The 260,538-nt window shown below is 40.4% G+C and overlaps 2 protein-coding genes across 5 annotated transcripts; one reads left to right on the forward strand and one right to left on the reverse strand.

Annotated features, from left to right (window-relative positions):
• The first annotated feature begins 58,321 nt into the window (after positions 1–58,321).
• Positions 58,322–168,821, forward strand: HPCAL1 (hippocalcin like 1). Of its 4 annotated transcripts, none has more exons than XM_039331868.1 (5): positions 58,322–58,463; positions 58,808–58,998; positions 158,954–159,357; positions 163,578–163,683; positions 167,589–168,821. In XM_039331868.1, exons 3-5 carry the CDS (start codon positions 158,980–158,982, stop codon positions 167,684–167,686), a joined length of 582 nt encoding a protein of 193 aa, XP_039187802.1. In that variant the 5' UTR covers positions 58,322–58,463; positions 58,808–58,998; positions 158,954–158,979; the 3' UTR covers positions 167,687–168,821. The 4 variants fall into 4 exon arrangements, with proteins under 4 accessions (XP_039187802.1, XP_039187804.1, XP_039187803.1 ...); XM_039331870.1 differs by having other exon boundaries at positions 58,440–58,474; XM_039331869.1 differs by lacking the exon at positions 58,322–58,463 and adding an exon at positions 68,182–68,207 and having other exon boundaries at positions 58,567–58,998.
• Positions 168,822–192,543: 23,722 nt separating this feature from the next.
• On the reverse strand, positions 192,544–202,179 carry ODC1 (ornithine decarboxylase 1). Its single transcript, XM_039331892.1, has 11 exons — positions 201,926–202,179; positions 199,026–199,173; positions 198,745–198,918; positions 198,487–198,659; positions 198,088–198,222; positions 197,910–197,991; positions 197,541–197,624; positions 196,566–196,728; positions 195,262–195,374; positions 194,052–194,266; positions 192,544–193,019 (listed from the first exon to the last, which is right to left on the reverse strand). Exons 2-11 carry the CDS (start codon positions 199,137–199,139, stop codon positions 192,878–192,880), a joined length of 1,395 nt encoding a protein of 464 aa, XP_039187826.1. The 5' UTR covers positions 199,140–199,173; positions 201,926–202,179; the 3' UTR covers positions 192,544–192,877.
• Between the last annotated feature and the right edge of the window lie 58,359 nt (positions 202,180–260,538).

Here is a 260,538-nt window from a genome sequence, read left to right on the forward strand (position 1 = left end):
ACTGACAGGGCAAGTCAACTAGTATATAAAAATAAGAGCAAACCCCACTCCTTTCTAGCAATGATGATGTTACCTTGTTTAAGAAATGAAACATCTGCAAGAAAACAACCAAGCTCAGAGAGGACCAAAGACCCCTCGTTTCAATCCTGAGCTACAAATATTCTCTTCTATTGGTTTCCTCCCTCTGTCACCTTGACTGTTTCTATACTCTGCAAACTAACCTCAGCAAAAAAAAGTTTTCACTTCCATCTTCTAAACAGGCCATATGACTGCCAAGCCATTGAAACAAACAAACAAAAAGCAACAATGCAACAAAGAGAGAAAAGGAGAGTTTGGAATGAAAAATAAAATACACATTTTAGAAAAGCTATTCACAGTGGAATTTGAACTAGCAGTGTCAGGGTTACAAGGAAAAATTTAAACTTGTTGTGCTATTATTATAATGAAAATAAGTACTGTATGTGTGTAAGTCCAAAAGCTCTTAAAGTTAACAAAGAAAGAAATGGGTTTTTAAAAATAATGTTGGACCTGCAACCATGCATTTTTTTGCCTTAACTGTGTAAATATAAATTTATCTTAATTTTGTATTGACTGATTATGTGCCATCATTTAATTAATTTTGTATTATGTCCATTCCTGTATGTATAAATACACATACACAAATACGTCCAGGAAAAGCTGTCCAAAGAAAGGAAAGTGATTGGCCATTGCTTGCCTGATACAGAAAAGTGGGAGGGAAAAGCAGTAAGGGAATTGTCCAATGGGAGCATAGTGTTCCCCTCCTGTTTGGACTGAATAACTTGCAAGTTGTTGTGAGGGGTCTCAGTCCACGCAACATTTTCTTGTGGTGATTTAGTGTCAAGCTGGCATGAGTACAGGGCAGGATGAGTTTGTGTGCAAGTACAGATATGCTCTTAGTCTGCTAATGGGAGCTAAATTGTGATTTTTCAACACAAAAAGGCAGTTTATTTATATTTATTATGATTGAAGAGACTTTGACATAGGTTTAGTAGGCTAATGATATTTATCTTTTTGTAACACATGCTCTGATTGTATTATGTAAATTACATCCACTGGGTTGAATGCAACCTTTGATATGCACCTTATCAGAAATTTTGCCCACAAACATCTTGATGCTTTATTTAAATACAGACACTTCACTGTTTTAAAAACAAGGAATGCTGATTTGATGATGTGATTGTCATTACTGATTCTGCTAAGTTGTCTCAATTTAGCCTTCCTCATAAAAGAGATTTTAATTGAAGGTATATATGTTAACAAACAAGAGAGATATTCAGTTTGATAGAAATCTGAAGGAGCTTGGTAGCACTTTTTCTGACTAACCATTTTTTAAAAATAGATATACTGTAAGCATTTGTGAGTTGCCACTGACTTTAGGTTTTTGAGGCTCCTTGAAAACAATATTGAGAAAACTGTTGCATAACAAACTCTGCAGTTTCCTGGTAAGCAGACACACCTAGGTACTATATAGGTGGAGTGCCCTGGATAAGATGTTGACTAAGTTATTGACAGAATCTCAGTTATTACTGATCCACAAAAGACATTTTAGAGCAGCTTCAATATGTTGTAATTGGGATGGGAACATTATGTAAAGTCTGGTAGAATTCAGACATGTTAATTGGTGATCAGCATTACCCATTTGGTTGACCTATCTATTCCTGTACATCTGTTGATGAATGGCGGCAAATATTTCCTTTGGTGAGTAATAGTTGTCATCATTCTGTCATGCTGCATTACATGTCTCAGTGACTCATGCAGGTTAGCAGTTAATATGGTTTGTGATTATCAGTTTGTATGTATATACTCACTTTTAGTTGCCTTTCTTACTGCAGGCCTCCAAACAGCCGAAGTCTATCCCAAGACGGCCAATATCCCTTTTGTAGTTCCAAATACCCCCGAAGTGAAGGTTGGGCCAGCATTTCATTTTTTTTAAAATAGTTTTATTTTTTTTTTTGAATGGAGAACTTTGGAGCTTAATTATGCTCTGAGCCATCAAACCACATTTCCTTCAGTTTGGATCCTGGCTCAACCAGGTTTAGAATGTGGTCCTTGATCTCCTGCACCAAACCTAATGCTGTCCTGGAGCCAACAGATGTTAGGAACTACTGTCAGTATACAAAATGAATAACCAACTTTTGGAACCTATTTTTAGTAGGTTACTCAATCTTTACAGTTCTCCAAGAATATGGAACTAAATCCTTTCCAAAGGTACACATACCACATCAGTTGGTTGAGATGTGATGTATTCAAAGAGATAATTTGTGTGTGTGTGTGTATTTACTTTATGTAATTGAAGTACAGTGTTTAACAATATGGATTCAACATTCATGCCTCATCAGATGGCCTCATAGGATATGCCACTTTAATAAATTGTGGATTGCTTGCAGGCCACTAAATATTTTGTAAATTGGAGTCCTCAACCCTGGAGCCTGTGGATAACAATTGTAATACAAGTCCAGCTTCACTTAAATTAGAAGCTCCACCACTGGCTTCTCATAATGTTTGCAGTTATGTAGAAAATAGCAAATAGGAGAACCAGGGCAAGTATTGTGTGGAAGTTTTAATTCAAGGAATCACCTTATTATTTGAGGTACATATTGTACTAATATGATGTTTGTTTTCACTTAGTATGGTGCATAACACCAGCTGCTCTGCTATCTAAGTTATGATTTACAGCCTAATGTGGTATGGATCCAATGAACTGTTTTAAAAATCATAGTTAAGCAACCCATTGATGAGCTCAGTATATGAATTTAGCCAGTAACTTCAAGATGTTATTGGACCTGGTGAGTTCAACAGAATTGTTAAATGCATTGCTTCATTTTTATTTCTTGCTTCAGAGGTGAGTTTGCATTAAGTCAAATAACCATTCTAAAGTCTGTCTGTCTGTCTGTCTGTCTGTCTGTCTGTCTGTCTGTCTATCTATCTATCTATCTATCTATCTATCTATCTATCTATCTATCTATCTATCTATCTATCTATCTCCCTAATACAAACCTCATATTTGAAATATGTCACTGGCTTATATTGTATGTGTACAGTATAGCAAGAGGGAACCTAAGATGCAGAGGCATCAGTGTGAAAAGTGTGTTTGTATGTAAAGAAAGCCAAGATATAAGCCATAAGCTTGATATCAAATTTCCATCACTTTTTTGTCTCTTACACATAAGAATCAGCATGACCTCAATCACATGGTTGTCTCTGTCATCTTGACTGTTTTGACACGCACACACAATCCCCCCAGACGTCCCTGCCAACATAGCCTTAGTATTATACATTTTCTACCTAATTGTGTTTTTAAAACATACACATGCACATACCTAGCTATACCACCCTCATAAAATGGATTTCAAAAGAGGGGAAGGTGAAAAGGAAGACAGTTTTTCAGGCAATGGACTTGAAGCAGGGAAAGCCAGATTTTAGTCCAGCTTCAGTTGCAAGAGTTCATTGGGTGATTTTGCGCCAGCCCAAAGCTACCACACCAGAGACCTGCTGTGGTAAAAAAAATGGAGGATTGAGTGCTACATATACCACTTTAAGTACTTGGAAGAAAGGCAGAATAGAGATTGAAAAATAAATAAGTAACACACAAAGTAACTATTATCTTATCCAACTTTTGTACTTTTGTACCATTTTTGTAAGTTTTTTTGTCGCAACATTTATTTCTTTCAACTTTTTGTTTTGAAACAACTTGTTTTTATTATTATTATTATTATTATTATTATTATTATTATTATCATCATCATCATCATCATCATTATTGATCATTGCACAGTCAGCCAGATGTTCAGACTGGATTTGGCATTTTTTTCTACCTATTGAGTCCTTCCCAAGGACCTGGGATAGGCAGATGTGGATGTTTGATGATATTACAGATATCGTCGCTGGATGGAAGCAGTTCCTAGTAAGGCCGCCTTTTGCAATTGACCAATGGCGAATTTGTCAATGACAATGGTGTTCAAGTGGTGCTCTAGTTGTTTTGGGATTGCATCCAAGGCGCCTATTACTATTGGTACTACCCTTGCTTGCTTTTGCCACAGTCTTTCTATTTCTATTTGTAGGTCTTTGTATTTTGTTATCTTCTCCAGTTCTTTCTCTTCTATTCTGCTATCTCCAGGAACTGCCACGTCCACTATCCAGACTTTTTTGTCTTTCTTATCGACAATTGTTAAGTCTGGGGTATTATGTTGCAGGTGCTTGTCTGTTTGAATTCTGAAGTCCCAGAGCAGTTTAATTTTATCATTTTCTATGACTTTCTCTGTTTTATGATCCCACCAGTTCTTGCTTACAGGCAAATGATATTTCTTGCAGCTCTTCCAATGCACCATTGTTGCTACTTTGTCATGCCGTTGCTTGTAGTCAGTCTGTGCAATCTTCTTGCAGCAGCTTACCAGGTGGTCCACTGTTTCTTCAGCTTCTTTGCATAGGTGGCACTTACTGTCTGTTGCTGTCTTTGCAATTTTGACTTTATATGTATTTGTTCTTAAGGCTTGGTCTTGTGCAGCCAGAATTAATCCCTCGGTCTCTTTCTTCAATTTTCCTGCTCTTAGCCATTGCAGGTCTTGTTATTATCTGTTTTCCCAGCTATTATTATTATTGTTGTCGTTGTCATTATCATTATTATTATTATTATTTAAATGGCATTTTTCTAGATACGGGTCCAATATTTTTGGCTGGGGCAAATTGGCACATGACTGTATTAAGTAGAAGATTCTGCCATTACACAACTTGCAGACTACAGATTTTACTCTCTGCCTCCCCTCTGAATGCATCCAAGAGCAAAAGATATTAATTATTCAAGTAAATGATAGTGTTTTCCCTCCCAAGAGGTGGTAAATTAGCTTTTTCATTTGTCCTTTGATAAAGTAAACTGGGTGCCCCTTTCAAACAAGGATTCAATTAAAATGCTAATACCTGATTATAGGGACCAACCCGCCTGCCTTCCCTCCTAACACATCTGACTTCTTGTGAACACTGTAAAATGCCACAAATTAAATGGTTGGGAGGAGGAGATGAAAAGCAAATAACTATAATTGCTGAGCTAAGCATCTTGGATTAAATATTTTCAGGACATTTTTCCCACAGGACAAGAAGTAAAGAAGTAATTGACTGATTCTGTGCCATCAAATTAGTGTCAATTCTTAGGGACCACATACTGTAGATAGATTTTCTTCAGGAGCATCAGGTCCCAATCTTATTCTTCAAGTTTTTTAACAACGCATCTACCTGTATCACTACTGTAATTGTATCCATCCATCTTGCAACTGCCTCTTCTCTTTCTCTCTTTCCTTTCAACTTCCCTGCAGAGGAAACAAGGAAGTAGCAGGGTCATATTTTTTCCCACTGGGTTGACCAACTCTATTTAAATGATTATAAATGCTTCCTGAAACCGTTTTTCTTTGGATGCCCAATATTAACCAGAGGATGTCACACTGATTATCTGCAGGGCAGGATCTTTGAGAGCCCTGTGACTCACAAATCACACTGGCTAAATGCCACAGGTTAATTGACAGTGGACTTGCTTTGTTTTCTTATATTTTATTTATTTGGCCAAGTGTGGTTAAACTCACAAGGAATTTGTTTCTGATGAGGAAGCACTCAGATAGAATAGAATAACAGAGTTGGGAGGAATCTTGTAGGTCATCTAGTCCAACCTCCTGCCAAAGCAGGAGTCCCTCCACCATTTCTGACAGATGGCAGTCCAGTCTCTTCTTGAAAGCCTCCAGTGATGAAGCACCAACAACATCTGAAGGCAGTCTGTTCTATTGATTGATTGTTCTCATTGTCAGGAAATGTCTCCTTATTTCCAGGTTGAATCTCTCCTTGATCAGTTTCCATTCGTTATTCCTTGTCTGGCCTTCAGGTGCTTTGGAAAATAAATTGGCCCCCTCCTCTCTGTGAGAGCCCCTCAAATATTGGAACATTGCTATCATATCACCCCTGGGTCCTTCTCTTCACTAGACTAGCCATACCCAGTTCCTGTAACTGTTCTTCATATGTTTTAGCCTCCAGTCCCCTAATCATCCTTGTTGCTCTTCTCTGTATTCTCTCCAGAGTCTCAACATCTTTTTTTTATAGTGTGGAGACCAAAACTGATTGCAGCATTCTAGGTGTGGTCTTATTGAGGCTTTATAGAGTAGCATTAGTACCTCACATGATCTTTATTGAATCCCTCTGTTAATGCAACTTAGGATTGCATTGGCTTTTTTGGCTGCCACCAACACTGTTGGCTCATATTTAACTGAATGTCCACTAAGACTCCAAGATCTCTCTCACAGTTGCTACTATTAAAACTGGTTTCACCCAATCTATATGTGTACTTTTGGTATTTTCTTGCCTAAGTGTAAGATTTTACTTTTCTCTACGTTGAATTTCATTTTGCTAGATAGGGCCCAGTGTTCAAGTTTATCAAGATCCCTCTGGCTCTTGAGCCCATTAGGGTGTTGGCTATTCCTGCCAGCTTAGTGTCATCTGCAAATTTGATAAGTTCCCCTTCTATTCCCTCATCTAGGTCATTCATGAAGATATTGAAAAGTACTGGGCCTAGGACAGAACCTTGTGGTACCCCACTGCTTACTTCCATCCATGTAGATGTAGTACCATTAAGGACTACTCTTTGAGTGCAGTTTGTCAGCCAGTTAAAAATCCATCTGATGGGGATGCTGTATATCCCACTTTTTAAAAGCTTTCCGAAGTTTCAAAGTTGTTTTGTCACATTCTTGCTTCTGAAAGATAGTACACCATGAGCTATTGGACCCTATTGGCCTACATTTCACAGAGAAAGCCATCAATTAGGAATATTATTTGTTTTGTCTTTTTTCATGGCACATTGACATCCCTGTTGTCCTCCATTGAACTATTATCTGCTTCCTATTCTTCAGTAACTCCTCCCCCCAATAAAGATTTAGAGCCTCTTGTTCAGGATATTTTTTTACATCTCCTGGAATAGTTCCTCTCATCTGTTGGGCTTCCTTTTAGGTTTGATTGTGTTCCTTATAGAGTATTGGTGTGAAAACACTTCCTTTCTTTATTCTGAAAAGTCATCTTCCTGTTTTGTTAGCTGAAGTGTAGCCATTCATTCTTCAAGCACCACTTCATAAATGTCAGGTTATTCCACGTCAGGTTGTTTTCAGCCATGAATATAAACATGCCACAAACACTGCACATAAGAACTGCATAGTCTATCTTCTCATCTTCATTTTTTTTTTTTTTTTTACTTTTTCTCTTTCTAGTTTAATCAAGAATACACTTTTGGCTTCGAGGAAAAACTTGCTAAGAACATCTCTTGCCAAGCTTTCATTTGTGATCCCCACTCATTCAGATAACTCACAGAGCTGACTTAGAGCAACTTCATAGCAACACCTGGCCGGTCTTCCTTTTTGTTAATTGGCCCAGTGATGGTTGGAAGGCTGTAAAAAACTCTAGTGAGGAAGTGTTTGGTATGAGCTTGTTCCCTGTCTTATTTATTTAGTACTTTGATTTCTATATCTGCCCACTTCAATAAGTGCCTCTGGGTGGTGTATATCATAAAACATAAAAACAGTGAGAAGATCACAAAATAAATATATGTGGTGTCAAGCAAGACTTTTACTGTGGATGTTAATACAGCCAGGAAATGGAGTCCTTAACACAATTGGGGCTTTTTACTGTGTATGCTCACTCATCCAGGCCCAATGATTCAGCTACCCACAGTGGATAGTCAGCAACTTTGGGGACATGGTTCTTGCAATCAGCAGTTATTAAGGATGTGAACTTTTATCCCCCTCCCCCCAGCTGAGCAGAGAGACTAGCTGGGAACACACAAAGCTCCTGATGACTCTTCTCTTTTTCTTTCTTTTTCTCCTATTATAGTGTAGTCTACTAACAACTTCCATTTGTTCACATTCTCCTGTTCACAGGGAAGCTTTGTCGCTGCTGTTTTTAAATTTTAAAATTTGGTATTCTTGCCTGTAGCAGTACTCAGGACAATGGTTACAGAGACAACAGCTATCATTTTGGGTAGCCAAATTATTTCCCCAATATAGTCTGGAATTCCCCCCAGCTGAGCAGAGAGACTAGCTGGGAACACACAAAGCTCCTGATGACTCTTCTCTTTTTCTTTCTTTTTCTCCTATTATAGTGTAGTCTACTAACAACTTCCATTTGTTCACATTCTCCTGTTCACAGGGAAGCTTTGTCGCTGCTGTTTTTAAATTTTAAAATTTGGTATTCTTGCCTGTAGCAGTACTCAGGACAATGGTTACAGAGACAACAGCTATCATTTTGGGTAGCCAAATTATTTCCCCAATATAGTCTGGAATTGCTGAAAGATTGAGTAGTACATTTTTTTTCCTTCCATCATAAGATAAAATGTTTAGACAAATCTCTGAATTATGTATGTTTCTTTCTAAAAATCACAAACCCTGCACAGTATAGTGATCATTGCAATTCCAAGAAATATGTATTCCTATTTATTCCAGAAATCTCCAAAGGTATTTTAAAAATGATTCATACAAAATCACAATTAAGCTGATTTTTGTTTTAGTAAGCTTTACATTATGCTTTTGTTTACTATCATGCCTCTGCACGTTCTGGTATCTCAGCTGTGGTTCTGAGAGTTGTTACTATAGTTCTTGAAAGACTCTAAAGATGCATGTGAGGAATATCATTAATCCACAGCAGTGATATTTGGATACAATCAACAGACACTAGAGATGGAGGTTGGAAGTATCTTCTGGGAAGGAAAGCCTCAAAATAGCAGTGCTGTGGTTTGGAGCAGTTGGTGCCATTTCATGTCTTTTAGAAGTGGATCCAGAGGGGTGAATTGCCCGAGTGCTTCATCAAATGATTTGCACTGGCCTATTGTCTAGACAATTAAAAATGTATGATGTACTTATCTATGAATAACTGATTTTATTTTTCTTTGCTCAGGCAGATATTCCTGTTGTGGATAGGATGGCATTGCACACTGTTCTAGCAAACGTCTGATCCACCTTTGTAAGGTCAAGGATGCTTTTGTGCAGCTTCTAGGACCCTGGGGGCAGCAAGAGGTTATGTTGACATGATTGGAGGGGGCGGGGTTATATTTCTTGGCATGTTTAAGTTGCTTTTGTACTTTATATGTTGGCTGTTTCAAGGCAGTATACGTATGTTAAGCCTAGCAAAGATTTTTGCACTTATTTTAATCTTTGTTTTAAAAAGAGAAATGTGAAAATAGACTACTTCCAATAGTAGTGTAGTGTATCAAAGTAGTGTATCAAAATAATCTTCAATAAATAGTGTATAAATATTGTTATGTCCCGAGCCTTTGCAAACGGCTCGGGCGTTTGCAGGCAGTCCCGGGCAGGTGCAAAGCTGCCCGGGACCAGACAGGCTGTCGCCAGCGCCGTGCGCATGCGCGGGTGCTGGCGCGGGAAAAGTAACCCATTTACCCGGGAGTTGCCTATATAAGAGGCTGCGAGGCGTTTGGGCGAGGCTGAAGCCATCTTCCTGTAAGCTGAACGCTGAATAAAAGAAACTGAGAACTCCAGCTGCTTCTCGTGTCTGCTTTCCCGCCAAGGACGCAACACTGGCGACGAAGGTGGGATGCCTTGCACTACCTGGAAAGGAAGAAGTGTAAGCTTACCCAAGGAGTCCTGAGCGGCGGAAGAGGAACGGCGTCGACTCGGCAGCTGCCCGCCAATCCGGTGCGCAGGCTGGCTGATAGACCCGTCTCCTGAAGATCCGAAGATGGCGAAAATCGGAAGGCTTTCGGAATTCGACGTCTCACATCCAGAGCGGTGGGAGTCCTACGTATCCAGAATGGAGAACTACTTCAAGGCAAACCAAGTGAGGGAAGATAGCTTGAAGGCCGCCACCCTGCTTTGCGTTTGCGGCCAAGACGCCTTCGAAATCGCAGAAATCAGCACCTGTTCCAGTAGAGTCTGTAAGCTACGCAGACCTGAAGAAGCTGCTGAAAGAGCACTTCCACCCCAAGGTGTCCGTTATCTCATGGCGCCACACCTTCGAGCAGAGGGATCAACGGTCCGGTGAAACAGCAAAGGAATACATCGCCGCGCTACGGAAGGCCGCCAAGCCCTGCGAGTTCAAGGACCTCGAGGAACGACTGAGGGACCGATTCGTGTGCGGGTTAAGGCATCGCGAGCTACAACAGAGACTTTTCGCAAAGGAAGAATTATCCTTCCAAGACGCCTTAAGGGAAGTCACAGCAGAAGAAGCAGCAGGCGGCGCCATCAAAAACATGCGGCCGATCAGAAACAGTGCAGAGGGTGCGTCCGTGCACCAGGAAGACGTCCGACGAAACTCCGAGGAGGATCCGGACGAGGAAGTCGACCGTCTACACCCCGCGAAGGAAGAGAACCCGAAGGGAAGCTCTTCGGCTCTGCTCAAGTGCATCGGCTGTGGAGGTCGCCACAGGAGAACCGACTGCAAGTTCCGCTCCGCTACCTGCCGGGCATGCGGCAAACAAGGGCACATTGCAGCTGTGTGTCTGGGCCGATGAAAGGCAAAACCCCAAGAAGAACGCCTGAAGGTACAGATTTCCAGCCAGAATAGGGTAGGTTTTTGCGCTTCGCGAAGAAGCATCTGTAGAACAGGCCACACAAGCCCATTGAAGGAAAAAGGCTGTCATCAACGTGAAGATACCAAGGGTTCCATTATCTATGGAACTAGTACACAGGGTCTGCCCGTCCATCATTTCAGCATTACATTAGAAGATTTGTCTCCAGAATGGGTCTAAGGCCAAGTTAAGCTTCTGATAAATTGTATTAACAGATTTTTTCAGAACTCAAGATATGTGTGAAGGGGAGGCACCATTAAGTGCAATACAAGAGTTTTGAAGGTCCACTAGACTTATTAGTAGTAGGGGGTGAACGAACGAGTCTCATAGGACTCGATTGGTTTGAGGCCCTGGGGATACACGTCACAGGACTCAACAGTTTACAAACACTCGACATACAGGAAGTCTGCAAAGAATTTGCAGATGTTTTCAGCCCCCAGCTGGGCACATTCAAAGGACCACCTGTGTCCTTAAAGCTAGACCCACTGTCACTCCCATTAGGATTAAAGCAAGAAGGGTCCCTTTTGCTTTAAAAAGTAAGATTGACACTGAACTAGACAAACTAATCCAACAGGGAATCCTAGAACCTGTTGATTCCAGCCCGTGGGAGACCCCCATTGTCACGCCTCTAAAGGCAAATGGGGACATTCGCATTTGTGCTGATTACAAATGCACACTCAATAAGGCATTGCAGCAACATGCCTATCCTGTTCCTGTGGTCAGTCACATCCTGGCCTCTCTAAAGGGGGGGCGTGTTTTTGCAAAGCTTGACCTAGCTCAAGCATATCAACAGCTGCCTGTTGATGATGATGCTGCCATAGCTCAGACCATTGTGACCCACAGGGGAGCCTTTAAAGTAAAAGGCTACAGTTTGGAGTAAATGTCGCTCCTGGGATTTTCCAAAGCGTAATGGAAAACACACTACGAGGTATACCAGGGGTCTGCCCCTACTTTGACGATTTCTTGATTGCAGGAGACTCCACACACATTCTAGCTGAAAGACTTAGGGCTGTCCTGTTAAGATTCAGGGAATCAGGCCTCAAGCTCAGAAAAGACAAATGCAAGATCGGGGTGCCTTCTACTGAATGTCTGGGATTCAAAATTGATGCTGCTGGGATTCATCCTGCTGAATCCAAACTAACTGCTATTTTAGAAGCACCCATGCCAAAGTCTAAGGCCGAACTTCAGGCCTTCTTAGGCCTCCTGAATTTCTACAATTCTTTTCTTCCACATAAAGCTAGTGTAGCTGAGCCTCTTCACAGGCTACTAGACAAACAAGCTGTGTGGCTGTGGTCACAAGCACATGAGGCTTGCTTTAAAGAAGTCAAGGCCTTGCTCACTTCTAACAGTGTTCTTGCACCTTTCAACGAGTCTCTTCCTGTGTGCATCGCTTGTGATGCATCCCCCTACGGGGTTGGAGCTGTCCTGAGTCACCTCAGGTCTGATGGAACTCAGGTTCCTATTGCATACTACTCCAGAACATTGTCTTCTGCCGAGAGCAACTACGCTCAGATAGACAGGGAGGCTCTGGCTGTTGTTGCTGGAATTAAAAAATTCCACGATTTTCTATATGGCAGGCATTTCACGGTCTTCACTGACCATAAGCCTCTTCTGGGACTGTTTACCACACGTAAGCAGACTCCCCACATCATTTCCCCTAGAATGCTTAGGTGGTCTATTTTCTTGTCTGCATATGATTTTTCATTACTCCACAAGCCTGGGAAAGAAATGGGCCATGCTGATGGCCTCAGTAGGTTGCCTCTGCCAGTAGTAGAAGCTGACCCCGCGCCAGCTGTCAACATTCTATCAATCCAAGCCTTGCACGAGCTCCCTCTTAGTGCCAGGGATGTTACCGCTGAAACGGGTACAGATCACACACTTTCACGTGTCCGCTCCTGGGTCCTGTCCGGGTGGCCTGAGCACTGCCCTAGTCCTGAGGTTCAGAGTTTCTGGTCCAAAAGAAACGAACTGTCCCTTTCTCCGGGTTGTCTGCTTTGGGGAAACAGAGTTGTCATTCCCACCTCAATGAGGACTAGGGTCTTAGAATCCCTCCATGAGGGTCATCCTGGCATTGTCCGTATGAAGGCTCTTGCACGAAGCCACTTGTGGTGGCCTGGTTTAGATAAAGATATTGAGGCTAAGGTGCACGCATGCCACCTGTGCCAACGATCTCGCCCAGAGATGCCCAAAGCTCCTGTGCATAGATGGGAGGAAACACAGTCCCCATGGTCTAGGGTGCACATTGACTACGCTGGGCCCTTTCAGGCCAGTTCTTCTTGGTCCTTGTTGACAGCCATTCAAAATGGCTTGAGGTTGTACCTGTCTCATCCACCACCACTGCAAAGACTATTCAGGTACTGAGGGGGATTTTTGATGCACACGGGCTTCCAGATGTCATTGTGTCTGACAACGGCCCTCAATTCACTTCCTCCGAATTCCAAGCTTTCTTACAGGCAAAACCTGATTAGTCATGCCACCCGTCTGCGCCTTTCACCCGTCCACAACGGTATGCGAACGCATGGGCGGCATCGCAAAGGACGCCTTGAAGAGACTCACCTACGGGGCTGGCATCCACAGGTTCAGGCTGACTTTCCCTTCTATCGCAACACACCGTCCACTTCTACAGGAGAAAGTCCAGATTGAACTTCGTTGGGGGCCGCCCAATTACTACTAGACTGACCGGTATGCATCCGGACAGATGCCTCATCTACTCACAATCCTAGAGCCTAGACAAACTTGTGGGTGCCGTTTTGGGCTCGCACTACGGGCCTGGTCATACATGGGTCCCCGCTTCTGTGTCCAGGATCACAGGTCCTCTCTCCTACGAGGTTGCCCTGGACAACGGTCGTGTCCTGCGTCGGCACATCGACCAACTTCGCTCTAGGCAAGACTTTTCTGCTGAGATTCCTGGGTCTTTTCCAGGGGGGGAGGGGGACCCTTTGGAGCAAAGGGAAGGGCAAGAGCTACTGCCCATCTCCACTGAGGGAGCCACAACGGCTCGTCCCAAGATTCCGCAATTGCTCCGAAAAGGAAGTCATGGAGCTTACCCACACAACAGGCACTCACGCCTACTCCAGCCAGGGAGTCACCCCGGGGGCATACTCACTTTCCACACACGTCACACAGCACTCCAGTCACGGAGGATACCCGGGGGCATCCCAACAAATCATTCCCCGCAAGAGAGCTGGCACACAATTCCCAAGGTTGGCCTGACCTTACCCCAAATCCTACAGGGGGTCAAACATACACAGAGCTAGTCGAGGAACCAAGTCCCGACTACAACAACCCTAGCACAAATCAGGGAACACCTGAGTTTTGGGAAAGTACAGAAACCCACACGAGCCCGACACAGAATGGGGTTCAGGGAATGGACAGCCTCCTGACAGGTCTTGGACTGACCTAGGAGGTCCTACAGAGACGCCCAGCAGCGGCTATCACTTCAAGGGGCCCTGAGGGTCTACAGCTAGGCAGGTCAACCAGGTCACAAAGCAACAGAAGCCCTGGCCTGACGAGCCCGGTGGGCAAGCGAGCAGGCCAGGCATTGGGGCACAGTCCTTGGAAGACACCAGGGCACAATAGAGAGAAAAGGCTCACGCCTCCCTCCAGTCAGGGGACTTATGCCAGTAATCCAGAGCTAAGAAGGTCACAGAGAGCAAAGAAATCTCCCAAGTACCTAGAAGACTACATAACATTGCTGGCAAAGCAAAAGCCAGTAAACAGTGGGAACATTGGGGAGCAAAATGTCGTATAAAATAAATGTTGTATGTTGGTAGTAGTTTTAGCCCGGGGGAAAGGGGTGTTATGTCCCGAGCCTTTGCAAACGGCTCGGGCGTTTGCAGGCAGTCCCGGGCAGGTGCAAAGCTGCCCGGGACCAGACAGGCTGTCGCCAGCGCCGTGCGCATGCGCGGGTGCTGGCGCGGGAAAAGTAACCCTTTTACCCGGGAGTTGCCTATATAAGAGGCTGCGAGGCGTTTGGGCGAGGCTGAAGCCATCTTCCTGTAAGCTGAACGCTGAATAAAAGAAACTGAGAACTCCAGCTGCTTCTCGTGTCTGCTTTCCCGCCAAGGACGCAACAAATATAATTATATTGAAACAACATAAATAAAATAAAACATAATAAAAATGAGTGTTTTGCAATCCAGTTTGGCAGTTATGTGTATGTCTATGTGTGCACATGGGAAATGCAAATAGGGATCTAGTAATCTTCTTGCATGTTTTCCATCTCTGTTCTATATCAAGCAGGCTTCCAGAAGTTAGGTCTGGAATTACTGGTGCCCAAATGAATCAATATAGAAAAATCACATTTAAGGACAATATAGTGCAAGTTTGGCCCAATTTCACACGTTCTAGCCATAAAACTTGATGCTTATGTTTTAGATTATTTATTTATGTCCCACCTTTATTATTTTTATAAATAACTCATGGTGGCAAACATACTTCATGCTTCTTCCTCCTCCTATTTTCCCCATAACAACCCTGTGAGGAACTTTTCTGAGAGAGAACATGACTGGTCCAAAGTCACCCAACCGGCTTTCATGCCTAAGATAGGACTAGAATTTATGGTCTTCTGGTTTCTAGCCTGATGCCTTTACCACTAGACCAGGGGTAGGCAACCTTGGCTCTTGTATGACTCGTGGACTTCAACTCCCAGAATTCCTGAGTCAGCATGGCTGGTTCAGGAATTCTGGGAGTTGAAGTCCACGAGTCATACAAGAGCTAAAGTGACCTACCCCTGCATTAGACCAAATTGGCTCTCTAATCATATACTGATTATATGATTTATATATCTATAAATCATGTTTATATATCTAAACATATATTCAACCATATAGATACTGAATGACGCAATCCATTCACTATTTTATGCTAAATTAACCAAAGTTAATTTTACCAAAGATTCCTGGAAAGTTACTATTTACAGAGTTAAAACAACTAGAATTAGACTTAATGTGAAGGCAAACTTTTTGGCAAGAGATCTAACAAATAAAAAGAAACAGCATTAAGGAGCATTTATTGGTGAGACTGAAATTGTTTTATGACACAGTCTGTTTACTCTTTTCAGAGACATGTATTTAAAAAGACATATTTGTGATAGTGTTCATAAACATGTCTCTCCAAATTATGCAATTATGCACTGAATATACTGGAATAAGTTAGAGTTGAATGTTAAAAGTCTGGCTTGTTATAAATACTTTTCAGAGTTCTGTGGGGAGAAAATTCTTGTCTCTTAATTGCTTCTATTAGATAAGGAGAGATCTAATATTCCCAAAGATGCAGCCGTATCTGACTGTTGTCATTCTTCTATGAAAAAGGAAATATAATTAAAAATATAATTGATACAATATAAATGACAGATGGTAAAAACAATTTGAAATGTTGATGCTACTTCTCAATATGAAAACATTTTAAGCACCACCAGTAACTTGGAGAAATATGAGTTATGAATATGTATAACCAATGCATGGCAATCTTAGTCCTGTAACAAGATTTCTTTTGTGAGGAACAGGGGAGAGGTTAGCATGAGATAATGCATACTGATCTACTCCAGACTTTGGAAGACTCAAAGAAAAGTATATGAACCACTGCATGCATATTTTCACATGATTAATCTTTCTTTCATATACAAGATTGAGTATTGTTCACTTCATGCCATTCACTCAGCAGACAGGTTAAAACACCTGCTATTTCATTTCTAGATTTGCCTTGCCTATAATGCTGACTCTTTTGTACTGTAGCAGTTTTTCAGAGTTTTTTCCCCTAGTCTTGATTTGTCTTTTAAAGCTTCTACATTGAAAACTGAACAGCTATAACCCAGAACAGTAAAAAGAGAGAGCAGCAGAGTTGAATGGGATTAGAATGGACAGAGTAGCTGGCATCTTAACCAGTGCCATAGAGAAGCAAAGTAGTTGGAGCAATGGATGGTGCATGGCCAATAACTCTCTTGTGTTTCATAGAGGGTGATGTCAGTATTTCCATTCCACCACAGAATTGGGAAGGCTGTCAGTACCTATTGCTACATGGATGTGAAACATGAGCATATGTACTAAAATTACAGAGTCACTGTAGAAAGAAAATAAAGCTATCTGCATGCACACCACTCAGCTTTAGAATTAAAACTTTTTTGTCCCTTCCAAAATAAAAAGGACCCAATGTGTTGATTGGGGGGTGGGAAGGTGGATTGAAAGGAAAAAAACTGGAGAGAGGAGGATGGATGGAATGAGATAGAGTAAACCTTAGATTTATTTGACCCTGGTTTAATTGATTTGAGATACAATGGACAAGATCTCTTCAGCTGCTGTACAATATGGTTTTGTATATGCATAAAATCCCATTTGCTATTTACACACGTGTAAAATACTCATGAGTAAAATCCTCTTCAGACTTAAAAGATGTTCTGCTTTAGCAGAAACTCTTCTCCCCCATTAGTCTGAGAATTTGTTTCTTCCTGAAAAGATGAAGCTGATTGGCTAGCTGTAACACTGAAGAGAAGTATTCCACAGTGCAGGGTTTTCTTTCTGGTCCCTCTTGCATTCTTCACTAGTGAAATATGGCCCTTCAAATATACCACATTGCGTAAACTGGAGTGGCATGTAAGCCTTACAAATAAATAGTCCAGTACAGTATAGTATAGCATAGCATAGCATAGCATAGTAATAGTATAAAGTGATGTTGTTGGAATATTCATGAATAGGAAGAGTCATGTGGTAAGAGTCAGCCAATGTGAAGAAAGTGCTACTGAGTCTGTGCAAAAGAGTATTGAGTTAGGAGCTGTGTATATGACCAAATATATGTGTATGTGTGTGTGTGTGTGTATATATATATATATGTATGTATGTATGTATATATATACATACATACATACCCACACATACACACACACACACATACATATACATATATTGAAGAATGCAATTTAACTCACAGTCCAAATGCAAAGTTTCTGAAGGGCTTTTGTGCTCTTTTCTATCCAGCTAGCCCTGTCCTAGAATGCCTTCAGAGGGCACTGGAAGGGAAACGGCTCTTTGTTAAAACTATTAATGAGCTGCTTTTCTGTTCACCAGGACTCTACTGGTCCTCTAAAAAGATAATGCAATAATGTAATCTAATTACTTCAAAATAAACATAAAACCAAGTTATATTTAGGACAGAAATTAGATAGTAATCACATATTTAAAACATAGTAGACAAGAAACAAATAATTAGGTTATGGTGACCAAAAAAAGTCCTGTGTTATATGTCCCTCCACCAGCAGAGTTTCTTGAGATGGTAGGACATGAACAACAGTTGTGACATTCTCAGCAGATTAAGATAAGGCAGAAGTTCAATAATGTTCCATTCCCTTTCTCCTAAAATCATTACCTTTCCTGGCTATTTGCCATTAAACAAACATGATAGAGTTCTTCCAAATATACATCATTGACTCTCAAGGATCGATATGGCTATTGTTTGTAGTACTATCAGTTGAACAGCCAGTTTATTGTAGAGGTTAAGGCACCAGGTTAGAAATTGGGAGACGAGTTCTAGTCCTGCTTTGGGCTTGATGTCATCTAAGTAACCTTGAAACACCTCTAGGAGGGAGGCAAAGGCAAACCACTTCTGAAAAACCTTTCCAAGGAAACTGCAGGGACTGGTCTAGGCAGTTGCCAAGAGTCCACATGGATCTGAAGGCACACAGAGATATACAGCACTATTAGTTAAAGTTGTATTTAATAAATGTTTTCATATAATAAATGTTTGAGGGTCGATTAAAATGAATTGTTATGAAGGGGTCATAATATGAAGAGTTTTGGGATACCTGGGTTAGATATTCTAGCATAATTCCTTATGTCACCTGGAAGTAAATCTTTATACAGCTAATGTCTCTCTTTTAGATGCCAATGTTCTGCTGCCTTGTGCTATAATTATCCTAAAATTATATATTTTTTTCCTAACTCTATTCTCTGATAGTTTTTTTATAGATCTGGGAATAAATTATTCACAGTGTGGAAGTGCTCTGCAGCTCTTTTTTCCATTCGCTCTTAGAGACCTTAATGCTTTCAACTGATGTGAACTGAAGTGTGTGCACACTAGAATTTTCCAGATGGTGGACAGGAGCGAGTTATCTTTAGTTCTGCACCTGTTTAGCATTTTCACAAGTATTTCTCTCCCCTCAACCAGACTGTGAACCCCAATACATTGAATTGCATCAAAATCAAGAGATAACAATACTTTTTTCCCCTTGTTGTTTTAATCTAGTACATTCCTCTTAAGATCATCACAGCTATTCTTTTAAGCTAAATTTAAAGGCACTGCCTCTCCTCCCCAGCTGCCAAGAGACCTTTTTTGTTGAAGGATGACCATTCTATTAGGTTCAGAAATTTATTTATTTTTTGTCTATATTCAACTTTCAGATATGAAAACACAAAATATATAGAAGCGTATATTTATTTCATCTTTCAATGTAGTATAGCAATAAGGTGGTGGACTTGGATGAAAAGACAGGGATCAAGTTCGCACTTAGCAGTGGACTCAGTGGCTAGTGTAATTTGCTTTCTGTCAGCTCATCTTATCTCACAGGACTGTTGTGTGAATAAAGGAGCCCTCCATAAAAGCCACCAGCTCTTAGAAAAAATGTAAATACAATCATAATCCCCAAATAGCAACTTTATTAAAATAGTGAAATACAGGTGATGTGGGAAGTTCCATAAAGATTAGGAGACAATAAATGTGAAGTGTTTCAAGTATTCCCCAGTCTGAATTTACAGCCATACTATATGAATTTTTCTTTGGGATGAAATTGCCTGTTAACATCATATCTATGCCACATCCCAATGATGTTATCTTTAGCTTGTCCTCAGTCCTTGTTTGATACAGGTTATTGTTGGCTCTAGCTATATAGTATTTCCCCCCCCCCCCAGCCCCATGCCCACAGTAAAGAATGGCAATGTCACTATGCTTCTTTGCCTATACTGTGGATATCCAGTTGGGTGTCATATATAAGGTACAGAGTCAATCCAGAGACTCTTGGTCTTTCCAGGCTCTTATGGACATTATCCAATCCATTCCTTCCCTGGACACTCATCTCTGCTATTACTCCCCCCACACACACACTATTGTGTCCTGAGCCTGCAAGAGCTGAAAGCAGGCTCAGAATGTTGCAAATGGTTCCGGGCATTCCAAATGCTGCCCGGGACCAGACAAAGTGGCGCCAGCCTTGTGCGCATGCGCAAGGTACAAAAATGCTCAATTCCCATTGGTTAACACTGTCTGGGTTTCTGGCCCTATAAAAGGCCTGCTGTTTGCTTGGTTGTAGGAGAGAGAAATAAAGAGCTTGTTATTTTCCACCATGTGTCTTCATCAATTGCTGCTGAACCGAAAACACAACAACTGGCGATGAAGGTGGGATTCCTGCAAGCAATAAAAAGAATTAAGGACTCACCCAGGAAGTCCTGACAATCGGGAAGACGGTGTCTGCATTAGCGTCTCAGCCTGCCAGTACAGCATCGCTGGAGGTGAGCTCAGAAAAAGGACCCTTTCCCAAATATCAGCTTGCAGAGGAGGCAATTAGTGAAGACCATAAAGTTTATGATGTCGAAGATTGGCCGCTTTACTGATTTTGATGTCTCTCACCCAGAGAGATGGAATTCCTACGTAGCACAGGTAGAGAACTACTTTAGAGTAAATCAGATAAGAGAAGACAGCCTGAAGGCAGCAACTCTTTTGTGTGCCTGTGGACAAGAAGCTTTTGACATCGCAGAAAATCTGGTGGCCCCTGCACTTCAGGAGTCAGTAACATACGCTGACTTGAAGAAGATGTTGAAGGAACACTTCCAGCCAAAGTTATCAGCCATCGCTTGGAGGCACGCATTCGAGCAGAGAGACCAGAGGCCGGGTGAATCTGCTGCGGACTTTATTGTTGCCTTAAGGCAAGCAGCCAGGCCTTGTGAGTTCAAGGATCTGGAAGAAAGGCTGCGTGATCACTTCATGTGTGGCTTAAGAAGCAGAGACCTACAACAAAAGATCTTTGCAAAAGAAGATGTCTCCTTCCAAGACGTGTTAGGAAAGGTGGCAGCTGAAGAGGCAGCAGGCGGTGCTGTGAAGGCTTTGCGGCTCGCCAAGAACCCTCCAGCCACCATTACCGTCCATCAAGACGATGCTCGAGAAGAATCAGAAGCGGATCATGAAGAGGAGGTGGACAGACTTCACCAGCCAGCAGAAAGGAGGCCGAAGGGGCGTCCAGACAAGGCTCCAGCATCTCTTCAGTGCTTCGGGTATGGAGGACGTCACAAGTGAGCTGATTGCAGGTTTCGCTCTGCCATTTTCCGGGCGTGTGGCAGGTAAGGCCACATTGCCTCCATCTGTTTGGGTTGCCAGAAGGTCCAACCTTGGGAAGAATTGTTTCAGAAAGGTACCAGGGTCCCCAGCCAAAACAGGATGGGTTTCTGCACATCGCACAGGAGTATTCTGAGGACAGGGACACACAAGCCCCTTAAGAAAAAACTTCGCCTTGACGTGAAGTTGCAAGGGGTTCCCTTATTGATGGAGCTGGTCACAGGATCTGCTCTATCAATCATTTCAATAGACACCTTTAAAAGAATTTGCAGCAGTAATGGCCTTCGAGTAAAACTCAGGCCATCAAATCTAGTACTTACTGATTTTCAAAATTCTAAGGTCTGTGTAAAGGGGGAGGCCACACTCAAGGTACAGCATAAGGATTTTGAAGGTTTCCTGGATGTGGTGGTAGTTGGGGGTGAACGTACGAGTCTTATTGGACTCGATTGGTTCGAGGCTCTGGGAATCCAAGTAACTGGGCTGGACAACTTGCAAACTTTGGATCTTGCAGAGGTTTGCAAGGAGTTTGCAGATGTGTTTAGTTCAGAGCTAGGATCCTACTAGGGGCCTCCCATTGCACTACGGTTAGACCCAACTAACACGCCCATCAGGGTCAAGCCTAGAAGGGTGCCTTTTGCCCTCAAAAGTAAGATAGATGCTGAGCTGGACAAATTGCTCCAGCAGGGCATTTTAGAACCTGTGGATTCTAGTCCATGGGAAACCCCCATAGTAACGCCTCTAAAGGTTAAGGGGGAAATCCGTATATGTGCAGACTATAAGTGCACACTGAATAAAGCATTGCAACAGCACGCTTATCCAGTGCCTGTTGTAAGCCACATTCTGGCCTCCCTCAAGGGGGGCGCATTTTTGCAAAACTTGACCAGGCACAGGCCTATCAACAGCTACCTGTTGATGAGGCAGCTGCAGAGGCCCAGATGATTGTAACTCACAGGGGGGCCTTCAAGGTCAAAAGACTGCAATTTGGGGTAAATGTAGCCCCTGGCATATTCCAAAGTGTCATGGAGAGCACACTTTAAAGTATTCCTGGGGTCTGTCCCTACTTCGATGACGTCCTCATTGCTAGGGAGTCATCTCAAAATTTAGCAGAAAGGTTAAGGGCTGTCTTGCTTCGTTTTCGAAAAGCAGGCCTTAAAGCAGGATAAATGCAAGATAGGAGTCACTTCCACTGACTTCTTAGGGTTCAGGATTGATGCCCAAGGCATTCACCCTGCTGAATCTAAACTGCAAGCTATTCAGCAAGCCCCAAGCCCCAAATCCAAGAGTGAGCTGCAAGCCTTTTTGGGGCTCTTAAATTTTTACCACGAATTTCTCCCATATAAGGCTGCAGTGGCAGAGCCGTTACACAGGCTCTTAGACAAGCAGGCTCCATGGCAGTGGACTAAAGTCCATGACAGGAGTTTCAATGAGGTTAAGGCCTTGCTCACTTCAAATGCTGTTTTAGCGCATTTGCCTCGCATGCGATGCATCTCCTTATGGGGTGGGAGCAGTACTTAGACATCTGAAGGCTGATGGGACACAAGTCCCTGTGGCCTACTACTCAAGGACTCTGTCATCTGCAGAGCAGAATTACGCTCAGATTGACAGAGAAGCCTGGGCCATAGTGGCTGGCATTAAGAAATTCCGTGATTTCTTATATGGCCGCCGCTTCACAGTCTATACAGACCATAAGCCTCTGCTGGGTTTGTTTACCACTAAGAAACAGACACCACATATCATTTCTCCTCGTATGCTGAGATGGTCCAGCTTCCTGTCAGCATATGACTACACTCTAATTCATAAACCTGGAAAAAAAATGGGCCATGCCGATGGCCTTAGTAGATTACCTCTTCAACAGGTAGAGGCAGACCCTGCTCCTGCCATTAATATTCTTTCCATTCAGGAGTTGCCTGAATCTCCCCTAAATGCTAGGGACGTGGCTGCTGAAACTGCCACTGATCACACGCTTACATGCGTGCTGACCTGGGTGTTGTCTGGATGGCCTGACACGTGCCCAGATACTGAGTTCCAAAACTTCTGCTGCAAGAAGCATGAGCTTTCCACTTTCAAGGGTTGCCTGTTATGGGGTAGCAGGGTAGTAATCCCAGCCTCATTGAAATCTAGAATCTTGCTCTCTCTGCATGAGGGACATCCTGGTATAGTACGCATGAAAGCGCTTCCGCGCAGCCATCTTTGGTGGCCTGGGCTTGATAAAGCCATCAAGGCTCAGGTGCATGGGTGCCAACTGTGCCAACAGTCATGGCCTGAAATGCCTTTGGCCCCATACATAGGTGGGAGGAAACTCAAACCCCATGGTCTAGGGTACATATAGATTACACTGGACCCTTTCAGGGGCAATTCTTCCTGGTTGTTGTTGATAGCCATTCTAAGTGGCTAGAGGTTGTTCCTGTTTCCTCCACTGCTACTGCCATGACCATCCAGGTGTTGAGAGGAATTTGTACCTCGCATGGGCTTCCAGATGTCCTGGTTTCAGATAATGGCCCTCAATTTACTTCTTCTGAGTTCCAAGCTTTTCTTCAGACCAACTTGATCCAGCATGCGACGTCTGCTCTCTTCCACCCATCCTCCAATGGACAGGCAGAGAGAATGGTGCGTACTACCAAAGATGCTCTCAAGAAACTGACTTACGGTAACTGGCATCACAGGTTAGCAGATTTCCTTCTTGCACACTGCACCACACCATGCACAGCCACAGGGAAAATCCCTGCAGAACTCCGCTGGGATCGCTGCCTCATCACCAAACTGGACAGGTTGCACCCAGACCGGGTGGCTGCACAGGTGTCACAACCGCGAGCACCTAGGAGACTTCAGGTGGGCAATCCGGTTTGGGCAAGGAACTATGGGCCTGGACATCTCTGGGTCACAGCTGTGGTCTGCAAGGTCTCTGGGTCGTTGCCATACGAAGTTGCCTTGGAGGATGGCCGCGTTCTTCACAGACACATAGACCAACTGCATTGGAGGCTGGACAGCTATGTTTCCACTCCTGGCTCTGCTCTGGAGGGAGGAGGACCATAATATGCATTCTGGGTCACAGATTCCCAGGGGTTCAGGGTCACAGGTCCCTAGGCCTAACAAGGCCTCACAAGCTACTGAAGCTGTTTGGGGTCATCCCAAGATTCCGCAAGTGCTCCAAGCAGGAATTCCCAGGATAGAGGGTCATCCCGCACATCCGTTATTGCTCCAGACAAGGAATCACACCGGGGGTATCCACATTATTCAAACATGTCAGATTGTGCTCCAGACAGGGAGACTGACCGGGGGTATCCACATAAATCACATAAATCCATAGAAAGGGAATTCCATCAGGGGCACTCTCATAATTCAGCAATTGCTCCGAAAAGGAAGTCAGTAGCAAGGGGATTAGCCATGGAGGCGGCTCCTGACTCTGGCACCTCTGGCACGTGCTCGGGGGCTACGGAGTACTCCAACTGCTGGCCTTGGGCTCGAGGGACAATGTTCCCAAGAGGAGTCCATTGTGGACTCGGGGACTTCCATCCCTCCAAGGTATGCTGGCTTGGACTCAGAGGGTCCAGTCAGCAGCTGGGTGGGTCACCTAGGCATTTGGGGCATCAAAGCCCTGGCCTGCCTAGCCTGGTAGGCGAGCGGGTAGGCCAGGCACTCTCACCAGGGTCACCTGGGTATCTAGGGCACCAAAGTCCTGGCCTGTCTAGCCTGGTAGGCGAGCAGGTAGGCCAGGCACCCTCACCGGCCCTTAGAAGTGCCCGTTGAAACATCTAGAAGAATATGTGAGGTTCCTGTCAACACATAAGAAATCTTGCTATGAGGTTGCTGAATGAGGGGGTTAACACTTAGTAAGAGTCTCATATATTATTTTGATTTTGGATATGTTTATTTGAATTAATAACTATTTTGAAAAGGTGTTTGCCTGTGTGCAGACCCGAGCATTTCCAACCTCCTTGCATTTGAATAATGCATCTGTGTGCCAATCTCCCTGCATGGCACAACACACCGGTGCGTAAGCTAGATGTATTCCATCTAGGAGGGAGGGGTGTTGTGTCCTGAGCCTGCAAGAGCTGAAAGGCTCAGAATGTTGCAAATGGTCCCGGGCATTCCAAAAGCTGCCCGGGACCAGACAGAGTGGTGCCAGCCTTGTGCGCATGTGCAAGGCATGAAAATGCTCAATTCCTGTTGGTTAACACTGTCTGGGTTTCTGGCCCTATAAAAGGCCTGCTGTTTGCTTGGTTGTAGGAGAAAGAAATAAAGAGCTTGTTATTTTCCACCATGTGTCTTCATCAATTGCTGCTGAACCGAAAACACAACACACACCTTTTTTTTTTTTTTTTGCATTCCCCATGAAAAAAAGCTGGATGCATTTTGAAAAATTTCCAAATTAGTATAAAAAATGGGCAATAGTTCAAAGCAGCTGAACAGAACCCAGTTCTTTCACAACTCTGAACCCTGGCAAGTGAGCAGCTGTACACCAAGCTTGCTGCAGTGCATAGTTTGAGAGTGCTCTTTTTTTAAAAAAAGAGTTTAGATACCGTATTTTCCGGCGTATAAGGCGACTCGGCGTATAAGATGTCCCCCGACTTCAGTGCCGATTTCCATGCCTAGAAAGTCGTGTTATCCGCCGGAAACTACCATAATTTCGGGCGTATAAGACGACTCACTGTATAAGACGACCCCCGACTTCAGTGCCGATTTCCGCACTTTAGAAAGTCGTCTTATATGCCGGAAAATACGGTAGTTCAAAACCGAACATAATTCTGCATTATTGAAAAAAACGTTTTTTTAAAAAAGCTATTTTCTAATTGGTTTTCTGTTGTTCAAATGCACTACTTTCGTGTGGGTATTTACAGAGTTTCCAAGCAACTATTTTTTAAAAAAATTGAATTGACCCTTAATTGAATTGGCCTTTGCAAAAATATTCCTCTCCTCTGCTAAAGGCATGTCTGCTGTATAGGAGTTTTGAGTTGATTGGGTAAAAGGTGTTTTTTGATACTGACACCAAAGATTCTAATTAGGAATTGTGAGATTTCCTTGCCTAAAAGCCATGTCTACTTCCCTTTGCCCTTGTGCTGAGGTGTGAGACTTTCACAAGTAAAATGGCATATGGATCAATTTTTTAAGAAATGATTTTAAAAATAACAGCATTTAGTGCGCACTAATATAAAACAGGAGAAAATAGATTCTTCTAATACAGTCTCAAGAACTCAGAAAAAACATGCTAAAAAGTGCTATTTAAAGAGAAAAAATAATCAGGAATCCATAAAGCCAAATTTAAAGTGGCTCTAATTGAAAGAGGTCCCAAATATTTTCCATCATGTGATACACAAGATCAAAAGTTATTTGGGTTCATTTTTTCCTGTCTATAGAGAGAAAGAGGGAAGGATGCCTTTAAGGACAAAAGTCTTCAGTTTAAATTGAAACAAGTATAATAAGGTTGTTCATTATTTAGAAATTTAATATCAATTATATACTGTATTTGGATTGGAGACACAATATGAGATTCGTCTAGTGCAGGGGTCCCCAACCCCCACGCCGCGGCTCATTACCGAGTCTTGAGCCATTCCAAACCGGGCTGTGGAAGTAGAGGGCGAGTGTGCGTGCCCACCATGCCCACCAAAACATCCTCTCCCCCCCCCCCGTCAGTCCACAAAGTCAGGGAGATTGAGAACTCCGGTCTAGTGCCATCACCCTATATAACTCACTGAATTTGAAAGGGAATATCAGTCTTTCATGAGTACTCAAGACTGAGCTTTCCCACCATTTCTTATACAGTTTTTATCCTTAGAAAGAAACACCTGTTAAGAATGCATGTACAGAGTAATTGGCAATACCTTCTGCTAGTAGCACTTGGGGCTGTTGGTCAGGAAGCATTCTAGATCTTAGGAAGAAAAGCTGTGCCTATTCAGTTAAATTACTTATAACCCATATTGTCAACAAAGAGGAAAAATATTCCTAAAACTAAACTAGCTTGGGGGGGGTTTTTGTCCTTTACCCAGAGATTTTGTGTAAATCCCTGCAGTAGAAGATTGCTAAATATAATTACCTCACTAGGATTGGTTAAGTCGTCCTTTCAGCTTAAGAATAAGTTTAATAAGTTATTTGTGCCAATTTGTTCTTTTTTGTATGAGCACTTCTGCTTGCAGTGAGCTCTTTGCAAAGAGCTCCTGGGAGGGGCTGTGACTGGCTTTGCTCTGTGAAAAATAAAAAAAAATTAAAAAAGAAAGCTGCTTTGGCTTTTTTTCTTTTCTTTTTCACAGCACAAAGCCCACCCCAAACAGTCCAGGAGCATTCCAAAAAGGAGTGTTTGGCATGCTCCAGCTCAGGGAAGACTGCTTTGTGCTCCACCCCACCTTTCAATCTCTTGAAGTAAGTCCCATGGAGCCTAGCAGCTACGAGTAGACTGGGCATCCCTTGTCAGCAATGAGAAGATGATGACGGTGAAGGTGGCAGAGGCCCAAAAGGGCATAGATGGGGGTAGGAGATAGGTGCAGGGGGGGGGAGTTACAGTAACCCTGCAGTTGTAAGTGTGGGCATGGCTGCCAAGCATGTCTAATCCAAACTTTGATTATGTGTCCATTGGGGTGTTGCAATGGCCATAACTTTGAGCTGTCGTTGAAAAGATGGTCATAAGTTGAGGACTGCCTGTAAAAGATATTGGAATACTGGAATTTTGTATGGGTATTTCCATACCACCACTATAATATCTTTAAAAAACCTTTTAAATCAAGTTGCAAGGAATTTCCAACCTCAAAATGCAGGAAACATATGAATAACCCCATAAGCCAAGATATTGTAAATCATTAATCTTTTCTTTCTCTTTCCCTCTCCCCATCTTTCTCAGTCTACAATCAACTTTTGAAGGATTAAAACACAGATGGTTACTTTATCCTTGGTCTGCCATAATATGTAGTGTCAGAAACACTCAGTACTAACTCGATCTATTTGAAAAGAAGCCAAACACCCCTTATGCCAACTACTTTACTTCTTGGAATCTTATTTTTTTCTTATTGCCTTCTTTTAAATAGCACATTCAAAAACAGAAAAATAATGTTAGGTCAAAGTTCTAATGGAACTAGAAGTGGACTTGTCACATTTAAATACAAATATACCAAGTTTAGAGAAATCTTTAAATAGTAGAACCACCAATAATTGGAACTTCAACAGAAAACTTAGTGCCGTTCATATACACTAGTGACACAAAAAACTTCCACCCTGCTAGTTCACATCAGCTCTGAACCTGTCTTACCAGATGGTGCTGATTTGTTCCAAGAACTTGTAGGCAGTTTCTTTTCTTCTTTAATGGGATTCTTGTCCTGTTTCTCCTCTGGGCAAAGCTGAGCTTTTCTAGTTCAAGGCAGTCTTCAGAAAAAGCCTGAACAACCCTATGTTTACCTGGAAAACCTCCATCCTTGCTTCCTTGGTCTAGGAAATGGAATGCCCAGAAAGAACAGCAAGGATCTGTGCTCCACTTGATACTTCCCTCCAACTGAAGTGTCACCTCACTCATATTTCATCATTTTATTAAAAACAAAATATAATGAAGCACTCTGTTGAGGGTTTTGCTGAAGTCCAGGTAGCGTAGACAGGTCGTCCTCGACTTACCACAGTTGGTTTACTGACCGTTTGAAGTTACAATGGCACTGAAAATAGTGACATGACCATTTTCCACACTTACAACTGTAGCAGCATCTCCCTGGCCAGGTGATCAAAACTTGGACACTTGGCAATTGGCATGTATTTATGACGGTTGCAGCGTCCTAGGACAGTGATGTTGAACCTTTTAGAGACTGAGTGCCCAAACTGCAACCCAAAACTCACTTATACATTGTCGGGTGCAGGTGGGTGTGGCTCCTTGGGTGGGCGTGGTTGCAGTGGTAACAGCAGACTGGGTGGGACTAAAAAGTTCAATCAATCAATTCCAACTTTGCAAGATCTTTTTTTTCCCGCAAGAAGTTGAAATTGACTGATTGTTGAACCTTTTTTTTTTTGTACACAGTGGCGGAGGCCTAAAGCGAAAAGGTTTTATAAAATCCAGCTGAACGCCTAGGACTGGGGCGACGGTGCGCGTGTCCACAGAGAGGGTTCTGAGTGCCACCACCCGTGCCGTAGGTTTGCCACAACTGTCCTAGGATAATGTAATCACCTTTTGTGACCTTTTGACAAGCAAAGTCAATGGGGGAACCAGATTCATTTAACAAGCATATTACTAACAACTGCAATGATTCACTTAACAACTGTGGCAAGAAAGGTCGTAAAATGATGCAAAACTCACTTAACAACTGTCTCGCTTAGCAATGGAAATTTTGGGCTCATTTGTGGTTCTTAAGTTGAGGACCACCTGTACTACAGTATTCTCTTGATAAGGTTAGTCTGGCATAGTTTGTTTCTAAGAAGCCTATACTTGTTCTGGTTAATTGTAGCATGCCTATCCAAAAGCCTGCAAGTATGCTGCCTGATAGTCAGCTAGAGGACCTTGGCCAGTATTCACCTTAAGCCAACAGATGTGTATTTTCCAACAGATCTGTCATCCCCCCCCCTTCTTTTTTTTTTCACCTGTTTGAAGATGAAGATGAAATTTGTTCTCTTCCAGTCTTTTGCAACTTCACCATTCCTTCAGGAGTTTTCAAAGCTTACAGAGAATGGTTCTTTAGTCACCACCACTGATTTCCTCAGGATCTTGGGATATAATCCAACTGGTCCTGGGGAACTTGGATTTCTTTAAATTAAGAAAGTTTCTTACTCTCTCCTTGTCTATCATAAACTACAGTTTCCTCATTTCCCTAGTGGCATTATAATGACTAAGTAGGGCTTCATTTCCCTTTTGAGATAAGACAGATAAAAGTAGGTTTTAAGACTATCACCCAGTATAGCTTTTTTTTGTTTGTTTGCCTTGTAATGGAAAACTTGGAAACTGTCCTATCTGTAAACAAATCACTAGCCTACAAGGACAGATCATTTACCTAGGGTCTGTAATCCGTGCTCTTCGGGCAGAAATTAGGTGTCCAGTTCAGCCCCTCTACTCTAGTAAGCCTCCCTGCTATCAGCCCCCTTTACCACAAAGATCCTGCAGGAAAAGGGCAGTGTGGACAACCGTGGGATCTGGCAGGGTGAGAGCTGTGAACCATAAACACAAAGCTTTCGCTGTGTCCCTGCACAACAGCTACAGTGCTCTTGCTGACCTTAATAGGGACATTAAGGAGACTGGTAAAGGTATTTGTGAAGATAACTCAAATAAGCAGGGGATTGTGGTCCGAGATGAAGAACTAGATTTTGACAGGGAGAAGTGTGAATCAGGTATTGCACATCAGTCATGCAAGCATAGAAAGGCTCCCAAAAAGAGAAGCTACCTTCTGGTAGGTGATTCAATTATAAGGGATGTAAATTTAGGAAAGGACACAGAGGCTTTGAAAGAGGTCAGGTGTCTTCCAGGTGCTACTGCCAGTAGGGACAAGAAGCGTATTTCTAAAATAATCAAGAATGGCAGCAAGGACTGTGATGTGGAGGCTATTGTACATCTTGGCACTAATGATCTGTCCCAAAAAGATGTACTCTCTGTGCAGAATGATTTCCAGAGCTTGGGGAAGGAACTTAGCAGAATAGGCTGTAGGCTTACTTTCTCAGAGGTTTTACCAGTGTATAAGGAGCAAAACGGAAAAGGCCAGCGCATAGCACAATTCAATATGTGGCTAAAGGAATGGTGTAAAGGGGAAGGCTTTGGATATATTAGTCACGATGTCAGTAGCTGGTCCAATCAAAAGATGTACAAAAGAGATGGTTTGCATCCATCAAAAAAAGGGACTGAGTTACTCGGCTATAAATTCACAGATTTTCTGGAGGGAAATTTAAACTAAACAGCGGGGACAGGGAGTTAATTGATACGGAACAACCCTGTCCCCGGCAATTTAAAAACTATAGGGCTATCAGTGCATGTAGCATAGATGTGTGTGTGGACAAGAATACCAACCTTGCTACCAATCAAAATGAAGCCTCTAATAGCGAGTGCCACATAAAGTGCACTAACCAAATAGGTGGTAAGACAATAGGGGAACTCAGGCACCACACAGGTTATGTAGAAAGGAAACACAGGGCCACCCACAAAGGACTCAAATGTTTATACACCAATGCACAGAGTATGAACAGCAAACAGGGTGAACTAGAAATTCAGGTTAATGAGGGCAGATACGATATTGTTGCCATTACGGAAACATGGTGGGATGAAACTCACACATGGAACACACAGCTAGAGGGATTTAAATTATTTAAAAGAAACAGACCAAATAAAAGAGGAGGTGGAGTTGCTCTCTATATAAGAAATAACTACATCTCCACAGAAATAGAGTACAACAATGATAAAAACTGTCTTGAATGTATTTGGGTCAATATAAAAGGGGGGGGAAATGACATTGCCATAGGTGTATACTACAGACCACCCAACCAAACAGAGGAAATAGATGAACTTTTTGCTAGTCAGCTAACTAAGGTATGTAGGAAGCACATCACAATAGTAATGGGGGACTTTAACTACCCTGACATCAACTGGGAGACAAACTCCGCACCAAGTGGAAGATCAAACAGGTTCCTGGCAAACCTAGCAGACAACTTTGTCTCCCAAAAAGTAGAGAATGGAACTAGGGGATTAGCCATTTGGATCTAATTCTCACTAACAGAGATGAAATGATAGACGGTGTTGAAGCCATAGGAACCCTGGGAGGAAGTGATCATGCAATATTAGAATTCAACATTATAGAAGCACAACCAATAGAACACAGTCAAACTAGAGTCTTGGACTTCAAGAGAGCTAATTTCAATAAACTTAGAGAGGGCTTGGGAAGGATTCCATGGATGAGAATCCTCAAGGGGAAAACAACTCAAGAAGCTTGGGAAATTTTGAAAAATGAGATAATAAAAGCACAGTCTAGCACAATACCAACAAAGAGGAAAAATAACAGCTCTCAAAAGAAACCAGCATGGCTGCATAAAGAACTCTCTGACAAATTGAAAGATAAAAAGGACAAGTATAGAAAGTGGAAAGAGGGGAACATAACTAAGTCAGAATATCAGCAAATAGCCCGAGCCTGCAAAGATGAAGTGAAGAAAGCCAAGGCTCAAAATGAACTAAGGCTTGCGACCAAAGTCAAAAATAACAAAAAAAGCTTCTTTCAACATGTAAAAAACAAGAAAAAAGTGAAGGAAATGATTGGTCCATTAGTGGGTGGAAAGTGGCAAGAAGGTGACAAGCAACAGGGAGAAAGCAGAACTATTTAACTCATTTTTTGCATCTGTCTTTACACAAAGGGAAAAAACAGACCAACCTATCAAAAATAGTGCCATAAAAAACAAAACAGAAACACAAGTTAAGATAGGCAAGAAAATCGGTTAGTGAGCACCTGTCCAGCCTAGATGAGTTCAAATCGCCAGGACCAGATGGATTACACCCCAGAGTTCTCAAGGAACTGGAGATATGATCCACTGAACTATATTTTTCAAAGATCCTGGAACACAGGGGAACTACCAGAGGACTGGAAAAGAGCTGATGTAGTTCCCATCCTCAAAAAAGGAAAAAAAATGGATTCAGGAAATTACAGACCTATCAGCCTGACCTCAATACCTGGGAAGATCCTGGAAAAGATAATCAAACAACGAATCAACGAACACCTAGAGGCAAACAAAGTCATTACTAAAAGCCAACATGGGTTTGTCAAAAATAGATCATGCCAGACAAATCTTATTGCATTCTTTGACCAAGTGACAAAATTAGTGGATCAGAGGAATGCTGTGGACATAATTTACTTGGACTTCAGTAAGGCATTTGATAAAGTAGATCACAACCTACTACTTGACAAGATAGAAAAATGTGGGGTAGACAGAACCACCACCAGATGGATCCGTAGCTGGCTGACCGGCCGTACTCAGCGAGTGGTCCTCAATGGAACTGCATCTATATGGAGGGAAGTGTGTAGTGGGGTGCCCCAGGGCTCTGTTCTGGGCCCAGTACTCTTCAACATCTTCATCAACGATTTGGATGAAGGGATAGATGGGGAACTCATCAAATTTGCAGATGACACCAAGCTGGCAGGAATAGCCAACACTCCAGAAGACAGGCTTCAGATACAGAAGGATCTGGACAGACTTGAACACTGGGCACTAACTAACAAAATGAAATTCAATGGTGAAAAAAGCAAGGTTCTACATTTAGGCAAGAAAAACCAAATGCACAAGTACAGCATAGGTGGCACCATGCTCAATAGTAGTAACTGTGAGAGGGACCTCGGAGTCCTAGTAGACAATCACTTAAATATGAGCCAGCAGTGTGCTGCAGCTGCCAAAAAGGCCAACACAGTGCTAGGCTGCATTAACAGAGGGATAGAATCAAGATCACGTGAAGTATTAATACCACTCTTCAATGCCTTGGTAAGGCCACACTTGGAATACTGCATCCAGTTTTGGTCACCACGATGTAAAAAAGATGTTGAGACTCTAGAAAGAGTACAGAGAAGAGCAACAAAGATGATTAGGGGACTGGAGGCTAAAACATATAAGGAACGGTTGCGAGAATTGGGTATGTCTAGTTTAACGAAGAGAAGGACAAGGGGGGACATGATAGCAGTATTCCAATATCTCAGGGGCTGCCATAAAGAAGAGGGAATTAAGCTATTTTCCAAAGCACCTGAAGGCAGGACAAGAAGCAACGGGTGGAAACTAATCAAGGAGAGAAGCAACCTAGAACTAAGGAGAAACTTCCTGACAGTGAGAACAATTAATCAGTGGAACAGCTTGCCTCCAGAAGCAGTAAATGCTCCAACACTGGAAGTTTTTAAGAAGAGACTGGACAGCCATTTGTCCGAAATGGTGTAGGGTTTCCTGCCCGAGCAGGGGGTTGGACTAGATGACCTCCAAGGTCCCTTCCAACTTTACTACTATTACTATTACATAGACCCCCTTTGACTTTCCTTTTATTTCTGATATATTCAAACAACTCTTTTTTGTTATTTTTGGTATCTCTCATAAGCTTCATACTGAGTTTTAATATTTCTGACAAAGTTCCTACAGTTTTGGGGATTATCTTGCATTTTTTTTTAGTTATATTCCCACTCTCCTATTTCCTGTACATGTCCCTTAACATGGCTTATTAAGCAAAGCCTTATTAAAAATCCTACTCAGCAAGATATGTAAAGCCACTCCTTGGGGTATTAGCTTTATGTTACATCCAAATTGAACTTGTTAGTTTCCCTGCACAAAACTCAGAAAGCACAGGTTTTAAAAAAATTGTTTGCATAATAGAGCAAGTTCATATTTCATCCTAAACCATATTAATTTTAATCTTTGCTTGTTGAATAGTGGTGACATGGTTTACATACAATAAACCATAAATCATTGTTTGTAAATACTGGGTCTTATATCTTATAGGTCAAAACTAAACAAAGCACATTATGGGGCATTTTGATGGAGATATTGAGGCAATACCTTCTACCGTAAAATCCCTTCAGTAAAATATAAAGGCTGGTGTACACTGAAGTCCACACATGCTTTGCTGTTCATTCCATTGGTGGTAGCACCTAATTTACAAAACAAACTAAAGGCAATTCAGTGAGAATTCTGTGTCAGTTCTGAAAAAGCTCCAGACCTCTATGATCTTACACTGTTATTCAAACAATGAAGCTCTGCAAAAGTTGTGTGTACTCTGTTCAACATTGCAGCCCTTACCCTACCTCCAAGTTCCTAGGCTCCAACTATCTCTGCAGTTCCTTTTAAGGGGAATGTTGGCTTGATTTAATCAGGATGAAATTGATATGAGTTCTTTCTGTTTCTTGCTTCTCTTCAGTTGGGAACCAGAAAATGTGCAAGGCTCCACGCTAACATTTATCTTCTTTCCCATTTTTGTGCAGAGGGGAATGTGTGAGTGTTGACACTTTGGTTATTCTTTCAACTGCAGATTGGGGCAATGTGGAAGGACCTTTATAATGAGCTCCAGTTCTTGTAGCACTTGAAAACATATGCACTTTAAATTTTCATTCCCTCCCTCCTTCTTTAATAATGGCTGCAGCTTGCAACCTTCGTTGTTAGAAGTACTGGAAAGATACTTGATTGCAATAGCAATGACAAGCTATTAAGCCATCCTCACATCTCTCCATGGGATCTTTAATACAGGAGAAATTTGAGGCTTGGGACATCGGCAGATTCTCCCTGTTTGTTTTTTTGTTTTGTTTTGCCAAAACCCAGACAATTATATAGAGTATGTACTGGAAATGTGGGGAGAGGGGTTAACAACTTGTTCAATTTTGGTTTTGTATGAAGGGGAGGAAAAGGAACAGCATCAGAACAGGCTAGGTTGAGGCACTGATTAAATGACTTTTTTTTTTTTTTTGCAGCTCCCTATTGGACAACTAGAGAGAATTGATTGACTCCTTGTGTTCTTAGCACATTTTTAGAGTTCTGAGGTTGAAACAGATAGAGGATTCTCAGATCTGTTTCAGATTTCATCAGAGAGATTACAAAGTGGAAACAGTGTCTGATCCAAAACAAAATAACTGTCTGATTGATGCCTTTTCCTCATTATAACATCTCCTAAGTATCACCCAGCCCTTGATGTGATGGCATAATGCCTGTTCTCATTAGAGTGATACCAAACTGTTGTGTCCTGGGCCTGATGAGGAAAGTCAGCAGGCCCAGAATTGTTGCAAATGGTCCTGGGCATTCTAAAAGCTGCCTGGGACCAGACAGAGTGGCGCCAGCCTTGTGCGCATGCACAAGGCGCGAAGAAAGAAGAACTCTTATTGGTTCACTCTGTCCGGGGTTCAAGCCCTATTTGCTGGGAGTTGGAGTAAGAGAATAAAGCATTGATTAGTTGTCACCATGTGTCTTCATCATTCGCACGCGAACAGAAAACACAACACTGGCGATGAAGGTGGGATCTTTTGCAAGCTGAAGAAAAAAAAGTGTTAAGGACTCACCCAGGAAGTCCTGAAGAGGGGAAGACGGCGTCTGAATCAGCATCCCAGCCTGCCAGTATAGCGTCACTGGAGGGTGAGCTCGGCTAAAAGACCCTTTCCCCCAATAGAAGTTTGCAAAGGAGCGAGTGGTGAAGGTTGTAAACTAGAGGATGGCAAAGATTGGCCGCTTATCTGATTTTGATGTCTCACACTCTGAGACATGGACTTCATACGTAGCATGGGTTGAGAATTACTTCAGAGCAAATCAGATAAGAGAAGACGGCCTGAAGGCAGCAACTCTTTTGTGTGCCTGTGGACAAGAAGCTTTGACATCACAGAGAATCTGGTGGCCCCTGCACCTTTGGAGTCAGTAACATATGCTGACTTAAAGAAAATGTTGAAGGAATACTTCCAGCCGAAGTTATCCATCATTGCTTGGAGGCACGCATTCGAGCAGAGAGACCAGAGGCCGGGTGAATCTGCTGCGGACTTTGTTGCGGTCTTAAGGCAAGCAGCCAGAGCTTATGAATTCAAGGATCTGGAAGAGAGGCTGTGAGATCGCTTCGTATGCGGTTTGAAGAGCAGAGACTTACAGCAGAAGATTTTTGCAAAAGAAGATGTCTCTTTCCAAGATGCCCTACGAGAGGTGACAGCTAAGCAGCAGGCGGGGCTGTGAAGGCTTTACGACCCACCAGGAACCCTCCAGAAACAGTTACAGTCCATCAAGAGGATGCTCAAGAAGAATCAGAAGCGGATCCTGAAGAAGAGTTGGATAGGCTTTACCAGCCAGCTGGAAAGAGGCAGAAGCAATGTCCGGACAAGGCCCCAGCATCTCTTGAATGCTTCGGGTGCGGAGGATGCCACAAGTGAGATGACTGCAGGTTTCGCTCCGCCATTTGCAGAGCGTGTGGCAAACAAGGCCACATCGCATCCATCTGTTTGGGTCGCCAGAAGGTCCAACCTCGTGAAGAATTGCATCTGAAAGGTACCAGGGTCCCCAGCCTATTATTCAAGGACTCTGTCTTCTGCAGAGTGAAATTACGCTCAAATTGACAGAGAAGCCATGGCCATCGTGGCTGGCATTAAGAAATTTCATGATTTCTTATATGGCCGCCATTTCATGGTCTATACTGACCACAAGCCTCTGCTGGGTTTGTTTACCACTAACAAACAGACCCCACGTATCATTTCTCCTCGTATGCTGAGATGGTCTATTTTCCTGTCAGCATATGACTACACATTAGTCCACAAACCCAGGAAAAGAGATGGGTCATGCAGATGGCCTGAGTAGACTACCCCTGAACCAAGTAGAGCCAGATCCTGCTCCAGCTATTAATATTCTGTCAATTCAAGAGTTGCCTGAGTCTCCCCTCAATGCTAGGGATGTGGTTGCAGAAACTGCCACTGATCACACACTTACATGCGTGCTGACATGGGTGTTGTCAGGATGGCCTGACAAGTGCCCAGATACTGAGTTCCAAAGCTTCTGGCACAAGAAGCATGAGTTTTCTACTTTCAGAGGATGCCTGTTATGGGGTAGCAGGGTAGTGATCGCAGCCTCATTGAGGTCTAGAATCTTGATCTCTCTGCATGAGGAACATCCTGGGAAAGTGCTTGCACGCAGCCATCTTTGGTGGCCTGGGCTCGATAAAGCCATCGAGGCCCAGGTGCATGGGTGCCAAGTGTGCCAACAGTCTCAGCCTGAAATGCCTCAGGCCCCAGTGCATAGGTGGGAGGAAACTCAAACCCCATGGTCTAGGGTGCATATAGATTACGCTGGGCCCTTTCAGGGGCAATTCTTCCTGGTTGTTGTTGATAGCCATTCTAAGCGGCTAGAGGTTGTTCCTGTTTCCTCCACTACTACTGCCAGGACCATCCAGGTGTTGAGAGGCATTTTTGCATCACACAGTCTTCCAGATGTTCTGGTTTTGGATAATGGCCCTCAATTTACCTCTTTTGAGTTCCAGGCTTTTCTGATCCACCATGCAACTTTGGCTCCTTTCCATCCATCCTCCAACAGAATGGCAGAAAGGATGGTGTGCACCACCAAAGATGCCCTCAAGAAATTGGCTTACAGTAACTGGCATCACAGGTTAGCTGACTTTCTTCTTGCACGTCACATCACACCTTGCACGTCCACAAGGAAGAGCCCAGCTGAACTTTGCTGGGGTCGCAAACTCATTACTAAATTGGACAGGCTGCACCCAGACTGGGTGGCTTCACAGGTGTCGCATCCGCAGGCACCAAGGAGACTACAGTTGGGTGATCCGGTCTGGGCTAGGAACTACACTTCTGGTCATCTGTGGGTTCCTGCTGTCATCTGTAAGATCTCTGGACTTCTATCATATGAAGTGACCTTGGGAGATGGCCGCGTCCTGCGGCGTCATATTGATCAACTGCGCTGGCGGTTGTCCCCTATGGATTCCGCCCCTGCCTCCGCTCTTGGGGGGAGAGGCCCCAGAAATTAAGTTGCACTTCAGGTCAACCTCCTGAGACACAATCTCACACTTCAGGTCAACCTTATGAGACACAATCTCACTGTTCCTGGGATGTACCGCAGGTCACTAGGGATTTCCCAAGGGAGGTGCAAGGACATCCTCAGAGTTCAGCTACTGCGCCGAACAGGGAGTCATGTTTATCCGCAAGAGCTCCAAACAGGAATTCACCTGAGACGGGGTTTGCCATTGAGGCGGCTCCTGACTCTGGCACCTTGGCCACAGGGGACTGGGAGTATTGGGGCACACCTGCAACGCTGGTCATGTCCGAGACTGGTCACGGGCTCGAGGGACTAAGTTCCCTGGAGCCATCCAGAGTAGTTGGGGAATCCTCAGCCAATTCAGAAGGTGGGGAATTTTAGCTGCTCTCAAAGAGCCTGGGGAGAGCTCTGGCAATTCTGCTGGCACGCCTCACCAGGGGTCACCTGCAAAACTTGTGCATAAAAGTCCTGGTCTAGTGAGCCCAACAGACGGGCTGGTAGGCCAGGCGCCCTTAAGAACAAGTCCTGGTCTGCCTAGCCGGACAAGTGAGCTGACAGGCCAGGCACCCTCCCTAACCTTGCATAGGTCACAATGGGCTAAGGCCCCTCCTAAGCATCTAGGCGAATATGTGAGGTTCTTGTCATACAAGGAACTTTATAGGTCTAGGTTGAGGAGATGGGACCTTTGTGGGGTAGAAGATAGACACGCGAAGTCCACATTAGAGAGTGGGTCGGTTGGCTAACTCTGTTAGTAGAAGAAGGATGTCTGCATGTGAGCAGACTATTATTTTCTTTTCTTTTATTATGATTGTAAAGAAATTGGAATTGTGTGTGTTCTGTCCAGGGGGGAGGGGTGTTGTGTCCTGGGCCTGATGAGGAAACTCAGCAGGCCCAGAATTGTTGCAAATGGTTCCAGGCATTCTAAAAGCTGCCCGGGACCAGACAGAATGGCGCCAGCCTTATGCGCATGCGCAAGGCACGAAGAAAGAAGAAATCTTATTGGTTCACTCTGTCCAGGGTTCAAGCCCTATAAAAGGCCTGCGTGCCTTTTGCTTTTTGCTGGGAGTTGGAGTAAGAGAATAAAGCATTGATTAGTTGTCACCATGTGTCTTCATCATTCGCACGCGAACGGAAAATACAACACAAACACTGATAGCTGAATGATGCTGGAAGGAAACTATCAATCACTAATCAAGGAAGGCCTATGAATGTTATGAGAAAGACAATTTAATAAACAAAACAAAATGCACAGCACCTTTGCATTTGCATTTAGAGGCATCTCTGAGAGAAAAATATACCAATTAAAAATATCAAGCTGGAAAATCCACATTCTATTTCTTTGGGCAAATATTTTATTTCTCAAACAGTGATGGTGATGGCATTGCCACACAATTTTATTATCCATTGTATTAACTACATTTTTACTTCCCCTTTCATTTTTAGCCCTACCAACCCCCCATACCATAAACTTCCCAGCCAGCTTCCCATCCTAGCTTCCATCATCTTAATTTCTGCAAGTCGCTAGTGTCCTGGAGCCTCAGACAATGACCTAGCATAGTGAGGGTGAATCTTTTGGGCTTGGCATGTCAAAAATTCAGAAAATGCTTGACTTGAATTTGCTGGAGTGTCACTCACCCCTGAAACAAAAGAAAAACAATTTTCTATTCTCCCTCTCCCCCCATTTAGGCCACTCTCAACAGCAGCACTTGGTAGCAGGGCTGAGGCTGGGCCTGAAGCAGAAGCCAACACTGCTGCTCAAAAAGGCTACCTCATGCCATTCCTCAAGCCACACAAGCCTTGGGAAATGGCACAATTGTTCCTGTGGTGTAGGGTTCCCCAGGACCATTGTGCACTACTTACCTTCAGGCAGTGTTCCCTTTCTGTTGACAGGCCCCTGCAGCCTACCTGAGGCTGCTCTGAGTTGCACTACTAAGCCTTTGGTTTTGAAGTAGCTTCAGAGAATTCTCTTTCATGGCCTCTGCAGCCTCCAAAAAGTGGGCAAAAGCATGCTTCATTCTTGCACAATTTTCAGAGGCTGTGGAGACCACAGGAGAACAAGGCCCTCTTGTGCAACTTCCAGAGGGTCTGGAGGCCTTCATTCTCACCCCATTCTTGCGCAGCTTCTGCAGCCTCCAAAGTTCATGCATGAATGAAGTGTGCTTTCAGGAATAGTTGGGTATTGGTGAATGCTGCTGTATCACCTAAACCATGGCATGTCACCTTTGATACACGTCATAGGTTCCCCATCACTGACCTAGCATAAGGACTATCTCCTCATAAGTGAATAGTTCCATAATAAACTTTGATTATCTTGAAGTAAGGTCCTTCAGTGATAATGCACCACTGTAATTCCTAGCATCTCTCACTACTGACCAAGCTGTCAGGAACTATAATTAGCAATATTTGAAAGGTCATCATCTTCCCTTCTCTAAAGTACACTTTGCTTAGTCTGTCTCAAAGAAAAAAGTAGTGTGAGCAGATAACAGAGAGTGGGAATAAAATTTCTTGGCAGTTCTTTGGAAGGGAAGAGCAGTAGAGCCTCTTGTGCATCATCCATCCTCACTTACTGAACGGGGCCAGAGTTACTTCCTAGAAATATATTTATACTGCCTTAAATTAATTGGCAAAAGAAAAAGAAAAAATACATATATCATGCCATCTTTAACTTCTGTTTTTATTGTTTATATTCTTATGTTTGGCTGCAGTTGTTTCTAAGGTTTTTATGGAAGTTTGTACCACAGTTTTTTAACTGGTTTTTATATTCTCTGTAAAAATATAAAGAGTCTTTGATTGTTGTGGGATAGAATGAATGAATGAATGAATCAAACAAAATAATAGATCAAAAATTATTTTAGAAAAAAAAAAAAGAAAAAGACAAGCAAGTCCTGGAATTTTATCTTACAAACAAAACAGGTTTAAAAAGGAGAGATATTTCTCCTTTTTCCTTTATTAGGGAAAAAAATTCTAATGTTCACTGATTATAGATACTAATAATCCATTGCTATAAGTCTGTGTAGCTTTGTCCTCTCAATATTATGTATAATAATTTGTTGCCCATCTTCTACATTCAAAAAACCCTATAGTTTTTGATGAAAGTTAGCCCAGAAGGAAATATTAAAAAGGGCAGAAAAATATATTTTTCCTCAAAAGGACTTTTTAAAACCAAACCTGGCCCCAAATCTATCTCTCTGCCCCAAGCAAGACTTTAGCCCTGTACAAATGCAGATGTAAAACCATCAGAAAGTTGGAGCCAGAGCAATCAAGAAGACAAAAGAGAAGATCTGCATACCCCACCCAAACTCTAGGAGTAGCCCCATCACCTGGGAAGCAGGATATGATAATAGAATTAAACCAAGGCCTAGACAAACACTCAGAAACAGCCTCAAGGTTCATGCCACAGGAACAGGAAACTATTCCAAACAAGGCTAGAGGGGGTATAAAAGCCTACTGCCCCATGTGCTCAGCCCTTCTCCTTCTTCTTCTTCTTCTCTCCTCTGTACTTTCCTGAAGACCATCTTTCTGCAATAAACTGTAACCTTCTTCCCAAAGCAGTCACCATGTTTGCTTATTTATTCCCGGCTTGGATGAACCAGGATGAAGACCTTACTTCTAACATTTTTAAACTCTTGATATGTTACAAATGATGAGGATATGTAGCCAATTAGAATTTAAAATCTTTGGAAGAGAATGCAGAATAATAAAGTTGGAAGGGACTTTGGAGATCTTCTAATTCAACCTCCTGCTGAGAAGTAGACTCTATACAGGGGTAGGCAACTTTGCCTCTTTTATGACTTGTGGACTTCAACTCCTAGAATTCCTGAGCCAGCCATGCTAAGGAGAAGGGAGAGGTTTCCAAGCTGAGCCATGCTGGCTCAGGAATTCTGGGAGTTGAAGTCCACGAGTCATAAAAGAGCCATGCTTGCCTATCCCTGCTCTATACCATTCCGGACAAATGGCGGTTCAATTTCTCCTTAAAAACCTCCAGTGATGGAGCACCCACAACTTCTAGAGACAAGCCATTCCACTGCTTAATTATTCTCACGGTCAGGAAATTTCTTCTTAGTTCTAGGTTAGATTACTCCTTGTTAAGTTTCCATCCATTATTTCTTGTCCTGCCCTCAGGTGCTTTGCAGAATAGATTGATCCCCATTTTCTCTGAGACAGCCCCTTAAATATTGGAAGACTGCTATCATGTCACATTTCTAATCCTTTTCTTTGTTAGACTAGATATAACCAGTACCTGCAACTGTTTATCATCATTTAGCCTCCAACCTCATAATCACCTTTGTTGCTCTTCTCTGCATGCTTTCTGGAGTCTGAATGTCTTTTTTGTATCGTTGTGACCAAAACTGGATGCAGTGTTACAAATGTAGTTATACTAAAGCAATATAAAATGTACACTTCATGTGACAATACCATCTCTCTGTTGATGCAGCCTAGGATTGCATGGGTTTTTTTGGTAGCTGCAGCACACTGCTGGGATTCCTAGATCCCTCTCAAAGTTACTGCTATTGAGCAAGGACACAGACAATGTTAAATAGGAATGGACAGTCTTAAGCAGTGTTTACAGTTTGGAGACTACAGTTCAAAATGTGACAATAATAAAAATGTGATTATAATAAACAATGTGACAATAATAAAAAATGGCAAGGTCGTATAAATTAATGTTCATATTTCTGAACTGCATCTTCACCTACAAGATTATTTTATTCAATTCTTATTAAAATATACAGATATATTTTTGCCATAATCTCCTCTTAAGATTAAAAAGTTAATTTTACATTATTTAAGATGACCTAGTAGTTCCCAAATATATTATTTGAGCATTATTGAAATTTGTATAAATATTTGATGTCAAACTCATAAGCCTCTTTCAGAGTCTTATAAAAATAAGTGACTGGCTTAGGATCTTCAATTGGATCCCCTCAGTCAAACTGCAAGTATCCTCAGTAAAACAAACAAGCAAACAAAACTTTTTGTCATCTTGAAATACTGGAAAAATCAAAATTTTACAGCTTGGATTTCCTGTAGTACATTTATCATATTGAAGAAAACTAGAAACCAACTGAAAAAAGTTATCTGCTGAATCCAAACCCAACTGTTCTGCTTGGATTCAACTTAAATCCAAGTAAAACTGCTTATATAGAAAAGATAATACAGAAAAGCATTTGCCAATTTTGGAATAATATTCAAAGAAAATCAACTATTTTTTTCCAGAGATAAAAAAATAGATGCCTGGTATACCTAAGGACAGAAGCTACTTTGAGAATGTTATTGATCAAATAACTTTTCATTCTTCTCTATCTGTCAACACATATGGAGAAGCAACTGCAGGCTGTGTCCAAAATATCTTGGCACTTCTCAAGCAAATAAAATATCCCGGGGACTGGAAAGATTTCCTAGCCACTGTGAATATGATTTGCAGTTGATTGTATATTAATATGTCTCATGGAACGATGAGATCAATCCCCAGATTTGCAGAGAAGCTATGAAAATGGAGTTGCTTTTAAATTTGTTAAGGTTTTTAATATTGGCTTAGTATACTGCAAGGAAAATCATTTGTGAATTATGTTGCTTGTTCCTTCATTAATCAAAGCCTTTTTTGAGAAGCCGCATGATAATATTTTATTGGATTTTTTTAATGACATAATACAATTATATAATGTTTAACTTGGCTTTCTGAAGTTATTAGGATTAGGTTTACCATTTCCCCTATGTACTTAACAACCTTTCTCCATTCTTAAAAAAGCTGTTTAGTTTTCTCCAGTTGACTTTGATCAACTATCTCATCGTCTTCCATAATGCTGAGATAAATACATTCTTCCAAATATTTGCCAGCTAGATCTGGTCATTGATTCATTTATTGGCACTATCATTTAATCAGGTTAGCGGTAGCATCCCATATGATTTTGCAGCTGATGTCCTTATAGGTTTTTTTTTTGCATTTTGATGTTATTTTAAAGAAATCTACATAACTCATCTAGGACAGCGGCTCCCAACTTTTTCTATACCCCGCACCCCTAGAACACTTTTGATATATTCTCACACCCCTTACAAAAGTTTGAAATAATGGCAATGAATTATGCCAATAACTATAATTTTGAAAATCCAAGTTTTCGTATCCCTGGAATATTGTCTCGCATCTCCAGGGGGTGTGAGCACCCCCGGTTGGGAGCCCCTGATCTAGGAGAAAAGGAAGCATTATGCCTGGGTACCTTTTTGTTTTAATAATTTCTGTGGTTGCACTAAATAGGCTGTCAAAATGGCAATTCAACCTAAACCAAAATGGCTAAAGCAAATTTGACCTAACTTAGTGGCACAATGAGTTGGATTTAGATTAGCCATTTTCTACATTTCACACAGGTGCTAGGATGTGGTACATCCGTCTGTTTCCAACCTTGGAAAGATTTAGAATCTTTCTAGCACTTACTAGCAATGATAGTTTTATCAGAAACATTTATTGAATTATCCTGCTAAAATCCTTAGGGAAAAACTTAGATTCTTCTTAGGTTCTGACATTTGTGGTTGTTAATTGCGAAGTCGTGTCCGACCCATCGCGACCCCATAGACAATGTTCCTCCGGGTCTTCCTGTCCTCTACCATCTTCTGGAGTCCATTTAAGTTCACATTGTGCATCGGTTTTATGAGGAACCTTATAGTTTTGGCTTGCACATTCATACTTTTGCATCGCAATAATCTCATAGGGCATTCTCATACAAAAGTTACAACTGAAATACAATGAATTTAGTTTGCCCAATTGTGCAAATTTCCATCTCATATTCCTCATACTGGTAACCAGTGTAGTTATTGTAAAACTTGGGGAGAGAATAGGCAAACAAACTTTCTCCAGAAAGCAATGGTGCAATGAAAAGGAATGACCAAACTTATGTTTTATTTGAATTACTGTAATACATAGGATTCAAGAGAAATTCCTCAGAACTGGCACAAAGAGAATGAAAATTGCATCACACTTAAGTGATTTACTGTATTTTAAACTCATATTTAGTTTGCTGTAAGAAGCAGAAAGGTGCTAGTAGGAAGAGAAGGAACAAAAACACACCTGCACCTATAGAAAATCCCTAGATTGATCAATAAATTGATCTATCCGTCGGTTTTATTCATTTCAGTAGAAGTTTCTTCCTAGTACAGTGGTGGCGAATCTATGGCACGGGTGCCAGAGGCGGCACTCGGAACTCTCTCTGTGGGCACACGGGTCGTTGCCCCAGCCTTGCCTCCCCCCGCGACCCCCTCCTTTCCAGCAGCCACCCTGAAAGAGAGTCGCCCCTGAGCATGGCCCACATGGAGCAGCACAGCCAAGGACATGGCAGCCAGGCAACATAGACAAGACTCTGCCCTCCCACCCCATCATGCACAGTTGATGCTGCAGGGCGCGGGCAGAGGGCATGACCGCCATAGCACTGCTGAGCTGCCTGGGCGATCTGTGGCGAGCGCTGGAGGCAGTGAATGGTCCTGTGAGCAGGTGGGGTGGGGGATGGGGGGCAGAGTGGGGGCGGGGCAGGGGGTGGAGCAGGGGCGGGGCCAGTTTTTGGGTACTCGGTCTCTAAAAGGTTCACTATCACTGTCCTAGTAGATCCTTGTTTTTATTGCAAGTGAAAATCTAGGGATCACTTGATCTCTGGTACCTTCTAAATATTTTCTAGGCAATATGGTCAATACTAAGGAATGGTGGGAAATGTTGTTTATCATAATTTGGAGGTGTACAGATTCTCTATCTGTGAGATAAAGCGAATTGAAGGGCCCAGCTGTTTCTTACCCTTTCGTATCAAATATAAGGCAAAAACATATCCAGATATCTAATTTATCTACAGTTTGATGTCAGTATATCTTTCAGTAAATGTAAAGTTAAGCTAATAGCATTTAATCAAAAACCACAGTAACTATATTGGCATCTTAAAAAACAATTTATACCCTCTATCCACATTTGCAATTCTGAGAGATTAAAAAAAAATATTGAACAACTGTACTGAAATGGGCAAAATTTCAAATCCCTCCATCTGTGAGAACAAATGCCATCCCTTTGGCTATTCATTTACAATGACTATTCTATTTATTTATGTATTTTTTAAAAAACAATGTCTTGATTAAGAAAGCTGTTCTTTTTTCCAGTGATTTTTATAAATTTCTAAATGCTTTTTTTTTTGCTTAATTGTGTTAAAAGTAATGGTTTAATTCACATGAGGTTGAATAATACATATTTGAAATCCCTGAAATTTTTGGTGCAATCCTACTTTTAGGACTGTCACTTGGAAGTGACACAGTGGTGGTAGAATTGAGATCCTTGGTATGATGATAGTTGTTCTTTGCTACCGTAAAACTAGTTATTTCCAGAAATGGATGTGGACAATGAATCAAGTCACATTAAGTGTTTTTTAAGATCCCCAATTACTGTGAGAACTGTCAACCAATCTGAGAGCTTTTTTATTGAAGGCATGAGACTTGGGAGACTAAACACTACTTCTTTTATTCACACAAGGACAAACTTTTGGCTTTGAGAAGTATCAAAGTAAGCAGTTATTCATAGAGGGATCTCTGCTAGTTAATGTTTCTGATCAGGTCCTCGATTGCCAGGAGTTTCAACATTCTCCTTGTTCTTCCTTCACTTCAAAGCTGATAATATACTTATAAGAACAAAAATGGTTAGGTCACCCATCAGACTAAACAGATTATTTGATTTGGGGTATCCAACTGTGGCTTATAAGTCAATGAACTGTGTCATGCATCTTTAGACAGATTTTTCCATCCAGGATAAACAATACTTAAATCCTGCATGTTGATGGAAAAACCAAGTAGGGCACACAAGCTTAAATTGTAATTATCAACTGAAAGTCCAGTAAAATAAATCCTATGTCACATGAATGTTCCAAGAATCTTACATGCAGGTGCTATAGCAGTCATTTAACCAGAGACCACAACAGAGATATTTATAATTAATCAATCATAATGGATATAAAGAGTGATTTGCATGAATCTAATTTGTACTCCATTTCAGCAGAGGTGCACATTCCAATGATTTTCTTAGAATATTTTCTGTGTAAGGAACAATTTCTGTGTCACTATATTGTATTTTGTTAATATACCAATAATTCTTCTTGATGGTGCATTTAATAACAGTTTTCATCATGTTTACTTAATGATTGAATGAGCCATAATTGGCAGGAATCCCACATAATGCTAAGCCAATGCTCCTCTAGATGGTGCTGAACAACAGTTTCCTTAAAGATAGTCCCAGCTGGCATAGCCAATAATAAAGGACCTTGGGAGTTATAATTCTGCATTATTTAGAGGTTTCCAGCTTTACCATAAGCGAGGTTATCCTAATCTCAGTGGTAGGCTCAAGGATCAGAACCAAGCAAACCACATTATAGTTAAATTATTTAAGATTATGGAGACCTATATTCTAGTCCAGTGTTTCTCAACCTTGGCAGCTAGTAGATGTGTTCCTCAACCTTGGCAGCTAGATGTCTTGACTTTAATTCCCCCAACCAGCCACAAAAAAACACTATTCTAGTCTATCTTCAGTCATGGAAATTCCTTTGGTCACTTGGTACCAATCGCTACTTTTCAGAGTCATTGCTGTGGAGGAAAAAAATTGGAAAGAGTAGGTTATAGATGCTACCTTGAGCATATCAGAGCAAACTGGTTTATAAGTAAGATGCAAATGAATGAATGTATTTACTTGACCATAGGGTCAGATTATTAGTTTATTTACTCATCTGAATTATATCTCTGCAAGCTAGCACTTGTTCTTGAGGTTTTTGGGAAAAGTTCTTTTTTTTCCCGGAAAGTACCCTTGCAATGAGATTTTTCAGATATGGGACCCAAGCTGTTTAAATTCAGAGCCAATGCTTTCTTACAAAATTGTGAACTTTTTAAGCCATTGTACTTTAAAGTTGTAGTTTATTTTTACACTCTTTAGCGAAACTGCATTAATAATTTCATCCTGAGGAGTAAGTTTCCAATCAGATCTGCCCCGATAATACAGGAATATTAATGGATATTCATCTAACCTCTTTATCTTGATACAAATACCAGGCTATAACCAATGATGCTTATTTATGGACAAAATGGATTCCATCTCTTCCAACAAGCTCTCAGTCCTCCCTCAGTGATTCATTTTTGGGACCTTCCACTTTAAATTGAGAATATATGCAGAGTGGTGAATGAGAAGAAGTCCTGCAGTACTTCACAGTATTCACATAATTAAAAAGATTAACATAATGATATAATACAAGTAGTCCTCAACATACAACAGTTCATTTAGTGACTGTTCAAAATTACAACGGCACTGAAAAAAGTGACTTATGACTGTTTTTCGCACTTATGACTGCTGCAGCATCTCTTTGGTTATATAATCAAAATTCAGGTGCTTGGCAACTGACTCAAATATATGGCGGTTGCAGTATCCCATGGCCATGTGATCATCTTTTGCAACCTTCTGATAAGCAAAATCAATGGGGAAGCCAGATTCACTTAAGAACCATGTTACTAACTTAACAATTGCAGTGATTCACTTAACAACTGTGGCAAGAAAGGTCATAAAATGGGGCAAAATTCAGTTAACAGCTGTCTCACTTTGCAATAGAAATTTTGGGCTCAATTGTGTTGGTAAATAGAAGACTACCTGTAGAATGAATATGTTTTAGAATAGAATTCTTTATTGGCCAAGTGTGATTTGACACACAAGGAATTTGTCTCCAGTACATAAGCTTTCAGTGTACATACAAGCAACAAGTGATAAATCATTATCATAATCATCATAAAAATACATTCATCATAAATCATAAGATACAACACTTACTGATAGTCATAGGATACTAAATAAGCAAACAACATAAATCATATCAGGGTACTAAATAAAACAATTAATATAAATTGTAGGATACAAGGTTATAGTCATAAGAAGATAAGGAGATAGATAATAGGAAAGATGAGAAGAATAATAGTAATACAGCCTTACTAGGTAGTTTGACAATGTTGTGGGAATTACTTGTTTAGCAGAGTGATGGCTCTGTGCAATGCGTCATCTTGAGGGAAGAAGTTGAAACAGCTTATGTCCAGGATGTGAGGGGTTTGTAGTTATTTTCACAGCCCTTTTTCTTTTTATTGATTAGCTTAAGCAATTATGGGGGCTGTTGGTTTGATCTTCAAGCTTGGCAATTTGGCTGCAAATGTTTCATCTCCATTTGGGGGGACATCTTCAGTGTGCTTTAAATTGTGTTCATCTGTCAGAGCAACTATTGTAGAACTTTCCATTTTGAAACCCAGAAATTAGCTTCCTGAATGCATTCATGGGTGATATATGTAACTGACTTAAAATCAGCCATCCCTTTGATGGCCACTTTTAATTGGAAACCCCTAATATGAACAAATGAACACCAACTGCAGAAACCCCAAAATTTAATCTTGTTTGCTCCCAAGTAAGCTGGCATTAAATCAGGCTGCATCTCTGCTCTCCTGCCATCTCTCCTTCTGCCAAATACACTTTCAAAATATCTGAAACAAATCAGGCAATCTTCCATAGCCACTGCCTGCCCATTTTTTCAGTGGTGGGTCCTATTCTTCCTTCAGTAAAACTTGAAATTCTAGTTGTTTGCTCTAAAGAATTACAGCTTTAATACTGAAGTATTTTAAGATTAATATTAGTTCTAAGGACCAGATTCAACTCTGTTATGTGGGTTCTGTCTGTTTTCAGAAAATGAGAGATGGTGCACATGTATTGGCTATTGGAGATTTTCTCTCCAATTTATTCATTCATTCATTTGTTTTGTTCATTTATTCACTAGTTATATCCTACCTTTATTTTTTACAGTCCAAGGTGGCATATGCATATGCATACTTTTGTATCATAATCTTTTCTTGCAATACATTTTCTAAGCAATGTCTTCTTCAAGTTAGCAGAAGATCATTCTTTGCCATGAAGTATGTGCAAATAAGAGGCACAGCTGTTGCAGACAGCAAGTGTCTGATAAATATTTTTGTTACACAACCCTCCACATAAGAACAAGGTATGCTTTATGGCAGACCTTTCCTAGGTGCTTTCATGCAGAAATATTTTCCTATCCCCCAAAGTCCTGAATGCCATAAGGTTACTGGGCTTAGCCAAATGTCTGCTTTTCTGTTGTATTTTTGAGCAGCAAGGGACAACTAGCAGTATGTGCAAGAAAAGCCACACAGCCTTGTATCTGTTTTTAAGTGTTTCCTAGCATGGGCTAAAACAGAAGCCAGAAGCACAGGAAACTCCTTCTTTAGAAACAGTCAATGTAAAGTAGCTGCCTGACAGGAAATATGGTCCGAGATAATGCCACATTATCATCCAATTCGGATGAATGTCAACAAACTAGGAAGGAGAATGGCTGGTCTGTTCCTTTGCAGTTAATAGCATCTTTATCTGCCAATATCAGCCAGGGAAGATTTTCACGACAAGCTAAGAGTTATTATCTATGCACGCCAGCTGAGTTAGTGTTGTTATTACTGGTAAAGGCCTAGAAGCAGGGTTTTTCCCCCCTCCATGTCTTTGATCTGAAAAACATCATTCTTGTCCAGACTTAATGGCCTCTAGCTGAGCTGAATCTCTGTCAATCCAAGATTAGCTCCAAATTACCTCAACGCTACCAACTTTTCCTCCTGCTGAGGCTTATGTGCTCTGTAACAACTGCACAGTAGGCAGAAATTCAACTGATGAAACTTTCTCATCATGTTATATTTTTCTCTGCCAAGTAAATATGGGTGCTCCTTTCCAGAAAAGAAACATACATGATTTTGGGGAACATTACGATTGCCATATCTAGGCCTCTAGCAATTATTTTGGTGGTTTCAGAGCAAATTTGATTTATATTAAACTAAAGTTTGAATATAGCTTTATTTAGTTTATTCATTCATTTTCTTACTCTGGCTTATAGGCTGGTCCAATCTTATTCTTTCTATATATTTTTCCCTATTCAATAAGAGCTATTCCTAATAAGATTTCTTTCATAAAAAATAAACTAACCTGCCAGGTATCTTCTTGGGGTCTCCACCCTTCCAACTCCTCTACTTTTCAGTCTAGGACAGTAATGGCAAACCTTTTAGAGACCGAGTGCCCCAACTGCAACCCAAATCCCACTTATGTATCATCGGGTGCTGGGTGGGCATGGCCCATTGGGTGGGCGTGGCTGCAGTAACAGCAGAGTGGGTGGGACTAAAAAGTTCAATCAATCAATTCCAACTTTGCGAGATCTTTTTTTTTCCCTGCAAGAAGTTGAAATTGATTGATTGATTGAACCTTTTTTTTTTTTTTTTGCACACAGCAGCGGAGCCCTAAAGCGAAAATATTTTATAAAACCTAGCTGAAGACCTAGGACTGGGGCCACAGGATGTGTACCCACAGAGAGGGCTCTGCATGCCACCTGTGGCATGCGTGCCATAGGTTCACCGCCACGGGTCAAGGATGTCTGAGGGCAGCTTTCAGGTGTCATTATACAAAAGCCATCTTTGGTTCATTGTGCAAAGCTATCATGATGGTTTGTAAGAGATACATCACTTGTTCTTGAATATGGAAATGTCTCCATTCACAAGAATCAGGAGGGGATAAAATAGGAGATCCGTATTCCCAGTTTCCTTTTCCTCCAGGTGTAAGCAGGTTTTGGAATATATTGTGCTAAGTATAACCCTAGTGCCTGAATAATAATGAAGAAAGGACTTTTGTTTTGGAAAGTGTTATTTGTTTGCTTCTGCCTTTCCTCAAAGAGCTCAGAGGAAGGTACACTTCTTCCATGATCATTCCTGTTAATTTTAGGCTACAACAATCCTGTAAGGTAGGTTGGGCAATAAGACTATCCTAAAATTATACAGTGAATTTCCATGGCTGACAGTGAACTACTATCTGAGCCTTCCTAGTTCTAGTCTAATTTTAGCCATAAAACCAATTTTAAGATGTTTTCATAAATACAACGTGAGTATTTGGGGAATACGTAGCTGGATCATAACTGGATTCAGAGTTCCAGAGCTGTGTAGAAAAGCTAAACTACATTAATAAGCGGCAAGAAGCAGGAGTAAAGCTACACAACTGAGCAATGCAGCATTGAACATAAAATATTTCTGATGCTTCTGGCTACACAGTATTTTCACTGCCAAGAGATTCCACTTCTCTCAAATCCTTCCATGGAAGGCCCAGTACCAGGCCTGGACAGGAAAAAAAAAAGTTCTTACACAAAGATAAAATTCTAGCAGACTCTCCAAGCCTGAAATCTATATTTCCATGCCATTGTATTAGAACAGGGCTTTTCAACCTTTTCACCGATTGTACCACTTTTAGAATATGGCAATATTCAAGTACCACCAGTCACCTAGCAAGATGTCAAAAACTTGGATGACCAAAAAAAAAATGGAAACAAGTGATAAAGTACAGATAGTCCTCACCCCTCTGTATATCCTCTCTTCTCTCACCCCCTTTAATATCCTCTCTTCTCTCATCCCCCTTTAATATCCTCTCTTCTCTTCTCTTCCCTTCTTTTATAGCCTCTTTCCCCCCTCCCTTTTCTCTTCTGTGCACCTCCAGCTGATTCCTCTCAAGGCTGTGCTTCTCTGTCTCTCTTTTGCAATCCCCTTCTCTTTCCCCCAGTGGGCTAGAATAACAATACTAGAGAAGGAAATAAATTTAGCAGGGCTCTTCCTCATGATCATTTTAGTGTGCTATATACCCTATTCCTTGAGCTGGCAGAATGACATCAGGTAATTTTTGCTGCTTGGACTGTCAGCCCTGTTCTGCTCTTGGAATATGTGATAGTGGTACAATCCTTACAATATCATTGTGGAACAAGTTAAGGAAGCTAACTGATGGATTGCCTCCAAGCTCCTTCCAATTGCTCTCCTGGATGAATGGGTAGTAAATAAGATTGTTGACTTTGACTGCAGAGGAGTGCCTGGCTTGGAGCTTTTAACCACCTTCCAAGTTGCTCAACTAACAAATCATAGGCAAAGAGTAAAGAGCATCAGGAATGCTCCTTCCTGCTTCAGCCCATGTATCTTCTCCATCCCTGCAGAGTGAAGGAGGAGAAAGAGCCCCCAATGTTCCTTGCTGATCCTCATTGGCCCAAGCTAATTAATCAATTTTGCTCAGCCTTTGCATCCTTTGTTGCAGGCAGAGAGGTTGGTTGTAGCAGAGGGGATCTTTGCTGATGCATTTCAAGAGCATCCTCCCCTTCCATATTTGCACTTTTTTGTGCCTGTGACTTGGCAATAAGGCTGGTTGTGCAGGCAAGATCAGCACTCTTTCAAAAGAGCATTAAATCTATGTTTGAAAATAGCCCCCCCCCCAAACATCTGACAAGTACATAATGAAGTAGAATCTCTCTCACTCCACCCTGCTCTCCCCCACTGTCTGCTGATTTGGAGAATGTTTGACGGGCATTGGCAGATCAGCTCTCCACTCTGCCAGCCCATGGATCAATGAAGCAGGAGAGCCTCTCCTGTTTTACTGGGTCATCTGCTCTGCCCCCTTTCCATCATGGGATGCATTTTTTGAAATAGAAAACAAGCTGCTCACAGTGCCTGAGCCACAATTACGGAGGCTCCGCAGCAGTTTCCCAATAATTAGGAAACTCTACTAAAAAAGACAAGAAGGGCTTGGAGCAAGACTCTGTGGCCAGTGAAGAAAGGGAATCCCTTGAGAGCCTCACTAATGGCAGAGTTTTTTCACCCAAAAGTGACAACATCCCATTATTTCATCTTGATTTCCTTGTCTTTTGCAGGGTGTGTATAGAAGAAGGAGAAAGGGTTTGATTAGCTGGAACAAGTCACTTGGTAAATAAGCTAAGAGATGAAAATAAAAGTTAAGTGTACGAACATAGCATACACCCACCCACACCCACTTCTCAATGTCTTAGTTCTCCAGTAGTTCTCTTGATACAGTCGTGCCCTTAAGAGTCAGGCAAGTGGCCCATGCTGGATCAGGCCAAATCTAATCCAGAAAGCACTCAAAGGCCTCTGGGATTCCCTTAAGCAGCACAGTACACAGGTTGCATAACATTCTTTGGCTTTCTGCAAGCCCAGGTCTAATCTGCTGGGGGAGGGAAGAGTTTCCCCAGTAAAACAGGACAGCCAATGTCCTATTTTACTAGGCAGTCTCTGCCACCTCTTGAATTAGCTGCAAGTGCAACTAAAGAACCAGACTGGCCCACTGTCCAAAGCACAAAGGCTCAAGAAAACAGTGCACAGTGATTGGAGGAGACAGGGTTGGCCGTAGTACCAGGAATTACCAATATTACCAGATATCATGAATCATGTCATTAAGGAAGCATCTAAGCTGTGCTGGGAAGAAAGAGAAAACATTACATTAAATGCGGAGCAGAGAAAAATGACTTTAAGTTCTTTCTGCCGTAGGCTGGGGACAAGACAAAGGCAACATCATAAGGGCATGGCATTTAAAAAGAGTTTGTGGAGCATATTTCTGCCAGTTAGAGGAACATGAGGGTGAGTTCCCAGCTGAAAGCTCTCCCACCCAATGGTTGTAATGAGGAGGAATTGCCAATTGAAAAACTGACAGTGTTTATGCGTAGTTAATCCCAAAACACCAATTTATCAGAAGGAAAACTGTGATGTGGCTTTCCATAAGCCTCTACTTCTCATCTTCTCTTTGTCTTTTCCTGGGTAGATGGATATACTTAGTAGCCTCTACAGAGGCTGAGGTGAAGGTCAAAAAAGACTTCCCACTTAGTAATTCCTTTCACTGCAGTAATATTTTCTAAAAATCCAGGGAAGGGAAATTGCAAGTGCCAAAGGAGGCCTTCATACTGATATGTACAGATAGCTTCCTACTAAAGTTACAACATTTCCCTGGAAGCTCTTCTCTCTGTCTCTTTCACAAACACACATCTTATGTGTTTCTATTTCTTGCTTTCTCAAAGTCATAAAAATATTTCAAAAGTGAAGAGTCACACTAACATCATCCACAAAGTTTATATGCCACAATAAAACTGACAGTCTGCAATTATTTGTTGCTTTTATTAATGTCAGAAGAGAGTTCTGCAAGATAGAGATAATATTGTGCTAGTTGAAAGAATAACATTTGACAAGAGATAAGATCCATATCAAAATCTATTGGCAACAATAAGTATAAGCAATGGTATTGCATTTACTTAAGAACCACCAGACTGCTTATTTATTTTCAGATATGTTAATCTCAATGCCATCCACAAGATGCTGCCCCTTAAAATCTGATTTACATTTTGGGAGTCACTGAGAAGCGGGTGGCATAATTTTAATGATGATGATGATGATTGTTGTTCTAATTATTTCTGATTCTACCTTGCAAAAAAAAAACCCCACTGATTTGCAGGCATTCAGTTCCTTTTACATAAAAATGATGACCCTTCTCTTAGGTGAAACCCAGAGAATATTTCTCTCTGACTCAATTCCTTCCCAGTAGTTCAAACACTGATTAGGATATTAGTTATGACAGTTTTGAAGGGTTTGTTCTTTAAGCTGTTATAGAAAAGGGTGCTCAGCACTTTGAGAGATTTATTAGAAAAGGGCCTAAGAAATGCATTTGAAATATACATTGTTATTATATGCACATAGTTACCTGAGATAAAGTTCTATTAAACTTGAGGGGGAGGGGTGATTATGTTCTTGTGAGTAAATATTAATGGCATCAGATTACAGACAGGATCAGAGAAAGTAGAAGTGCTTCATCTTGGGAGCTGTAAAGCCAAGGTTAAAGATACTTTTCTGCAAAGGACTCCCTGTATATCTTTTTATCTGTAATATGTGAAATTTATAGCACAATTCTATGCATATCTATTCAGGAGTGACTTAGGAAAAGTTCAATGGGACTTTCTCCTAGGATGTAGGCATGAGAGCGTTTCCCAAATTAGCCATTTTCGAACAGGACTGCAAAAACTGGATGGTTATTAGATGGCATAATGGAACATATTAATCTCTGCTCTGCCACTGGGTAATTGTCTAGAGTTTTGCAGCTGAGAAACAGTAGGGTTCTCTGAGGACCAATAATGAGAATTCTAGGAACTGAATTTAAACATCTAGAGCAGGGTAAGCAACCTTGGTTTGTTTATGACTTGTGGACTTCAACTCCCAGAATTCCTGAGCCAGCATGGCTGGCTCAGGAATTCTGGGAGTTGAAGTCCACGAGTCATAAAAGAGCCAAGGTTGCCTACCCCTGATCTAGAGAGTGGCCAGCTTGGGAATGGCTGATGCCTAACATTGCAAACTTACTGTTAGACCTCTCTACTCAAAACTGAGTCATTGGCCATTACAGGGGAGCAAAGTTACTATTTCATACATAGATTTAAGCCTCATAGAATTCAGTGCAGTTGACATCAGATTGGACAAATATGTTATTGCTTCGGTAGTATTCTATTTTACAAGCTGACTGCAAAACCAAGCCCCATAGACATTTCCAAAGCATTTTACAGATTTACTAGATCAACCAAACGGATGTAAGATTTATTGTGATGATTTTTGTTCTGAGTCTTTTCACAATTCATCTCACTTTTCCTCCATCCAATAAATACTTTTTAGCACAGCCCTTTTCATGTTTATTGAGAAACAAATTCTGTCAACTAATAATAAGCCCATGAAGCAGAGGGTTTTTAAAAATGCTTTCTCTATCTAAAGAGAGTGGCATAATGATCTGGACAATCACTAATTGGAAGCAGTTAAGTTTTCTGTATCTCTTTGCTGCATCAAAGCCAGAACATAAAACAACTGAAAGAAGCAATACAAGAACAGAAAATGTGGAGAAAGCTGGCCCGTAATTTTGCTGAGAATTAGACACCCCTGAACGGATAGCATCAGTAGTTCATCTGGTGCAGTAGTTTATATTGGAGAACATCTAGGTTGAGGAAAATTGCTATATGTGTCTGCTTAGAAGCACTGAATTCAGTGATAACCTCCAAATTGACATACATAGAAGTGTGCTAAAACTCAAAGCTTCTGCCCTGCAGAGATTGTCTGGATTTTAGCAGCCTAAATATGGTAGCCCTATTAAATGGATTAAAAGTTGCTCCATTAGACAATAGGCTTTTCCTTATGTGTGTGGTTTAATGCATCATCAAATGGCAGTGTTGGTAAAAAAAAAAAAATATGCAGGAACAAATTGGGTGGTTTGGATTGGGGGTTCAAAATGTTCATGCTACAGAACCTATTAATTTTTAAAAAAATTCCCAGAACCCCTGATCAAAAGGCAAAACACTGTTGATAGAAAATTGGTTGAATTTGCACGACCCCCCCCCCCATCTTATGGAACCCCACCCAGTTCTCCCAGAAACCACTTTTTGAAAAACCCTGGTCTGGATTTCTATCTCCACCCTGTATTCAAAGAGACTTATCCAGCCTTGAATGCCGGTATTTTCAGGCCAGAAGCTCATCAGCGACTTAAGAGAAATAGGAGGGCTAAACCTGAGGTCACATTCCCAAAAGGTTAGCTTGTCTTATGGAAGGACCCTTCGCTCTTTTCGGGAAAGCTAAGGACCCGCGTCAAGGCTGCTTCGCTTCTGAACTAGAACATAGAATATAATAGGGTTGGAAGGAACCTGGGAGAGACAAGCCCAGCGCCCTGGGATGAGAGGGAATTTTCGCTTTGCAAGTCGCTCTGGCGACCGTGTAAACAGTGAGGAAAAAGCCAGTAGTTTGCGGAAAACAAAACGCGAAGCACCCAAAGGCGTACGGAAGATTGGAGATCAACCCAAGCGGGTGCGAGAAATCATCTTACACGAATAGGTGGAATAGACGATCCTCCCAGAATCGCCATCATTGGCTCGGGGCAGCGTTTCCGTTTGCACGATCAGCCAGGAAAACTGCCAAGAGTGCATTATATTCAAAGGCATGTGGGGCGATCCTCCCGGCTCGTCCGCTTCCCCCGGCGATTTGATTTTCCGTAGACGCGAGGCAAACTCCACTCCCTCAGCCAGTCAAGTGACAACAGCGCACTTAGTTCAGGACTTCCTGGTAACTTCCTGGCTGCTTTCAGGCAAAGCAGCATGCGGCGTGCGTGTGTCTATATGTGTGTATATGTGTGTGTGTGCGCGCGCGGAGGGGGTGGGTACAGCGGGACATACCAAGTGCAGTACTGCTACGGGAGGCGCTAAGGTCTTCCCAGCCGAGCCCGGTTGCTTGAGTAAGCACGTTTCCTTTTCCTGCAGGCGGTGAGACGCCCGCTCTGGCAGAAGATACCAGCGGCCAGGTGAGAAACGGGTAAGCGGGGGAATGTGGGCCGGGCAGAAGTTTGGAGTCCTGTCTCTGAACGGCCACCCCTTCCCGGGCGGGCTTGGTCCCGCCTCTAATCCATTCTGCCCTGGCAGCGGGTTGAGCGTAGTTTCTTTCTGCTGCGACCGTAAACCTGCGCCGAGGTTGTGCCGCTAGGAGCGCTTCCCGAGGGGCCCGGGGCGGTGCGCGCGTGCTGATGGGGCACTGAGCGCGGCCCGTCAGAGGCATCGGAGGCGCTTTCGCTGCTGGGTTGAAAACTTCTGTCTCTCCCTCTTTTTCCTCTCGGTTTCCTCCCCCTCCTCCTGCTGTGTGACTCCGCAGCTTGCTTCCTCTTGGGCTGCTCTCGCCCTTCCCGCTGTCCCTTCGTTTTGCTGCCCCGCCGGCGCCGAAACGGAGCGGTCGCTCCTGTGAAGGAGCAGCCCCCGAGACGAAGGCAGAGTCGTCCGTCGCCGGCGATCCCACGCAGAGTCCGGTGCGAGCGAGAGAAGGAGAAGCGCGCAACCAGAAGCCTGGTAAGGGAACGGGAAGGCGCAGCTGGTGCGGGTGGCCTCGGGGGACATTCCAGCGTTCCCAGCACTCCAGTTTCTCACTCTCTTAGGTCAATTATTTTCTTCTCTTCTTCCTCCCTCTTGGCACCTCTTTATCAGCTTAGTATGTGTCGAAGTCTAAGAGACTTCTTGACCGGATTCGCTGAATTGGAGTACTATATAAACAGCTGGGAACAAGGCAGGGTTGAGGGTTCTCGATAACAAGCCAGGATGCTGAAGCCCTGATTTTTCCGGATGCCCCTCTTTCTTCTTCCATTCTTTCCCCTCTTACAAATGTAGACATTTCCCAACATTAGTTAGGCGTCGGGGCTGGCCACGGTGTGGCGAGATGTGTGATAGCGCTTGCACGCTGGCCTTGCCTATAGAAAGGTGGCGAGTTGAACGATCTTAACGAATTATTTTTGCGCGGCGGGTTCCAGCCCACCACGATCTATTAATTCATTTTGCAGAAGTATTGTGGACTGTGGTTTGGGTTGCGGTGGGGAGTGCTATGTTGTGATTCGTTTGTTTAAGCCAGGTACAACTTCCTTTCGTGCCAGATAACTTATCCTGCTGGAGACAGATGTCTATTCTAATTAAGCCTTCTCAAAATATTTCCCTCTCCCCCTCCCCCAGCGCATGTTAAATGCATGTTCAACAGCCTCTTACTTTATTTACAATCAAAAATAGATTTTTCTTCAGCTAGTTAGTTTCTTTATGAGTAAACAAGTTCTACGCAGTAAAAGAATATTAAAGTTATTGGTAGACCACAGGTTCTGTGTTAAGAGCAGTTAATATTTGATTTGCTGTATGAACAACTGCATAAATATTAAACCGTTGCCAACTTTAATTGAAAGTGTCTCACGGCTTTTCTCCATATTACTCTTGTCAAAATCTGGTTTCTTTGTTTGTCAGTCCTAATTTTCTTTTTTGAGTGGAAGTCTGATGATGTAGATTTGTATTGTTTAAAAGAAAGCACCTATTTCATCATGATGATTTTAAAGCATCCTTTTAAGGAAAATATTTCCTATCTAAATTGGGTAGGTAGCTTATTGAGAGGGCAGATTCAAATTTCTGGACCAATTTCTGGCCATTATAGCTTCTTCAGGGATGACAATAATAAACTTTTCAAGTGGTTTTCAGCACTGATTCCCTTAGGACCATTCTGAGTTGAAGCCTGTTTTTAAATTTAGGAATTGTTTGTAACTTGTTGGTGCTTTGCATAAGTTCTTTCCCAATGTTCATTCAGTGGTTTCCATTGCCACCAAAAATAAAATAAAAACCTGTGATAATAGTTAATCTGCTATGACTTTGAAGCACCCTGCTTCCTCATCTCCTTTCCCCAGTCTGTGCATATTGTCCTTACATTTTTTTCTGAATATTATAGATGGCTTGGATATACACCATTCAGAAAATTTTCAGATGACAAGTAAGGAAATTCCTCCATTTTTGTACAATATAGGTTTATGCATCTTGAACTGAAATTTGGCTGTTGCTCAGTTATTATACAGTATGTTGATCCCTACTTTTTTCTCATAAATTCTGTACAATTAGTCTCAGTCAAGATGGAATACTGTATGCTATATATGCCTTCAGAAAGGAACTTCGTTATGTTTACATCCTGTATTGTTTAATAGATCTTTATAAAGCCTGAAGGAAAAATATTTCTGATTTAAAACTCATTTTTAATGGATTGATACCATGTTCTTTGGTACAGGTGTTTATTTGCTCTGATTTAGGCACATGTTAGAATGATTAGATCTTTTCCACTGAGAGATAAATTATTTAGTTGATATATGGAGTATTCTAGAAAAGAAAAGCTTAAACTACATTTTTTTCACTAATTAAAGCAGAAATGATCATTTGGGTACTACAGACCTAATCATGTGATGAAATTTATTGTCACCATTGAATTCAACAAATCCTCTAAGCCAGGACTGTCAAACTGCTGGCCCTTGGGCCAGTTGCATCATGCAGAGGCCGCGCCCACCCCAGCTCTAGCAATGCAAAAAAAGTCACGATACGTCGCGACACATCACATGACGCGTCGAATTTGACACCCATGCTCTAAGCTGTCCTGTGTAAGATTTTATTCTTAAAGTGATTTTATAGTCTTATATATACTGTTGCTTTTGTAAAGGTTATACATGCTTAATTCTGCATCTAACACTGTGCACTTCTTCCCACTGAAGCCTATAGGCTTTAGTGAATGTAAGTGAACATAAAATGCCACTTAAAATTCAGTTTGCATAATTGTACCTTTAAAAATGTTCTTACATGTGGTTCTTTTGGTATTATATATAGGACTGTGTATCATAACTGCATTGGGAATGAATCTGAAACATTGATTCTTGTTTCTGTAGTTTCTAGTACAAAATAAATTATTTAATCTCAGATTGATTGCATTGTATAAAACTTATCAGAAATATATATCCTATGAGATAGTGAGAAAGCCTGGTACATTGCACATAGAGTAGCAAATAGTCACTTATTGCTTGCTCAAGTTGACTATTAATTAGGTGATGTTGACCACTTCTGTTGTTTGAACTGCCTGTTTTTCAATTATAAAAAACAATACTGCAAGCAGAAACCCACCAAATAGTAATGGCCAGTATAGGCTTTATATAAAGTTTGGGGAATTCAATTTTAATTTTTTAAAGCAGCACATGTGTGAGATAACAATTTGCTTCACCAGCTTAGTGCACTTTTTTTTTAACAAGGCACATAAAAATTAACTTTCCAAAATCTGTATACCTTGCTCATGAGCTGTTCTATACAACAAAATGAAACAGATGCTCTTCTCCTCCATTCCCTAAAAAAAGGTTACGTAATGCTAAAAATCATTCTTTGGGAAATTACATCATTTGAAGCACTATATTTATATCCCAAATATAAGAGTTGTAGATTCAGAAATCCCTAATTTGACTGAAAACTGTTTTTCATGATTTCTAAATTATTCGGTGCTATAAATGTATGTTTGGAAGTAAGGAGCTTTTTAATCTGAGAAATAAATTTATTCCCCAGGAGTACTCTATCAAAGGCATGCAGTTTCTATCAAAATACTCTGTATACCTTATAATTAGAAAGGTGGTGAATGCAAATTTATAAACACAAATAAAAACATCTGGGGTCCATTGATTTGTTTTAGAGAAAATAACCAGAGGCGTTCCAAATTTGAGTTAGTGCCTTTTGTGCTAGGCAAATCATGGCTTATGTAAACTTACAAGCAGGTTGTATTGAGGAAAGTAAGGAGACATAGCTAGACATAGCTGAATATAATTAAAAGCCACTTGAAAGAGTAATTAGTTGCTGTAGTAGAAAGTGCATATAATAGCCTCTCTTATTTATGTGTCCTGCAGTAATGTGTTAGTGGCATAGGGCAGGCAGACTTATGGGCATCTCTTCAGTGCCTACAAAACACCAATAATTTATTTTATTTTTATTCAGAAGTGAGGGCAATGGTTTTTAGCAGCAGCCTGCTGTTTTTATTCCATAGACAACCTCTGGGCTTCTTAGAACCCAGTTACCTTCTTACGAAATAAAGATATCCTTACTTTGTTTTGACAAAACCCCTAGCTCCTGTGATTTAAAAAAAAAAAAAACAAGGAAGAAATTGGTCCCATTGTTATTTACTCAGGAGGCTAGAGAGGGTGACTCTGAGGAGAGCTGATGAGAGCTCACAGAGTAAAGCAGGAAGCAGTACAATTCTGCAGGATGGAGAGGAAAAGTGCGCACATTGAAGATACAGAATTAGGTATGAATTAATTAATGAATTAAGAGGATAGAATGGGCAACATAGACTAGGACTGAACAATGGAGATGGGTGAAGAAATCCCGGAGGGTTAACTTGACAGGAAGGGGGAACAACAACAATTATTAGGGATGGCAAATTAAAGACAGAAGTTGCATTCATGATAGTGTTCCTTCTCACAGGCAAGCAAGTTAAGCTGATTAGTTGCTTTGAGCTTATATAGTTATACAAGACTTTGTGAAGTTTGTAGCACAGCAGTTCCTCAAAATGACAAATAAACTTCGAGGATCCCTCCCCTGACCTAAACAAATGGTTTGATTGGGACTAAGGTTGGGCAAGAATCAACATGTCATCTAACTTCAGTCATCACATTTCAATCTATGGAGAAACAAAACAATACAGGAATGGAACATGGACTCCATTCTCAAATTATATTTTTTTCCAGTGGAAACAAACCTCTAATTTCAAAGCCATTTCCTTCAGTGGGAAAGATGAGCCTGCTCAGCTACTTACAGTTTCCGAAATCTGCACCCTACTTTTGAGAAAGCTAGCCTTGTTGCCTCCCCCCTGCCCACTTTATCTTGATTGGCTTAGTGTTCTCCATAGAAGCAGATGCAGAACATCTCAACCCTCCTGGGAGTGAACTCCAGCAGCTATCTAGCCTTAGGTAGTACACCAATCTCTAGGCCAAGAGTCTTGCGCCACAGCTTTTGGACCATATGTCCCCAGTTGGACAGCAATTAACCCCTGGCATACACACCACAGATACTTAAGCTTGGATCCCTGCAAGAACCCTGCTAGACTATCCAGTGATGGGCTTATCCGGGCTTTGTAAGTGCTTGTTCAATTCTGCTGTGCATATTTACACTCCCTACCAATTTTGTCATTCCCTTCAAATTTCTCCATCTTCACTCCTGTCTCTTCCCCCACATGGTGCTCACAGCCCACAGCTTGAAAACCCCAGTAACTGAATGGTGGATTTAACTAATATCTGGCAGCAAAAATAACTTGTCCCCCCTGCCCCCTTTTCATTCTGTTTGGCCAAATACATTTTAGTTTATATCTTCTTTCCAAGGACTATGTAAAACGTCAAGGTGGTAGAGGTATGAGGGACATGGGATAAGATTTTGATGGACTTAGAACAGATTTAAAAGGAGAGACATCTTTATAAACACAAGTCTTACCCTTGAGAAATACAGCAAAATTGTTCTCAGTTCCTCTGCCATAAGTTTGTGAGAATAGCCATTTGGGTTCAACCCTATTTGTATATGGTTTGGGATGTGATCTTGAAAGGAAGAAATGATAGCTCTAGGGCAGGGGTATCAAACACACAAAGTCACGTGACATATTGCGACTTTTTCTCTGTTGCCAGCAATGCGGTGGGCGCGGTTTCGGCATGATGCATCCGGCCCGCAGGCCGGCAGTTCAACACCCCTACTCCAGGGAATCATGTATGATGCAGTAGAAGTGTGTGTGATCTTAAACAAAAACAGAGAACAGATATGTTCTTACTTGATTCTTATGAAAACAGAATCTAGCTAGCACAAGCATATGTAGAGGGGAATTCTTAGATTGCACTCTTGATTCTCATATAATTTGATTTCCCTTTATTTAACTGGGCACTGTTACTAGGGAGGACTGTCATCTTATTTTGAGCATTTGACACTAAAATGCCTCAAATTCAATTATTTTAACAGATCATTGTATAAGTTTCCATGTGGACTGAGTGTGGTTAAAACACTGTTATTTGCCCAGTCAATCAGTCTCAATTGCTCATAGGTAAAAATTCCTTTGATAGAAACTTACTTCATCGAAGGGTTCTCTCTAGGATTCATAGCCCATTGGCTATGAATTTCCACTGACATCATCATGAAGAACTAGCAATTTATTCCAAATCCCAAACAGATAAATTCATCTTAAAACATAAACCCATTATTTGAATTTACTGTTTTCATTCAGTTTCATAAAGAAGATGCCTACCGAATCAGAGAGAAATGATCTCCTTGCTTCGCATATTTTGCTTACCGTGCTGTTAACTATGAGAACAATTCAAGTGCCAAACTATGGATGGACATCTGAAGGGGGCTAATGGCGCAAAGGAAAGAAATTGCATGCTGTTGGTCACACTAATGTTTTGTTAATGCAAATGATAAAATATGAAATTTAAGAAATCCCCAGGTAACTGAGAAGCAGATGAAGACTGACATTGTCTGCTCACATGATTCTTAGTCTACCAGTGATAACGGAGATACAGGTTGATAGATATGTTGTATTCTTGTCATATATTTATTGAACCAGTTCATTGGACAAAACTGAGGCCCCTTTCATAGAAGAAGAAAATGGCATGGAAATGATTTTTTTCTTACGGGATACCCTGGATGCATATGTATGAATTGTAATATTTATTGATTATAATCTACACATCATTCTGCAGGTACAAAGGAGTAACCCTGACTAGATGGGAAAGAGAAAGACTTGCATGAGAGTCCTGTTGAGTCCATTCTTGTTGTGGAGTGTATGAAAGATATAAAAAAAATCTGATAATTTGCTTTCAAAATTGCATTGCGGTCAGTACAGGTAGTCCTCAACATATGACTGTAATTGAGTTATGGGGATAAATCATGCCAGTCTTAAGCAGACTATGAGATGACCGTGCCCAATTTCATGACCTTGTTTGTAATTGTCGTTAAGCAAATGCTTCAGTCATTGAACCTATTTTAGCCAGTGGGAAGTAAACACCAGTTCCTGGAAGGGAAAAATGTCATAAAATGCAGTCAAGTGATTGCAGGACACTGCAAGTGGCTGTAAATGTGAGCCAGTTGCCAAGCTCTCAAAATTCAGTCACATGACTGGAGGGGAACAACCATTTGAACTTTGAAACGGCATAATTAGCTCTGGGAAGGTCTGTCATAACTTTGAACAGTCGCCAGTTCTGAGGACTACCTGTATTTGTCCATATGCATTTGTACCTATGTGTATTTTGTATTAATGAAACTTACATAAGATAGAATTAAATTGAAATAAATATTTATAAAGCGGCAACAGGTAACTTGTTTGTGGCAAGAGAGAATGAATATAAGATTAAAGAACAAACATATCAAAGTACTAAACAGTGTTTAGTTTTTAATCTTATTAGTAATGGCTCAGCTCTGAATTCCTCCAACCCACACAAGAGACAGCACAACACTACAAGAGATTCTTGCATTTTGGCTTCAGTATTAACATTTTAGCAATGGGAAATGGGTGGGACGGAGATAGTACAGTGTAGTATTCTTCCATTGGAATTATCATCAAAACTGCCTTTTAAGATTCTACCAGCTGCTTCATAGACATCATGGCATGTGGATTGCATCAGATTTGTACATCCTGCTAAAGTCTCTGTGCAGATAGGCAATACTTGCTATCTTTAACAAAACACCTTTCTTTATGATCTTGGCTCCTTTAAGCTCTCATTTATACTATTAGAGTTCTGCCTAAAGACAAATATTGCTTTTCTTTTCTAAACAAAGATTGATGAAGTATCTGGGATAACGAAATACATTTTGCTCATGCCTTAGATTTTTGGCATGTGTGTTGTGTAAACTTGATTTTAGAACTGTTAGCAGTGAGATAGGGAAGGAGAGGAGAATGTTGATATGAGCCAAAAATCAGATATATGTGTGGGTGCAAAGTCAGCTAGTATTTAAATCGTGTTTTTTTAGTTTGCTTGGATACTGAATAATGGTACTCTATTTACAGTGCATTTGCGATATAGGTACTTTTTCAGTTTTGTAAAAGGGGGCTACATAGAAGTTCCCCATGCTAGAGGCCCTTTTAGTATGAGAGAACACAATCCTGCTAGTTTCTAGCTTCTTAATCTCTGCAGTCAGTCTTAATTTTGCTCAGCTGTTCATAATGCAGTTTTTTTCTTTAAACAACTTTTCAATAATTAACACTCTTACTTAGAACTGATTTATTAATAATCCCTGCTTTCTATACGGCAAACTTGCAAAGGACCAGCCAGCCCATCAGGCCATTTGTGAATGGGGATTGGGGTGAATGGGAAATTAAATAATGTCATATCTAGAGTGGTCTAATCTCTCACTAAGTAACTGGACTGTGGCTACTTTTCCCATTCTTTTATTTATAGCAAGATTTGATCAGTATGAACCAAGCCTACTAAGACAAATCCCCAATGTAATAATAAAACCCTTTATTATCAAAGTATAACAGGTGTACAATGAAATTGGCTGAGCCTCCCTCTGTGCCCCCCCTCACCACAAACTCACAGTGACTACAAATCCCCAACTTATTTCACCCTGTGAACTAATTGCATATCACGCCGGCCTCACGAGTCTGTCATGCATAAAGTTATAAAGTTATGTCCCATTCAGAAGCCTGACGGCCCATGGATAAAAACTGTTCTTCAGCCTGTTGGTCCGGCTGGCTGTGTTTCTGTATCTCCTACCCGATGGTAGGAGAGTAAAAAAGTACCAACCAGGGTGTGAGTCATCCCTGAGAATTTTCCTCACTCTGCCAAGGCAACGGGTCCTGGCGATGTCATCAATATTTTCCATGCCTTCCTAGTATACGGAATATATAAAATGTAATGTCAGACACAGAATTATTTGAATTGTGAAAATTGATATAGTATCAATATAAGCACCTTGAATTATACTCAGAAGCACACTGACAACCAGTGAGGCTCAGGGACTAGTGCTGTTACATGTGCTGAATCACCTGCGCCATTTACGAGCTAGGAGATGCCAAGTTTGAAAAACACTGATTTAAAGGATGACAAAACAGAGAGTCAACCTAGTAATGCTTGTCAGCTAACTCAAAATTTGTTTAGATTTGTCTTGTTTTTCCAATTAGTTGCAAGTTAAATTAGTTTTGGTATGTGTTTTAAAAAGGAGATGTCAGTGTGTGTGTGTTTACACGCACACACACACTGACGTCTCCTTTTTAAAACACACACACACACACACACACACACACACACACACACACACGAGAAATAAAAACCCAAAACGTTTATGTACTTATTTGGGAAATACAGATGCTTTCAACATATTAGCACTTTTTCCGACTCTTTCCCATCTCTCTGGAGAAATAAAAATATTGAACAGTGGGAAGATCAACAAAACCTTACTGAAAACGAAGTGAATCAAAAGCTTCAAATAGTACATTCCCATAGGGTAACCTTTACCCTTTCCCTCCTCTGTGTCAAACAATCATGGGCTTTCTTTAGCCTATCTCCGAAATGCAAAATCTTACTCATCTGTAAATCAGATTGTTGGAACAACAGAACATGGTCCAATGTTCACTACTTGGCTGCCTTCCAATTGTGTATCACAAGGGCACTAAGTTGGTTTGCTATTTCGAGTACATACAACTATTTTTGGCAATAATGTTTTATGATTTCTCTATTACCACAGTCTGCCAGGGTGAGTGGGAAGATCAGGTCAGTAGGAATTCAGGCCAGTCCTACCCGCTTGTTTTGCATGTCCTTTTTTACAGCAAATTGTCCTTTATTTTTTTTTAAAAGGAAAAACACAAATATCCTCCCCCTTGTGCTTTTTAAATGTCATTTTGCCTGTCTTGCATGAATAGGAGACTTTCTTATTCCATCTCTCCTTGTTTCATCTCTTTCCATCCCTATTCTGTTGAATTTTTTCTCTAAATGTCTGCATGCACTGCAAAAAGGAATAATTTCTAGATCCCATTGTATAACCACCAGTTTTATTTTAACATTTGAAAGAGACATTTGCATGCAGGTATGTAAGAAAAATCTATTGAAATGTATCTTCTGCATGTCTGTGTGTGATGTCTACTACGCATGCATGGTATTTTCTCTTTGGGAAGGGTAGTGGTAATACATAATCCCAAATATTGTGGCTCGTACACATGGTTTATTGCTCAGTGTGTAGTAATAACCCAACCAATAATGGTTTATCCAACAAACCTTGGTTAAAAGCATGGGGTAGGTGTCTGTTCTTCTGTTCGTGATCTTTAAATTGATTTTTATCCTCCCAAGGGCTGAACGAAATGCATGAGATGCTGTCATAATCAAAAGGGCCAAAATGGTTAATTTTGTTTTTCTTTCTTGAATGTGGAGATCAGATCGTTGTATTAAGTTTTACAAATTTTGCACCTCTGGGAAGCAAAGCGAGGTGAAAAATCACAGGATGACAAATTGGTGTTCTTTGATCTTCAACTCTGAGCAGCATGAACTTTGGCTGCATAATGGAGTTAGGGAGCAGCAGGCTGGTTGTGGAATGCCCACATTCAGCCTTTCCTCCTGGGTGGTCCTGACGTTGAGCTGGATGGGCCAATGGAAACAGGTGGAATTTCACCCCCTTGGCAGCATTGGGAGCTGATGATCTGAAACAACTTTCAAAATCCAGGTTATTGTTGGATTGTGTATAGTGGAAATATAACCCCATTTTTCTCAATGTGTATTAAATTAATTATCTCCACAGTTGTTCTTAGAATTGTGTCATTTTAAACATTTCTCCTTATTTGTAGGAAGATTCAGAAATTTCAGATAAATTTTAAAAAACATTTGTAGACCTAATTCTTGAAAGTGATCACTTCCATAACCAATGGAATGTTGGGAGATAGCGGAAAATAGGATATTGTAATACCAAGTTATTACTGGCTAATTTTGAAAATATAATATTTATAACACATATACATGTTAAAATGTAATGGCCTTTTGAAGGGTTAATTACATAGTTTAAAATCAGAATATCTTATCCTGCTATTTAGCATCTTTAAGCAGCAACTGTCCCCGTGGCCTGGAATATTTTACAACTTAACTCAGTAAATTAAGTGACATACATAAATATTTCAGTATGAAAAAAATTGGAAGACTATTTGACCCAGTTCATGGCTGTTTTGGGAAAATTCTTAAAGCTAGCAAAGATTTGCCATCCGATCTATAGGCCCTTTAGAAAAATCTTCCATCTAATGGGATTTGTTTAAACTAAGAATGCATGTTTGGGACTACAGCTTTTAGCCCAGATACTACAAAAGAGGAATATTGGTGGCGAAGTGCATCTGAAAAGGCAGACCCCAAAAGACAAAATCATGTTTTCCTCTAATGGCAAAACCACATTTATTTTATTATTTTTCTTTCAGTGTTTTGAAAATCCTAAGTATCTTAAACATGAAAGTAAATTAAGCAAGAAGCTGGCATTCAATATTTTGACTGCTATTAGAATAAGAAAAGTGGTAGTTGAAGATAGTGGAAGATAAAGCTTGGAGCAAAATAGTTTTTTCTTCAAGACTGGTCAAACGCATTGGGGTAAACCTGATGCCAGCCCTGCTTACTCATTCCATTCTTTATAAACTTCTATATATGGGACACTTTTTTCTGAAATATGCCATCTTTCTTTTTTGTTTATTTAAATTTATTCATTTGTATGATACTTACAGCATCCAACTTTTGGAAGCAACTCTCTGTACTTTAGGATTAATTAGAAGCATAAACATAAAGAAACTAAAAACAACACACAACAACCAAACATGAAACCTCTGAGGCAAGTTTTATTATTTCTAGATGGGCTCTTCCAGAGCTATGGCCCATTGCCCAAGGGAGAGAGTCATGTTTTCAGGCCCTTGTGAAGACCAGCAGGGCCTACATGCATTTTTTATGTAGCTATCCTACACATTATGCTTCTTGAGTTCATGTGACAGCCATTCTGCTTTCTATATTGTTCATATCTGAAAGAAAAATATTTCTGTATTGAAGGTCTTACTGAATGCTACCATGTAAATGTTAAAAAATGTGGATCCTCATTGATACTGTGACTATTTAGTAAATTTTCATTAAAACACTTCTGTGTGTGTTTACAGTTCACCTGAGTTTTCCTAAATAGATGTTCTCATTCTCCCTTCATGTGGAAAATTATTTCCTCCTCTAGTTATAAATTTCCTGCACCATGCTGTATTTGAACAAAACAGATTTTAATTAAAGGAGCCAGCATTTCCGAGCTCATACAGAATCTCAGGCCTTATTATAATTCTCATTGAGGTAACAAATTGGAGCATCTTAGTCCATTATTCCTTGAGCTTTTGAAGATCACTTCTTTGAAGATCCATCACTTCAGTCCTTGTTTAACGCTTGTAGAGATATGGTCATAAACCAGGGCAAAATTCCCATGTGGCTAGGGAAGTATAAGAGCTCGTCAGCTGTTTCCCAGAAATCATGGCATCTCTGATATTATTGTGATAGGCCAGTAAAGCAAATATGGAATCTGGAACCTTTCTAGTTCTCTATTCTGTGCTTCCCATAAGCCCCACTTATAATGGGTCGTAAAGATTATAGGAGCTGGTGCTCAGAATAGGTAAAGGATACCAAGGTATTTTTGCCGGTTACACTCAGGATTAATTTGAAGGGTTTTTGTCATTTCTGAGAAAATTATGGAAATGAAAAATGTATCTATAACTATATAAATTCAAAGTGATCATTGTTTTATTATCATTGAATTGTAACTGCAATTCAATCTAGATGTGTCTTGCTAGGCTAGGGAACGCTTGGAAACTTCATCTGGCCAATATACAAATTGCTTTCAGATGCAATCCTTGGTCATATTATAAAATACTGTATTAACTGCTTTGCCTTCTTATTTATTTCTGGCAAAAAAAACCTGTTCTTTACTAATAAACCTAACCTGTTTAGTACCAGCATAATCCAAATATCTGTCTTTTGTATGATTCCTGATACATTTGTCCTTCTGCTTTCCTTCACCAAGATAAGCTGGGTTGTTATGAATTTGGGGCAGGGTGTCCTCTGTGGTAGCATTCCAGTGATAGAAGCTTTTATGAAAGAAGATAGATTTGAATTCTTCTTTGCTTCAGCAGGATGGCTGTTTTTTTTCCTTGACTTTCTAGAGATTTCAAATGTATTTGCTCCATTCTTTGTTTCTTAGAGGATTGTCCTCATATTCTTAATTTTGCAGTTGTAGAATTGCTTTTCAAAATTCAAATGGTAAATGACCTTCAACCCTTAAATTCAAAAAAATAATGTTCTAGCAAATGCACAGAGATGGTGTTAGTACCTGAGCAAAAGCTTAGAATGCTTTGCACAAAAGGTCCTGGGAATTTAGGCTATGCCCACACCCAGGTTGGATGTTTCTGATTTTAAGGATCTGTTTCTATTCATAATACATGATGAGCCATTTCTCTGCTTTTGCTAGTCTTTTCACATAATTTATATGCTGGGTAGAATAGTAAGGTAGATAATTTGTGAATGTTTTAAATTTAATAACTTCAAACACTTTTTGTGGTTGAAATATAATGATACAATTACTGTAGAGAGAGATATGTAACGATCCAGGCATATTCCTTATTGAACATTATTTCAACATTTTATAAATGTGAGAGTACTGTATAATTGGTTGTGATATTCACAGTTACATATATTCCTCTATATTTTATTCACCATGTTAATTTGTATAACCGTGATGCTTCATAATCTGCTTTAATTTTCCAGCTGGTAGGTTTTAATATACAAATAGTTTTAAAACCATTTTAGTTCTATCTTTCCGGGTGGCATGTTAATGTTATTCTAGCGCTACTTTATAGTAGTTCTGGATACTTTTGAACATTGATCATATTATCTGTTGGAAACAACTTATAAGGTGGTCTAAAATAACCTTAATTTGCACAATTGCTCATTTAAAAAGGCAGCATCTTTTTTAAATAACATGATACCCTTGAATGATCAAGGAAAGTGACAGATATTTTGAGACCAGTGTGTGATGACTTCTCTCAACAAATAGCTCATTGTTTGGATGTGGTTTCATGAAGCCATCACAGCACTGGTCAGCCAAATAAGGTGGCCTAGAGCACACAATACAGAAGAGTATGGCTTTTCAAGCTAAGCCAAAAGGGCGTTGCAACACGAGATAGGAATGTTGGATAAAAATGCTACAAAAAAGTTTGAAGCTGCAGAACCTTTTTTTCCCCTTTTTGCTGCTTTGTTTGGATTCAGCTTCATATAGGAAAGAGAGGATTCACTTTCTGAAGATGCTCTCTTAATTAAGGGTTGGACAAATATAGCACTAATTATTGGCTTGGACAGGTGTATCAGGCATTTGATCTTCTCTTACCAATTCTGCCTACTTTCTACTCTCTCTGCACTATATAAACCAGCTGTTTGGTTTGTTGTTGGTCCTCTTGGTTGTCATGTGATATTGAGAAAAGAGATGGAGAGGTCACCCTCTCTCCTTCCAAAGTAATTTACTTGGTACCTAAAATATGCTGTGTTATTGTGGCACCTGAATCAGAATATTGCATATAGTCCAGCCAAGAAGCAACAAGTAGGAGTTCTAACATTATCTTTGTTGTAAGGTTACAGTAAGAGAATCTTGAAAATCTGAAAATACTTCTCCCCTCTCTTTTACTCTCCTGAAAACTAGAGAAGTTTCCTTCGGTGACATTGTCTCCATCCTCACCTTCCTTCAGACTCAGATTTCACTTATCAAACCATTATTTAGGCTGGAGCTCTTTCTTCTGTTTCGCAAAGTCATACATACCATTACGGTTGACCACTAGTAGTTGACTTTCCACAACATGTAAAAGCAGCTGAAGTGGCTTTTTTACTTTACAAGCCCTGTGGTCAATTTATCTTTCCCCATATCAGAACGAGGGAAGCATGCAATGGTTATCTCAAGAAGCATACTTTTCCTCTTGAAAACTACAAATAATGAGAATTTGAATGTCAAGAATATGAGGCGAAAGGATGTTCACTTGCTTTTCTTCTAGAAATACTCCATAAGGACAGATTTTATTTGTATAATGGAGAATATGTTGGACAATATTCTTGTGGCTGACGTATTCACAAAGGTAAGAAGAGATCTTGAATAAGGGTGTTCAATCCTATATTAAGCTGGTATCTTGCTAAATTTTTCTCCCACATCTCCAAAATCTCCTCTAAAAATGCCTAAGGCAGTGATGGCGAACGTTTTAGAGACCGAGTGCCCAAACTGCAACCCAAAACCCACATATTTATCGCTGGATGCCAGGTGGTTGTGGCCCACTGGTTAGGCGTGGCTGTGGTAGTCATGGTAGATTGGGTGGCTGTGGCCAATGTCAGTGTGGTCACTTCAATGTTGCTCGTGGGGAGGGACACCTGTGGGGGGTGGGCAGGGTCGGGGGAGATCCAGGGGGTCTCTGCAGGTGTGGTGGTAGGCAGGAGGCTTGTTCTGTGAGGTGAGGCGAGGCAGGGTGGGGGTGCCATTGCCATGGGGCAAGGCAAGAACCAGGGCAGCTGCTGCCTGACACCATCGGCCCCTGTACACAGAGGCCAGTGAGCACATGGGGGCCGATGGTGTCCGTCTGCAGCCAGAACCTGCCGGCCCCTCGACTGGCACACTCTGGGACTCTGCATCTCTCTGCCAGCAGTTCAAAGAAACTGCCTCTGAGCTGGATGGCTGGCCGACAGCTGAGGAGGCAATGCAGTGGGTCGTGCCTGGGAAAAGGAGAGCATGCGAGGTCAGGAGGGACGAGATGGGACAGGAGGGAGGGAAACCAGCCGTGCCGGGATGCATTTGGCCACGTGGGACCTCGGCGAGTTAGCAGGCAGCTTGTTGAAGAGGAACAGCTGCCATCTCTGGGGCATGGTGCACGTGCCCACAGAGAGGGCTCTGAGTACTGCCTCTGGCATGCGTGCCATAGGTTCACCACTACTGGAAGAAGTGGAAGAAACCATAATGGCCTAGTTCCAGTGGTGGGATTCAGCCAGTTCGCACTGGTTCGGCAGAACCGATACCTAATTTTTTGTTGAGTTTGGCGAACCAGTTATGATAAATCTGCACAAGCCTCCCTTGTCATCTCCCTCTGCCAGCCCAGAAACCCTCCACCAGCCCTCTGTCGCCGCCACCGCACTTCCTTGCATGCACTTTCTTGCTGTTCTGCATCAGCCGGCGTCTCCCTTCTCCGTTCTGGAAATGGCAGCCTCGTTTTCTGCTGCTTTCCTCCTGGCAAAAGGGAGGAAAGGAAGGATGTGTTGTATGGAAGGACACTAAGCTCCGGGAAAACTACTCCAGCTGGAGAGGAAGGCCAGGCTCCCCTTCCCGATGGTTCTGCAAAGCTCTTGGGGAGGGGATCCGCTTCCCGCAGGTTTAGCTTCGGCACCTGCTTCGGATGGCAAACAGAAGAGCTTTGCTCTTTTTCTCCAGGAGGCCCTTTGAAATTCCCCCCCCCCCCGGGTTTTCTGCCTTAAAATCCAGAGCAGACACATTTTCCTCCTGATCAGCTGAGGATACGGTAGCTACCGGTATGATTTGTGTAAGAAGCTGAGTGTCTGCTCTGGATTTTAAGGCAGAAAAGCGAAGGGGTGGGGGTCAATTTCAAAGGCTTTGAGAAAAAGAGCAAAGAGCTCTTCTGTTTGCCATCTGAAGCGGGTGCCGAGGCTAAACCTGCAGGAAGCAGATCCGCTCCTTAAGGGTGTTGCAGAACCATCGAGGAAGGGGAGCCTGGCCTTCCTCACCCAGCTCCAGTTGGGGTAGCTTTCCTGGAGCTTACCATAGTGTCCTACCATGCGAAGCAAAAATGGGGCTGCCATTTCCAGAATAGAGAAGAGAGATGCAGGGCAGCAAGAAACTGCTGACCAGCAGAAGGAAGGAAGACTTAAGGACACCCAGGGAGGCAAAGGAAGCTACCGTAAGCCACCTTTCTCCCTTTCTTTCTTTCTTGGCTGGGAAGAAGGCAGCCCCACACAGGCACGCTGTAGCAGTGGAGGAATACCAGGGCTGGCAGAGGGAGGCAGCAGGGGAGGCTTGCGCCCCTCGGTCATGGTGCAAGCCATGTGAGAATTAGTGGAGAAGAAGGAGGCAGCGGCTGCCACTGGGCAGGTGATCTTCAGGGTGAAGAAGGGGCAGCAGGGACCGAAGAAAGCCCCTCCAGCAGCAGATGCGGCTGTTGCGCAGAGGCAGCAGAGCCTTTTGCTGTCACTCCCCCCTGGGTCCGAAATGGGGAAGGTCCATCCTCCGTAGCATGGCAGTCTGGCTCAGGAGGGGAGTGAAAGGGCAGAGGTGGGCAGGAAACTGGGTCACTGAACCGGTCCTGAAGTAAGTAGGTACGGGGCATGTGGGGCAGCTCCACCCCCACCCCTGCCCTAGCTTGGTTTTTACGCATGCGCCTCTTCAAGGATTCTGTGATTTCAGAGAGAACCGGTTGTGAAATTATTTGAATCCTACCACTGCCTAGTTCACATACAGGATCAGTGTTAGATGTGGAACAGTCCACTGAAGTATGTAAGCTATTTCACCCACTTCCCTTTTGAATGAACCCAAAGGAGAGATTGGTAACATTAAACGCTAGCCCTGTTCCAATCTTCCATTGTAAGCCAGATATCTACTTGCCTTGATCTGTTCCATAAACGTCTGCATGCCATTCCACTTTGCTTCAGTTCAATAGTTCAGCCTCCTCCTTTTTTCCCCCCTTTCCCTGTCAGATGCCTGGTGCAGAATGATGAAAGTGAGCTGCAAGCACATGGCAGATGCCTTGTTCTCAGCCTTTTGAGAAAGGGAATGAGTAGAGCACTGAAGGGACAATTCAGAGGGTCTGACCTTTGCTATTGCCAATTGGACTGTCCCATGAAGGAGCCATAGCCAAGAAGAAAACCCAAAATGATATGAATAGATTGGGAGCAAATGAAACATATTATAAGACAGAGGTCCTCAACTCCTGGTCCGTGGACTAGTACTGGGCCGCGGCATGCCAGCAACCGCTCTGTAGAAAGAAGCAAAGCCCCATCCATGAGATGCAGGCAGCACACAAAACCATGTACCCTCCGGTCCGCAGAAAAACCTCTCTCCACAGGACCGGTCCCTGGTGCCCAAAAGATTGGGGACCTCTGTTATAGGGGAATCATTAGCCTGTATTTAGTTAGTGGAGTTGGTCAGTTACACACCAGGCTTGCCAAGTGGAGGCATATAAGATTTAGCTAGAGCAGTGGTTCTCAACCTTTTTAATGCCGCGACCCCCAACTGGTTATAAGTTGAGGACTATCCAACCGGTCGTAAGTCAAGGACTTTCCCTGCCTGGGAGCGCCGCGCATGCATGGTGCCACCCCCTGCGCCGGCCGAGGCGTAGCTGGCAAGCGGCAGAGGTGGCGCAGGCCAACCACTGGCTGGGCCACCAGCTGGCCCAGCCCAAGGGAAGTAAGGCACCCGCCGGGCCCCATGCGCACCAGCAACCCTCCCTGCGCCCGCCAGCCTCCCACCTCCCACCCCTGACCCTCTTTTACTTACATTTTTAGTAGTTGCTCAGCAGGGAGGGGTGGAAACTTCCAGACAGCTCACCTTCGCTGCAGACAACTTGCAGCACCGTTTGCAGAATGGGACTTTTGGCGGGCTCAGCAGGGCAGAGACAGCCTGGACAATTCCTATTGGTTTTCAAAAGCCAATAGAATGAAAGGGAGTAGCACAGCTAAGGAAAAGAGGAAAAAATGGCAGACTGCGTTGTTTGGCGACCCCCGTGAAATGGTCGTTCAACCCCAAATGGGGTCCCGACCCACAGACTGAGAACCACTGAGCTAGAGGAAATAATGGATTTTTCCTAGCTGATCCAATCTGCTTTTCTTTCTGGCAAAGTCATCCAAGACATTTAAATTGTGGTGAATGCAGTGTTCACGCCACTCTAGAGACAGACAACTCTAGATTACCTTTTATAATTGGAGATTTGCATATTCATTCCTAACTAAAAATATCAAGATTCTTATTTTGTTCTTTCCAAGGCTCACTGAACTCTGTTCCAAAGAGTACATGACTGTTAAGAAAGCAGCTATTATAAAGATATTAGATAAATATTAAGAGTTGTATATTATTTGAAAATAATTTGGAGGAAGTGCTTTGGATTCCCTTGTGTTCTTCACTGAAGCATCTCCTCCTTTTTTTAGGTTTTTGTGGAAGGTGGGAAATGTGCTATGTTGTACAAGACCTGAAGCAGCTCTGTATAATACATGAAGCATATATTGTATCTATTAAATATATATATGTTTGCAATAATATATTCAATATTTGGCAGTAAACAAGTAATATATGATAAGCATTTTCCTAAAACATAACTTCTGGTTAGAATTTTTCATAAAATTGCATTTCCAGATTTTTGAAGCTATAAAACTGTTTTTTTTTAATGACTTTCTATTTCTGCACAACAATTTTTTTGGGTGCTAGGAACTGGTTCCGTGGAGGGTGTTTTTTCTGCAGATCAAAGGGGGGAGGGCATGGTTTCACGTGCTGCCTGGATCTCGCACATGCGCAGATTGGACTTCAATCACTTGCGTGACCTATGTCCTGGTGGGCTGTAGAAAGGTGTTGGTCTACGGCCCAGGAGTTGGGGATCCCTGTCCTTGTTAATACATTTTATCATCATGTAATGATCCTGTTAATGGAAGAAATATATTTTTATTGATTGATGTCCTTCCAATTGCATCATATTCAGATTAGATTTGGGTCTTGCCCAGTGCAGCAAAGTCTGTGGTCACAATAAAGCATTGGGTTGAAACAAATAATATAGACACACAAACAACAGCCATTTGTAATGTTGTATTACCCTAAAGAAACATTTCTGTCCTTCTTTCAATTATTTCACTATGCTGATAACTTTCTGAGTCTTTCTCTGCTTTAATGTAACATACTTCACAGCCTTTAAAATCAGAGAGTTCTTTCATGATATTTATTTTTACAACCTCCCCCTCACTGCAACAATTAAGTCTTGGTATTGCATAAGATGCTATCACAATTTTTATTAAATGTTAACAGTGTAAATGTTAATTGACACTTGGAGAAAAAAGGGAGATGAGTGTTCAAAATTGCATTGGCTCTCTTTTCCATTCTTTTCAGACTATAGTAAAACCTCAGATAGTGCATATCAACTTGCAAACATAATTACTATGAATATCAGCTGGCCAGTCCTGCTGGTTCACCTACTGGGTACGGGTGACTGGACAATTCATATCCTATGGTTATTGGAGGATGAAATATAATTCAGTTTATGAATTATACTTCTCTACTCCTCCCCCTTTTTATGTTTCCTCTGTGATGCTGAAATATTCTGTATGCCAAGTTATAACATTTAGCTAAGTGCATGAAATGACTGTGTAGCTCACATCGTTTTTGACCAATTAGGCCAAAGCATCATATCAGAGGTCATTGTGAATGGGAAGTTGTGGTTTTAGATCTTGAAATGAGAAGCTTTGCTTTTTAGCTTCTACATAGTGTTTATTTTTCTTACTTGTAAGATTCTCCCATTTAGTTCTCTTGGAGGAATGATGTATATCTCATGATTCTCTTTAGGGCGCTGTATCCCAATCTGGGCAAATTAACTATTCCCAGATTCCCCTAGCACAGCGCCATGGCTAAGAATTCTAGGAGTTGAAGTCCACACATTGTAAACCCACCCAGGTAAGGAAACACTGCTACAGGGAATCCCAATGATAGCTTGATTTTCCAGCATTTGACTTCCTCAAATCCATGATCCATATTCTGAATTATTAAACTCAGGAAAACACTTGAATCTTTTCCTTCCTTTGTAATTGTTGTTCTTGAAAGTCAGAAATTTAAGTTTACCTATGTCAACAGAACTATCTATTGTCACTGCAATTGCATGCAATAAGGATGTTATTAGTGGGTTTACTGTGCTGCCTTTTTTAGCTGTGAGTTTATAAATAAAAAAGGGATTATCCAAATTAATACATCATTAAAACTGGTTGGCTACTTGGGTATTTGTATCAGTTGGATATGAAGGGTTTCTGAAAACCATCCAGTCATTAAATTTGTTAGAATTTCTTTTGACATGCCTTTATTTGGTATGTGGTTTTTATCCTGTTCAGAAAACTATTCTCCTTTGGGTTATAATATATAATATAAAATATCTTTCCTAAGAAAATTAAGAAACCAATTGTTTTAATAGGAAATGTTTTTATTCTTTATGTTAGAAATATATTTGATTAAACATTCTATTTTTTCAAAAAAAAAAAACCTCACAAGAGAACAAATAGAAAAAATAGGAAACTTTCATCCACTTGTTATGACATGAACCAGAAACAATTTGGTATAGTGCCTTAGTGCTTTCAAGCAGTCAGACTTAACATATCATTAAAGAAAGGGGAGACGTGAGATGATATCCAGCGTGGAATATGCCCACCTGCTCAGAAATCAGATGGACCAGGAAGGAGAGGCAAGGGTGGGATAGCGCGGGGGGGGGGGGCAGAAAGCTGGTGTGGACTTACCTCACCAGTGTCCCTCCTGGGAGATGGGTTTTTTTTTTTTTGCCAAGGTGGCAGCAAGATTGGGAGTGTTCCTACAGTAAGTTTACAAACTCCAGACTCATTGGCCCCATATCCAGAAACAAAAATACTTACGGGAATAACGCACATGTTAAGGCATCTTTGATTGAAGGAAAGAGACTTGGAAAAAGGTAACATTATGTCCCTTCAAGAAGCTACAGTTTGATTCTGCTGTTTTGGATGTTAGCAACTTGTCTCCAACTTTCCTTTTTTGGCATGATTGTTGAGAAGGTGGTGGAACTGTAATTGCAAAGTACACTGGATGAAATGGATTGCCAGAACTCTTTTTAGTCAGAATTTGGGACTGAGCATGGGTCACATTGATCACTCTTACTGATAATCATTGAGTGTGGGTATGAGGGAATGTAATTTTTCTAATCCTACTTGATCTTTCGGCTGCCTTCAGTATCATAAGCCATGATATTTTTCTGGGCTGGTTGGCTTTTTTTTTTTCTTCTGAAATTTTTGTATTGCCTGCTAATTTAGAATTTGTGGTGACTTCTGACGCCAGAAGACATTAAAGGAGGCACTATGGATTGTGTTTATTAAAATTACATACAGTATCGGATTGTTTCTTTGTGAGCTTAAGGGTCAGGAACAGTCCCTGGAATAGAAATTAAATTAAAGAGGCTGTTTTTGTTGGGCAAGTATTTATTTATTTGTTTGTTTCTTTGTTTATTGATTGATTGATTTTTTTTCTAGACTGCCCATCTTCCTTAGGAGTGCAGATTTTATAGTTGTGCAACCTCTCTCTCCCTCTCTCCCCACAGAGTTCCTTAGTTTTAGGCATGGGCAAGAAAAGATTACATATTAAAGAGGATTAAGCATCTAGCAGATATAAGGTGCCTGCCACAACAAAAGAGGGAGATAATTATCTAATGGGGTTAGAGCAGAAAGTTGTTATCCCAGAACTTGCTAGAGTAATATGAAGAGCTAGATTATCTAACCAGTCTCTCTCTTCCGGGACTTAATTAAAAATTGCAGGTCAATCACAGGACATTGTGAAGATTGTGAGGAGGCGGCATTGTTTTGCAATAGTTCTCCTCTTTCCTGAAAAGTTGGCTCCAATCTCTGATGGTGGGTGGGGAAAGGCTTTTTGCTCCTTCTCTTTAACACGTCCATGAAGCAACAACTAGGAGATTACAGCTGCTGGCATGAGATGAGATGTTATAAATATGTAGATAATATTCAATTGTACAACCCCATCCCTGGCTGGACAGAAAGTATGAAGGGAGACCTAACCTAGTATTTGGAAATACTTCAGGTCTGGACATGTTGGAGAAGGAGTGCCAGAATCTGGGGGCAGAGTTAAAAGAGTGGTCAGCCTAGAATCCCTATGTAGCCACAAGCAAATTCCGTTGATCCTTATCTAACCCCAAGCAAATGATAACTGTTAGTTGAGAATATTCCTGTGCATAGGCCAATGGTGGCGAACCTATGGCATGGATGCCAGAGGCGGCACTCAGAGCCCTCTCTGTGGGCACACGCGCCATAATCCTAGGCCTTCAGTGGGTTTTATAAAACCTTTTCGCTTTAGGCCTCTGCTGTGTGCAAAAAAAAAAGGTTCAATCAATCAATCAATTTCAACTTCTTGCGGGAAAACAAAAAGATCTTGCAAAGTTGGAATTGATTGATTGAACTTTTTAGTCCCATCCTGTCTGCCGTTACCACCGCAGCCACGCCCACCCAATGGGGCACACCCACCCAATGGGCCACGCCCACCCAATGGGGCGCACCCACCTGGCACCTGACGATGCATAAGTGGGTTTTGGGTTGCACTTTGGCCACTCGGTCTCTAAAAGATTCGCCATCACTGGCATAGGCATAAGTAATAATAAATCAGTTTAACTGGACCTTCATGTGTGGACCAGGTCTTTCACGCCTGACAGGATGAGGGGAAATAGGTTCAGACTAAATCCCATCAAAAAGCAGTGGCTGCAGATTCAAAACTAAGTAATGCGTCTTTAGTTATGGATAGTATTGCTTCCCACCAGAGCTGCTTTATAATCTGGGAAAATCCTTCCAGACTCGCGGCTCCTGCTGGAATAGCTGGTAATGGCTGTGGCCGAAGGATTTTTACGCAGTTACACTTTGTGTACCAATTGTAACTATTTCTGGAACAGGAAGCTTTACCTTTGTCAGTGCGCATCTGAACTATTGCAGTGCGGTCCACATGGGGCTGCCTTTAAGGACCATCTGGAACAGTGGTTCTCAACCTGTGGGTCGGGACCCCATTTGGGGTCGAATGACCATTTCACGGGGGTCGCCAAACAACGCAGTCTGCCATTTTTTCCCCCTTTCCTTGGCTGTGCTACTCCCTTTTATTCTATTGGCTTTTGAAAGCCAATAGAATAGACTCTCTTGAGTCTCTGCCCTGCTGAGCCCGCCAAAAGTCCCATTCTGCAAACGGTGCTATAAGTTGTCTGAAGCGAAGGCGAGCTGTCTGGAAGTTTCCACCCCTCCCTGCTGAGCAAATACTAAAAATCTAAGTAAAAGAGGGCCAGGGGTGGGAGATGGGAGGCCGGCGGGCGCAGGGAGGGTTGCTGGCACGCGTGGGACCCGGTGGGTGCCTTACCTCCCTTGGGCTGGGCCAGCTGGTAGCCCAGCCAGTGGTTGGCCTGCGCCATCTCTGCCGCTTGCCAGCTACGCCTCGGCCGGTGCAGGGGGCGGCATATGCATGTGCGGCGCTCCCGGGAAGGGAAAGTCCTCGACTTACGACCGGTTGGGGTCGCGGCATTAAAAAGGTTGAGAACCACTGATCTGGAAGAATCAGCTTCAATATGCAGCAATCTAGTTACTGTAGCTATGGGCATTCCTAGATTTGCCCTAGATTCATCAATGTAATACCATATTAGATGCCAGTTAGCTTCCAGGCGCAATTCTAAGTGTTGGATGACATCTTTAAAAACTCTTAATTCACTCAGGAACAGGGTATCTCTATGACCTGTCCTGAGATGACTCTGCATGTCTGATCAGGGAGAGAAGATAAGGTCCCTTCAACTGTGGAATGTCATCTGCATAGTTGAGCATTCTCAGTGATAGCTCCTTAGACAGCTTACATGTGGATATCCAAAGCATTCCCTTTTGTTACATGTTTGAGAAGCTGCAAAAAAAAAAAAAAAAGTAAAACTTTTTTTGAAATGTTGCACTGGATTGCTGGGTTGTTTTTAATTTATTTCTATTTTTCCACCTCTGTATGTATGTTGTTAGCTACTCAGTGTTTTTTTAGGAATGAAACAGCATAATCGATTGGAGTAAGTAAATAAATAAATGAAAGCCAACACTTGAAAAAAACACCAGCAACTAATAAAGTAGTTTCTATGTTCCTGCATTGCCTTGTTTCAGTAATTACATTCTTGTTAAAAATGCTGAGCCTACTGAATAATTTACTTTATATTGGAGGAAAGCAAGGATATAGTTGTAATATTGATAACAGGATTGTTTTTTATTTGGTGAGTTCTATTCTGAATACTGGACTTTGAAAAGCAAAGTTCCATATTTTTTAATCAGGGTACGTAGCCACTGATCTGGAGATATTATGGTGAAAAAATAAAAGATGTAAAAGTGATGATACAGCAGCAAGGGAAAAAACAGGAAAATAATTTATCTATTTCATTTTGCTCAAAGAATAGTCCATTTCACTTCTGTACACAAAGAATAAAACAGAAGAAAGTAGATTAGGAAGAATATGAAATGAATTTTAAAGGATTCCCCCCCCCAATTTTAAAATGATTGGTGTAAAGTCGTAGGGATTTGAAAAGTTGTGAGCAGTAGAGAAAATGAATGGAGAATAATTCTTTCAAAATAGAGATATATGTTTTTCCAACAAAATGGGTGGAGCAGAAGAAGAACACATGGCTGCCTAGACTAGTTATGCATAAAAATAATTGCTGCAAGCTGTTCTGGTAGATACTAGTGCAAATGGTTTTTTTTTTTAAATAAAAATAAAAAAAATGCCATACATCTCTGATTATCTCATGAGAGCAAATTTCTTGCTGTTGGCTATCACATCTATGTATATCATATATACATCCATATGTGTGTACGTACACATAATCTATGTCAGCTGTTTGTGGCAACTTTGAAAATGAAAGCTGAGATTCCTAGATTCCTAGTTTCAAACACGCAGTAACTGGGGTAAGGCACCATTAAAAGCAAAACATATTCACCACTCAGTAAACTGCAACAGTGCACTAGGCATGCTGCTTTGATTGTGCCTGCTGATGGGATTCACAGGATTACATCCAAGTTCATAAATAGTTTAGTTTGTTATATTAGCCAGACTAAATTATCAATTGTGATTTGTTTTCCTTGGAACAAGCAGAGATAGAAATCATAGTTTGGTCTTGACTTACTCTTTTTGGCTTGTTCCTAAAGAGTCATAATGTGTCTAGCAACTATGGCCACAGCTGCTGAAACAAACTAGTGGTTTCAAACTGGAATGCTTTTCAACAAAAGTATCATCCAAATGGGCCAAGTAGTCCTTGGATTACATCAGTAATTGGGATTAGTAGTGCCACTGCTAAGCAACATGGTCATAAAGTGCAATATTGTGTGACCATGTCATTTAGTGAAGGCAACCCTGGCATTCATGGTTGCCATCATTAAATGAGATCCACATAGATTGCTAAACAAGGACTTCAGGTGACCATGAGTTCCAACTGCCTGCTGTCTTCACCATTGACTTTCCTTATGGGAAGCCAGCAGGGAACATCATATCACATGACTGTGGCTTTTGTTGCAATGTCTTAATCACAAACTGGCCCCCAAGCACCCAGATCGCAATCACGTGACCATGGGGAAGCTGTGATGACCTACTATAAGTACCATTTGTTCAGTGCCATTGTAACTTTGAGTGGTCAATCGGAATAGAGCTGGGAAGGAACCTTAGAGGTCTTCTAGTCCAACTCCCTGCCCAAATAGGAGACCCTATACAGTGGTGGCGAACCTAAGGCATGCGTGCCAGAGGCGACATTCAGAGCCCTCTCTGTGGGCATGCGCGCCATGCCCCAGAGATGGCAACGGTTCCTCTTCAACCAACTGCCCGCTAACTTGCCGAGGTCCCATGTGGCTGAATGCATCCCGGCATGGCTGATTTCCCTCCCCCTGTCCCATCCCGTCCCTCCTGACCTCTCATGCTCTCCTTTTCCTGGGCACAACCTACTGCATTGCCTCCTCAGCTGTCAGCCGGCCATCCAGCTCACAGGCAGTTTCTTTGAATTGCTGGCAGAGGGCTGCAGAGCCCCAGAGTGCGCCAGTCGAGGGGCCGGCAGGGTGTGGCTGCTGACGGACACCGTCGGCCCCCATGTGCTCACTGGCCTCTGTGTGCAGGGACCGATGGTGTCAGGCAGCAGCCGCCCTGGCCCTTGCCTTGCCCCATGGCAATTGCATCCCCACCCTGCCTCGCCTCACCCCGCAGGACGAGCCTCCTGCCTACCACCGCACTTGCCAGAGACCCTCTGGATCTCCCCTGACCCTGCCCACCCCCCACAGGTGTCCCTCCACATGAGCAACATTGAGATGACCACCCAATCTACCATGACCACTACAGCCACTCCCATCTGGCACCCGGCGATAAATACGTGGGTTTGGGGTTGCAGTTTGGGCACTCGGTCTCTAAAAGGTTCACCATCACTGCCCTATACAATGGTCGCTGAATGAATGATCATAACCCAGGACTATTTGTACAACTCCACATGAAAGGAATCGCTGATTATATATTTATGTTAATTGTGCCATGAATGTTAATATATATATGAAAATGATTGAGAATGAGTTAAAGGGATTCATTGGGAAGCATGTTTGTGCAGCTGATGCAATTTAGAAATTTCAACACTTCTGTGCCTTTAGAAATGGTTAGGGAAGATGTTTGCCTTTCCACTTGATCTAAGTACAAGCAATATAATGCTTGCAAACTATAGTCAGCTTATCAAGATTTCTGCTCTATCAACACCTCAGATACTTGGGTATTTTTTATAAAAGCAGCTTATTAGTAAGTAAGAGGAGGCATAGATTACTTTTTCAGAATAAAAAGCACATTATGATTTGATACAAATTAAACAATTCACAAATATGTAGACCCGGATTCTTGTTTTTTCCCCCTCTCATTACAGATGGATGAGTTTGCTACTTAATGGTCTTATGAGCCATGCTAGCTAACATTACTAATACCGCTACATGAAATGGACTACGGACAGCTTCTCCTCAGTCATCTGTGTAAAGAATAGCTGACTTTATCCAGCCAGAGAAGTTTTGATCATCTGTGTTTCACAATATTGCATTATAAAAGACACTGTTTAATGATATCAGGAAGATTTTTTTTTTCCTATCATGAGAATGTCTTTTTTCTTATGTGTTAAATGTTCAGTTCATCTAATGGCTTCTGCTTGATTTATTTTACCTCTCCTAAATAAGGTCATTAACTTCATGAAGCAAATAATGATACCCTCGTTTGGAATGCTCCTCCTCCAATAAATTACCATAAAGCCCCCATCTGTCTTGTTAAAATAGACAAGTTAAAATCAATGTCTTTTTAAATTTATTGTTCTTTGCTGTTACTGCTACAACTGTTTTTGCCTTTCTGATGGTACATTGGTTTTTATGCTAGATGGCTTTTATTTTTTAATGAGTTGTCAGATAGGAAAAAAGAGACGTATAAATAATATGATTTATTTATTTATTTTAATCATATTTGTACAGCCATTTGCAGAGTGGGTTAATAGAGCAAAAACTGACATTGTTTCAAGGAGCAATATTGCAACTTTACAATTTTTATCTGGACTTTCTAGGTAAGCAAAAATTGTAATTGACAGCCCAATTTGTTTGTTAGAAAAGATTGTGTGAGGAAGAACCATGTATTTTAAGGTTCCTTTAGAAGTTAGATTGATTATCACAGGTTTTAAAACAATAGTAGGAGTTTGGTCTAATTAGCAATGATAAATTCATGAAATATAGGGCATTCTTCAAAAGGGAGGCAAAGTTTTCTCTATAGTCATGTTCAAAGCTAATTCAGCTGATATCTAGTGGCTATTTAATGGGCCCAAATAGAATCCAACAAGTTTGGATTAAAGACAGCATATCTTTAACCAGTCACTAGGAATGCCACTGGGGTCAACCAAGTTTCTGTAAAAGACATAAATCTGTATTAATATCTATTCTATCTTTTGAGAATTTCTCCCTCCCTTTTATTACAGTACTATGATAATGTTACCCTAAGTAGGAAGATGGTGATGATGCAACCATTCTGGCTCTCCTGGATGTCTCAGTGGCTTTTGATGTCTTTCACCATGGTAGCCTTCTGGACCAGCTTCATAGATTTGGATGGAGGCATGGTTTTGCATTGGTTTTCTTCCTTCCTCTTTGACCTGGTCCATTGATATTTTGAGGGGAGGTCTAACCTTCGCTCCCTGAAGCAGAGAATCCTTCCTATGTCTGGTCACTCCTCTCTAATATCTACATAAAATTGGGCACAGTCATGCTGGCGATCATATTTAAAGATATAATGAGCTGTGAGAATAACCTTGAGGACAACAGCAATAACCACAGCCAAGGCAATGGTCAGATAAGAGAGATTTGAGGTCAGAACATGAATGTATTTTGAGAAAGCGCCTCAGCTTTCACTCTGAGACCTGGTTCTCTTTAGGATAAAGGCAGAGAGGGGAGAGGCGCAACCAGACTTTCAAGATTCTGTTACTGTAACCTTAAAATAAAAAGTAGTTTTAATATTCATAACTCAGTTTTCAAACTTGGTCTGCCTTGAAGGGCTGACAGCCTAGTGACTATAATGGCTTATTTATTGGGGATTATTGCTTAGGGAGCCAGCATTTGTTTTTATTTGTATTGTTTTTCTGTATGTTTTTATTGTTGCTGGGAGGGTTATGGTAGATAAGATGGATAACCATATAAGTCTTACTAATCCATTATAAAATAGTTTGGAACTATTTTTGTTTTGGGTTTGGCTTTGTGTTGATTAGGAGGAGGGGCTAACGTAGCCATATGTTCTTTTCAAGGAAATTTTGCTTGTCTGTGGGACTTGCTTTGGAGGAACAAAACTGAACGAATACCAGTCACATAGCTTTTTGCTGTTGTGAGTCTGGAAAACATTTCTTGACTCCAGGTGTCTCTTTATTAACTTCTGAAATGAATACAGGTAGTCCTGGATTTAAAACTATAACAGGCAGGGCCTGGAAAATTTGTCATTAAGTAGTGCAGTTGTTAAGGGAGAGGAGACATGACCATTACTTGCTAACGTCCCTGATAACTTTCCCTATTGACTTTACCTGTCAGAAGGCAGCTGGGAAGATTGCAAATGGCAATCACATGACCATAGGACACAGCAACCCTTGTAAATATGTGACGGTTGCCAAGTGCCCAAATCATGTAACTCTGGGGATGTTACAACGTTCATAAGTGCAAGGACTCCTTGTATGTCACTTTTTTCAGCACCATTGTATCTTTAGTCATGAAACAAGTGATTGTAAATTGAGGACTACCTGTATTTAAGTGGCAAATTGAATTTAATCTTTTTGGAATCATAGATGATTAATTCATATTTATGTAGATTGGTAAAAAACAACAACAACACATCAGTATTTATTTAAGCTCCAGGCAACACAATGTGTTAATTAAGCATCCTTTTACGAGTGTCATTTGTGGATGGGGGAGGGGAGTGATGTGACTAATGTGACTGACAGTTATACAGCTGTCATCTGACATCCATTTTACTTCAGCTAGATGACAGGATACAGCTTCATGGAATTTTAGCAAAATTATATTCTTCATGAAGATTTAAAAGCCATCCGTCATTTGTATGAACTTGATAAAGGCTTCTTATCAAGGTTTCCTATTTAGTGAATTGTAGTATGGTTGGTTTGGGAAAGTCTACCTGCCTTCTTAATTCTATAATTGTACAGTATTTTGTGTAGGCGTATCTCTTCAGTGGTGCATTAATTATTGGGACAGGACTTTAAAGTTTTCTTCCTCACATCCCCTTTTTATTCAGGTTTTTCTTGGGAATGTGCTTTTGTGTAAGTGGCTGTAAAGCCTAACTGGAGTATGCTCTTTGGGCTTTTATATTTTTTTACAGGGATCTATTTTGTAGTTCCTCTTTTATAGGCAGCAGCACATAATAATACGCAGTCATAGCAACAAGCAAATAATGTGAAAAGTGAATAGTTGTGGCGAAGGGGGTCAATAAAATTATAATGAGCAATATATGGCACAGATGAAAAGGGATATTTTGGTAGACCTCTGAATGACTTGTGATAGATGTCTTAAGAGTTTCTGGTTTTTATTAGTAGCAATAACAAAAATATCTATTCTTAAACTAATTTACTAAAAAAATTGAGATAACAATGGAACAGAAATGGGCTTCATATGGATAATGAGTTCAGCCTTATACTGAGAACAAATAATTGAGATGAAGGTGAACAAGATATGTTTCTGAATGTTAATTGTGTCTTAGTTTCTATGTTCTAATTGTCATGTTTCAGCAGATCACAGAATTATATTTTTAAAAGCAAAGTAGACTCAGGAAGCTTAAACTCTTCCTATTCCCAACATACAGTGATAATGAAACCTAGTAATGGGTTACATACTTTCAGTTGTCTTTGTAATGAAAACCTAATGTCAAAATAGAATTGGTAAACTAGTTTAATTTGAGAATAGGTTGGCTATCACAAACAGAGTATAATAAATGCAAAAGAAGAAATGAACTGAGTAAAAAGATTTGGGAAGAAGAAAGATTCCCCCCCCCGGCCCCCACACATTACTACTGAATTTTCCTGCTTTCTAGTAGTCCCTTGAAAAACACCAGTGATTTTGGGGGGCAGGGCAGGAGATTTTGGGGGAGGGAGGAACATAAATTAATCCCAGGTTTTTTTCAGGACTAGAAGTGATATGGCCTTTCACTGAAAAATCTACTCTTGATCTTAACCAATTTCACTTTACTTCAAAAGCCTAATTTCTGGGCTGTGGGTAATGAGCTTTTGAGTTTTTTTTTAATTTTTAAGAGGTAGGCAACCTGATGCCCTCCCCATGTTTTGCGCAACAACTCCTAGTGTTCTTAAACATTAGCCATGCCAGCTGTAATTCCTTTGAGATATAATCTAAAAACAGACTGAGAGGTACCAGCTTGCCTACCGTTGTTGAAGAATCAATCTTTTTTTTTTTACAAATTACTATGAGTTACCAAGATCTACCAGTAATAAAGCTTTCAGCCAAAGCAACAGTAGTTGTGTGTACTGTAAAAGAGGTTTGACAAGAAGCTTACAGTGTTATGCAGTGATACTGACTTTTGTAAGTTGGAAGAAAAATACTATTTTTCCAAATAGAAATAAAGCCATAGATAAATCCCATAGTAATGTAATCTATGTATCTTATTTTGATCTTGGAGAAAACAGGTGCATCTTAAAAGTGAATGCTTAGTGAGTGTTCTGCACTTTTCTTTCAACGCATGGGTGTGCAACCTTTTAGCTTGCCTGGGCCGCATTGAGTGAAGAGGAATTATCTTGGGCTGCATGTGAAATATATTATATAGCTTTATAATACAAAATCACATAATGTTTACAATCTTGTAGGACTGTATTACTAGCTGTCTAAGGCTGCATGCAACCCCTGGACTGCAGATTGTTTTAACGTGTCTTTTTATATATATATATATATATAAATGCAGCTATTTAGAAGGAATTTAGAGTGTATTATTTAAATAGAAATATGGGAAGACATTTTTTCCTTGTTGTTGTTGAGATAGGGATCCTTAATAAGATTAATTTCAGATGGGAATAGGAAGAAAAGTCACGGTATTTAAAAATACCTTGGTCATTTCTCCTAATGTAATATAACAGTCCCATTTCAAAAATTACCATATGTAACTTGATTAGAGAAGGGATGACATTTAAGATGGCAAAGGAAAGGAGTACAGAAATATGGTTTAGAACCATCCTTTCGGCAGCCTCCTAGAATGGGAGATGTCTCAAATGGTGAATTATTTTATTTGTCAGATTTTGCATATGATCAGGACATGCACTTTATCTCACAAAATTTTCTTAATATCTCCTTTAAAAATTGGCTTTGTTCAGATTGCTGTTGACCATGTTGGTTGTGAATCCTGGAATTTAATCTACTGCATCCTGGGATATCAAATTTGCAGAGGCTGATCTGGTTGCATCCTTTGTGTTAACTGACAAAATTCAACTTTTGTTCCGTGCTGGAGGGCATACTATTTACAGAAGGTGTCTAATCCATTGTCAAACTTTGTTCTAAACAAATACTGCTTATTTTTATTTGTTCAAAGAATAATACACAATAACATGACTTTTTAAAATAGCTGCATCTTTAAAGAGCCAATTTTGTACTTATCCGGCTTGCTGTATTTACCTCATTACACTTGATTGACTTTTCTGCCTTCTTTTTTTTTATTGAGCAACATAATTTTGCTTATGTTCTTTTATGTTTCTCATCTTTTTTCTAGATTGCTGATTTTAAAGTAGGAATATGAAAACATTTATATCTTAAAATTTTAAATGACAGCTTAAAGGACAGAAAAGGCAAAGTGAAGCATCTTTTGGTAGCTGCAAATACCCTAAAAACTACGGTCTTGAGGGAAATTGAAACAATTATCTTTTAAAATGTATTTAGGTTAATAACATTGTATTAAGAATATTTTAATAGTTAATTTAAAATTTCTTACACATTTCTTATATCAGCGGTTCTCAACCTTTGGGTCGGGACCCCATTTGGGGTCGAATGACCATTTCACGGGGGTCGCCAAACAACGCAGTCCGCCATTTTTTCCCCTTTTCCTAAGCTGTGCTACTCCCTTTTATTCTTTTGGATTTTGAAAGCCAATAGAATAGACTCTCTTGAGTCTCTGCCCTGCTGAGCCCGCCAAAAGTCCCATTCTGCCCTGCTGAGCCTGCCAAAAGTCCCATTCTGCAAACGGTGCTGCACCAATTGATAGTCCTCAACTTACGACTGGTTGAGTAGTCCTCAACTTACGACCGGTTGGGGGTCGCGGCATTAAAAAGGTTGAGAACCACTGTCTTATATAAATACTTAAAAGGGATAATGATTGTTTTGCTAAAGGTTATTACTCTTGGGGCCTGGTTACTGGAAGAGAACTTCAAATGTTGCATATATAAAATAACTTTTGTACCATCAAATTCAGCAAAATTTGACTTTTTTCCATGAAAGAATACTGTTTTGATGTAATGGTAGGCCTAATGTAAGATCAAAGGGGCTCACATTGCGCATCAAATAAAATAAGCTATATGTATTCCTTGATTTAAAATGTGAATATATGATAGCTAAGAACCATATCCATGCTGTTTAAAGTTACTCATACCCAGAAGTTTGCAGTCTTGCCTGCAATGATTTTAAAAGAGTAATATTTGTTGGTTGCTTCAAAAACAGCCTTGTCAGGCCTCAAAGAATAACAAATATATTGTTAAATAAGACATAGTCCTGCCCCGTCACAAACTGTTTTGATAAATCTGTTGACTTAAAATCAGTTTGCTTATGACAGAGTGAGGTGGATTGAGACCTATAAGCCCAAACTCTCTTGAAGACAAGGCAATATTTTCCTTCATTGTTTATAAGCATAGTAAAACCATTATGGCATGAATAATGTTTCCATGCGCTTGTCTGTATTTTGTTCAGCTTCCTCCATCATCTCTGCTATTTTCTTTTAAAAGGGGGAGAAAATATTTTTGAAAGAAATTGAACACATTTAAAAATTTTTTTGCATCTGTAGCTGATTGCCATATCATAGATAGTTATTAGTTTGATTTATGTATAATTGTTAGAAATCACAGATTGTGCATACCTGTTAGTTTATTTATATGGAAACTTTTTAAAAAAACTCTTGATAGGGCATCCTTTAAAAAGAGAGAAAGAGGAGTACCCAAATAATAACTAACTGTAGATTTATATTATAAATCATCTGAATTTGGAAAAAAACAAATATAGCTCATTTTTGGTACAGTGAATACCTGTACTATATGTTATATTTTTTAAAAACTAGATTTTGAAACTGAGTATATGAGAAGGAAGAAACTTGTCCTTTTACAAACCTCTGCTGTTGTTTCACTAGTATTCTGTGGGTCATCCTTTAATAACATAGGATTACACAACATTATCATCCTCTGATTGATTTAGATGCACTATTTTTATCTAATCTGTATTAAGGTATCATTGTGCATCTTTGGTCATGCAGTGTCATGATAATGCGATTTGCTCTGTGCCTGTGTGTATAAAAAAATGAAATCAGTTTGGCTGAATAAATCCCATCACTAGGAAGAACTGAAAAGATTACTCATGAACTCCGGTTTTTCCATTTGTTCCTCTCAGTAGCAACTGAGCTTTTGTGGGTGTTTTGTTTACTATTAAACATGGATAAAATAGCATTAGAATGCGGTATTCTATTAAACATGCTGTGCCAAACATATTGGATTTCATTGTGCACAAAAGCCTTTGAAAAAAGACAGTTGGGAAAACTGCAGTATTACTTCCAGGGAAGATAAATGTTTTTAGCAAAGGAAAATCTGAGAACTGATATGGTATTCTAGATAATCCTGGGAAAATTTAAGTTCTAATCCTAAAAGTTAAATAATTAGTTCAGTGGGACTTATTCTAAAACTTTTGTTCATATATACACATATAGTGAGGGGAAAAAGTATTTGATCCCCTGCTGATTTTGTGCATTTGCCCAAAGACAAAGGAATGATCAACCTATAATTTTAATGGTAGGTTTATTTTAACAGTGAGAGTCAGAATAACAACAACAACAAATCCAGAAAAAAAATGCATTTCAAAAAAGTTATACATTGATTTGCATTTTAATGAGTGAAATAAGTATTTGACCCCTTTGCAAAACATGATTTACTATGATGCGGTGGTTTTAACATCAATAAGTGATTGGGTAAATTTAACAAACCTTGAGATACTCCATTTGGAGGGATGGGACTTACTTTTTGGCTGGCATGCCTATTTAATATTTAATAAAAAAGTGGATCGGGCTTTTAAATCTCATATTATAAGAATTTCTTTACTTAGGGTTTGGAGAAAATATTATAAAAGTGATTTTAAAGTACCACTATGGGCTATACCTTGGCATGCGATAGAAGGAATAAAAAGAGGTGTTAAAATGGACATGGTGTCTTATACACAGTTACTTAGATGGGATGGACAAAATTGGCAGTTAAAATTACTGGAAGAGTTAGTACATGAAAACATTACTTATTTTTGGTTTCAATATAGGCAATTAGTAGACAGATGGAAGATGGATCGTAAGGTGGGTTTTCTCAGAGAAGATGAAAATCTTATTAAGCAAGTGAAGGACCAAAGACTAACTCATATTAAGAGAATTTATGGGGTTCTAGTGGAATTGGATTCAGAAACAGAATTAATTAAAGATTGTATGATCAGATGGGCGCAAAATTTTGGTGAACCAGTCCTACTGGATACCTGGGAAACCATTTGGGTGAGAAATGTTAAATTTACACAAGCACAGAATTTAAGGGAGAATTTTTACAAAATGTTTTATAGATGGCACCTTGACCCACAAAAAATGTCTTTTATGTACCCTGACCTACAGCCTAAATGTTGGAGATGTGGTTGTTTGGATGCCACCTACTATCACATCTGGTGGTTGTGCAGAAACATAAAAGCCTTTTGGATTAAGATATGGTGGAATATTCAGAGAATTTTTAGAAGGAGGGTAAAATTTACTCCACAATTATTTTTGTTAGGTATAGTTACTGATTGTGACACAAAGGAGGTTATATTGATGTTAAACTTGATTACAGCCGCAAGGCTGTTAGTAGGACAATATTGGGAGAAGGAATCCTTGCCTACTTTGCAGGAATGGTTTCTTAAAGTGTCTTATTTGGCGGAAATGGCAAAGATTTCGGCTTTCTTAAAAGAACAATCGCAAGAGAAATTTCTTGCTGTTTGGGATAAATGGATAAAGTTTATACAATTTAAATTGGATATAAAAAATATTATTTAGCTTTTTTATAACTTTTATTTTTATATACATACATATATCTTAGTTATACTCTCTTTTTTCATATAACCTTTTTATTTTTTTTTAATTAAGCCTATATTCTGCTCTGGGAAGCTCCGGGGGGGGGAGGGAGTGGGTGTTTTGGGGGGGGGTAGGGGAAGGGTTGCTTTGTTTTGTTTTGTTTAGTTTTTTGTCTATGTTGATATTGTATTGTTATTCTTTTGTTTTTTTGTTAAAATTTATAAAAGTTTTCAATAAAAAAAAAGTTATACATTGATTTGCATTTTAATGAGTGAAATAAGTATTTGACCCCTTTGCAAAACATGATTTACTATTTGGTGGCAAAACTCTTGTTGGCAGTCACAGAGGTCAGACATTTCTTGTAGTTGGCCACCAGGTTTGCACTCATCTCAAGAAGGATTTTGTCCCACTCCTCTTTGCAGATCCTCCCCAAGTCATTAAGGTTTCGAGGCTGATGTTTGGCAGCTCAAACCCTCAGCTTCCTTCACAGATTTTCTATAGGATTAAGGTCTGGAGACTGGCTAGGCCACTCCAGGACCTTAAAGTGCTTCTTCTTGAGCCACTCTTTTGTTGCCTTGGCTGTGTGTTTTGGGTCTTTGTCATGCTGGAATACCCATCCATGGCCCATTTTCAATGCCCTGGCTGAGTGAAGGAGATTCTCACCAAGATTTGATAGTACATAGCCCCATCCATCATCCTTTTGATGCAGTGAAGTTGTCCTGTTCCCTTAGCAGAAAAACACCCACAAAGCATAATGTTTCCACTTCCATGTTTGACGGTGGGGATAGTGTTCTTGGGGTCATAGGCAGCATTCTTCCTCCTCCAAACATGGCAAGTTGAGTTGATGCCAAAGAGCTTGATTTTGGTTTCATCTGACCACAACACTTTCACCTAGTTCTCCTCTGAATCATTCAGATGTTCATTGGCAAACTTCAGACAGGCCTGTACATGTGCTTTCTTGAGTAGGGGCACATTGCGGGTGCTGCAGGATTTCAGTCCTTCACGGCGTAGTGTGTTACCAATTGTTTTCTTGGTGACTATGGTCCCAGCTGCCTTGAGATCATTGACAAGATCCTCCTATAGTTCTGGGCTGATTCCTGACATTTCTCATGATCATTGAAACTCCAAGAGGCTAGATCTTGCATGGAGCCTCAGACCGAAGGAGATTGACAGTTATTTTGTGTTTCTTCCATTTGCAAATAATCGCACCAACTGTTGTCACCTTCTCACTAAGCTGCTTGGCAATAGTCTTGTAGTCTATTTCAGCCTTGTGTAGGTCTACAATCTTGTCCCTGACATCCTTGGACAGCTCTTTGGTCTTGGCCATGATAGAGAGTTTGAATCTGATTGATTGATTGCTTCTGTGGACAGGTGTCTTTTATACAGGTAACAAGCTGAGATTAGGAGCATTCCCTTTAAGAGAGTGCTTCTAATCTCAGCTCATTACCTATATAAAAGACACCTGAGAGCCAGAAATCTTGCTGATTGATAGAGGATCCAATACTTATTTCACTCATTAAAATGCAAATCAATTTATAAATTTTTTGAAATGTGTTTTTCTGGATTTTGTTGTTGTTATTCTGTCTCTCGCTGTTAAAATAAACCTACCATTAAAATTATAGACAGATCATTTCTTTGTTAGTGGGCAAACATAAAAAATCAGCAGGGGATCAAATAGTTTTTTCCCCTCACTGTATATGAGAAAGGACCCCATATAACTCTGCAGTGCTTCTTACTGAGTACATACTGTATACACAAGTCCAACTATAAATCTGAATTATTTGATGAACAGTGGAATATCGTTTAAACAGTTATTATGATGAATATCCATAAAACGCATTTGCAACTTTGTATAGATGTGTACATTTATTTTATATGGCTTGTATAATTAAAGATGGTTAGGTTAATTCTTGGATGTAGCCCACAGATTTTTTTAGAACACTTTTGGCTTTGAACAGAATCCGAATCAGAATAGAGCTGGAAGGGAACTTGGAAGTCTACTAGTCCAGCCTCCTGCTTAAGCAGGAGACCCTATATCATTTCAGACAAGTGGCTGTCCAGTCTCTGTCCAGAGTACTGCTTTTTTTAAGAAACTGAATCCAACACTTGTTTGATTTTGTGGAACTTCTCTGGTTTCATATCAGGGGTATACAGTATAACCTTTGCTTGATCAAGGTCTTCATGTGTATTCCCTGTGAGCTTCTGGGTCTTTGGGTGGTAGAATCAGAAACAAATAGATTTGGTCAAAGCAGAGTAGATATGACTAGATTAAACAGCATACTGTTCTTAAATGCCCTCTGTCAGTTTATTTCCATGTAGCCAGCCTCTTGCATTTCTACTGGTTTAAAATCCATTCATTTTAATTTCAACTTATCTCAAAGGGATGCAGCCAAAAAAAAGTGTTCTGTGGGAAGAGCATGCAACTCTCAGAGTTCACACTGTGCAAATTTTTTGTGACATTGTCCTCAACTTATGACTAACAATGGTTCAGAGTTACGATGGCCTTGGAAAAAGTGATGTATGACTTAAATGTCTTCACATTTAATCAATGTTGCACCACTCGTACATGTCAGCGGTCACAATTTGGACGCTTGACAAATGGCTCACATTTGTAACCAGTTGTGGTCTTGCAGTCACACGATCGCAATATACAACCTTTCCCAAGTGGCTTCCAACAAAAAAAAGTCAACAGGGAAAGCTGGATTTACTTCATGACCACACTAAAAATGGTTGTAAAATTGGGTTTGTACCGTACTAACTTAACAATGGAAATTCTGGTCCTAATGGTTATCGTAAGTCAAGGGCTACCTGTAGAGCTGTCCAAAACATCAGAGGGATGCTTTGCTGTGGAATGCTTTGAGTGAAGTAATACGGTTCCATGGTCCGAAGAAGTAAAGTGAATCTGCCACATTCCTCTTTACCCTATCGGGCACGCTGGAGAAGATCCCAGAAATGAAGGACCTTCCCATGTAGAGTGTTGTCACTTTGCATTATCCTGTTTTCTACAAGGCCAGCTTAGTGCTGTAATTTATACTGTGCTGTGGGCTAACTTCAGGATTTTGTGTTTTTTTACTTTTTAAAAAAAGAGTCTCACCAGACTAAAGAGAAGGATGATTTGCAGATAGATTGATATTTAATGGCTGCTTAACTACAGTCATTGAATAGGACCTATATTTTTGAACTTTTACTTGAAACTGCATTCAGGAAAAAGTACTGACATTTTAAAAATGTAAGAAATTACTTGCATTAGATTAAGAATTACAAGTAAAAACACAACATTTTCAAACTTTTAGATGAAACTGGATTTAGAAAAAAGTACTGAGATTGGAATTTTTTTAAAAAATGTAATGAATTATTTGAATTAAATTAAAAATCAAGAGTAAAAAGTATTACATATTTTAACTTTTAGTTAAAACTGGATTCGGGGGATAAAATACCGAGATTGGAAATTTTAAAAATGGAATGAATTATTTGAATTCGATTAAAATTTTTAAAATGCCCCAAATGCACTTTTTTAACATTGTGGGTCAGCTGTTTCAGAATAAATTACAAAGAAAGTTTATCTTAAAAGTTTTTGTGCTGTTAAAAATGGCTGACTTTAGTGGGACTCAACATCTGGTATTCTGGAAATGGTTTTTCAGAGTTTTGTTAGAAACTAGATTTTCCTGGAGCAGTTGGGAAAAGAAAAGCTGGAAAACATGGAAATAAAAAATACTAGATTTGAAATCAAGAAAATATAGTTTTAGGAATCAATCAGGTGTCGTATTTATCCTGTTAGATAAAATAAACAAGTTAGAAGATGGGGGGAAAAGGAATCAATCATAACTGCCTGAGGCTGTCAGTTGTTTGTACCAATTACTGTTCTGGGTTTATAATAAATATTTAGTCATAGTCATGTCAGGTTTCTAGGAAGCATCAGCCAAATTTGAATCTGTCTTGGGGAGCCTGAGAGGGGCTATTATTTTCTTGGTGACAAAAGAAAAACTTGAAAGGACATCTTTAGAAATTTCACTCACTTTAATTAATCAAATATTTAAATTAAAATACTCAGTTGGTGATAACATGGAAGTTTCCTGATATCTACAGCATACTATTTTCACTCACAGATTTCTCTTTTAAGTTTTTTAATATTTTCATCTTCACTGATGTTAGAACCCCAAGAGTACATTGGAAACAGTGTGAGATGGTCAATGCACTTTCTTGCTAACCAACTGGACATTACAAATGTCCTGTCCCTGAACTATGACAATTCCTGAAGTAACAACAAAAACAACCTCTCCCCCCCCCTCCCAGAACAGAGAAAAGGAGAAAAAGTTAGCACTCCCCAGTATTTTCGGTATATGTTGTGTGCATCTTTCCTCAAAAGCCTGAGCTGATGATACGACTTGGCCATCAAAATGCCATTTTTCCTGCATGTACATCCACAGTGATTGTGAAACGGACTGGAAGAATAAAAAATCAGGTTTTCTGTTAAGGTTGCTTCTGAAAACTACTATATTGAGAACTCAGAATTCAGGCAGACATAATGAAGAAATAGCCCAGCCCCAAGTTTCACAGAATTCCAGTATCACAAACTGCAAAGTGGAAATTTTGCAATTTAATCTGATTTAATCTGATCAAAAGAAAATTGTTTCAGTTGCCAAAGAAGAATGACATCATGGGAACACAGCAGCATGACCTTGCTGTTGGATGAACACAAATGCCAAATATGAAGGGGCCTGTGTAAGCACATAATCTTTACATAGTGAAGTTTCAATATTGGTGGTAATTTTCTAGTTTATTTATATTGTGAAGAGAGTGATTGCTGTATGTCCTTTTAATATGGTAACTTTAACTGATTTTTTGAGCAATGTTTCTTAAGCATGCTTTAATTCCGTATTTAAAAAATACATAGTGTAAGCACAGGCTTAAGCGTATAAGTACTATTTTACATTAAAGTAATGTTTATAATAAACATTATTTTAATGTAGAAAATTATAAATTATCCCTTCCTTCCAAAGGATTTGGTGATTTGTCTCTTGTTATAAATAAAAGTCTGAGGTTGGTGTATGCATTCTTAAATATGCAGATCCAAAGAAGAGTCCTTCAAATTAGGTTTCCTGTCAGCTTCTATCGTTGTCTCTGGGTTCACCTCTTTACTGAATTATTAACCCAAACCTTTGCTGACATCTAAGAATGAAAATCCTGTGGCGGAACATAAAACACAGATTTTAGAATAGAAAACATGGACATATTGGGCTGCAGTGGCTCAAAGCTCAAGCAACTGCAATGAGATAAAATCATGGGCACTCCTGCTTCTGAACCGAACATAGTTTTCAGAGAAATTTTATCCTAGTATTTGCAAACACTACAGCAGGTCACAACACAACACATCCTTGAATTGTCAGACAAAGACAAAGGACATTATAGAAAGGCAATTGGTACCACAGGGACTGTTCCACTTTCATCACAGCTATAATCTGTTCTGAATTGGATCCTATCATTCATTCTAGCAATCACCATCCTCTTTCTTTCATTACTGCGATTTTGTAGAGGCGTTGGACTGCAATTTACAGGATTGTGACATCAGGGAGTAAGATTGTCTTCAGTTCAGCTTGTCATCTCCTAAGGATGAATGTAATGTTAGTTTATACAGAGAACTGAAGCTGCAGAAACCCTGATGTTCATGAATACATCCGTCCCCTTCGGCAGTATAAGAAATGAATTCAGTTATTTTGTCACATATATATGATGTATAGCAACCATAGTTTCAGAATAGCACAATTTTAAAGTTATTATAATCGATATGAAGTCTTAATTCTGTCCCAATAAGTACAGAATATTGAACTTCTATTGGAATATTGAACTTCTTGAAGAGAGAAAATCTCAATATCAAATCTAAGTCACTTCTAATAGTTTAGTTAGCAAATTTCTAAAGGGTAGAACAAAAATCTCTCCCATTCAATTAGCAAAAATCTCTCCCGTTCAGTTAGATACAAAGCTAGGCTGATGGCGATTGGCAGATTTACAATACTTAAGCCACTCTGCTCTCAACTTCATTCAGTTCTATCATAGGAATTTTGCTGCATCTAATACAAGAGGATTGCTATTTTCTAAGGAAAACTACCTGATTTAATGCTAGAATGATTAGACTTTTCCAGCAACCAATGTAGCATGCTTTAGACTTGTAAGAAATAGCCAATTTGTGGCACTGCTTTGGTCCTAGAGGTTTAGTAGAACTGTCTCTCTCACACAAGACCACCCAGAGGAAAATGTTTATGCTTGCTGCCTCACCTGGAAAATCGTAAAACAATAACTTAATATCCATAAGAGCTCTTCACCTTGTAGTGAAAATAAAACTGAAGCTGTTGACCTCTAATGAAAGCATGTTGTGTCAATATGGTATCGATTTCAGATCTGCATGATGGCAGCTATATGATGTATGGGAAATGAGAAACAGTTCTCATTAAGAAACAAATGATCTCTTAAAATTATGGAAGTTGCTTAAAATGTTTTGCAGAGAAGTGGATTTTCCAGAGGATAATGCACTTTCAAATGTACAAACACTATTGCTGCTGTATACCTTAATACAGGGGTAGGCAACCTTCGTTCTTTTATTATTTGTGGACTTCAACTCCCAGAATTCCTGAGCCAGCTATGCTGGCTCAGCATAGAATTCTCAGGAATTCTGGGAGTTGAAGTCCATGAGTCATAAAACAGCCAAGGTTGCCTACCCCTGCCTTAATATAAAACAGTCCAGTTCTGTATTCAATTCAATTTTAACTTAAAATAACATTCAACAATAGGCAGGAAATACCAGTTTCAAACTAAAAAAAATTGGGTGTATTTGATGAAATGATTTAATTTTAGTTTGAGACAAAAAAGCCAAACTATGTATTTTGTTAACATATTTGTTCTTTTAAAATCCTTGTTTGATTCCTTTGTAAAATAACTGCTACACTATATGGTGTCACATGGCAACAATGAAAATCCTCTCATTGAAACTATTGGAGAATCAAACTGAACAATTAGCAGATGAATAATTACAGTTCATGTTCTGATGAACATCATGTTGAGAACTTAGATGAAATGTCTTCTCCCCTATTAATCTACCTGTTCCCATTCACCCACACCCTCCAAAATTAAGAATGAGTTCTGCAACAGAGCAGAGTTGTTGTCAGTGAGATTATGTTCCCTATAAACTGGTTCTCAGTTAAAAGTGTACAGGAATTCAAAATGAGTCCTTGTTTGCATTTTTCTCAAGGATGCCCCAGGGTAATAGGCTTAATTTGTGTAGCAGTAAATAAATTGCTATGTCTGTGTGTTTAACCATGCCATATGTTCAATTGTGTCGAAGAGATCTGAGTGCCTAGGAGACAGCGTGCGCCAAGCAGGATCTGCCCATCCAAGGCACACCAGTGGAGATTGCGTTCTGTGGGTCCTTGCTCCTAGCAAGGTATAACAGGAGGGACTCAGCTTTTCTTCATAAAGATTTATAAAACTTGTGAAAACCTGGCTATTTGAAGGAGGCATTTACAGTTTTGAAGGATGTACCTAATGGGATTTGAATATTGTTTATTATATTTTTGTATATATTTTTTAAAAAAATATGCGGATGAATCTTTTTTTTTCAGGTTTTTGTAGTTAATTTGATGTATTGAGAATTTAACTTTTGTAAACAACTGAGACTCTTTTTGATTGAAGTGATATAGAAACTCCTGTAATAAATAAATAATGATGTTATTGCATTTCAGGATTCATTTTGCTACATAGAAGATAGAAATAAGATTAAAGAATGTGTCATAATAGTGATGGAAGAAGGGCATTTGTTACAAAACAAAAAGGCCCAGTTTCATTTCCTCACATTTTTGGTTAAAATAATCTTTTCTTTAAAAGCTTTTTGGGACTGCAAAGAGCAATTATCTGTTAGAAAAGACAATGTTAGATAATTTGACCACTGCTCTGTTTCACTGAAAATAGACTTTTGTGTTTCATCAGGTATTATGTAACCAAAGTAAATTATGACCTAAATTTTATTTATTCAAGTCCACACATGAATATGACTCCATAGAAGTTAATCCTGGCATGAAATAATTATTCTGTTTAAGGGCATGATTACAAATAATATCTCTGGAGAAGTTAATACTGATATATAATGTAATGCAATATGCTAATGAAAATCTCTGTGATGTACAGGTAGATCTTGACTTACAACCACAATTGGGCCCAAAATTTCTGTTGCCAATGCAATTATTAAGTGAGTTTTGCTCTAATTTACCTGTTTCTTGTTAAGAGAATTACTGCAGTTGTTAATAACACAGTTGTTAACTGAATCTGGCTTCCCCACTGACTTTGTTTGTCAGAAGGCTGCAATAGTTGATCACATGACCCTGGGACACTGCAACTGTCATATATACATGCCATTTGCCAAGCATCCAAAACGTGATCACTCGACCATGGGTCATTAGTGGTCTGCAGTGGTCATTAGTGTGAAAAAACCGGCCATTGGTTACTTTTTTCAGTACTGTTGTAACTTTGAATGGTCACTAAACAAATGGTTTTAAGTTGATCACTATGTGCGGTGCTTAAAGTATTGGCCCAGCATTGGGGAAATCCAGGTTCAAGTCTATTGGCAGTCATGGAAACCCAGTGGGTGACATTGGGCTGGTCACTGTCTTTCTGTTTATTTGTAAAGGAATTTAGCTGATATTAAAGGTATAAAAGTAGCTTTCCTGGAATCTCTGCCATGTCTGTTTCTTGATCTGGCTTATCTTATCTGGTTGTCCTTGTTACTAACAGAGGTTTCATAATTTGATTTCAATAAGGGTAGTGTTGCTTATGCAAACCTGTTAGGATAATATTTGCGATCTGCTGACAAAAAGTGCCTTTGAAATATTTAAATATGGTTTTGGTATCTTTACTTCAATTGGAGTTACAGAGCCAATCTTTGGGGAATTTGCTTTGAAGTGTTTGAAGTTGTGTGGTCTGAGACCTTAATTGTGTGATTCAAAGGTTTTGAAGCTAGCAGATTCACAAAACTTTAATAATTGATAACTTTTAGTTATTCTGTGAGCCTCCTGCATAGTTAAGAGGTTACACAATCTTCCAGGTGCTAGTGTGTATATATATTGCTTTCAGAATTCACTATTTCCCTGGGTTCACTGAAGAACATACTCAAAATTAACTTCCCTTTTTTTTTAAAAAAAAAAAAATTGTATTAAAAGTTTTAAAGATAACATAAAAACTAACACTCATTAATATGAAATAGGAAGAAGAAAGAAAGAAAGAAAAAGAACAAAAAAGAACAAAACAAAAAAGGGCAATGAAAAAGATTAAAAAAAAATAAGTTCCTTGACTTCAGTCTTAGTTACCTGTCTGTTAGTCCCAGAAGGAAAGTCTCTAGTTTTAGAAAATTAACTTCCCTTTTGGAAAGGTCCAGATTTTATATCACATACTATTTTTAAAAGAAAAAAAAAGTGTGTTTGGGGAGATGTGTTAGAACAGGGGTCTCCAGCCTTGGCAATTTTACAACTTGTGGACTTCAACTCCCAGAATTCCTCAGCCATGCTGGCTGAGGAATTCTGGGGGTTGAAGTCCACAAGTCATAAAGTTGCCAAGGTTGGAGACCCCTGTGTTAGAATTTACTCTTCTGTGACAAGAAAATTGATTCTTGCATAAAATTCTTTATATAGCAGTAGTCTGCAACTTAGTTTATTTAGTGAATGTTAGTATATTTACCTCTGCAAAGTGTGACCTTGATAGTTGGCCTGAATGCCCCTTCTTAGAGAAAATATAGGGCTCCAGAACTGAAGTATCTAGCATGACTTGGGATAAGGGTTAATCTGCATAGAAGTCTTGTAATCACCATTAATAGTGAAATATTATTGACTGAATATGATTATTGAATGTTCAGCTGCTAAATAAAACATTTGTCCTCTCTACCATTCACAAGCAGGAAAAAGTGGAAACCAATGTAAATAATTATGCCTTAGGCAAACTGTAGAATATACATACGGTCTATACATATACATCCTTCCCAGTCTCATTATAAATAGCACTTGTAATGATAGTGATTTTCTTATTCACAAAATAGTATGGCTGGACTTCTGAAAAATTGTGGCTCTCTCAGGATAGAAAGAATATCTTTTATCTAAAGTTGCTTGGATCCTCCCTACAACTGAAGAATTGCTGCTTGTTTATTGCATAACCCAACAAAGCTAACTGGCAGGAATGTTTCAACAGATGGTTTATCTTAAGACGTGGAACTTACATTTAATTTTAGAATCTTGGAGAATGCTTATGGCATGATCTGAAAAGTTATACTTTAGTGTCTTCTAGTCTGCTATTTCGTAATCTTAATTTTAAGTGGCCTGTTACCTTCTAGTTCTGGCATGAAGAATATGTACTTATTGACTTTCTCAAACGTCTGTTAATAAAAATGTCTTGTATTTTACTTAAAATTCTAACAATATAGATATACAGTAATATTAAAATGTAAGCCGATATGTAGAATTCTGCTGCTGTAGTTGTAGAATATATTTTAAAATGCAACCTAGGAGCAAAAGCTTGCTTTAAGTACAAGCAAGTCTCATTTGGTTGAATTTGATACCGGGGGTTTCATCCACATGGGGTTTTGTTTGGTTTTTTTTTTTTTTTTTTTTGGCAACAATACAAAGATGATCTTTTGCCTTCTTCTGGAAGTATTTTCGACTTTCAGATCTGGTATTCCTTGGAGGTCTCTCATCCGAATACTAACAAGGCCCAATTCCATTTAGCTTCCAAGCCTAAAGTTTTCCTACTGTTTCTGCCTCCTAAGAGATCAAAAACCTCTCTATGCAAATCACATCAAAATACAGTCTATCCTTATGGGAACAACAGTTGTACATAGAGAATTGCCTCACCTTGTTGTCACCTTCCTAAACACGCCTATTGTGAACGTTTCCAGGAATGGCCTGAGGATGCAATCAAGGTATTTAGATATATACAGTTCGTTATTTCTATGCTTGACTTTTTAGATTGATTGGATTTAATAAGAAGTAGATGTCTGGCTGAAGCCAAGGGATACTAAATTCCTGAGAAAGGAGACAAACTAGTACTGACAAGCTTGATTAATGACCTAATCTAGATCAAAAAGATGAAAATACAGTAACTAGAAGAAAGCTGCCAACATCCCTTTTATATTCAAAATGCTTTGTAAATTGATCAATTCCAGATGTTTTTAGATGAATGTGATTTTCATCACTGTAAAATTTCAGGCCCCATTTCTCAGGTCAAAGTTGTGTTTTTAGCCTTCAATGTACATACCGTCTTCTACCAAAATTAACTAGAATGACCTCTCTTTTGTGTAGTGACTTATTTGGCTTCCAAAACATTGCCTAAGACACTTCTCCAGAGGCTTCCATGAAAACGAAGGACAGTTATTAGGTTCCACAGATTTTGGGTTGGTGTTACCCTATCAGTAAAATCTTCTTTCCAAGAGGCCCGGCTGGCAACTCTGATTATGATGCTTCTAGCAGTAGAGAATGTCTTTCCGTTTTCCTCAGAATATTGGCAACTGTTAGCAATAAAAGATCATTTGTATATTTTCATACTTACATTTTGCTGCTCTTTTTATTTTAGTTTTTATTCCTTGCTGCAGGCATTTACATGGTGTTGGTATACATGTTTTAATCACTGTTTACTGCTTTAAAAAAAAAAAAAAAACCAATACTTTGCCCAAAGAACTTATATTACTGGCTCATTTAAAAACAAAAATGTTTATGAATACTTTTCTTCATAGCAATTTCCATGTTCCATTTTCTTGTGATTTCCATTATTCCCTTGCTACAAACATCAGATCTATCTATCTGCCAGTCTGTTTGCAAATAAGTAAAAACAGCATGCAGGAAAGTAGCAAACTCATTCTTCCTGCAGCATTTGAATGTCAATTGCATTAAAATTTACCTCTTTTTGGGAGGGAAGAAAGAAGGAAGGAATTACAAAAGTAGACTTTACTTTCTATGAGTGTTTGTAGAAGCAAATCTATGTCCACTCTTGTCATAAATAGTTTAGCTGTTAACATCTTTTATAATTATATTGTGTGGTCTCTGTGCCTTAGCAGATTCATGTCAAACCTCTGTACAAACCTCAGTTTGCCTATCTCCCGCACTTGCTAGCTAGCATGTGCTTATGGGAGTTGTAGTCCTAATAGTTGTGTAGAGTGTCAGGTTGGTGAAGATTGGCATGGATCAATACACGTGTCCCAAAGAGTATATGCATTCCCTTTATGGCATTTGTCACTTGCTGCAACATCAGGTATTGCAACATCAGGTGAATATGGACACCTCAGTTTTTAGTTTTCCCGGAACTTCTAAAGTTTTCAGTCAAAGCAATACAGTTCTAATGCTTTAATTGTATTCTTAAATGCTCTTAACATATTAAAAGTAAATTCTGAATATGTCATACTTGTTCTTAATATGCAATTTAATGCAGCAAAAAATTCTAATGTATTTATTTTGTTTCTCAGCCAAAAAACAAAAGTTAATACATAACCACTCATTAGCTGCCTTCATTATGTTAAGTTTGCCAACTTACTCAGCCATCACTTTATCAACAAGTGACTGTAAATTATTAAATTTCCAGTCTGCACCTAGAAAATCAACAAAAGTTATATTTAAAAAAACCTTCTACATGCCCAGTTTCTAAATATATATCTTTGAAGAATACTTAGGCACAGTGAATCAAAATGGAAAATAATTTTATTTATCTGAAATACTTGTATTAAAAAAGACACTTGGGAATTGAAAAAAATGTTCTGGGAAAAGGCAAAGGTAAATGGTTTCTACAGTGTGGCCAAGGAAACTATCTGAATATGCCCAGCAAGGCCCTAGGAATTACTGGGTGCTAAAGTGTTCCTTGCAAAGGAAGTGTGCATTCTATTGAGGGATGCTGTTTTCGCCAAGCCTGGAGATGCTTAGTTAATGGGGAAAGATCTCTCTCTATCCTGGCAACAGGAGATTTACGGTAGATTAGAAATGCAGTTACTGCTGGCTCAAGGGTTATACCAGGCATTACGTAAGAGGCAAGGATTTTCTTTCTTTTTTTCTTCCTAGCATTTTCTCACAAGTACAGTGCCTGCTTTTTTCAGATCAACCAAGTGTTGATCCATTGGCTTCAGAAAGAATTGACCAACAGAGAGAGAATGACTGGCCCAAAATCACCCATCTTTCATGCCTAAAGCGGGATTAGAACTCAAAGTCTCCTGCTTTCTAGCCTGGTGCCTTATCTCCTAAGCCAAAGTGGCTCTTTACATAACAGGTTTAAGGATGTTTTGAGACTAATTTTGGAAGTCAAAGAATGCTCTTTAAAAAATGACAAGACTCATTTTTACAGGTTTGAAGGGATCATAAGGGGGAAATAGATGCCTGGGTCTCCACTCTGCTGACTCAGAAGTGAAACTGGCAAACTGTACATGACTCTTGAACTGCTCTTTCTCCAGTACAGGAGATGGAAAATCCACCAATGGGTTTTCTCTGTCTGCCTGCTCTTGAGACCAAGTAGCCAAACTTGACACGCCCCCTCTTGCTAGCAGACACAGTCTTGACTTGGTCTCAGTTCTTGAAGATGTGTCAAGGTTGGCTCTCCCAGCAGTTTAGCAGGTAGAAACCTATTGGTGCCTTTGTTAAAAATATCCATCAATACCTGTAATACTTAGAATATTATACTACTGATAATATTAAATAACTTAATACTTCCCCACTGTTTCCCCTGTAGCACTGGGCTCAGTGCTGCCTAAAATCGGAGGAGAGGTGGGGGGGAGGATGCAACTGCTTTGCATTTCTTTTGTTTTCCCCAGGGCCCTGGGGGAAAGTATTCTTGGGTAGCTCACTGAGCTATCTTAAGAACGATCTTCTTCTCCCCTCTCAGGATCTGAGGACCTGCATTCAGAACTCCCACATTCTGTAAAATTCCATTTACAGGCCTCCGGAGCCATTTGCAAGCTGCGGGCGCCATTTTGGTTGCCGTTTCAGGCAACGAAGTTTTAAAAAGCTGATTCCAGGGCTCTGCTTTTTTCAAGCTTCGTTCGGAGGCCACCTTTGGGGCTATTCCCTGGCATAGCGCCCAGCTCTGCAGCCACGACTACCCTAGCATTGCCCAAACTTTCCTGGGGTTGCTACAGCCCTTTTTCGAGGGCAGAGGGAGTCACGGATGCCATTTTGTTGCTGCCTAAGGCAACAAAGAATAAAACGGTTCCCCTTTGCAGGATTTAAAAAAAATTTGGCTTGTTTCTGTGGCTAAATCGCTCTTTCCTTTAGGACTTTAGTTCCCTACTCAAGGCACAGCCCCAGGGATTCTAATTATTTCTTCTGACTCAGGCAGTCACCATTTTGATTGCCACGTGGTTGCTTCTTTAGGCCTCATCAAGCCAGGATTTAATAGTATTACAGGCTGGGGCTGAATTGGAGGAGCGTGTGTTTTCTCTAAGTTGCCAACACACGACCATGCCAAATTGCTCAACCACCTTTGTCTTTATTCTTCCTTGCCAGGCCTTACTTCAGGCCCTCTGTGCCGTTCATTGGGCTATCTGGTGCACCTTGACTGGCCACCTAAGGCCTCCGGGCGGAGCCCAGAGTGGGTCCCCAACCGTGCCTTCGGCATCAGACTCAATTGCCATGACCAAGCCCAGATAGAGTTGATTTTCCGGTCAGGTGGTCAGGAGAGCAGTCTTCGTTACTTGCTCCAATTTCGCTTACGCCAACCGCTTGCCTGCCAGAGCTTCGCCTCAGTTTCCCTGAGACAGCTCATCCAGGATGGAGGACTGCACCGTGCCTCAACCCATGAGCATGGCTTCCCCATCCTCCAGCTACGGCCGACAGAACACCTCCAAACTGGAGGGAGCAGGCAAGCCCACAACCAAGGCTAAGGCCACTCTCAATAAAACCTCCAAGTTGGCGGAAAAGCATGCCAGCCGTAGGCACCATGCTCTGGAGAAGGAGTTCAGGCAGGATTAGAGATGGATCAAATGGCGGCCCCTGAGTTTGACCTTCCCTTAGGTCCTTCAACCTCAGCTCAGGGCGTGTGGTCCCTAACAGAAGCCCTCACCACACCTTCTGCACCAGTTCAGCATACAGTTACCAATATGCCACCTCTTCCCTCGGTTCAGCTCCTGAGGCTCCTGAGGCTACTTTCACCCCAGCTGCAGCAGGGCTCAGGGGTCCAGACCTCAGAGACATTTTCTCCGATGACCGACTTGAGGCCCTGTTGGCCTCAGAACGGTTCTTTCATCCACCTGGACAAGGGGCTTCCACATCAGCTATGCCTCATTATGTCCCTCCTACGGGGATCCCTATGCTTCAGGAGCCCACATCTCCTGCACACTCCTCAATGAGCGAATACTGCAGGGTGAGGATCAGCTGGCCTTTAATCTTTCAAAGGAGGAGGAACTCCCCCCGGAACCCTCCCCATCTGGAGGTCTATTCAACCCAGCTCTGTTTCTTCCCTTGCTTCGCAAGGCCACCTCAACAGCAAACATTGGGTCAGATCAGTTCCCTCAGCCGCAGGCCACATCGGATTCCAGTCCAAATCCGATATTCTTTGAAACGGTGGCAGCCCAGCACCACATTCCCTGTCCTTCTATATTTCTCAAGGGGATTAAAAAGCAATGGGTCTCCCCTTCCTCATTTCCGTCCATAAGCGGGACAGATAAGAGGATTTTTAGTACTTCTACTGACTTAAGTGATGCCCTAGAGGTCCCCAAGGTGGATGAGGCTCGGACCCCGCTGGTGTCCCAGACTGCAGTTGCTGGGGACATGTCTGAGGCGCTTAAGGCGGACGAAAGGAAATGGGAGCAAACTTTCCGAAAGACCCATCAATCAGCAGCTTGGGCAATTAAAACAGCCACGTGTGCGTCCTTCTTTGTCCGAACCACCCTTTTATGGCTTCAGCAGCTTCAGGCCAGAGTCCCTTCAGAGGACATTTGGACTCACCAAGACCTAAGCAAAATGGTGGCGGCAACTGAGTATGCTGCAGACGCAATGCTTCAGTCGGCCACCTTTGTTTCCAGGTCTCTAGCCTCCAACATTACAGCTAGGAGGATGCTATGGTTGAAACACTGGCAGGCTGACGCCAAGGCCAAATGGCGTCTCGCAACTGCTCCATATCTGGGTAATAATCTCTTTGGGGAGGCTCTGACTCCGTACCTTGTAGAGAACAAGGACAAGTGGAAGGTCATGGCTCATCTCAATAAGCGAGCCGACAAACGTGCCATTCTGTATTTACGCAGACAGTCCTTTCGGCCAACAGCAGGTGCGACAGCAACCCAACCCTCCCATTCATACACACCCAGGCAGGACAGGCCATATGACTGTCCATATGACAGGTTGGCCTTTTGGCCCAGACAGCAGAACCAATCCAAGAGGCCATTTCCACGGGCAGGACATCCCTACAGGAGGTCCAAGTGACTTTTACACCGCACTTCCATAGGAGGAAGGCTTGCCCACTTCTTCCATCAGTGGGAACTCATATCCACGGACGCCTGGGTCTTACAAACAATTCAGTTTGGACTGTCCCTGGAGTTTCTGGCCAACCCTCCGGGTTGCTTCATCACCTGTCCCACTTCTCGGGATCCAAACAAACGGGGGCTTATGCAGGAGGCCATTCAACATCTTCTAGAGATTCAGGCCATAGAACCGGTTCCGCCGGATCCCAGGGGAAGGGGATTCTACTCTATCCTCTTTGTGGTCCCCAAGACCTTGGGAGGATGGAGAGCAATTCTAGAGCTCAAGAGTCTGAACTATTACATCACATACAAAAAGTTCAAAATGCAATCACTCCATTCCATCCTAGGAGGCATCAGGCAAGGAGACTTCCTGGCGTCAATAGACCTCACGGGAGCATATCTCCACATCCCTATCCATCCAGATCACCGGCGGTTCCTCAGATTCTGTTAAAGGGGCCGTCACTTCCAGTACAAAGCCCTTCTGTTTGGCCTCTCCTCCACACCCAGGGTGTTCACCAAGGTCCTAGCTGTGATAGCCGCCCATCTACAGAAGGTACCGGTACATGTCCAGTGTTACCTGGATGACATCTTGATCCAAGCATCCTCCTTCCGGGCAGCCCATTCGGACCTGGAATTAACTATTCAGGTCCTCCAACAACACGGGTTCTCGGTGAACTTCCAAAAAAACCAGACGGTTCCCTCATCCAGGCTTCTGCACCTGGGAGCCATCATAGACACCACAAGCTGCATGATCTATCTCTCTCAGGAGCGGTTGGTCAGCATCAGGGACCTGGCTCATCAGGTGTACAAGGACCACAGCATTCCACTGGTCTTACTCTCCCAACGTCTGGGAAAGATGGTCTCCTACATAGCCATAGTTCCCTGGGCCAGACTCTACTTACGGGATCTACAATGGTTCCTCCTGCCATTCCAGTGAGTGAATGCCAGCCCATTCAACTGCCAAGTAAGGCTCCCGGTTCAAACCCTCAAGTCTCTACACTGGTGGTTCTCACAAGCGGTGGCCAAGGGGTCACCTTTCAAGGAGCCGGATCACCTCACCATTACGACGGATGCCAGTCTGTTCGGTTGAGGAGCCCATCTACAGTCTCAGTTTGCACAGGACTGCTGGTCCCGCGCAGACTTGAGACACAACATCAATTGGCTGGAACTCAGGGCCATTCACTTAGCTCTTCGTTAATTCTGACACTGGATCAGGGGCCATCACGTATTGATCCTCACGGACAACGTGGCATCCAAGGCCCACGTGAACAGGTAGGGGAGCACCAGGTCCAAGTCCCTTATGTCTGAGGCATGGCTGCTAGGTTCCTGGGCAGAGTCCAACCTGGCCTCTCTCAGGGCTGAACACATTTCAGGGATCGAGAACCAGCAGGCAGACTTTCTGAGTCGCTCTGCGATAGACCCCTTGGAATGGGGATTGCATCCGGATCTTTTTTCTGAGATCTCCCACAGCTTCGGCCATCCGGTCCTCAACCTGTTTGCGTCGTCGAGCAATGCCCAACTCCCCAGGTATTTCTCCCGTTATTACCTTCCAGGGGCAGAGGGGATGGACGCCCTGCGGACTCCATGGCCGCAAGGTCTACTTTATGCCTCCCCTCCCCTCCCGCTCATTTCGGCGACCATCCACAAACTACTCCAAGAGCAGGCAGAGATGATCCTCTTGGCCCCGTATTAGCCACAGAGGCCCTGGTTTGCCGACCTGATGAATCTCTCCCGGTCTCCTCCGTGGAAGATTCCCCCACATCGCATGTCCTTGCACCAGGAGTCCTCCAACACCCGGACCCTCAGTGGTTGCAGTTAACCGTCTGGCGCTTGAACACAGCATCATGATGCAAGAGTTATTCTCACCATGGGCAATTACCATGATTCAGGCCTCTTGTCGTCCAGCGACCAATCGCATTTATGATTCCACCTGGAAAATTTTTTGCCATTGGTGCAGGAGGCAACAACTGGACGTCTACAAATTAACCATCCCTCAGATCATAGACTACCTTCTGGAAGGTCTGGACAGAGGCTTGGCCCCTGCGACCATTCGTAGGCAGGTGGCAGCCCTATCGACGTTGCTCACTTGCGCAGATTCAGTGCTTTTAGCTCATCCTAGGATACGCACCTTTATCAAGAGTGCATGCGACAATAGGCCTCACATGGTACACAGTTATCCCTCTTGGGAGCTGCCTCATGTGCTTCGCGCATTCACAAAGTCACCCTTCGAGCCCATTGCTACCATATCATTGTGGGCCTTATCTCTTAAGTTTGCATTCTTAATCGCCATCACGTCAGCCAGGCGTATCTCCAAACTGGCTGCTCTCTCGGTCAGGAATGATCTTTGCATTTTCCACCGAGACCGAGTAGTCCTTCGGTTGGATCCCACCTTCGTGCCCAAGATCAACTCACTCTTCCATAGGGCACAGGAAGTCATTTTGCCAAATTTTTGCCCCAATCCTTCCCATGACTTGGAACGGCAGTGGCACACACTGGATGTCCACAGGGCCCTGCAGCGTTACATCAAGCGCATGGAGCCTTTTCGCAGATCTGAGGCCCTGTTCATTTCCTTCCGTCCGGCTTCTCTGGGACAGAAGGTGTCCTCTGGCACCATAGGCAGGTGGATCAGGGCCTGTATCGCGGAGGCATACCAGTCTTCTTCCCTGCCGGCTCCAAGTCATATCACAGCCCATTCCACTCGCAGCGCTGCGACATCTGCGGCATGGGCCACTCAGGCATCCATTGAGGAGATTTGCAGGGCTGCGACATGGTCCTCGCCTTCCCCATTTGTACGCCATTATAGGATTGACCGCTTTGCTTCAGCGGACGCTTCCTTTGGTCGGAGGATCCTCCAGCAGGTGGTCTCCGGGGATGTAGATCCGGCCTTATCTGTTTCCCACCCATCGGGACAGTGAGGCTTTGGTATGTCCCATTGGTGGATTCTCCATCTCCTGTACTGGAGAAGGGGCGTTGTCTTACCTGAACGCCTTTTCTCAGTATGGAGATGGAGAATCCACACCCACCCTTTAGGTCAGTTAGGCCGGTATTAGGGGTTGAGAGCCAACACCTCGGATAGCATCAGCCACTTTCACCCTCGTCAAGACTGGATCTCCTAGCAAGAGGGGGCGTGTCAAGTTTGGCTACTTGGTCTCAAGAGCAGGCAGACAGAGAAAACCCATTGGTGGATTCTCCATCTCCGTACTGAGAAAAGGCGTTCAGGTAAGACAACGCCCCTTTTGCATCTCCATATAGAGTTCTCCTTATACCTTTCATTTGTGGCAGCAAGTTAGAACAAATATTCTAATCCTCTGAAAGCCATAAACTTGTTGCATAATTAAATGCAAAGGGCTGGGAAGGAGAGGGTGGCAACTGATGCTATGGCAATGTAATATCACACAATATTGTATATTATGGTCATTGTATGAGATTTAGATTTTTTTATTGCAGCATATAAGCTGACACACTGAGTAATTACAATTGAATTCAGAGGGGGTAAACTAACCTATTTTGCTTTTTCCTACTAATCCAAAAGACTTAAGCAAATCCATTCAAAATTAATATGAAACACAGTGGCTGTTGGCTGATTTAATGTTCATTAGAAAGTAGATTATAGAGATGCATGTACACCTGGACTATTTTTCATTAAAAGAAAGAAGCATTTAATATATAAATTTCACACAGAAATATTCTGCTTCATATGAAGAATAATGAGAATATGCTTATTAAATCTTCATTATGATCAAAGTTCAGAAGTTGTTCACAACACAGGTTTTTTATATTAAAAAAAATTAAAATGTTGACCTAATAAACTTGCTCTTAATAAGAAGTAGGAAAAATTTACAATGTGAGTTATAAAATGAAATTAAGATTAGACAGAGAAATCTAGACAACATGTGATATGTTTTGAATGGAGAACATGATAAAATATTCTTATGAAAAAAATTGATATTCTAGGATTGTGTTTCTGGGAAAAATCTTGGAAAGGAAGATAAATATTGATGCTAACAATATTTGTTGATAAATTGGACTAATATAGGAATAAACATTTGCAATGGGCATTCTACTTAAGGTAGCAATTGTAGTTTGAGTGTCGTAGTGGCAAGAATATTTTTATGAATATAGATTATGAATATCTTCCTAAAGAATTTTCATTGTTACAGATGAAACTCGAAAAATTAGAATATTGTGCAAAATTTCATTTATTTCAGTAATGCAACTTAAAAGGTGAACCTAATATATGAGATAGATTCATTACATGGAAAGCAAGATAGTTCAAGCCGTGATGTGTCATAAGTAAGATGACTATGGTTTACAGCTCATGAAAACCCCAAATCCACAATCTCAGAAAATTAGATTATGAAAAGATTCAATATTCTAGGCTCAAAGTGTCCCACTCTAATCAGCTCTGCAAAGGGTTCCTGAGCCTTTAAATGGTCTCTCAGTCTGGTTCAATAGGAATCACAATCATGGGAAAGACTGCTGACCTGAAGTTGTGCAGAAAACCATCATTGACACCCTCCATAAGGAGGGAAAGCCTCAAAAGGTAATTGCAAAAGAAATTGGATGTTCCCAAAGTGCTGTATCGAAGCACATTAATAGAAAGTTATGTGGAAGGGAAAAGTGTGGAAGGAAAAGGTGCACAAGCAGCAGGGATGACCGCAGCCTGGAGAGGACTGTCAGGAAAAGGCCATTCAAAAGTGTTGGGGATTTTCATAAGGAGTGGACTGAGGCTGGAGTCAGTGCATCAAGAGCTACCACACACAGACGGATCCTGGACATGGGCTTCAAATGTCGTATTCCTCTTGTCAAGCCGCTCCTGAACAACAAACAACTTCAGAAGTGTCTTACCTGGGCTAAAGAAAAACAGAACTGGTCTGTTGCTCAGTGGTCCAAAGTCCTCTTTTCTGATGAGAGCAACTTTTGCATCTCATTTGGGAACCAAAGACCCAGAGTCTGGAGGAAGAATGGAGAGGCACACACTACCAAAAGCACCAAAATCTGGTTCAATGACCGTGGGATTATTGTGCTTGATTGGCCAGCAAACTCGCCTGACCTGAACCCCATAGAGAATCTATGGGGCATTGCCAAGAGAAAGATGAGAGACATGAGACCGAACAATGCAGAAGAGCTGAAGGCCGCTATTGAAGCATCCTGGTCTTCTATAACACCTCAGCAGTGCCACAGGCTGATAGCTTCCATGCCACGCCGCATTAATTGCTGCAGAAGGGGCCCAAACCAAGTACTGAGTACATATGCATGCTTATGCTTTTCAGAGGTCTGATATTGTTCTATGTACAATCCTTGTTTTATTGATTGCATGTAATATTCTAATTTTCTGAGATTGTGGATTTGGGGTTTTCATGAGCTGTAAGCCATAATCATCTCACTTATGACACATCACGGCTTGAACTATCTTGCTTTGCATGTAATGAGTCTATCTCATATATTAGGTTCACCTTTCAAGTTGCATTACTGAAATAAATGAAATTTTGCACTATATTCTAATTTTTCGAGTTTCACCTGTATGTTATGAAGATTTTAAATCAAGGCAGCCACGTGACTGACCTGATTTTATGACAGTTTTTCCAGCGGTTAAACAAACGCAATGGTCATAAAATGAGTGCCACATTCGTTGAGTGAACCCATTGTTTGCAATGGACATTTTTTTGCTGGAAACCACAACTAAACGTTAGTTTCCATCAAAAAATGTCATCAGTTGTGGTCACGGGACCGTGGAATGCTGCAAATGGCTGTAAATGCAAATGAGTTGCCGAGTGTTCAAAATATGATCATGTGATAATGAGGTGGAGGCAGCCATTGAAACTTTGAATTTGGGTCGTAAGTACCTTTTGAGGGGTCTGTTATAACTTTTAATAGTTGCTGTGAGATCAGTCATAAGTTGAGAATTACCTGTAGTCAAAGAAACAAAGCTGCTGGCAGACTTTGAAGGCCAGATTCTCCTGTCAGCTAAATGTTTAGGAGCCATGCACACATTGTTAAAACTTGTTTCATATGGAGTGGCATTAATATCAGAGATTGTAATCTGGTTATAATGTTCCACACTCTTCATAAATTTCTGGAGGAAAAAACCCTTTCATCATTGCTATGACTGGCTTCTTTCCAGGCCTGCACAAATTGCAGCTCCCCTCATGCTTTGAATTTCCATCTTTATCTACTGAGCAGAGGCTACAGGCAATTATTAAGTCTTCTCATTCTTATAAATCACATCCTTTGAATACTTGTTCTAATTTAAATAGAATTAAGGTGATGCTGCAGCATTCAGTGGAAGCAAGAGATAGGTCAGTGGTTCTCAACCTTCCTAATGCCGCAACCCTTTAATACAGTTCCTCATGTTGTGGTGACCCCCAACCCCCCATCCAGCTGGCCGGCGGGGTATCAAAAACTTGACCAAAAAAAGAGGAAAAAATGGGAAAGTATAGGTAGTCCTTGACTTACAACAATTCGCTTAGTGACTGTTTGAAGTTACAACAGCATTGAAAAAGTGAATTATGATCATTTTTCACACTTATGATTGTTGCAGCATCCCCAGGGTCATGTGATTTACATTCGGATGCTTGACAACTGATTCATACTTATGACGTTCACAATGTCCCAGGATCACGTGATCAATGGCCAGGGAGCGTGGCCAGCTGATCACTCAGGTTGCAGAGTGCCTATGGGGGGGAATCTGTGGGATGGGACTGGGGTGGGTGCCTGCCTTCCTTCCCTCCCTTCTCTCTCCTTGTCCCTTCCTTTCTTCTTTTCTTCCTTTCCTTCACCTCCCTCTTAGTCTCTTCCTCCTTCCCTCCCTCTCCCATTGTCCCTTCCTTCTTTCCTTCCTTTCCTTCACCTCCTTCTTGGTCTCTTCCTCCTTCCCTCCCTCTTTCCCATTGTCCCTTCCTTCTTTCCTTCCTTTCCTTCACCTCCTTCTTAGTCTCTTCCTCCTTCCTTCCCTCTCTCCCATTGTTCCTTCCTTCTTTCCTTCCTTTCCTTCACCTCCTTCTTAGTCTCTTCCTCCTTCCCTCCCTCTTTCCTATTGTCCCTTCCTTTCCTTCCTTTCCTTCCTTTCCTTCACCTCCTTCTTAGTCTCTTCCTCCTTCCCTCCCTCCCATTGTCCTTTCCTTCCTTCTTCCTTTCCTTCACCTCCCTTAGTCTCTTCCTCTTTCCCATTGTCCCTTCCTTCTTTCCTTCCTTTCCTTTCCCTCTCTTAGTCCCTTCCTTCCTTCCTTCCCTCATTGTCCCTTCCTTCCTTCCCTCTCTTCCATTGTTCCTTCTTTCCTTCCCTCTCTCATTGTCCTTTACTTCCCTCCCTCTTCATCCCTTCCTCCCCCCCCCTCCGTACCTAGGAAGAGACAAGGGGAGGGGGACAGGCTGCCAGAGGCAGAGGAGAGCTCCCCCCAGCTCACTTGCTCAGCTTTGCCAGAAAACAAACTGTTTGCTAAGTTAGCAGAAGCCCCAAGATCAGCGCCGGCTGATTCATGCTTCTGCTAAATTAGCAAGCGGCATGTTTTCTAGCAAAGCTCGAGCAAGTTTGCTGAGCAGGAGCCAAGGAGAACTGCTACAGCTGATCTGCTTTTTGGCTGCTCTGCAAAAGCGCGAATCAGCTGTAGAGGTTCGCCCCTATCCTGGACAAGAGGGAAGGAACGAAGGATGGAAAGGAAAAGGGGAAAGAGGGAGGGAAGGAGGGACAAAGAGGGAGGCAAAGGAAAGGAAAGGAAGCAAGGAAGGAAGGAAGGAAGGAAGGAAGGAAGGAAGGAAGGAAGGAAGGAAGGAAGGAAGGAAGGAAGGAAGGAAGGAAGGGACAAGGGGAGAGAGGGAGGGAAGGAGGGACAAAGAGGGAGGCGAAGGAAGGAAGGGAGGAAGGAAGGAACAATGGGAGAGGGAGGGAAGGAGGAAGAGACCAAGAGGGAGGGAAGGAAAGGAAGTTCCAGCCAGGAGAGGCTTGGCAGCCCAGCTGCCAAAGAACAGAAGAGCGCAAAGCCAAGGAGAAGAAGGTGGCAGTTTCCTCCCAAAGGGGGCTTCTTTTCTTTACCCCTTCCCTGGGTTTGTGGGGAATTTCTCATCACCAACGCTGACAGGTGCTCCTTTGAGCCCACCGCGAGCTTTCTCGTCCCCTTTGCTTCTCCCCTCCCCCCCCCACTTTTGTGAGGATTGTGGCACCCTTGGGAAGCCGATCGTGCTTTGAAGCTTAGGAGAGGAGGAGGAGTCCCTTCCTCTTTCCCTCCCTCTCTCCCTGTCAATCCCGGCGGGCTCAACATGAACGGGCGGAAGAGGAGACGAAGATGGGCAGGGTGGCAAAAGAGACCGGCGGCCGTCACCAGACCTCCCAGCTGACGGACGCAGTAGTTGGGTGCTGCGGCAGCCTCCCCTTCGCTGACCTGCGTGCACGAGAAGAAGTCAATCTGGTTGCTGCACAATGAGTCTCTGGGGAGGGTGGGGCCTTGCTCTGCGCCTGCGCTCTTCATGCCCCCCCCTGCAGGGCACATTTGATAGAGTTCATGCAGACTGCCGCCAAGCAGCATATTTTCCACAAACAAGTGAGGTGGAGCAGAGGGGGGGAGGGAGAGAAGGCGGTTGACAAGCCCTGCCTAAGACCATCGGAAATATGTGTTTTCCGATGGTCTTAGGCGACCTCTGTGAAAGGCTCGTGCAACCCCCAAAAAGGTCGCAACCCACAGGTTGAGAACCGCTGAGATGGGTAAATCCTTTTACCCTGTCAAAAGAGATCATATTAACAGCAGCAAATACAGTGTTTCTAAGGATCGCTTTAGAGCTGCCTTGAGGATTTCATAGGATTAATGTGACTGCTGGTGGCATTAGTAATTTTGGCTTTAAAAAAAACAACAAAACCTCAGAAATGGCCCATCAAGAAACAAGATTTCACTGAAACAGAGTGTGGTTTAACATCCAAAGAAATAAAAAGCTGAAATTATTATTATGTAAAGCACTTTCCTAATTCAACTGGCTTACTTAAAGGTTGTTCACCTAATCAGCTGACTTCTTAAGAAATTTCCTGAAATATGTTTCCAGTACATTCAATAATTGTGTGTGTGTGTGTGTGTGTGTGTGAGAGAGAGAGAGAGAGAGAGAGAGAGCACATTGGTTTAATTTTGTTCATTTATTATTTATTATGAACAGAAATGGTGTTCCAGTCCTGCAAAATTGACAGATGGACTCCAATTCTGTGTATAATAAATTTACTATAATTATGCTTAATTACATTTTGTTTACTTGCTCACCCATTTCCTTTTGCACTAGTAGTGAATCCAAAGCTGCCAAGTACACACTGATATAAATATATGAAACTGGAGTTAAAAATAGCACTTAGACTTATATACCACTTCATAGAGCTTTACAGTCCTCTCTAAGCAGTTTACAGAGTCACCATATTTCCCCCAACAGTCTGGGTCCTCATTTTGCCCACCTTGGAAGGATGGAAGGCTGAGTGAACCAGGATCAAATGCCTGACAGTGGAATACAGAGTTAGCCTGCAATACTGCATTCCAACCACTGCATCACCATGGCTCTTAATGAACTAAAGCACAGGTCCCCAACCTTTGGGGCACCAGGGATCGGTTACCTGGAGAGATGTTTTTCCATGAACAGGATGGGGCGTGTTTTTATGTGCTGCCTGCATCCCGTGGATGGGGCTTCACTTGTTTGTGCGGACCGGTTGCTGGCATGCCATGGACCGGGAGCGGTCCACGGACCAGGGGTTGGGGACCCATGAACTAAAGTATCAGAATTGAGTGTCCTGGTACACCAGTAAATTATATTACATAATTTATTTATTATTTTATTTATTTTATGAGACTTATATTCCGCTTTAAGTGCAAGCACTCTCTAAGCGGTGTACACCAGTAAGCAATGTGTGTGTATGTATGTGTGTGTGTGTGTGTGTGTGTGTGTGTGTGTGTGTGTGTGTATATATATATATATATATATATATATATATATATATATATACACACACACACACACATTGCCCCCAACAATCTGGGTCCTCATTTTACCTACCCCGGAAGGATGGAAGGCTGAGTCAACCTTGAGCTGGTGATATTTGAACCGCTGACCTGCTGAACACAGTCAGCTAAAGTGGCCTGCAGTACTGCACTCTAACTGCTGCGCCACCTCGGCTCATAATATAATTAGCTATCTATAATCATCCTAGTTCAGAGGTATCAAACTCTTTTGACCTATAGATGCATTAGAAATGTTGAGAGCATATTGAAATGGTTGCCAGGATGGTTATAGCAATCTTGAAAAAAGGCACTGGAGCAGAAACCCCCAGTAGTCAGCTAAGAGTGTGACAGGCATATCATGACGGTTTCCTGTTCCTGATGAAAGAAGTTGCATCTTACAAAACGTTTCTTCAGTTAACCTGTCATTGCTTTTGTTTCTTTGGACTAGTGGTGAAGGCACCAGACTAAAAACCAGGAGACTAGGAATCCTAACCCTGCTTTGAGCAGGAAAACCAGTTGTGTGCCTTTGGGTCCGTCACTCTCTCTCAGCCCACCCCACCCCACAAGGTTGTTGCTATGGGGCAGGGGTAGGCAACCTTGGTGCTTTTATGACTCGTGGACTCCAACTCCCAGAATTCCTGAACCAGCCAAGCTGGCTCAGGAATTCTGGGAGTTGAAATCCACGAGTCATAAAAGAGCCAAGGTTGCCTACCTTTGCTGTTGGGAGATAGGAGGAAGGAGTATTAGTATGTTTGGTGTCTTGAGTAACTTATAAAAATCATATAAGAGGATAAATAAATATCTACAATATACAGTACATGCTTGGAAGGTAAAGTATCTCCAAAGTAAGTAGTTTATTATATGTAAGATAATATTGTTCATGATCCATATTCTGGATCATATCACTTTTCATGTAGCTCTTGCAGTTAGCATGGCAAGTTTTCATGTGTTAACTCAGAGCCATGATATAAAAGGCTCATGTTAGTCTTAGTTGACTGGACTAGAATGGAAACTCTCCCTGCAATAGCATTCCTGCCTAGAAACAACAGAGATATTACGACAATTTAATTGGCTCTTGAAGTACTGAACATTATTTAAATTAATGAACAAGGCATTAACGTTTTTTTTTTTTAAAAAAAAAACTGATTTGTTAGCCAGCTTGATTTTATCTTAGCCTTGTTGCTTGGTTTTCTAAATGTGTTTAAATCTTGGCTGCTGACAGTTCAAGATGCAATCAGATAATACCAAATTCAGATTTTGCTTCAATCTTTTAAAGGTCCTTAAGTAATCTCAGCTAACTGCACTATGCAAATGCTGCTTCTGTATTATTTAGTTTTAGGCTAACTGAAATAATGGTTGAGGTTAACACAACAATGAACCAGAACTCTTGATAACCATGGCTTACTTTGGATAGAAATATACTAAATAGCTACATGAGATAAACAACATCCTTGGTTTAGTACTTTTAAATTGATTTTTACTATACCGTTTGTTTTCTAGAGAATAAATTCCCATAATACTCGTTTTTACAGGGAAAGACATAGCCTCCCTTTGTATATATTGAGGCCAGAATTCTTATGAGATATCCTGAGTCTGATATTTGAAATGTTTGAATTTTTTTAACAGCAATGAGGTCTAAAGTGTTGCTAGACCATCAAAGAGAAAGAAATACTTACTTTGAACTTGCTAACTGTGTCTCTTGAATACTGAACCAGAGACTATGAAGTATAAAAAAAGAATAGGAAAGAATTATTGCATAATTTAAAGGCAAGGGGAGAGTGCAAATAGTGTAAAATATTGCTTTCCCCGGATGCACTTTAACATTTGAAGTTTCAATTGAGATTAATTTTCCAACACTGTTCACTTCTTCTGTATGCATCAGAGCAAGCGAATTCCTTTTAAAGTAATAATATTAAGCCTCCTCTCCTCCCAATAGAAAACTTGTACTTGCACAACAAAAGAGGTTATAAAATTTACTAAAATATACAACCCTCGTTCTAGGAATAGTTTTCTAAAATTACTTACAAAAGAAAAACAACTTACACCGGAGACGCATTTTGTTACAGTCCTACTTTGAAAACTGAAGGATGTGTAGGAAGAAACCAGTTTTCTTTGAATTTGTCAGATTTATATTCCTCCAAGAATTCAAGATGGTGTACGCAGCATACTCTTTATTTTTTACAACAATAATAGTCCTTTGAGCTAAGGGGGCTGATATAGTGGGTGGCCCAAACTCACTTATACTATTTGTATTGTTTAAAGAAGAGCTGAGCTGGGTCTCCTTGGTCTAATACTTTAACTACTACTACTACTACAGGATATCAATTTTGCCATTTTTCTTTTCATTCTGCTTAGTGCCATTGCATACAATTATGCCTTTCTATTTGATATGTGTTGGGGAAGGCAGCTTTCTTCACAAGCAACTACAGCCAGCTAGATTGCATCTGTATAGATCTTCCAAGTTGTTAGCTACTCAGACTCATCATTGCTCTAAGTCCCTGTTGATATATTAAGGCACCCTTACTTGGGGATATTCTCTAACTAAAGCAACTAATGACAGGATCGGACAATAAAAATTATGGCTCAGCCCCTTAATCTCCAGGCTGGCCACCCATGGGATTCTGGTACTGGATCTTAACAAGAGCAGGAGTGAATTGGGCTCATTCCCAAGATGCAACATTGCGCATACATGCCCTATAGCAGTGATGGCGAACCTTTTAGAGACCAAGTGCCCCAAAATGCCCCGCCCCCGCTCCACCCCCTGCCCCATCCCCATCCTGCCTGCCCGCAGGGCCACTCACCGCCTCCAGGGCCCGCCACAGATCGCCCAGGCAGCCCAGCAGTGCCATGGCGGCCACTCTACCCGCGCCCCACGACATCAATTGTGCTCGATGGGGCGTGAGGGCAGAGTCTTGTCTACACTGCCTAGCTGCCATGTCCTTGGCTGCGCTGCTCCACGTGGGCCACACTCGGGGGCGACTCTCCTCCAGGGGGCTGCTGGTGAGGAGGGGGTCACAGGGGGAGACAAGGCTGGGGCAATGGCAAGTGTGCCCACAGAGAGGGCTCCGAGTGCGGCCTCTGGCACCCGTGCCATAGGTTTGCCACCACGACCCTATAGCATTGCTTAAGAATTTTAGGAGTTGAAGTCCTTAAATCATAAAAGGGCCATGGTTCCTCACCCCTGCCCTACAGAGACCATGGCTGTAAAGCAGTCAGGTAGTCATAGGTGTGTAAGCAGCTGTGGCATGAATATGAACAGACTGGGCTTGCTGCTGGAAATAATAAGCTCTCCGTTTCAATTGAGCCTCTGTTGCTTCTGAAGCACAAGAACTGGATCAAACCAACTAAATAATACTCTATCTTTACTGCACATGTACTACTAAGCTACTTACTCCAGCCCTCAGCTTTCACGAGAGCTGCTTTTTGTATGCCACATTCTTGGATTAATCCTTGGCCTCTTGTTACACTGTAGTAGTTCTCTTTGTTGCTGGATGTGTCCAACATGTAATAAACTGGAAGGTTTTAAATTCCTGTTGCAGGTATGTTTCACAAAGATGGAGCAAGTGGGTCCCAGGTAAAACTGAATGTCAACCTAAACAATATTTCATATCCTTTTGTTTTACTGATACTATGAAAACAAGACACCAAAGCATCAAAATGAAGTCATTTGTGGGTCATCTGCTTCATACATGATAGCAGTTGTGATTATAATTTAAATACAGGCCATTGCTGTATCCTAAAAGATTATAAGCTAAAAAGATAATATTCTGGCAATATTTTTTAAAAATAATATCCCCCAAAATGCAAGGATATGTATAAACTTCCTGCTTCCTTAGACTCTGTAGTGTGTAGATAACAAGTCCACTTCCTGCTTTTCAGTCTGAATTTTGAAAGTCATGTCTTTTTTAAGTTAACACTATGTTACCATCTATTGCAACAAGTATCTTCTTCCTTAAAAGTTCACTGTTAGGACAGTAGCATAGCAATTATGGCTGGGCAAAAAAAAAAAGGGTTCTTGTAAATTATTAGGTCTATTATGTGAATAAATAAGGGTCTTATTTATTCACAAATTTAGGCTTGTGAATCATTCTGTTAATAATCATTTGCTTTTATGTTTATGCTACAAATGGAATTACTGTTTTTTATAGATATAAAACAACTGGAATATTTCCATTCTGATCATGCTTCTCTATTCCAATAGGAGAACAGAATCATGATAGTAGTAACTGTGAGAGGGATCTCGGAGTCCTAGTGGACAATCATTTAAATATGAGCCAGCAGTGTGCTGCAGCTCCCAAAAAAGCCAACACAGTGCTAGGCTGCATTAACAGAGGGATAGAATCAAGATCATGTGAAGTATTAATACCACTTTACAATGTCTTGGTAGGGCCACACTTGGAATACTGCATCCAGTTTTGGGCACCACGATGTAAAAAAGATGTTGAGACTCTAGAAAGAGTACAGAGAAGAGCAACAAAGATGATTAGGGGACTGGAGGCTAAAACATATAAGGAACAGTTGCTGGAATTGGGTATGTCTAGTTTAATGAAAAGAAGGACGAGGGGGGACATGATAGCAGTGTTCCAGGGGCTGCCACAAAGAAGAGGGAGTCAGGCTATTTTCCAAAGTGCCTGAAGGCAGGACAAGAAGCAATGGGTAGAAACTAACCAAAGAGAGAAGCAACCTAGAACTAAGGAGAAACTTCCTGACAGAACAATTAACCAGTGGAACAACCTGCCTCCAGAAGTGGTGAATGCTCCAACACTGGAAGTTTTTAAGAAGAAACTGGACAGCCATTTGTCCGAAACGGTATAGGGTATACTGCCTGAGCAGGGGGTTGGACTTGATGACCTCCATCCCTTCCAACTTTACTATCATCATCATCATCATCATCATCATCATCATTTTATGGCTACTTTGGAAAAGCTGCTGAATTATCCACTTTTCTTCTTCCTGTATGGGCTCCTAGGTTTCTGGTTAGGATGGATTAGTTGGGGGGCACGATAGCTCAGCAGTTAAAGACAGTTAAAGACACTGAGCTTGTCAGCTGGGTTCAAGACCTGAGCTCCTCACAACGGGGTGAGCTCCTGCTACTTGTCCCGGCTCCTGCTCATCTAGCAGTTCCAAAGCATGCAAATGGGAGTAGATAACTAGGTACCATTTCAGTGGGAAGGTAACAGCATTCAGTGCGCTTTTGGCATATAGCCATGCTGACCACATGACCACAGAAATTGTCTTTGGACAACACTGGCTCCCTCAGCCAAAAAACGGAGATGAGCACCGCCCCCTAAAGTTGGACACAACTGACAGGGAAACCTTTACCTTTACTTTACCTCTAATGAATTAATCAACTAGCTGCTTTCTGAAGCAATGAGGGGTGCAAGAATCAGGGAGTATAAAGATGACTTTTCTTCCTCTGGAATTTCAGTTTTTCTGGAACGAATTTCAAAGCAATTGACTATGTGCTCATTGTTGAAGTAACCTCTGCATGCTTTATCATAGAAAGTACTATTAGCCTGTAAAAAACTGAGCAATACTATAAATTGCTCAGCCATTGGTTTGCTGTGATTCTTTGTGCAAGTTTTTGTCTTCCTTTGCTCATACCTGTTTATAAAAATTTGGATAGTTTTTATTCATCACTTTTTAAACAAACATAAAATTTATAAAACAAGGAAGAATTTTGCTTATCTCCAAGATTTTTGAAGAGAAACACAGACTGAAAGAAAGCAAGCTTGATCTGGATCGCAGTACTTTTTTTTCCAAACTTGTTTCATAATTAAAGTCTCTAGTAAACTGCCTTTGTGCTCTTGCATGATCTTTACATAGTCACTGTAGATTTTCACAACTCTAATAGGAACTACAACGTTGTACATACCTAAAAATCTGTATATCTTTAGTGCAGATCTGGATATGTTGATCACAACCAAAGACATTTACTTATTTGTTTATTTATTCTATCTGTTATTTTAGCTTCTTAGCTAACAAGGGATATGGCTGCTAACAGAACTTTACTAAAGTGAATGGGTGAAATAGGTTCAGCCTTCTAGGGATTGATTAAATCCCCATACTTTTCCCTCTGCAAATACCCCAAAACAGAGCAAATCAGTTTTGTACAAATCATGTCAACATTTAAAAGACTTCTGAAGGCTGCAGATGGCCTTAGTTTAGTATAATACAATTCTGTATGAACTTGATTTAATCAAGAATGTAGGCTATCATAAGTAATATGTTTATGAAAATTGAACATTTAGAACATATTGATCCTCCACAGGTTGCCAAGGTAAGACTATTAGACTATATCAATGATTTTCATTGCCTAGGAATTGTAATTCCATAATATCTAGAAATTCACCAATTCCCACCTCCAAATTAAATTACTCTGTTTAAAAATTGTTTCACAGAGTATTGTTACACCCCACCCACCCATCCACCCCCCGCTGCCCAAAAAAAATCCCAGATGATGATGGGTCATGTGGCTCTGGACAGGGAACGAATTATTCTTGCTTTTATTGGGTTACAGTCTTTTGTTACAGAACTTTCCTTTTGGATGAGCTCCTAAGTATTTAAAATTCATACTTTATAGTTAATAGTTACGACTCAGGTACTTTTTATTGTTTCTTGAAAATAGTCTTCAGTATATATAGACATTTGGTAACTAAAGGACTGTATTTGGCATGAAGTAAACCACACATGTCAAACTTGCAACGTCACGTGATGTCACGCAACGTATCGGAGCTTTTTCGCTGTTGCTGGCAATGGGGTGGGCGCGGCTCCGGTATGATGAAACTGACCTGCAGGCCGGCAGTTTGACACCCCTGAAGTAAACAGTGTTAAGAGGCATGAAGGATTTTCCCATAACCACATATTGTAAACAAGGATATACAGTTGTATACAAAAGTTTAGGTACATCTGATTAAATTATACTTTTCAGTGAATCCCTAAGTGAACAGAACGTGCAACAACCTCTATGGCTGCAGTGTTCAACGATATGATACATTTATTGTGTTCTTTGACCAGACATTAAACATCTTTCTGAAAATGAATGCATGTTTACCATTAAGTACAATTATTCATATATTCAGAATAGAAATAGTGAATATGGTAGGTGCATACATTTGGGCACCCTTTCAGTAAGTATTTTTTAACTTTTCCTTTGACAGAAATAGCAGTTTCTTGTATGATATGCTGTGTTTTTAATGTAATCTGTATAATCGGCATGTCAACCGCTTAGAGCAGAGGTAGGCAACCTTGGCTCTTTTATGACTCGTGGACTTCAACTCCCAGAATTCCTGAGCCAGCCATGCTGAGGGGAAAGAGAGAGGTTTCCAAGCTGAGCCATGCTGGCTCAGGAATTCTGGGAGTTGAAGTCCACGAGTCATAAAAGAGCCAAGGTTGCCTACCCCTGACTTAGAGTCTTGGGACTGAAGCCGACAAAACCCAAAGAAATAAGCACATCTGTAAAAGATGTACAGAAAAGGTACTAATCGAAGAAGGGAATTTCTTCCAATTAACCCTTTATTATCTGCTGACTGGAGACAAAGCAGATTGTAATCTGCTGTACCAAACCGTCTAAACACAGGGAAAATAAACTTAGCATAATAAAGTCTGCAAGAAACTTTATTCCTACTTTTTGAGGTTCCTTAACTTTTAGCTTTCTTCATCCAAGTAAAGAATAACACCTCTCATGCCCTGTAAGAGTCATTGTCTAAATAAAAATCAAGACATACCAGTAAAGAACAAACAACAGTCTGCATTACATACATGGTTATACCTTTGTGTACCCCAAACATGGGAACTTTCTAGACTAAATTCCTGGTCTTACAAATGCATTACAACTCCAATGCCAAAAGCAAGGCTAAAATTAGATGCGGTCTACACCTCAGAGCAGTTGTATTCTGGTGACAGTGGCACGCAAATTTGATGTTGGTGTTTCTAGGTGGAATTCAAGGTGCTAGGAATGTTCTATGAAGTCTTATATAGCTCAAAACCTGGATATTTCTGACATAACTTACTACAAATAGAATCTACTCATCCTAAGAGATAATAAGAGGGGACTCGCAGATGGGCTGTCTCTTGTAGAAAAGAAGGTGAAACCTAGCTGTTTAAAAAGGCATTGGGAGAAGGTATGAATGCTGTTCATTAGGTTTTTATAATTGCAGCATGACTATTGTTTTTATGTAAATGTACTGTATTCATTGATTTCTTTAAAAATGTATTATGAATTTAAGCTTTTGTTAGCAGCTTAGATTCATATTTTGATTGAAACATCATAAAAGCTTCTGTAATAGATTAATAATAAAATTCGCTGAGAAAAATGGCTCAGTTATCACTAACGCAGTGGATTCTGTTTTCTTCTAGGTTCTCCCCACCCACCCACTCCCAAGTCATTTTTGACTCTTGGCAACAAATAGTCAATTCTACACAGTTTTCTAGCAATTTTTGGAAGTGGTTTGCCCATTGCTTTCTTTCTAAGGCTGAGACAAAATGACTGTCCCATTTGGCTTTTGTGCCTCAGGCAGACTAGAATTCAGTCTTCCTACATCTAGTCTAGTACTTTAACCACTAGGCCTGGGGCTCACAGACAACTGGAGACTTACTCTTATAGCTCCCTTGTTGAGGTGGCCATTTTTATTTTCCCTCTCCTGTGGTACCTATCTTTTGCTTTTATGGATGTTAAAGATGTTTGTATGTTATTCCTTTGTTTTTATTTATGGTCTTTATCTGATTGTTGTTTGCCAGCCACAGTTGACTTTGGTAAGATGGGCAGCAAACCAAACTAACTCTCAGTAACAAGCAAAACTGTGACTAAAAGAGAACCCAAACTTGAAAGGATGTATTTCAAGAGACCTTTTTAAAGCAGAGAAATGAATACAGCAGGGGTGTCAAACTGGTGGCCTACAGGCCGGATGCGTTATGCGTGGGCCACACCCAACTCAGCTCCGCAAAGGCAAAAAAAGTCACGATACATCATGTGATGTGATCGAGTTTGATATCTGTGGAATAGAGTATCTTTAGGTAGCCTTCCCATGATATCTTCCAGATGTGCAGGACTCTGATTAGGAATTGGAGTCACATCTACAGGGCCACAACTCAGAAAAAATTATAAACAAATCCATAACTTATCCTAGAGCTGATTGTGGAGATAATTAGCTTGATGAGGAATGAAGACTGTTTCCATCAGATGTTCTTGTTTTCTAGTGTTTAGCCAATATCATTCCTCTTTTTTCCCTTAAATTTTAATTGAAAGTTAAGTATCTACAGCATTGAAGTGTTTAGGCTTGTGTATGTCAGCAGCCTTCACAATGTCCAGCAGCAACACTGCACATTTTGTATTAATTTACCCTTTTTGTTTTCCTAACATTTTGTTTCCACATCAGATTCCAACTATCTAAATTGTTGCCGTCTTAATGGATAGAGTATAATAAGCGTCCTTATCTGTCTATTAGCATAAGAATATATTACTTCGTCATTAAATTTTGGTGTCCACTCTGCTTTTGTACATTTCATAAAAACCTAAATATGACAAGATAGTAAAAGTTAACATACTGTAAATCTGTTCAGTTTTATGTACTGTAAGTCAGTTTTTATGACATACAGTAATAACAAAGCTTTCTCAAGAGCAAAAGAATGAACAGTATCTGATGCCGAGACCATAATTCCTGCTCTGGTCTCAGATTTCTCTTATCTGACCATTGCCTTAGCTGCAGCCATTCCTGCTGTTCCTCAAGGTTATTCTCACATCCCATTAGCATTTCTTACATTAATGACTAGTAACAATATGTCTTTTGTTGAGAGAGAGAGAGAGAGAGAGAGAGAGAGAGAGAGAGAGAGAGAGAGAGAGAGAGAGAGACTCTGAGACCACTCTTATGTATTGAGGATTAATAGTTTAGTCTGTTAGATATGGCTGAGTTTTAAAGGTAATACTAAGATATATCTTTACACAATTGTTAAAGAGAGAAATAAATTACAGATTTGATGAAGATTACTCTAGACTCAGAGTTAGTGTAGGAGTGAAGCATTATTGTTAACCCCCTTACTCAGCAATTTCCAACTTCCCTGAGCGGCAGACCGGCAGAGGTGGGGAGGGGAGAGGGGATGGTTTTGCATGGATGCTGCTTTCACCAATGCAGCTATGCGCGCACCCACCCACCCACCACTTCTGCGGCTCAGTTCTGAACTGGCTTAGGACCGGGGATTGGGGACCCCTACTCTTACTAACCCCAAGAACTGGGATTCATTGCACATTTGCTATTTTCCTCCAAAATAATTGGACAAATTTATTACTGTTTTCTTTATCAAGCCAGTCTATAGCTTTTAATGGTTTGGCAGCTGTAAAAATGTGCCCAACCTTTCATGGGTTTTATATAATTGCTGCATGAAACCAGATATAGTTAATTCTCAGTTAATTACCATTTCAGAGTAGAGCGATCATCTTCTAATATGGCTGATTCTTAAATAGTTAACTCCTTGGATGGGACTGGGGACATAGAACCACAGTACAGATCAGGTTCTTGGCTTCCCCAGTGCCACAGAAAGTAAGCTAGTTTCAGAGGTGGTTTTTTTTCTTTTATCAAATTTATTGAAAGAGGATAGAATAAAATTACAAACATCTTATTAACTGATTGTTTGAAGGAGTTTCTGCATTTTTTAGAGAAAATGATAAATTGCTAGGTAAAGTAAATTCTTCTTTGTATTTTAATCCAGTCTGCTATTTTTCAAATAAAAATGGATGAGGATGAACCATAATCCCCAGTGGTATGCCATGTCCTATACTTTACATATGCTTCTAACATCCAAGTCATAGTGGTATTTCTGTGATTACTTATCAAGTGGTAATAATTTAAAAGTTTATTCTGTTACACTTCTAGTATTAGTTAGAGTTGATCACTAGTCATTTCCATTTTAAAAGATGAAAATGTTACATGGCTGGAAACTGCAAGTTTTAATAGATCAGTGCTTCCATCAATCTGATTTCTTCTTGATGTGTTGGGGAATTCCCATAATTTTCCAGACAAAAATGTCTGAGAAATATTTTTTTTATTCCCAGTAATGATTATGTTACAAAGAAATATTATTTCAGGTGGTCAGTTTAAAATATGGAACCATTTGATTGTTAGAAGTTAGCTATTTCATTTTTCTTTCAGATTTTTTTCCCAAAGGGCTTCCTGGATATATTTAATTCGTGTTTTTGTTAAAAAAACACAAGTGACCTTTACAAAAATATATTGCAGAAATTCTTAATGAGCTTATATATGAATAAAGTTAATATGCAGTAGTTTCAGTTATATGTGGCTGCAGAACTAGCAGAAGGAATTTTTCTCTGCTTGCTTGAGGAAATTTAGCCATCGTTCATTATACCTTACTGCTATGTTATTAGTTATAACAGAGTGATTAAAAGAATTACTATAGCTAAATGTAATAACAAAATTCTGGTATGTTTAGTTGAACAATTCTCCTCCTCCCTCAAATATGGGGGCAATACTTTTATTAGGCCAGTTTGAAATTTGCAAAAATATGCAAATCTTTATCTCCAAATCTCTTTGTTAGATGCTGAAATGTGAAGATCTGGAAATCATTTTTTGTGATCTTTAATCAGTGCAGTTTCCTTGCTTGAACTATTGCAAGAAAAAAAATAATCTTGTATGAGATATTAATGCTCAAATAATGAAATATATAATACATTTAATGATCTCTTCCTTAGTAGTCAATATAAAGTATTTCTTTGAATTGGGATTAGAATTTATGATAATTAATTATATACTTTCTTGTTTTCAGTAGTGGAACCCTTACAAAGATAGGAGTCTGCGTGATTAGAAAATGCAACATATCTTGTAAAAAAGTACATTTAACACACAATTGTATTAAAATAGTGAAATTACTATTACTTTAATTTCTGTTGGTGATTTTGCAAATGGAAAGCAAAGGTGCTTTATATAACTGTGTGTTCTGTCAACATGTCTCCCAGAAATAAATATGCCTTGTGTAAATAAGTTTGAGATAACATTTAAAAAATTGAAGCTAGCGATATGGAATCAATAATTCTCACACCAGAGAAAGCCATTTTATAAACAAGAACAGATGGCAGAAATCTTCAAGGCTAGCTGAAAAACTACCATAACAGTCTTTGACCTGGAAGGACAGGAGAAACTCAGGATTCTAATCTTGGGACTGACATATAAAACGTGGTAGTATTTTTGAATATTATTATGTGGGTAATGGGCTGTACATACAGCTTCCTAATTCTCTGAAGTAATTTTATTTATCTAACTTGGTTTGAGAAATGCAGAGCAGAGAGAAAAAGTAATCCCTCTATCTGGTCTGAACCTTCATTCTATAACTCTCATCAACAGCAATCTGTGATGGCTAGAGCTGGTAAGTGCTGTAGTTCACCAAATCTGGAATAATCTTCTCCAGCTCTCTGGGTGGATGGACCAACTCATCAATTTTCTAGCTGGCACAGTTATTGCTAAGAATTCTGGGAGTTGAGGTTCCTACTTTGGAGTTTGTGTCTTATGAAGAGCTTCAGATATATAAAAGCTGGATGTTTGCAAGAAGGATGGTTTTATATTCTCAGAAGGGTATTTTATTAAGTATATAGCTTTTTCAACAATAGTTTAAATGAAATGAGATTTATCAGTCTTGATTTTAATTGTTATAATTTGTACTATTTAGCATATATGGTAATTCAAAAGTGTAATATATATATTATGTTTAAAAACCAGATATTTTGCTTAACCTGAAAATAGTAATGCATCCTATTGTAATGTATCCTGTGATTAGTGAGGGATATATAGAATTATATTCTTATTTCAAGTAAGCATACGTAATTATATAAGGTACACAATTAACATGATTATTTTACCAATGTAGAAAAAATACTCCTTAAAGTGGGCAAAATCTCAAAAGTTATTACTCCAATTTGTGCACAGGCTATACCTATATTGAATGCTAATCATACTATACATGTGAATCAGCCCACAGCTTTCTATGGCTAGGTATAAATAGAGCTTATTACTAAATAAGAATACATCATTTGCAAGAAAAACATTTGAGATATTTTATAGAAGTGTATAAGGACTGGAGGCTAAAACATATAAGGAACTGGAGGCTAAAACATATAAGGAACGGTTGCTGGAATTGGGTATGTCTAGTTTAATGAAGAGAAGGACGAGGGGGGACATGATAGCAGTGTTCCAATATCTCAGGGGCTGCCACAAAGAAGAGGGAGTCAAACTATTTTCCAAAGCGCCTGAGGGCAGGACAAGAAGCGATGGATGGAAACTAATCAAGGAGAAAGGCAGCCTAGAACTAAGAAGAAATTTCCTGACAGAACAATTAATCAGTGGAACAACCTGCCTCCAGAAGTTGTGAATGTCCCAACACTGGAAGTTTTTAAGAAGAGATTGGACAACCATTTGTCTGAAATGGTGTAGGGTATCCTGCCTGAGCAGGGGGTTGGACTAGATAACCTCCAAGGTCCCTTCAAAACTCTGTTATTCTATATTCTAAAAACAATGTCACCATGTGTGTGTGAGAGAGAGAGAGGGGAAAGGATATAGATTCAGCTTATAATTCTGTATTTTCTTATAAAGGAAGTCTTAGTATAGGAATTTGGTTGTAATAACAGTGTGTGGGAAATTATGTGACATTAAGTAGTAGTATTCTCCCCACTCTATTCTTTGTTAAAACAAAAAAAAAAATATCAGGGATAGTTTATATATATATTTTTAAAAAACTGTTTTTAAATTGACTATATGTTTCTACGTGGTCCTAGCCTAGCTTAACAGAAATTCTGTATTAATTTCTTTTGAACACATTTTTAGTGCCTAATACATTTATTCATCACCCTTGAAAACCGCTGACTTTGTATACATCTTAACAAGGTAATGGGAGTTACATAAATGGAATTCAAGTAAATCTGGGTATTAAATTGTTCTTGTGCATTGCAGGGAAAATTGCAGTGGCAATCAGAATATGCCCGGGGAAATTAATAAATGAAACATTGCTTGCATAGCTTGTCCCCTGCCACTGATTTTCTCTTGAAAGTAGTTGTCCTGCCCATGATAAATATTTTACCTCACTCTCTTTGCTCTAAGACACACGTCATGGAGGGGAGAAAACAGCTGCAGTGAGGGAAGTTTATCTTGCAATGAGAATTCAATTTGTGGTGGAGGAAAAGTTGAACATTCTTCTTTTCTGCCCACTGAGTCTATTCTACAGGAATCTCTGGTCATCTCTGCAAACATATCTTTGCTGAACAGAAATTTAACTCCACACTAAGGTTTCCAAGATAAAATTGCAGTTCTTATCCAAGAGAGTTGCTAACACGGAAATGTTTTGAACCCATTTGTCGGATTCATTCCAACTTACTATTAGATGTATTATCCCCACTGTTCTAATTCTTAACAAATGAATTAGCTTTTTGGTTTCATTTTATCTAGGCTCCTCCAATGATACTCTTGAATTTGAAGCCAAACTTTTATAGCTGCTTATAATGTTTTCAGCTTTCCAAAAGCTGGATTTCTTCTTGTTCTAGGCCTAAGGCATTCTTTCCCTGCTTATTGACAGTCAATGTGAAGTTCAAAAGGTTTGTTTTAGAAACCATACCATATTCCAGATTAGTGTAACCTGGGAAAGTTGGCTAAGAAAAAATCAGTATGAATGGATGCAGAGGGTCTGTAGTAGATCCTGTAGATCTTCCATCATCACAAATATCTGGCCTGAAAAAATTAACATTCAGACACCCAACCTACATCAAGGTATGTCTCCCTTTCATAGTACCTTATCTACTGTCAGACAAGGCATGGTGTTCGTTACACTGAAACAACAGGATTGAACTGTTTTCCGCACTGTATATTTTACCTTTTAAGTGTTCTGTTGCTTTTTTTCCAGGGACATTCTTAAACGTGGTAGAAAATTGTGGGATTTGAGATTAAGAACTACCTGGAAGATTATTATTTTTTAATTTGAAAATTGAAAATGTTACCATAATATAGCTACATTTTCTCTTTGCCATAGACCTGAATTTTCACAATGATTGTCCTTATAACACACCTTTCCCTATTTCCCAAAACTTCTATCATTCCTCCCTATTGGCTGGAAATTATAGAAGTTAAAACGCCACAAATTTGAATGAGACTGGAGATTGGATAATTGATGCAACACCCACCAGCTTTTAGGAGGGTACCATATATAGATAGTCCTTGACTTATAATCATTTGTTTAGTGATCATTGGAAGTTACAACACGTGATGTTTTTCAGGTTTGTGACCCTTGCAGCATCCATGTGGCCATGTGATCAAAATTCAGACACCTGATAACTGGCATGTATTTATGACGGTTGCGGTGTCCCCAGGTCACATGATCACCTTCTATGACAGTGTTTCTCAACCTTGACAATTTTAAGGCATGTGGACTTCAACTCCCAGAATTCCACAGCCAGCATTGCTGGCTGTGGAATTCTGGGAGTTGAAGTCCACATGCCTTAAAATTGTCAAGGTTGAGAAACACTGTTCTGTGATCTTCTGACAAGCAAAGTCAATGGGGAAGCCAGATTCACTTTACAGTTATGTTACTACCTTAACAACTGCAGTGATTCACTTAATGAGTATGGCAAGAAATGGGGCAAAATTTACTTAACTGTCTTGATTAGCAGTGGAAATTTTGGGCTCAATTATAGTTGTAAGTTGAGGACTACCCCTATTTAAAAAACTTTTAAGAAACTCATTCTGTAGCTCAAAATCCTATTTGATAATTAGGGCTGTGTAAATCCTTCAAATGAGATCTTTCCTAGTAATTGGGAACAAATATAATAAAGCTGCCCAGAGTCAGCGAGATAGGTGGTATATACATTTAATCAATAAAATATGTAGTAACCTCTCTTTAAAAGCTCCATGTTCTTTTTCCAGGGTTCATGCTTTTTTTTTTCTTGTGTATGTGTAATCATTTTACTGGGAATGATTTTTCAAAGGTGTTTATTTTTTCCCAGAATTACTCTGGGTACTCAGGTGTTGGTAGGAAAACAGAAATTCCTAGGGATCCTTTTCAAGCTAGAGTTTGTAAGAAATGGTGACATTCAAAGATCTAAAAAGATACTTGGACAAAGACTTTCACATAGTTTGAAATGGCTTGTTATAACTGTTTCGGTATTAAGGAAATATCTGACAAAAAGCAGAATACTGAAAGCTCCCCCAACATAGATTCTATCAATACTTGGGAGCATTCATGAGTGAACAGCAACTGCACGTTCTTTAAAGAGTAACAAAAATGCAATGTAAATAGGATAGAAATGAAGGACTTGCTTTACCAGAGTTGGTGCAAAATTGAAAAAATAGATATGAATAGAGATGGGAACAATATCATAAAACTATAGTATACCCTATACAAATCTTTCCTACAAGATAGGAAATTTCAAATGTTGTGCTACATACAGATGAATGTAATTTCATAAAAATACAGAAGGAATGACACAGGAAATAATGTCTTAAGATAAAGGGGCAAATTCAGTACAAAACAGACTGAACTCATCCAGGTGAGAATAAGACACAGTTTATGAATCAGAATATCAGACCTCTAAAATTACTGCAGAGTCAAGATGGGATGCACATGTTTCACTTATAAGCAAGGCAAATAGCAACAGAAAGTCTGAGCCATGATTTAGACATAGCTTGTACAATAACAGGAATCTTGGGAATCAGCTGGTGACAAGATTCAAAGCAAAGGTTCAGAAGCAGGTGGGCAGCACAAGATCAGCATTCCAAAGTACAAAATCAGCCTACCAACCTAGGTTCTGTTGAGCAGAAGCTTTTATACAGATAGCTGAAAGCCAGCTGAACTTGGGAGAGGCTCTCAGTGGATCTTTGGGAATGGGTTAACTCTTTAGAACAACCGGGCCATGCAAATGAGCAAAGCCACATCTGCGGGATGCAGGCAACACGTGAAACCATACCCCTCCGATCTGCGGAAAAACCTCTCTCCACAGAACCAGTCCCTGGTGCCCAAAAGATTGGAGGCCACTGCTTTAGGAGACACTTGCTCCAAACAAGCATAAGAGTTGTGTATCCTTGTACTATGCCTTTTAAAAAATATTTCAGGGTGAAAGCATGGGTTTGAGAATTGCATGACTGTTTAGGATTCAAGACCTGAATCATAGAGACTTGAACTACCAAGGGTCCTTTTTTTTGGCCATGTACCCACCAGACTGGTCAGTCTTCACCCAACTGTGTTGGCTTGTTGCTAGACAAAAATTAGGGAACCTCCCCATAGAGACTCTTTTATGGAAGAATGAGAAAAGCTCATTCAACTGATAAAAAGGCAAACGAGAGTGGCTCTAATCTAAACTTCCTGTTGAGCCTGGTTCCTCATGTGAGAGACAATCTAGAACACTCAGCACCTTGTATCTTTGTCCTCCTTTAGCAAGGACATATCTGGAAAGAGCAAATCAGCATTGTGATCGGGTTTTTCTTTCAGAGAATTTTGCTCTTGTGGTTCACTGCTACTTATTCTATAAACACACAACTATTCTTAAAGCAATAGCATGCTAATAGTGAATTTGCTGAGTGGAAACTAGAATTTACATGATGTCATATTCAGTATTGCTTTGAAATTTTCTGTGACGTCAAAGCAAGATATCAAAGAAAGAAATGATTTGAAATCATTTTCCAGATTGAAGAAACAACAGTTAAAGGGTAGAGGTTTTGTTTTAAGATAGAGAAAGCTTCTGTCTTATTCGGTTAATAAAGGATGATAGTTCTCCGCCGCACACAGAGCTGTGCTTATCTGGTTTCAAGTAGAAATAAATATGTCAGGCTTATCTCAAGGTTATAAATCCAGTCTATGCATCATAGCCTCACAATAAGACTATTCATGAAAGCATCAAGAAAAATAATCTAAAGATAAACTGAGTTAGATTTTTATGTGTTTGGTTATTAAATTCATATCCTACTTTTCTATCTGACACTAGTATAATTAAAAACAAATATGTATGATTAGATCTCCTGCAATAAAGTTATGTATTTCATCTATTTTGTGCATAAACAAAGTTGAGACAGAAAAAACTCTACTACTTTGTTAAACTACAGTACATGGTCTAAATCAGGGCTTTTCAACCTTTTCACCCATTGTACCACTTTTAGGATATGGCAACATCCGAGTACCACCAGTTGCCTAGCAAGATGTCAAAAACTTGATGACAAAAAAGGAAAAAAAATGATAAAGTACAGGTACTCCTTGACTTACAACAGTTCGCTTATTGACTGTTCGAAGTTACAATGTCACTGAAAAAAGTGCCCCCCAAACCACAGCCGAGCAAGACACCTGCCTGCCCGCCCGGCCACACTCTTCCTCCTGTCCTAGGTTTTCATTGTTGTGAGCATTTCTGTTGAGGATTGGCAGCGGGGGTGGGGTGGGGAGTGCTTGGTTTTTATACCCCCCATCTGCTGGGTGGTTGCAGCAGGTTTTGGTCACTTCACGTGACCCTAGGACACTGTGACCTAGGACACTGTGACCATCATAAATATGAATCAGTTGCCAAGCATCTGAATGTAAATCACAAGACCCTGGAGATGCTGCAAAATTCCAGCTGATCAGCACTTCTTCTGGGCTCACCAGAAGCACCATGATCAGTGCTGCTTTCCAGCTGATCGGCGCTTCTTCTGGGCTCAGCAGAAGCACCAGGATCAGCGCCAAGCTCCAGCTGGAACCTGGCCCTGATCCTGGCGCTTCCACTGAGCCCTGACAGCCCTGCAGCTCCAGCCATCTCTCGCTCAAGCTTGTGTGATGCTGCCACCAGTTCAGCTCATTCCCCTCTGCCACTACCACTTTTCTAGGATGGTCACATACCACCTGCCAAGTGCCAGTGTACCACAGGTGGTACCCATACCACTGGTTGATAAGCCCCGGTCTAAATAAACTATATTTTCATGTTATATTTCATGTTGTCTCCCTACATCTTTCAGCTTGAACAAAATCTGAACTTAACAGAAAGTATAAGCAAATAACAATGCAGAATACCGTATTTTCCAGTGTATAAGGTGACCCGGCGTATAAGACGACCCCCGACTTCGGCACTGAGTTGCATGCCTAGAAAGTCATCTTATATGCCGGAAACTACCGTAATTTCCGGCGTACAAGATGACTCGGCGTATAAGACGATCCCCGACTTCGGCGCCAATTTCAACGCTTTAGAAAGTTGTCTTATACGCCGGAAAGTACGGTATATTTACTTTTCCCCCCAAAACATCAGTCTATTTTTTGTAGTATACAAGTTGGCTGTAACATCTTAAAAGCTACAGTTTTATTCAGGTTAGGATTCTTGCCCAAAGCTGCAAAAAGTTGGAAGTTTATGTTACTTCTCTATGCCTCTGTCAAATTGTTTTCCATTTACAAATAATAACATGCATCTAGTTTCTTGATTCTTAGGTCAGAAATGTATAAGATTTGAATGAATTTTAATCTGTCAGTCATATTTTTCATTTATCATGAGTTTGGAAGATTTTGAAATATGAACAAAACAAATGTTTCATTATTTCATGTAGATCTAGCAAGTAAAGAAAGCTGAACTGAAGCTATAAGAATGAAACAAAACAAATAGGTGCTGTTTAAAGTAGGTCCTAATTAAGCATTTCTTTGCCTATTGGATTCATGACATTCTCAGTTTAAAAATCTCTGAAATTTAAATTTGTGATAAAAGCATGCTCAAGTTTGATAACAGGAAAGAAAGCTAAAAACCTTGATTATAAATGAAGCATTTCTGTTCTCCATTCTGTAAAGCAGAGGTACGAGAAAGCTTTTTTTTTTTTTGAATGCAGAATAAATTGTACATTACATAATACAACAGTGGCGTTATAACTCTATTCAGTTAGAATAGTGTACCTTTTTCATCAACCAAGACATAGAAATTTATTAAAAATTCCCATTCAAGTAGCAAAGCCCATTTCCTTCCAACATTTTTTTTTTCTCAGATTCTATTTATTATCCTGCTTCTTTGAATCTTGGTTAAAATGCTATTTTCTGCAGAAACAAAACAATTCCAGTAGCTTAGAGGTTTGAGCTGAACTATTTTAAACAGTCAAATTTTCCTCATCCTTTCTCTTATTTCCAAATTATGAAGTCTGTACAACTCTACATTTGCTTTGTATGCATTCCTGAAAGGTGATGTATAGCTTTGAAAGAACATTTATGGCATTTTATCACATCACCCTCGTACCCATGACTGCTCTTTAAACTAATATTCACTGATAATTAATTTATGTTTTCATTCTGGGTATAAATGTAGTATCAGGAACCATTTTTGACTCTTTCTAGAATGTTTTGGAGGCCATTGGGTGAGAATTTCTAACTTGACAAATTACTCATCTGATTTTCTCTTTGATACGGAAAGGCTTCAGTTTAATTAAAAATAACAAGCAAACATGCTATGTTAATATTTCATAAAACAAAGTAGGACATCATTTTAAAAATGAACTGGAGAAAAAGTTTCAAGTGACAGCTTAAATAATTTTTTTCAAACATTTGACTATCCAACTTCTGAGGTAAGAACAAAATGCGGTTGAATTCCTCTACTTCTCCACAACACTCACAAGCATAACGTTTAGGTCTAAAAGAGTTGAATCCTCTTTTAGCAGTTCGAAATTGTGGAATGCCAAAGAGGCAAAGATGAAAAATCCATACTGGTGTAGAAAAAATAATGCCTCATCTGCAATTGAGTTCCAGTAATTCCATTTTATTTCCGTGCCCAGTTTAGCCTGACAATATTAATTTTTAAACTCCTCAAGTGCACAGTCTGAGTACTTCTAGACTGCCTTCTAGAAGACGAAAACAGACTGACTTGCAGACTTCTTGCTTGAAATAGCTGCACGAGACTTGCCAAAGCAAATTCTTTTCAGATAGCTGAATTGTAATTCCCATTGTAGCTGGCTGATGTGACAATTATAGAGAAGCTATAGTTCAATGGAGAAGTACATGGTCACTACCTTATTTTTATTTTTCCTCACTCTCCCGCTAGTCTACAAGATGGAATATGTTCTTTCCTATAGTGCTCCCTGGACAATCTAGAACAGTGATGGCGAACCTTTAGAGACCGAGTGCCCCAAAACCGTCCCCGCCCCACTTATCCCATCCACTCCGCCCCCAGCCTGCTCTGCCCCACTCCGCCTGCCTCCATGACCTGCCGCAGATCACCCAGACGGCCCAGCAGCATCATGGCCATGCCCTCTGCCCACATCCTGCAGCATCATCTGTACACAATGGAGTGCGAGGGCAGAGTCTTGTCCCCGCTGCCCAGCTCCATATGCTTGGCTGTGCTGCTCCACGTGGTCTGCACTCAGGGATGACTCTCCTCCAGGGGGGGTTGCTGGTGAGGAGAGGGTCATGGGGGGAGGCGGGGCTGGGGCGACCGCACGTGTGCCCACAGAGAGGGCTCCAAGTGCCACCTCTGGCAAGCATGCCATAGGTTCACCACCACTGATCTAGAGACTTCAGAATACATTTCTAGGGCTTGCTGGGCTCTCTGACGACATTATTTATCTAATCAAACTTCTAGGCTACCTCAATCTTGGTTGGAACTTTAGATGGCTAACTGAATATAATAACTAGGTTTAAAACAGCATTCAAGAAGGAAAAGAAAGCACTAAGAAATGACAGTAGAATTACCAAGCACCCATGCTAGAGAGAACAATACCACTAGTTACAAGGCCAGTCTTTAGGAGGCCTGCTGAAAAAACCCAGAAATTTTTCGAAAATGCATTACAAAAACACAGAAGACTTGGACTTGTACGGACTTTGGAGGAATGCTGTTCCACAGGGCGGGTGTGGCTACAAGGAAGGTCCTCGACCCACTATTAGTAATCATACTTTACCATAATTAATGCAGTTTCATAATTAATGCACCTTGGCATTTTACAGACATCATGGATATTTTGATTAACTGCAGCATTAACCTTAGGAAGTTCTCTAAGAGGGAAAGAATTTTAAAAGCTAACCCCCGGAGGGGGAGGGGAGCTTATTTCCAAAGACTGACAATAAGATTGCAGGGGTGGGGAGAGGGAGCAGTGAATAATGTGCCCGGTGTGGCTACAAGGAAGGTCCTCGACCCACTATTAGTAATCATACTTTACCATAATTAATGCAGTTTCATGATGATTAACTGCAGCATTAACCTTGGCATTTTACAGACATCATGGATATTTTGATGTCCTTTCCAATTCTCTTCTCTTTTGCTTCTCACTTTCCTTTGCGCAAGGAGGCAAATTGTGTAAGCAATCCTCAAATATTCCTCAATAATTCTCAAAAGAAAACTGTGTCATTCTAGGAAGTTCTCTAAGAGGGAAAGAATTTTAAAAGCTAACCCCCGGAGGGGGAGGGGAGCTTATTTCCAAAGACTGACAATAAGATTGCATTGAAGTAAGAAGAGGGGTGGGGAGAGGGAGCAGTGAATAATGTGCCAATAACATTTTATAGTGGAAATTTGCAGAGGGGAGAAGTGACAACTTTTATTTGTCTTCATGCTGTCTAGTGCTCCAGTAACATAGCCCAGTAGAGAAGATCTCTTGACTAATGCTCCCTGTATTGGGATGTGTTTTGCTGACAACTCCTAGATACGGCATACACAATAGTTTTCAGTGACCCGGTAGTCAAGAATGCTAAGCTGTAAAGAGGCTTTGATGCAGACAGTTAAGGGACATCTGGCATGGGAAGGATATGAACAATGTCATGAATTATATAAGAACTCTTTCTGAATTTCCTAGAAAAGCAAACAAAAAATACCTGGATTCGACTCCGTTTTTTTTTTTTTTTTTTTTTGTATTTTGTGTTCACTGTATTTTGTGTTCCCTTTCATGCCTTTGTTTTAATGTTACCAGAAACTGGTAGACTTGGGTGTTGCCTTGTTCGTGGTTTTGTCATCTTGTTGATATTTTTCTTACATTTTTTTTTTCCTATTGTGAGAGTGTTATCTCACAATGAAATCTTTAGATAAAAAGCATGAATAGCGTGGACCAGATGCTTAGTCTACTTTTTATTTATTTGTAGCCCGCTTTTATTATTTTTACAAATAACTCGAGTTAGCCAACGTACTCCACACACCTTCCTCCTCCTATTTCCCCCACAAGTCTGTTTCCCCTGTGAGGTAGGTTAAGCTGGCCCAAAGTCACCCAGCTGGCTTTCATGCCTAAGGCAGAACTTGAACTCACAGTCTCCTGCTTTCTAATCTGGTGTCTTCACCACTAGACCAAACTGACTCATTTGCTGGCCTGCTGAGGACAAATACTATCAGAAGCTTTTTTTAGAGCCAAGCATTTCCTGGGAGTATTTGCTGTCTCTAGTCCCCTGATAGGAGTATTTCTATTGGGATATTTACTCATTTATTCAATTTATATCACCTGAATGATTCTGGGCAACTTACATCATAAAACAACAAGTGGAAATAGAGGCAAAATGAAAACCATTTAATCTGTTAATTAAAACAATGCAACTGATTTGTGGGAGAGCACAAAATAAATTACTTAAAAGGCAACCAACCAACAAGCTCCATGCCCATCACTGGAGCCCAAGCACAATGACCCAAACCTTGACTTCAGAGCCTTCCAAAACAGCAGGATCAGGGCTAATCTACAGTAGTGGCCAAAATTGTGGAAACCTTTTGGGAAAAGTGTACAATAGAAATGCCACCTTTAGTTAAGTTTCCACCACTTTTTCTTCTAATTTCTTTTGTTCACTTAATAATACTATTTTTCATCGCTTTCTGGGCAACCAGTCAACTCTTTGCACCATTACTTTAATTTTATTACGTTTTACAAGCTCACTGAATGAAAGAAAAAAAAAACCCCAACCAACTTGATAGTGATCACATAACACACTGACAAATGTCCTCCTCTCAGCCTCAATACATGACATAGATAACTGAATACTACTGTGATCTGATTGGCTCATTGCCAAAACAAGCTGACACCTGATTGGCTCTCTAAACACTCATGCTCATTGGCTACAATCAGATGAAGGAAAGCTACCTGATGTCAACCTAAGCAAATTGTGCTTACTTTTTCTGGTTATTTGGCTATAACCTTTCATAGAATACAGTACATATAATTGAACAAACTATGTTGCATTACATTCTTGATTAAATTATCTTTCCATTGATATATAATTTTATGGTACTACTCCAAAAAAATAATAATAATAACCAAGCTGTAGATGAGTCATAATTGCATTTCTGTATGGCACTAAGAAGGCAATCCTGTATCATTTACCTGGGGGTAATTCTAATTGCACGCCATGGAAACATTTATACAACTTTTGTGGTAAAGAAGTCTTTGGTTTTTCATGTTATCTGATGAAAACAATATTGTTCAAAGTAGAACTAACCAATAGACATCTGACTCAATCCATAATGTGAATTTTCCTGGTCATAAGGAGAAAAAGTCTTCCACACGAGAAGCAAAAAGGTTGTGTGTTGATTATTGTTCCATATGAACTTTTTTTGAAGATATAAGTCAAGTTCTTCTATAGCCTCATAATAATACATTGTACTCTTTTAAAAAAAAAGATATTAGCAAAAAAAGTCAAGTGCTACAACAGGAAAGGAAAAAGCTTTTTCTTTATTATTAGTGTCTTGAGATAAAGACCCATTACCCATTTTCTTTCAATATCCAGTATCTCAAAATCGTATTGTTCCATTTTGAAAAGCTTAGTGATTTTTTTAGACAAGCTTTTTACTCTTCGTGAACTTAGTGGTTTTTAGACAAGCTTTTTGCTCTTTGTGATTCAGCAGTAAAAGTGCTTGCTGTTATGTTACCTTTTATTCTCATCTTTTTAATGTCCTTTCCAAAGCTGCCTTCTCCTAAGTGGTGCCTTCCAGATATATTAGACTACAATTTCAGTAATCTCCAATCAGCATAAAGTGTACTTGCAGTATAATAAAGTGTCCCCAAGCTTTTTTCTAAGAAAAGTGAAGCTTAGTATTCTATCCACTTAGGTAAATCTTATTTTCTTGGTTGCGTAGTTCCCCATGATCCATGATAGAGTGTATAAGAATTTGTTCCTTGTTAATTTTCTGCATCCCTTTTTTGTGCCAGATAGAAATTGTAGAGGCAACTTAATTTATATGAGATTAGAAGCTAAGTAGGATGTAATGGAATACTAGGACTGCAGGCTAGGCTAGGAAATAAAAAAATCCATGAAAAAGGCAGTGACACACAAGTGAATTGTTGTCAAGAAAGCTGCATGATGTTACATCCATTAATCTCCTAGGAATCAAACTCAACTCAAGAGTGTCTTTTAAGTTTTAGATGAAGATAAGCCCCTAGTGATCTAAATGGAATTTAGATCATGATTGACTTGCCTGTCCAACTTCAGTGGATTAGAATGCAACTAAATTAGTCTTAATTTGATAAAAGTAATGTTCTTGTTAAATTAAAGATATTCTCATTGGCAGATTGCTGAAAGTATCATCCAGAAAAGTGGTTCTGATGACTACTAATGTAAAATCACATTCAGCATACTGTGGACCTTACTATAAAAGCTTAAGTGTACATGTAGGTGCAATAGTTTATGTTTCTCTATTAAGCTAAATCATGATGTAAAAGCAGCATATATATGCAGTTGATTTCATGTCTAAATATCATTATTAAATGACAAACAGCTCTGCTTGTGGTTTGCAATGGAAAGAAAGCCATGGTTCTGGAAAAGATCAAATCAAATCCTCAGTTTAGCTGACACGATTTGCAACCTTTAAACTGGACGTTTGGAGAAGTGAAGCACTTCCTTGCTTATTTGCAGCCGGACTAGATCATGTTTTAGCTTGGTGTTTTGTGTACAATTAACTTTGGGTCAGAATTTCCATCTGCTGCCCTCCTTGAAAGCCACAATTATCAAATTGATTTTAGATGTTTATAGCAGTAGTGGGGAACCTGTTCTGTTCCAAATGGAATTACACAACTCTTCATATCTCCCTTGAAATGCAAATGTAGTTATTTTCCAGAAATGGGAAATAAAAAAATTAGATGGATTTATTTTGCTTTTTGGATTGAAGAGTTTGAAAATAGAATAAATCTAATTTTTAAATTTGATGTAACTATATGTCTTTGTCTTCATTACAAGTATATCTTTGGAAATTATCTGCCCAAAAATGTATAAAAATGGTTGCAGAGATGATGCAGATAATTTGAGACCAAATTCAATTCACCCCATCTTACCATGTTTATTCTCCAGTAATGTCTTTCCAACATAGCTCAAAAATAGAGGCAGAAAGTTACTCTCTGCCCTTCTTTATGGCAAATATAATAAAGCACTTACACATGAAGGATTATGTCTGTTTGATTCTGGAGAAATAGAAACGGTTGAGTGTGTTCTCCTTTATTGCAAGTACTAAAGGAAACTCCCAAAGTATTAGATAGCAGCAGTTTTCCAGCCAAAACAGATGAGCTTAATTCTAAACTATTATTATCAGGTAATAAACAAGATATCACAAAGAGAGTTGCCTCTGGACATTGGTGAAGATATGATATCAGCAGATACCCTCAACTAATTTTAATTGTGCTCCATAATTTATATTTCAATAATAAAATACTTTTGACTTTCTACAGTTTTTAAGAGGCCAAAAATAAGTTTTGTTAAATAAATGCAGTACACGAATATCAGCCTGCTCGTATTCTGTGCAAATAATGCTTTGGGCCACAGGTAGGTGAGTAAGCGCTTCCAGGAGGTTGCCATGGCAAAATCAGAGCATGAGCCTGTGGGAACTGATTTGATGAATGCCATTTAGAGCCATTGACTGAAATGTTTCTTGGATGCCAGCAGCAAGGCTTTCTCTCTCTCACGATTAATGAGACATTTGGCTATTTAATTTTGTAGCAACTGTCTGAAGCCATGTCCATGGGCTATCACATTAAATGTGCCTTAATAAATGAATGGGTGTCACTTGTTTAATTTTGCCTAATACATTAATTACGCAACTGAATATTTATGCTGTGTTAATGCAGAAAGAAATCTACTTTCTTGAAAGAGAGAAATGGAATATTTACCATCAGTACTTGATGAGTTTTAAATTACTGTCTAAAAAGGGCCTTTTATTGCTTAGACTTTGCTTAAAAATTGCAAAACATAATTTTATAGTTTTTGTAAAATAATAATAATAATGCTTTCCTTACAGAAATTAATTTATAATTGATGCCCAGAGTGTCTTCTCCAGTTTGTAATCATTCTTCAAGTTATAGGAAATAATTTGATTTTGAAATTCACTTTAAATGAAAATAATATTTCCAGAATTCTCATGAGCATGGAAGAAGATGTCAAGGTAGCTGAAGGGATAAATATGAGCATCCTGTCTTTAATTCTACATATGTCACTTTGGTAGTTTGCAAACATGCTGCCTTCCCACGCTTCCACTTCCACTTTAGTCCCATGGGGAAAATCATGAGGGAATTCTCTCTCCCCCCCCCCCCATTTTTGTTTCCAGCCAGAACATTTTGGTTGCTAGAAAGGTTGCACGGTGATAGATCCCGTATGTAAAAGGAAGCGATAACAACAGACTCTTGGCAACCTCACAGTGATAAGCTAAGCACAAAAACAGCATCAAAAGAACTCAAAATATCTTGAAAATTCAACTTCTGTCATGGGAGGTCAGTGAATAACTTTGGGCTAGTCAAAAGATCCCAGCCCAGAACCACAGCTCACAAAATTGTGGTTAAAGCTATAGCCCAGTGATGGCGAACCTTTTAGAGACTGAGTGCCCAAACTGCAACCCAAAACCCACTTACTTATCGCCGGGTGCCAGGTGGGCATGGCCCACTGGGTAGGTGTGGCTGTGGTGGTCATGGCAGACTGGGTGGGTGTGGCCAAGGTGGGCGTGGTCACCTCAATGTTGCTTATGGGGAGGGATGCCTGTGGGGGCCGGGAAGGGTTGGGAGAGATCCAGGGGGTGTCTGGCAGATGGGGCGGTGGGCAGGAAGCTCGTCCTGCAGGGTGAGGTGAGGCAGGGTGGGGATGCCATTGTCGCAGGGCAAGGCAAGGGAGGGGCCGGGGCGGTTGCTGCCTGACACCATCGGCCCCCGCACACAGAGGCCAGAGAGCTCATGGGGCTGACAGTGTCCATCAGCAGCCACAGCCTGCTGGCCCCCTCAACCGGCGCACTCTGGGGCTCTGCAACCTGCCACCAGCAGTTCAGAGAAGCTGCCTCTGAGTTGGAAGGCCAGCCGACAGCTGAGGAGGCAATGCAGTGGGTCGTGCCCGGGAAAAGGACAGCATGTGAGGACAGGGGGGAGGGAAACCAGCCATACTGGGATGCATCCAACCATGTGGGACCTCAGTGAGTTAGCAGGTAGCTGGTTGAAGAGAGACAGTTGCCATCTTCGGGGCATGGCACGCGTGCCCACAGAGAGGGCTCTGAGTGCCGCCTCTGGCATGCATGCCATAGGTTCGCCACCACTGCTATAGCCTCTATTTATCTGGTGCTTGAGTTAAAATGATATTTCACAAACATATTCCCCATTGTATGATATTTTAATGATAGTTAGCACAAGAACTGGGTTTGTTCTTCCTTCCATTAAAATACTGTAAGTGGGGCACAGAGCGCACACTCAGAGTGCACGATGTAAGTGTGGTTTGGAACGGCACAGGAACAAACTGTATTAGCCATATTAAAACTACTTTAGCAAACTGTAATAATAATGAATGGTAGTAATTACCATAGGAATGTGAAAAACCAGTACATGTTGAAAAAAATAGAAAAGGTTAATTTTTCTTTGCGCCTGCATTGGCATGGAGGAATTTAACAGTAGATGCAATAAGAATATCTTCTCTAGAGTCTCTGGAGTGAGGAAGTTCATAAATCCTATAAGTCAGATGGAGGACCTGGGCTGGAGGAAGACATGGCCCGGGGCACTGGTGGCTGTGGAATCAAAGCCAGATATTGCATGCAGAGGGCAATAAAAGGGATGGTGCTTCAGTGACACTTTTATGGCCATCTTGATCTTTCTCTCTCTCTATCTCCCCCACACCCAAACTATCTCCTTTTATAGCCTCTCCTGTCTCCACCCCCTCCTCCTCCTTTCTCATGGGGGAGGGTGAGCCAGAAGTGAGCCTGGGGCCTTTGCCTCACCCCAGCCACTGTGCAGCTCCAGAGGACTCTCTCACAGTAAGTCCTTGCTTGTGCTGGCTCTTTCCCTCCCCCACTACGCTTGGCTAGGCAGGGATACATACCACCTGCCACTTGTTAATGTACCACAAGTGGTATGCGTATCACTGGTTGAAAAGCCCTATACCATATAACATTTCAGGCAACTATCCATCCTGATCAAAAAGAAACAGCCTTGGGAGGAGGTGGAGTCAGCTCTAGCTGCACCAAATAGAGAGGAGAGGAGGAGGAGAGGAGATCAAGCAGGCCAGCCATGAGCCGATCTACAACTGCTGTGGCAGCCACCTATGCTGGCAGCACTAAATAGGCAAGAAATGCAGTGGGGGAGGGGTCGCCTTCCAAGAGGAATGAAAAAAGGAAGCAATGGCTGGAGGTCAGGCACGGAGGAGGGAGGGAGAGAGATGGAGAGTGGAAGGATTCTTATGTGCTTTTGTGACTTTGAAGTTCTGGGATTTGTGCAATGTGGGCTTAGTGTTCTTAAGGAGTGATTGGCAATTTCTATTTGGCTGATGGCTTATGTCTCCTGTTAGCTTCTATTGCTCTGCTATTGTTAACTGTAAGTTTTGCTGCAAGGGATTTTGAAGTATTTTTCTCCTGAATGGATTTTGCCTGTAGCATTCCTTTACTTATGAATGGAGCCATTTGGGGAGGCTGCCTTAGCTGGCAGCCAGTACTTATTTACATTTTTTTTCTTCCTTAAGTGCCGGCTGCCAGCTCTTTAACTTTCCTTTCTAGCCAGTAGCTAATTCTTAAAGGGGAATGTGCCTTTTTGAGCTAGTTCCCTCAATGGCTTCTCTTTTCTGTCTCCGGAGGCTTTTCCTTGTTTGATGAATCTATGGAAGAGGGAAAATGGGGGGGGGGTGTTCAAATTCTTCCTTCAGAAAGAGATAGGAATGAGAAAGAGGGAGGGAGGGAAGTCCCGCCTTAGCACTTGGCCACAGCAGCCCTGCCATTGACTTTGCTTGTCAAAAGGTTGCAAAAGGGGATCACATGACCCTGGCACACTGTGACCATCATAAATATGAATCAGTTGCCAAGCATCCAAATAATAAATCAAATGACCCTGGGCATGCTGCAATGGTCATAAGTGTGAAAAATGGTCATAAGTCATTTCAGTGCAATTGCAACTTTGAACAGGTTTGGGGGTTTTTTTTGGTTTTTTTTTTGACACCTTGCTAGGTGGTACTCAAATATTTTCATATCCTAAAAGTGGTACAATTGGTGAAAAGGTTGAAAAGCCCTGGACTAGAAGATCTCCAAGGTCTCTTCCAACTCTATTCTAATTGATAGATAAATAAAATGAGTTAACTGAGCTTCACCAGTTTGAGGAGTAAATTACATGAACCCAGGGGCTGAAGCCATACACAACAAATTTGAATAATAGAAGACAGTTCTCGACTGGACAGCACTTGCTTTTCTGTGCCTCTCCCATAGAAATATAGTTCCCATTAATCCCAAAATTACATTGGAAGTACAGAACAGCTTCTCAGCCAATCAAGAGCTTGCTGTTGTACTTTTGTATGTCTGCCAGACAGTATAAAGCAGCCTGTGGCAGGTGACTGAGACCTGGTATATACTTCAGTGGATGAATGGATAGATTTAAACTCTTTATACCCTGATCATTTTCTTCCTCCCCCCCCCTCAGTTCTCAGAGCAATTTACTAAACATATAAGACATAAAAGCCACAGCTGATGATTTAATGTATGTAAATGGGTTTAGAGCAGCATAAAAAAAGAGAAGCTACAAATCTGTTTCAGGGTAAACCAAAATTAGAAAAAAAATAAGAGGACATTTGCATTAGAAATAACCACATTCTTCCCTTGGGTAACAGTCAGTGTTGACTTCTATTGTAGTTCATTGAAAAATTTAAATATCTTCCCCCTCCCATTTTCCACTCTGGCTGGTTTTTACTAATGTGAATGAAAATATATAACACTGTTCGCCAATTAGTTTTAAGTCAAGTTATAAATGTAAGTTCTATCCGCTGGGATCATGAGGTTTCTAACTGGATATATATAGAAGGTTCCAAGTTTTTTTACAGAGGTGGTTTGTTCTTGCCTTCTTCCCAGGGTTGAGAGAGAGTGACTGGCCCATAGTCACCCAACTGACTTAGTGCCTGAGGCAGAAGAATTAAGGTCTCCTGCTTTTTAGACTGTAACCCAGGGGTCTTCAAACTTGGCCCTTTTATGACTTGTGGACTTCAGCTCCCAGAATTCCTCAGCCAGGCATGCTGGCTGAGGAATTCTGGGAATTGAAGTCCACAAGTCATAAAAGGGCCAGGTTTGAAGACCCCTGCTCTAACCACTTCACCAAAATAGTTCTCCGAGAAACAATCATTTCTCCCTCTCTCTCTCTCTCTCTCTCTCTCCAAAAAAAAAAAAAAAAACCAAACCTGATTTTTTTTTGCATGCATTGTTTCCATTGGTTTACTTTTTATTTGTCTAGTTCATGTAGCTACCCTTCAAAAGCTTTGAGAATTGAATAGGTTGGTTTCTTTCCTACAATGCCCCACTGCAAAAACAACATATATGGTGCAGTACTGTAAAATAAAGATAGAGAGCAACTATTTGCCTAGCTGACAGTATGTGCAATTAGCTGGAAAGCTCCTCCGTGCTCTTTATGTGGCTTACCGCTCTACCAACTGGGAGCTTAGTTTAAACATTTCAACATTTTGGAAGCAAGAAAATTGCTACTAGAGCAAACAGTGAACAGAACTAAAGCAAGAAGCCTGTAGTATTTGTGCTTCCCTCCAACACAGAAGTAGCTAATGAGATAAACACAGGTTTCTGTTTAAGCCTGATGTGCTTTATTAATGAGCAGCTGGTTGCTTTTTCTCTTTCAGTCTCTTGAGAAAAATTGTTAAGTAGAGTACAGACTATGTACGGAGGGTGCAATTTCTGATAGTCCTCTCCAGTTATGTCATTATCTCATATTAGCACTTCTCCCCCTTCTTACAGTTTAGAGCAGAGGTCCCCAACCTTTTGGGCACCAGGGACCGGTTCTGTGGAGAAAGGTTTTTCCACAGACTGGAGAGTGCGTGGTTTTGTGTACTGCCTGCATCTTGCAAATGGGGCTTCGCTTGTTTGTGCAGACCAGTTGCTGGCATGCTGCGGCCCGGTACTGGTCCGCAGACTGGGGGTTGGGGACCCCTGGTTTAGAGGGCTATAAGCTTCTTTCATCTTTCTTTGCTTCTCTGCATATCATATTGGCTGGTAATCATTATTGTAAGCTTACTTTATAGATACTGATACGATTAAACTATAAATACTGGGGAATTTCATAATATTGGATGGAATTAACACTCCTTGGATTTTCCTTTCTAAAAGAAACTCACAGTGCAGCATCTGAAGTGGCTTTTAATTTTTTGGATTGAGATTTGGCAGTAGAACCCACAAGTATCTAGGCACAAGAACCAACCAGTGGTGTTGGTGGGAAACAGTGGAAATGGAGAAGGTGATGGACGCAGCATCATAGTTCAAGTGCCCACCCCTTTGGCTGGTGAATACATGTCCGGAAGGGCAGGTCTTCCATTGCAATGCTCATTTCACTATTTTGTCTTGTTGACTTTTGACTTTTATCTCATGTATACATGTATACTGCGTCTCACTTACTTTAGCCATGCAGGGGAATTCAGTAGGGAAAGCTGTTTGGAAGAATTAACAGTAAAAAGAAGCCAGGCCATCAAAGAACATAGTGGCTTTATACCACCAAAGCTGACACCAGCTAGAACAGTGGTTCTCAACCTGTGGGTCGGGACCCCATTTGGGGTCGAAGGGCCATTTCACGGGGGTCGCCAAACAAGGCTGTCCGCCATTTTTTTCCCCTTTTCTTTGGCCACCCCCCTGGCACCCGGTGATATATAAGTGGTTGGGGATCACCACAACATGGGGAACTGTATTATGGGGTCGCGGCATTAGAAAGGTTGAGAACCACTGAGCTAGAACATAGAAAAACTCAAGTAAAGCAAAATCAGAAGATGTGGAGAGACCTGGCCCATAGAATCACCAAGAGTGATTGAATAACATCATCGCCGTCATCATCATCACCATCATATTGGATCCACCTATAACCATAAACAAACAAACAAACAATATCTTGTTCAGAATCTTGAAAGGAATGAAAGTTTTAAGGATGGAAGGAATTAAATTATTACAATCAAATAACAGACATACATTTGCTTTTTTGTTTTTGATCATACCCTCTGCTTGATCTAATGGTTCTGAGATGAATTAATTAATTCATCTCAATTCTGCAATTGGAGTCAGAAACTCTTTTTTTTTCACCTTCAGATACTTTTTAGAACAATATTGAATGGAAACTGCTCCAGTTCAGTTTGAATTAAAGATTTGAAATTCAGAAATGTCAAACAATTAATTCAAGCTGAGACTCAGTTTGGGGGAAAAAAGGTTCACTGCTAAGTTGTAATGAGAAAGGATAAAAACAGAAGTCACAGCTAGATAGATGGGTGGACAAAAACAGCAGGGGGAATTGAATTCTTAGGGGACATTAACTCTGTCAAGTTTCAGCTGGATGCTTTCAAGGGTTCACAATATTTTTTTTAAAAAAATATTCCATCTTATTTCTTTTAAAGCAGATACAGCATAGATGAGAAAAAGACAGCCCTAGGGCCGCCAAACTGTCCAGAAAAATGTCTTAATTTGCTAAACTTAACTCAACAGGTATCTGCTCCAACTTAAAAAATAAAAATAAATGAAAACCTGCTTAAGATGTACGCTCTCAACTCCATTTACTTTTTCTAGGATACAAGATTTGGCATCATACTGAAAAATGACCAAACCCTTACAGATAGGATAGGATTGCTTTGCTGCCTCTAATTGCTGGATTCTCTGACATTATGAAAGGACTAGCAAATTTGTGCCCTTCCCCCCTCCAACATTTAATCTCTTCCCAGCAAGATTTAGAAAAATGAAGACTGGTTTGTATTTAAGGAATGGTGTAATTTTGCTACTTCTGATCACTGGATTTGGATGCCAGAACAGTGGCATGCCATGACTGGTTATCCTTCTGCAAAAGGCACCCCTCCCTTTGCATCACTGAATCACTGGGAAAATCCAGTTGTGTCATAATTGTGGCTTGCAGGTCATATGTGCATTTGCAAAACTTGTTGCAAGAGGAGTCAATTAGAAATCCCTTGGCTGACATCCAGAGTGGAATAGCATGTATACACATGTCTAACGCTATTATTTTTATCATCTTCGCTATCTCTACAAGATATCTGGCTTGATATGAACATAATATGTATGTGTGAACACATCTACCACCTTGCTGTGATATTGAGGTGACCTGTTTATCGTTAGTTGAGGACATGTCCTCACAACAGAGCCTCCATCTTGGTGCCAATCTGCCACAGAGACATGATGTCAACCTTGTGAGATAGTCCAGATGAGAAGCACCCCCCAGGACTGCTAGCTCTGGGTTGTAAGATTACATTAACAGACTCTTGCAAGTCTAAAAGTACATCTCTTCCCCCCCCCCTTTTGCCTTCCTAATCCAAGAAACTAGGGAGGGTCCCTTCAGAGACTTTGCCACACCCATACTGCTGCTGCAGACTCAATTGCCTCTCATCTGAACATTGACTGATCTGTGGTTCCTCTTCCTCTCCCAAGGTCATTTCCACATGCCCAAACTGAATCAAGGTGATCCAACTGGAAAATGATATTTTCTCTTAGAACAGGGGTTCTCAACCTTGGCAACTTTAAGACTTGTGGACTTCAACTCCCAGAATTCCTCAGCCAGCAAAGCTGGCTGAGGAATTCTGGGAGTTGAAGTCCACAAGTCGTAAAGTTGCCAAGGTTGAAACCCCTGTACTTAGAACAAGGAATGTCACGCAGAGGAGGGATCTGAAGGAAGTCAGGGACCTGCAGCGCTCCAATTGTCCCTCTCCTATGCAGCCCTGAGCTTTTGCGGGCCTAGTGTTCTTCGGCTGCCAGAGAGAGACCAGAACTTCTCTGGCAAGTCAAATAAAACATTTGCAGGATTGGGAATGTTGACTTTGGGAAATATCTCCCACAAGGTTACCCTGCACAGCACCTGCTCTTCTTTTCGTCATGACGATTTTACCACTGCTTATCTTGCTTGCCATCCCTGCCTCGTTCCTCTCCTACCAGATGTTCCACCTTTCCCATTCTTTTTGTCTTTCCTGGACAGCAGCGCTGCCAAAGGGGACAGGGAAGGCAGAGAATCCGTTCTTGGCCAGGATGGGGCAGAGAGGCAAGCAGCAGAGGAGAATCTTCCTTCTGCTTTCCCTGCTCCTTATTCCCCCCAGCAGCAGCAGAAGGAATCCATTGCCCCTTTGCTGGCCTGATTTCAGAAATATGGCAAGAGGAACTCTGGGAAGGCAACTGTTTTGCAGTCAGCCTATTTTCCTCCCGTCCTCTTGCACGTCGCATCAGAATGTGTTGCTTCGGCAACCAAACCCATAATAGAGGACTTGGTCAGACTTTGGGGAAATTGCCACATGGCAAAAACCAAATTACAGGTAGTCCTCAACTTACAGCTCGATGCTTAGCAACCACTCAAACTTATGAGGGACCTCCCTGCATAACTTATCACCTGGGTTCAAAGTCCCAATGGTTTCCCCTCCCCCCACGGTCACAGGAGCGCACTAGGGGCACTTGGCAGCCAGGCCACATGTACAGCTGTTTGCACTATCCCGAGACCATTTGACTGGTTTATGGCAGTTTTGCCAAAAACTGGCATTTACTTCTGGGTTTTGGCAAGCAGGGCCATGGTGAACCATGGGTTCACTGAACAACATCACAAAAAGAGTCATAAAATCAGATTGGTTATTTATGACTGTGATGGCTAGGCTCCATTACCGTTGTAACTCAGGCCCACCTGTATTTAAAAGAACTTAAAGGTAACCACGCACCAAGACTGAACCAGCTCTCAGCTTTATATAAGTTTCTCTGCAAATGCTTATGTCATGACCTGTAGGAATTTTTAATAAGTTCAAACAGTCTAGGTCCAACTGCGTACTGTTCTAGCTGTTTTATTATATTTTCCTAACATCAGAAATACTGTGAGGTTTTGACATCTATATTTAGTTATCCAAATCGGTTTTAGGCTCACAAATGCATCTCCCAAGAGAACTTGCTTGAAATAAATGAGCACAAGGAGTTGTCCTATTAAAAATGGGGGCGGCCTTTGGATGGCTTTTTCAAGCTTTCTTTTATTTCCTGTTTTTCTTGCAGCTGACTTATTTGTTTTGGAATTCCTGAAACAACTTTCCAAGCATTTCTAAAGTATTTGGCTAAAAGAGTGGATATATTACCTAAAGTAGAAGACCTAACAACTGAAAATATTTGATAAATATCTTAATATTGTGAATTAGAACACCGTGGAAGAACTTGTTGGGTAAAATAAAGAAGATAGCCACTGTATGCATTTTGGTCATGGAAATAGATAGGGAACACAGCATATTGTCAGTCTTAGGCCTTGTGTGTGTCCAAGAAAAAAGTTCTAATGAAATGAAGCTTCTAGAATATTATGCTCATATAAAACAGTGGTAAATGGGAAAGTATTTGGCCACAGAGCTGCAATAAACATCTCTAAATATATTATGCTAGAGAGAAATATGAGGATTAATTAAAGCAAGAATATACAAATTCCATTTAGCCCTCCCTTTTTCCTTTTTTTTTTTTTTTGGCATGGACAACGGTTGAATTTAGGAAGAGATTTACTGTTCAAAAAGGTTGTAATCATGAAGATAATGTGTGCAGAGTGTTTGGCAATGGAAAGAATGGGCTTTCTAGCTGTATCACTAAAAGGTTGGAATGGAATTTGCAATTTGTGTTTGCAGAAAGTTTTCTGGTATTATTTTGTTGTTTTATGAAGGGAGATTTCCATGGATGATTGGGCAATGCAAAAGAGGCTGCAGTGCATTGGTGAAAATTGTCTCTTCTCTTCATTGCTGAAAACTCCATTAGATCGAGAATCCCTTTACAGTGGAAGGGTGCTATCATTTGGTGCAAAGACACTTTTCAATACATTGTGAAAACAAGCTACCAACTGTATACTAATAAAGCAAGAACTTGGACGATAGTCCGCATTATCTTTCCCCCCCTCGTATGCTGTAATAGCCCTCTCAATAGCAATGCATTTCAAGAAAAATGGGGAAAAAGAAACATACAGTATTCCTTCTGAAGAAATAATTTATCCACCCAATTTATTTAAAATAAGCCACAGGCTTGAAAAAGCAGAATATATAAGGAACCTATTTCTGTCCCTTCTGCCATGTACGTGCTTAATACAGCTACATTTTGAATTTCAGTTGTGAGAAGAATGAACTATTTTTTTTTTTGTCCTGTTTTCAGCTCTTAGATAATAAACCAAGAACAGAATGGGGAAACAGAACAGTAAATTGAGACCGGAAGTGCTGCAGGATCTCCGAGAGAACACCGAATTCACAGATCACGAGCTTCAAGAGTGGTACAAAGGCTTCCTCAAAGATTGCCCAACTGGCCATTTGACTGTTGATGAATTCAAAAAGATCTATGCTAATTTCTTCCCATACGGGGATGCCTCAAAATTTGCAGAACACGTGTTCCGCACTTTTGACACCAATGGCGATGGGACGATAGACTTCCGGGAATTTATAATTGCGCTAAGTGTTACCTCTCGAGGAAAGCTTGAGCAGAAGCTGAAATGGGCCTTTAGCATGTATGATCTTGATGGCAATGGTTACATTAGCCGTGCTGAAATGCTTGAAATAGTGCAGGTAAGTAAAAAAATGCTAAAGCACCTAACTAAATGTTAAGACAACCTAGTGCAATCAGCTATTTAACAATGCAGTATAGCAGCCATTTTCAACCTGGTGCACTTGAGATATATAGGACATGCTGACTGTAAATTATCTCCAGTAGCACCAATTTTGGGAAGACTGCTGTCCATAATCTTGACCTTGGAGTTTATTTCAGCTGAAGTACCTCTTAGAATTCTATAATGATGATGATGATGATGATGATGATGATGATGATGATGATGATGATGATGATGATGATGGAAGGGATCTTGGAATCAGGCAGGAAACCCTATACCATTTCAGATAAATGGCTGTCCAGTCTCTTCTTGGAGCATTCACTGCTTCTGGAGGCAAGTTGTTCCACTGGTTAATTGTTCTAACTGTCGGGAAGTTTCTCCTTAGTTCTAGGTTGCTTCTCTCCTTGGTTAGTTTCCACCCGTTGCTTCTTGTCCTGCCTTCAGGCGCTTTGGAAAATAGCTTGACTCCCTCTTCTTTGTGGCAGCCCCTGAGATATTGGAATACTGCTATCATGTCCCCCCTTGTCCTTCTCTTCATTAAACTAGACATACCCAATTCCAGCAACCGTTCCTTATATGTTTTAGCCTCCAGTCCCTTAATCATCTTTCTTGCTCTTCTCTGTACTCTTTCTAGAATCTCAGCATCTTTTTTACATTATTGTGGCCAAAACTGGATGCAAGATTCCAAGTGTGGCCTTACCATTCTAAGTGTGTCAGTACATGCATGTACAGATAGTCCTCAATTTACGACCACAATTGAGCCCAAAATTTCTGTTGCTAAACAAGACAGTTGTGAAGTGAATTTTGCCCCATATTATGGCCTTTCCTGCCCCAGTTATTAAGTGAATCACTGCAGGTGTTAAGCTAATAACATGGTTGTTAAGTGACACCGGCTTCCCCATTGATTTAACTTGTCAGAAGATCACAAAAAGCAATCAGACAACCCTAGGACACTGCAGCCCATCATAAATACATGCCAACTGCTAAGTCTCCAAATTTCGGTCACATGACCATGGGGATGCTGCAATGATTGTAAGTGTGAAAAGTGGTCATCAGTCACTTTTTCTGTCCTTTTGTAACTTCGGTCAGTAAACGAATGGTTGTAAGTCGAGGACTGAGTAAGTGAGATGCAGGCAACGGTATGTTGGCTTAGAAAGTAGTCATCAGATTACAGATCCTAATACTGGCTTTAGATGTGCATTATTCTGGTATTTATGCACCAACCTCTTAGCATTATCTGGAAATACTGCATATAACACATATATAACAAAGGCTGATAACTTAGTCTATTCTTTCATTTATTTATTAAAAAATTTAAATGAAAATTTTGATTGAATAAAGCCATGATTTGTGGCAGAGGTTAATCCCGGTGGGTCCATCTAGTCAAATTCATGCCATGTGGAAAATTGTGACTTGGATGTAAGAAATGATAAAGAGCAAAAAGTGAAGGAAAAACAGATACATCGTGGAAAGGAAAGGAAAGGACAAAGGAAAGGAAAGGAAAGGAAAGGAAAGGAAAGGAAAGGAAAGGAAAGGATGCAATAGAACTGAACTAAGTGACCTGATCTTATGGAATGATATTGATGAAAACCTGGAATGAAGTTGTAGATTTAATTGTGAACAAAAGAGCTAAAAGTATAAATTGGTGTCGTTGTAAGTGTACATGAAAGAAGAATTCATAGTTCAATGATAGGTCATGTTACAAGCCAGTGAAAGGTAATAATAGAAAAAGAAAGGATGAACTTTGGAGAAAACAGTGTAATATTCTGAATGAATGCAGTCCCGAGGGGCAAAAATTATTTTAGATGGCATGAAGGCAATGAGATGAGAGAAAATAGAAAAAGTGGTAGAGACATTTAGCAACCCAAGAATGAATGAGAATGGTGGAATCTATTTAAATACATAGTTGAAGCATAAACCTCTTCATGGATAATTGTAGCAAAGGAGGAAAATAGAAAAGGGCAATAGATTTGACTGCCTTTGGTGATATCAGGGGCAAGTAACCAGGAACAGGAATTAAGTTCAAGTTTATTTTATGCTACCTATGCACAAGAATCTGATTTATTAACGGTCACAGCAAATTGGTGTTAGATAACAATAATAATAATAGTAAAGTTGGAAGGGACCTTGGAGGTCATCTAGTCCAACCCCCTGCTCGGGCAGGAAACCCTACACCATTTCGGACACATGGCTGTCCAGTCTCTTCTTAAAAACTTCCAGTGTTGGAGCATTTACTGCTTCTGGAGGCAAGCTGTTCCACTGATTAATTGTTCTCACTGTCAGGAAGTTTCTCCTTAGTTCTAGGTTGCTTCTATCCTTGATTAGTTTCCACCCGTTGCTTCTTGTCCTGCCTTCAGGTGCTTTGGAAAATAGCTTAATTCCCTCTTCTTTATGGCAGCCCCTGAGATATTGGAATACTGCTATCATGTCCCCCTTGTCCTTCTCTTCGTTAAACTAGACATACCCAATTCTAGCAACCGTTCCTTATATGTTTTAGCCTCCAGTCCCCTAATCATCTTTGTTGCTCTTCTCTGTACTCTTTCTAGAGTCTCAACATCTTTTTTACATCGTGGTGACCAAAACTGGATGCAGTATTCCAAGTGTGGCCTTACCAAGGCATTAAAGAATGGTATTAATACTTCACGTGATCTTGATTCTATCCCTCTGTTAATGCAGCCTAGCACTGTGTTGGCCTTTTTGGCAGCTGCAGCACACTGCTGGCTCATATTTAAGTGATTGTCTACTAGGACTCCGAGGTCCCTCTCACAGTTACTACTAGTGAGCATGGTGCCACCTATGCTGTACTTGTGCATTTGGTTTTTCTTGCCTACATGTAGAACCTTGCTTTTTTCACCATTGAATTTCATTTTGTTAGTTAGTGCCCAGTGTTCAAGTCTGTCCAGATCCTTCTGTATCTGAAGCCTGTCTTCTGGAGTGTTGGCTATTCCTGCCAGCTTGGTGTCGTCTGCAAATTTGATGAGTTCCCCATCTATCCCTTCATCCAAGTCATTGAGGAAGATGTTGAAGAGTACTGGGCCCAGAACAGAGCCCTGGGGCACCCCACTACACACTTCCCTCCATATAGATGCAGTTCCATTGAGGACCACTCACTGAGTACGGCCGGTCAGCCAGCTACAGATCCATCTGGTGGTGGTTCTGTCTACCCCACATTTTTCTATCTTGTCAAGTAGTAGGTTGTGATCTACTTTATCAAATGCCTTACTGAAGTCCAAGTAAATTATGTCCACAGCATTCCTCTGATCCACTAATTTTGTCACTTGGTCAAAGAATGCAATAAGATTTGTCTGGCCTGATCTATTTTTGACAAACCCGTGTTGGCTTTTAGTAATGACTTTGTTTGCCTCTAGGTGTTCGTTGATTCGTTGTTTGATTATCTTTTCCAGGATCTTCCCAGGTATTGAGGTCAGGCTGATAGGTCTGTAATTTCCTGGATCCATTTTTTTTCCTTTTTTGAGGAGGGAACTACATCAGCTCTTTTCCAGTCCTCTGGTAGTTCCCCTGTGTTCCAGGATCTTTGAAAAATACAGTTCAGTGGCTCCGATATTACATCTGCCAGTTCCTTGAGAACTCTGATAAGAGTCAACGGAATTTATGGGGCAGGCTGGAATTTGGTCTCTTTTGGGAATGTAGCGACTCCAATCCAATGACATGTTTGATCCTGCTTTCTCTTACATTAGAATCAGAATTAGAATTAAGGGTTATGAGGAGTTCTGAATATTGTTATTGGTGTCAAGAATGGATCTTGGGAAAAACGGGGTGTGAAAGTGCAGATAAAATAACTATAGGGAAAGGAAGTATTGGTGGTTAGTCTCCCAACAGAATGTAATGGCAACTAAAGGACATGGAAGCTGCTTGAAAGACAGAAATGAATTTGTTTACAGAATACCAATGAAGACTGTGCATCTGTTCTCCTTAATAAATAAATACATCGCATATAAATCAATAGATGGAAAATATGGGCATATATTAGATACAAATCACAGCTCAGGAATTTTTTAAAAATGCAGAACTTGTTGAGTGTTTCTTTAGTACTTGTTTTGTATGTTTTAATATATTTCACTGTAATGGCCTCTCAGATTTTTTGTTTTTGGGGTTGTTTGTTTTTTAACTTTGGACTTCCAAGAAATATTTTAATCTGTTTTTCCTATCCCTACAAAGGCAATCTATAAAATGGTGTCTTCAGTCATGAAAATGCCAGAGGATGAATCAACTCCAGAGAAACGAACAGATAAAATCTTCAGACAGATGGATACCAATAATGATGGTAGGTTTTGTGAGTAAACTTTTGTGATGTGCTTACCAAAGATGGGGGTAACTGTAGCGGACATCTGTTTAAAACTGTTTAATCTAGAGTCAAGAAATCTTTACAAGGAGAAATTATTGCATTTTAAAAAAAAAGTCTGAGAGCCTTACCAGTCCATTAAAAAAAAAAAAATTCTACAACCAGACCACTAAAGATTTCCCTTGTTTATAAAGTTGTCTCTATGCACACTTATTTTCCTGAGATTAACTTTTTTTTCTCTTGCATTCTGTTTTCCTCTTCCACTGACAGTCTCTGCCAAGCAATGTAAAACTTTGCAGGCACGTGTTTTGCAATGGAAATAAATTATTGAAAAGTACTACATTTATTCTACTTTGTATGGCTCGTTCTAGCTCTAGGTTTCTTAACCTACAAATAGGAAAGATAAGTTGATTTGCACGAATTTTGTACGAGTCCATTAGAATTTCAAAGAGTAATTAAAATTGTAGATCTCTGTGTTACTTCAGACTGGCAGCCATTATCTCTGTCCCTCCGACTAGATTACTAAAAGGAAAGATAGCATTTTCCCCAGTAGGATCTTTATCATTGTGTTTCTCCTTCATCTACCGTATTTTGCAACCGAAAAACACGGTAGAGGTTGCCTTTGGAAGGAGTATCTTGCTTCAGAACCTTTGATCAGACAAGGTTAGGAGAGAAGAAAAAGGAGAGCTAAGGTTCTGTGAGGTGCGGAGGCTACTTAATGGAGCCATTACTGTTGAAATAGGTTCCTGCAGTTTTTTGGTCATGGGTCAAAGTCCAAATGTTTCTTCGGCGTTGCCTGCTAGCAGGACATGTGTCTATTTGCATGGAAATACTGTATTTTAAAAAGAAGTACCATACTATGACTAGTATCGTGGGAAGTTTTGGGGCACTAGTTCCTCAGCCAATGAGGATTCAAAAGATACCAATATCTCAAAATATTTGAAGCAACCTATTGCCATTGTTTTCCAATAACCTCTGAAACAAAAGTGAGGTTATGTCACTTTCAAGTCTCAACTTCAGTACTTAATCCAACTAATCTTAGTCCAACTAACAAATGATGAAAGATGCTGGGAGCAGGTTCCCTGCCTTAGTGTGCATTCATCTTATCTTCCCTGAGACTTTGACATGAGTACTTCATTACTACGATTAAATAAGTATTAGATACCTACAAAGATGGGTGGAGGGGCTAAACATTTACTCGGATGTCAAAATGGGAAACGAATTGTTGTTGTGGTTGTTGCAACAAAAATAACAGTAAAACAGGAGAGGCATTGGTGTTCTTGTATTCTTCAGAAGAGAGGTCTATCGGAGTCTCCAAATTCCACAACAATTTAATATATATTCATAGTACTATTTAGAGCACAGGGTGATAATTTGATCAGTCATCATTAAGTTTTGTTCAGATTAATCTGAGCTGAATCAAGGAAGATGCAGCCCATTCAAAGAGACCCCATTACCACCACCATAGGTTTCTGCTTGCATCTTACCTTCTTTCCAAGACTAGACATTGTCATCTTGGGGAGAAGAATACCTTAGCAGTTAGTGGGGGATTTTAGTTCAGACTGACATGGTCCATCTGTATCATAGCAACAATGGAGGCTGGCTTTTGATTCCCTGTCAGGAAATAGTGATACAAATGTCATTTACTGAGGATCTAGTCCTTATTGAAAACTTCTGCTAGCTGTTGCTCCCTTCCAAAGGTGAGAGATGATTGCCCAGGAAGCAGAAGAAAAAATATGTTGAGACTCTGGAAAGAGTGCAGAGAAGAGCAACAAAGATAATTAGGGGACCAGAGGCTAAAACTTATAAAGAACAGTTGCTGGAATTGGGTATGTTTAATAAAAAGAAGGACTGGGGGTGATGTGATAGCAGTGTTCCAGTATCTCAGGGGTTGCCACAAAGAAGAGGGAGTCAAGCTATTGTCCAAAGGCAGGACAAGATGCAACGGATGGAAACTGATCAAGGAGAGAAGCAACCTGGAACTAAGGAGAAATTTCCTGACAGAACAATTAATCAGTGGAACAATTTGCCTCCAAAAGTTGTGAATGATCCAACACTGGAAGTTTTTAAGAAAAGATCAGACAACCACTTGTCTGAAATAGTATAGGGTTTCCTGCCTGAGCAGGGGGTTGAACTAGAAACCTCCAAGGTCCCTTCCAACTCTGTTATTCTGTTCTATTATAGAAGTGTCAACTAGTAGGCGATTGATATTTGTGCTCTTTGGATGGTTTTGTGACCATGCATAACTTACAAGTACAATCTCTTTTGAGACAAGTATGCTGCATAAATGCATCTGGGATAAGCATTAAATAGCTTGCCTATTTCTAATTAACTCAGTTGTGAGAGAACTTAAATAAAAGGATAAATATGCACAAACTATTAAAGTCACCATGACTGCTGAAAATTATTTTCTAGTAATATGATAGAAAAATAGAAACCCAGAACATAGTACAGGTAGTCCTTAACTTATAACCAGTTGCTTATCTACCATTTGAAATTCTGATGGACCTGCCCTGGGGGGTTTACTTATGAACCATATATGAAGTTCCAGCGCTCCCCCCCCCCCGTCCTGGGATGGTGCTTTGGACACTTGGCAACCAAGCTGCATTTGCAGAGTCCTGTGGTCATGTGACCATGATTTATGACAGTTTTGCTTTCGGTTTTTGGCAAAATTGTGCCTCTAGCAAACCAGTGGTTTGCTTAACAACCATACTGTTTGCTTAATGAATCTCAGTGATTCATTTAATGATCATCACAAAACTATCTCAGTGATTTGCTTAATGATCACTACAAGAAAGTTTGTAAAATCTTTCAGACTGCTTTACGACCATCGCAACTATGATGGCCTCCAATAAGATTGTAACTTGAGAGCATCCTTCCGTTGTTACTCTTTCCGGCCTAGAGAATTTGTTCAAGCAGAGATGATCTCCTCAAAAAACTGTTTGTAAAAGCTTATTGTGCTTGTCTAAATTATCCTAGAAATATATCACATTCCTCTGCTCCTTTCTATTTGCCCATCTAAAGAATTAGGAAATAAGAATAATACTTGAGGGCAAAGTATTTCACAGAGAAGGTGGAGGCTTGTTACCTTTCGCCATTGTCTGCCTTTCCAATGGGAGCCAAGGTCTTTGAAACAGCAATTCAGAATCTTGATCAATAAACTCCTATGTCAAAGAAAATGCATTCTACATGTTGCCTGAGAATGAATGAAGATTGAAAGATGTTTTTCTTCCAGTGGCATTTCTTGTGTTTTTCGTAATACAGAAGTCTGCCCTGATTTAATAGCAATAGAAACCATTTGTCCCACACATTACCTAGTGTTTTATAAGGAACAATATGCTGAAACAGACCAGTCCACAAACCGACTCACTTAACTTAGTCAGATTGTAATGTCCACTTAATTTCAAATATTTTGGCATCATTAGTTCGTAATCCTTTAATCTAGCTCAGGGAGGAAATTGTATTTGGTTCAAAAATGTGCCTGCCTGAGATTCAGCCGCCTGCCATTTTTCAAGTCCGCCCTTCAGCAAAATGTCAACTAAAGGAAGCAACAGATCAGCACTGAGGTTATGCTTGTTTTCATGTCATTTTCATTCAGGGTTTTACGTTTTTCTTAAGAGCTTTAGAATTGTAACAGGATGTGAGAATTTTGTCTGGTTCTTATTCTGATTGTATTTCGGAAGTCTACATTATATCAGAGTTTTCTCAGCCAACCCTCCAAAAAACAGCATTTTGGTTCTTTGGAACGAGGGGGGGTATATCTTTTTGGCAGTCTATCAAATCTCATATACAGTTCTTTTTACACCAGCTGGAAATGAGCAGACGGCTCTTTATGTTCTCTATGTGGCAGATCAGATGTATAATTTTCTCTCTCTGTTCCTTTCAAGGTAAATTATCTCTCGAAGAGTTTATAAAAGGTGCCAAGAGTGATCCCTCAATTGTCCGGTTGTTACAGTGTGATCCAAGTAGTGCAAGTCAGTTTTAATGAAACTCTGGACAGTTTGCAAAGAAAATTACTGGCTTGTTCAAGCTTTGCTCGTAAATGGATGCCTTCAACCATTCCTCATTGGTTAGTGGATGAAACTTTGTGGCTGGATTTTCTCTGTATCCAAGTGGAAAAAAAAAAAAAGAGCCTCACTCTTCTCATCAGCTGCGATACGACTTCTCTTTCCAGTATCCTAATTCTCTTTTTCACTCCGCATTATTGTTAGGACTCCCTCTACACATAGACTGTAACCGAAGGGTATGTTTACATGCAAGTTAAAAGAGGGAGAATGGTATTCCTCTTGGTTAATCTAAATGGATGACTTTGGTAACTCCAAAAAGATACTATATGTAATTTTCATCTGCTGTGGCAGCAGCAAAAGACAGTTTATATCCCAGAAAATCACTATGGAATGTGGAATAAATTAAGCAGATTTTGTTTTTAAAAAATGGCATGTCTCCAGTTTCCTTCTCAATGAGGAAAATTGCTTGTGCTTGCAAACAGTTCTCACTGGGAAGAAAACTGGAATCATGCTGTTTTTAAAAAACAAAATAGATATACACATTTAAAACATACATATATATAAGTTGTGTGTATATATATGTGTGTATTTTATATATATATATATATATACACACACACACACACATTTTACTTTTTGAAGTAAAAATTAATATTTAGGTCATATTTAATATATGTAGACCTCATCTTTCATTTCTTTTAGTTGTCCATGATTATTATTTTTTTAAGAAAAGGATTATGATATTTATACATAGTCAAGTTGCCATTAAGGCACTGCATGATTAGCTGTTTGTGGGTATATCACTGTTTTAATTACTGGTTGCAACACTTTGTCCATTTTTACTGTGGATTGTTCCAGCATTTACTGTGTTTAATGAAGACTAAAGAGGAATCATTCTGCTTCCGTGTTTCACAGTGATGGGCCACTCACAATGGCTATCACACTTCAACAGGCTTTTGAGTGAGGTGAGGTAATTTGACAAGCATTTACTATGATCCTCCTACCAATTTGTGGCTGTCCATCTCTGTTAATAATCTTGTGCATTCCAGTGTTATTTAATATCTGCTAATGCCAAGAAATGCTGATTGAAATAAAGGTGAATTTTCTTGTTGATCTATGTTATCTTTTAATTATTGGATGCTTTGAATTTGCATGTAGCGTAATTTCTTTCTAGGAAACAATGAAAGGATATTTCCAGAGTCAGTTTAAAAAGAGCGTTCACACAAATTGCACATGAGTGAATATTACTCGAATTATTCTTCCGCAGATTTTAAATTTTAATTGAATATCAGCCTAGTTCAGCAATATTATTTTTATTCAGAAATATAGTTAGAAGTTTTGTTTTTGTTTTTTTGAAATAGATTTTTTTATATATAAAACAAGATTACATATCCTGACATATCTTTGTTATAGGAATTGGATTAAGGCAAAAGATAGTACTGGCAATGGAGCTCTGGACTATAGATGGACAGTAAAACCTGCCAAGTGAGAATGAGGATAGTAAAGCCAACTTTTGAAAATCCATATCTCATCCCTAAAAATGCCCTTCTTTTATTCAGCCTGAAAAAGGTTACGGCTGTGGTCCAAGGGTTACAATTCTTCTCTTAAAAATAAAGACAACGTTTTTATTGGGTGGAGTTCAACTACTGTTGACTAAATGGACACTTTGGTGTATTTTATGCTGGCAGTTTAACATGGAAGCGATTTGCCATTCCCTTCTTCCAGCTTGATTTTCCATGAGGCACGAAAGCCAGCTGGGTGACTTTGGGCCTGTCCCTCTCAGCTCAACCCACCTCACGGAGTTGTTATGGGGAAGATAGGAGGAGGGAGGACTATTAGGTATGTTCATCGCATTGTTATTTTTAAAAATAATAAAGTTGGATTTTTTTAAAAAAAAATCAAATTTTCAATGCAGCATAACATGCTGGTAGAAGAACAAGAATTGTTTCCATAGCGTTGCCAAGAAAACAAAATGGATGTATCGTGACATCAAGGTCAGCCCAGAGTGATGTAAAAATGCATGAGCTTTCTTCCAGGTAAACCTGTTTAAACTTGTGCCTGCATTAGGCCGCATCATCTGAAATGGGTTATTGGCTGTTGAAGTCATTTCCATGCTGCATTTCTATAAGCAAATTCAAACTTTGAGTTTTGTGTAGTGTATACAGCTTGCTGAAATTCCATCATCCTAACCTACAGTAGTTGAGTGGGATTCAGCCAAAGCTTGCATGGATGAAAGAGGCTTCATTCATCTGCAGAAGATTTAGATTGAGTAAACTTTTTCACGTGTTGAACCCTTCATTCCTTCAGTCATTCATTCAGTTCCATAGTTCTAAAATCTGTTCTGGAAAGCCTGAGAAGAAGAGTCTGGAAAGGGAAGGAAACTGGTGCTCCCCTTCCCGTAAAGAGGCATCTTTCTGCTGTCCGCCAAAAGCAGTATTTTCTGAAGAATTAGCACTTAGAATCACAGAAGTGTGTGCGTGTGTGTATATGCATGTACAGGCACATTTATGTAAGTCCTTGTGTTTTGCAGCCATACTTGAAAGCACGTCTTTGAGGTCAGCTGTGAGTTTATGAAACATGTAATTTAGATGTTATACTGGCCACTGACCTATAGGAGACACTGTGATACATATTAGATGCTGGGCCTTAAAGGGTTGAACATAGAGTTTTTAACATGCTAAATATTTCAAAATCTTCCAAAAAATTAAAATCAAGAATTACAAAATAAAGCTGGTTTCGAGACAGAGAGAGAGATGATAGATAGATAATTTGATTCCTAGAAAAATTATGGCATATTTTTAAAAGTGCAGAACTTTGCCTGAAATAATTAAGTAAAGGAACTTGATGAGTTGTGTAATGGTGGTTAAATATGCACGTGGCAAAGGGCAACCTCATCCTATTGTTCTGTGAACTACGGATTTTCATTCTAGTAGATCTGGATTGTGGAAATCCCTCTGCAGGGCTCTGAGCAATAAAAGCTTTGCCCATTTCCAGTCCCTGAGGGGAAAAAAAAAACCTTAAGTATATAATGTTTCAAATTGTAAAAGATGCAAGGATCTACAACACATATGAAAGATGTTTCACAACACCTAAAAATTATCTCTGGAAGAATTAAAGGACCTGTGTTTGCAAAGCACACATGGTTACTTTGTTATTTCTTGCTTACAGATGTGAAGACTCAACCATGGTAGGTCTTCCAGATAAATGGAAGTACAGCTGCCTATCTTTGGATTCCTTGCTATTCTGACTGGTGATGCTAGTCTGTGGAATAGAAAATAAATGAGAAGATGATTATTATTAAGTGTAAAGCAGACAAATATCCCCCTTATAGTGCAGGGTTTTTTTTCAATTCACAGATCAAACAAAAATTTCCAAAGGTACAGCACATCAATTAGCCATCAGTAAAATTGAATGAACAAGAAAAATCAATGAAAGATTTAATAATGTACTGGTACTGCTATCATTTTGAACTGGATCCAGAAAATGAAAGCCAGTTAAAATAGAAAAAAAAGATATTTTATGCTCTTTACAATCAATAGTAGTAAATTTTCTCGTGATATTATGAGAACCAATCTTAGATTCTCTGCATATTTCAAAGGCATCTTCAATTAGAGCACATTGGAGTAATTTAATACAGATGATGCTACTCAGAACACAATGATTTTCTCTGGGATATGGGAAAAGGTGTTGGTAAAAAGCCTTAAGTGCCACCTGAGCACCAAGGAGAAGACCACAGTGCTACCCATAACAGGCCATGTAACTATTCTAGAAATAAACCTATTCCCAAATATTTATATTGTCCAGGTTAAGAATCTGCTCATCTGAGTTTTAGATTCTAATCCACTGTCTTTGATAGAACAAAGACAGCTTAATAAAACCTGTCTATTGATTTCACTCAATACTGTATGCTTATATAAATGTTGAAAGCATAATGTGAATTATTTCTTCCTCTCCCGCTCCCTCTCCCACTCTCATTCACAAAATACTACACATAATATGAAGATCACAAACTGAAGCAGTAGTCTCCCAATAACATTTTCAGAAATCTAGCCTTCAGGTTCAGCAAGCCCCACCTCAAAACAGTACCACCACAACCCTCATGGTGGCCATATAATTCAGAGATTATGGGTCATCACATCAAAAAATGCTAAGAGATCCAGATCGTGTAGAAAGACTGTTTCCACCTTGTCAAATACCAATAACAGTTCAGGATTAGATTAAAATAACCAAAGCTGAACCCAAACTCAATCTAGGTGATCCTTCAAACTGAGTTTTGTGATGCACTTTAATACCTTGTCAAAATAAGTGATAAACTGGAAGTTTAGATAGAGATATTTTTGAATCTGATGTAAAGACTTCCCCAACTCTTTGGTGAATTTGGATGCAAACTTCTTCAGACCTGTTGGATGTATGGCCTTGATTTGGGCTTTTCCAATATAATAGGTATCTGAACTTGGAAAAGAAGCATTGGGAGTTAAAGAATAGAATTTTATTTCTCTTCCCGAGGTTGGGATCTGGTTTATACCTTCAAAGGAGGAAATCTGATGCACACTAATCTCCCTTTGAGTCTACCAGATGTCACAGGATTGTAGCCACCCAAGCATTTTCAGAATTTATCTCTTTTGTCACTTGGAAAATGAAAAGGTTTCTGCTGTGAAATGTCACATCACTACAGATTCCAAAGTTAGAGCCTTCAGGTCTGGAATGCAAAAATCTAGATGGCAGTAAAGAGGTAGAAGACAAACTATTTGCGGCCATCTAATGGTCATCTGGATTCTTGCACCTTGGATCTGATACCCTTCTAAAGCTGTTCATATATTTAAAATAGTATGTTATCATATCCTGTATTGTCATAGGTCAAGACTGTGTGTCTATGCAGTCATTAGGTATCAAATCAGATGGAATAGCACCTAACTGGTGTGCTGCCACCCTGCATATTTAAAAAAACTGAATAAAAAATGAATATTGCCTACTAATTGTTTTGAGACTGGAACTAAGCTAAAAGTTTGACAGGTAAAATAATTCCCTCATGCTATGTATTGATAGGGATGGCTTAGCCAAGAAACATAAATAAATCCTCAACCAAATACATTTTCATGGAAAGCTAATAAGTGCATGGAAAATTAATCTGCTCAGCTTTAAGATCTCAACCAAAGCCATGATCACTACATCTCAATAGCCCTTTAAGACTTTGTGTCTACCCTTTCCACCAGCTCCTCTTTTCTGTTAAATTCCCTGAACATTGTGGATTATTAAATTCTTATCTGTCTATTAAGAATGTATTTGGTGAAGAAAAAAATGAAGACAGAAAGTCAGTGGATTGGAATCCTTTTCTTCATGCCTTACATTTTTCCCAGCTATCAAACTATGTAGGCACTATTTTTGCAAAACGCTTCAGTAATGGAAGACGTCAGTGTATACATTACAGCCAAGCACACCACTGCACTCTTGTACACTCATAATCAGTGATTATGATATGAAGAACTTGCATATGTATGAGCCGTCCTAAAAAACACACCAGAAAAAAAAATCCTGCCTTGCAGTTGAGGTGAGTAACACATTCAGCTGCAAACCATCAAGGGCGAGAGAACCTACAGTCATAGCTAGATTGGTCATCCTGATGCAGACTAGTCCAGAAGGCCCAGTGTTTGGAAACAACCAAACTTCCAATGTACTTCAAATTGTTTGTCGAAAGTGAGGGCTTCCTATAAATGTAAAACGTTAGCAGATTGTATTTCTAAATCATCCAACGGTAATATTCTGGATAAACAATGAGGTTATTTAAAACATTAAAGCCATCATCAATACGTATGTTAGAGCAGCAAATGATGTGATTCAATAATTATTTCCAATAAAAAGGGCAGTATCATTAAAATTGACAAAACATCCTTTGAAATAGGGTGTCCATGGGGTAACTCAAGGCCACAAACTTGTTCTCCCTTACTTAATGTGTCCACACCAACATGAATTCATTCAGGTCAATTTGTTGGGCATAATAAGATGTATTTTGTGGCTAAGACAGACATCCGATCTCAGTTATGAAAAACTCTAGAACAGTGGTTCTCAACCTTTTTATATGGCAACCCTGGTTATAAGGATGCGCCGCGCATGCGCGGCGCCGCCCCCATGCGTGGCGGTGCCCCCATGCGTGGCGCGCATGCGCGGCGCCCCTGAGGGAAAAAATGGCAGATCGCGTTGTTTGGCGACCCCCGTAAAATGGTCGTTTGACCCCAAATGGGGTCGCGACCCAAAGGTTGAGAACCGCTGCTCTAGAAGAACCCCAGGACATTATGGCTGGCTGACCTTAAGTGGAACCTGATGGCCATCCAAAGTGGGAGCTAGATACATAGTGAATAAAACCACTGCCTGGAGTCTAAAACTACTGACTGCATAATTTGAATCCAGATGGATTTAAAAAAAAAAAAAAACCACAACCCTCAGCCTCACAAGAACATGTTATAGGTAATTTCACAAAATGCCCACTCTATACCCACTGAAAATTCTGAATCATTTTCAAACTCCTTTTAAAGAGAGTTTGAAAATGATGGTGAAAATCTTGGTGATAAGAGTGTGAGGCACTGATGCCAAGGCTTCCTTGTCTAGAAAAGTCACTAATCCAGGAGAGCAACCAAATTCTTTACAACCCATCCAGAATCCATAATATGAGGAGAACTTTGGCCTCGAGAACGAAGTAGGAAAAGTAAAATTTTAACTCCCCCCTGGGAAATCTGTTAGCACAAGAAAGAAAAGCTCTACCTTTCTTTTCTTGCCTTTTAAAAGGGAACTCTTTAACCTTTCAAGATTCTGTTAATATACCCTACACAATAAAGTAGCATCCCTGGGGTATTCTTCACCTGGTTTACCTCAGAGATTTGGCACAATGGAACTGTTATAGAACCAGGGGGTCTCTGGAATGTTCTTGTTCACCTAGAACAGTGGTGGCAAACCTATGGCACAGGTGCCAGAGGCGGCACTCAGATCCCTCTCTGTGGACATGCGCACTGTCGCCCACTCCTAGGCCTTCAGCTGGGTTTTATAAAACCTTTTTCACTTTAGGCCTTGGCCGCCATGTACAAAAAAAATGTTCAATCAGTCAATTTCAACTTCTCGTGGAAAAAAAAAGATATTGCAAAGTTGGAATTGATTGATTGAACTTTTTAGTCCCACCCAGTCTGCCATTACCACCACAGTCCATGCCCACCCAATGAGCCACACCCACACAATGGGCCACATCCACCTGGCACCCGACGGTGCATAAGTGGGTTTTGGGTTGCAGTTTAGTCACTGGTCTCTAAAAGGTTCGCCATCACTGACCTAGAACCTCAGCGCCTCCAGACATTGGGTTAGGACAGCATCACCAGCTAGGTCTGGATGATGTACGATTGAGTGACATCAGCTTACTAGTGATAGCTCATGTCAAATGAATACCTGAACTCTTTTTGTGGTGAGTTCATACTGACATTAAAAAGAAGCATTGACAGAGCCAAGCCTCAAGACACCACGTGCTAGAATACCCCCCAGCTGCAGTGTTTCTTGCATCTCCACCAACTGGAGTTGTCCAATAAGGTAGGAGCTGTCAGGCACAAAGAACCAGAATGACACAGTGAGCTGATCAGTTTCTTTATAGCTACTTGCCTGTTTAAAAGAATCTCGTCAGACTGACTGCATTCTCTCAGAAGCAACCAGATAAGGGGCTCCAGGGACTTTAGGAGAGGTCAGATCTCTGTTGTTTCCTCCCCGGCAGGGATTTCAAACTAGCCAATCTCTTACCTCCACCCCTCCCACTCCAGTGGCAGATTCCACTACCGAGCGGAGTCACCATAATATGGTCCTTCTGATCACCAACTTCAGTTAAATGGCTAGAACCTGGCAAATGTGACAAGTATAAATCTGACAAAATAAAACTCAGGACAAAGATAATAAATTTTGTCTCTGAAGGGATCTCACAAAAGCATCACAGCAGCCTGCTGGAGTCATGACTTTCATGCTTCTACCCAGTAGAAATCACTGTGATTCTAAGCAACTGTCAGACAAGAGAAATGTGCCCGTTTCACCAATCTTATTGCCAAGGTCTTATTGAACAAAGGTCTCATACCTGGGATCAATCATATCCAGCCCTTGTTCTACTTAGAGGCCAGTGTGGAATCCAGAGGCATTCTTAGAAATAATAACAACCCTACTGTAGAAGCTGATACATTTCAGCAGCCAGCTTCCCATTCAAGCAAAGCAAAAAAAAAAAAAAAGCCATTCCCCTAAGCTAGTAAATAGACATATTTTATTGTATGCAGATGCAGGGTCAAGCTATTCTCCAAAGCACCCAAAAGCAGGACAAGAAGCAATGGATGGAAATTAATCAAGGAGAGAACCAACCTACAACTTAGGAGAAATTTCCTGACAATTAATCAGTGGAACAACCTGCCTCCAGAAGTTATGAATGCTCCAACACTGGAAGTTTTAAAGATGAGATTGGACAACCACTGTTTGAAATGGTATAGGGCAGAGTTCCCCAACCTTTTTGGCTTTGTGGACTGGCGGGGGTGGAGAGGGAATGGTTCCGTGCATGTGTGTTGGGCAAGCACACACATACACACACCTCTATTTGCATGAGTGGGGGCACATGTGCCTGCCGCTCATGCAAATGGAGTGCACACGCACATATTCACCCATTGCTCGCATGAGTGGGAAGGCGTGTGCATATGGACAAGATCACCCATCATTTCCAGGGCCTGGTTCCAAAAGACTCAAGGCCGGATGGTGGCCCACAGCTCAGGAGTTGGGGACCCCCGGTATAGGGTCTCCTGCATGAGCAGGGGGTTGGACTAGAAGGCCTCTAAGGTCCGTTCCAACTCTGTTAATCTGTTAGATGATGCAGTAATAATGTAATGGACCCAGCTGGTATGAAAAGAGCTCTTGCTCCGTCTGCAGAGAAGAGGCTTTAGAGATATTTGGGATTGGCAAAATGAGTAAGTCAATGATAATTTCCTATTCCCCCTGCCCCCTCTGTTCAAACTTTTTATGGCTGGAGAACATAGATTGTAAATTTTATTACCTCTCTTTAAAATACGAAATATCTAGTGTATCATTTATATTATTCCTCCAGTTAGGAGCCTATTCAGTAATTATTTTGGCTTATTATGCTACAGCAGTTCTTCTAAGTTAATATTTATGAGGTTGAATCTAATGAGAGAGAAAACATGCTGCCTTCATTAGAAATGCAGATGTTGAAATTTGTTCAGATTATAACAAAGGCGAGTCAAGGACCCAGCTTTTGTTTCAATGGTGGTGAAGCCGACCACGGTTAAAACATACAGTATGTTTTCTAAGCCAGTTGCAATGTTGGCAGGACACACTGAGCCACAGTTAGTCAATCACAAGTTAGTAACATGTGTGTAAACTTTTGTAAACTCAGATTGTGTGGCTAATTTATACAGGCATAATGTCAAGCATCAGGGAAATCAGGAGATTCAGGCAGTTCAAATGAATATAAAGATTTATTGCAAGCTTAAGCTCTCTACAAGAATCTGAACTACTAATGGTTAAAGCAATTTGGCAGTAAATAAGGAATTCATAGTGGGCTGGACTTAGATCTCTTGTGAGCATGAAGGGACTCATGACTGATGACATGTTTGACCCCCTCTCTTGGCCTCAGCTTGGTTATCCCCTACACATATCATATCAAGAATGTAAATATCCCAATGAATAATAAATAGTAATAGACTTTTCTGCATCTACTGGATGACATCTGGTGATCTACCAGAGTTTTGCAGTCTGGAAATGCTATATCATAAAATACTAGGAAATTAAATTAATTTGGAATATTATGCTTATGTTGATCATGGGTAATACTGCTATGCACGCATAATTACTCTTAGATAAATATATGGTACAGGCAAAACATGAGATAGAGATGGATGGATGAAGACAGACAGAGGTAGATAATAGGTAGACCATGCGCAGTTCCATTTGTGCAAGTGGCAGGCAGTTATTTATAAAAATAATAAAGGCTGAAAAATAATCTTTAAAAAAAATCTGTATCTCTTTACTGCCATCTGGATTTTTCAGCCTGGTAGCCCATCTTCCACCCCACCTATTTCAGGCCCCTTTCCTCAAACGTTTTGGTCGTATTTGAATCACTTGCCTTCCATTCTCCAAATAAAAATAGGAGCAAGTGAATAATTTTAGTTGATTTATCCATCTTGCACAGTGATTGATGTCCATCTTTAAATCTGTAATAAATAATAACAAGCTAAATATAAATCTCTGAGAATTATCCATTGCATGTGATGCAGACAAAACAAATTGTGGTCTTCTCAATGTTCTCCTGGGCATAGCAAAGCTGTCTCAAGAGACTAAGGGCAATTCTCGCAGAAAAATGCAGTTGACTGGTGTTTTAAAATTTTTATTTATTTATTTATTGTTGGTTTCGTTTGCATTTTTAACATTAAGAACTCACAGCAAACATCTTTTACCTTTTACCAAATATAGGATGGTATGTTGCTTATCGACTGGATTTCCACATAAGTGTATTACATCAATGACATTTTTGCAAGAATGTAATTTCTTCACCAAGACCCAGTTTGGTGTGGTAGTTAAGGCACCAGGCTATAAACTGGGAGACAATGAGTTCTAGTCTGGCCTTGGGCGAAAACTGAGTTGTTGACCTTGGAGCCTCTCTCTCAGCCCTAGGAAGGAAGCAATGGCAAACCACTTCTGAAAAACCTTGCCCAAAAAATTGCAAGGACTTGTCCAGGCAGTCTCCGAGAATCAGACAAGATTGAACAACAACAACAAAAATCTTTACCACAGAATTAAAATTTTGCAGACGAATAAAACCACTCTTAAGTGGGCAGTAGGCCAACAGCATTGTCATTAAAATGATATGTTTAGTATTCTCTTTCTCAGTGTTTTTGAAATGTTTCTATGGCTCTCACTATGGGATAGGCCTGGGTCTAGACTGAAATCTAGAAACTCACAGTTGTCTTTCATGTACAAGTGTTATGTTACTATTTTACCACATCATATGCAGTGAACTGAACATTCGATTTCAATCATTAGGTCCCTATGAGTTTTCAGGAGGAACTACATTGCTTGCTGTGAAAGAAAATGAATGTTGTTTAACATCAGAATTCACCCTTGCTAATGGGAATCTATGGATGTCCTATACCTTATACACACATGCGTGCGCACACACAGAACCAGTTAGTGTAGTGGTTAAAGTGCTGCCCTAGAAACCAGGAGAGTCTGAATTCTAGTCCTGTTTTAGGCATGAAAACTGGCTGAGTGACTTTGGGCAGGTCACTCTCTCTCACCTCAACCTACCTCACAGGCTTATTGTTTCTGTTGTGAGGAAAAGAGGAAAAGGAAGAAGTATTATGAATGTTTGCCATCTTGTGCTACTTATAAAGCAATAAAGGCAGGATAAAAAAAATCTAATAAACTAAATATTGTTGCAGGATCCAAATAATCTGGCACGATGGTCACAGGATCAGTGAGACCATGCGATTTACCTTCCCTTTGCTCCCTGCAATCTTTCATTTTCAAATGAGCTTCAGAGCCTTTCCTTCTGCTGCTCTATCTTTCAATAGCACGGTAAGGCAGCATCTGCTTTGGGGGATCCAAGATCTTGTAAATAATCTGTTTACTGAGGCAGAAGAAGGCTCTGCCTGCACAGAATGTATTGGTGACCCTGATGTCAATCTGATGATCATCATCCACAGAGACCAGGCTTTGTGCTTCATCTTCCTGCAAAAAAAGTGCTATTTCCACCTCAAAAATCGCCATCCCTGTTTAAACAAGTGATTATAATTTTGCCTGAGTAATAAAATGTCATCAAGCAAACAACCAAACTCAGAGAGCACCAAGAACTCCGCAAGCAGCACTTAAGGGCAGCCTTGTCAGGAGTGCGGTAGATATTATAATAATCCTAATATGCCTTCAGTTGCTATTACCTGGTTTCTAGGTTCCTTGATTGTAGCAGTGGCAGCTGCTCCATGATGCTTCACAATTTAGCATCAAGCAAGGCTCCAGACGGGGTAAAGGGTCTGATGTGAGGAGGGTAAGATGGGAATATATCCACTTGCAGTCAGTGGGCTTCCTGAATTAGCACACTGCATGAATTGCACCTGTATACTTGATGCTTCCCTGTTAACTGGGAAAGAGATGGAAGAACAGTTGTGGGTTGCCAACTAGGAGCTACAGACAGGTGGTATGCTTGTACTCCTGTGGAGTCACGTCTCTAGGAGGCTTCACTGAATCATATAATAGTGAGCTAGTTTAGCTAGAGATGTGCTATGCTGTAAGAAAAGTCCTACATTGCTAGTCTTTGTCATTGCTTTCGGCACAGGTAGTCCTCAATTTATGACTGGTTGCGTAGCGACCATTCAAAGTTATAACGGACCACCCAAAAACTACTTACAATCCTCTTTTGAAGTTCTGATGTTGACACCCAGGGTCACATGACTGCGTTTTTGGTGCTTAGGAACCAGCCTGCATTTATGACCATTTGCGGTGCCCCATGGTCATGTGACTACGATTTACACCTGTTTTGCCAGAAACCGGTGTTTACTTCTGGTTTCTGGCAAAAAAAAATCTCCTGTTGCAAACAAAGTATTTGCTTAATGACTGTGGCATATGCTTAACAACTGCTTCGTTCGCTTAATGATGTGGTGACCTGCTTTATAACTATCATGAATTATGATCGCAATTGCTAGGTTCAATTACAGTCATAATTCTCATAACTTGAAAATTACCTGTATTTGGATTTGTCCTTGTCCTTTCCTTTAACTACTATTTTTATTTTGTTAGAGCATGTCCTGGGAAATGTTGGTCTTCCCATCCTTTATTAAAGACTTGATGAACTCAGTTATTTTTCCATCTTTAGCCATAGAAAAAATTATAAGAATAACTATTCAATCTGGAAAGCACCTATTTAGGGAAGGCTGTTTTAATTTACCATGCAAGACACTGAAAACAAGCATACTAAATTTCCAATACCAAAACTCTTATAGGACTCATTTCTATCAGTCACAAAATAATATTACAAGGAACTACTACCACCTAGTGACAGATAAACTAAACGCAGCAAAGCTACCTTTCTGGGAAGGTTTTTTTTTTTTTTAACATATTTTTTTTCTGTCCTAAAATTTTATTACCGTAAGTTGACTTAACAAGTTTTCTTCACAGACCCTGAGAAGTGTGACATTTAAAGAGTGGTTAATGTTGATCCTGTAATAAAATTAAGGACTAACCTGAACATAATACTGTTGTTATCATTTTCTGAAAAATAGAATCGTACCTTTCAATATTTTCCAGGTTGAAATTTCAAGGCAAGTTTATACAGGAAGTGAAAGAGGAAGGGATAAATTTTAACAGCATTGATTTCCCTTGTATTTCCAAAGACAATCTGAGGGACTGGGTCATGTTTCTTTTTCCAACCTTATACAATTTGAAGACTAAGATATCTTAGGATTGGCTGCTCTGTAAAAAATTAGTCCATGTTCTTTGAGATGCTCAGTTCTGAGGTAATCCTAAAATGAACTGAAATTGTCTTGATAGTCATGGAAAACATGCCTTCCCTGGAAGAACACTCCCATTTCAGTATCCCTTTCTTTCTTCAATAAACTGTCTTGGTTTTCTTGTTATACCTTTTGAGATCTTAGAAACATCTTTTTCTTTAGAAAAAAGAATGGCTGCTGTGCTATGACTTTGCAGTTTTACAATATTCATTCCCTTGTTTTCAGTGTTGAATGAAATCATAATTTTAAGATCCATACGTATACATATACTTATACACATACTGCACACACACACACACACACACACACACACACAAATATAAATATGTATTTATGTGGATCTATATGTATGTACTATGTATATATCATCATATCATCATCATTCTAGCCACTGTCTAGCCACTGCAGGATGAAAGCCCCTTCCACATGTTTCCGACTAATATGGTCCAGAGCTTTCTTTTGCCAGTTGGGCCCACAATACTTGCTGATGTCATCGCTCCATCTTGTTTTAAGTCTCCTTTGTAAACACTTTTTATCAAGTGGGGTCCATTCTACGACTGCCTTGGGGCACCTGCCATCAGTTCTTCTTGCTATGTGACCAGCATTGCAATTCTTTTACTCTCTTGATATATGTATATGTGTATACACGCACATTTAGATACACAAGCACGCACACACATACCCAGAGACACAAGCATTTTGTTACTTTTCTTCTTTGTAAGCTTCTTCTTATATCATAGAAGCAGGGTTTAACTGAATGGGGTATTTAAATGCCCTTGGAAACGCATCAGTTTCTGAGCAAACCGGGTCCTTTCTATCATTACTCAGACATAACAGTTGCAGAACAAAGCTATCTCTGGCCTACTGAACTTTTAAATAATTCAGCATTCAGAATTCTTGAAACAAAGCCTAGAGTAGTGGTTCTTAACCTGGGCAATATCGCCCCCCAGGGGGCAATTTCATTTTTCAGGGGGGTGATGGAACAAAAAGGGGTGATGTGGTGGCGAAGGAATGAAAAGAGGGTGATATGGGGGCAATGGAGCAAAAAGTTTTGGGGACACTTTTGAGCCTTCTCCTGCGGCTCCGAGCCTCCTCCGCCATTTGCAGACAGAGACAGAGAGAGACTCTCTCTCTCTCTCTCCATCTCTCTGCCCCCCTCTCTCTCATGCGAATTTGCCCCTTCTCAGGGCTCCTGATTGGCCCTGCACCCGAGTGCCCTGGCCCCTGGAGAAGCATGGCCAGGAAGTCGCTTTCCCTGGCTGGCCCTGTCCGAGATGCACGTGGCTGGGGAACCGCGCGGGGAAGCCCCAGGATCCCCGCTGGAAGCAGCCCGCCAGAGCCTCAGCTGACCAGGCCAGACTTCCCTCAAGCCGTGGCCCCGAGGGAGAGCAGCCCTTGCGATTCCCAGCCATGGGACTGTTGGCCCAGCTGGCCGGGAAGGCACTGGAATCCCGGCTGCTTTGTTGGTGAAGAATGTGAGGTGAGCAGAAGATGGGGGGAGAGAAAGGGAGGGCGGAAGCATTTTCCAACCAGCAGCAGAAGAGCCCCAGCTGGACCTGCGGGAGCTCCTCCTCCTGGGGCCCAGCGCCAGCTTCCTTGCCCTCCTCCTCCCCTTCTTTCTCCTGCTGCCCCCTGGGTGGCAGTCCCAGCTGGGGCAGCGGCTGATGGAGGCATCGCTCCCTGGGCAACACTGGTGCGTCGTGGATCGCCGGGAGCTCTGCATGGTGCAGAGTGGCCCCAGCTCCTCCAGCATGATGGACCTACCAGTAGCACGGGAGGCTCCAGAGTTGGTCCTTGCAGGAGGCAGATTGTTGCCCTGGTTCTGACCGAGGACACCGGGAGTGCGGGAGGTTTGGCAATGCAGCTGACGGGAGGGATTCCGCAGATGTCCCGTGGCCCCGACTTGAGCCCAGGAACGCCAACAGCACATGGGACCACCTGCCAACATATCCATGAGTTGGGGCATCCCTGCAGGCCCAGCGGGCAGTGGAGCTGGGTGCTTTCAGCGGCAACAGGGAGTCTTCTGCTGCCTCCTGCCCCCCCACCCCTTCAGCGCCCTCTGCCTTTTGTTCTCTCTCTCTCTCTCTCTCTCCTCACCTGGAGAAAGAAGGGGGAGGGAGGGAGAGGAAAGAAAAAAAGAGACAGGGAGAGGGGAAAGAGAAAGAGAGAGAGAGAAATTGAGAGGAAAGAGTGAGAGAGGAATTATTATTATTATTATAAGTGCCTCTCTCTCTCTCTCTCTCTCTCTCTCACACACACACACACACACACACACACACACACACACTGAGTGGGGAAGAGGATTGGCAGACCAAGGGCAGAAAGAGGGAGAGAGAGGGAGGGAGGGAAAGAGAGAGAGAGAGACCCTTTTGACATCTAAAATGAAGATAACACTGAAGATATATATATATAGTAAAGGTAAAAAAGGATATATGCAGTGTTATCTTCATTTTAGATGTCAAAAGGGTTTTGTGGCTCCCAGTGTTTTGTTTTCGGTGGGAAATGGGTCCATGTGGCTCTTTGAGTGTTTTGGGTTGCTTACCCCTGCTCTACCCATACAGTGGCATGCCATTGACCAGAATGGGCAGTGATAGAGGGGGGAGCGCTTCTTTCAAAACATCGCATGCTGTTTTGTGTCCCTTTGTATTGTACTTTTTTAGTGTGCACTCCAGTTCAATATTATATTTTCTTTGTGTCTTTTTAATCCTTTTTACAGTGTGTGTGACTATATATACTTTCCTCGAATCTTAATTTAGTTTCAGAGTTTTCATCTTGAAATTCTTAGTTCCTGCATTGCGGTTTGTTCTTATGCCCTTTTTATATTTCTTTTTGCATCTTAAATTTTACTTGTAATTCAATCATTAAATGTTACTGTTTTTCTTTTCGGGCATTTCACTTTCTTGCAATTGAATTTTGTTTTCAGTGGTCATTACATTTAAGTGTCTTGAATAAATAAGATAATAATGAAATACATGTATCATGAAGTTTGGGAATAAAGTGACGGGTGGCACCAAAATTTTTCACACAGTTGAGATATGGGAAAAAGACTGGAAATAAATTATTTGCATCATATGTCCTGATGACAATTTTAAAGAAAAGAAAAAAAGTGTTTGCATAAATTGAAGAATTATTTCCTATGTTGTGATTGAGAGGTTATGTTGGAGGAAGGGGGCAATGACAGCTTCCTCATTGGCTCAAGGGGGCGATTCATTCAAAAAGGTTAAGAACCACTGGCCTAGAGTAACAGGGCAGTCACTCAGACTTTGCTATGGCCAGATAACTTCTCCTACTTTTCCTTCCCTTCATCTTCTTCTTTTAAAGGCTTCCTTGGTTTGAAGATCTTTCTCTCCATCCCCATGGAATGTTCCATTGAGTTAGTCATTGTCCTGTGATTTGTTTTTCAAATATGAATGTGCTTCCTGACATCTGGATCTGGAGACCTTCTTTGTAAATAAAAGTGGACATCTGGAGGTCTGCTCTCCTCTATGTAATCTTCTTGGGCACCTTCAGAATGAGAACAAAAGACACTCTGTTGACAATGCGTAGTAGGAGAGGACTTCTGGCAATGGGAAAATGGTGGGTGGGAGGAGGGAGTAGAGATGATCCAGAGAAGACTTATGGGTAGCCTGGAGGAGATATGAGGATAACTCAATGATTGTATTTCTACAACATACTTAAATGGTTTATTTGGGCTAAATATCCCTCCCTTAGTCAATCATAGGGAGTAAGATTGTCACACTCTGCTAGAGAGAAGTTCCCTGAGGATGGGCTCCAACATAAGTCCAAAAGCTTGGATGACTAAACCTCTGATCCTGGTGGCCAACCCAGATTGGATCCTGCAATATTATCCTGGGACACGTATATTCACTTTCATTAGAAGATCATCCATAACTACCGGTATCTCCAGTAAAGGAGAATATTTGTAGCATAATATTTGTAGAGTTGAAATGAGGGGTCCTTGGTGCTCTCTGACCTTGATTGTTTTCTTACAGAGGTTTCACTGCCTAAACTAGGAAAGTATAATTATCCCCTCCTACAGTCATACAAAGATGAATTTGTAGACTGGCTTTCCAAAAACAGAGTATCTCCTTTCTTTCACTTCTCAAACCCTTCACTGTTGGTATATTGGGGGATGAAGCAGGATAACAACCCCAATTGGGCTACTGCAGTTTATTGTTATTGTTTTCAGATTTTTTTTTTAAAGGCAAGGTAAAGTGACAGTCTCCTAGAGTTCTTTATGGTTACTGAGACATTCATCACAAATAGCTGTTCCTCCTATTAGATGCATATCAGCTTGTTTATTTCCAATTCCACCAGGAAGAGTTTATCCCAAGGTGGAATCAGAATAGTGGATTGCTTATTTAAATCATATTAACCATGGCTTAGTTAATCCAATGAGTGTCACATGATAAACCTAAACAATAAGCTGAGTAAATGGGGTGTGTTTGTACAATATGTTATGCTAAGGTTTGTTTAGTTTATGTAGTCATTTAATGAGCTATTTGAGCGAGAGAATTGCTCATAAGTGAAAGGAACCATGAGAAAGTCGGGGCTAGGGAACATCCAATAGGAAAAATAATAGAAAGTGAAGAATGGGGAAACTGGATTGAACAGGAGGAATATAAACAACATTAGGTCAGACTAAGGATGTTTTAAGACAGCCAGAGAGAGAAGGAAGTAGTAAAAAGGAAGACAAAATAATTACCAGCAGTGTAGTTCTTGATTTTTATGTTTTTTTCAGTTGGATATAATTTTGTAAGATAGTGAGGAATACTTGGAATAGGCGGATCCTATATAAGGATGGTATGGAAAAGAGAAGATGATTGTGCATGAAAATAAAACTAAAGGTCAAAGAAAAGGGTTTATATATCAAGTTTCAGCATCTACCTCTGTCTTGATGGCCAAGTTATACCTAGGCCTCGGCATGGCCAGGGCATTTTGCTGAAAAAGGGAGATAGAATTAATCAGAAAATTGCTATGTCAAAGATATAAATTGTTTAGGAGCATTGGCCAGTTTGCCCTGATGTGAAATTAGCGATTATAATTGGCCATACATACCGTGACAGCCACTTTGTGAAGAAACACTTTATAATGATACTCACTGCACATTTTAACATTCTGCTTCCAACTATCCCCATTTTTCTTTTCTTTTGCTCTTATCTCTTTTGAATCCTCTTTTCTTCTGATCTCTTCTTATATATCAGATCTCTTTACCTGAGCTTGACTTTCGTCTTTAATTTTCTTGATTTCTCTTGAGCTGTCTGAGGCTAGGCCAGCTCTCAATCTTAAGGGCTTTGATCTGATTGATATTGTGTGTCATGAAGTTGTGGACTCTTAGCAACCACATACCTATTCTCCAGGAGGATCTGTCTCCAGCCTGCTCCTTCAGGAGCTTCCAATGGTGCACCCATCAACATTGCAATTGAATCCATCCTTCTTACAAGTAGTTGTCCTTGTCTCCTTCCTTCTACCATTTCCAGTATTATAGATTTCTCATATGAACCATTAGCACTTTAGATGAGGCCCAGGAAAAAGTGGAACTCAGTGCAATTGATGCACATTGTGGCTTTTAAAATACATGGCAACTAAAGAACTGGCAGCAGCATTTTGTAATAGCAGCAGTTTCCAGATACACCCTCTAAATTGGAACACTCATGAGTTAGAACTTAAGGCCTGTCTCTGCTGTCAAAGCAGGCAGTGCTTAAGAAATATAGGGTCTTAGTGAGCCTTGCTAGAAACAATCCCTGAAATAATTTTGAGATGCCAATTAGTCATCTGTGCCTAATTATTGGATTTGAACTCCATCCCTCTCTTTTTTTTTTTAGAAACTGATGAAGTGGATGGAATGTCCATGGATCCTGGCTGCCAAACTCCAGATAACCACTACACACAAAAAGTGGTTTTCCACTGCTACACTGTGGTCATTTAGATGTTTGCACCCCAAGCCGAATAGTTCTAGTGAGCACAAGATTCACAAGAACGTGTGTGTTAATAAATGTATTAGTTATTATCCCAAGGTTTACGTACAGGAGCATTGTTCACACAGCATGCTTAACCCAGAGTTTAATTAACCCAATCAGCTGGAACACAAAAATGTGCTGAATTATAAGCTAACTACCCAACATAGAATAGAATAGAGCTGGAAGGGACCTTGGAGGTCTTCTAGTCCAGCTCCCTGCTCAAGCAGGAAAACCTATACCAGGAGTAGGGAACCTTGGCTCTTTTATGATTCATGGATTTCAACTCCCAGAATTCCTGAGCCAGCCATGCTGAGGGGGGAGAGGTTTCCAAGCTGAGCCAAGCTGGCTTAGGAATTCTGGGAGTTGAAGTCCACAAGTCATAAAAGAGCCAAGGTTGCCTACCCCTGACCTATACCATCTCAGACAAGTGTCCAGTCTCTTCTTAAAAACCTGCAGTGATAGAGCATCCACCATTTCTGAAGGCAAGCTGTCCAACTGATTAATTATCCTCACTGTTAGGAACTTTCTCCTTAGTTCCAGGTTGCTTCTTTCTCTTTGATCAGTTTCCAACAATTGTGTCTTGTCCTGCTCTCTGGTGCTCTGGAGAATAATTTGACCCCCTCTTCTTTGTGGCAGCCTCTCAAATACTGGAATATTGCTATCATGTCACCTCTATTTCTTTTTTTCTTTAGACTAGCCAAACCCAAGTCCTGCAGCCATTTTCATAGGTTTTAGTCTCCAGGCCTTGGATCATCTTAGTTGCTCTTCTCTGAACTTTTTCCAAGGTCTCAACATCTTTTTTGTAGTATGGTGACCAAAATTGGTTGCAGTATTCCAGGTATATCCATAGTATTTCATACTATGCCACAAGCTAGCCAATCACATTTCAGTTGAGAATGCAGTGCAAATCACTTTATATCTTGTTGCTCTTTTTGTTCTTCTCCCTTTTAAGTAAATTCCAATATTCCTTCTTTTGTTATCATTTTTACCTTTTCAAAAATGTGGAAACTATAGGCACAGGGCCATATTTTGATTGGAAGTCATCTTTCCTTTCCACAGTATTTATGATATATACCCAGTTCCAATTATTCCTTTCATGGCTAACTCATGTTTTCAGGGGCAGTGGGGGTCTTGGGGAAGAGGGCTTCTGTGGGTTGAATTTATAGAATATCATCTATGACAGCTGCAACTACAAGGATAGGTTGTAAGTTCCCTATGCTCAGGGCCATTGTAACTTCAATGTGATTTCAAACAGTTGCTGAACAAGTGATATTGAACAGGAACTACCTGTAGAGACATGATGATGTCATTGAAAGAAAGCAGATTGCTTTTGTCAGATTTAAGGGTTTTTTAAAAGTGGGGATGTGAATCAAAGGACTGTGGGAAAGGAACTTGTTTCCACTCTTCAACTTCCACCCTGTCCAACACAGCCTGATTGGACACATTGGACCACACAGCTTAATGTCCATGTTAGATGATCACTGATATTACCCTTGAGATTACTTTCAAAAGCCATTTTTTAAAAGGCTCCTATTATTATTTTAAAAAGAATGTTAATGTGTTGAAAGGTGTGTTACATTTAAAGCATGAGTTTTGTTACTGTTATTTGAAACTTGAAAATTGAAATAAGTAGGACTCTCCTTCTAGACCAGTGGTTCTCAACCTGTGGGTCGGGACCCCATTTGGGGTCGAACGACCATTTTACGGGGGTTGCCAAACAACGCAGCCCGCCATTTTTCCCCCCTTTTCCTTAGCTGCTCTACTCCCTTTTATTCTATTGGGTTTTGAAAGCCAATAGAATAGACTCTCTTGAATAGAATTGTCCAGGCTGTCTCTGCCCTGCTGAGCCCGCCAAAAGTCCCATTCTGCAAAAGGTGCTGCACCAGTTGAGTAGTCCTCGACTAACGACCGGTTGAGTAGTCCTCAACTTACGACCGGTTGGGGGGTCGCGGCATTAAAAAGGTTGAGAACCACTGTTCTAGGCTAATTCCAATTGTCTTGTCCATTTCCTATAAATTGCATTTTTTAATAATGCAAATGAGGATTACTAGAAACAGGAGAGGCCTTTTGGGGTCTCTTCTTAGCCAGAAATGATAGACATGGTAATTAGCTCAAGATCAGAGACCGGTACAAACTCATTAATCCATGAGGGGTCCTTGGTGCTCTCTGAACTTGGTTGGTTTCTTGCAGAAGGTTCATTATCCAAACTAGGTAACATCATCAGTGCTAGACCATTAGTCATTAGTTCACAGGAGAAAAATGCTTCTAATTAATTGAGTGAAAGCTCTTGGTTGTTAGTCTTCTATCCCTTGAAAAATCTAATTTGTTTAGGGAAAGCCAGCTTTGCTACAGTTCAAAGATGGAAGAGGCAAGCCACCCACTTGTGATAATTAATCACTATTCTAGCTAACATTTTTTTTTACATAAATAATTAACAAAAGGATATCTCGGGTACAAGAAAGAAAAAAAACTTGTCTACCCTACAATAGCCTTGTGAGAGAGAGTTAAATTGCAAATAAAATTGAGTAAATTAGGTGCTGCAGTTAAGAGTCTCTCAGATAAATACAACTGCGAAAAGGTATATAGGAGAATGTTCATTTCTTTGTAAATAATTCCAAGTTTCTCTAGTAGTGCAAGATTTTGTGACGTAACATTTCTATAGCTATCAGTTGTGAAAGCAAATTTTGACCTTTGTGTGCTCAACCGTCCCTACTCTAGCAGAACAGTTAGGGTAACTTGAAAAGCAGCAAAAGTAGTTTAGCCCTAACTATGCAGAGTATTCAAGAATTTTCTATTTTACAGATATAACAACCTAAGATCCTTTAAATGTTACATCAGAACACATCTTAGAAAGTTGAACTCCAATTTTTAAGAACTAATGATAAGTAAGACAAAAAAGCCATTTTTCTGACCTTTGTAAATCTTTCCCTGTTATTTGTCAAAATTCATTCATTATTTCAGATTTCAGAGGTGCAAACCTATTGAAAGACAGGCTTTCTATTCATATCAAAGCAACATAGAATTAGTACTGCTGAATATCTGAACCAAAGGTTGATTCCATAATGTAAACCATGAAAGAGGGCAATGAGCTTTCTACTGTTATCATTTTCAGGCCTTGGAGTAGACCTTGGAATAAGACCTTTAATGAAACTGCTGTATCATAAGAGACTTTTATCTCTTAGGATTCCCTATGCTTTTGTAAGATAGTAAAAGACAGTTTTGCAAACAATAAAATAAAGGATATGTGTTAAGGATGTACATTTCGGGTAAGTGTTCTTGATAACTTAGCAATTCCAGCTGTAATAGAAAAAGGGGAACTCACTTCGTAAAAATTGGCATTAAGTAGATTTATGATGTTAGCATGAGATTGAAAAGAAAACCATATTTCAGAATCCGTTATTATGCAGAGTGTATATTTTACCCTGAGAAGAAAAAAATATCTAGGCCCCAAATTATTAAATTGTCACAGAGTTCGGGCAGTTTGGGATAATTAGTTCCTAAAGTACAGAGCCAATTGTAGTAGTTTGGATTTCATACAACATATATAGCTCTTGTTTTATACACGTGTAGCGTAACCCCCTGAGGCCGCCAAAGCCTAGACCCTTCTAGCCCTCTTCCCTTCAGTTACGCTCCGCAGCTGCGCTCTCCAGGCGTTGATAGAATGTCCTTTTTAGTGGGAACTCATGCGGAGTGAAGGGGTGGCAAGATCTTGTCATCAAAGGGGTTTACAGGAACAAAGATGACCAACAACTAGCCACGGCAGTCAGTGTGTGACAGTGTTTATCAACCCCCTAGCAGTTGTGACAATAATAGTCAATGGCATGGTTCTAAAACACTGAAAAATAAGATTATAAAGTTGAGTGACAAAGTTGTGATATTTAGTAGTTGTTGCATCAGTGAAGTATGTATGGAATGAGTAACCATGGATAATTTCAATACTGAGAGGCTAAAGCAGTGGTTCTTAACCTGGGCGATATTGCCCCCCAGGGGGCGATTTCATTTTTCAAGGGAGCGATGGAATGAAAAGGGGCGACGTGGGGGCAAAGGAATGAAAAGGGGGCGATATGGGGGTGATGGAGCGAGAGATTTTGGGGACACTTTTGAGACTTTTTCGTACAGTGAATCACTGTATATCTGTTGTACAAAAACATCAGATCGCTCGCTATTAGTGGATTGAATTGTGTTTTCAAATGTTCCTCCAGCTAGCTTCAGTACAGAACGGTGTACATATGTGAATATGCATCGGCTTCGTTTTCGAATTTTTGTTGTGCTTTATAAAACATTTTGTGTCTCTTTGTATTGTACTTTTTTAGCATGCACTCCAGTTCGATATTATATTTTCTTTGTGTCTTTTAAATCCTTTTTACAGTGTGCGTGACTATATATACTTTCCTCGAATCTTAATTTAGTTTCAGAGTTTTCATCTTGAAATGCTTAGCTCCTGCATTGCTGTTTGTTCTTGTGCCCTTTTAATATTTCTTTTTGCATCTTAAATTTCACTTGTAATTCAATCATTAAATGTTACTGTTTTTATTTTGGGGCATTTCACTTTCTTGCAATTGAATTTTGTTTTCAGTGGTCATTACATTTAAGTGTCTTGAATAAATAATAATGACATACATGTGTCATGAAGTTTGGGAATAAAGTGATGGGTAGCACCAAAATTTTTCACACAGTTGAGATATGGGGAAAAGACTGGAAATAAATTATTTGCATAGATATGTCCTGATGACAATTTTAAAGAAAACAAAAAAAGTGCATAAATTGAAGAATTATTTCCTATGAAAGGTTATGTTGGGGGAGGGAGGCGATGACAACTTCCTCATTGGCTCAAGGGGGCAATTCGTTCAAAAAGGTTAAGAACCACTGGGCTAAAGCATATAATAAATGCAAAGAAATATACTGCTCAAAAAAATAAAGGGAACACAAACGTATAGGATCCTATACGTTTGTGTTCCCTTTATTTTTTTGAGCAGTATATAATCACAAAACCCATAGTGAAGATGAAATATCAACTATTTCTATATAGGGATTACACATGAGTTCTTGCTGGATTGTATTCCGACACGTACGTACTTAGAAATCCTACTATGCTTAATAAAATGGATTCCTACACAATGTAAACAGGAATGTACAAATCATTCTGGATTTGCTTTGCTAAGATGATCCTTAAGGCATATATCCCATACTTTTAAAGTGCAGCTCCAGAAAAGATGCTGATTTGTGTATACTGTAGTTTTCAGCTTAATGCAACTTTAAAGTCAGTATGCAGTACTTTCTATATAAATCCAAAGGCGTTGACAACTGAGGATCTTAATATCTACTCAGTCTAGCTCACAAACAAAAAAAGAACTACTGTTCTATTATTTTGATAGACTTTATTGAAAAACAATCAGGTCACAATAATATATGCAGAGCATTCTGCCAAATATACAAGCTACAAATGCTTGTTTGACAGCCAAAGTTCAGTTTTAGTAGCATACTTGAGAAATGAATAGAAATCCATATAAAACAATATTCAGTTTCCATAGGAACACACAGATAAATGTGACCTCCCCTTCTACTTACCTATCTTGTTACATTTACACATACCCTAAGCTTTCCAAACATTTAAAAATTCTAGGAAGAATTAAGTTAATGGTCCCCAAAGTCCTATAAAAACTCATCCCTAAACTTGCACATTAGCTAACAGTATCTATACGTTAATGCTTGCTGAAGTACAAGCTGCCTGATGGTGTTCAATTCCACTTTCCCAGGCACAAGAGAGTGGCAAAGGGACATCCTGGTCCTCTACTTCTTCTTGAAAACCTTGCTTCTTTATCCGTTCCATTAACTGCCTAACATGGGAGGGGAAGAAAGAAAAACAAGAGTTCAGCACAAATCTAAAAAGCATAAGATATAATAATTTCTAAATATACAAATTAACTCTCAACAACTATTTAAATCAGAGGTTCTCAACCTTGGCAACTTCAAGACTTGTGGACTTCAACTCCCAGAATTCCTCAGCCAGCAAAGCTGGCTGAGGAATTCTGGGAATTGAAGTCCACAAGTCTTAAAGTTGCCGAGGTTGAGAACCCCTGTTCTAAGAGAAAATATCATTTTCCAGTTGAGTTGAAGTCAACTCCAGTTGAGTTGAAGTCCACAAGTCTTAAAGTTGCCAAGGTTGAGAACCCCTGTTCTAAGAGAAACTATCATTTTCCAGTTGAGTTGAAGTCAACTCCAGTTGAGTTGAAGTCCACAAGTCTTAAAGTTGCCAAGGTTGAGAACCCCTGTTCTAAGAGAAAATATCATTTTCCAGTTGAGTTGAAGTCAACTCCAGTTGAGTTGAAGTCCACAAGTCTTAAAGTTGCCAAGGTTGAGAACCCCTGTTCTAAGAGAAAATATCATTTTCCAGTTGAGTTGAAGTCAACTCCAGTTGAGTTGAAGTCCACAAGTCTTAAAGTTGCCAAGGTTGAGAACCCCTGATTTAAAGAATGGGGCAGATACCTATTTTAGTGACATCATTCCAACTGCTCTACAAAAACTGAGCAGTGAATCTTGAGTTAAATATTGCTCTGCCCATGTCATTTGGCTCCTCCAAGTCACAGATTCCCTTCAGTTGCAAGCTTTATTTTGTAAATCCTTGGGTTTTTAAAAGTGTGTGTGTGTGTGTGTGTGTGTGTTATAAAATTTTGCTACAGAGAGAGGAAACCTGGTGAGAAATCAGTTCTAAACAAGGGCACTATACCTTATAGAAAATCCAAACTATGTCCTCTTCCTCTTCACCAATTTTTCAAATCAAGTTTATTCACAGCTCATTTAAATAAAATTAAAGGGACTCTCATTGCACTTTCTAGAGAATGAAAAGCATAAATGACAAGAGTACTAACCATGCTGTCCTTGACATTACATAGTGTATTGTTGGCCTTTGAAATCCATTGAAGGTAGAAGCAGCTGCCACAGTATAGGCTCCCATGTTTTCAAACAGCATCCAATCCCCAACCTGAAGTTCTGGTAGGCCACAACGCTCAACAATACGATCAAGGCCATCACAAGTTGGTCCCCATATACTACAAGAGTAGACTCTCTCATCCAACTTAGATTTCTGAAAAAAAAAAATTAAACACATAATCAATTTGCATAAAGATCAATGCAAGGTAATATATTGAATGTGTAACTTTGATAAAGGTACAGAAATCAAGGAATAATCAAATCAAAGAGGATTTATATTCAACTAGAAAGTAGTATCTTTGCAGACTTGCTCAGAAAACAACATTTTCTAGTCCTCATGGCGGATAACAAGATGGATTATATTAACCTCAATAATCAAGAAATGCCCCAGAACAGCCAGGCTCTCTCCTCAAGCTGTCTTCTAAATGGTAAGATGATTTCAAAGCAAGTTTAAGAAAAACCAGCTGGTCAGAACCCAATGCTTTTAGTTTATAAGCTACTTGGGGTGTACAGAGCATGTGGCATGCATAACCATATATTGTAAAAGCTTCCCCATCCTACAGCTGAATTTGTTGCTTTTTGCCTGCTATTTTTCTGTCTTTTCCACACTAGGAAATATTATGGGAATCAAGGAACTACAACACAACTTTGGCTAACTATATGATTATTAATTTAGATATGGAATCTCTTTGCTAACTTTAGTTGGGAATGTTGTATTGATTACTGATGTGTATATCTAATTAGTTGTCTTGGACAACTAAGACTGTTGTCTTGGAACAACTGTTTCAGGTTTTGATTCAATAAACTTTTTAAGTTGTTCTACAGCATTGTTGAGTTCTGTGGTAATTATGCCAACGGATAAAAACCCTGAGGGAAGAAAGTAAGTCCTCTATGATTTTTCTCCTCCCAAGACAAAACATAAATAAAACTGCTTAGTATGGATTTTGAACTTTGCTCTACTTCCACTGCATCATGCTAAAATAAGAAATGTATACAGTAATTATAGTTTTCCTGAGTGATTTCTCATTTTCTTTTCCTGGAAAGGGGATGCATTACTGTACAGAGTCTGGAGTTATTAAGTTGTCTGTCAACACCTGTTACCTAAAGCTATATTCCTATAGACAAGTTATATAAACACGTATTCTGTACCTTTTGCAAAACTGGCTTAACATGTGCATGATCATACAAGATGCAATTAAATGATCCATATACTCCATCATTAACATAATACATAAGAGTTTTGTCATTCAATTCTTCTTCATCTATTTGGAGAAAAAAATGAACACTTTTATTACAGGTAGAAATTCCAATTCTGAACTTTCTGCCATATTTTCATTTATTAAAAAAAAAAATCAAGTATGGTACTAAATCAATATTGTTAGCCTTTGCATTCAGGTAGAACTTGAATTACGACCACAACTGAATTAATAATTTCTGTTGCTAAGCAAGAGTTAAGTGAATTTTGCCCCATTTTACAACTTTTCTTGCCACAGTTGTTAAGTGAATTACTGCAGCTGTTAAGTTAGTATCATGGTTGTTAAGTGAATCTGGTTTCCCCAGTGACTTTGCTTGTCAGAAGGTCCCAAAAGGTGATCACATGATCCTGGGACACTGCAACCATCATAAATATGAACTGTTTGCCAAGCATCTGAATTTGGATCACATGATCATAGAGATGGTGTAAGGATGAGAAGGGTGAAAAACCATTATGTCACTTTTTTCAGTGCCGTTGTAACTTCAGATGGTCACTGAATGAACTGCTGTAAGTCAAGGATTACCTGTACTTTTTCACATATGCAAAGTTTCACCATTCACACAGGAAAAAAAGATGGTAGGCTTGCATTAAGGACAACTGCAAAATACAATTATTAAAAATGGTGTGTGTGTCAGAAAATAAATTAGGCCAACCATCCCTCTACTTACTTTAAATACTAAAAAAGCTAGATAGGAAAAAGGTATCTGGATGGGCCATTTCTTGGTTCACTTTGCAGTTTTTTTAAGCAGTAACAAGAGGCCTTTATAGGGAAAGGGGGACAGCAATATCAACATTTTTATACAGTTATGGGGAGAAATCCTAAATAATAGCAAAAGGAAAAGTTTCTTTAAGTGTGAAGGTTGACATATTCTTGTTAATGTGAATTCCATAGCAAACATAATTCAACTGCTTCCCATATTACAAACTAGAAATTGTGAAACATAAGAGAACTCTGTGCTGGGCTTTAAATGACAACTGTACCCCCTATTGTCTTCCTGATTCTAATGTAGCAAAGAGTGAAGTGAGAGAATCTTTAATATAACTGATTGCTTTTCTCTCTCCTTGGCTCCCCAGTTTTGGTGAAGTTTTTATTTCTTTATGCCTTCTTGGCTATAACATTTCTAATTTTAGAATTAGAAATTGTAACTGGAACTTATTTTTCCAGTTATATAAAAAAATCTACATCATTATTACATACCATCAGATCCAGTCTGTTCCTTTATTACAATCTTCTTCGCAATTATGTTAACAGCGAGTGTAAAAGCTGATGCAACATAGTATCTGCCGGGTTCAGCAATAATTTTCACTCCAGAATCAGGAGGAAAATACTTGTCCAAAGCTGGATTAATTATGTTGGTTATCTTAAAAGTGAATCAGAGAAAAACAAAAATTAGAATCAGTTTTTACATAAAAAGACATTGTTTCTGTATCTTTACATTTTAGCTAGCTTTCACCATTAAACTTTTACTCCAAGAGATTGCAAAAGAAGAATCAAATGACAGGATATGTGAAAAAACACATTTGAAACTTAGATGTTACATTAAATGTTATGCTCTTTAGGGAAACGTACCCTCATGCATTTTTTAGAACAGAGGTTGAAATAATAATACTTTACACAACAATTGGATAATGACTTTTAAAGTTTTCTCATATTAAGTGAATTTCCAGATTCAATTAGTTGTGTAATATATTTCTGTGCATCTGTTTCAGCTATACTGTACATGTTCTTTCATGTTAGATTGGTCAGATAAAATGAGATGGGAAAAATAGCTTTATCATCCTAATTCCTCAGATACATTAAAAGTCAGATTTCCATTCTAGTGCATTAAAATATCTAATTTAATCTATCCAATTCAAGCTTTCAGTTTGATATTTAGTAACAAAAATGTTATTGAAATGCATGTAGACAATTCCTGGGAACACTTTTTCAAGCTACATAACTGGCTATACTATTGCTTTAAAATACAGGAATTCAAGATCATACAATAAAAATCCAGTGTTTGATTTTATCATAAAACAACTTGTTTTAATTTTAAAGATATACTGTTAACACTGCATATGCTTAAAAAGAAAACCAGAATCAAGATGACTATGGAACAGAATTGTGAAAGTTTCTGTGTGAATCAAAAGTAATAACTATGTGTGCATGTTATGTGGTTTAAAACAGTCATACCTCTTCAAACTTAAGTTTTACATCTTCAGAGCCAGGAAAGCCACCGCCAATATCAAGCAAATACATGTTGAAACCAAGTTCAGCCTAAAATGCAGAAGTATTAATTTAATAATGTTCCTAAGGCACCAGTCAATTTTATTACCTTTGTGTACCAATGCCTCCATAAATACCAAAAGGACTTGTTAACTAAGCAATTATAAAAATTGTTGTTTTAAACAAGATATTTAACTAATTCAAGATATCAGTCTAACTGATTCATAAAGAATACTAATTATATTTTAATACTTTGCATTCAACAATGAAGTAGAAACTTCCCAAGAATCTTATTAATGCTCAAATAAATTAGACAAGTGTTTAGATTGTACTTACCCCCACATCGAAAACGCAACGTGCATCAGAAATGGCTTGCACAAAAGACTCAGGATCTGTACATCCACTTCCAACATGGAAACTTGGGGGAAAAATTGGGTAGAGTTTAGCCATTTTTAAAATGAAGCTAACAGAAAGAAATAGGAGCATCTTCCCATTTTTTTTTTTTTAAACTTACCTGACTCCAATAATATGTAAATCAAGTTCTTTTGCTCGCTCAAGCAACAACCTGCTGTTTTTTAGTGTGGCTCCAAATTTAACACTCAGGCGACAAACTGCTTTTGAGTCATCTGTTGCAATTCGTAGGACCAGCCTAAATAATAGTTTAAAATTAATAAAAACTCTTTAAAATTAAGCATACGCATTTGTATGTTTTAAAGAAAAAAATATCTCTCGAGTATTTTAAGGAAAATAGCAAATCCTTTTTGCCAAACAAGTTGCACCATGTCTTTTTCTCTAAAAACAATGAGCAAAACATTATCCCCCTCCAATTCACAAACTAGTAATTTTATCTCAGTTTTTTAGTTACCTATAAAGACCAATAACAGAAAACCATCTGCTTGCAAAGATATCTTACTTGGCTTTGGGGTGGGCTCTTGCAATTTTCATCAGCTCAACTTCACTATCAAAGGTCATCATCTGTACACCGTTATTTGCAGCATGCTTAATTTGAGAGACCTGCTTGCATGGATTTGCATATATTATACGTTCCGGGGATACTCCAGCACTTTGGACCAGTTGTATTTCAGTCTAGAAGAGATTAATTTCATATGCACATATATAAAACCTCAAATTCAATAAACCAAAGATTTATCATTTAAAGTTAGCCACTTACTTTACTGGCACAATCAAATCCTGCCCCAAGACTAGCCAGAGTCTTCACTATAGCAATGCTGTCGTTGCATTTGATAGCATAGAATGGAAAAACTCTAGGAAGGGCTTTGTACCAACGCAAGTGTTTTTTCAGCACATCTCCAAGGTCGGCAACATAAAAAGCATCTTTATCATCCTAAGGACAAAGACAAGAGTCATAATCGAGCATACAATTGCCAACTGTTGAACATTATGAATAGTTCCAGGCATTTTTTAAAAATGTTAATTAATTAATATACTTACTGAAGAAGAAACTTCATTTATTTTTTGGTCTACAATATCCTTTGCAGTAAAGCCTTCATCAAGGAAACTAAAGTTGAATTCTTCACAACTAAAGCTGTTCATCTTGTTCAACATTCAATTACACCAAATTGATTTTCAATGGAACAAACTGTAAACAAAAAAAGATTACTTTTTTAACTCATTATCTGAGTCAGTCAAGTGAAATAAGAACTATAGGAACTTGATGATACATTTTTTATTGTTCAACTAAGATGCAGTTTGACTCAACACCAGAATAATTAGATGTAAAAATAGAATGCAAGTCACATAGTCTGTTTGTGCTTATTACTCTGAAACACCATGTATATAGTCCAATAAGCACTAAGGGGAAAGTCTTGGTACAATTACTTATAGTAACGTATCAAATTATCAACACAAAATACAATATGCAATAGCCAAAAACAAAATCATAACATGGAATTTAAGTGACCAGTTCTGTGAACTAGCTGCTTCATGAAATTCTGAAACTGTTACAAATGCCTAGTTTTTGATACAAGCCCCTTAATAAGATTGCAAAAAGTATAGATATCATTGGCATATAAATCACAATCACAAGTTACAAAATACTACTGAACTTTATATAGATAATTAAAAAAAAGGCAACTGTGAGAATGTGGATTTATTTATATCAGTGGTAGCTATAGGTGGAATGTGATAGTAGTCTACAAGCTATCTCCATACTTGGAGCCAAATGAGTGCGAATTACTCAGAGTATAGATATGTTCTGAATAGAACTCAGTCTTATAAAACTACTTTGTCAAATGCAGAATTCTTGAAATCTCAAAAGCTTACTGAGAAACAGTGTTAAAAAAATTTTTAAATGTATTTTTGCTGCCTTCTTTGCACCAAACTAAAGCAGCTAAAATGTTTAAATGCACAGTAATTTTCCAACACTTCACTTATATTTTGAAACTGTTTCTTGGCAATCAATAAGAATATTTTAAAAAAGTCATTTTATCAAAAAAGCAAGGAAAGCAAAATTCCTGAATACGTCTTTACTGACTGTATTAAATGTTGTTTTATTACAACATCTCTACATAAGTTATAATGTCTCTCCTTTAAATTCTACAAGGCTGCAATACTAGACATTCCTGGAAGCAAGTGCACCATTATGGGTTCAAAATTCATACTGTAACAGTAAAATTTCCACAACAAACCCAGAATATACTGAGTGTATTATTGTTCATCATAGAACCTCTTGAAAAGCAAATTCAGCTGAGCTTTCACCACAGTACATTAACAAGAATGCAAGAACATATGCTACTCCAGTTATTGATAGAAGTACTATCTTTATTGTAAGCATATTCCTCTTGCAATCCTAAGGTACATTTATGTCCCAAAATTTCTTTATGATGCCAAATAGTATCTTATATTTATGTGTGATTTTTTTTTTCTTTGTGGCACTGTCCTGCAAGTACAGGGTCTTTTTTCACACCAACTGAGCACTGGGCCATTGGTTGCAACAGGAACTAACCAACTTATCACCAGAGCCTCATGTAGTGGGCTGAAACTGGCCCAAAGTTACCCAGTCAGCTTACATTCTTAAAATGGGACTGGAACTCACATCGCCTGGTGAATTGGCCCCAAAATCACCCAGCTGGTCTCCTGGTTTCTAAGCCAGGCACTAGATCAAACGGGCTCTCATTGATAACTCAAAAGCTCTAAATAAAAGCATCTCTTATTTCATAAGTCTCTGTTATTCAAGTATATCATTATTTTCCAGGAGTAAATATCTTTGTAAGGCTGCATTGCAATTAACCAACCTCATTTACATCAGAAATACCCTCATCCATTATCTCTTTACATCAAGTAAACTCAGCCACAGTAAAACCTAGGCCAGTCCTCTCTGCCTTAGGGCCACGTCTGCCTTTTCACCGAGCAGTTTGAGAGCCTCAGGATGACCAAGCATTCCCCCACCCCACTCCAGCTTCTCAAACTGACCTTACGTGGCACAGCACAGCTCCGAAGGGGAAAGGGGAGGAGGGATAAGGAGGTCAAGAAAATAATAACTACAGTGGCAATAATGCATTTTTTAAGGACAACGCTTAAAAAAAGAAAATCGACAGGCTTAAGCCAAGGCGGGCAGTCCGACAGCCGGTTCTAAGCGGCTTCTGAAGTCATTGTGGAAGGCAGGAATCAATGGAACACAAAAGCAGCAATTCTCATTGTCTTCTTCGGATTCTCCCCTTTACCAACAGCTATGCAGGCCACCAGCCACTCTCGTGACGTTTCTCGTTCCCCCCCCCCCCTTCGGCACCATTTCAATACTTTCCAGCGCTTTATGTGTTCGCTGCAGTGAAACCGCAAAGAAAGCCACCGCCGCAGTGTTTTTCATTCTCAACTTCTCCTCTCCGCCCCTCCAAAATCTAGCCAGGAAATGGGGCTGGGAGCGGTGGTCACTGCACCAGCCGCCCCGAGAGTTAGGCATATTTCCCCGAAACCTTGTGTCCCCCCCCCCCGCCTCCTCCCGTGGCCGTAACCGCCAAGCCACCGCAATGGGGTAAAGGGCCTGGCCGCAGGGGGGAAAGGCGGCGTGTTAACAATATCTACATATGGGTCAAATTAAAGAAGCTAGCAAAAATTTTTAGCTTTGGAACCGGTCCTGGTTATGAAATGAATCTGCCCGGGAAGTAATTTAGGAGAGCTTTTTCAGGACAGGAATGGGGGATTAACTCAAGGACGCCATAGCTGCAAAGCTCCCCGCGTCCAAATTATTATTTCACGGATGCCGCGAGATCGCTCTGGATTTCCCCATCGGATCGATCCTTTCCACGCCGTCCCCCACCAGCCCGGCCTCGGCTTTTGCCTTCCGCCACTTCATCCACGTGGCCGGCCCGCCGCCCGCCCTCTTCCCCTCTCACCTCAGGCGACAGCGGTCCCTTTTCAGTAGTGGTGGTGGTGGCGGCGCGGCGGCAGCAGCAGCAGCCTGTTTTATCCTGCGCGGCAGCTGTTGGAGGCCAAGCGGGCAAGTCTATACCCCTCACGCCTCGCGGGCTGGGCCCTGAATAAAACCGGCGAGAAAAGCCCGCCGCCGCTGGTGCTGCCGCTGCTGCCGCGCAGGTGAGCGGCTGCTGCCGCCGAGAACCTCCCGACGTCTGCGCTTGACAAAGCCAGACAAGCGCCGCAGAGCCTCTATTTATAGGCCCCGGCCTGGTTACTATGACAACGCACCAGCTCAAACCAGCCCCGATCGGCTGCGACCGGGCCGCCGCGTTCGCCAACTGCTATTATGACGTCGGGCAGAGGTGGCGAATGTGGCGTGTGGCCGAAAGGAGATTCTGTGTACACACACACACACACACACACACACACACACACACACACACACACACACACACACACACACACACAGAGAGAGAGAGAGAGAGAGAGAGAGAGAGAGAGAGAGAGAGACCCGTTTCCTACCCCCCCCCCAACACACACACACACATATTTTTTTTACCCCAGAGACGTTGCATAGAAGGGAAAAAAGTGAGCTTCCGGCCCAGATTAAAATTTTCACACATGCGGCATTAGTGACAGGAGGTTACCATGTAAAGGATGTAAAACTCGGGAAAGGCAGTAGAGCTTCTGATTGTTTCTTTTTATTGACACAATAGTATCTGTCTTCAGCTAATTATTATTTATTCAATTTATATATTCGTGACTCTGGCCCGCTTCCAATTAAAGCATAAACCATGGCAACCCCACCCCCAATAAACAACCAATGCAACTCGCTAAAATGCCGGCCGGTTTGACGCATTTTTTCAAACCTACTTTTGTTCAACTTAAATTACGCAACAAGTCCTCGTGGACGGTGAGCCGGAGAGTAACTACAGACGTTTACATTAATTCCGATAAAAGCACAGACGACATTTTACACCTTCAAATATAAAGCTTATATGTGGCAAGTTTTGGAGAGAAAATAGAGAAAACGGATCTTAAATCCGTCTCCATTTTTTAAAAATTCATATTTCCTTGCTTTTGCCTCCACGTGGATGTTTCTGTCATTTGCAGTCGAGAATCGGAAGGCTGAGCCAAAAATTCTCAAGGCTGAATGCATCTCTTGGTACCAATTTTCTCTTTCCCCTCCCGTCGAATCTTTCAGCAACGCATTTCTCAAGTCAGTAATTACGCATTTATCACAGATTTTTAAAAGGCAGAGGAGGGAGTAAACATGCAAATTAATACTCAATTGTCCTAAATTCAGACAAGCAGGGCAGTTCTGAGTTTAAATCGGGCCACAGGCTAGAGCAGACTCCTACATTTATGGACCTTCAGAAATCTTGAACTCTCTGCTGGTCTTTGACCAAATAAAAGTTTGATTGATGCTTGCTGAATTCTCTTTTGACAGGTACTACACCAGTCTGAACCATACTTTAGACCAGTAGTTCTCAACCTTCCTAATGCCGCGACCCTTTAATACAGTTCCTCATATTGTGGTGACCCCCAACCATAAAATTATTTTCGTTGCTGTAATTTTGCTACTGTTATGGATCATAAAGTAAATATCTGGTATGCAGGGAACATAGTATTTGTTTCCAAAGTTGAACCATTCTTTTTCCTACACAGATACTCTCTTCAAGTATCATCATATATTTAAATACATATATTTAATAAATATATGGACACACTTTTCCAGAATTACTTGAGGACAGTGTCCATACTTTATGTTTCTGGACCAACCACCTCAATGGTGATTCTGGGCCAATCTCTCTCAGACGGCCTGCCTATCTCACAAGGTTGCTGTGGGAACCAAATAAATACATCATTTTAATCTCACAGAGAAAAAAGTGGGATAAAAATGTGATAAATTATACACAATGCCCTTTTTTTCTGTTGTATGCTCTCTCCTCATGCAAGTTATATTACTAATTTATCACAATGGTTCCAATGATAGCCTCGAGACATCTGTACACACACTTTTCTTAGTAGCTCCCAAAGATTGCTATCTTGGCCAAAAGTACTACTTCATCCATGAAGAACAATAACAACACAGGGAAGGAACCAAGAAGATAAACAACAGCACAAAGGAGGCAGTGCCCATCATTTCACTTTTGAAGAAAATCAACAGTGCATTCAAGAGCACCTGGCAAGAGTCACCAAAAAGCCAATCCGGATATTAAATATTAAAGCTTTTTGGATTAAGATTTGGTGGAATATTCAAAAGATTTTTAAGAGAAAGATAAAGTTTACTTCACAATTATTTTTCTTAGGTATTATTGTAGGTTTTGATGTTAAAGAAATTAATTTGATGTTGAATCTTATAACAGCTGCAAGATTATTGGTGGGGCAATATTGGAAGAAAAACTCACTGCCTACTTTGGAAGAATGGATAGTTAAGATGTCTAATTTAGCAGAAATGGTGAAAATCTCCGCCTACCTGAAGGACCATTCACAAGAAAGATACATTATGGTTTGGAGAAGATGGATTGATTATATTCAAAAGAAATATGAAACTGAAAAGTATTATCTTGCTTTTGAGTAGATTTTAGATAATTATTAATAGTTTTAGTTATATTATTATTTTTGTTTTAATTTGTTAATATTTGTTTTGAGAAGGAGTTAAAGTGTGTTATGGTTCTGATTGATAGTATAGTTGGTTTATGTTAGTTAGATTATGTTTGTTTATTTGTTACCCTGTAATCAGCTCTGGGAAGTGGGGGAGGGGGGAAGGGGAGAGGGGTGGGTTTATATTGTAATAATTTTTAAAAAACTTTTAATAAAAAAAGAGCACCTGGCAAGAGTCACCAAAATGCCAATCCAGATTAAGAATCCGGATTCTTTCTGCATGCAAAGGCTTTACGAATCATTTGGTTTACCAAACGCATCGTCCCAGGTCAATACACTCTGGAAAAAAAACCTTTACCGGGAATGTTTAATGGGCAATTCTCGGAAGATCCCGAATCCCTGGGAGGCGGGGGGGGGACAGAAGAGAGGGGCTGGGAAGGAGGCTGCAGGTCACTGCGCAGCATCTACCTTATATATATATATAATACCCACACCCCAAGCTTCTAAAACTAAAGTAAGACTTGTGCCACAAGAACCGCGTTTCTTTAGCTCAGCTCCCCGCGCTGACATTTCATCCTGGATGCACATGCCAACAAAAAGGTGATTTGCTTGGCAAGCAATCAACAATAAAAAATGGAGAGAGGAGGAGGAGAAAGGCTTTGGCACTTCGCTTCTGGAGAGACCTGCCACGAGGCCACTTTATAAAAGCAGGAGCAAACAAATCCAAAAAGTGCACAAAGCTAAGGCCAGGGAGGGGGCGGGGAAGAAGGGCCACCGAAGCCAAGCCACTGAAGGGCTTTTGCTAACAAGGTCTCGGTCAGCAGCAGCAGCGGCAGCACCTATTCGGAAGGGCGGCCAGGAATAAAATAAACTGTTTGCTCCTTTTGCTTTCTTCCAAACCTGCGCTTCGGACACACTTCCCAGGCGGGCTTCCCAGGCAGCAAGTGCTTCAGTCCCCGTGGGATTTCCCTCTTAGGAGAGGACCGCTGAGAAGGGGCTGCTCGGGGAGAACAGGAGACGCAGCTGCGGCCCTGTGGTCTCCCCTGCCCCCCCTCCTCCGGTGCCCAGGAATCGCCGCTCTTAAGACCATCGGAAATATGTGTTTGCCGATGGTCTTAGGCGACCCCTGTGAAAGGGTCGTTCGACCCCCAAAGGGGTCGCGACCCACAGGTTGAGAACTGCTGCTTTAGACTAAGCATTGTTAAAGAAATGACTCTGAAGCATGTAGGAAATCACCCTTAAGTACACAGTCCTCTTGTGTTGTTGGTTGAGTAACTTACTAGGATTTGTATGGTGTCTAATACATTATATTATGTAATACAAGAATAACCAAATCATAATAATTTTGACCTGGAAAAAATATTCTATGGACGACTAAACTTTGATCATACCTTTCAAATGTTGAATGTTGCCTAATGCAAATCTGTTTGATTTTAATGTCCTTAAAATATTAATAAAAAAGGACCAGAATCTGGTTTTGACGCTGGACCACCTGCAATGACTCTCTTTAGGCAAATGAGCTTCCAGGAAATTATTGTGATAGAATTCCTTAAACTTCACCAAAGCGAATGTTTCAGGTGATTGTCAGCTATGGAAAAACTCCAGATTGGAGGTACAGATCCTTCTAATCTTAGCAGGAAAGCCATCTGATGCACATCACCTGGCTTTTTAATTATAGAATCCAAGAAAATCAAAAATCAGGTGTCTATGATTTTGTCTATTTTGTTGTATACCAATAGTTTTTCTATTGATAAATCGGGATCAAATCAAATATTTGGCAGATTCAAATAAACCATCAGCCACAGATTCTTTTTCTAGATCTATGTTTTTGGGTTATGGCAGGCCACATGACAGTGGATCTGTGGCTTTCATAAATCTAGGTAGATGTTCTGATATGTATTTTCATATAAAATACTGAGGACATATATTGTATATTTGATTTTGTGCCATAGCAGGATTTCTAATAGTATTTTTGATACTGACAAATATATATATTTGCATATGTATGGGATCCATGACCAAGATCTAGGATTTACAAAAGAACAGTTCTATGAAACTACATTTCCATTATTGTTAGTGCCATCGATGAGCATCTAGTATAAAAAGTCATGGGGATCCATATCTATCACCTTTGATTTCGATTTTGCAATACATTGGTACAATAAAGTTTAATGCCTATAATTTCAATACAGTCTATCTATATGAATAACAGCCATCTTTAGAGCTTTGATTTTGAAAGCCTTAAACTGAGAATCTATATCAGATTCTATAAGGATCTGCCTCCCAAATGTCTAACTTTGACAATGACATTTAGTTTGGATTATGTGCCTTCAACTCTTGGCACATCAACTCAGATTTCTCTAGCTCATCCTTTTTTTTTTTTTTTTTGCCTCTGCTAACTTTTAAATGGAAGCCTACCTTTAATGTTGCCAATGCATGATTTATAGGAGGAAAAAAAGTAAAAAGCAATTGAAACATCTACTTATAAGATTTCAGTAGCACAGAAGCTTACATTTTTATACTTACAACTTTCTTTAAAAAACATTTTTTTCTAATTCTGATTAGTAACTTCTAACATTGTAGGATGAAGTAAGGGAGCCCAGCTTAGAGACATTCAAGAACAGGCTATACATTATATATACATATACATGTATCTAAGGATACAAATCATTGGAGAAAGGCTTCAACTGATGGGGAGGAAAAAGCCTGTTGAATAGTTCTATCTTTATTTACCACTAAATATTGCCTCCCATATTACAAAATATATTCTGTAATGTAACAAATATGTCCTTTTTAAGAAGACAAATGAATATAGGTTTGATTTTTTAAAAAATGACAAGTTATGAAATACATGTTATGAAGTAACAAGATAACATGGATGCATTTGCCTATATCTGCACTTACCTGTACCTGGTTTTAAATCAATAGAGGTTTAATGTGGGATACAAAGACTTGCTTCTCAGAACTTACTCAAAAACTATCTTTACAGCACAAGGTTATAATAGCTCTTGAAGTAAACCCTAACAGCTGGTCTTTATTTACAACTTACACATGGGCTTGTGCTGTCTTAACTAGCAGTTGAGAGAACTTAATCAAATCTCATTAAAATCCCTCCACATGTCTTCAGGGGAAAAAAGTTATTTGTGTAAAGTTGCTGAAAGCTACCTTTTTATCTTTGTAATTTTTTGACTATTTCCTGCCAAAATTCATTCATCATTTCAGATTTTAGAAATACAATTCTGTTGAAAAATAAATTATTTCTGTTCATGTCAAAGCAAAGTAAAATTAGTGCTACTTGCAAGTGAGCTAAAGAGGTTATTTCTGTAACATTATCTAGTGTCTAGTGGGCTTCTTGCTGATATTTCCTACAGCCTTGAAATAAGGTCCTGTAATATATTTTCTATGTCACATGGGGAACCTTTATCTAGATGAATCCTCTTATAGATGGCAGAAGACTATATCCTAAAACAGAAGAGACGAGAATCATCTATGTATTTGAACCTTAAAGAGGAATTACAGTGTAACTTCCAACCTCTCTTATTAGAGGTGTCCAATCTTAGTAACATTAAGATCTGTGGACTTCAATTCCCAGAATTTCCCAGCCAGCAATTCTGGGAGTTTGAACTCCACAAATCTTACAGTTGCCAAGCTTGGACAACCCTGGTTTAAATGATACCATTCACTATCTATCCTTTGCATCTTAGGATTCCTCTTCACAAGTTCAAGTGCTTTTCTTCAGGGGGCAGAAAAGTATGTTGGCATAAATTGTGCTGCCCTGATTGCTAATGCCTGTATGGCCTCAGGCACAAGGTCAACAAATACTACTGCTACTACACATTCACAGAGGGACAAGCTAAGAGAAGCCATTGGTAGATTTCCTTGGCTTTGTTTCCACTCCCACCAAAATATCAGCTGATGCAAATCACCTCCATCGATTGCTCTCTGTAGTGCAAGATGGAGGCAAGGCTTAGAGAAGAAGTAAGAAATGTGATATAAAGCAAGCAATGGAAAGACAATATCCCAATATTCCCCATTTCTGTGGGAGCCATGATCTCTGAAAATTTGCTTTATTCTTTCTGGCCATCCTTCCTCCTGCTTGAATGACCCAACCTAGTGCTGCTGTTTGGCCTATGGGAAGTGCTGCTTTAGTGAGTTCCAAAAAACACAGCGGACATCTGGAGATGGTTTAAAGTCAAGTAGGCTAAGGCAGCATAGCTCTTTCCCCATTGTCATGAAGTGCTTCTATTTCTCTCAGGTTGCATAAAAAAAAGATCTGGACTAAGCCATATCTATAAAGAATCCCACTTACAACTATTGCTCTGCAAAACTGGATCTCAAACAGGCCATCCTTCTTATTCTTATCCTTATTCTTTTCTTCTGTTCTGAACATTCCCTGCTGTCCCAGTCCTTCAAGATAGTGTACTACAGATAGGAAATCCAAACCATGACCACCAATACACCTTTTATGGTGACAGCATCTTGCAAGTCTGAAAGCATTTCCTCCCTCCCCTTGCCTAGAGAACTAAGGAGGATCCTGTTTGAGATGCTTTCCTTACTCCCGTTCCTTCTGTGGGCTGAGATATCTCTTATGTGAAAATTGCCTGGCTGTGGCTCTTCTTCCTGTCTCCCAAGGTTCTTCTCATAGTCCAGGATGTCAAACTGCCGGCCCATGGGCTGGATGCGTCACACCAAAATCGTGCCCATCCCATTGCTGGCAATGGAGAAAAAGTCACGATATGTTATGCAATATCATATGACGTCGAGTGTTTGACATGCCTGTCATAACCCATTACAGTGTGACTGAAATACACCAGAGATATTCCAGCAGATAGAAGAACCAGCCCCTTTCTTTGTTCCCTTGAGCCCCAAACACCTAGATAACTCTGGGAAGCTAACAAAATATAAAAATAGAAATGTATTTGTTGTTGTTGTTGTTGTCGTTATCTAGCATACAATGAGAATATGGAAGAAAAGAACACATATACCCAGGCCATGTAATTCTAAGTAAAACTTCTTTGGGGGTATAGCAGTGGCCTCATAATTGGATGTCCAATTCAGCTACCCAGGCTTCATGCAGATCTTCTAGGGCAGTGGTTCTCAACCTTCCTAATGCCGCGACCCTTTAATACAGTTGCTCATGTTGTGGTGACCCCCAACCATAAAATTATTTTCGTTGCTACTTCATAACTGTAATTTTGCTACTGTTATGAATCGTAATGTAAATATCTGGTATGCAGGGAACATGGTATTTGTTTCCGAAGTTGAACCATTGTTTTTCCTACACAGATACTCTTTTCAAGTATCATCATATATTTAAATACATATATTTAATAAATACATGGACACACTTTTCCAGAATTACTTGAGGACAGTGTCCATACTTTATGTTTCTGGACCAACCCCCTCAATGGTGACTCTGAGCCAATCTCTCTCAGAGGGCCTGCCTACCTCACAAGGTTGCTATGGGAACCAAATAAATACATCATTTTAATCTCCCAGAAAAAAAAGTGGGATAAAAATGTAATAAATTATACACAATGCCCTTTTTTTTCTGCTGTATGCTCTCTCCTCATGCAAGTTATATTACTAATTTATCGCAATGGTTCCAATGATAGCCTCGAGACATCTGTACACACACTTTTCTTAGTAGCTCCCAAAGATTGCTATCTTGGCCAAAAGTACTACTTCATCCATGAAGAACAATAACAACGCAGGGAAGGAACCAAGAAGATAAACAACAGCACAAAGGAGGCAGTGCCCATCATTTCCCTTTTGAAGAAAATCAACAGTGTATTCAAGAGCACCTGGCAAGAGTCACCAAAAAGCCAATCCGGATTAAGAATCTGGCTTCTTTCCTTATGCAAAGGCTTCACGAATCATTTGGTTTACCAAACGCATCGTCCCAGGTCTGGAAAAAAAAGAACCTTCACCGGGAAAGTTTAATGGGCAATTCTCGGAATATCCCGAATCCCTGTGAGGCGGGGGGAAAGAGAGGAGAAGAGAGGGGCTGGGAAGGAGGCTGAAGGTCACCGCGTAGCATCCACCTTTTTTTTATATGTAACACACAGACCCCAAGTTTCTAAAACTAAAGTAAGACTTGAGCCACAAGAACCGTGTTTCTTTAGCTCAGCTCCCCGTGCTGACATTTCATCCCGGATGCACATGCCAAGAAAGGTGATTTGCTTGGCAAGCAATCAACAAAGCCTTTTTATAATGTGCCACGAGGCCACTTTATAAAATCAGGAACAAACAAACCCAAAAAGTGCATAAAGCTAAGGCCGGGGAGGGGGCGGGGGAAGGGCCACTGAAGCCAAGCCACTGAAGGGCGTTTGCTAACAAGGTCTCAGTCAGCAGCAGCAGCAGCAGCAGCAGCAGCAGCAGCAGCAGCAGCAGCAGCAGCAGCGCCTTTTCGGAAGGGCAGCCAGGAATAAAATAAACTGTTTGCTCCTTTTGCTTTCTTCCAAACCTGCGCTTTGGACACGCTTTCCAGGCGGGCTTCCCAGGCAGCAAGCGCTTTGGTCCCTATGGGATTTCCCTCTTAGGAGAGGAGTGCTGAGAAGGGGCTGCTCGGGGAGAACAGGAGACGCAGCTGTGGCCCTATGGACTCCCCAGCCCCCCCTCCTCTGGTGCCTGGGAATCGCCGCTCCTAAGACCATCAGTAATATGTATTTGCTGATGGTCTTAGGTGACCCCTGTGAAAGGGTTGTTCGACCCTCAAAGGGGTCGTGACCCACAGGTTGAGAACCGCTGTTCTAGGGCAAAGTTCCCTAACCTTTCCAGCTTGGCAACCTGGAAGGAAAGCGAGCAGTAGGGAAATGTGTGCATGTGTCGCCTGCGCCTCCATGCGCAAACAGGCACATGGACAATGGCAGTGCTAGCCTGCATGCACATGTGCAAGTGGGCTGCATGCACCCATGGCATTGTGCTAGTGCACACATGCATGTGCAAATGGGCCGCTGGCACCCGCCTGGTGGAGGTGCCAGCATCCCCACACATGTGCAATGGGGTCACTAGTGCCCACACGGTGGTGCTATGGCGAGTGGGGTGGGGCTCACCAGCTATTCCTGGGGGCCAGTGGCCAACAATGGCCACGGACCATAGATTGGGGACCCCTGTTCTAGGGAACCAGAGAGTGCACATTGTGGGCAATGTATTTAATACTTTGCATATCAACACCATAATCGCAACATGTGGAATCTTTCCATCCCCACTGATACAGGGCAGAGGCACTTCTTCCAGTATCACACCTAATTCTGTTTCATTTTGACCAGGCAGAGTGAGGCAGGTCAAAACCAGGTGGTTTGGTAGAGGGATCATTAATGGTCAGGCCACAAGAAGGTACATTGGACCATTCCCGTATCCAGGCATTCTCTGGGTTAAACTGGGTAGACGTTAAGTGAATAGCTGTTTTCCAAGCTGGCCTATGGGGTTTCAATCTTGTGATGGGCCGTGTTCAGCATTGTTGATCATCTTTGAATGACAGCTTGTTGTCTTCTAATGTAGGGTGGTATGATATTGCTAAGTAGTGGTAAGCAGTGCACAAGAAAGAGATGCAATGTGCCAGAGTTGATATGCATTGTCTGGAGGAGTTGGCTATCGACCATTTGGGTATGGGCATTGTTAAGCCACATGCTGGCACAATATTTAGCTGTGTAATAGACGAAAGCCAAGGCTATTGTTCGTAAGGTGTTAGCATCAGCGTCCCAGGATATTCCAGCCAGTCTGTTCAGTAAATTTTTGCAGCTTTTCAATTTTGCAGCTATTTTTTTCCAGATGTTGCTGGAAGATTAGTGATTTGTCCAATGTTACCCCCAGGTACTTCAGAGAGTTATTATATTGTAAAATACAATTCTGGAACTTCAGTGAAGGCTGGAAATTTGTGTACCTATTGCTGAGGTGGAATATGGCTAATTCTGTTTTTTTAAGACATGGTTGGAGGTGACAGTTTTTGAAGTAGTCATACATTTTTTTGGAGATCTTGAGATAACTTGTTTTCTGCATCACTGAAATTAATCCTTTGGACTGTGAGATTGATACCATTGGCATAAAGAAATTTCCGAGAAAAAGTTTGAGGCTGGTCATAGATGTACAAATTAAAAAGAGCAGGGGATAGCCTGCTCCTTGTGGTAGTCCATTATTCATGATATCTACTTTTATTTAATTCTGTGAAAACCTGAAATAATAGATTCTTTTAAAAAATAGAAATGTACATATAAACAGTAAAAAAAAAACCCAATAAAATGTGCCAACTAAATAATATTTCTCACCAAAACTGTCAACACAGAAAATAATACTAGCTTCTGACCTTGGAGTTTGAGGGAAGAGAAAATGGGGTCAGGTGGACTTCAGGAGGGAGACTCTTCCACAGGTCAGGTGGCAGAGAAGAGATATCTCCTAGGTCCCACAAGATTACATTATTTTACGGAATGAATTTGCCCCAGGTCCACATGAGACAAGCAGAAATCACTGAAAAAAGGCAGCCTCTTACATATTCTGGGCCCATGCCCTGAAGGACTTTGAAGATGATAACCAGGACCTTGAATTGGACATAGAAACCTTCTGGAATCTATAGTGTATCTCAGATAGCATACCAGCTGCAGCTTTCAAATATTTTTCAAGGACAACCCCACGCAAATAAAGCACCATGAAATAGTCAAACAGGGAAGTGACTAAGGCATGAGTAATTAAGAACACAATCTCTCAAACCAGGAACAAGTGCAACTGGCTTGCAAGCTAGATTTATACTAAAACCCTCCTGGCCATGGCTGCCATCTGTTCCTCAGATAGTTTAGGAGGGCCCCAAATTTTGTACCAACTCAGTCTGGGGAGTGGTACCCTATCCAGTTAGCAGTGTGAGGTCTCCAGATCTGTGGGGCTCTTAAAACTCATGGCCACTCGGCCTTGCTTGGTTGAGACAGAGCCTGTTCTTCCCCTTCCAGATTCTCCCAGCCTCCTGGTCTGGAAAAGAACCTGGGCAGAAAACAATCCAGGTAGCCTATGGTCAAGTTGTATATAGAGTATTGATGATCCTTAACCCCATGCCAAGACAGACTTTCATGGGATCTTTGGGAAGGGACACTTTCTATTGTCCAGAAGTAATGTGTTTTTTCTGGTACAGAAAGAGCAGATGCTGTTTCCCCCATCTTGTAGGACAGTGGTGGCGAACCTATGGCATGTGTGCCAGAGGTGGCACTAAGAGCCCTCTCTGTGGGCACATGTGCCATGCCCCAGAGTTGGCAACCATCCCTCTTCAACCAACCGCTCGCTAACTCGCCGAGGTCTCACGTGGCCGGATGCAACCCAGCATGGCTGGTTTCCCTCCCCCCTCTCATCCCTCCTGGCCTTGCATGCTCTCCTTTTCCTGGGCATGACCCACTGCATCGCCTCCTCAGCTGTTGGCCAGCTGTCCAGCTCAGAGGCAGCTTCTCTGAACTGCTGGAGGTGGGCTGCGGAGTCCCAGAGTGTGCCGGTCGAGGGGCCAGCAGGCTGTAGCTGCTGATGGACAGTCGGCCTCCATGCACTCACTGACCTCTATGTGTGGGGGCCAATGGTGTCAGGAAGCAGCCGACCTGGCCCCTGCCTCACCTTGCGACAATGGCACCCCTGCCCTGCCTCACCTTGCCTCGCCTCAGCTTGCAGGATGAACCTCCTGCCCACCGCCCCACCTGCCAGAGGCCCCCTGGATCTCCCCCAACCCTGCCCGGTCCCCACAGGCATCCCTCCCCAGCAACATTGAGGTGACCACGCCCACCTTGGCCACATTGAGGTGACCACACCCACCCAGTCTGCCATGACCACCACAGCCATGCCCACCCAGTGGGCCATGGCCACCTGGCACTCAGTGATAAATAAATGGGTTTTGGGTTGCAGTTTGGGCACTCGGTCTCTAAAAGGTTTGCCATCACTGTTGTAGGAAGTGACCTTGAGCACCTTTAGCAAGGTAATCATATCCTTGAGGCATACCACAACATAACATGTACTTGTCTCTCAATAGATGGGCCCTCCTTCCCTTTCTCTTTTGCATACATGCACAAAAACACAGATCTTAGTTGTCTCTCTCATATACGCACTTGATTTATTTATTAAATATACATGGGATATAATATGTACATGTAGGATTTTCCCACTAGCTTTCAATTTGTTACTACATACTACACACACTATAAACTAAATAGGATTGTCTTTCTACCCAGGAGAAGAGAAACTTGCTCTTTTTTTCACAATGGCATTTAGCTAAGGTTTACCTCTACATTGTCAGATCTTAAAAATCATTGCTTAAAGTTTCTTTTGAAAGTGGGATTAACTGCAAAAGCAAATAATTATTTATTGTTTATTATTATTATTATTTATTATTATTATTGAGATGAGATAGATTTTTAAAAAAAAATTCTGATTTCTTAAACAATTTAGTGAGAACATATTTTTGAAAGAGTAGTCCCACTTTTTTAAAATTATTTTTTAAATTTAAATTTAATTAATTATGCAGCTCTTTTTCTGGATACAAAATAAAATGTAGTAAAATGTGCTGTTTAGTTTTTATGACCCTAGGAAGTGAGCGCAAATATAAATAGGTCACAAAGCCCTTGTCTATATATGTCTCAAATCTCAATAAGTACATCCAAGGTGTACAATTTAATTTCCCTGCATGAATATCCACCCAATGCTGACAGGCCAAATTGCTTTTACTTTGAAAAGTAGGTCAGTGGTTCAGCAGTGGAGCATGTGAGGTAAAAATTAAAGGGAAAGTGGCAAGTTAGCACATGACGATTTTTTGCTCCCATAGCACGTTTCTCTGGAACATGGCCATGTATGTCAGTGCAACTATTCACTCCAGCACAACCTGCTTGGGCTGGGTCATATGACCAGAAATCCACTTTATATAGTCTAACCAGAGATCCAGGTATTGGGTGGAGGTATCAGGCCGGGGTTTGTGAAACAGGCCGGTCTCTCTTCAGAGTATCATATCAAAGTTAGTTTTGTTCAAGTGGGTCATTTAAGGTAAGGTGACCAACTTTTTTAAAATGAAAAGGAGGACACAAATAAATTAGGCATAAATAAATATTGTAAATAAAAGAAACATTTTATTCATTGCAACAATAACACAGACAACTTGCATGTGCAAAGTTTGCCGGCCGGGTGTTTTGGCGCACTCCGCAGCAATTCCTATTGGCTTTCGAAAGCCAATAGTGGGAGTAGCATAGCTCATGCAAAAGTTGAAAAAAAAACCCCATCAAAACAAAGGTGCTGGAAAGCCGTTCTGAGCGTTCTATGAGAAAAAAGAAAAGCCCTGCAGATTAGTCTTCAAATATCGAAAAGGAGGACATGTAGGAGGACACTTTTCGAGGGAGGACAGAACTTACAAAAGGAGGACTGTCCTCCCTAAAGGAGGACGGTTGGTCACCTTATTTAAGGGTTTGCTAATTTGCTAATTCTGCAAATTTGACTAAATTTGTGTCATTGTTTTATTACTGGAGCACAACTTTCTCATTGGGTTGTGGTAACTTCTTAGAGTATGTATGTATAATATTAAAACCATTGCAGTAATTTTGTTCTACTTATGTCAGCAGCTTTAGGCAATTAGATCTTTATATTCGTACATTAGGTTTTCATACAACAAAGTGGTTTCAGTTTTTTGTCTGTCAGAAGCAAAACTATCCTGTCTTGATAGAAAACATTAGGGAGGGGTTAAAAGTAGTTATTCAGAAAGAGTTTAAAATAGGTTGCAAGTATGTTGTATATTTCATATAATTTGTGTTCCAAGATATTTGTGCATATATACAGAAATCCTTGACATATGACCACAGCTGAGCCCAAAATTTCCATTGCTAAGCACAACAGTTATTGTGAGTTTTGCCCCATTTTATGACCTTTCTTGCCTGAGTTTGTTAGGTGAATCCCTGAAGTTGCAAAGTTAATAACACAGTTGTTAAGTGAATCTGGCTTCCCCATTGACGTGGCTTGCCAGAAGGTTGCAAAAGGTGGTCACAGGATCCTGGGACACTGCAACTGTCATAAATACATGCCAGTTGCCAAGTGTCCAAATGTTGATCATGTGACCACAGGTATGCTGCAACAGTCATAAGTGTGAAAAACAGTCACTTTTTTTTAACTGCTTTTATAACTTCAGATGGTCACTAAACAAATGGTTGTAAGTCAAGGACTACCTGTACTGGTGAACATCGGCACCATTTGTCCATGTTGTATATTTAATTATCTTCTTTCAGACTTTTACAAGGTGAATATAATCTGAGGAGTATTGACATGTTTCTGCCCAACTTATCATCTCTGCTCTGCTCTGGATCCATTCGCATATAGTGTCCCGATGGAAGAAAAGGGCCATCATTTTATTGAATTGATCTCCTGTAAGATTAAAAACTAATTCTTGAATTAATATAAGACCATTTAATTATCTTCTTACTTCACAAGTACAATATTTACAGAAAATAAGATATAATTGTAAGAATAAGATATGATTGTAAGGAGCATAGCTTTAAAAAATGGACAGCACCAAGAATGAGAAGGTTCTTGGCATAGTTCAGTGGAAAATGTTCTTAAAATGAACTGTACCCCTTCTTGTGTTAACAAGGCTAAAACCAGGGTAGGAGGCTGCTTTGTCTTATAATATTGTCTTCCAATAAAGGTAATGATGGTGGGTTTTTTTATCACTTAATACAATAATCCAGAAGTCGATTGAATGTCTAGATTACCATGTGCAAAAAACATAGTTGCCCTCAAGAGCAAAGGACTGGATGGTCAGCTGAGAAGCAATTGTCCAAAGATGTTTCAAAATAGTGTCAAGATATGAGGCCAATATGAACTTAGCTCAGAGCTTCTAAATGTCCAAAGAAAAAATAAATAAAAAGTGTAGGGATATGAGTCCAGCACAAAAATACTGAAAATACAAAATAAAATGTATACACTATATAGTATACATTACTGTATACAGTAGTGGTTCTCAACCGGTTTTTCACCATGGACCCCGTTTAAATATCTTTTGTGGCCATGGGTCATGGCCAGGGACCCCCAAGATTTAACTGAAGACTCATAACATTTCTTCAAAACTTTGCAGGCCCCCTGAGAGGACATCACAGCCCCCAGTGGCTCATGGACCACAGGTTGAGAATCACTGGAATACAGCAATTGTACAAAACAGAATGTTAATTACATTCTGACAGTCACAAGTAGACTATATTAACTTAGAGCAAAGTACTAGATTTATAAAGAAGACAAGCATAAACAATTTTATCCTAATCGGGGATAAGTAGGACATTTAATAAGCTATGTTCCATTGTAGCTCTCAGCAAGAAAAATCATGCTTTCCATTTTAAGGGAGGGATAAGCTGGTGTCGATATCGGTATAATTATACTTTTCCACATAGAACAAAATATTAATTTAATGACCTAAGATGAGAATTACTGGTAAGAAAACATACATCTGCTTTTCCAGGAGATAATTGTTTAATAGATGGACAAAATAAAGCAATATAAATTAAGAATATTGTCAGAATGGATGTTAAATTATTTAAATATACAATAGGAATAGACTTATTCACAATGTTCACCTTTTTAATATAAAATAGTGTCGTGGAAAAACCTAATGAAAGAAACACAAGACAGCAACACAAAACAATAATTCTTACTTTAAAATTCAGAGGTTTATTTTGCTAATAATTTTGGAACACAGCAAACATAATAACACAATATCACTTACATTAATAACCCACTGCAATGAGGTCCAATGACATAGCAGTTCCAATAAGGACAGCTATAGGCCCATGGCTTTTTTTGTCATAGAATGCCCAGAACGGAGTTCTGGCACCTTTTTTGGATGGAACCTTATAGGATAGGCAAGGCGGGTTGTATGACATGTGAGTTCCGGCACTTTTTTTTTTTTTTTTTTTACAAAAAAAGCACTGTATAGGCCAATGGCAAATCAATCAGGTCCAGGCCCAAGTCTTTATACCCTTTCTTGTCCTAAGACTGTTGACAGATGATCAGGAATCTAACACCCTCTGCTGATTTTTTTGCTGACTTTTGCTGACTTTCTACTGACTTCCTGCTGACGTTCTGCTGAACATAACTTTTCACATATATCCAGGTACATTGGAACCCGCATCCATCAGCTACATTCAGCTCCCTATTTCTTACTGTTCCAGGCTTTATGTTCTAAATATATTTGAAACAAGCAAGCTTAGCAAAATCATATTAAGGAAAGTACAGTTGCAAACTGCAAAATTAAGCATAGCACAGACTTTGGTTCAATACTTTTTCCATGAGGTCTGATTTAGTTCACCTGGGCCTAAACCTTGCATAGAAAAACAACAGCCAATATTTTCATTTTCCACAATAGCAATATAAAAGTATAAAACTAAAAACTGATACGTGACAACAGAATTGGCTCTGTCATTTGGTAGAGTACAGCTACCATTTAAAGCAACATCTAGAACAGCGGCTCTCAACTTGTGGGTCGTGACCCCTTTGGAGGTCGAACAACCCTTTCACAGGGGTCGCCTAAGACCATCAGTAAACACATATTTCCAATGGTCTTAGGAGCGGCAATTCCCAGGCGCTGGAGGAGGGGGGTGGGGGAGTCCACAGGGCCGCGGCTGCGTCTCATGTCCTCCCCAAGCAGCCCCTTCTCAGCGCTCCTCTCTTAAGAGGGAAATCCTGTGGGGATCAAAGCACTTGCTGCCTGGGAAGCGTGTCCGAAGCGCAGGTTTGGAAGAAAGCAAAAGGAGCAAACAGTTTATTTTATTCCTGGCCGCTCTCCCGAAAAGGCGCTGCTGTTGCTGCTGCTGACCGAGACCTTGTTAGCAAAAGCCTTTCAGTGGCTTGGCTTCGGTGGCCCTTTCCCCTGCCCCCTCCCCAGCCTTAGCTTTGTGCACTTTTTGGATTTGTTTGCTCCTGCTTTTATAAAGTGGCCTCGTGGCAGGTCTCTCCAAAAGTGAAGCATCAAGCCTTTCTCCTCTCTCCATTTTTTATTGTTGATTGCTCGCCAAGCAAATCACCTTTTTCTTGGCATGTGTATCCGGAATAAATGTCAGCGCGGGGAGCTGAGCTAAAGAAACACGGTTCTTGTGGCTCAAGTCTTACTTTAGTTTTAGAAGCTTGTGTGTGTGTGTGTGTTATATATATAAAAAAAGGTAGATGCTGTGCAGTGACCTGCAGCCTCCTTCCCAGCCCCTCTCTTCTCCTCTTCCCCCCCCCCGCCTCACAGGGATTCGGGATCTTCCGAGAATTGCCCATTAAACTTTCCCGGTGGAGGTTTTTTTTTTCCAGAGCGTATTGACATGGGACGATGCGTTTGGTAAACCAAATGATTCGTGAAGCCTTTGTGTGCAGAATGAAGCCAGATTCTTAATCCGTTATTGGCATTTTGGTGACTCTTACCAGGTGCTCTTGAATGTACTGTTGATTCTCTTCAAAAGTGAAATGATGGGCACTGCCTCCTTTGTGCTGTTGTTTATCTTCTTGGTTCCTTCCCTGCGTTATTTTTGGTTCCTTCTCTGTTATTGTTCTTCATGGATGAAGTAGTACTTTTGGCCAAGATAGCAATCTTTGGGAGCTACTAAGAAAAGCGTGTGTACAGATATCTCAGGGTTATCATTGGAACCATTGTGATAAATTAGTAATATAACTTGCATGAGGAGAGAGCATATAGCAGAAAAAAAGGGCATTGTGTACAATTTATCACATTTTTATCCCACTTTTTTCTCTGGGAGATTAAAATGATGTATTTATTTGGTTCCCACAGCAACCTTGTGAGATAGGCAGGCCGTTTGAGAGAGATTGGCCCAGAATCACCATTGAGGTGGTTGGTCCAGAAACATAAAGTATGGACACTGTCCTCAAGTAATTCTGGAAAAGTGTGTCCATGTATTTATTAAATATATGTATTTAAATATATGATGATACTTAAAGAGAGTATCTGTGTAGGAAAAACAATGGTTCACCTTTGGAAACAAATACCATGTTCCCTGCATACCAGATATTTACTTTATGATCCATAACAGTAGCAAAATTACAGTTATGAAGTAGCAACGAAAATAATTTTATGGTTGGGGGTCACCACAACATGAGGAACTGTATTAAAGGGTCGCGGCATTAGGAAGGTTGAGAACCACTGATCTAGAAGATGGCATCCTTATCATAGGGCATTGTGCTCAGCAAATTGTTGTCCCATGACTAGGGATGAAGTAAAATTCAATAGGAAGTCTAATCAGACTCACAAAAGAGATACAGTCCATCTTGCTCTTTTTCTCAGGCTGCAAGGCCAATCTAATCAACAAAAGTTTTTGAAACATTTATCTCATTATTTTAATCACCTTCCTCCAGCACCTCTGTTTCTTAATAAATTTCTGCTTCACAAAGTATATTTCTCTCTGACGTTAACATTTCTAATATATTCCATCCCAGCCTCATAAGTTTTCCATATTTTCCATTGTATAACAGTCTTGTGTACTTACTTTGAAACAATGATCTTATTAAACTACCACAGCAATGGCTTTATATCATGGATGGGCAACTGTTTTAGCTGGAGGCTGCAATTTATAGAAAAAGAATAGGAGGCAAAGGAAGATGAGGACAGTGACCTCACAATATCACTTAAGGGAGTGGAGATGGGATTTTGACTTAAAGTACCAGTTTTTCTCAGCAGACTAGTTTTTCTTTCTTGGTGTGTTTGCTGCCTGCCAGAAAACCAGGAAGAAATTATACCATTGTCATCCAACAAGGATATGCAAGCTCCCCTGCCAAGAGTTAGGATTATGGGATCTCTGGGCCAAAGGTAGTAGCCACACTTGATTTATACAGAGGTCTATCTATCTTCTCTGGGCGGGAAACATCTTGAGAGGGTAAACACTTTTTACATTGTTGCACAAGCTGTTGGTAATTAATTCTATAGGGTGGCTTCATTGTCATCTGCAATAAATCCTCTAATCCAGCCAAGCCACATCTGACATTTTTTGGGCAACTCAAGCTAAAGAGTTAGGCTAAACCAGGAGGGATCTCTGGGTTTTTGTTGTTGTTGTTGTTGCTGCTGAATGAAGTCTGAAAAGGCAAGTACATTTTTCCATCAATTTTTAAATTCCTCTTTCTAGTTACTCCCATAAAATCCCTAAAATGTCCCTCTATCCATCCATACAATTTTTAAAACTAGATGAAGAGAATGAGAAAATGTCACTCATGTGCACGTGTTGGAGTGGACTTTGGGTCAGGGCCATTGACCGTGGCTGTTAGTGTTGGACAAATCCTGATTTAATTATGGTGTTGCTATGTAGGACTACATATGCCCACTATTATAGTGGCTTGAACCAATAAATGGTTTTATTACAATTTCATTCTGCATAATTAAAAAAAACTTTGTTGGTAGATGTCATGCAATTATATTTTAAAATCAGCTGTCTATGTATGTTTCTGCATATTTTCAGGTTTAATGAACTTCAGCTAGTAGAATAGAGTTCCTCTGTTTGGCTGGGAAATTCTGGGCGTTGAAGTCTTAAAGTTGCTGAGATTGAAAAACATTGGCCTAAAATAATCTTTTTTCACTAGAGAGACAGAGACTCTGGAGCACAAAGAGGAGACAATGAAACCTCAGCAGAGATCTATGATTATATCCTAAAGCAGTGATGGCCAATCTTTAAGAGACCGAGTGCCCAAACTGCAACCCAAAACCCACTTATGCATTGTCGAGTGCCGGGTGGGTGTGGCCCATGGGCTGGATGTGGCCAATTGTGGGCATGGCCCATTGGGTAGGCATGGCTGCGGTGATAACGGCAGACTGGGTGGGACTAAAAAGTTCAATCAATCAATTCCAACTTTGCAAGATCTTTTTTTTCCTGCGAGAAGATGAAATTGACTGATTGAACCTTTTTTTTTTTTTTTTTGCACACGGTGGTGGAGGCCTAAAGCGAAAAAACCCAGCTGAAGGCCTAGGACTGGGGCGATGGTGTGCGTGCCCACCGAGAGGGCTCTGAGTGCTGCCTCTGGCACCTGTGCCATAGGTTTGCCACCACTGTCCTAAAGAGTGATTACGTCCTAAATGCAAAGTCTCCAAGTAGGAAAAAAATGTCTTGTAGTGTCTGCTCCAAACAGACCAGGAAGCAAAGCTTAAGACACACATGAATGCTTTGCTTGGTGTTCAGAAGATATTTGGCTAGTGAAAACAACTCTCACTGACATTATAACCTGACATTATAATCAAACTGGAAATTGTTTGTCATCATTATATATTTTGAGGATGGTCAAATGTAAAACAAAGTTCTGGCCTAGAATCAGAATTTTCCTTTGCTGCGGAGAAAGGGGGGGGGGGAGAAAGGAGACCACAAAATGGCTGTTATAGCCATCTGATTAAATTAGCCTCAATTCCAGGGACTGGTGGCCTGAAAATAATTTTTTCCTCCCCCACACTGCCCCCCAGTTAAATAAACCAAAACAAGCCTCACCTAATCTGGAAAGGTATCCTGCCAGCCTGCATGTATCTGAAATGTAACACACCAAAGTTTGCATAGACTGGCTTGAATGATGCATTCTTCAGAGTATCAAATTGGGGTTATTAACTTGTGAAATGGGTTGAACAATTGCTTAAAAGGTAAGATGTTAACAGGCAATTAATTCATCCAAACAAATCAATATTAAATGAAAGAGAATATCAGTGTAGCAGACTGTTATAAAATACAAATGAGAGAAAATATGAAAACTGGCAAAATATCAGCTTAAACTCAGAGAATTACATTGCTTCTTTTTCTAATTTTGCTTTTTTTCATGCATAATTAGCACATGCACTCACATAACTCAGAGACAAGCCCTTTTATGTATCTAATGGTCTTTCTTATCCACCACCGAGTGTCTTACATTGGTCAGCCAGATGTTTCCAGATATCTAAAGTCAAGTATGGAGAGTTTAATGTCCTAATTAAACACTGAAGCAATAATCCAGTAAAGTGCCCAAATCCAACAGTCCTTGTGAAGTGTGCAGAGATAGATTTTCCTGATTGCCCAATGCAGGACATTATAAGCAAGAGTAAAGAATTGGACAGCTTGGCCAAATATTATGATCACAGGAATCAGAAACAACTTCCCCCATCAGATTGGTTTTATGCTCTCGTATAGTTATGAGAATTGCTCCACCACACCTGAAAATGCAGTGCTAAAGCTGGAAGAAAGTGTAGAAAGTGACACTGATATTTTCTGCAATTTCTTCTAGGAGATATCTGGCTTGTAAAAACGAAGAGAAAACACTACAATGGTAAATAAAATTGGCATAAGGAGGGAAGATTCCTATCTGCCCGCTCTGCGGTCTCATAATGATGAGAAATTCCAAACTTCTCATATCGTATTTTAAACTGTGGAATTTATTACCATGAGATGGAGCGATAGCCTTGGCTAGTTTTCGAGGGCAATTAGATAAAGTCATGGCAAGGAGTCACGATGGTTGCTGTACGTGTATCCAGGATGTGTCTCCATAACACTTGTTGGCGATCATGCACAGGAGGGTGCTATTGTACTGGTGTCGTGGTTACGTTCTCCACACTGGCATCTGGTTGGCTGCAGTATGCTGGTTTAATACATCTTTGATCCAATCGATACATTTCATGAAATTGCATGAATTGGTCCTTTCTTCTTTAGAGTAAAATGAATATGAGAAGATAAATATCAGATTTTCTTGGTTTATCCTGAGGATTTGAACGAGATCTTATTCATTTTTTCCCTCCAATCCAATGTCCAAAATTGCTAAAAAATACGGTACCATTTTGCACCCATTACTGGAAGCATTGGAATGGAGAGATGGTGCTTTCATATAAAGGACTTTTTAAAAACCTGGGGGTTCAAACCATTTTTTCCATGGAGCTGCCATTAGGACTAACTACCCTCATCCTTCATTTTTTATTGAGAAAAGCCCTTAGTTATGGAGAATTTGCTGAATGAATGTTGGTCACACTCTGATGGGTATTTAAATGCTATGTATCATTTAAATATGCCATTTAAAGTTCTTTAAAGATGCCATTTTTTTTGCCATGGTTTGCCTTGGCTTAAGACCTGTGAACCCTGCAGGAAAGATAGAATAGAAAGCTTTGAAATAAATGAAGGAATGAATGGAGAAACAGAATCATCCAGTACTGGAAGAGCAAAACAAATCTTTAGTTAATTACAGCACGGGACATACTTAAGCTTCTTGTGAAAGGAATTAAATTTGGTTTGACTAATCTGTAAAATACTAAGACTATGTCAGCACCTGACTGAAGCAGCATCTTCCTTTGGAGGAGTGGTAAATCATGGCTGTGACCTAGTTTTAGACTGAAATCATTTTCATCATTTGAAATGTGAGTCATTCCATTGTATAGTTGACCGGGGTAATCCCTAGGAGTGTATTCTGGCTATGAGAGAACATTTAGCAACATTATGGGGTATTCCACAACTAAGTCAACCCTTCGAACTACAGATAAAATGAGATTTTTCACTGGTGCTGTTTTTCTATTAAATGTTACGAATGCATAGAAGTCTAGAATTAGAAAAGGCCCTTGAGTGCAGCAGAGGAACCCCAGTTAAAGTACCCCAGACAATGGCTGTCTAGCCTCCACATGAACATAGTCCCTGTAGAGGAGGCTGCTTACTTCTCTAGCACTTTTCCACTATTAAACTGTCCTTATCATTGGGAAGCTTTTGCAACTTTCATCTGGAATCTGTGTTCTCATAATTTGAATCCCTTATCTGTTCTATACTCTGGAATTTAAAAAAACAACAGATCTTGTCTTTACTGTATGTGTAACCCTTTCAGATATTGGAAGAGGGCTGTCATATCTCCCATCACCCAACTTTTCTCAAGGTAAAACATATCTAACGCCTTTAGTCTCCTCTTATAAGCCTTAGTTTTGAGACTCCTGATCATCCTCTTTACCCTTTTCTAAACATACTTCAGGTTTTTTTTTTAATCCGTCTTAACTTGTGAAGCCCAGAACGTTACAGTAGTTGAGGTGGGGTCTGACCAAAACAAAATACAATCAAATAATTTCTTCCCATGATATAATAGTAATAGTAGTAGTAGTAGTAATAGTAGTAGTAGTAGTAGTAATAATAATAATAATAATAATAATAATAATAATAATAATAATAATAATAATAATGTTGGAAGGGACCTTGGAGGTCATCAAGTCCAACCCCCTGGGAAGTATCCCCCCGGAAGTATCATTTAGAAATGATACTTCCATTGATCCAGTCTAAATTGTAGTTGCCTTTTATGCAGCCATATCACACAGCCAGCTCATGTTCAAGTTTCAATCAAGGACTACTCTAAGATCTTCACAAACACCATCACCAAGTCTGATGTACCTCATCTATCACCATCTGCAAGTTGCTTTCAGTCAGAATGAAGAAAAACAAAGTCAGTAGCATACCGTAAACTCCATACCTTTCATGCATGTGTGGGATGATATCTTTGCTCTTATGTCTCTTAAATTTCTGGTTCTTTACCAGAACCTTTAGTTTAGAAAACAAGTGTCTTTCTGCATACAACTGAATATGCAGTGATGATAAAGCAAGGTTCTGATCCACATGAACCTAAAATTATATTCACACTGGGTTTTGTTCTCCTGAAAACATGAGCTTTGAACATTGTTGGTGAGGATGGGGCTTCTTTGGAAGGCTAGTCTGATGAAATCTCTGGCTTTCAGAACATTTAAATGGACTTCTTGCTTTAACATGAACTTAATTTAGTCCTTAATTCCTAAAATAATTAAGTTCTGCAAATTATACAGAACAAATTAAAAGGCGGTAGTGGGGGCTTCTAAAATAAAGTTGGAACATGAACAGAGAGATTACTATAACAACAGAATTTAATAGAATAAAAAGGCTGACACTGCGGGCTTCCTTGCCAACCTATCTGCTGACATCTCCATAGTTTGGATCATAAAAATTACTTTTTTGTGTGTATTCTGGGCACCTCTTTGATGTGCTGTAATTTATTTTAGAAAATGGGCACCATTTTTATAGCAAGCCAAAAGCTGAAAATGAAGACTAGTAGTGTTGAGTCCTTGGCGAAAAGCAGACGCGAGAAGCAGTTGTAGTTCTCAAATTTCTTTTATTCTGTGTTCAGCTTACAGGTGAAGGCTTCAGCAACGCCCAAAATCTCCCAGCCTCTTATATAGGCAGTTCCTGGGTCAATGTGTTACTTTTCCCTCGCCAGCACCCGCGCATGCGCACAGGCGCTGGCGACAGCCTGTCTGGTCCCGGGCAGCTTGCACCTGCCCGGGACTGCCTGCAAACGCCCCGAGCCCGTTTGCAAGGCTCGGGACATAACACCCCTTTCCCCCGGGCTAAGACTACTACCAATTTCTTGATGCAGTGTTCTACTCCCCAGTGCTCCTACTGTTTACTGGCTTTTGTTTGGCCAGCAATGTTATGTAATCCTCTAAGTATTTAGGAGATTTCCTTGCTCTCTGTGACCTTCTCAGCTCTGGGTTTCTGACAGGTGTTCCCTGACTGAGGGGAGACGTGAGCCTGTTCTCCTTATCATGCCTTGGTGCCTTCCAAGGACTATGCCCCAATGCCTGGCCTGCTTGCTCGCCCACCGGGCTCGTCAGGCCAGGGCTTCTGTCACTTTGTGACCTGGTTGACCTGCCTAGCTGTAGGCCCTCGGGCCCCTTGAAGTGATAGCCACTGCTGGGCGTCTCTGTAGAACCTCCTAGGTCCGTCCAAGACCTGTCAGGAGGCTGTCCATTCCCTAAACCCCGTTCTGTGTCCGGGCTCGTGTGGGTTTCTGTACCTTCCCAAAACTCAGTTACTCCCTGATTTGGGCTAGAGGTGTTGCGGTCGGAACTTGGTTCCTCAACCACATCCCTGTATGTTTGACCCCCTGTAGGACGTGGGGTAAGGTCAGGCCAACTCTGGGGATTATGTGCCAGCTCTCTTGCGGGGTATGATTTATTGGGATGCTCCCGGGTATCCTCCCTGACTGGAGTACTATGCTGTGCAGGTGAATAGTGATTGTACCCCCGGGGTGACTCCCTGGCTGGAGTAGGCGTGAATGCCTGGTAGTTGGATAGGCTCTTAGAATTCCTGTTTGGGGCACTCGCGGAATCTTGGAATGGGCCATTTGTGGCTCCATCGTTGGAGGTGGGCAGCAGCTCGTGCCCCTCCCTTTGCTCTAAAGGGTCCCCCTCCCCCCCTGGAAAAGACCCAGGAGTCTCATCTGAAAGATCCCGCCTAGGGCGGAGTTGGTCGATGTGCCGACGCAGGACACGACCGTTGTCCAGGGCTACCTCGTAGGATAGAGGACCTGTGACCCTGGAAATAGAAGCAGGGACCCATGTGTGACCAGGCCTGTAATTGCAAGTCCAAACCGGGGCACCCACAAGTAGTTGTCTAGGTGCCCTAGGATGTGAGGTAGATGAAGGCAGTCTGTCCGGGTGCAACCGGTCAAGCTTCGTAGTAAGTTTGCGCCCCCAGCGAAGTTCAGCTGGGCTTCTCCCTGTAGAAGTGGATGGTGTGGTGTGGTAAGAAAGGAGAAAGTCAGCCAACCTGTGATGCCAGTCCCCATAGGTGAGTCTTTTCAAGGCGTCCTTTGTGATGCGGACCATGCATTCAGCCATACCGTTGGTGGACAGGTGGAAGGGTGCAGACGTGGCATGACAAATCATGTTAGCCTGTAAGAAAGCTTGGAATTCGGAGGAAGTAAATTGCGGGCCGTTGTCAGACACGATGACATCTGGGAGACCGTGTGCAGCAAAAATCCCCCTCAGTACCTGAATAGTCTTTGCAGTGGTGGTGGATGAGACAGGTACAACCTCAAGCCATTTTGAATGACTGTCAACGAGAACCAAGAAGAACTGGCCCTGAAAGGGCCCAGCGTAATCAATGTGCACCCTAGACCATGGGGACTGCGTTTCCTCCCATCTATGCACAGGAGCTTGGGGCATCTCTGGGCGAGAGCGCTGGCACAGGTGGCATGCATGCACCTTAGCCTCAATGTCCTTATCTAAACCAGGCCATCACAAGTGGCTGCGCACAAGGGCCTTCATGCGAACAATGCCAGGATGACCCTCGTGGAGGGACTCTAAGATCCTAGTCCTCATTGAGGTGGGAATGACAACTCTGTTTCCCCAAAGCAGACAACCCTGAGAAGTGGACAACTCGTTCCTTTTGGACCAGAAACTCTGAAACTCAGGACTAGGGCAGTGCTCAGGCCATCCAGACAAAACCCAAGAAAGGACACGTGAAAGTGTGTGATCTGTGCCTGTTTCAGCGGCAACATCCCTGGCATTCAGAGGGGACTCGGGCAAGGCTTGGATGGATAGAATGTTGACAGCTGGCGCAGGGTCAGCTTCTACTACTGGCAGGGGAAATCTACTGAGGCCATCAGCATGGCCCATTTCTTTCCCAGGCTTGTGGAGTAAGGAAAAATCATATGCAGACAGAAAAATAGACCACCTAAGCATTCTAGGGGAAATGATTTGGGGAGTTTGTTTATGTGTGGTAAACAATCCCAGCAGAGGCTTATGGTCAGTGAAGACCGTGAATTGCCTGCCATACAAAAAATCATGGAATTTTTTAATTCCAGCAACAACAGCCAGAGCCTCCCTGTCTATCTGAGTGTAGTTGCGCTCAGCAGAAGACAGTGTTCTGGAGTAATATGCAACAGGAACCTGAGTTCCATCAGACCTGAGGTGGCTTAGGACGGCTCCTACCCCGTAAGGGGAAGCATCACAAGCGATGCACACAGGAAGGGACTCATTGAAGTGTGCAAGTACACTGTTAGAAGTGAGTAAAGCCTTGACCTCATTGAAACTAGCCTCATGTGTTTGTGACCATTGCCACGCTGCTTGTTTGTCTAATAGCCTGTGAAGAGGCTCAGCTACACTAGCTTTATGTAGAAGAAAGGAATTGTAGAAATTCAGGAGGCCCAGAAAAGCCTGAAGTTTGGCCTTAGACTTTGGCCTAGGTGCTTCTAAAATGGCAGTTAGTTTGGATTCAGCAGGGTGAATCCCAGCAGCATCAATTTTGAATCCCAGAAATTCAGTAGAAGGCACCCCAATTTTGCATTTGTCTTTTTTGAGCTTGAGGCCTGTTTTCCTGAATCTTAACAGAACAGCCCTTAGCCTTTCAGCTAGAATGTGTGTGGAGTCTCCTGCAATTAAGACATCATCAAAGTAGGGGCAAACCCCCGGTATGCCCCGTAGTGTGTTTTCCATTACGCTTTGGAAAATCCCAGGAGCGACATTCACGCCAAACTGTAGCCTTTTTACCTTAAAGGCTCCCCTGTGGGTCACAATAGTCTGAGCTATAGCAGCAGCATCATCAACAGGCAGCTGTTGATACGCTTGAGCTAGGTCAAGCTTTGCAAAAACGCGCCCCCCCCTTGAGGGAGGCCAGAATATGACTGACCACAGGAACAGGATAGGCATGTTGCTGCAATGCCTTATTAAGAGTGCATTTGTAGTCAGCACAAATGCGAATGTCCCCATTTGCCTTTAGAGGCGTGACAATGGGGGTCTCCCAAGGGCTGGAATCAACAGGTTCTAGGATTCCCTGTTGGATCAGTTTGTCTAACTCAGTGTCAATTTTACTCTTTAAAGCAAAAGGGACCCTTCTTGCTTTAATTCTAATGGGTGTGACAGCGGGGTCTAGTTTTAAGGACACAGGAGGTCCCTTGAATGTGCCCAGCTGGGGGCTGAAGACATCTGCAAATTCTTTGCAGACTTCCTGTAGGTCGAGTGTTTGTAAGCTGTTGAGCCCCGTGACGTGTATCCCCAAGGCTTCAAACCAATCGAGTCCTATGAGACTCGTTCGTTCACCCCCTACTACTAATATGTCTAGTGGACCTTCAAAATTCTTATACTGTACGTTAAGGGTGGCCTCCCCCTTAACACACACTCTCGAATTTTGAAAGTCTGTTAACACAATGTCAGAAGGCCTTAATTTAGCCTGAGTTCCACTGCCGGAACAAATCTTCCTAAATGTATGTAAGGATATGATTGAAAGGGCAGACCCCGTGTCTAGTTCCATAGTTAATGGAACCCCTTGTAGCTTCACCTTGAGTGACAGCTTTTTCTTGATGGGCTTGTGTGTGCCTGTCCTGAAGATGCTTCTTCGCGAAGCGCAAAAACCTACCCTATTCTGGCTGGGGACCCTGGTACCTTTCAGGCGCAGTTCTTCCTGAGGTTGTACCTTTCGTCGGCCCAGACACACAGCTGCAATATGTCCTTGTTTCCCGCACGCCCGGCAGATAGCGGAGCGGAACTTGCAGTCGGTTCTCCTGTGGCGACCTCCACAGCCGATGCACTTAAGGGGAATTGCAGAGCTTCCTTTCTGATTCCCTTCCTTCGTGGGGTGGAGACGGTCGACTTCCTCATCCGGATCCTCCTCGGAGTTCCCTTGGACGTCCTCTTGGTGCACGGATGCAACATCTGGACTGTTCCTGATCGGCCACATGTTTTTGACGGCGCCGCCTGCTGCTTCTTCTGTGGTGACCTCTCTTAAGGCATCTTGGAAGGACAATTCTTCTTTGGCGAAAAGCCTCTGTTGTAGATCTCGATGCCTTAAGCCGCACACGAATCGGTCCCTCAGTCGTTCTTCGAGGTCCTTGAACTCGCAGTGCTTGGCGGCCTTCCTCAATGCGGCGATGTATTCTTTGGCCGACTCTCCGGATCGTTGATCCCTCTGCTCGAAGGTGTGGCGCCATGCGATGACGGACATCTTGGGCTGGAAGTGCTCCTTCAATAGCTTCTTTAGATCTGCGTAGCTGACAGACTCTAATGGGACAGGTGCTGCAAGGTTCTCTGCGATTTCGAAGGCGTCTTGACCGCAGACGCAGAGCAGGGTGGCAGCCTTCAAGCTTTCTTCCCTCACTTGGTTTACCTTGAGGTAATTTTCCACCCTGGCTACGTAGGACTCCCACCGCTCTGGATGTGAGACGTCGAATTCCGAAAGCCTTCCGACTTTTGCCATTTTCAGGAGACGGGTCTATCAGCCAGCCTACCCCCGAATGCGCACTGGATTGGCGGGTAGCACCCGAGTCAACGCCGTTCCGCCGCTCAGGACTCACTTGGGTAAGCTTACACCTCTTCCTTTCCAGGCGATGTAAGGCATCCCACCTTCGTCGCCAGTGTTGAGTTCTTGGCGAAAAGCAGACGCGAGAAGCAGTTGTAGTTCTCAAGTTTCTTTTATTCTGTGTTCAGCTTACAGGTGAAGGCTTCAGCAACGCCCAAAAGCTCCCAGCCTCTTATATAGGCAGTTCCCGGGTCAATGTGTTACTTTTCCCTCGCCAGCACCCGTGCATGCGCATAGGCGCTGGTGACAGCCTGTCTGGTCCCGGGCAGCTTGCACCTGCCCGGGACTACCTGCAAACGCCCCGAGCCCGTTTGCAAGGCTCGGGACATAACAAGTAGCATTAGAGTTCTATTTATTATATTCAAGACTGTCATTTTTCTGCCTTGAAATGCAACAGGAAGAAGGAAACATGTATTCTGTTCTGTTTTTAAGATTTAGATTCCACCTTCCTGCTAGAAGCTCAGTCCTAGGCCAAAACCTTAATACGTAAGCCTTAGTGGCTCTTTTACTACCTCTTGAAAGCATGGGTTTCAAGCGGAGAAAGTTAAAACATTAACTGAATGGGATTTAGGCCCAATTATACATTTAAATAGAGGAAATCTCATACAGATTTCTTTGGATATAAGTAACAAATTATGCTTTAGTTAGCAATCCATGATTCAGTACTTTAAATCAAACAGAACCACCTCTCCAGGGGAAAAATATATATTGATGTATACAACTCCCTCTGACCTGCTGTCCCAGGTGAAATAAATAAATTCCATGTTAGCAAGAGTTGCATTAGGTTATGTTTATAGTGTCACATAATCTCAAAATATATAATGGAAAGCTTATTGCAGTATCAAACATGGATTGTACATTTTAATTCTTTGCCTAACTAGAGAAAAGTTCAGTTTGAAAAGTGATCTGATTCATTCATTTATTTTCATAATTATAATAACGTTTTTATTACATGTTTGTATGTGTGTGATGAATTAAACTTCACTTTAGTAATGTTATGATGCAGCTAATTTGTTTATGGGAGAAACAAAGATATGTTCCTTTATTAAAATATCTAATTAACTTTCCTGAGTTTTAAACAAAACTCAGAACAATGCTAAATTTAAAGGTATATGCATGAGAAAGTATTTTGGTTTTATCTTAAACAAAAAATAATTCTACTTGAGACTTTCGGTGGTAAAGATGCATTTAGAATGCTTCCACTGTTTTCCTTTTGCTTGAACCAACTCTCAAATGTTTTTTGGAGATAAATAAGAATTCAAAACAAGCCCTGCCCAATTGTATTTTGTCCTAAAGCAATGTTTCCCCAACTTTTTCCTTCATTAATGAAAACTACTTATCAGAAAACCTTTTTTACTCAATATAGGTAAAACACTTTAAATCAATTTAAATGTCCCTGTTGTGATTGGGCAATGGGTTTGTGTGTCATTACCCAAAGAAAAAACACTTTTAATCACTTTGGGGTGATTTATCCAGATTTGGGAAATATTGCCCTGGGACACAAAAATAGGGATATGGTATTCCATGATGAATTTTTCTAACTATCCAAAGTGGAATTGCCTCAAATTATTATTTTTTTAAATTGAAAACCATAAATCTCAAAGAAAAGTATGAAAGTGAGATAAAAGTATGCTTTTTGCATCATTAACTGCCACATGAAGCCTAGCAAAGAAAGAGGAACACAGTTGGATTTACCCATGATCAACAATAAGCATTTTTCTTTACTATAATTTTGTGTAAGTCTTTTTTTCTGAAATACATGAGGGCTTATAAAATTTACCAAATTTCAATCCATGGAGATCAGGGATCCCAGAGTTTGGACACATTCTGTAATTTAGCCCATTTGAGGTGTCTTGGTTGACAAAGTTTTGCTCTATGATGCACTGTTTCACCCAGTTAAAGATTGTGGGAATGAGAGTTTCAATAGTATATAGATTGATAAATTTCCTCTTAGCTTATGCATATTGTATAATTGTTGCTACCTTCTATCTTTCTCCTCCACATTTCAGCCCCAATTCAGGTGGACCAGTGGCTGTTGTTTTACTGCCTAACTTTCAAGGTTTGTTTTTAAAATCAAGGCAGCTACAATGTTGAAGTCAGTCTAAGCACTTGGAACAATATGCTAGAAGTCTGGATAGTTGTTTCTAAGCTCAAAAGGGTTTTGTTGTTGTTTTAAGTTCAAAACAGTTGTTTTGAGTACAGAATGTTCCATTGTTAGAATATTTGCACATCCATAATAGGTTGAGGTTAAAAATTAGTGATTGGTCAGGAAAATTGTGAAGCCATATATCAGGTCTAGCACTATGAAGAATAAGGCTTCACCCTTGCTTCAGCTTACCAGAAATAGGGCAAAAGGGAGACATTGTTCATTTTTCCTTATGCCCTCCATCCTCCGGGCATAGCCCTAAGATCCAATATTGCCTAGCTTTTTAAGTATCTTGGTTCTTTTTTGAAAAATGGACTATTTTTACAACAGTAATTATGCAAACTTTTGTATATTGTGACCTTGTAAATGATTTGATTCTTTCTTTCCTTCATCCATCAACAGACTTGATGGCTTTGATCAGTGGTTCTCAAACATTTTTGTCCCAGGCTGCCTTTACATCAGACATGTCAAAAACAAGGCCCAGGGGCCGGATGTGGCCAACAAAGTGGTTTCATGTGGCCCATGAAGCCATCCTGGAAACAGTGAGGGAACAGCCCCCTCTGCCTTGGCCCTGGCCCAGGCCGGCCAGGAGCCCATGTACAATTTTGTGGTGGCCATCTATGCTGAAACGCATTCAGTCTTAGCTCCATAAGCCCCCCACCCGCATGGCCTGAGAGGAACAGTGAGGCTCCTCCAGTGGACCATGCCTTGGCACTTGCCCTGGTCCCACTTCCTTCTGCCAGAGACCCTCAGATCTATCCCACTCCTGCTCAGGCCCCCACAGGCACCCTTGACGTGAATGATGTAGAGTTGGCCATGCTCACCCAGTAGGCCGCACCCATCCTGGCCACACTCACCCAGCCCCCTGAGGGCAACCACAATGCTGATGCGGCCTTCAATTAAACTGAGTTTGACACCCCTGCTTTACATGCTTAAAAATGATGGAGGACTCCAAAGAGCTTTGTTTTATATGGGTTATATGTATTAATATTTAGAAATCAAAACTGACAAAATGTAAAAATATTTATTGATTTGATTTGTGGCCCCCTTGAAAGAGTCACAGAAACCCCCAGGATCCCAAGATCACAGTTTGAGAACCCCCTATCCTAGATTTACATGAATTTATTCCTTGATTCCAGCAACTGGCTTCAATCAAGCACTGTCATAGCTAAGATTACTGGAATCTGTGGTTCACATGGATCATCATGTGTGTCCTTTGATCGACTTGCATTTTTCAATGAAACCTTGGAAGAGAGGCTGCTTAGATGAAGTAGCTCTTCCTATTTACTCTTGCAAGCTGTGAAATAATAAACTTCCAGCTCTAATCCCATCAGATAATTAGTTCCCTCTTTTGTCCTAGCAGGCTCCCAGTACCTGCTAGGTGCGTAATCCTCATTAATATTGGATCTTCCTTTGCTGATGCTTAGATCAAGCAAGTCTGGAGGTGGAGAGGGAAAGATAGGTTGCAGGACTATAAAACATGAGAATTAAAGCAAATCCCTTTGGAGGCAAATTTTGGAGATGGAGAGGCCCTTGATGTTGTAAGTAATTAATGGGGAAAATTATATGATACTGTTGATTCATTGCTGGCATCTCCTTTAATGTCCTTTTGCTTCACTATCCATTCTGCAAATTCTGTATTAGCTGGCAACCTAAAAATTTCAGAAGACAATGTATTTCTATTTGAAATTTGAAAAGCATGTATCATCAGTTCTATATTATTGTTAGCATATATTTTGGAAAATAAAGATCTGTTGCAAAAATATTGCAACTGGTGAATCAGTCTCCAAAGAAGTAATTTCTTTTTCTTTTTTCTCAAAATTTCTTAGTTTTTACACAAGAGTTAAAATACAAACTCACAAAAGAACAACTAAGGACAGAATAAACAGGGCAAAAAAAAGTGCATTTAAAAAAAGAAAACACACACATATTGTCCCCCCCCCAGTTGAATACTGATAAATAAATTACAACATTAGTAGTTTTTTGCCCTTGCGAAACAGATCTACAATATATAAGCTTCTGCAAGTCTATTTACCCATACAATTTGACCTCCAATTGATTTACTGTAAAAAAAAAAAAACCACTGTAAACAAGTAAGCCCAACAACAGAAATTAACTTCAAAACCCTCTGTGAACAATCCATTATTGTGTTTTACTCGTAGAAAGTCTGCAATGGCTTCAATTTCAACCTTAACCACATTGCCTCTGGTCCATCCAGGATCAAGCATCCTTGAATAATTCTTAATAATAAAACTTTTCCTTAACATTATAACTAAGGTCTATATTCCCCAAAGTCATAGATCTCTGTTGTAGGGTATCTCCACAGCATTTATTACCTTCTATCCTTCTAACTGTTGTGCCTCAGTGATTAGAATGCAGTATTGCAGGCTAACTCTGCTCACATTGCCAGAAGTTCGATACCCTGGATTCTGACCAGCTCAAAGTTGACTCAGCCTTCCATCCTTCTGAGGTCGATAAAATGAGGACCCAGATTGTTGGGTGCAATATACTGATTTTGTAAACTGCTTAGAGAGGGCTGTAAAGCACTGTGAAGTGGTGTATAAGTCTAAGTGCTATTGCTATTTATTGTTCAAAAAGTCCATAAATTTTCTTAAGCAAGTCCAATTCATCACTCCATTGTATCACCTCTAAAAAATTTTGGATTCACAGGTCTTTCAGCTTTCTCCACCATGTAATTTTCCTGCAAAATTCCTTCTCTTCCAACTCTGCCATCAACAAATCAATTTCCAATTCATCTGATTGCAAATCTGATTCTGCTATTACCTGTATAATGGCCTCTTTAGGTTGATATATAATTGCTATTGCTTCATTAAGTCTTTTATCTAAATTTTCGAAGAAAGCTACTAGGTTAAACGCATTTTTTTCAAGGGCTTCCAAGAAAGCTTTTAATGTCTTCATTTTCATTTTTAATGTAGTCCAAAAAATGTAGGGAATTCCTCTCAAGGACAGTCTGACCGCAGGAGAGATTGAGATAGATTGAGATATTTTTTCCCGCAGTAGAAAGTGCCTCATTAAGGGGAAAAAATGAGAAATATTCAGAAATAAAATACAGTAAAACAGCAAGTTCTTGTAAAAGCAAGTGAAATACTAATTCCTTACTGTAACAATCCAGCATAAATCAAAAGAAGAAACCTTCATGCCATCAACTTCCATATGGTGAAAGCAGAAATATTTCACTACAAAAGAAGAAACCTTCATGCCATCAACTTCCATATGGTGAAAGCAGAAGTATTTCACTACAAAAGAAGAAACCTTCATGCCATCAACTTCCATATGGTGAAAGCAGAAGTATTTCATTAATTCAAAAAAAAAAAGTTAAGACTTTTTTTTAAAAAAAAATCATTACATTATAATGGTTTTTATATTACATTGTAATCCAGCAAGGGGGAAAGGATAGTTTAGCATTCAACCAGACGTTTAACATTTGAAATGTAAGTCAAAAATGAAAACAAATTCCAAAAGTGATGTTAAAACAAAAACGCCTTCAAAAATCCAAATAGCTGATAGGAAAAGATGGAAACTCAACACTCCGGCCGTTCTTCACCATGAATTGTAACCATCCAGGTTCCTCTTCACGGGGAAAATAGTACAGTCTTCTGAGAGTCATGTGCAAGTTCTGCTTTGGCAGCAAAATCAGCTGTTTGTTGACAGAAAAAAAAAAATCCTAGCCACTCAGGATACTATTTTTGGAAGATCTCCTGAAGAAGTAATTTCATAGACATATGGGCCTAAACAGATATTAGTTTTTCACGATAATTTTTGTTGCAAATGCCAAGAAACTTGGTAGTTAGTATGTCCTCTCCCCCCCCTCCCCATTTGCCCTCCATTCCAATTGTTCATTTCCTCCTTTGCCTGTTCAGCTATATTTGCCCTGTCAGTGCCAGAAGAAGAATAGGAACTAAACACTTTAGCTCAATTTGAAATTTAGGTTTTAATAACTGAATATACCATATCATTTTAAAAACTACTTATCATTGCTAAAATCCAAGTTGTACAGGTAGACTTCTCTTACTCATTGCCTCATTTAGTTATTGACTGAAGTTAGGATAGTGTGAAAAATAACTTTGCAATTGGTGCACATTTATAACCACTGCAGCATCTGCAGTCACTTGATCACTATTTGTGTGTTTTGCAACTGGTGCACATTTATGACCATTGTGACAGAGTTTCCAGTCCAATTGTGGATATTAAGAATTACTGTCTGGGTAATGCTAATGTCCGGATAATCCTATAACTCACTATTTTGGTTTGCATCAAATATATATTTATGCAGTCCATGCAGTGGTGGGATTCAGCCGGTTCGCACCAGTTCAGCAAAACTGGTAGCTAAATTTTGCTGAATTCGGAGAACCGGCTTAATGCACAGTGCTTCCGGAAGTTCAGTCTAGGCCTCAGAAGTCTGGAGGAGGCTTCCCAGGCCTAGAACAGCCTGCCAGAAGTGCGTGGATGCCACTTCCAGAAGTCTGTTCTAGACCTCGGAGGCCCAAGCCTGCATCCAATAAGAGAACCGGTTGTTCAGATATTTGAATCCCACCACTGAGTCCATGTATAGGTTGTGTTCCTTCAGTGGAGAGACCCTAACTATAAGGTGATAGGATCTAATACAGGGGTCTTCAAACTTGGCCCTTTTATGACTTGTGGACTTCAACTCCGAGAATTCCTCAGCCAGTGTGCCTGTTTGAAGACCTCTGAACTAATCAGTAATCTGTAAACTAGCTAGCTTGATAATATAGTTTAAAGTTTCATTGACTCCTTGTTCTTTCAAATCCTGTAACATTTTAGTCATGGGGTTTTTATTAGACAATACAAAATACATTACTTATATTTACCTATCATTTAATACCTTTTACATTTTTATTACAATTATTTGTTATAGAAAATTAAGGCTCGATAGAATGTTCATTTTAATGGCTGCAATTCCTCCTTATCAAGACATTTTTAACTTTCACCATTTCATTATATTTTTCTCAATCTATGAAAAATTATATTTAAATAATATTTATTGGTTCTTGTCAAATAAGTTCCTAGGTATTTTATCTTTTTAGCAGTAATATTAAAACCTAGTATAGTATAAATGTTGTTTCTTCAGCTCGGTTCCATGTCAACAATTGAATTTTATCCCTGTTAATCCAATATCCTGAAACTGTATATATTATTAACAATTCTAAAGAGTACTTCAGCTTTTGACTAACTGTAAATACAATATCCTCAACATATAGTAATTGTAATAATAGTAAAGTTGGAAGGGACCTTGGAGGTCATCTAGTCCAACCCCCTGCTCAGGCAGGAAACCCTACACCATTTCGGACAAATGGCTGTCCAGTCTCTTCTTAAAAACTTCCAGTGTTGGAGCATTTACTGCTTCTGGAAGCAGGCTGTTCCACTGATTAATTGTTCTCACTGTCAGGAAGTTTCTCCTTAGTTCTAGGTTGCTTCTCTCCTTGATTAGTTTCCACCCGTTGCTTCTTGTCCTGCCTTCAGGTGCTTTGGAAAATAGCTTAATTCCCTCTTCTTTATGGCAGCCCCTGAGATATTGGAATACTGCTATCATGTCCCCCCTTGTCCTTCTCTTCGTTAAACTAGACATACCCAATTCTAGCAACCGTTCCTTATATGTTTTAGCCTCCAGTCCCCTAATCATCTTTGTTGCTCTTCTCTGTACTCTTTCTAGAGTCTCAACATCTTTTTTACATCGTGGTGACCAAAACTGGATGCAGTATTCCAAGTGTGGCCTTACCAAGGCATTGAAGAGTGGTATTAATACTTCACGTGATCTTGATTCTATCCCTCTGTTAATGCAGCCTAGCACTGGGTTGGCTTTTTTGGCAGCTGCAGCACACTGCTGGCTCATATTTAGGTGATTGTCTATTAGGACTCCGAGGTCCCTCTCACAGTTACTACTATTGAGCATGGTGCCACCTATGCTGTACTTGTGCATTTGGTTTTTCTTGCCTAAATGTAGAATCTTGCTTTAATTTAATATAATTTCAGTTTATATTCCTGAGTTGCTAATTTAATTCAATTTTTGTTTCCTTGATATATCTTCTCTGTCAAGAGCTCTAATCCTTTTAAGAATATGCTAAGATAAAAGGGACAACCATTTCTTTGTGATTAAAAACCATTTCCTATAATCTTAGGGTTTTTTTTTTGTCTGTTACTCTGTATCTGTAAGAAGAAATTAGAGACACAGTTCAACTTCTTCGGAATCATAACCAAGAAAGGGCATTCCAATTTATCAAAAGCTTTCTCCACATTAAAAATAACCATAGTTGCCTTCTTACTGTTCTGATTTATTTTATATGTCAGTAACATTCAAGATGTATCTGATGCTGTCACTCCTGTGTTACTTTGTGAAAATTCCAGTATGGGCAGGATGTTTTAATTCAGTTAAAAGACCATTTATTTTCATTGCAAGTATTGCTCATGAATTGTAGTACAGATAACCCTCGACTTACGACCACAATTGAGCCCCAAATTTATGTTGTTAAGTGAGACATTTGTTAAGTGAGTTTTGTCCCATTTTACGACCTTTCTTGCCACACTTGTTAAGTGAATCATTGCAGTGTTAAGTTAGTAATCTGGTTGATAAGTGAATCTGGCTTCCCCGTTGACTTTGCTTGTCAGAAGGTCGCAAAAGTTGATCACATGACACTGCAACCGTCATAAATATGAGCCAGTGGCCAACCATCTGAATTTTGACCACATGACCACGGGGATGCTGTAAGGGGGTGAAAAATGGTTATAAGTCGCTTTTTTCAGTGCCATTGTACCTTTGAACCGTCACTAAATGAACTGTTGTAAGTCAAGGACTACCTGTACAATTAATAAAGAAATAGGTCTGCAGAGGACAACATTTTAGAAGGACAAGGCAGGAAATAAATGGGGCTTCTCCCAATCTTTTCTTTCTTCCAAATAAACAAATAGTTGGTCTTCCCTTTCTTGCTTACTGGTTGATGATGGTGGTGATGCAATATTCATCTTGTGCTCTTCAGTTCATGTTCAAAGCAAAAGGTGAAGAATCCCTTAACTTCAAAGAACTGTGATTGTTTCCCCATCCCCAAACACAAAAACAAGTAGGAGGAGACTAAAGCTTAAGTATACAGAGCCAAGTGTCTGAAATGGAAGGTTGAGGAACTTTGTTATTAGCCTAACAAATGAATGGGCTTTGGACAGGCTGCCTGCCAGCAATGGGTACGGCCACAGTGAGTAGTGGCATCCCCCTGCCAGCCTACAGCCTCCATTATAGAGATATATATGGAAAGTCTATTCACCTATTCATTCTCTTGATTCCTATCATGTCCCCTAAATTTGTGCTAAACCTTCATTGAGTGGGAAGTGATCTTTGGCAGAGAAGCACCCTCAGCAAGGTAGAATGGAGAGCAAGCCTTCCCTTATTAACAGTGACTGTTCCTCAAAATAGCACTACTCTGCAGTGAGAGCCTTTAAGATATTCTTCAGAAACCATGGTGGAAGCTCCTTTAAAACCTTGTGAAGACATGCAAAATCTGTTATCTCCAACAGTGGTTGAGTGCAAATGGAACTACAATGCCGTTTTTACTTGTGGATAAGTCAAGAATTTTAGGTGCCAAAATACAGCCCCCAAACTTGGTTAAAAATTTGAGTGTCAACTCGAATAGAACTTAGACTAGAATAACTTTATGGTCACTTTAAATGTACAATAATCAGCATACATTAAAATGAAATTTGATTGCATTCAGCTCTCAAAGAGTAACCATCTCCAATATACACTGCATAAACATGACAAAAGATTTTGCATATATCCACACACACACACACATATATGATACAGAGAAACAGCACAGTCTAGTTCAGATGTATACATATACATGGCGAGAAAAAAGAATCCTGTGAATTTACAGGATGGATGGCATAAGGAACAAAGCTGTTGCAGAATCTAGTAGTCCTGCTAGAAATACTTTGAAACCTCCTCCCAGAGGGGAGCAACAGAGACAGACCATGAAGTGGGTGTGTGGCATCTCTAACAATGCTTTGAGCTCTAAGCATATAGCGCTTATAAGCAGGGTCCTGAATTATGGGAAGCAAGCTTCCAATAATTTTGTCAGCTGTCCTTACCACTCTCTGTATGGACCTTCTATGGCGACTCTGCTACCACCAAACCAAACAGTGATGCAATTTGTTAAGACGCTCTCAATCGCGCCTCTGTAAAAAGTGGTCAGGACAAAAGGGGAAAGATGTGTTCTCCTCATCTGAGGCAGGAAATGTGGACACTGGTTTTACGCTTCACTAAGGATGACATGTGGAAAGACCAGATTGTTAATTATCTGCACCCCCAGATACTTAATGCTGTCGACCACCTCCACAGCCGCAGCCTTGTTACAAAGTGGAGTATGACTATGCTAGCTCTTTCTAAAAACTAATCCTCAAATGGATTTATACACAAGTATATACAGTATTTCCTTTTCTCCTGAGATTAGGAAGTTGCAAGCTGAAGTGAGAAACTCGGGTCTTGAGAGGGGAGGGGGTTGAATGAATATCTTGGACAAGGGGCTACAGGAGATGGAGCAAAACATTTTCTGGACTGAACTACACAGAAATATTGACAGACAGAACACTTGGACCTACAACCATCATCTTGGCACATATTCTGTATGATGATTGGTTGTGACTTTTCTCTTTGTTGATGACATTCCAATTTTAGCCAGAGAAAAATACCACTCAGTACATTTACAATGCTGTGTGGAAGAGATATGAGTACACTACAGTTTATTCCAGCTGTACTTCTTCCAGCTCCAGCAGATGGGTATGATTGATTCATAATTCACAAAGGAGTATTGGTCAGTGCTTAGGAAACATCCACAAACTCTTCAGGTCAAGAGAACGACCTACTCTGAGGTCATAACCTCTTGCTTTCATGAGCTTCAAAGGAAAGGCAAACCTCTGTTTGAAGAGAAAACAATAAATTAAATCCCAAAAGGAGAAAAAGATCCTAAGATTTGGCTCCACTACATTCTGTGCTGGCTTTGCTGCATTAATACAACTATCATGATTGCTCATTTCAAGGGAAATATTTTTCCAAGCATGAGATCAAAGGGGGAAAAAAAGCATTTTGGGTCCCAAGCACAAGGAACTTTTGAACAAGTGAGTCGGGATTGTTTATGTATCTAGAAATGCTGTGACAAAGAAAGTTCTTTTCATGGGGCTTAGTCACAATAGCGTAAATCAAGCATTAATCAGAAGTGGACAGCAACTACTTTATATTTTTCAAGGGACTTTTACCGAGATTGATTTTTAGGTGGACCCAATGTAATTCTTGTTTTTAGTAGCATGAAGGCAGCCAGACAGAAGGCGCCACTGTATCTTTGTCCTAAAGCATAACCATGTTAAATATAAAAGGATAACTGAAACAATATGAAGCAGCTGATCCAGCCCCTTGCAGGAGACACCTAGAGCAGGCCATGCTGATGAAGCTTGCCTCACAAGTTTGATTGGCTCTTTAAATTCTTTGCAAAGTAGCAATTGGATTTTCTTTTTTTAAAAAATCTGTATAAATGTATAGTTAGTTGGGACATGTCTACAAAGCATGTCAGATGCAAAATTGCTGTATTTCTGTTAGGCCAATTCTTCAAGTTCAGTGCCAGAAACACCGAATGTAAGCACCTACAAGGGATAAGCTATATTGCAGGTGTGGGTCTAATCTGGTGTTTCCTAACCTGAGCAATTTTAAGACTTCAACTCCCAGAATTCCTCAGCCAGCATGCTGAGAGAAAATTCTGAGAACTGAAGTTTATACATTGTAAAGTGAGTCAGGTTGAGAAAAATTGGTATAACCCATCACAGGATCCCACTTAACCCAAGCACACTAGCAAGTTTGTTGTCCATTTCTTTTTTGTGTGTTCTGTGATACTCCTTATGAATCCAGTATCTCACTCCTTTTTTGGACACATTTCCCCAAATAGAAAAACAGGGAGCCTCTTGCTCATTACTCTAATATATATATATATATATATATATATATATATATATATATATATATATATATATGTCTTTGGTTGTTCGGGTTTTCTCCCGCGTAAAATTGGAAGTGTCTTGGCGACGTTTCGACGAAGTCTCATTCGTCATCTTCAGGCTGGTGTTTTCAGCTTCGTGCTTCGAGCAGCAATGTGACATTGCTGCTCGAAGCACGAAGCTGAAAACACCAGCCTGAAGATGACGAATGAGACTTCGTCGAAACGTCGCCAAGACACTTCCAATTTTACGTGGGAGAAAACCCGAACAACCAAAGACCTACATACAAATACCCGCGAAAACCTCAGAAAACATATATATATATATATATATATATATATATATATATATATATATATATATATATATATATATATTCGCCGGCATCAGGGCTATATAATTATATATATATATATATATATATATATATATATATATATATATATATATATATATATTCGCCGGCATCATCAGGGCTTAAAATGCCAGAGAGTGGGAGAGTCTCTTATAAGCAAGCCAGAGTCTGCGCCCGGCTCCTTGATCTCGTTATCGGACCTAATTGGATAGATTGTACTACCGATCCGTTTCTTCCCCGTATCGGCAGCACCCATTGACTCTAAAGACCTGTACCACACGCATGCAAGAACGAGAAGCATTGGAGGGAGGAGGGGAGCAGAAGAGGAACGTCACGACGTTCAAGGAGACCATAATCCCACCTCCCCCCGCATCGGTGATCCCGATTGTAACGTGTGGAGGAAGGATGCAGAAGACAAAAAAGGGGGGGAGGGGCATGATGACTGTGCATGACCATACTTACGAGGCTTATCACATGGATAAACAGCTCACCGAACTACCCCAATTTACTGCTGTAACCCAGGCAGCCCAGAATGTTACACATGACCATCTTAGTAACAACTGGGCACGAGGGGGAGGCGTTAGGGAAGAAAGGGAAAGCACTCGTAGAGAGAATAGCTGCATGGATGTGGATTGGAAAAAGAGGAAAGGGAAATGCAAACCACCACACAAACCTGAGGGAGAGAATGGATCAAAGGAGGGGGGCAACCAGGGAGATAGGGAGGTTGCCCCACCCACCCTAGAATCCAAGGAAAAGAAGGCAAATGAGGACATACACGTAGATAAGGGGTGCAGGAAGAAACGGATCACCGGAGTACAATCTATCCAATTAGGTCCGATAACGAGATCAAGGAGCCAGGTGCAGACTCTGGCTTGCTTATAAGAGACTCTCCCACTCTCTGGAGTTTTAAGCCCTGATGATGCTGGCAGGTGACGGCGAAAGCTTGGCGTTTTTAAATTAAACTTTTATAGTTTTAATTACTTTGGTGCTCATTTTATTTTAACATGAATATACCCAGGGTTCATATTTTTAATATTATTACTCATATATATATATTCTCAAAACAATAAGAATAAATTACCTGTGAATGTAACACTTTGCAACACATAAATGCTTTAAAAAAAGGACACTCGCCAGAGATAGGCCAGATCCATTGCCAAAACGTCAATGGGAAAAACAGATTAAGTCTAAAATAAGAAGGTATGGTATGTACAATTCAGGCAGATACCTCCCTAACTCAGATGAGTATAAGGGTTTCTCATGGGGGGGGGGTAAAGCGTTGTCAGATTTGCACGATTCTGTTACTATAATAAAAGTAGTTTGAGCTTCCTTGTGGAGTTGGTTTCTTGGTTTGGTCTACATGATGGGACTGACAAATGCTTTCTTTTTTTACTTCTCCTGAACTTTCATTGTGTATGTATTTGCATTTGTTTCAAAGTACATACATACTGTTTTCAACTCCTTTCTTTGTCCTGTAATCCAATGCCTCATGTCCCCCCCCCCCTCTCTCTCTCTCTCTCTCTCACACACACACAATAACTTCCATTGTCTTGGATGCCAGGATCTTCCATCTGATTGTTTTGTTTTTGGCATGTTGTGTAGATGCCTGTTAAATCTAATCTGGTGTTTCATTGGATGAAGGGAATGAATTCCTGACAGATCTTAGAAATAAAAGCTGGAATGAATGAAAAGAAATGAAATATATAGAAAATACAGCTGTTCTAGCTCACCATTGTTAAGGACTACATAATACTGTAAAAGGGCCTTTAATAGTCCTGCTTTCCTTCCCCCCAAATCTTGGGATTTGTTGGCATCTTGGCATCTTTTTAGATGAAGTAAGGAAAGGGCGACCCTTTAGATGCAGTCCCAGCAGCTCCCAGCATCCCAATCAGGAATATAAGGTATGGGGTACTGGGAATTGTAATTCAGCAAACTTAGAAGAGCTTAGAGACCTCAAGGCAAAGGTAAAAGAGCAAGTTTGTCATTTTCATTTGTCTCTAAGCTGCTTGGAGAACCTATCCAGTTGAAAGACAGAAAAGCTTTAACATTTAAACAAGTATTAAATAAATAATAAATAATCCATCAATCAGCCATATATTTGCTTCTGCTTGTTTTCTTGTCTGATTTAGCGGCAATGGTGTTCTGAATATACGGATGGCTTAATTTTGAAAATAATGTGATAAAACGGCTCCATTTTAGTTCCTCTTTATTTTCTTTAAGCTTCACTGATTAAAGAAATGGTAAGTTTACTTTTCATGGGGCTTACTTGTATTATCTTCTGTTGGCGCATGCTTTCATTTCAGGATGGCTGATCAAAGAGGCTGGGTCTTTCTTTTTGCTGGATTTTTGCAGACAGAAACTAAATAACCATCTCTCCAGAGCGCTTTCATTTGTATTCCCGCATTGAGCAGGGATGGCCTAAACCAGGGGTAGGCAACCTTGGCTCTTTTATGACTCGTGGACTTCAACTCCCAGAATTCCTGAGCCAGCCAAGCTTGGCCTAAACAAGCCCTACCCCTGGCCTAAACAGCCCTCCTAACTCTAAGATTCAGTGATTCCTAAATTCAAGGCAGACTTAAAGACAAAATTCCTGAAATGTTCAGCTGTTGTATTAAAAAAAACAAAACACCACAAAACAGAATGCATCATTGCATGCTGATTGGCATGCCCTTGGAAGTTAGTTTTAAAAAGTTGTAAAAATGTAGTTTTAATCCTAAAAATACATCCCTTTAATTTAGTACATTAGCACTGCAGGGCGATGCTTATTTTGGAAATAAAGCAAGCTGAGATTGGCAAGATTGCCGGCTATGGTTTGCAATGGTTGTGCTGATTTATAGATAGTCCTTGACTTACGAACGGTCACTTCAAAATTACAACAAACCTTCCTGGGGGTACTTATGACTCAGTTCTGACAGACACTGCCTCCCCCCAGAGTTACATAACTGCATTTTGGGCAATTGGCAACTGGCTCGCTTTTATAGCCGTTTGCAGCGTCCCACAGTCACAGGATTGTATTGTAGGATGTTTTTGCAGAAAACCAGAATTTACTTTTGGTTTTTGTCAAAATCTGTCCATAGTGAAACATTGGCTTGCTTGACTGCTACAGTGTCTACTTAATGACTGCCACAAAAAAGGCAGTAAAATTGGCTCAGTCATGTGGGTAACTCGCTTTATGATCATCACAACTTATGACTGTGATGGGCAGACTCCATTACAGTCATAAGTCAAGGATTCCCTGAACAGTACAGGTAGTTCTCGACCTACAACAGATCATTTAGTGACCGTTCGAAGTTACAACAGCACTGAAAAGTGACTTATGGCCATTTTTCACACTTATGACCGTTGTAGCATTTACATTTGGATGCTTAACAACCGACACATATTGATGACAGTTGCAGTGTCACGGGATCACGGGATCCCCTTTTGTGAACTTCTGGCAAGCAAACTCAATGGGGAAACCAGATTTACTTAACAACTGTGTGACTAATTTAAGACCGGCAGTGATTCACTTAACAAATATGGTGAGAAAAGTAATAAAGTGGGGCAAAACTCACTTAACAAATTTCTCAATTAGCAACATAAATTTTGGGCTCAGTTGTGATTGTAAGTTGAGGACTACCTATATATCTTTACTCTCCAATTGCTGGTTTGGGGTTTAGTTTTCTCTGTAAAATTCTATGTATATTTTTGGTAATAAAATAAAAGAATAGTCTTGAATATATTGATAATCCTTTGGGATGGAGCAGTCCAGAATTAGATTTTACGGGGAAAGTCAGGCTAAAAAAGATAGCATAAAAAAGTTTACAACAAACATATTCAAATAGTTCATAGACTAGAGTTGATACACAACTGCTAAGTATAACCCTGTGAATCTCTGAATAAAGGAATAACTAGGGTACTTTTCTTTGTCAATCCTTATCTTCTGTAACTTAAACAAAGATAAAAATGTTTAATCACTCTAAATATTTTAAATTGCTCACTGATGAACAGCATCTATTGAATGTAGTATTCAGTCACATTTTTTGAATGGTGACAAACATATTAATCAAATTTCATATTTCAGATATGTGTACTGAGAAAAAGATGTGGCTGTGTTAATGGGCTGTCCACAGATACAATGTTTGTACTCCTTCATGTTTCAAAGTACTTTCATTTTCTTTGTGAGTTTAGTTTGTATCCCACTATTATTTTTACAAATAACTCAAGGGTGCAAACATCCTTCCTCCTTATATAATTACATTTATCTGCACTCTAATATGTGCATCGTTGTCTCTGATGTTTCCATACAATATTCCAGTTTGCTTTCCTGGAGCATCAGTTTAAAATAATTATGAAGTTGCAGGACTTTTGCACCATGGTAGAGTACAGAGTTTGTGGGCATTTCATCTGCTACTACCTGTTCCTCTAGCTTAGTGTTCACATTTAGCGACTTTAAGAAGTGTAGACTTCATCTCCCAGAATTCCCAAGTCCACACCTCTTAAAGTCATCCTGTTTGAAAAACACTATTCTAATTCCTCCCTGGTAGGAATTAATTAATTAATGAAGCTAGCCATGGTTTCGGAAATGTCTAGGACAAACTGAAGGAAATCAAAACATGGCAGGCAAGCTAGTTATCTTCCTGGGGCCCTTCCAAACATCTTGAAACAGGGCAGGAAGTGTAGTCCCAGCTGAACTGATAAGTAACCTCCTCATTGAAAAGAAATGCAGTTGCACACCCTCTACGGCCATCATCCTTTCCGAGAAGTGTGCCAAATGTTAAGTGTCTTCCTTGATTCATACTTCCTGCAGATGTGTCTTCTTGGATTTCCCTTCCAAGTTGGGCCTTATTTTAAAGAAAATAGATGGTCCAAAGAGAAGACTCTTTCTATGCCAATGCAAGTGGACTGAGATATACCATTCACTAAGGAAGCTGTGAGCCTGTAGGCAGAAATTAGTATCCCAATGCTATGAGGAGTTCACATGATCAAATGCATTGCTGAATCTCCTAAAGTACTGCGCATGGAAAAGGTGGGCTAGCACTGGTGTTGGGTTTGCTTTTAAATCTTCTAAAGTTCTTTGTTGGGAGGCATGCAAGAGCCCTCCTGCCAGGCACACCTATGAGGGGAGGAAAAGATAGGAAATCACTAACTATGTGTTGCAATGTCACCATGCAACTCCTGCCCCTTTCGTGTTTGTGATGTAGCTATCGTGGGTAAGTTAGCACAGGTTTGCCCTATGACATCACAACCCGTTTTTGTTCCTTTGATAAATACTTGGCTTGCTGCAGATGTCCCTTGAATGAAGTACTGGCCTATGTGTGTGTGTGTATGTGTGTGTGTGTGTGTGTGTGTGTATAGTTTATATACCAGGACTTTATTCCAGGGACATCTGCAGCAAGCCAAATATTTATCAAAGGGATAAAAACATGGGTTGTAATATATCAGGTCTCACTTCCAGAATTTGTGAAATGTGGGATCCTTGGTGGTCTTGCAGACATTTTGTTACCCAACTAGGTAACTTCATCAATGCTAGAAGAAACTGGGGTTTAGTCTCTACAGAAAGCAAACTCCATTCATTTCTAGCACTGATGAAGTTGGGTAATGAAACATCTGCAAGAAAACAACCAAGCTCAAAGAGCACAAAGGACTTATCATTTTAACCCCAAGCTATAAATATTCTCTTCAATTTGTGGACTGTAATATTGCAATGCATAGTTTTATTTTAATGTGGTATCTATATCAGTGGTGGCGAACCTGTGGCATGGGTGCCAGAGGCGGCACTCGGAGCCCTCTCTGTGGGCACGCGTGCCGTTGCCCCAGCCTTGCCTCTCCACGAGACCTCCTTCTTTCCAGCAGCCCCCCTGAAGGAGAGTCGCCCCCGAGCGTGGCCCACACGAAGCAGTACAGCCAAGGACATGGCAGCCAGGCAACATAGACAAGACTCTGCCCTCACACATCATCATGCAGTTGATGCTGCAGGACGCGGGCAGAGGGTGTGGCCGCCATAGCGCTGCTGGGCTGCCTGGGCAATCTGTAGTGGGCTCTGGAGGTGGTGAGTAGTCCTGTGGGCAGGTGGGGTGAGGGATGGGGGGGCAGAGCAGGGGTGGGGCAGGGGGGTGGAGCAGGGATGGGGGCAGTTTTTGGGCACTCAGTCTCTAAAATGTTCACCATCACTGATCTATATATCACATCACTGGTGCTAAGCTGATTTACAGATACAAAGCTTCAGGAAGCAAATGTCTTAAAGTTACACATTTTAGAATGAGTTTCTCATCCTGCTTCTCTCAGATACAAATCTGAGTACAACTCAGACTACAGAGTACAATCCCATTATACTTAGCCAACCCTATCCCTACCAATTCTCACTGGGGCTGATGAGAGTTACAATTGAGGCATTGAAGAAATTAGACTGGGAACAAAAGGGTTAAAAATCTTAATGCTATTTTTACATGCTATAGATCAAGTCAAAAATAGGATGTAACTAATGCTTTAATGTGTATAAATCGGCTGAATTGATTAAAGAAAAAGATTGGAAGAATACCAGGATCAAGCCACAGGTTATAGTTTGTTTGTAAGTTGCCAATTTTTTTTTCTAAATAATAAGGAAAACCAGGGCCTTAGTTACTATACTACATTATATTATAATTAATGTATTTTTGTATATTTATTTGTTTGTTTATTTAATCTACTTTAAGAGATAGGTAGCATGCTTTTGGATCTATTTTTATTCATTTCTTGTCTTGATATCTTAATCAATGTCTGTTGTCTTGAATTTGTCTCCCGCTAACTTTGAATATTGACATATCAGATTAGATGATTTGCATAATTACATTTGGGTGGATCTAGGAAATTTTAAAGCCTTGACCAGATGTGTTTGTGAGGGGAGATGTTTTAATCAGCAATTGTTTTTATCTTCACTGCAAAACTTGCAGCCCCATAGACAATCTCACAGCACATTATGTTGTATACTTGCTTCTACATTTGCAGTGTCTATTAGGATTGAGGAAAGCAGTGCAAAAAAGTCATTTTGCAAAAGATAGTGTTTGTACAAGCAAAACATCCCTCTTTGAAGCAATGTTATCCTAATTGGCAACTCATATATGTGGACTTCAACTCCCAGAAATCAGCTACCAACACTGGAGATTTGGGGGGAGTCTGGTAGTTGAAGTACACATACCATAACATTGCCAAGTGGGACATTGGCTCACATAAAACTCTACAGAGTTTTCTCTTTCATACAGTTTAACATCTACTTTGAGACATCCATTGGAAAATCTCTCTTCTTTCCCTCTCACTTCAAAAAGTTCTGGAGATCCTGAACTTCGTGGTAAATTAGATAAGGTCTAACAAGAGACAGTAATATCTCCTACCCAACATATAAAGCAAAATGTGAATGGGTAGTAGTCCTATCCTGAAAAAGGACACCTCTAGAAGGCTATAAAATCATATTCCATATTTGGTGGAAAGCAAAAAACCACAACAGTGTGGATCTCCAAATGAGGTTTTCACAATGTTCCTGATTCACCTAGTCATGGAGCTGCTACTGATAGGAGACAAATAGGGCCCTGATGACACCAGGCTTGATTACAATCACCTTCCATTGCTTAGAATCATAGGACTGGAAAAGGCTGAAAGGCAAACTAATGGTCAGTGTGCCCATTGGCAGTTGTCTCACATGGTCCTTGAAGCATCACATGCTCACAGCCCGAAGATCCTCCTCTGAGTTGCAGAATGTCTGTGACCAATTCGTCAGAACTCATATTAAAGCATGTAATGGGTGCAAATCCAAGCCATGGAATAATTGGAGAAATTAAAAGGGCAGCTTGAGGCAAGTTTGCAAATTACACGGAAAACAAAGTTGTGTGTCTCCTTGAATCAAGATCTGAAGCACATGACTTGGGGTTTATAGGAAATATGTATCTTCATAAAGCACCAACTATCCTTCAATGCACACAAAATGAGCAACCATAACATTATATCATGACTCCTGTATGATAAGCATAGAGAGAAAATAAATGCTCTGGAAACAATGCTTTCAAAAAATCAATTCTGTTGCCGGATCCTTGGGGTTATTCAGTGGATATACCCATCCATAACAGCACATTAATAAAAATAGGTTCATGATATTTATTTTAATTTGAACATATGTTTGAATGGAAAAGGAAATATAGTTTCCATCATACGCACAGAGGTCCATGTGACAGATTTGAATGAAGCACTGAAAAAAACTTGTTCACTACATGGAAATTAATACAAGGTCTACTATATAGTCCATTCTTGTTCAAAAGCTTGGGGTCACCATTCACCCGTAGCCAGAAAGAAAGTTAAAGGTGCCAGGTCTTCCCTTGGATAATTAAGCTCTTGTTCAGTCTGCTGCACATGGATTTTATGTGGAAGCAGCATGATTCAAGAGTGGCGATCTTTTTAAGCATCTGCCGCAATGCTTACACATTATGTGAAAAAGTATTTCTCTGGTTTAGGTTTATCTGACTCTTTGCTTCCCCCCCCCCAAGTATTATTAGATCTTTTTGTGGTTTCTAATAATATACAAAGGAAGTCTGAGTAAACAAATAATACCCACTTTGGGTGCTTGTTTTGTTTATCTCATCAGCACATCCAAGATGTGATATCTCAGTATGAAAAAGTGAACGCTCCCTTTAGATTCAGTAACTGCAGCCAGGAATGCTACCCTTTTCCACTATGACAGCTGCTTCACCTTGTAGCATAAGTATGAGCTGCTCATTTCTACTCCTACCCCCACCATTTCTAGGCCTATCCTTTGACTTGGTCATTCCAAAGATTGTGTTTGTTCTTCTTCATCTCTTCTCGCACAGTTTTGCTTGTAGGCTTGGGGCCATTGTTGTATTGAATAATGTAGTGATGCTTTAGCCGATGAACGGATATTTCTACTTGGACTATTTATACAAAAATAAATTTCTGCTTCATTCAAGGTCAGTAAGGCACTCACATCCAAAGGTAACAAAACATCTCCAAGCCATAAGTTTGCAATTCTCAAGCTTGATAGTGGTATGGTATGAAATTCTTATGGTGGAAAGCAAGGTTTGGTTTCTAACAAGTATAAAGACATCCTAGAATAGGTGATACCTGGCTCAATAGTAGTAAGTGAGAGAGGGATCTTGCAGTCTTAGTGGACAATCACTTAATAGAGGGATAGAATCAAGATCACATGAACTGTTAATACCACTTTATAATGCCTTGGTAAGACCACAGTTGGAATACTGCATCCAGTTCTGGTCGCCACAATATAAAAAATATATAGAAAGAGTGCAGAGAAGAGCAATAAAGATGATTAGGGGGCTATAAGCCAAAACATATGAAGAATGGTTGCAGGAATTGGATGTATCAAGTTTAATGAAATTAAGGACTAGGGGTGACATGATAGCAGTGTTCCAATATCTCAGGGGTTGCCACAAAGAAGAGGGAGTCAAGCTATTCTCCAAAGCAACTGAAGGCAAAACAAGAAGCAATGGATGGAAACTAATCAAGGAGAGAAGCAACCTAGGACTAAGGAGAAATTTCCTGATGGTTAGAACAATTAATCAGTGGAACAACCTGCCTCCAGAAGTTGTGAATGCTCCAACACTGAGGTTTTTAAGAAGAAATTGGACAGCCATTTGTCTGAAATGGTATAAGGCCGGGGTAGGCAACCTTGGCTCTTTTATGACTCATGGACTTCAACTCCCAGAATTCCTGAGCCAGCATAGCTGCCTCAGGAATTCTGGGAGTTGAAGTTCATGAGTCATAAAAGAGCCAAGGTTGCCTACCCCTGGTATAGGGTCTCCTGCCTGAGAAGGGGATTGGACTAGAAGACCTCCAATGTCCCCTCCATTATTCTGTTATTCCATATAACACCCCCCACTTCCACTTTTGACTCATCTGTCCTTAGATCTTTCCTTCAGATATTTGGAGGGTTTTGATATCAGTACTTTTTGGTCAACTAGAGCCAAGCAACAATACTCTTCTTAGTGACCAGTGGCTCCTGCCTTGCCATTCTCCCATGAAACACATCTTAATCTAGCCCCTTCCTGAAGGCATCATCATCATCATCAATAGTGAATTTAGTCCAGGTGGCAGAAGCCTGAGAATCTCTGGTTGTTGTGTTGGGGCTCTTAATGATTTCCTGGGCAATTTTATGCTGGGCTCTTGGAGTGAGATTTAACAGGAGAGCCCATTTTAAGAAAATGCACTACTCTCCCAAATTTCTATTTCAAGACTGTGTGTCTGATTATGAATTGGTATAATCCCCAAATTTTAGAAATGGCTTTGTAACATTTTCCACACTGGTAAGCTCCGATCATATTTTTTTTACCAGGGGTCTTCAAAAATTTCTTTGGAGGAGGATATATTGTGCCTTTACAATCAGACCTTCACTCTGATGAGGGAAACCAAAGATTGTGAGATTGTATATTAGCTCTGACTACTAAAGTACTTCACAAGTGACCCTTGTTCCTCTTCAACAGCCTAATGTTTCCCCACAATTGCAAGATTTGCTTTTCATATCAGTTTTCAGGTGATTTTCATGTCTGTGTTAATTGTGTCCTACAATTGCTTTGGTCTTCTGTATGGGCATTTGTCATCGATGTTAAAGTGATACTGCAGGTGAAGGTGTGGCTGATAGAATGTGGCTATGCCACCATAGGCATTTTCCCCATATTTTCTCTGTTATTGGTATAGTTCCAATCTGTGGCCAGATTGTATCAGTGCTGATATATGGCATTCTTTATGAGTTTATTTATAATTAAAAATATTTGCCACATTACTCTGACATATAAAAAACTGGTTTAAGGAATGAGATTGTGCTAGGTGATTAACAGCACTAATGTCAGAACAATTTTCAGGATCTATGGGACTAAAAAAAATTGTAATCCACAATCACTCAGTTAAAAAGTGATATGACGGTCACTCAGAAGAACTATGGTAAATACTGGAACCTAAAATAGCTTTACTAATGTCACTCATTAGCAATAGTTGATAAGATGATTATCTATCTATCTATCTATCTATCTATCTATCTATCTATCTCTATCGATCAATTGATCAATCGATCGATCGATTAATCTATCGATAGATAGATAGATATAAATATAGATATAGATATATATAGATAGATATAGATTAGATATAGATAGATAGATAGATAGATAGATAGATAGATAGATAGATAGATAGATAGACAGACAGACAGACAGACAGACAGACAGACAGACAGACAGATGTCACATGTTGTTCATGGTCACATTGCTCATCTTTTTTTAAAAAATGATTTCATGGTAGTTTGTGTGGAATTATATGTAGTGCTAAACTGATAAGCATCACAACTTCAATAAAATGCTTAGCTTGCAGAGCAGACAAAAAGAAAAGCGATATTCATGGATCTAAAACCATTCATCAAGATTAAAATCTTGGAGAGAAAGCAGGGGGTTAATTTCACAACTTAAAAGCAAAGCATTCAATGTTTAGGGCAGTCACCAGATAACCACTCTGATTTCCCTCTGTATGGAATAGATTTATTGATGGAGTTCTGGGCTAGAAGCATGAAACCCACACCTGAGGTCAGTGAAACTGCTGGCCCAGAAACCAGGAGACAATGAATTCTTGGTCTTTCTTTGGACATGAAAGCCACTGGATGAATTTGAGCCAGTCACTGTCCTTCTCGCAGCCTAACCATCTCTAACCAGGGTTGTCACTGTAGGGAAATAGAGGCAGCAGAATTAGATAAGTTCTACAAATACAGACATTATTGTCCCATTCACAAACAGATGGATCTTCTAGTCTCCATCAGATCTCCATTCGGGGGAAAAGCGTTTGGGTGCCTATGGAGCACTTGGGGCAGCTCCATCCCCTCCCCACCTGCCTCGCCTTGTGGCGGTGGCACGGCACAGCAGTCCACGCGGTCTCCTGCTGCGAGTGGCTGTGAGCTGCCACAGAAGTGGGCCAGCAACCACGCAGCCTACTGCTGGATGGGGCTGTTGGTGCCACCACCACGGGGCAAGGAAGGTGTCGGGAAAAAAGACATGCCCCAAAAATGAGACCTACTGCCTCTTTTGGAGGCAAAAAAAATATTAAAAAATAAGACTTGGTCTTATTTTCAGGGAAACACTGTAGATAGATAGATAGATAGATAGATAGATAGATAGATAGATAGATAGATAGATAGATAGATAGATAGATAGATAGATAGATAGACAGACAGGTAGGTATATGGATGGATAGAGAGAGAGAGAGAGAGACAGACAGACAGATAGGTAGGTGGATGGATAGAGATAGATAGACAGACAGATGGATGGATAGAGATAGATAGATAGATAGATAGATAGATAGATAGATAGATAGATAGCCAGACAGAGACAGACAGACAGACAGACAGACAGACAAGTAGGTAGGTGGATGGAGATAGATAGATAGATAGATAGATAGATAGATAGATAGATAGATAGATAGATAGATAGATAGACAGACAGACAGGTAGGTGTATGGATAGAGATAGATAGATAGATAGATAGATAGATAGATAGATAGATAGATAGATAGATAGATAGATAGATAAACAAAATATCGTTATCACCCTCATCATCTCATGTAGTTGACTGAGTCTGAGCCTACTGCTTGGAGGAGGGAGACTACAGTTAGTCCCTACTAGAGCTCAGCTAAGAGAATGTGTCAAGGCTATCTTGTTTCCAAGCTGCATACACTAGACGTAGCAGGACTGTTGACACAGGACAACCAAATCCTGAGTTATGCCTCATTGGGGAGCAGCAGAACAGCTGATTACAAATATTAGGCACAGGAGCCTTAGTAAGGTTACAGTTACCTGTATCTGAAGCCACTATTGTAGGAGTGTTGGGCAACTCCTGTTTTTGCAAGTCACTGACAGCATTCACATATATATTTGACACGGGTGCCCAGAGAATCCATCTTAAATTAGGACTACAAAGGGGCAAAGCTATAGGATTGGTGTTTGGTGGTGCATCAAGTTGTATTTTTAAAAAAGAAAAACTTCCTTCTGCTTATATTTATATGGCAATATTATGAGAAGTAATAACTCCAATCTCATTTGTTGTCTCAAACTGAGTAATTAAAAATGCCTCTAGCCATAGAAAATAGAAGAAACAATACGGACTTTTATAAGCATCAGAAAAGAACGGGCCGAGTCCACAGTTAAAAACACGTTATGATCCAAGGAAGCTGTGTCACATTTCTCCCTATCTTTTGGATGTAATCAGGATCAAACTCAATTCCTCTCTTTGCCTAATCCCCATCAGATCTTGATTAACTCTCCCTGCCCCCGACAAAGCTCCTGCAATCCCTTCTACAACTCAAAGGCGGCCCTAATAAGCAAGTTGCAACACAGAAACAAGGTTTGACACCCCAAAGGTGCAACTTCAATCAGTTTCATTATTTCAACTTTCCATCTTCAGATCTTCTCCAGCTCTGCTGCTGCTCCTGAAATGGTCAGGTTGAGAAAAACCATCCTTCAAAGAATCATATATAACCATGTTATCAGTCAGTGAGTTCATTTTTTCCCCCTCCCAGGTGGCTCCCTGACTTTTGCCATGCCTCTTACTTATCCAGGTAATCCTTCCATGATTTCTTCCTTGGTAAGATTTGCCTCCAAGACAGCTAACAGCTGATTGGTAGAATGTTTTGGAATTGTCTGTGCTCATAGCAGAATAATCTCACCTACTGTAGTTGAAGCCAGTGCCCATTAAGACTATTTGAGAAGTCTCTTTCCATTTGATTTAGTATTGTCTGATTGGGCATTTTGCTCCTAGAAGTAGAATCCTCATATTCATTCATTCATTCACTCATTCATTCTTTGATGCCTTCGAGTCACTCTTGATTCCTGGCAATTGCCTGGACAAGTTATTCCAGTTTTGCTTGGTGACATTTTTCAGAAATGGTTTGCCATTGTCTCTAGGGCTGAGGGAAGGTGACTGGCCCAAAGTCATCCAGCAAGCTTTGTACCTCAGGCTAGAACCTGCAGCCTCCTGGTTTCTAGCCCAGTACATTAACCACTACACCGAACTGGCTCTTTGTACCCTTCATGCCAAGGAGCAAAACTAAATGCAACAGTGGGGCTTCTTGAAGTTTTGCACCATTCATAGCAAAGGACCAAAACTTTAAAATGCCCCATTGTTGCATTTAGGCGTCACTTCCTGTCTTTTTCTAACTCCAACCCCCAAGCCATCGCTGCATGACAGAACTAGCCCAGAGACTCAAGATCTTATCCTAAGTCCAAAACAAGTGGATTAACACCCATAGATAGGGAAAAAGAACAACATCAAAGCAGCTTTTCCTGAAATTCACTTTAATTTCACTGAACTCATTTAACAGCGTCAGGGGGGATGGTTGTCAGTTCTGAAGTGACAGGTTTGCATGATGTAGTTTTTAGTCCACCATCTGTTTGGAGGGGGGGGGGTTAAAGAGGAGCATTTAGATCTAAATATGTGCAATAAATACAATAAATAATCCTCCTAAATGAGTTGCTAGAACTCTACAGTTGAACTGAAATGCCCAAGGAGCTCGTCCACAAGGGCCTCCAAAACTGAAGAGAGAATTCTTCATTTTGATCAACTCTTCATTTTTAAAAAAGTTGTCGTAGGCTTCTCCTGTGTTGGGCAGGGAAATGATTTAACATCCTTGACTACTCTGGAAAGCGCACATTTAACTATGATTTAATCCTAAATTATTCTGATTTTAGTGGTTGATTTATTATTATATAGTTTATAATTGTATACTACCTAGAGTCCCTGAGGGAGAGGCCGGTTAAAAAATACGAAGCTTAAAGTATAAATAAATAAATACTTTATCCCTCATTACCACAGCATAGACACTATTCAAGCAATGGGCAAAACATTATTCTTGACTCCTTAATGGAATATTGAAAATAAATTCTGTAAAGGAAATGATATAAAAGGAATTAAGTCTCTCTCAGCACAATTTATTCTCTAAAAACTGAGCAGTGAAATTGGGTGTGATTAAAAACAGAAAGAGCTCAAAATTGGAACTGTAGAGGACCGTCCATCCCAATGCTTCCCTACAAAAAAGGAGAGTGGTCCAGAGATGCAAAATGAGGGTAAAACATTTATTTTATTTATTTAGCATATGGCATTCTTGAGATCTTCTCATAATGATGTGTTTTAAGCCAGATCACGAGGACTGTCTGGCTGCCATTGTTGAAGAATTAGCCGACTCTGTGTCGTTGCCCAGGAGACGCCCCAGTTTAGGATTCCTACACTCTTTGGGGAGGCATCTTCCTTATCCCCGAGGGTAGAGCAGAACTCACAAAGACACAACCTTCTATTCCAATCTCCTGAATTCAGTACAGACGCCTCCTATGGCCACTGCTGGTAAAGGTAGGAAAAAAATCTAGAAGCCGTTGCCGTTCACTTTCCCTATCTTTGTGATAAGGCAAAAATAATCAGGCTAGAATGGCGTTTCCACTGGTGTCTGCCCTTGAAGAAAGGAGAATTAAATGAGACACCAGCATTGCACGTGGTTATTCACCAAACATTACCAGAGAAGAATATACAGTAGGTGGGTTTCAGGAAATCCTACTTTTATGGTATGGTCTCTTTCTAATAAGCCACTAATGGGAGTCACTGTAGGTTATTTAAGAAATTGTTATGTTAGAGTGTGCATGAGTGTGCCTATGTGTCAACTAACAAGTAGAAAATAAATTAGATTAGTCCTTTGCAGGCTTCATCGACATTTGACTAACTGTGACTCGTGGCAATGGAAGTATTGTGGTTTTTTGAGGTTGCAAGATCTGGTGGCTCACAATCATTAACGGAACAATGGATTCTGGACTGCATCAGTACATTCTACAGGAGAATATAAGAATGTGCATGATTAAAGCTTAAATCAATGTGAGACATATAGCATCCTAAACACATAAACGATTTTACAACAAAATGGCTGAAGTAGAAGAAATATTGCATTATGGAATAGATAAATCAAAGCCCTCACCTGAACTCAAAAAAATAAAATAAAAATAAAATAGTGGCATCACCCAGAGCTCATGTGAAGTAACTAATGTGGGTGATTATTGTATTATTGACAGGAAATAGGTTGAAATCATTGCTACTAAGGGAAACTAAAGCTTCAAGTGTTTTTTTCTAATAAGAACACTGATGAATGTTGGCCCAGTGAGTTCAACAGAGAAAATACAGTATTCTATTTAGTGTGTTGTTTGTTTAACCCAGGGGGGTCTTCAAACTTGGCCCTTTTATGACTTGTGGACTTAAACTCCCAGAATTCCTCAGCCAGGCACACTGGCTGAGGAATTCTGGGAATTGAAGTCCACAAGTCATAAAAGGGCCAAATTTGAAGACCCCTGATTTAATCAGAACCTCATTATTAATAGGATTTAGATAAAGTTCAGACACTATTGGAGGTATGTACTGCAGAATTCCTACTAATTCTAAAGAGTTC

Source organism: Crotalus tigris, unplaced genomic scaffold, assembly GCF_016545835.1.
Source record: "Crotalus tigris isolate CLP2741 ecotype Arizona unplaced genomic scaffold, ASM1654583v1 scf7180000024439.5362192, whole genome shotgun sequence".
Taxonomy (NCBI): Eukaryota; Metazoa; Chordata; class Lepidosauria; order Squamata; family Viperidae; genus Crotalus; species Crotalus tigris.

Coding starts and splice junctions, on each gene's coding strand:
- ODC1 (XM_039331892.1), bottom strand. CDS start 199,139: ATGTTGAACAAGATGAACAGCTTTAGTTGTGAAGAATTCAACTTTAGT. Junction 198,919..199,025: donor TAAATGAAGTTTCTTCTTCA/GTAAGTATATTA, acceptor CTTTGTCCTTAG/GATGATAAAGATGCTTTTTA. Junction 193,020..194,051: donor GTAATGTCAAGGACAGCATG/GTTAGTACTCTT, acceptor CTCCCATGTTAG/GCAGTTAATGGAACGGATAA.
- HPCAL1 (XM_039331868.1), top strand. CDS start 158,980: ATGGGGAAACAGAACAGTAAATTGAGACCGGAAGTGCTGCAGGATCTC. Junction 159,358..163,577: donor AAATGCTTGAAATAGTGCAG/GTAAGTAAAAAA, acceptor ATCCCTACAAAG/GCAATCTATAAAATGGTGTC. Junction 163,684..167,588: donor GATGGATACCAATAATGATG/GTAGGTTTTGTG, acceptor GTTCCTTTCAAG/GTAAATTATCTCTCGAAGAG.